This window comes from Periophthalmus magnuspinnatus, chromosome 17 (assembly GCF_009829125.3).
Source record: "Periophthalmus magnuspinnatus isolate fPerMag1 chromosome 17, fPerMag1.2.pri, whole genome shotgun sequence".
Taxonomy (NCBI): domain Eukaryota; kingdom Metazoa; phylum Chordata; class Actinopteri; order Gobiiformes; family Gobiidae; genus Periophthalmus; species Periophthalmus magnuspinnatus.
Window position 1 is genome coordinate 24,394,419 of NC_047142.1, and position 229,426 is coordinate 24,623,844.

At 39.2% G+C, this 229,426-nt stretch overlaps 17 protein-coding genes across 25 annotated transcripts; 9 read left to right on the top strand and 8 right to left on the bottom strand.

The window, feature by feature from the left end:
* The first annotated feature begins 10,416 nt into the window (after positions 1-10,416).
* LOC117385279 (glutamate decarboxylase 1-like) lies at positions 10,417-24,396 on the top strand. Of its 2 annotated transcripts, XM_033982573.2 has the most exons (17): positions 10,417-10,706; positions 11,453-11,574; positions 13,079-13,135; positions 14,267-14,404; positions 14,790-15,032; positions 16,625-16,715; positions 19,816-19,928; positions 20,197-20,312; positions 20,613-20,692; positions 21,308-21,362; positions 21,440-21,556; positions 21,639-21,703; positions 21,792-21,870; positions 21,938-22,087; positions 22,170-22,277; positions 22,379-22,468; positions 22,561-24,396. In XM_033982573.2, the coding sequence occupies exons 2-17, from the start codon at positions 11,499-11,501 to the stop codon at positions 22,732-22,734; spliced, it is 1,752 nt and encodes a 583-aa protein (XP_033838464.1). In that variant the 5' UTR covers positions 10,417-10,706; positions 11,453-11,498; the 3' UTR covers positions 22,735-24,396. The 2 variants fall into 2 exon arrangements, with proteins under 2 accessions (XP_033838464.1, XP_033838465.1); XM_033982574.2 differs by lacking the exon at positions 13,079-13,135 and having other exon boundaries at positions 10,436-10,706.
* Positions 24,397-25,144: 748 nt separating this feature from the next.
* On the top strand, positions 25,145-30,216 carry LOC117384869 (Golgi reassembly-stacking protein 2-like). The gene is made up of 10 exons (XM_033982025.2): positions 25,145-25,343; positions 25,744-25,824; positions 25,958-26,161; positions 26,227-26,313; positions 26,386-26,516; positions 26,593-26,725; positions 27,091-27,214; positions 27,289-27,396; positions 28,649-28,759; positions 29,035-30,216. Exons 1-10 carry the CDS (start codon positions 25,281-25,283, stop codon positions 29,286-29,288), a joined length of 1,296 nt encoding a protein of 431 aa, XP_033837916.1. The 5' UTR covers positions 25,145-25,280; the 3' UTR covers positions 29,289-30,216.
* A 270-nt stretch (positions 30,217-30,486) lies between these two features.
* LOC117384868 (serine/threonine-protein kinase tousled-like 1-B) lies at positions 30,487-40,067 on the bottom strand. 2 transcript variants are annotated; one of them, XM_033982023.2, is made up of 22 exons: positions 39,603-40,067; positions 38,059-38,174; positions 37,697-37,765; positions 36,977-37,015; positions 36,799-36,874; positions 36,614-36,657; positions 36,451-36,540; positions 36,121-36,201; positions 35,954-36,046; positions 35,754-35,864; positions 35,335-35,471; positions 34,983-35,174; positions 34,835-34,901; positions 34,390-34,487; positions 34,177-34,258; positions 34,007-34,098; positions 33,833-33,922; positions 33,278-33,447; positions 33,049-33,184; positions 32,854-32,965; positions 32,415-32,522; positions 30,487-31,557 (listed from the first exon to the last, which is right to left on the bottom strand). In XM_033982023.2, the coding sequence occupies exons 1-22, from the start codon at positions 39,715-39,717 to the stop codon at positions 31,405-31,407; spliced, it is 2,271 nt and encodes a 756-aa protein (XP_033837914.1). In that variant the 5' UTR covers positions 39,718-40,067; the 3' UTR covers positions 30,487-31,404. The 2 variants fall into 2 exon arrangements, with proteins under 2 accessions (XP_033837914.1, XP_033837915.1); XM_033982024.2 differs by lacking the exon at positions 36,977-37,015.
* A 963-nt stretch (positions 40,068-41,030) lies between these two features.
* On the bottom strand, positions 41,031-53,873 carry LOC117385368 (unconventional myosin-VIIa-like). The gene is made up of 48 exons (XM_033982664.2): positions 53,823-53,873; positions 53,624-53,725; positions 53,392-53,544; positions 53,187-53,255; positions 52,998-53,113; positions 52,795-52,922; positions 52,566-52,708; positions 52,045-52,158; positions 51,818-51,971; positions 51,490-51,566; positions 51,293-51,412; positions 50,670-50,812; positions 50,132-50,342; positions 49,917-50,052; positions 49,670-49,845; positions 49,414-49,554; positions 48,803-48,961; positions 48,621-48,713; positions 48,439-48,533; positions 48,273-48,357; positions 48,079-48,180; positions 47,757-47,990; positions 47,468-47,689; positions 47,234-47,389; positions 46,934-47,008; positions 46,736-46,854; positions 46,539-46,665; positions 45,967-46,086; positions 45,708-45,881; positions 45,401-45,628; positions 45,160-45,327; positions 44,866-44,983; positions 44,659-44,785; positions 44,407-44,573; positions 43,914-44,092; positions 43,727-43,836; positions 43,434-43,585; positions 43,174-43,327; positions 42,946-43,101; positions 42,747-42,852; positions 42,553-42,669; positions 42,376-42,463; positions 42,197-42,303; positions 41,924-42,109; positions 41,731-41,847; positions 41,556-41,639; positions 41,351-41,470; positions 41,031-41,263 (listed from the first exon to the last, which is right to left on the bottom strand). Exons 1-48 carry the CDS (start codon positions 53,838-53,840, stop codon positions 41,156-41,158), a joined length of 6,354 nt encoding a protein of 2,117 aa, XP_033838555.1. The 5' UTR covers positions 53,841-53,873; the 3' UTR covers positions 41,031-41,155.
* Positions 53,874-54,809: 936 nt separating this feature from the next.
* On the bottom strand, positions 54,810-61,987 carry dis3l2 (DIS3 like 3'-5' exoribonuclease 2). Its single transcript, XM_055228390.1, has 21 exons — positions 61,952-61,987; positions 60,872-61,598; positions 60,670-60,794; positions 60,545-60,598; positions 60,359-60,460; positions 60,151-60,286; positions 60,007-60,071; positions 59,543-59,772; positions 59,297-59,470; positions 59,140-59,219; positions 58,959-59,071; positions 58,763-58,870; positions 58,458-58,691; positions 58,306-58,385; positions 57,665-57,848; positions 57,503-57,589; positions 57,274-57,421; positions 57,071-57,201; positions 56,653-56,757; positions 56,461-56,565; positions 54,810-56,339 (listed from the first exon to the last, which is right to left on the bottom strand). The coding sequence occupies exons 1-21, from the start codon at positions 61,985-61,987 to the stop codon at positions 56,238-56,240; spliced, it is 3,126 nt and encodes a 1,041-aa protein (XP_055084365.1). The 3' UTR covers positions 54,810-56,237.
* Positions 61,988-68,210: 6,223 nt separating this feature from the next.
* On the top strand, positions 68,211-114,286 carry LOC117385002 (probable G-protein coupled receptor 158). 2 transcript variants are annotated; one of them, XM_033982214.2, is made up of 13 exons: positions 68,211-69,500; positions 71,212-71,317; positions 85,102-85,204; positions 91,741-91,940; positions 93,283-93,351; positions 101,695-101,804; positions 103,109-103,347; positions 108,007-108,145; positions 109,417-109,522; positions 110,183-110,329; positions 110,641-110,887; positions 111,139-111,686; positions 111,901-114,286. In XM_033982214.2, exons 1-13 carry the CDS (start codon positions 68,647-68,649, stop codon positions 112,819-112,821), a joined length of 3,789 nt encoding a protein of 1,262 aa, XP_033838105.1. In that variant the 5' UTR covers positions 68,211-68,646; the 3' UTR covers positions 112,822-114,286. The 2 variants fall into 2 exon arrangements, with proteins under 2 accessions (XP_033838105.1, XP_055084558.1); XM_055228583.1 differs by having other exon boundaries at positions 68,245-69,500; positions 91,747-91,940; positions 111,901-112,867.
* A 510-nt stretch (positions 114,287-114,796) lies between these two features.
* Positions 114,797-120,670, top strand: LOC117385210 (annexin A13-like). Of its 2 annotated transcripts, none has more exons than XM_033982481.2 (11): positions 114,797-114,934; positions 115,595-115,670; positions 115,817-115,911; positions 116,000-116,170; positions 116,271-116,304; positions 116,442-116,521; positions 117,498-117,566; positions 118,470-118,571; positions 118,641-118,716; positions 118,804-118,916; positions 119,412-120,670. In XM_033982481.2, exons 1-11 carry the CDS (start codon positions 114,920-114,922, stop codon positions 119,529-119,531), a joined length of 951 nt encoding a protein of 316 aa, XP_033838372.1. In that variant the 5' UTR covers positions 114,797-114,919; the 3' UTR covers positions 119,532-120,670. The 2 variants fall into 2 exon arrangements, with proteins under 2 accessions (XP_033838372.1, XP_055084295.1); XM_055228320.1 differs by having other exon boundaries at positions 114,804-114,934; positions 116,003-116,170; positions 119,412-120,652.
* Positions 120,671-121,731: 1,061 nt separating this feature from the next.
* Positions 121,732-125,934, bottom strand: si:ch211-252f13.5 (uncharacterized). Its single transcript, XM_055228636.1, has 6 exons — positions 125,197-125,934; positions 124,720-124,931; positions 124,338-124,508; positions 124,111-124,263; positions 123,941-124,007; positions 121,732-123,702 (listed from the first exon to the last, which is right to left on the bottom strand). Exons 1-6 carry the CDS (start codon positions 125,783-125,785, stop codon positions 122,132-122,134), a joined length of 2,763 nt encoding a protein of 920 aa, XP_055084611.1. The 5' UTR covers positions 125,786-125,934; the 3' UTR covers positions 121,732-122,131.
* A 1,860-nt stretch (positions 125,935-127,794) lies between these two features.
* Positions 127,795-137,755, top strand: LOC117384790 (amyloid beta A4 precursor protein-binding family B member 1-interacting protein-like). The gene is made up of 12 exons (XM_055228257.1): positions 127,795-127,820; positions 130,479-130,538; positions 133,122-133,191; positions 133,749-133,987; positions 134,056-134,218; positions 134,677-134,798; positions 134,863-134,931; positions 134,996-135,139; positions 136,446-136,556; positions 137,297-137,395; positions 137,485-137,566; positions 137,634-137,755. Exons 2-12 carry the CDS (start codon positions 130,479-130,481, stop codon positions 137,753-137,755), a joined length of 1,281 nt encoding a protein of 426 aa, XP_055084232.1. The 5' UTR covers positions 127,795-127,820.
* A 1,105-nt stretch (positions 137,756-138,860) lies between these two features.
* Positions 138,861-154,153, bottom strand: LOC117385119 (abl interactor 1-like). 4 transcript variants are annotated; one of them, XM_033982389.2, is made up of 11 exons: positions 154,019-154,153; positions 151,490-151,657; positions 146,866-147,042; positions 145,281-145,295; positions 144,889-144,995; positions 144,650-144,790; positions 144,207-144,307; positions 143,781-143,996; positions 141,588-141,674; positions 140,049-140,234; positions 138,861-139,734 (listed from the first exon to the last, which is right to left on the bottom strand). In XM_033982389.2, exons 1-11 carry the CDS (start codon positions 154,133-154,135, stop codon positions 139,559-139,561), a joined length of 1,491 nt encoding a protein of 496 aa, XP_033838280.1. In that variant the 5' UTR covers positions 154,136-154,153; the 3' UTR covers positions 138,861-139,558. The 4 variants fall into 4 exon arrangements, with proteins under 4 accessions (XP_033838280.1, XP_033838281.1, XP_033838282.1 ...); XM_033982390.2 differs by lacking the exon at positions 145,281-145,295; XM_033982391.2 differs by lacking the exon at positions 141,588-141,674.
* Positions 154,154-154,326: 173 nt separating this feature from the next.
* Positions 154,327-158,713, top strand: LOC117384791 (acyl-CoA-binding domain-containing protein 5A-like). The gene is made up of 12 exons (XM_033981943.2): positions 154,327-155,145; positions 155,456-155,579; positions 155,698-155,770; positions 155,922-156,072; positions 156,144-156,173; positions 156,280-156,480; positions 157,453-157,671; positions 157,743-157,834; positions 157,939-158,083; positions 158,161-158,363; positions 158,431-158,478; positions 158,551-158,713. The coding sequence occupies exons 1-12, from the start codon at positions 155,055-155,057 to the stop codon at positions 158,665-158,667; spliced, it is 1,494 nt and encodes a 497-aa protein (XP_033837834.2). The 5' UTR covers positions 154,327-155,054; the 3' UTR covers positions 158,668-158,713.
* Positions 158,714-159,388: 675 nt separating this feature from the next.
* Positions 159,389-165,799, top strand: LOC117385177 (ATP-dependent zinc metalloprotease YME1L1-like). Of its 2 annotated transcripts, none has more exons than XM_033982447.2 (18): positions 159,389-159,595; positions 159,954-160,088; positions 160,165-160,348; positions 160,424-160,504; positions 160,576-160,685; positions 160,775-160,925; positions 161,045-161,128; positions 161,256-161,429; positions 161,512-161,664; positions 161,741-161,873; positions 161,958-162,020; positions 162,107-162,219; positions 162,306-162,461; positions 162,568-162,719; positions 162,795-162,921; positions 162,993-163,066; positions 163,154-163,240; positions 163,317-165,799. In XM_033982447.2, exons 1-18 carry the CDS (start codon positions 159,563-159,565, stop codon positions 163,458-163,460), a joined length of 2,154 nt encoding a protein of 717 aa, XP_033838338.1. In that variant the 5' UTR covers positions 159,389-159,562; the 3' UTR covers positions 163,461-165,799. The 2 variants fall into 2 exon arrangements, with proteins under 2 accessions (XP_033838338.1, XP_055084779.1); XM_055228804.1 differs by having other exon boundaries at positions 159,411-159,595; positions 161,277-161,429.
* LOC117384792 (patched domain-containing protein 3) lies at positions 165,592-169,126 on the bottom strand. Its single transcript, XM_033981944.2, has 4 exons — positions 168,202-169,126; positions 168,012-168,133; positions 167,799-167,944; positions 165,592-167,114 (listed from the first exon to the last, which is right to left on the bottom strand). The coding sequence occupies exons 1-4, from the start codon at positions 168,913-168,915 to the stop codon at positions 165,592-165,594; spliced, it is 2,505 nt and encodes an 834-aa protein (XP_033837835.1). The 5' UTR covers positions 168,916-169,126.
* Positions 169,127-169,468: 342 nt separating this feature from the next.
* LOC117385289 (ras-related protein Rab-18-B) lies at positions 169,469-172,646 on the top strand. Its single transcript, XM_033982586.2, has 7 exons — positions 169,469-169,653; positions 169,994-170,049; positions 170,153-170,214; positions 170,384-170,456; positions 170,557-170,675; positions 170,768-170,834; positions 171,469-172,646. Exons 1-7 carry the CDS (start codon positions 169,586-169,588, stop codon positions 171,639-171,641), a joined length of 618 nt encoding a protein of 205 aa, XP_033838477.1. The 5' UTR covers positions 169,469-169,585; the 3' UTR covers positions 171,642-172,646.
* Positions 172,647-173,300: 654 nt separating this feature from the next.
* Positions 173,301-179,179, bottom strand: LOC117384794 (homeobox protein Mohawk-like). The gene is made up of 6 exons (XM_055228805.1): positions 178,428-179,179; positions 178,190-178,349; positions 177,646-177,802; positions 177,255-177,572; positions 173,873-173,906; positions 173,301-173,793 (listed from the first exon to the last, which is right to left on the bottom strand). The coding sequence occupies exons 1-6, from the start codon at positions 178,604-178,606 to the stop codon at positions 173,544-173,546; spliced, it is 1,098 nt and encodes a 365-aa protein (XP_055084780.1). The 5' UTR covers positions 178,607-179,179; the 3' UTR covers positions 173,301-173,543.
* Positions 179,180-183,052: 3,873 nt separating this feature from the next.
* Positions 183,053-198,959, bottom strand: LOC117384795 (MAGUK p55 subfamily member 7-like). The gene is made up of 18 exons (XM_033981946.2): positions 198,950-198,959; positions 198,328-198,434; positions 198,024-198,101; positions 196,640-196,720; positions 195,354-195,488; positions 193,241-193,322; positions 192,835-192,920; positions 192,690-192,767; positions 191,812-192,008; positions 191,425-191,483; positions 191,217-191,228; positions 189,693-189,737; positions 186,866-187,039; positions 184,794-184,874; positions 184,628-184,721; positions 184,435-184,543; positions 184,160-184,303; positions 183,053-183,347 (listed from the first exon to the last, which is right to left on the bottom strand). The coding sequence occupies exons 1-18, from the start codon at positions 198,957-198,959 to the stop codon at positions 183,117-183,119; spliced, it is 1,803 nt and encodes a 600-aa protein (XP_033837837.1). The 3' UTR covers positions 183,053-183,116.
* A 331-nt stretch (positions 198,960-199,290) lies between these two features.
* LOC117385036 (WW domain-containing adapter protein with coiled-coil-like) lies at positions 199,291-206,631 on the top strand. Its single transcript, XM_033982268.2, has 13 exons — positions 199,291-199,618; positions 200,017-200,050; positions 200,322-200,511; positions 200,593-200,681; positions 200,855-200,964; positions 201,082-201,173; positions 201,485-201,709; positions 202,254-202,370; positions 204,589-204,743; positions 204,817-204,905; positions 204,974-205,148; positions 205,329-205,456; positions 205,534-206,631. Exons 1-13 carry the CDS (start codon positions 199,578-199,580, stop codon positions 205,601-205,603), a joined length of 1,515 nt encoding a protein of 504 aa, XP_033838159.1. The 5' UTR covers positions 199,291-199,577; the 3' UTR covers positions 205,604-206,631.
* Positions 206,632-229,426: the final 22,795 nt, after the last annotated feature.

The following is a 229,426-nucleotide window of genomic DNA, read 5'->3' on the forward strand; positions in this document are numbered from 1 at the left end:
TGTTTATAAGTCTGCTCTGGTTTGACTTTTATTTCTTTCAGGGTTAAAGTCACTCCAAGAATCCCCAATTCCCACCCCCTTTTAAAAATCTGACATCTTTGTTACAAGCACACTTTCAATTATCTGAAGGAGGAAGAGAAATTGGGAGGTGCCTCCTGAGAGAAGGATGAAAAAGTGGAAGGAGATTTACACTGACAAAGGATGGACATATGAGCAGAGGTGTGTAGAAAATCAAAAAAAGAATAATTTATTCAAAAATAAATACGTAAAAATATAAACATTGGAAGTACACTATATTCTAGAAAAATACTTGATATAAAATAAAGTACTTTAATACCTTGGCAATACAAAATTAATATTATTACTTATATGATCTGCACTTACTGAAAATGAATGAACTGAGTTAATTGTATAAGTTTTACACGTGGGACTGTGAGACAAACTCACAAATGGGTGTGATACAATCAATAGTTTAGTAAATGCGACTTTGCGACTTAGATCCTATAAAGGAAGAGACATTTGTTAGAAGGATAATTGTCCCAGGTCTAAACACAAGTGGTGATGAAGAGGAGATGGAGAAGTTGAATTGGTTGAGAGGTTGTGTTTTGCAGAAAGCATGCATCAGGTGACACCAGGTAGAAGGCAGTTGAATTTGAATATTTTAAAGTTGCACTTTGTAACTATTCTGGTGGAGGATCTGCCACCTGCTTGTCTCCACAGAGATATTATTGCTTTGCCTGCACTATGGAGTTAAACTGATTTATCTTGCACTGCATCTTGGGGAACAAGACCCCACCTCACACACGCCTCTTCCTGTTTCCAACCATTTATACTCTCTTTCTTTTCTCTCTATCTTCTGGTTTATGTGTGCGTCACATTCTCCCCTCTTTTCTACTACTTTTCTTTCCATCTGTCTTTCAGGTATGAGGGACTAGCAGGACTAGCAGAGAAGTTACATAGTGCACTTTTAAGTATAATTTATTTTATGTGAAGGTAATAACTAACTACCTCAGAAGAAGGATGGACAGGTGTTGATATTCAGCCACAGAGAGGTGTGTGAGGCGGTCATTTAAGGCTTGTACAATAAATCTCTGACAGTGCATGTGTGCAGATAACACAGGGATGTCTCTGTCCATTCTGCCTCTGTCAGGATGATGTATGCAGCCCTTTCTTCCTCTGGTGAAATATTAGAGGAGGGAAGAGCGTGCGCGATGGCAGACCAGCATGTGGCTGTGTGTTTGGTAATTCTTCACCTCTTATCTGCTCTCACATGAGGTATTTTAAGTGAACGGCTCTCAGGCCACCGGAAAAAGGAGCAAAATGACCCAGACATATTCACGTAGACAGGAACTGAAGCCCTGTTGAGGCTCTTGAAATTGGTTGATTAGTAGTATGTCGACCAAGGGTTTTCAATTGGGATGCTCAGTTTTCCATTACTTCAAACCTGTATTAGCTATGTTAGGACAGTGCATATACACATGCATGTAAAAGTATGTGAGTAGTCACAACTAGTCGCCTGATTTTAGTTTTACTTGAGCAGTTAAAAAAGTACTTGTCAAACTTTTTATTTCAAGAAGTGGCGGCAATTGCAAAGACTTGAAGTAAATCCAAAGCCATAAATTTGCATAGTTTAATAACCTTCTAAAGCCCATATGGTACAGTGGAGCAAGCCCAGAAAGCTGGCGCTGCTGTTTTATTCACCTGAGAAGTTAAGATATTTTAATACTACAGTCAAACTATATTAATTGTGGACATAGTCACAGCTCTATTTTTTTGCGTTATCCTCTTGAGAACCTGATGTGCTTCAATTGTACTACTGAAGAAACTACTCAGACATGTCTGTATCAAGGAGAAAGAAGAGAAAGTGTGTGACAGCTCCCTGATCTGGCTCAGACTGACAGGCGTGATTGATCACATAATGGGGAGCACATTTTCAGTGCTATACTCTTCATTTAGCTGATAACGCTTTCTTTATGGTACCTTGTGTTATGGTATCATAATCATGCCACTGGCATCAGAGCACCTTGGAGTATGAATCATTACAATCCTCCCCCAGCATACATGTTATAAGCTGCCGCTCTTCAAGCTTTGCTTCAAGTGGACACCTCGGCTGTCAATCAAATGACCTTGTCTGAGGCCAGAGTGATAAAGGAGCTGCACACAGTGGCACATGCAAGTCCACTGCAAATAAAGTTAAAGCAAATGTTGGTACAACTACACTTTTCCATTGGTTTGATGTACTGCTGTACTGCTATCAAGTGTTCATCATGGTATTTTCTGCACTTTATGGTCCTCATGTTTAAATTTCAGGAAGATGACATGATTGATGATTTTGCGATTTCATTTTACAGTGTACATTGTATATGTACATTTTAGTGTTAGCGGCTTACATGTAGATATGTAACTAACTAAATGTGAGAAAAAAGTTTAATTACAAATAAACAGCGGGTTAATTGACCAGAATTTTAGGCATGAATGAGTAAAAGATTTAAGTAGATGGAACTAAGTAGAAGAATAGGAATAGGGGGAAAAAGTTGGCAGACAGAGGAATGCAACCATCCACCCTGAGTAGGCAGCCAGGTAGAGCAGGAACATATGGATAAAACAAATCTCAGTTTTCTCATCTTTACTTTTATGTACATAGCAAAGGGTGTATACTTACCTCACCTTTATTTGCCTACCTTTACATATTCTACACATGAAACCAGACAGCCAGAACCAAGTTCGATGTCTATAGCTTTTGTCAAATTCTCTCTATTGAACTTGTTTTGTGGTCCAACTAGTTCAAGGCTTTTGTTCACAACCTTTATTTCCATAGCCATAGGAAAATACACAGCAGGTGTATCTTTTCTATAACTATGTTTGTCTTTGATCTTGCCTTCTATCATAGCCATTGTCTGTCCCTGTTATAGAGAAACCACAGTCTACCAGCCACAAGGAGCATGTAAAGTAAATGTTTTTTCTTTACCAAAATTAGGTCATTTGTAACATAACTTTATTATTGTCTATCGAGCTATTGGAGAGACTTAATTTCAAATATATTTACTGTCTAAATGGGATTCTTTTTTTGTATTTAATAGACAGCTCAAAATTCAATAGACAGAAAGCAACACAAAGAAAAGTCAGGAGGCGAAAGTGGCAGATGGATACTTAGAACGGAGAAGATATAAAAGCAAAGGGTGATGTGTGAGATAGAGACAAAGATGAAGAGAGCGAGTAAATGAAGAAATACACGGTGGACGGCTGAGGAAGTGATGAATGAGCCTAAGCAGGGACAGCCGGAGCGACTCGACTGGTGGAGAAATGAAGAGAAAACAAGTGAAATGTGCTCAGAAAGACTAAAGATCATCATGTTATTATGGCAGAGACATGCCCAGGGGCCGTCTCTTCTTAAATAGACCTCATATTAAAAGAGAAGTATGTGTAATGTCCTAAACATTAGCAGTAAACCCTTTGGCTCAAGTTACGAGACACAAACAAGAGATGATTTAAATGTGAGTGAGCACAGTAAAGTGATGTGTGGGTGTGTAAATGGCAGCCATTTTGTGCTATTGTTTTCTAACCCTGTAAAATAAAATGAAATAGTGTGGGGTCAGTTTTTAGCAGTAGAACTTTATCTGTTGCGCTTAAGTTTGATCTAACGGGATGGAAACGGCAAGTCCAAACCTCACCAAGTCATTGCCCCTCTCTCACCCTAGACACTCACCACAGGAAACTAGTTTTATTGAACTACAAATCTCCCAATAAAGCATGTCCTTACAGACCGTGGTCCAGTTCCAATTTCCAGTGATCCAATTGTGACCCACCAATCCCCTTGACCGCATTTTAATGACATTGTTACTCAATCAAAAATCAATTTATTTCTCTTTTGTTTGTTAGTTCCAAACTTGCCAGCAACAAACATAATCACTTAACGCTGTATATTACACCAAATACTATTTATGGACTTAACATTATATTCTGATGGTGCTATGGGTGGTTAGCTTATTCTATTTCACAACATGTTAAATTCTGAAGGTCATTACGTCACAGTAGCTGTCCGTACATGCCTCTTGTACTGGAAAAATCTAGTTTCATCCAACAAATGAATCAATTTTCCTAACACCCCCTGGTTCAGTTATGTAGTCTGGTTGTGACGTCAGTTCCTGGCTTTTGGTAACCCCTTTCTTTCAATCTGTCCAGTTTACAAGACACACATGCACTTCACCCCTCCCTCCCACACACTACCATTATGGAGCAATTATCCTCTCCAGCTAGGCTCTGCTCCTGTGATTGTAATTTGCATTTATTATTAGCCTTTCAGTCTGCCAGGGGCTGTGAGGCGTGTGGACAGACCGATATACTCCACATCACATTGAAAGACTAGCACAGATGCTGTTTTTTAGCACAAACATCTACAAACAGGAGGCGCCCACGTATGTCCCTACAATGGCGATGGAAGTCATTATGATGTTGCTATGTTTCTCTAATGGTAATCCCTGTTAATGACTATATGCAGTACATTGTGTTCTGTGGCAGGGATACATGCTACACATTACACACTGTGATGCCTCTTCGTGTCTTTTGTGGCACTGTCAAAATGGCCTCCAGGTTCATCATATGGAAATGTGTGTGTAGCAGGACGTCTCTCAAGGCGTATACGGTACATAGCCAAGATGCTAGCACCTAATAGATGTGCTCCCCAACACAGACAGGGAATCTGAGCGCGGGGGTATTCGAGTGTGAAATGACTCTGTTATCATGTCGTCTGAGTGGAATAAATTTGCCCGTCCACCTCCTGGAGCAGGTGTGGAGGTCTGCAGGGCTTCAATACAACAAATGTGTGTGTGTTTTATGTAGCCTACTATTTCCTACTATTTTGAAAGGTTCCCTGAATCTTGGACATTATATTTTGAAATAGTGCTAAAATAGCCAAAATTTGAGCTACAGCACATTCAGTGCTCATTCATTTTATTATGCTAACCTGTCAGGATTAGATGTGCATACATCCACATTCATACTTTTATTCTCAAGTGTTCTTAATAATGCTGGACTTTGGGCCTAGACCTGTTGTTTATATTCCCAATTTAAACCAGTGTTGTGGTTCATCACTTTGCAACATCCATTTTTGGGCTTCATTTACATATGTACTTAATACACTCTGGCCATACATAACCCACATGGTCAAATACATACAAGCCCCATCACTGCCTGCCTAAATGATGTGGGCTAACCCATGATTTCATAAACCGACCCATTACCAGCCCATTAAAGTAACTCTGCTGGTATGATGGGCTCATGGCTGTGTGGTGTTTGGGCCTGTCAAACTGCTTATCACTCTCCATCTTACTTCAGACAACCGTGAAGACCTGCACCTATTAGTCACACAAAATAACTCAAGTCTATCTTCTTTCAGTTTTAACAGAGAATCTCAAGACTGGAGGCCGCTCTCTGGACGTATGCACAGCTAATGTAGCTGTTACAGCCACTTAAACACAGTGAAAAATGTCTGATACAGAAAGTGGACAGCTAAAAGAGCTGAGAAGTAGCTCTTGAACACCATGACTCAACTGGTTAAACACTCTAAATTAGATTTCAGTCTATGAGAAGCTAAATGTAAGCCCTAGATTGCTAAATGGAATAGCCTTTATAGTTTTATTTCACCTCAGGTTTAAAACAAGAATTAAATAAAAGATCAATGGTTGTAGTTTAAACACTTAATAAATATAGTGTCATGTTGTTCATTTAGTAAAGATGTGTCAGTGTCTCTTCTATCTCATGAAAAAGCAAACTTTGTTGATTTCCATGTATTTAGATAAGTCACTATTAAAGGGGTATATTTTATGTGTAACAGGTTAATAGAAATGAATTATTTTTTAATCACTATATATTGTTGAATTCCACCAGATAAGTTATTGCGTTGTACCTATGATGGTGTGAGTGTTTGTTTTGGTGCTGCCAAGCAACGTGCACTCATACATTTAGACCCTTCATACTCACAGCAGTTTATGTCATTTGGTTTCCTGTTGTGAAACAGGAAACCTTCTGAACCTGGACTGAGTTTCTGTCATCTTTACCTCAAAACCCACAACATAAAGCAGAGCCATATCAAAAGGGTGGACCAGTTACATATACAGTTACATCTTAAAATTAATTTCTTTAGTTTTATTTGAAATGGAATAACTGTTTGGTAAACGCCAGGCTTTGAACCAGTCAATTTCCTGATTTAATGATCTCCAATAGAATTTTAGAGCCATTTCTTTTGCTGTTGAAATATTTGCTATACATGTTTGTTAAGGTTTTTGCTCATCAGGTTTACATAATTTAAAACCAGTTCCACTTGTCTGCTCTGGTTTGACCCACAGTTTAAGTGACTTTTTATGAGGATTGTGAGACCAGGGGCAATGACTTTTGTTACAGTGTTGAACTCTTTAAATGGGATTGGAATACCATAACAAGATAAAAATTGTTTATAAGTGAACGTGATTCCATAAACATCAAACAAAGAACATTACATATTTCATGTTCAAACAATTTAGTGAAAAATAAAGACTTATTCCTGACAAGAAAAATTCATTTTTCCAGATATTCATTGACTCATTTACCGAGTACAACTGAATGCATCATCACACCATTTATTATGTTTATTTATCTTGCCATGGTAATTATGAAGGTCCAGTTTCGGTTGAACTTTACAGCAGAAGGATTAGCATTATCACAAGTAGCTAATGTTAACTAAATAATTATTCAGGTTATACTACATTATTCTCCAAATGTATTCCCTCACAGCAAATGAGGCAATGAACTGTGGTGTTATTTGTGTTATTTCTTTTTATTTGTCAATAGAATGGACAGATCTCCTTCAAATCTAGAGTCACAGGTAAACTTTTACAAATGTACTTGTTTTACGTTATGTTTACTTAATTCTCCCTCCTCAATTGTTAGTTTGGGGTGAATGCATCTGCTAATGTAACAGAACTGCAAATGCTCAATGGTAAGTTCAAAGTTCATTAGTTTAACTGTTTAACGTGCTGTAGTTTAACCTTTGTGTGTGCTGTTATTCACCAGAGACAATGAGGAAAATGTCATTAACTGAAGAACCCAGGTCTGGAAATGTTTCATGTTGTAGCTAGATGTTGCCCTGAGGCAACCACTCTACATTCACTGTGTTTTGTTGTTTCAGGAGTGCTCCTGCCTATTCATTGCCTGAGTGTGCGCAGGTGGGGATTTAAAAGCAGTTGACAATACATGTCCTATTGTTCAGTTATATTCCAGTTATTATTTTTCAAGGAATCCTCAATATGCGTGCCATTGGAGACAACAGAGGGTATGTCCAAAACATCGGTGCCTGTGGAAACAGAGAAAGGTTTGTTCAAAACATTTGTCTCTACAGTGTGAGCTGGTCCAGATATGACATTTTTCTTTTTGTTTGTCTGCTAAAACAGTAATTGAAAGTGTGGTTAAGTTGGACAGCTTAGTAAAGCTGTCAAGAAATCAAGCTAATTAGTTCAAGGTAAAATAATCAAAGAAATTAAAACCTGGATTGTACAATACAGCTTGGGATCAAACGTAAAAACATACTACTGGCAAGATGTGTCACATTTCCATAGAGATGTAAGTAAACAAAAGAGCCATGGAACAGTGAGATGCTGGGTCTCTACTGGCTAATACATATCACAATACTCTAGTTTCAGAATGCTTCTGGCCATAATCTGATTTTAAAATCTCCCTTGGTTTAAGATTAAGATAACTAAAATGAGTTGTGAGAACACAATCCAATCCAAGTTCTGTGATCTAGATAAGTGTCACTTTATACAAGCCGTTTACTAAACCAAGTGCATCTGGAGCTGGTTGAGTTTAGACATTTACCAAGTTTGGATTTGCCCAAAATATCCACAAACATTTGTAATATTTCTTCTCTCCAACACCAGAGCTTGTCTTGATGGAAGAGTCCAGTCAAATAGAACAGAGTGATTCAACTGTTGAAGATGTTGAAAGACACAAAAAACAAACACATCTTAAAGCCCAGGTAATTTTATTTTTATAGTTAACCTTTATTTGGGTCAGTTATTGATTAAGATTCAGTTCCTGTTGTTATCTACAATGGCATTGTTTATGAGATTCATTTTAAGTCCACCTTTGCATTGTTGCATAATCAAACTTGAAATATCTATGTCCTCCTTCCTTGGATATGCTTTTAATGAAGACATATGTGCCTGCATTGAATGTCATTATTGCACACGGGTTATTTATAAGGGTTTAATGCTCTAAACAAAATTTAGTTGTATTCCTGTAACAATGGCAGTAAATATTGAGTTTGAACCTTTCCTTGGCCTTGATCCAAAATGAATGCACCAATTAAATGTTTTACTGTTTAATAACAATTTACTCTTTTATTGTTTTTCAGCTATTGTGTGCTTTACTTGGAAAAGAGTTTACAAGAATCAGACAAGCTTGTCAGATGAGTATGTGTTTATATTATTGCATTAACTTGGTTACACTTGTGAGTGGGAACAGGAGTCCTTTTTACTGTTTGTGCAGTTCTCATCCATGACCCCAGCAACAGTACCATAGAGGCACTTCTTGATACTATGCGTCAGGGTCGACCAAATGGTACTACACCTGGGGCACTTTTAAAGCATTTTTCTTGGTGACACAAATATCTCATCCTGTTTTCAGTGACCAATACATGTGGTGATGATGAGGAGGACAGCGAAAATGAGGATGAGAGTGAGGATGAAGATGAGACTGATGAAGAGGAAGATGCCAGTGATGAAGAGGAAGATGAGGATGAGAGCATTAAAGATTGGAGTGGAGATAGTAACTACAGGAAAAGAGAAAATTCAAATGAGAATGATCAAGATGTTGAGGATGAAGATGGGGCCAGATAAGGACTCTTTTTGTCATTTTGTCACACTCAGAAACAAAGGCACCTTAACTACAATTCATTTAATAGTATTAGAAATTAGTCTGATGTATGAATACAATGCCTAATCTTATCTTATCTGACTGTAGAGAAATCATTTCTAACAACATAATTTTACATATTTAGCAATGTAATTCTCACTAAGGCCTGCTTGAACTTGTCAGATACAGCCAAATGAAGGTAGAATTTGTTTGGACTTGCCCTCTTCTACAACTGGTCTGATGTTAGGCTGTGACTTTAACTGCTTCTGAACTATTAGGAAAGGAGGGGTCTGAACACTTTTAGTAATTATTGGATGTCCTATTTTACTTCCACAAGTTGCAGTTCTATGAATTTGGCTCTTATGAAAAGCAATAAACTGATGTTGAATGTGTAATGTTTGTAATGTTTTTTCACTGTGTATGTCTCATGCTGAGGCAGATTGTTGGTGAAGTCACTCTCTGCGTGCACTTGGCTTTCTTTGATCAGAGAGTCAGTAAACCTCCCACTTCAGTCTTTAATTCATTTAAATGCTTTTGTAAATGGTTTAATTTTTAGCTTGTTCTATTATAAACTTGTCTCAAAACATCCCTGAAACATTCTTAAACTTTATTTACATAGCAACTATTTATTATACTAAATTCCAGTGGTGTGATGGGTAATCTGTGTCATGGCCAATCAGTTGGGTCCATGTGACATCACAACATCCCTATAGTTTAAAAATGTGCTTGAGGACATGTCAAAATTATATTGTAACATTTGGTGTTTAATTGTCAGAGTGAGTGAGATTTGTTGACCTGGTTTATGGTTAATATCTTTGACAGTAAGACTGTGAATCCCACTGAATTACATTGGCCCCTGTCCTCCATCTGAAATGACACCACCAAAATCTAGATTTCTACATAATGTGAACAAAACCTCTTGTCCCTTCTCTATTTGAATTTGGCTCTTTTAATTTACAGTTAAAATGACACATAATCTTTGACAGACAATTATTACCATTAAACATTTTATTGTTTCACAGGACCAGACCTTAATATGTAGTAATGCTGTTTATTGGGTTACTATAAAGCCATTGTATCTCAGAAGACATTATTATGTATTATCTTCATGCATGGCCTGTAAAAAAGGGAAACACCACATGACCAAATCTGTAATTAATTTGCACAGGTTGGATGAGCATAATTGCCCAATTCAACAGAGCAGGACATGCTCATGTGAGAAAGGACGTTGTCTTTCATCCAGTTTAAGACAATCTTCATATCAAGGTTAAAGGGTCATTTTGTGGGAATAATTTTGTTCTGGTCTAATCTGGTCTGGTAAAACGTATACATATTTGTAAATACAAATGTCAAACCAAGTCTCTTTATCCCATCAAGGTCACTTCAAGTTAGTACTAACACTTTTCACATGCTTTTTTTCCTTGACCACCTATCCATCTTTACCTGGAGTCTCGCGCGCAGCCACTCCTGCGTGGGAGACTACGTCATTGGTTTGTTTCTGCTTTTTAGGCTTTTCTTATAAAGTGGATTGTGGCTGTCAGCAGCTGTCAAGGAAGCTCCATTATTCGTCAGAGCGAGGCAAGGCTGTGACTCATGCCTGCGTGAAGAGACCAATGGGCTGCCGGAGCGTGAGATATAAATAACGAATAAAAGATATTCTTGAGGGAGAAAGGGTCACTTGCGCGCCGCTGGATGAGATTTGACTTCGCTCTGTTTGTATTCAGCCTTCTCCGCCACTGGACTGTTTCTTTTCGCGCACTGGGTGGCATTTTTTTACATCTTCGTTTGTCTGGAGTCTGGAATCGACAACCTGTACACTGGTAAGCTGCTTTTTTGCCTCTTTCGGTTCCATCAAATATTTGGTCCCATGCGTAACGCGGCGAGGGCTTGTGTAACTGAGCGTTCTTCTCAGTTTAGATGGCCAATCTATCCAAGTCGAGCGTGATCATTTAAATTGTGTGTTTGGTACTGCTGTTTAACAGCTAATAATTAGCTTGTGATGAGTGACGGGGCGCATCCATTAGGTGCTCAGTCTGCTTTTTGCTGCGCTGTGACATTGAGTGATGATAGCATGTGCGCGTGTTCAAAGCTCAACTTAATTGAAATGTCGATTTTTGCATCAATAAGTAAATGGTGTAGATTATGTGCACATTTAATTAGCAACGAGTCAGAGAGACATTTTAACTGCTTATGGTGCTAGCCATAAGCAGTCTCCTCCGAAATAAGTTGTTTTGGCATAAGATGAGGTACATGGCTTGTCTGAGGCAAATTATTATTATTATTATTATTATTATTATTATTATTATTATTATTAGTAATGATGTTGATAAAAGCTAAAGGAAGTTTACAAATCTGAAGTAGATTGGAGATGAAGAACAATAATGGGTGCGTCCTGTGACTAATTTTAGGATTTTTAAAAATTGTTTTATTATTATTAATAATAATAATTGTATTTATTTATTTTTTGTAAATATAGTGATTGTGACCTAACCTAGTTAACTGGTTTAATTTACTGAAGTCAATATTCAACCATCCTGTCTTCTAAACTGGACACTTTATTCCCTAGTAAAGACTGCACATCAGCACAATTGTAGGCACATAACCCAGGAGTGATGGCTACGTCTGAACCAAGAGCCACCAGTGGGGACCAAGACCCAAACTCTTCCAATTTAAGACCCCCGTCCACAAGTAGGTCCCTCTATGTCCTCGTATGTCTGATGAATAACCCTGTTCCTATCGACTCCAGGTCAGCTCATTGTTAATGCTCAGTTTACTGATTCTGACGGCTGCTAACCGAATGCCTTGCTCAAAGACTTAGGATGCAAGGTGATGTATTTCCTCCAGGAGGAAGGAATAAAACATCGTCTCGCCTCTGTCTGATAGAAGCGCGTCTTACCCGGGCCATTTGCTGTGTGGACTTGGTCGTTAATCATTCTGCTTAAGAACAGAGCCATCACAGCTGCCTGTCTGTCAGGCAGATCACCAGTGCGCACCGAGATGGGGACGCGCCACAAACAAGTCGCTATTAAGTCTGGCGGTGTCGATATTTATGGCCAGTTAAGTCCCTATATTTGAGTGTCTTAAAAATAAATACACACAATTCTTTTCTGGATTATTCAGTGAATTTGATCCTTATATTCCCATCTGTTCTAATTTATTTTGACGTACTGGGTGCTGTAATTCATGTTATCTGGTTTTCCAGACTAAAGGGTCCTCTCTGACATGCAAAGGAAAACGATGTTATAATAATTCTGCTAACCTAAGCATGTAGCCCATGTTTTTTCACCATTTTCTGATACAGACACACAAACAGGCCACTATAATGCATTTTTATACCGACTTGTCTTTTTAGCCAATTGTAAAGGCATCTCAGTCTGATCGTTATTCTCATAAACCAGCCTCAGGCCCAATAACATATAGACAATCATTTTATGAGCATTATGCCTAATAAATGATCAAATCTGTTTTGTCTAACTTGCTCGTATTCCTCTGCTGGATGTAACCATTATCTTTTGTGCCACGCTCCATCTCACGCCTTGCGGCTGCTTGGCTCTGTGCGTCGTGCGTGTGTGCGCTTTGGCCTGTCTGAGCACCTGAAGCTGCTTTTCTCTCACGAGTCCGTCTAATAATTATCGGTTTGTGTTCATAAACTTTGCATCACGTAGATATCAACCTTCTTCATTCGCCTCACGTCATATCTCACGCATGTTCTGGCTGAGTTGGATGCATGCGCTCTTGTGGATATAGGGATAGACTGTAGCTCGCTGGTGCTGCATCTCGTCTGCTTAAGCTACACAATCCCAGCCAAAGACATTGAAGCAGCCCGCTCCAGTCACACACCGTGTTTCACTCAATTAATTCCTGCCCTCCTCCGTGAGCTCATTTCACGGGTCTTAATCCCAACCCGCCTCTTGGTGCGTGTGTGTGAACCTGCCTGGATGCGCCACAAGGGCCACTGTCTGTTTCGATCAACTTTGAAATCGGAAGTTATTGCATCGAGCTACAGACATAACAGAACAGGCCATTTAAAGTAATTAAAATAAACATAAAAAAATCAGTGCTATGGCTACGATGCATCAAGATTCACTCTGCTCTGTGCTTCATTCGCTCCATCACATGTCTCATGCTTTTCCTTTCGCGCCCTGCTTGTCTTTTTGAGCAAGAAAATCAACCGTCCACCATTCTGTTTTAGCCAACGAATACGCGTGGATGCATGGATGCACACGGAAACTTGGGATGAAGATTTGTGGTAAGTTTCTGTACAAAGGCCAAAACTGAACCGGCCCATATAATCTACACGATTTATTTATTTATTTATTTTTTTTGCCATGTCACATTTATGTTATTTTCCATTTTTTCTCGACCAAATAAAGGAGGCCCTGATATAGGCCACCGTAGACGCTATTACAACAGGGCCATCCATGACTGTCACTGTGCGTTTTCATCTCGTATAAAGGTCAGTGGACATTTGCCTGCTGCTCTGATGATAAGAGCCCTCGGTAACACTCTCGGCTGCCCCCACAAACCCCCCGCGTCTTTGAACATCATCTCCTGAAGAAAAACCCACACCAAGTCAGCGTGGCCCTTATGAAGGCTGTGGTATAGGCCTGTGACTGCAACCTACGTCGTGACAGAGGGCGTGGCGCTGTAAAATAGGATGTTTTAATACATCATTTCAGGTCATTTATTAGATTGTGGCTTTTCAAAATGCCAATAGGCTGTTAACCCCAAAGTACTATGGTCATCCACTTTTAACTCTTAATTTTCTGTACTTTTTGCCACCTGCCATAACCTTGGTTGTTTAATTCAGGTTACATTTAGGATAAATTATAAGTTGCCCACAGGAACCACAATCTGTTTAGGAGCTGCCCTCAGGCCCCTTTGAATGACTAAAATATCTTAACGCATAATATTTGGCTTCACCACTGGTTATGCTCCCATTTACCCTGCGCGCAGAGATCCCCATGCGCGTCTGAGAAGAGCTCCGGGGCTCGTCGTTCATTAACCCCTCTTTATGGGGAGTCTATTATTGGCGGCGTGGGTCATCAGATCATCCCGCACCACTGAACACGCACACGGGCCTCCTGACAGTGCGCGCGTGGGCAAACCATGCATGGGGCAGACCCGGCAGGAGGGTGGCTTCTGTGAGCGCTTCCTGGTTGTGATGTCAGTGAGGCGGGCGCACTAAAACTGTTGTTGTGCGTTGTATAAATGACTTCCCATAGTTGTCTCTCTTCAGAAATAGCGCACAGCCGTTATTCATGTGACCCATTTTAAGCAGGCCTGTTCTTTTTTTACGTTTTAGTTTGAGGTTATTGGGTGTGGGAGAGAATGGAAGTGTTTGGTGATAACTCGTGCTCTCCACCGTGCAACACTTTAGGATTTCTGCAGAAGAACAACAGCCTGGAGGAGAAGGGGAGGCTCGCGGGCCACAAGAACCTGCTCGCGTGTGACAACAGCGACAGAGACACGAGCTTCCGCCGCACTGAGACTGACTTTTCCAATCTTTTCGCCAGAGGTCAGAACCCTTACAAATTAGTTATGTTAATAAGATTATTAATGGTAATTCATATACAAACACTAGCAGGTTATATAAAAATAAAATACGAATAAAATAAAGACAAAAATAAAATATAGCATTCTAAAAAAAAATAGCACACTCTTAAAGGTTTTATTCTCTAACACAATAGTAATACATGTTCACGTTTAATAGAGATTATAGCTATTGTGAAACTAAATAAATGTTATATACTTTTTTGCACACAAATATGTTTTTATTAACAGTTTCATAAAGCTACAGTGATTTGTCTCTTACTTGTCTTGTCATGAATAACCTTAACACATTGTTTAAAAATGGACGTTCTGCTGTTTTTAACAAAAATAAATGTTTCCCTGTCCCTTAGACCTTCTTCCTGCCAAAAATGGAGAGGAGCCAACTATTCAGTTTTTATTAGAAGTGGTTGAAATCCTGACCAACTATGTCAAGAAAACCTTTGACCGCTCCACCAAGGTGTTGGACTTCCACCACCCACACCAGCTGCTGGAGGGCATGGAGGGCTTCAACCTGGAGCTGTCTGACCAGCCCGAGTCCCTGGAGCAGATCCTGGTGGACTGTAGGGACACTCTCAAATATGGAGTCCGCACTGGTATGGGCCACACAAACACATCTTTGACATACATCTGTTAGGGATTATGCTAAGATTTCACTTGAATCTTTGCCATAACAAGCCACAATCATTGACATTTTATAGCATTATTTGAAAGTAATTCCCAGTGATATTTAACACAATGTATTTTTTCTGACACAACACAAAAACATCCTATAGTGAAAATCAAAGCCTTAGAGATCTGACTATATAATAACCACCAGTGATGCTATTGTAAATCTCGACAAATATATTCTACCCATATATTCTGTTTGCCAGCCAGTGTAGGGCCATGTCAGTCTTATTTATTGCCCCCCTGGCACCTCTTTACTTGACACCATCCCTTTCTTTTCCTCTTTAACTTATTAAAGCAAGTGTTGCCTGAGGGGCCCCTTACACTGTCCCACTGAAGCTGTTAAACGACAAACTGTCCCTTGGGTTTTATTTATCACTTAGGGTCGACACTGTCTACACTTTTACACACTGTTTTTTATTTATTTCTTCGTGAAGTCTATCTTCTAGGAGCTGTCCATGGTGCTGACATGCTGCTGTATCAGATTAGACCTTCATTGGTACAAATCTGTATTTTAAGCAATACATTATAGTTTACAAGTGTATAATAATTTACATGACACCACTGTGCATTCAGGGCTGCGGGCTTCATTGACGCTGACTATGTGTTAGCACCTTTGAGATTAAATAGCTGTCATATAGCTGCCTTGTTGCTGAAGTAATTATGGGACACTGAGCATTGCTTTGTCAGGCCCCATAGGCTCACGTTTAACCAGGGGAATACGAAATTAGCCACTGTAAAAAGGATAAGGGCAAAATTCAGACAATCTCTTTTGGTTTGATTAATAGTAGTTTTCTTGTTTTTGGCTACATTGTAGAAAGAAGGACAATGCTGTAAAAAAAGGGTGTTTACTGAGTGTGACTTCATATAAAATCTCTATTCACATCCAGGAGTGTTTAAGGGATTCTGTCATTGCTTTTGCACCCTTTTATACCCATTGCCCTACCTTCCTTACAACTGTAGTAACTAATAATCATTTATTAGTTATTACGAATATTATTCATTTGTTACTGCGTATATAGATGTTGTATTTCTCTGTCCTTATTTTTTATTATTGATTGTGCCATTTGGGTTGTGTTTATGAAATAGTAATACATAAGAAAACAGGCCACTGTTTGTTTTTATATACATACATTGTTTTTATATAAAAGTACTTTCTACTTTTTCTTACATATTCCTGGTAAATATTCTACTGAAAACAAAACATTATATAATTTATATATAATCAAACTATGTTGAAACTCTACTGTATCTTGTAAAATACTAAATTTCCTTTTGGTGTTGTGGTTGTTAGAGGAAACAGCCTGAACTCTGTAACTATAAACATTTTGGCAAATGGCCTTACTGGCCTTTATAGATTTGCACACAGTTTATAGTTTTTCATTTTTCTCCAATCAGACTTTCAGAAGCTTTAGCCACAGGGCACTGCAGTGACTGTGCATTCAAGCTCTTATCACAAAGATATCATTTTTTATTTAGCGAAGCACAGCATTAAAAGTGGTGTGTCCTTTTCGCCTAGGTCATCCACGCTTCTTCAACCAGCTGTCTTCAGGGCTGGACATCATTGGTCTGGCTGGAGAGTGGCTCACCTCTACTGCCAACACTAACATGTAAGAGCAACAATATCATACAGGTTTATGTAAATGGGGAACACCTTCACATGTCAGCAAAGGACAACAGTGTTCCTGTTTGTAGGCCACTGGAAACAGCTCCCAGTCAGGCTCATAAATAGACTGGTGTTGCGGTGGTCCCCTCTGAGGCCGGTTATATAAAGTGTTTGTTCCCTATCGACAGACTCTACTGTAAATTGTAGGCGGCCCGCCCCAGGGGCTGTTAGATTGCATATTGATCTCAGGTCAAAGCGACATGGTGGTCTTGTCTGATAGAGGGCATGAACCACCACAACACTCTGTGAATGAGCTGTAACTCTGTAGTTAATCTGCTGAACCAAAAATAAACAACAACAACATCATAAGAGAGAGGTGGCAAATGCTGCATCACAAGAATGGTACAGTGAGGTGGCCGAGTTACAGAACCTAGGAATACTGTCGGTATAAGATGTACTAAAAGCATGGGATCTTCTGTATTCAAGTTTTTTCATATGAGGAGGACTTTTATGCTTCTAACCTAAGCTATGAAGACCATAGACTGTGTAGACCATGTACAGTCTATGAAGAAGACATCAACTTTTTTTATGTCAAATGGCACAAAACTTTGTTGACATCATGGCCACAAAGGACAACTCAAGGTTATCTTCAAGATCCAAATCTATTGTCTGTTCGAGGAGCTTTGCGCTAAATGAAAGATCAATAGTACAAAAATAACCAGTATCTGCGGATAAATGGAGTCACTTAATTCATGTAATTCCCAAAAGATCAGCTCTAAAGACCACATCCATGAAGCAAAACTGTATTTTCTTGAGGGTGAAGCCTCCTCAGGGGACACTGAATTCACACATTAGCACAAGCGCATTTGTAATGACACAGACGCGCACCAGCTTCCTCTGCCCCACATCCAGCAGCTCCAGTTTCCAGACCATTGACTGCAGGCTCATTGTGAGCCAGTCTTAGGAGATAGGCCAGCTGGGCTTCTCACAGACACACAATGTCCTCCGGCTGCTCAGAAAACCCTGTCAGACCAAGAAACTGGCTCTGCTGCTCCCCACGGAGCACTCATTTCAGTCTATTGTCCCCAAGGAAATCCGTGAGTGTGGTCCTGTGAAGGCAGGGGTCAGTGGGTTACTCACACACATACACAATAACACACATGAGCAGTGAGTGCCCTTGATGATGATAATAAGGGCATTTAGGGGCTGTCCCTGGAGACGGGCAGGTGACTGAGGGGTAATTTTCACCCTGAAAAGACCAATGATTGGCTCTGATTGTGATAATGATCACCATTATTGTCATTACAGCATGAAATGACTCACAGAGAGGGAGGATTTTAAAAAGGCATCCTGGTTGTGTCCATTTCCAGACCAAAATTATATAAATAAAAGGCAGATGAAAGGTGGACATCTAGGACATGACACATTATTATTCTTTTTCCAGCATTTCCTGGAATTACTCATTTACTACTCATCATGGTGTGATGTGGCTAATTCCTCAGGTGTGTCCTCAGTTGAAGCACAAAGACTCTTTGTTCTCTTTTGTCCTAAACCTCGCTCTTCATTTTTCATTTTCATATGGTTCATTTCTTTGGTTCATGATGTTCCCTTTTTTTCTTTGCTTCATCCCTCTCTTCCTCTGTCATCCCTGGCACGTTGTGGGCCTGAGACGTGCCCAGTGCTGTGGCTCTTGTTTGGATGAGAGTTGTTGAAGCAGAGCAAGGAGATAATGTGGCTGTGTGTTTAGATGCTGGGGCTTGTAGTGGCAGTGCTTAATGGCAGTGGGGGATTGTTGTATAACTGGCCTCTTTAAAACAGGATCAGTCCTGAGGGTGTGTGGGAGGCAGCACCAGTTAGTGGAGAGAACAAAAGCTCAAGCCGTGCATTAGCAGTTGCCTTTCAGTGACACTTTTAACCTACTTATGTGAAGTTTTTGTTGGATTCACAAAGTCTCCTTGAACCATCGATGCTGCTACTGGATGGGGAAACTCTTTGGCTTTGAGGCCTATAAATGTTCAAATGACCAGATTTGCCCATATCATTGTGAACTGGCAAAATCAAGTCCACATTTTCCCAGTGGAACAAACAAAACATTTGAAGGTGAAATATTTTACATTGATTATTTGCATCAAAAGCAGCTTTTATCTTGTAGAAACAGCCCTGTCTCGTGTGTGTCCTCTGCACACATTAGGTCGATCCCTTTCAGAGCAGCTCCTGCTCTGAGATTGGCAGCAGTGACAGATAGCCATCAGAGCTTTGTGTGCTTTAATTAAACAACTGAGTGGAACCAGGACCCATTTGAATATGAATGTTTGCTTGCTCCTTTCCTATCAGGCCATTTTAATTAGCCTTGTCAGCAAAAGCTCAGTTTTGTGCACTGCTACTAGTTCCCACTGAAAGTATGTCCTTTTAATGATCAAATATCTGTTGTAAAGAGCATCGAGGGCTTTTCTGGGTGGAGTTTGTATGAATTTTCTGGGTGGGTTTTCCGGTTTTGCACAGTAATCCTCTTGAGTCCTGAGGGGTGTCGTAAATTTTAATGTTATGATTATTGTGATGATGTGATAATTATTCACAAGTATTGATACCATGACCAAGCAACAGGGAAATCCTTAATTTTCTTTCATTCCCATCTAATAGTCTAATAATATGTGACCAACTGGAAAAAAAAAAAAAAAAAAAAAAAAAAAAAAATCCGAATGATATAAAAGTTAATTGAACTTAAACAGATTAAAAACACTTCACATTCTGGTTAATGGAATGAGTCCTGAGACCTCTATGTTCTGACTCATTTATCTGGGCATAGATTCATACAGAAACTATAAAGCATACAAAAAACAGACATATAGAGTTAGAATGATAAAATATGTACCACATTGTTCTTTCCTAGGCCTGACAATAATTACTATATCAACTTATCGTTCAATATATGATAGGAACACTCATTTTTTGGGAGCCATACTTATCGTGGGGACTTTTACTTAAGTGTTACATTCTGTTATTTATTTCTGGCAGTTCATATTTTTAACACTGTTTATCATCTGTATTTACTTCAACAATGTACAACACTTCAAAATGAGTTATTGTGCTGATGTGGTTGGCAGGTTCACCTATGAGATTGCGCCAGTCTTTGTGTTGATGGAGCAGCTCACTTTGAAGAAAATGAGAGAGATGATTGGCTGGCCTGATGGAGAGGGAGATGGCCTTTTCTCACCAGGTTTGTCCAATAATGTTACTGTACAGTTGTATTAAAATATTATTATTCATTTTGAATTTAAGTAAACACAAATAATCTGCCAAATTAGAGTTGCGTTGATTGTTGGTGTTCAAATTAGAAGGCCTTTCTAGTTGTAAAGTAAAATTACAATTACTTTAGACAATATACACTGACATGAAAAGTTGTGAGTGGCAAAGAATAACAACAATGAAGATTTGTATGATTTATATATCAAAATGACTTGATGAAATATACTTATTCTCCACAGGGGGTGCCATTTCAAACATGTACAGTGTTATGATTGCCCGTTACAAGTATTTCCCTGAGGTGAAGACCAAGGGCATGTCGGCAGCTCCCCGCCTCGTCCTTTTCACATCTGAACACGTACGTCTCTGCTAACACACACGCAAACACACACAAACACACACACTCAGCCAATTTGAAGTCCTGTCATAAAGTAGATGGTGCGCTTCATTGGCCTGAGATAGAGGCCATTGAAGACCCCAGCTACAATCATTGTCTCTCTTTAAATCACACTGATGGTCCATTGTAATGCACTCCTCTTATTTTATGGTATCTATTTTTGTCTGTAAGGTATAACAAGAAAGATGTCAACATTTCCAATAGACAAAAACATTTACAGTCTAATTGGTTTCATTAAGATGTTTGCTGTTTGTCTTTCAGAGCCACTACTCAATCAAAAAGGCTGGTGCTGCCCTGGGTTTTGGCTCGGAGAATGTGATCCTTCTCAGCACAGACGAGAGGTATTTGAGTTTGAAAATATTTTAAGACCACAACAAATGTCGTCAATCTCTTCAGAGGTAGTAAAAATGCTTGTTCACCATAACCACATATGGTCCAAACAAGCTTTCAGTTTTACACATACTTAGCAGTTTTTCCACAATTTTGACCAAGATTAGTAAGCATTTTCTGTCAGACTGCCAGAGTGTTTGTGGTGTTAATGCATCTAAATTAGGCTCATCAAGGGAATCAGCACTTTTAATGTAACAGTTACACAATAACGCCTTAGTTGGAGTAGGGTGACCACCTCAAATAGTTGTAAAAGTAGTCTATTGACATGGTGGGATGGACCTGGGAAATTTAAGTTGTAAGATAAAGTCACAGTTTTCAATTTTACCTCCCAAAACACAGTGAACGTGATTGGAATAGCAGTAGCCTGCACCAGAAAATTCAGCAAAAGAAGTAATTTTGTAATAAATCTAATCTTTTCATACAATTTTTGTGGTAAATGAAAAAGTGTGACATTATTTAAATAATACAATGAGAGACAGGGACCTAAGTAGCCATAAGACTCATAAAGATTCAGAATGCTATGGATTTGTATGATAAATTATTACATATATTTGTGTTGTTTACAGAGGCAGAGTGATTCCTGCTGATCTGGAGGCTAAGATTCTTGATGCCAAACAAAAAGTGAGTGGTATTTACTTTATAGTACTTGTCTTATTACAGTCACATTACTAACATTTCTTTATGTTTTCATTATACAGGGTTATGTGCCACTGTTTGTCAATGCCACAGCTGGTTCTACAGTGTATGGTGCATTTGACCCCATCAATGAGATTGCTGACATCTGTGAAAAATACAACCTTTGGCTCCATGTTGATGTAAGATCTACTCAAATGCACTAAATGCTATTTATGTTTGCATTTCCATTCTGTGTAAAGTCTGCTGTTTTGGTCTCTGCAGGGAGCTTGGGGCGGTGGATTGCTTATGTCCAGAAAACACCGCCATAAGCTCAGCGGGGTTGAACGGTCAGGAAAAAGGATATTACTCTATAATAAGTTGATTTGCAATAATTTGAGAGAATTTTAATCCTTCATTCCTTGATTAACCTTGCAGGGCTAACTCTGTCACATGGAACCCTCACAAAATGATGGGTGTGCCGCTTCAGTGTTCAGCCATCTTGGTCAGGGAAAAGGTATGCTGACCAAATTTACTCTTTTGTTAAATGATGAAATGTTGATTAAAATATGGATGTTTTAAAGGGAATCCTGGCCGGCTGCAACTCCATGTGTGCAGGATACCTCTTCCAACCAGACAAACAGTACGACGTCACCTATGATACAGGGGACAAGGCCATTCAGTGTGGTCGCCATGTTGACATATTCAAGTTCTGGCTCATGTGGAAAGCTAAGGTAATCACATCAGCCCTTTGAACATGAATTATTATTTAAATTATAATGAACAAATTGAATCTAAATGGTTTTCTTTCTGCAGGGCACAATCGGCTTTGAGCAGCACATAGACAAGTGCTTGGATCTGTCTCAGTACTTGTACAATAAAATCAAGAACAGAGAGGGATATGAGATGGTGTTTGATGGAGTGGTGAGCATCCTATTTTCAAGTTTAAATTATTTTGTATTAAGGTAGTGCCAGTTTAGCAACTACAGCAATTCTAAATGTCTAACTTGCTTTTCCCTTTGCAGCCTCAACACACCAATGTTTGCTTTTGGTACATTCCTCCCAGTCTGAGAGGAATGCCTGATGGACCAGAGCGGCAGGAAAAACTCCACAGAGTAAGATGTGTTTAAAATATCCAATAATTATCCCATATTGTTTCACCTGATGGCCCTGGTTGCAGATTTTAAAGTTAAATGTTTTTTCTTAGGTGGCACCAAAGATCAAAGCGATGATGATGGAGTCAGGGACCACTATGGTGGGCTACCAGCCTCAAGGCAATAAAGTGAACTTCTTCAGAATGGTGGTGTCTAATCCTGCAGCCACTCAGTCTGACATAGACTTCCTGATTGAGGAGATGGAGCGGTTGGGGCAGGACCTGTAGAAGCCATCCGCCCCGAACATAGACGCCAATGAGGTAAAACAGTCAGCGCTGCAGACAAACTAATGAGGGGACACAGTCTGTCTTTGGCTGCAGCACTGTAGTGTTTCCACCACAGAGGAGGTACTTCCTGTTCTCCTAATATTAAAATAGTTTTTGCCCTTGGCACAACACTTAATGAACGTTTGTGCTGTGGAATCTCGTAAACGTGGGTATTAATATAGATTTGTCTGATGTTCAGGTAGTTTGTCTTTATTGTCTCAGTATGCATTAATGTGGGTGTGTATCTGTCAAACACTAAAAGGGAGAAGCACAGATCACAGAATATTTCAGAATATCATGAAACTTGTCTGTTGGTGCTCCATATGTACAAACACACACTAGTCTAAACCTGTGTGGTCTATGTGGGGAGGTGGCTGACAACAGGTTCACTGTATCATGTCTTTAGCCTAAAGAGGTGTTTAAAATAAGCTTATATCACCTTATGTGCACAAGCCTTTTCCTTGTAGATGTCTAAGATAAAGATTTAAAATATGTAACTTAAGTCTCAGACTTGTAAAACGCTGGCTCGTTGTCTCTTTCATGCAATCATAATGGAACAATAATAACTGTTTGTTTATAATATGAATATTTAAATTTATATTTATTGCATTTCCACTGTTTGCAGATTCAGGTATTTTATTGTAAATGTTCCTTTATGTGTATTACATGATAATACATTTGTAAATGTAAACATAGTAATTGAATAAAGATTATTTGTAACAATTTTGTCAGCCAAAGAAAGAATTGGGAGCAGAGCAATTCATAGTTCACTTATAACTTATAATGTATTACTTATAGGTGTTTGTAAAATGTTATTCAATCTGGAATGCAATGCAATTTATAGTGACTATTTGAGTGTTTTGGATGAATGTTTTTAGACGTCTGTCTGGCCTTTTGATGAGATTAATGAAGTCTATATAGATTCCGGCCCTGTGCCGGTCTTTTATTTCAGAAAGAAGCACAAGGTTGTGAGAATGTACTCTAGTTCAGAGACCTAAGAGAGAGTTGTTTTATTTGTCAAATCCTGATGCATTTATTGTTATTAAATTAACTGTGTGTACTGCATATGACCAGTGTTCCCAGAGCTAAGGGAGCTCTTTTCAATATCTCAGTAACTGGAGTTCCTGAGTTTGTCTTTGCACAATGTTCACCTTTCTCCTGTGTATTTGTGTGTGGAGTGATTATTTTGAAATTATGTAAAGTATATTTATGGTATCTAGAAACCATATGTGAATGGCACAATTGTATAAATCATATTTAAAATAATATATGTTCTTCATGTGGCCGTGACTCCTGCGAAAGACCAGGTGTAATAAAGAGACAGACACAAATAAAGACTGTCTTCCAGGAGTTTTACAGTAGGCACTTTAACAGAATTAAACCATCTTCAGAAAGATGTTAAAATAAATAAAGTCTATCAAAGAAAACATTCTCTGACTACATTTTACTATATGCAACCCCCACACTCAAATGTATTTAATAGATGTATTTGGTCTTACAGGATTGGTTTTCCTTCACACAAAGATATAGGCAACTGCAACAGTGTTTCAAGTGTGCCCCTTTTAATTACATCTTCTTTTTTTTTTATTGTCTTAAAAATGTATTCAATAAAATTACTGAAACAGATGTCTGTGCAGCCCCTGTCACTGAGTATAAACTGTAAGATACTGTAACTGTAACTACAATATATTATTTTATTCTTGACAGCAAATAAGTTATATAAGGACTACAAATCCGTTTTAAAACCTCCCAGAGAATCAATACATTGTTGTCTTATGTGCACATGAATATATAACGTTTTACACAAATTACCCTACTTTATGTCATATTTTAGCAGCAAAACTTTCCCCGAATTCTCTATTGAAATGAATAGGATTTCCACTTAACCGGAAGTGCCGCCACAAAGAAACTGCGGTTTTATGGCGTTTAAAATGGACGGGGCGGATCATGGGCCTAATCTTTTTCAAATGATTGCATTCTCAAATGTTTAACAGTATTTACTTAATTGAATCAATCACTTCTATCTTATGAGAATAAATGCATGCATTTGTACTGAAACAACAAAATCAGACATTTGTTGCTAAACCCCACAGCTACTACAGCCGTTATTTTTAATGATCCCTGACAGCCACCCAGTTTTGCATTTCTGAATAAATCACCTACATAGATTCAACGTACAGCTAGCGCCAGCTGGTGGTCATTTAAAGTATCATATACGCACGCAGTAAACATGGACTATTGTTTCAGAAAAAAACACTTGTAATCAATGCAGTCTATCAAAAACGGGTGTTTTGTTATTATTAATTGGTGATTTCATAAAGAAACTCTGCGGAAAAAGCGAAAACAAATGTTCTTCCTGCCACGTAACGGCGCATGCGCATTACAGTCCTATTCGTTTGGCGACGTGTACCGGTGTAGTTCCTGTGGCCATAGGCGTTTGTGTTTCTCTCTTTTTACAAGGGAAACACCAAAAACAAGACACTATATAGGCCCGACAGGACTGTACTATGGGGGGCTCTCAGAGTGTGGAGATACCGGGTGGAGGCTCCGAGGGCTACCACGTCCTACGGGTGAGTTTCACGCTGTAACGTTGCTATCTTGCTGTTCGCTTTAGCATAACCTCTGCTCCGTGGATTCTGTGAAAACGCCGGATCAGTTACAGCATCCGAGACTGGTGTCTAGACATGAAAACCTCACTGAAACGGTAGAAATGTTTCCCTATGGGACTGGTAAAATCGCCTACTCTATCTGCGCTTTTATTTATGTATACTCGCTCAGTGATAAATGCTAAGCTAACTAGCCATTCAGTAAAGACACCCTGAATGACAGCAGCCTAGCTACAATTTGGCACATCATTGATCGCCAATAATGCTGCCATCAGTGCGCCACATAAAGTGGCAATTTATCACTGCAGTATGGGATTGCAATGTCATCTCAGAGAATGCAAATAACAGATTTGGCCTTTCCCAGGTTCAGGAGAACTCCCCTGGACACCGAGCTGGCCTGGAACCTTTCTTTGACTTTATTGTCTCCATCAGTGACACCAGATTGGTGAGTATTTTCAACAGATCATAACTGTTAGAGTTACTTTGCATTCAGACCCATCATAGTGACCCTTAGTGTGATGATGTGCTCTTGTGCTAATACAAAATTTCAGAAATTCATTTTCTGTTTATTTCTACAGAATAAAGACAATGACACATTAAAGGAGTTACTGAAGGCTAGTGTGGAGAAACCTGTGAAAATGCTGGTGTATTCGTCCAAGACACTGGAGCTGCGTGAGTCCACAGTCACCCCCAGTAACCTGTGGGGGGGCCAGGGCCTGCTCGGTGTGTCCATCCGCTTCTGCAGCTTTGAGGGAGCCAATGAGAATGTCTGGCATGTGCTGGTTAGTGCACAATGACATCTGCATATAATACTTCTGTGTCTGACATGTCCCTTTGGTCTGTACAGGAAGTGGAGCCAAACTCTCCAGCAGCCATTGCTGGCCTGCGACCGCACACTGACTACATCATTGGTGCAGACACCGTGATGAATGAGGTAGAACATGTGATATCTCGTTTCCTAAGCAATTTTACCTAATAATAATTTCCCATGGTATGTGTATTACAGTCGGAGGACCTTTTCTCTCTGATAGAGAGTCATGAGGGAAAACCCTTAAAGTTGTATGTTTACAACACTGACACTGACAACTGTCGAGAGGTGGTCATTGCACCCAACAGTGCATGGGGAGGAGATGGCAGGTACAATGTGTACTTGAAAACTGCTTTGCAAGTATTTACACACACAAATTAACATTGTTTCATCTGCATGTTTTAGTCTGGGATGTGGCATTGGTTACGGATACCTCCACAGAATTCCCACCAAACCGTTTGAGGAGGGAAAGAAGATCAGCTTCCCTGGAAGCCCGCCCAGTGAGCCTGTCAGTCCACTAAAGGATGGATTCACTGAGGTTAGAAGTGTTGTGCAATTGAAACATATTAATATAATGTTTGTTTTCAATGGGCAGACTCCAGTTGTGTTTAATTTTTTCTAAAGTGTATTTATTTATTTTAATTCAAGCACAGTGGACTGGATAATTGTCTGATGTGCTAATGTTTTCAGGACAACACTGCCCATTTGAATAAAAAATAAAAAAAAATTTAAAAGTGAATGAAAGAGTTTTGTATGGTAATTTTTGATGAATATTTTGAATTCTCCATTTCTAACTAACTGGTGCATAAGTGTTTATTCTTCTGCCAATGGTGACATTACCACTAACACAGTAAACATTTGTTTTTTGGTGTTTAGAATGACCTGTTTTTTCTTCTGGTTTAGGTGCAGCTCTCGGCAGTTACTCCTCCTGCCACTGCGGTGTCTGTTCCCTCATCCCTGGAAGACTCTCTCTCAGGCCTCTCCATTGGCTCCACAGCACCCACTTTACCCAGCCAACTTCAGACAGGTAGATCTATGTCTTGGACAATAGCAACTGAAGAGTAAAGCTGAAAAAGGAAAAAAAACATTGTTTCTTCTCAGGTTTACCCACTGTGCCGCTGCTCCCCTCATCCACTACGCCCTCTCTGACTCCCCTCGCACCTCTCAATCCCACCTCCACCAGTTTTAGCTCCACCTCCACAATACCAGGTGAGTGATTCCCAGACTTTCAAACATGACTGTCATGTACACAAACCAAGCTCTGTACTTCCTGTAAGGCAAGATACCTTGTGTTGAAAAAACACTGTCTCAGTTACAATGTCCTCAATAAGGATTTGTTGACACACCTACAAGGCCCTTGACCTGGGCCATATATGTGTTTCTATGCAACTGCAATTGTTTTTAGAAAGCAACTCTGTCCTAGAGAAATTCCAGTCTGGGTTCAGATCACAGCATAGCACAGAGTCGGAGCTGTTTAAGTGCACAATGATCTTGCCCTGTCCTTTGATTCCAAGCACCCTGTGGCCCTAATTATGTTGGATTATCGGCAGTTTTTGATACAGTCAACCATTCAATTCTGTTGCCTCGCCTTAACAATTTTGGCGGTATTTGTGGGACTGTTCTGTTGAGTGCCCCGGGGCTCCATTTTGGGGCCCATGTTATTTTCACTGTACATGTTGCAACTGGGGTCAAGTATTGCAAGGCACGCTAGCCTTTCACTGTTATGCAAATAAGATTCAGATTTACTTACCTGTGTTTCCTTCTGATTTAAAGTGGTTTTCTTCAATCTCTCAACGATTGTATTGCAGATATGTGGTTAAGGCAGAATGTCCTTCACTTAAATGAGAATAAAACAATACATTTTATTTGGTGATACAGCACTTTTGAATTTTGGTTTGTTATCCAAGTTAAATCGACTGAAAGAATCTTGGTGTCAACAATTTTAAATTTGACAAACAAATAGACATTGTGGTGAAATCAAGTTTTATCTTTTATCAAAAGTAAAGCCTTTTTTTTTTTTTTTAATCGCACCAACCTTGAAAATACTATTTACATTAGGGTGATTGGGCTTTCTCTGTCTCTAGCCCCAGGGTCTGGAACAAACTGCCCCCCAATATGCATATGTGTATCTTAGCTTGTTTAAATCCAGGCTCAAAACTTTTCAACACTCAGTAATGCAGTGGCACTTTGCACAATTTGTTTTTATTTGACTCTTTAATGTTTTGCATATTTTTGTAGTGTTGATTTTATTGGAAAGCACTGGTCACTTTGAGTGTTGTAAAAAAAAAAAAAGATAAAAAAGATTGATTGCTTAAACCCTACCTTTTTTTTATATAGTATTTTCAAATGTTAATTTGTACTTGTTTTAAACAAATGTTTGTACTGTAGAGGACACCCTGATGAATGTGTTATAAGGGGTGAAATTGTCATAGTTTCTGATGCAGTGTTTGTGTTAAATTAGGTCTCATGCCTCTTCCCACTGGCTTGCCACCTCTGCCAAATCTAAACCTCCCGGACCTTGGAGCTGTGTCGTTAGCGGGCGGCAGCGGACTCCCTCCAGCGGTGGGAACAGGTAAAAAGACAGTTGCACAATTACAACACAAGTATCCAGAAATAGAATGGCAAACGTAATATTTTTTATGGCATGGTATTTTTTTTTTCTAAATGAGGTTGTATTATTCTTGTGACCAGCAGCCACATTCCACAAGGGTTGTCAAGGCACCAGTGTTGCCTGATTTCAATATAGTGAAGTCTATTGTACATCTCATATTGTATCACATTGTATGCTTTTTATTGACTGTACAATTTAGAAAAAAAACAAAAACAAATTTCTCCTTCTTTGTCCAGCTGTCCCGCCTCTGTCGTCCCTCCCGCCTCTCAATCTGCCCGCCCTGGCCAACCTGCCCCCTCTGCCCGCCATGCTGCCTTCCCAGCTGCCCTTTCTGCCCCAGAGTGTGGCTCCCCTCCTGCCAACTACCATTCCTGCCTCTGTCACAGTCAGCTCTACCTCTGAGCTGCCCCCAGCAGCCCTCACCACTGTTGCTCCCACAGAAACGCTCATCCCCACGGAAACACCAGTATCCATGGAAACGCCGTCCTAACTACGAAATGGATGAAGAACCTGCCCTTCCTCATCATCGGACTAAACACACATCTGGTTACACTCTTGCCCCGTCTTCCTCGGTTTTCTATTTATTTGGCTCAGGATGCTCAGATAGAGGTAGTGCACATCAGTCTGTGAGCAGAAGGCGTGTGGGGCAGTGAAGGATTTAAAGGAGTTTTTGTTGAAGATCTAGAGCTCAGCAGCTTTCCCTCACTGCTGGGACACTGGGATGCTGTGTGTTAGTTTGGAAAAAGCTTCAGAAAACAAGAGTACCTTGGCAACGAGTTCTGCATCTCATCTAAGCAATCCTTTGTTTCACTTTTTCATATGTGTAAATATTACAGGGCTGGCTGTTTAACTGTGCATTATGTGACATAAATCATGTTCTCAACATGGTTCATATTTTATTAAAGCAGTGGTAAATATATTGCATGGCATCACACAGCCTCGCTAACTACTTGTATCAAAATACTTTAGCCCATAGTTAATTTTGACTGACCCTTTATATTTTGGTAGGTTTTTCTTTCTGCGACAGGGAGTTTTGGCAGTTACAGCGGCTCTGGTGCAGTGTGAAGGTGCTACTTTGGTGAAGGGTTCATGAATGCTTTGCACATCTGCCCATCTTGGCTCTGCTCATGGTATTTGGCATTAGTGAACTGTTGTTGCAGTGACACCTCACAGCCACAAGATGCTGCTGCAAAATACCTTTTAAGAGACCCAACAGGATGCGCAATGTAAGCAATAAAGCCAAATTAATTTTACACCTGTCAAAACATACAATTCTGAAATAAATCATAATTGAACATAACAATTCCCACTTTGATTTGTGTAAATGTTTCTCGTTATGTTTCAGAAGTATAAAGAACATGTTTGGAAGTACATTTGTTTATTCTGCTGTAAATAAAGGCAGAGGTCTATCACTGAAATATTGTTGCTGCTACTCATCTCTCAGGAAATATGGGTCACATTGCAGGAGTCTTTATTGCACATTAATGACACACACACACCTGCGCACATGTTCGGTTTCCACGTCTAATGGGGACATTATATTGACTTGCATTCAGTTCCTAGAGACTGATCCTAACCTCAAAATAATCTTAGCATAAATCTATTTTAAGTGTCCACTTTTGCTTGGATGCATCAAATATATCTGAACCAAATGTGACCAAAGCAGAGGGAGTACTAGTGACTTGATGTTTTGTCACACAATAGTTGGTTTATTAACAGAACCATACATCATTTTGAGTTTGTTGATTTCTAGCTCTAGACACATGAGTGGTGCAGATTCAGGCCTCTGCACCAAAAGCTGTGACTGGTTTCATTATTGTGTCATGGCACAATAAAATAAATGTGTAATTTGAACTTTACATTAGCATAAATGAACACTCCAGGCTGATGGGGGCGACACAGTGCCTCCTGAACAGTTACATTTATAGCAGCGATCAAACAGCTTTCAGATTTAACGCAAACATGAAGCGAGACTCATTTACACATTTGCCTGAATGTAATGTGAAATGAGCACAAAAGGTTTTCTCTGAGCAGAAGCTAAAAGGACATCAGAAACAAACATACTGCTATCATTGGATTTAGTGATAGGCTTAAATTAAGACATAAATCTGCTTTAAGTCCAGAGAAGCAGAAAATTGCTTTTTAACAAACTGAAAAACTTGCATTAGCTCAGGATTTCACCTCCACTGTTACTTCATGACAAAACTCCAAACGCAGGTGCTCTGGATGTGAAGTGCAATTTGATCCCAGAATCATTTGTCCAAACGAGGAACCAATGGTGTGCCTAGTATCCATGGAATTGGATTTGTTGAAGGTCATACCTGCTCAAATCCAGACTTTATGCAAATATCAATGGCTCAACAACAATGACTGTTGATTCAATACTCCATGAGATTAACAGGGACTTGACGAGCACATCTGGGATCGTAGAGCAGTTTGTTTAGTGGCAAAGTCTTCTTGTTGCATTTATTATCCATAATACATCACTTTCTTTTCCCTTTTTTCAGTGGGAATGCTCTTTACAACACAACGCCTTTTCCTCTCCTCTTTGTCATCCCTTCATCTCCCTGTGTGTTGTGTTCGGATGCTGAGTTCAGTCTCCAGGTTTAGTATGAGGGGACAGAGGAAGAGGAGGAAGGCTGCAGAGTGCCTGACGAGTTGGAGCGTCTCATGTGCGGCAGAAGGTAGGTGTCAGAGCACAGCTGGTGAACGTCAAAGCGGTCCTCTTTACGGTAGGCCAGACACCGCCGGATAAACGCCTGAAAAACAACACCACTTACATATTATGTTTTGACATGTCACAATGTACAAAGGCTACTATGAAGACATTGTTGCTGTTACTATTATATAATTACAGACAACATGAATGAAAATACGATCAATGTAATGGATTACACTATATAATGACACCATTGTGAACAACATAATTTACATAACAGTTTATCTTTGGCAACATGTGTCATAAATCAAAAGTTTTGAGAGAAATTCACTATTCATGGGGATGCCAAAACAATATAAAATGTAAGCCATAGAAAAACCTAATTTACTTGAAACTTGAAATTTCTTTAGGTGACAATACAAGCTTTATACACTTTATTCAAGTGTGTGTTTTATAAAATGCTTCCAATTGCATAGTATTATCATCTTTAAACATTATTTAAATGACAAATCTGATGTCCAAATTGTAACAGAATGAATGTGTCAATATATGTGAATATGTGAATCTAGTCTCGTCTAGTTCTGAGGAAACCACACCCTTTAATATTCCTAGATGTACAAAGTTCCAAACCAGGATTGAGAAAGTTGGCGTGTTACAACAAACACAATTTCTATAAATGTGTGTCATCCAGACATGCCCAGTGCACACAGCTGCAAGTGTCATAATGATGCAATCTAACTAGTCTAACTAGTTACTAACACTACACTTATGTTACTGTGGCTGCTTTTTTTTAAAGCATTCCATCATTATTTGGGCTTGGGACAGTCACAAAGAATCGATACACAGTAGCTGTAAAATCATATCAAGTATTAAACAGATATAGTGGTCACCATATTATCAAGCGGTGAAGATTGTGATGTGGATTTTTTACAACAGTACATGTGTATTTGTGTGTACCTTGGCTTCAGTGCTGGCCTGGGGTTTAGCAGGGAACTGGACCTCTGTAGCTTTGAGGATGGTGTTCTCCTGTAGGATGTCCTGTTGGGACTGGTTATGACCAAACGGCTGGTGGACACAAAAAATCCAGAAAACTCATTAGATTTTTTTTTTTTTTTTAATCCTAATTTTTCCCAACTGTTTATCTGTAAACATGTTCATAGGGTTCAGTATAGTATATTGTGTTTTGTGTTGCTTGAGGGTGGTGTAGTATTAGTGGGCATGTAGGAACAAAGCAGGGTGCCTTCATTAAATAATTATTAGTTGAAACATGCACATACCAGGGCAGGATTACCTCAAATTAGATGGGACTTAAAACACTAACTGATTCTAATTAAAGAGTCACTTTCTATAGATTACACATATATACATTACATATAAATGAATTGTTATTTTGCACCTTGCGTCCATAAAGACACTGGAAGAAGATTACGCCGACAGACCACACGTCCACTTTATTTGAAATCTTGGGAGGCTCCTTTCCCACCACAAAGCACTCTGGAGGCAGGTACCTGAAACACAATAAAAACAAGTTGCAAAGCTTCAGGGTAAGCTAAATAAAAGTATACGTTTAGATTACATGTTTTGTTCATACCAATAGGTGCCTGCCCCCTGTGACGTGAGGTCCATCCCGTCCACACCGTAGTTATCGTCATCCATGATTTTGGACAGGCCAAAGTCTGTGATCTTGATTTCCCCACATGCAGTGCCATCTACTAATAAAATGTTACCTGGGATTCAGAAAAAAGAACATATTATTAACAGTATTAGGTCAACTACTATAAGCAAACTCCAAAAGTTTTAAAATCACAAATGTGACAAACCAGGTTTCAGATCATAGTGGATGATGGGAGGTTTGATCTCATTAAGGTAACGCAGAGCACTGACAATCTGCATCACAATGGAGCGCGCCTCTTTCTCAGACATCAGTTTATTCTGTTTAAGATAAAAGTCCAAATCGTTCCCTTCACAGAACTCCAGCACTGTACAAAACCTGAGTGAAAAATTTGGGAAAATGTTTAAAAAAGGTAGGGAGGGCATATGTATCAGTCAGAAGCAAATTTGTTACAGACAAAAAAAAATCTTGAATTTTAATTGTGATTGACCATAATTATTTCTCTGTTTCTCAATTAATTGCACAGTAACTTCACATGGGTATGTTGATTCAGAATGACATTTCAAATACCATCTTTTACTAGTCACACGCTGAAAAAGTCAATAATTCAATGACAAAACATTTCCAGGCACAACAAAACCTATTCATTGTTTCCCATTCCGCTTACTGCAAGTTATTTGTAGTTTTTAAGATCTTTTAATTTTCCAGATCAACCACAGTATAGTGTAATTCAAACCAGCCAGAGAGGTTGAAGTTCACTCACGTGTCTGTATCCAGGGAGAAGTAGTCATAGAGTTTGACTATTCTGGGATGATCTAGTTGTTTGTGTATCCGGTACTCCCTGCAAGCATGTCTGGGGGACAGAAATGCCAATGTAGATTGCATAAATTGAACAACATATGTTTAGGTTGTTAGCATCGACTATGATCAGTCTTACTTGTGGTAGTTTTCCTTCTTCTCTTCCCTCCAGTTTTTGTTGAGTTGGTGGATTTTAACAGCTGCGTAGCGCTGTTCAAACAGGTCAAACGCCTAAGTGTGCCAAAATACACACAAACTCAATTAGCGCCAAGAAAACATTACAGAAATAAAATGAAAATGGGAATATACCTTATAGACCTCACTGAAGCCTCCCCGCCCCAGTAAATGGAGCAGAAGATACCTCTCGTTCAAAGTAGGATGGTCTTTGAAACTATACAAAAGGTATGTTACAGTGTGTAAGAATAACAGTCATATCTCTATATTACCTTGAGCAGGAATACATCCTGTTTATTATTGGTCTCTATGAGATGCTGTGCTTTGAGGCATCTATAATAAACTTACGCCGAGCTGTCCTCGTTGTTTATCCTCTTCAGCTCTCTGATATGGAGATTTCTCACTCGCTCCAAACGCTCCAACTCGGCCTGGATCTCAGCCTCCTCCTACAAAAACAATAGACAAATATTAAAAGCAATTCATCCAGTTCTGTACACGTTCATATGATTTTTGGTGAACAAAATATGATATATGATATATACAGCATATCTTTTTTTGTATTTATGTATTATGAAATGTTTTTTACTACATGGGCAATCTTGCATCTCTAAAAACATTTACTAAAGCCCTTGGCTACAATATTCCACAACGTGGCATAAAATGTATCTATCTTCACTGAGAACGTTCCGAAGTAAGGTTTTAACGTTCTATTTCCATGGAATCATGCAGTTGACTTTCCACCTCCAGAAAATGACATACAACACTTTAATAGTCCATTTATAGTTTCACTGACCTTTTTGAGATGACCAAGGCGAAGCTTGAATATTTCTTCCTGCTCATGATACTCAGCGAGTGTAAGCCTGACAAGAAAAAGTATATTGCCAGCGGATTACATTGAAAATTTTGATTACATTGGAAATTACAAAGGAAGGCCTACTAACAGCTGGGGCAGTGATGGTTTGAGAAACGGGTCAGAGTCATTGCCGTTGACAACCTTGGCTTTCCTCGGCTTGGGCTCCGAGGTGGAGGCAACCGACATGGAGGGGGAGGCGGGGTTTGGGGGTTTCCTTTTGGCCAACAGTTTTCTCTGGCGCTCGATGTCCTCTCGCTGTTGGTTGATGCTTTCCTGCTGCCTGCAAACAGCCAAGCAGAAAAGGCATATAGTGTTGACAGTATATATATATCTATAATGCACTGCTTTGACATGAAAAGCTCAAGGCAGTGAAATTAAGCGTGATGAGCCTTTATTAAAGGAGAGTAAAGAGTTCTGGAGGTGCTGGAGAGTTCAATTACTTGATCAGGTTCTGGAATGCGTATCCATCCGTCCACTGCTCCGTGTAGGACGCTCCATGCCGCACTGTGGTGAAGTGTCCCAGGCGGAGGCGGTCCTGCATACTCTTTTCACGACACGACTGCTTCTCTTGAGTGCTCTGGTGACATACAACAAGAGCCATTACACACAGTCATAACAGTGGGAACTATTCACTTTGTGCACAAAAATATATATGTGCGTATATATGTGTGTAAAATTTTATTGATGCAAGTGCCATTAAGTGATGCATGTCCCATCTCTTTGTGTGCACAAAAAATGATCTTTGCCAATCAAAAAAGTTACTCATAAGAGTTTTGGATGACATGTGGTAAAAGAAAATGTCCTGTATATGTGAAAAAGTTATTTTTTCTAGGGTAGAATGGATGAGTAATGCCCGTACCTTCTCTATAAGCAGTTTCTTGCTCATGGTGATGCACTTATTCAGACGCTCTTTGTATTTCTCCAGGAGCTTCTGTTGCTCATCGATCTGCCTCCGTAGGTCACAGTTAGCCTGCGGTGCAACAGAGAAGTAAGATCTGTTAAAATGGCTTAGAAAACAGTCCATGTGTACATGCAGTAAAAGCATCATCATGGCCTCACCCTGAGTAAGTCATCAATCCGGCCTTCCTTCTTCTCCAGGTCCAGACTCTTGTTGCTCTCCAGTGCAGCGAGTTTCAGTCCCGTTAACTCGGTCTGGGTGAATAACATGATTAGCACAAAGTTAGTGCAGTAAAATGCACAGATTTTTCAAACAGAAGCCTGAATACCTGGACAAATTTGCTTGTTGAAGCCTTAAGACTGTGTTCTCCGAAAGACAGGCTGGTGGGAGAGGAACTGTTCTGTCGAATCTATGAAGCAATAAATGAAAATGAACATCCATATATAATACTCTGAAAAGGTGCACTATGTAACTTTTTTGTCTACCTATGATGTTCCACAGCATGGATATGTTACATTAATTTCAATAACAGATTTATTTATTACTCAATAAAAACTAAATGCATTTAATGCCATATGGTAGATTGCAAACAGGTAGGGTCCCCTCCTTCAGCAAAGTTACATGCATCTTTAACTTTAGAGGTATAATTAATGCTTACAATTGAGCCAGGGGCAGAGTGAGAGTTTTGAGGAGAGCGACGGGTTGACGGGAGACCTCGGACAGGGCTGGAGCCATTTCCACCTTGAAACTAAACAGAGAAATAATGAACCGAACTGACACAAACTACTGATATTACTTTTGTGACAAAGTGCGAAACTTACATCAAAGTAATCACTGATTTTTGGTCCACGCGTTGAGGTCTTCCCTACAACGGTTAAGAAAAACAAATCAATGTTTGTATAAGACATTCAAAAACAGAAATGAACAACTAGTAGTCATATCCAACAATGAAATTAGACATTAGAAGCATTAAGTTATGAATAAATTTTACATCTTTCAAATGTACCTTGACTGCTTTCTGAGTAGGTGTCAGCTTTCCTCTTTCTGCCCCTGGACGATTCAGAGTGCTTTTTCTCTGGAGTCTGTTGAAACAAAAACAGAAAAAAAAACATGAATCCCGGTGGCTTACCCAACAAAGCCGTTTCTACAGCTGCAGCTCAGAAGATGCAGAGGAAAGTACATACTGAGTAGGCAGGGGAGCTTCCACGTTTTAAATCAGAGTTCTAGGACAAAGAAGAGATGACAGAGGTAGTGCAGGAGAGAGGGCGAGCAATGAGAAGAACAAACACTAATGCATGCATGTCTCATTTATACCCTACAAATAAGTATTAAGATATTATGGGAATATCTGAAAATATTGTTTTCTGGGATAAAACTAAAAAATAAATTATCAGTGGAGCAAAATTCAGAAATGCTTTACTTTTTCAAAATTGTTTAGCAACACTTTATTAAGGCCAATTAAAGTGTATTTATTATAAAGCATGAACAAAGACTTAATTCATAATGAGAAAATAGTTTATTAAGCATGATGCTTGCTTATTAACTACCTAGTTAATACACTAACTCCTAACCATAATCCCTTAATAATGTAGGTTCTAAACCAGAATCATTCTCAATAAACTATTATGAATGTAGTTACTATAAAATCATACTTTTTGTCCTAACTGAGGTAGAGATACAGCACCCAGGCAGTTAATCCATTAGCAATAAAATGTTACATTTATTTTATGCTTAAATTCTCTGGGCAACTGCTTATGTAGAGCTATGTGGTAAATTGATGTTTTTAATGTGCTTTGCTAAAAAGATTTACAAATATACCAACCTGGACACATGTGTTTATTTATCCGAGAACAATACCTTGCTGTCCATTTGCAAACCTGAGTTTCATCACAAATGTTGCTTACCTCCGACTCTTTGTCACTGGATGAACCAAGGCTGCCATAGCTGTGGTTAGACGATTCATTTGCCAAACACTGAACAAAACAAGATGAAGCATATAAGTCCTGTTTCACATATTTACTCATAGATCTATAACATGCATGAAACTACAGGATACACCTCAGTGTTTTTCATAACAAAGCCTTTCAGTTGTTAGGTGTGTCAACTGGCTCCTCTCCAAAATCACAAATATTCACTGATGCTGTGTACCCCGTTGCACAGTATTAGAAATTATTCTTTGCAGTTGAAGTGTCACAAAAGCCTTACTACATGAAGTGAGTATTCTGTGTGGTGTAAAACGAGATAGTACTTTTGTGTCCTGTGTTACCTTGGCACCTCCACTCCCAGTGCTGCCTCCTGTGTTGCCACTGACACCTCCGGTGAACCTGGCCTCCAGCAGCTCCTGTCTCCGGGGGTCCAGGCTCTGAAGCTCCTCCATTTGACCTGGGAAAAAAAACCTAAAAGAGTGAAAACCAAATACGTAAAACCACTTGTGACAGAGAGATGCATTTTAATTTGGCAACAAAAAGAGAACAAAAATGAGAGTGGAGATTAAATACTATCTGGGGGTGGATTTGAGAAAATTGGATGATTAGTCGATATAAATAGAACTCAGGCTTGAGCTGACTCGACTGTGGGTTGTTATTTAGCAATTGTATTTATAGGAAAAATGTCTGGAAATCTTTATAATAATTCTTAAGAGGAAAAGTTGGTCAAGCCAACATGGCTTGCACAAAAGAAGTTAGGACATTAAGAAGAAAAAGTAATCTTGAAGCACACAAACAATCAGAAAGGCAGCCAAGATAAGGTTGGATGCACTGGAAAATATTTTCTTTCACATGTTTGAGACAAAGTCTTTCAGAGTTGTGCAACATTATTCTGAGGAGTGGGCCTAATGCTTGAACACTTTCTGAGTACTTTTTTACTTTCTGGAGTAGGTAGCTCTTTTCAGATGGACATAGAATGCTGACAAATACAATGGTCAAAATATAACTGATGCCTACTGATAAAGCAGCAGGGTGGGCCTTGTGTGACAACTTGTTTCTCTGGGGCCTGTGTGTGCCTCTCCAGAGACACAGGTCTGCTCTCTGCTGAATGCTTTTGAAGATTAAGTTTGATTCCTTATTGCATGTTCCCTGTCTTTTTACAATACTCCTGGCACAGGGACAAGCTCCAAAAGTGTTTGGCCACACACAACTCTTCACATCCAGGCCCCAAACCTGTAAAGGTTACATCAGGACAGGAGGAGGCTGGGGGGGAGGGTTTGTGCAAACCTCTTCTTCCACCTTTACAAAATGTAACTACTTGTAAGAGCTTATTAGCTCAGTAATAAAAAACACTTATTAGTCATTAGTATAAATTCAATATAAAAATGCCAACATCAACAGTTAAAGAGTTGACATTTAAATGATGTATTACTCATTTGAGGGACTTCATTACACAATATTTACCATTTACTAACTAAAGTACCATCCACAGTAGCTATGCACACAGTGACCATTAGAAGCCATGCTGTGAATTTCAAATAACTCTTAAACTTAAACCTCTGAGGGAGAATTTAACTATAATCCAGTATAAATATTATCATTGTGCCATCTAAATTAACAAGTGAAAATGTCGTTTAAAGCAGCTTTTAGACCAAAAAACATCAAGCTAGATCTGCTTTGTGCAAACGTGAGCTGCAGCTTCTTCAGAGTGGCCATCAACTGAACTGACAGCTGACGTTTGGCTACAACACCGCATCTCTGAACTTAACATCCATTTCTCTCCAAGAAACGGAACTGCAGTGGAGAGAAAATAACACATTTCTACGGTAAAAAGCGCAGTTTAAGGTGATCAGAGGTCGACCCTCGACTTATTGTGCTCTTGTACCTTCCTTGCTCTTTGCGGTCGCCGTTATTTGTTGTTGAGAAACGGTTGGGGACGAGGACCAAGATGGCGTCGCCTCCAAACTTCCTCCACTTCCACTGTTACTTTGGACACTCATGAAGCCGCTTCACCGCCGAGAGGAGCCAGCGCACACACGGCACACACGACTGTCCGCGGAAATCCCACACTCGCGTCCATGCTGTGACACCTGCTGAAGGCAAACTAGCCTGAAACGACAGTCCAGGCGTTTGTAGCGCTACTACACGCCTCGCATTTTCAGAGCCGTGTGGGTCCCGCGGAAGAGCGGCTGCTTCTCGCTGAAACAGATCCAATGTAACCTTTGCATGATGACCGCAGCGCGCTGTCAGCAGCATCCACTGCTCTGATTCTTGTATCGCGAGGCTGAGCTCTCCACAGCGCGATTAGGGACGGCCCACAGACATATGGCCTGACATCTCAGATCATTACTCTGCTCAGGGGTTCACGGCTTTGTAAAGACCACGGTAAAGACCCAGAACAGCAGCAGTCAACTAACAGAAAAATGGACGAGTCAGTCTAGTCCTTCAACAAAATAAATACTAGGTTTACATAGCCTATTCATTATACATAAGTTTTGTGTGTAATAACTAGGCTATTAGCCTATATGTAATCCACTGTCAATGTTTTTGCAATTGCAATAAAAAGGACAGCGACTCAAAAGAGGTTATTCAGTAGACACCAGGATAGTAAATAAAAACCCTTGAGAAGTTGAAATATGCAAGCAATATGTAGTTCACATAATCACATAATTAATGAGACATATTTATTACTATGCATTTGTTAGGTTAATTGCTATAGGATACATCCCTTAAAGCTTTGCAAGTGGGAGGGGTGGGGGGAAGGTGCAGGTGGGGGATAGTGATGTGGTCTGGACATAAGGTCTTTGTTCCAAATTTGGTGCAGTGCATCAGTATGCCTTCCTGTATGCAGTGTACACAACACATGCTGTCTTATAAATATAACTTGTAAAATATGTTGAAATATTTGATTATTCTTTCTTGTCTAGTGACTCCAAGAATGCATTGATGTTTCTTACTTAAACTGCCAATATGTCCACCATAAAGACAGACTTATCTTAAACCAGCAGCAGTCTGTTTTTTGCAGTCTTATTGCATAGTGAAGATACCACAAACATATTGCACCTCATATGCACCTGGTGATGCCATCCTTTTTTGTCACATGGTTTCCATAGTAACAGAGAGAGGGTCTTGACAGACAACAGACAGTTGTGTAAACTGTAAGTAGGCATACTAAATATGTGATGTGCAGTTTGAGATGTTGAAGTTCCACTTCAGCATCATAAAAAAAGTATTCAGTTCAATTTAACTAGGTTTGGTTCTTTAGCATCTGTATCTGTATTAAGTGCAGTTTGAATAAATAAAAGACAATATCTTAAGTCTAAATTGATTTATTACTAGCATTATTAATACATGTTAAACTGAATTTTAAGTTACTTCTGTACAAACAACAAATCACAAGAAACACAACTGATATACCTTGTTACAATGATTCGCTGTTTACAAATAGTTTCTTTTTATGTAGTTTGTCGATTTATGTGGTTGAATGTTTCTTTGCTCACTGTACATATTAACATAGGACTGTACCAAATCTGCCATTGTTTCACTCTGAAAAATAAAGAAAATAAAGATAAATCTTTTCTGTCAATACTTTTGGGTTAAACAATACACAAAACAGGTTAAATAAAACCTTACCTTTGGGGATTCACAGACAAAAGTGACTGCAGTCACGAGAGTTCGTATTGTCATCTGAAAATGTGCACCTTTACTGTTAAACCCTGTGATCCGGTTAAATGGATGCATAACCAGTAACTCCTATAAAGTATGACAGCATTAGAAAGAATGAAGTGTCATAATACACAGTCTATGGAGGTTGAAAAGTCAGAGTCACTATACTTACTTTTGTTGTTGGGTCCATCAGACCCACACCCTGCTTGCTGATAGCAATCCTGAGATTGGTTGGGTAGCTAGATTCACATGTTTGCTGCAAAGCCAAACAGATGTGGTTTAAAAAACATTGGTAAAAGACATAGGCTTTTTCAGTCATTTGCCCTCATGACCAAAGAGTCACAGACCTTGACATCAAAAAAAGATGAACCAAATGTAGGCCAGGTTGATATTGTTTGCAAGAAGGCAATCTTGGCCTCCTCAACTGTGCTGCCGCTCTGCTTGTTGTAGGAGGAGATGACATGCTGCAAAAATAGTCAAATGTATTCATAATCTGCACATAATGTACATTGAACTTTTTGTTGAAGTACCTAATCCTACCTTCTTCCATTCCTCTGGGGACATCATTTTGATCTGGTCAGCGGGCACCAGGTCCTTCAGCATTTTGGGAATCATGACAAACTGTGATCGGTCTGAGTCGACCTGCACCCTGAAGAGCAGCCCAGCAAGATTGATCATGTCCTCTTTGGTGCATTTATGGTACCCCTGTAGGTATTTAGGCAGCTCCTGATGCGGAAAGACAATACAACACAAATTAAGGAAAAACAACTACACATGTGAAAAAGTGTGATTTCAGGCAGTGCTGGAGGATACCTGTGGAAAGTGAAAGGTGAGATCTGCAACCAAGTCCTTTCCTGGGGTCACATTGAACCAGAGCTTTCTCTTTAAGATGACCAGGTAGGGCAGATTAGTCTGGTTTCCTAACATTAGTAAATTGCATTAGTTTTCAAGGAAATGAAAGTGTGACATATCAAACCTAACCAGTATCTTACCCTCTCTTGTCTTTTTCACTTTCTTAGGAGGGTCTGAAGCTTCTCTTAAGCTGTCAAATAAATACTTCTGGTCTTCTAAGCTTTGTAACTATCAATAAAACAAAATCAAACATAATTATAAAAGAAACTGCTAAAATATTTAATTAATTAATTCCTCTGAGAACAAAATTATCAAACCGGCTTGTTTAGCGTTTTCAAGTAAAGACCATATCCATCTGCTGAAAGTAGTCTGAGGTGATGAGCAATACTTCGGCAAAAAGCCTTGATTGTGGTTGTTGATGAGACTTCAAATATCTGTAATATTGTTGACAGAAATGTATTAAGCAGTCAATTATTAAAGTGGACAGGTAAATGAGACTGTTTAGACTTACATCCTCAGTTTCATTTGGAAAATAGACTTTATGGAAGATCTGGATGCTGTCTTGCTGAATGGCATCTACCTCAACACAATGAGGTGGAAGTTTCCTAGGTGGCTTACTGAAGGAAAGAACAGTAAAATTATAGTGTTATTAGTGATACAATTAAACCAAACCTCTTAACCACTTAGCAAGTAAACCGATGTTCATTTACCTGATCATGCCTTGCAGCCGGTGCTGACACACGGGAGATAGGGGGTCTGTGGGCCGAGACTCCAGAAACCGTTTGGTGTAAACCATTAAACTAGAGCTGGGTGCAAAAAGGCCTGTACAGAGCCACATCAGCTGCCACCCACGGGACATACTCAGCCTGGAAATAGACACAGGTTTAAGGTCTATGTGTCACAAAAGGATTGGTTAAATAAACTCATAGAAGGCACACCTGTTATTGTTGGAGGTCATCTGCTTCATGATCTGACAGTAGATCTCGTCCTGCAGAGCCTCGTGCTGAGTGGCTGGACCGAAGATTTGGTCTGTCAGTTCTATGGGGCTACGCTTTTGCTTAATGGGGTAGTCGCCCATATATTTGAGAATAGGTAAAAGACACTGTCAAGGCAGCACTAACATGATTTTATTATCTACAGGCAGTAAGCGGATGCAATGAAAATGTCAAACCAACATAAATTAGCATGATAAGGATATCAGTGAAGGCGTTGCAGGCTAAGTAGCTGAGATCCGAGTTACGAACCAGGCTCCTGAGGAGAGGCTGTTTGAGCGGCTCTCTGGAGCTGACCCACAGTTTCTCTTTGATTCCTCTCTGCAACCCCTGTCGCCCCACATCTTTACCTGGCAGCCTGTAGGTGAAAAAGAACTTTTGATTTATTTTTTGTGTTATAATTATAAATAAAACAACATTGCTAGAATCACAGCCCTGCATTTTAATATACCGGTAATCATAAGATAAATTATTAAGAATTAATCTTGCACTGTGTTACCTGAAATGTTCAAGTGCAAATTCTTTCAAAGACACAGGGGCCACAGTTGGTTGAGGAATGTTAGATGTTGCAGTTGTTCCAGGTTGATTTTGGCCTGGATTGAACAGGTTCTGAAAAAACTGCTTTAGTCCTTTTTGAATGAAATGCATCCTAAGTGGTATTAATGTTACAAAAAAAACATACATACCATTGCTTCAGGGCCAGGCATAGTGAGAGTGGGCAGAAACTGAAGTATGCTTTTATAAACTGCTCCAGTATTGCTGGTTCTTTGGTTGGTGGCTATAAACATGTTGTCCTGTGGAGGGTGTTCATTCTTCCTGATCTGCAACAAATCTCCTCGTCTACAGATGAGATGAGTGGGGTCTTCTGTTTGAGAATAGGTAACAGACACAATAATAAAACACAATAAATCTATTAGCAGTACTCTTATGTCCATACTGAACACTGAATAATTTGTAATTTTGAATTCTTGCACCGATTTGTATCGTATTGTTTTTACATTGTATGTGTTAATTGTTGTTTCAATTGTTGTGTTAATTGTTGCTTTAGGACTACAGATGGAAAGTAGCATTATGCTAAATCTGGTGCAGCCATCTTTTTAATGTAACTGCACATTGTCCTTTAAATAAATAAATAAATAAAAAATACTGTGACATTGGGACAGGGATTGATGATAGTACCTGGTTTACTGTTGTCAATGAGAACAATTGCAAAGTCAGAGCGTTCTCTGAGTCCCTCCAGATTTCTCTGTATGAGTGCAGTCATTTCTTCGGCCTCTGCAGCTTTCAACACATACTCTCCATGAAAAGTGGCCAGTGTGACCAACTCAGCATTGAGGTATTCTTCCCTGCATACATCCAAAACATAGGGTGTGATTGTGATTATTAAAATAAATCTATTAAATAAAGAATAAAATTGGGTATGACTCATACTTCTTCATCGACGCACTTTTCACTTCAATATAAGGCAGCTCCAGGAGGCGGTTGTCTGTTCCGTCAAGAAAGAAGATGCTACTCCAGCTGACAGCAACAATAAACCGACTTTTGGGCAGAGCAGGTCCTACAGAGGTGATCAGAGCGGCCTTTTGTCACATTTGACACACCGTAAATGCTCATCTTGATTTGTGTAAGTAAACTGACCTGATCTCATTGTAACTTCATAAAACCTGGAGAAGAACACAGGCCATTTTTGTCTGGCAATGTCAACTAGTTCTCCTTTTATAGTATCAGGGCTTTGCCTCCCATAGTAATTTAGAGCCTGGAAAACACATTTAGCATTACTTCTTTTTTTCCCAGAAGACGTTCTAACACTTTAACACTATAGCACTGCATATTACCGGTACATATTTTGCAATATGCATATGTATAGGTTCACCAAAGTCAGTATAAATAAACATCTATTTAAATACTGTATTGTTTACTCTTTCACTGTACCTGAGAATGTCCAGTGTTGATGAGTTGTATCCATTTATTCATAGATTTATTTTCAATTAGAATTGTGGTTATACAGTCACCAACCACCTTCCTGGCATTGTCTGCATTATACTCTGACCCAAACTGAATGTAGTAGTGTTGAACTGCCAAATGCACATGGTCATCCTCCTGGGAATCACATCAGGGTTATTACAATAATAATTACAATGTCTAAATAATGCATTGTTGTGAGGTCCCTTACCTTGTCACTGGCATACTTTCCAGACTTCACTCCCTTGATGACCTGTTGATAGATGAGCGTGGTGCTCACTGGGTCAAGGGAGCAGTCATGCCATGGCGTGAATAGCTCTTTCTGAAAGAACAGTTTCCAGGGAGTGTTCCTCTCCTCTCTGCCCTGCCTCCTCATCTCCTGCTCACACTGCGACACTGCATCCAAAACATGCCTCCCACCACTGCCCAAGGACCATGTCTGACAATACAAATGATATAGAGAGATGAATCCAATTTAAACTGTGACACTGCTGCATAGAGAGAAAGAGATGGCTCACCTTCTCCTCAAAGTTCATGTACAGAGAGAATCCATAGGTGTCAGTCAGGTCGATCTGGTTGGCCACAGTCTGACAGACTTCAGCTGAAGTGGACGCAGAGTCCAGACTCACTTTCACAGTCTGGTCGTTCATCAGCAGCACTGAGGTGTCAATGGGTTTTTTGCTCCTGGCAGCCTGATGAAAAATAAAAAGCTCTCATTAATCTTATTTTTGAGATGAAAAACTGAATTAAGTTATCTGTTAGCAAATTATTTGCTACCTCCAGTTCAATCCAACAGGCCAGCTCTTTTCTTTCTCCGTTAGTCTTGATACGCTTCAGACGCTGAGAGCAGTACTCTCTGTATCCGTCTGGACCTCTGCGGATGAAGGTCTCCAGGTACTAAGAAACATGAGACATGAATAATAAGTAACTTCATGCTCCTAGTTAGGACAGAATTACGTTCCCATAATCACTGAAACAAGCATGAAGGTCCAATACAGCAAAGTTATTCTGGATGATAGCCTGAAGGTTTTGATTATTTGCAGAAAAGTTGAAACTAACAGTATTTAGTTTAGTAAAAAAGTACTTAGTATAGTAAAAGTATTTTAATTTTTTTTGTGTTATTTTTCTTTGATATTGAAGATGACCATATTTTCAGAAGTCATCTTTATCTGTTTTCCATAATATTTGTTTTACTGCACTGTATCAGTGAGCCTCATGGGTGTGAGTCACAGCACTCATGGTCATCAAGTTGTATTTCCAGTTGAGATTACTTTACAATCTATAACAGTAAGTGAATAAGGCATCTTGCACAGGGCTAAATATGAAGTTTCAGTTTAAAGGTTTCAGACCTGCATGAAGAGCTCTGTAGGAGGGAAGATCCCAAGACAGATGGACAAAAGGAGCCAGCCTTGTTGACGACTGTGGCTCTTGTTATTATTGACCAGCTGTTTACAGATCTGACAATAAATCTCATCTCTGTAAGACAAATGATCACAAACAGTTATTTTTTTTACACTTTGTGTATACTCCCAGTACATGGTGTTACCTGATTCCTGGTCTGGATAATGCATATCCAATAATAATGTGCACTTTTTCCAAAGAAGTCATTGGTCGATCTAAAGTAGGGCCCTCTCCTATCAGAAGATCTTCATTTACGTCTTCTGGCTGTTGTACAAATGCATTTGGTAAAATATTTCCCAGAGAAAAAAAAAACACACTAAATGAATTTACTAGTTTACTTTACCTCTTCTGGGATCATGGATGCTTTTCTCCCTGTTCCACCTCCTCCAAACTTCTTCTTGTTTTTTCTCAATAATAGCTATAAACAAAGTATTGTCACACAAACTAATGCAAGACAAAGAAATCATAAATAAAATATATTTTTTATATTATAAATTTATATAAATATTTATAAAAAAAATAATAATTTCACAAAATCAACATATACAGATTGAACTTTGATGGTTAAGTACTCACTGAAATATGTCCAGTACAAAAATTTTGCATTTTTTAGGTATAGAGTGACAAGATATTTTATCTTTACCGCGTCTATCCCCACCAGGTTGCTCAGCCTTCTGCCCTGTCGGCTTGGAACTGGACTTGAAATTGTGCTGGATGCCAGTGATACCGAGTCATGTGATCTGGACTCAGGATGGTCCCCCATGAACCGTAGAATGATCCACCAAACTGTGAGACAGGCCTGAAATGTAAATATTATGGTTGATTTTCTTTTCCAGTGTCATTTTTGCCTTAGTCCTTATGGTTTGTGTTTTGATACCAGAGCATCCCCTTCATCGTCATGGGCCAGCAGTGGTTGTTTTAGTCTGTGTGTGATGTGGGACGGAGAGGCATTGCCCTGGAAGTGAACATCGCAGAACTTGTTGAAAGAAAAGGGCTCACTACCGTCTTCAAAATAATCAGCTTCTTCTTCTTCTGCCATGGATGAGATCCTACTGCGGTCTGAAACTTCCCCAGTAATCACTATCTTGGGTATGTCCTGCTATTTCCAAACAAATAAATAAATATACAGGATGATAATGTAACTTAACTTTGGTGAAATCACTAACCGGAGGCGCAGAATCCACATCTGATTCTCCGTCGGTCGTTAGTTCACCCAACACTGCATCCTCCATTAATTTGAGTCCCTTTTCTACCTCACTTGACATATTCTTACTGATCTCGTCTCGCTGGTCCATTATTTCAGCCTGCGTTGGTGCAAAGTACCCCATGTCCCTCATCTCGTCCTTTTGCCTATCCCTTTTTATTTGGTTCCACTTCTTTCTCGCCATGTATCCCCGAGCCTGCACACATAATGAAGTGCATAATAAAGAAAGGTTAAATGTTTGCATTTGTTTGTAATTAATTGATAGATCAAATGTATAGTCATGCCTGAGACTGTATTGTGATGGCTGCTGCTCGCTGTTGTATGTATTGTCTTTGCAGCTGTCGTCTTTTTATTGTGGCTATGAGCCGCTCAAAACCAAACCGGATCTAATTAAGAGAAAAAATAATACTGATCTTTACAAAGTTTACAAAAAATAAGAGTCATATCAAAATAATGAAATAATGAAATGACAGTTAACCTTTTTTCGTGCTTTATCCTTCAAGTGAGCTCTCCAGTGTTTCTGTAAAACTAAAACTGCAGCTCTTTTCTTCAGAAATAACTTCCTACAAAACAAAGACCTTTTTCAGTCTCAACATATTAACCAAATGGTCATGTGTAGGGTGATTTAGTTTTGGACAGTGCACCTGTCTTTGATTCCCAGCATCACTCTCTGGATGACTAGAGCAACCCTGCTTAGTTCTTCTTCCCTCAGCCGTTCCAAGGTCATGTCATGGACGTCCTGTGAAAATACAGTTTTAATCATACAGTTGTATGTAAAACATACATTCTGTAAAAATTCTCAAATGTTTGCATATGCATTTATTACCTTTAGAAAGACCTTGGTTCTTCCCATTTTCCATTCATCCTCCCCTTTGATTACAGCTTTGCAGATTGCTTCACAACAGGCCGCAGCAGTTTGCTGGACACATTAATTATGATGAACAGACGTTTATTGCATAAATAATTTAAAGTCATTAACACTGACAACAAAGATGTCATCGTACTAACAGTGTTTGGATTGCACATGGTTGTCTTCAGAAGCACTCTGTATCGTTTCAGGAATTCCACAAAGGAGTGTCTGATGGGATATCCCAGTTTCCTGATGTGGACTGTGTCCATCATTCCAGAGTATCGTAGCTGCCGTACGCATAGCTCTCTGTCAAAAAACTGAATATGAAGAGAAAAAAAAAAGAGTTTAATTTATAACCGATAAACTTAATTCATTATGTCAAAGGTAGTTAAGGAAGACAAAGACCAAATGAAAATCAGTGTCTTCAATTGTTCAATTATTTTTTGTTTATTTCCAATTCCTTTTGTTTTAAACATTTCACTACATAGTTAATAAGTCCTTTAAAATATGTACTTTTTTCAGCAAATGTGATGTCAGCAAACAGTAGCTGATTAAGTGGGGATATGCAGATATGATCAATTAATACGTAACAAAAGTGTACTTTACACTTTTCCAGTGGCGCCTATAAACCAGGAAACTTGTCTGCAGTTTGTTTTATGGACAGATGAATGAAGCCAAGAAGGAAATTAGCTGTGCTCCATTTGTATATCTAAAGGTACTACAGACTGATTCTTAATCAAAGTACCATTAATCATTGGCCATAGTTTACCTCAGACTGCTTATCATTATTTGGTTTGAAGCAGCGAATGAAGTATGGCTGACAGGCAGACAGAGCCTTCATGAGAGAGTCCAGAGACTGCCGAAACTGACCACTCAGAGTCTGCACCTGTTTACGGTTCTCAGTCACGCCCTATACGGAAATAAAAAAAAAAAAAAAAGATAATATTACCAAATCATATACATGGACACTGACATACTTTTGTGTTTATAGTAAAAATGCATAGTACTGTAATGTTGAGACTTACTCGGAGTGGGGTTGGAGGTTTCATCATGATCCTCTGGTTATTGGTCACTTTGACTCCATTGAGTCCATTCACAGAAAGTTCACTCTCAAAAATCTGACGGAGCAACTTATTTTTGGAAGATTCTACCATTTTGATCACATCAAAGCTGATCGCGTCTCTGTTCTTCTCCAAAAATCCTACAGAAAAAAAATAACAACTGTTTCAAATCAGACTATTAAAACCACACACAAGCCAAGAGACTGTTTACCTTGAGAGTTGTAGTAGACCACACCAGCAAAGTGAAAAACCCCAAAATCTGTTTCATGCTCAGTCATAGTGGGGATGTAGAGTTTGCTTCGTTTATGCTGGCTGTTCAACTTCATTAGCAGGGTGCCATCTGTGCCCTGCATGCCACCAAAACAAGTATGAATATAGTAAGACAGAAATATATCATGGATCTTTTATCAGTCAACAAGCCACAACCTTTGGAAAACGGGTTTCCTCATCAATCAAAGCCAGCAGGTTACATGGTTTTACAGCGAGTAGATCTAAAATGTTTTGGTTGTCGTTGAAGCTGATGTTGTTCCATACAATATCTTCCTTTAGATACTCCTTCTGCTCCAGTTTAAAAATATGGCCCACAAAGAACTGTTGTAGCTTCTCATTGGCAAAATTAATGCAAAGCTGTTCAAAACTGCAAAATAAAACACACAAATAATTTATTTCTAGGTACTTTTTTGTTGCAATTAATGTGAAAATTAATGGGTGAATATTTATAAAGATTTTAGTGCCTCACATCACAGGGACCTCCCTTCCTTATTGGGATATAAATGAGGTCCCTGTGATGTAAATCCTTTACTAGAAGATCAACACCATGGTTTAAAGTTCAGATGTGGGTTAAAATAGGTTAAGATTAGGCAAGTACCGACTATGGTTAAGGTTGGGATCAGTCTCCAGGAAATGAATGCAAGTCAATTTAAGTCCCCCTATTAGCATACAAACATAACATTGATGCACTTACCTGTTTTTGCTGAAGTTCTCAAAGCCAAAGATGTCCAGCAGTCCCACCGAAAGGAAGGAGGATTTGCGGTTTGTCTGTAGCTTCTCGTAAATTACAGTGTTTATCTTACTCACTATCCATGTAAAGAGTTTATTGTAGATAGCCTTGAATTAGAAAAAAAAAAATAAAATATATATATATATATATATGTGTATTTAGTTAGAGCTGGTGTCCAAGCTCTCTGTCCCAAACCAATTTTTACGTATTTTATCAACTAAAATATTTCGTCATGTTTTTCGTTGTTGTCATATTTTGTCAAACCAGACCAAACTCAGCATCCAAGCATCACGTCTCTACATGTCCCCTGAAGCAATGAATACAATTAATCCTTGTGAAAATAAATATATATTTTGTTGTTGACTAAAACTATTACAGGTTTGGTTAACTAACATTAAGAACACCATTTTGACAAAGCAATTTTAATCAGAACACTAAAACTAAATTAAAATGTCTTGAGAAAATGAACCCTGTCCCTAACAAAATAACATAGAAGTCAAGCTTGTAAACCTCCACATGTGAATATTTAGTCATTCCTTGATTGTAAACTAATAAGGAAACTGGCAGAGGTTTCAGTTCAGAGTTACCTTTACGACAGCGTCCCTACAGTCAGATGCCTGTTCAGAGCTCAGGGGCTTAGTCACTCTCTCCCTTTTCATCAAGAAGGAGCGCTGGGTCAAACTGTTGGCCAGAGAGGACTTCTGCACCTGCAAAAAGATTATTATTGACATTTAACAAATCTTATAAACACATTTTTAAGAGCTTTGAGAGCATTTTCACAAACCTGTAACAGTGACGCAGCTACGTTAAAGTGCTTTGATTTGTTGACATCACAGGTGTCCAGGTTATTTTGAGTGTTTGCTAACAAGATGAGATGAAACATAAAAATGAATATAAGGTTATATTAATATGGTTACAAAGGGTGAACCTTGTCTAGATCACTACTTAAATTTTTTGTTACTATGGAATACTCCTGGATGAGATATGAATTTAATATCAGGTAAAGTGAAAATTGTCAAGTATCTTTATGTATCTGTTTTAGTGGACTGCACAGCTTTACCTTGCAATAAACTTTACACAGTTCTATATTCCGGTATTTGAAAACCACTTACCATCAAAGTTCACGTTTCCAAGGTGTAAAATGGCCGCTAGTAGCTTCACAACGTCTTGACACTGGCTCTCAGAGAAGGTCAGAATCTTCATCGCTGCACTGATGCGCTGGTAGTCTTTGGCATCGTCTCTGCTGTCACAATGAATACAGCCGCCCTACACACATACACCGCAATTATATATTATCCCATACAGTATCTGGCATAAATTATGGCAAGGAAATGTTTACCTTAACAAGAAATGTGTATTGTTTGGCATGTCCAAGGCTTAACACTTTTTTCTCCTCCTCTGAGAGTCCAGCCAACAAGCAGTAAAAAATGTGGTAGTTGCGTTCTTCCAAAGCCTTTATGAAAAGAGAGATGAGCCAAACATTATATATGCCTTACATAAGTGTCACTGTATACAAATGACTTTTTAATGTATCAGGTTTTCCCTTCGTTTACAACAGAGGTGTGTGTGTTTTTTTTTTACTCAGAGACAAGATAGTGCATTCATACAGGTCAACAGTTAAGTCATATATAACCTATAGAAAGATAAGAAGCTACAGTCTGGGGATAAGGGTTACTCTAGTTAGGTAAATGTATTAAAACAATAATTAAATATTGTCTATAAATGTATTTATCATAACCTTTATCAGCCACTATTGGTTCTGGAAGAAAACTGGTATATAGCATATCTTTACTTTTCCAAAGTTTGATGAGGCTTATTGCAGTAATTTAAGAATGATGAGTGTTGTGGGACATTGCTGACCTGATGGCAAACACGAGATTTCTCCAGAAGATACTGCTCGATGCGTGCGCCTTCGATCGCTCCGCTTGTATTGAAGAAGATCTCCAGATACTTCCCAAAGCGGCTAGAGTTGTCATTGCGAACTGTTTTTGCATTTCCAAAAGCTATATGGGCAAAAAACAAAGTTGTCCAGTGTTCAGATTGTATTCAGGTATTAAGTGCAATGTGTTTTATTTTCAATATAACATGCCTTCAAGAATTGGGTTTGATTCCAGTATTTGTTGCTCTATCTCCTGTTCAGAGAGCTGCCCACTTATAGCAGCCAAATAATGGAGAATCAGCTTGGTGCTTTCAGTTTTTCCTGCTCCAGATTCTCCACTGAAAACAATAGTTTTATAATGAGCAAAAATTACAATTAAATTGACTGTGTGTTTATACCTGATTTAAACAGACCTGATTACACAGCACTGGTTCCTCGAATGGCGTTTCATGTTGAAGTAGCAGGCCTCAGCAATGGCGAAGATGTGCGGAGGGAGTTCTCCAAGCTTTCGCCCATGATACAACTTTATCTAGAATGAAGAATTAATATTTTAGTAGATCAACTCAATGCAATTTAAATCTGGGCAGATTTTAAATGTTTACTTGTTCAGATGAATATAATGGGAAACTCTGGTAAGGATTTACTGCCACCAACACGGACCCAATGTACGTCTAAACAAAACAGAAAGTTGGTTTGTAAAAGAAATATTTTTACATGAGCTATTGATGTTTTATCTTCTGCCTTATGTGAAATATTTTAAACATAGTATAGTATATACATTTTTATAACTATATAGTACAGTCTTACATAGATGATGCCTTGCTTGTGTCTTAGCTGGAGATTTCGCAGAAGTCCGGCCTCCGTCAAGTCTCCGAGTTTGATCATGTTGTCCACTCCTTCCACTGATGTTGGGTGCATGATCCTGACACTGGCCTCCAGTTCCGGAGAAAGCCATTGCTCCTAAAATAAGAAGTATATTATTAAAAAAAAAACACACAAGCTCACCATATGTGTTTACTGAAGATAAATGGATATCTACCTGTCCATCATCATCCACCAAAAAGCGTTGACCTGATGGGGTTACTTTGACCCGTGCTCCAATGGGGACCCCAATTTCTCTGTCCAACCATACCCACTCTCCCTAAACAGACAGTTAATGAACATGTACATCAAAACATGGGGGCTTAATATATACAGTACATAGACATGATTATATAAACAAAATACAAAATTTGCACCTTTCTCAACGTTGCCATTTTACCCTTTCTGCTCCCTAAACAAACAAAAACATAATAATAGCAAGATAGACTTTCACCAAAAGCAACAGTAAATGTTTATGAAAAGATCTCTAATAAATAAAACATACATCTTAAAATGAATAAACAGTACTTGCCTGCCTGCCTGTCAGTGATCCGTCATTCTCCGCAGCTCGCAGTAGAGTCAGCAAAGATTGTTCCAACACCTTCTTGGAGTATTGACGCACGATTTTATGGCACTTTGACTTTGAACGGACTGTGGGTGAAGGAAGAGGAAGAACCTGATCCCCTACTGAGGGTGGTGCCAGTAGGAAAACCAGGCAAGGAGTTGATTTCTCTGAAAAATAAAGTGTCATATGAAAGAAAAATTATCTCGTAAAATATTTCTTCAAGGAAATTGGAAGACATTTTGTCATTTTGTGCCACTGTGGGGAAAATGTAGTCCCAACGCACATGTATATGAAACAACCTTGATAAGGATTCTCTAGGGCCTAACAGTGGTGTTGTAATAAATTTATGTGCAACCTTTGGACCATGACTGTTAATGACCAGAGTAGATACAGCATCGCATCTCACGGACAGAATGCTGCAATAAAGATGTTAAATAAGATTATGCTTTTGTTTCTGAATCAATATCACAGCAGATTTTTAAGTCAAGCTGCTTTCTGTACAATTTTTAAATCAACTGCTGGTGATTCACTGGCATCAACATGACAAGCGGTGATAAAGTAAAGAAATCTGTGCCATTTCTTTATGCTACTGCGTTTTAACTAAGACACATTCAATCTGAGGTGTGGCTCAGCTGGCAGCAAGTGGGTTATGACGATGGAGCATCCTCTATAATATAATTCTGTTATCTGTTTACATAGTTTTAATTATGGCACTCCTTAGTGATATTGATAGGATGACTGTTTATGTTACATAAGAAATGAAGTCCTGTGGATATGTTAGGAAACAGATCACAAAAAAGTGAGTTAATTTCGATTTATTTTAAACTGAAGACTCAAACAGCACTGTACATTTCTCTGATGGCAGAAGTGATACATAGAAAAAAACATACAGATGTTGTCTTTCAGTTTGCTAAATAGGTTGAACACAAGTCAATTTAATTATTCTTTAAAAAGGTACACTATGTACCTTTTTTGGTGGAGTCTGCCACTTGCAGCATAGAGATGCTATTGCTTTGCTTGAAATATTCCACAATATAGCATTATACTTATCTATCTTGAAGTTATTCAATTACAGGTGGTTTTGTTGCTCAAAATAAATGCATTGCATTGCTACTGTGAGCAGGCAGCCTCTCCTCAGATTTAACTTGCACCTTGGCCTGGTGGTGTCACCTACTTGTCTACATGGAGATAGATACCATACTGTGAAACAAGGCACAGCAATAATATACAGGTGGTGGATCCTCCACCAGAAAAGTAACATAAAGCACCTTTAAAACACACATAGGCCAAGTCATTAAAACAGCTAGTAGTGTTGAGAAGAAAAACTAAAGCTAAGAAACTCTTGTTAAGCTTCAACAATACAGATTTAAACTAAAAATACCAGAAAATGTGAGGCACGCACATGTAAAATTCATGTTTAAAAAATACCACCCACTTTGTTCAGCAGTAGTTTGCTTTCAAGTCCTTTCCAACAGTGTATGAAAATCAATAAGAGTCAGAGTTGATAAATTACTATATGTTTTCCAGACTTGAGTACACTCATCACAGACGTAGGCTTTATATTCTGTAATCCTATTTCCAAAACCAGAGCATGGCAGCTCAAAACAAACCACTTAAAAAGATTAAAAAACAGCATAAGTAGCACATATAATACACTTTGTTTCAATTAAAAGTATTGTTAATTATTGTTAATACGCTACCAGTGCAATGCAATAACAGACAATTATAATACTGCCATCACAAAAAGCCTGTAAACGTTTAAGTCTCACATTTGCTTTACAAACCTAAAAAGGTCTGTCACTCCTGAATCCAGTAAGAGTTTGAACCAAAATATGTTAAAAAGGATCACACATATTACTATGTAAAAGAACCTATATTACACCACTGATCCATTAGATCAATAAACAAAGCTATGCTATTGCTGCAACTTTACAGACAAGAGTAAAAATGTGGAAAATTTCCATACAATTTCAAATTCTTTATATGATATCATTTATGTTTTAGTCTAAACAAGACAGCACATAGTGGCTGATAATTTTTGAATGCTAAGGGGAACAAATTTAGAAAAACAGGTAAAAATGTAATTATGGAGCAACACAAGTGTTATATAGAGAAATTGAAATCCCATTTTGACTCAAGTATGTGAGTAAACTATAACATATCACCATGTCTTGTAATGAAGGTGCCAAAGAAAATGTGCAAATAAAATCTTTCCTTCAAGTGTAGTTTAGGATTCATCAGTGTTGGGCCTCAGGAGTTCTGCGCTGTACTTCAGTGCTGCACGGTCTGATACCAACTGCACATCAACCCGAGTGAAGATGGAAATTACCTAAAACGCATTTAAATAATAAATAATCAGTATTCATTGTAATCTACTGTGTTTGTGTGTGTAATATACACCCTATTGTAAACTTATTCAACAGTCAGTCATCAGAAGAACTGCAGCCCACCTGCTGGACTGGAGCTTCATTGGGGTTTTCTGGCTTCCAAACAAGAGTCAGCTCAGTTGTTTTTCCGACCTTACGTTTATGAAATGTCTCAACACCGTTGATGTGCTAATAATGGGAAAAAAATCATTTGTTTGTCATAAAGGCGCCAGAAAGAATAAAAACGTGTGAACAGTGGAATATGGGAAATCTGACCTTGGGGTAAATGCGTTTCTGAACTCCATAACGGAGAACCAGCACATCGAAGGCCTGGTCCAACACTCCCATCACCATGGCCTCGGACTCCAACGGTCCACACTCCTGAACACAGGACATACACACTGGACTAATTTGGGCTGGCAAGGGTACACACCTCTACTACAATATTAAGTATATCCAACATTTTCATCAAGGCTCACATATTAAAATACTGACAAGGCAGAGGGCCAATCAAGGGCCATAGACTGGCGATCTAATTGAAATGGGTGCATTTAAAACAGGTTAGGCTAAGCCACTAATTAGGCTTGAGAATGAGAAGCAATATGCAATAAAAAATATATAGGATGCCTGATGATCAGGTAAATTGCAAGGTAATTAAATACTACCATAGTGTATTTGTAAAGTATTTGCTCACCTTCACAAACACCCCAAAGAACAACTCGGTGCTGAGCTCATGGACTCTTTTGGCTGCAGTCTTTTTGTCATTACAGTGCATTGCCTGTTTTTGCACTTCTTTAGTGAGCAGCCCCAACTTAGGCCCACAGTCTATTCAAACAGAAACAATTTACTATAATTGCTTACCATATTGTTACATGCAGAGTAACAAGTTCATTGTACCAAGTGATGCGGCCAGAAGCCTGTGGACAATGACATCGGCGTATCTTCTGATGGGAGAGGTGAAGTGTGTGTACAGAGGAACATTCAGGGCATAATGTTTATACTGCTGCTCATCTGTCTTCTGCCCGGAGCAGAAATACTGGGCCATCTAAAGACAAAAGGTACAGCATTCAAAATGGGTTTTTAGAAAATAATAAACCTGCTTTTATGAATGTGTGGCAGCACTTGCCTGCATAGGTCTTGAACACATGTGAGTGAGGACTTCCTTTCTGGCAGCAGAGTACTGATCATTCCCAAGAGTGGTAATAAGTGTTTTCTATCAGGTGAACAATATACATGTGAAAAAGACCAATAAAGACTATCGATTTATGATGATTATCCATAAACCTACATGCAAAGCTCCCGCTGAAGAAAAGTCCAAGTTTATTCCCAGAGTGTCACACACTTCCTGCAGCTGCTGTACAAGTTTGGCTTTGGGGGGAGGGTGGCATCTGAGCAGAGCCAGCTCAGGAAAATGTCTGTAGATGTGGTGTGCTGTGGCTATGTTGGCCAGTAACATGAACTCTTCCACCAACCTAAAGAAAACCAAAAAATAAAGTTTGAGACAGTACATTAAAGTTTTTGTGTGTATGCAGAGTCCAATGCCACAACATACTCATTTTGTTTTCCCATTTGCTACTCTTCCAATATTTCTTGCTTACATCATCTAAAAAGAATATGCTACAAAACGCTGATAAATTCTTTGGTCTTTATCAGTTTGAAATCAAGTTAAAGACAGTGACACATCCTTATCTCCATTATATTCAATGTATGTTTGATTTTGTATTTGTATTTGACTGCTATTGTAGCATTCACACATGTCCTAACTCTTATCACGCAACAAGGTTTGAATTTAAACCAGGCAAACACTTTTTACAACTTTACAACTTATTCACTAAAACACTTAAATTAAACAAGAGAATAACAATACCCTATTATTCTAAACTGTAAGCTGCAAGCCTGATTCCAATGCAAGAAAACCTTTAAACTTACTTGTTACTGTCTCTGTACTGGTAAATGTAGCAGCCTTGAGGCATCATAGTCTCTTTATCCAAGGTAAAAGACAGCTTCAACTGAATAGAAAGTGGTGTAAGAATCACAGATGTAATTGTTACACTTTATAGTTATATTAAAGCATAACTGACCTGGTCCAGACGGAGAGCCCCTCCTGTGAAACGTTGTGTGCGGAGGTTCTTGGCGATCGAATGCAAGCGAAGCACAGCCTGGTGGATTTCATCAATGGGGTGTTCTGGATCAAATGGAGGCAGTTCCTCAGCAGTGAACAGCTTTTCTGGTGCCTCAATCATGCTCTGTGCGTGGTCGTAAGTTAGCTTAATACAGGAGCGGATCACCGAGCGGCCAAACCACTCGCTCAATATCTGAGAGTGGAGGGAAAATAGTTGAATAGGAAGGAAAAAACAATAAAACTGACTGTAAACATAGTCTATACCTTTCCTTCAGGAGTAAGTTTCCAAATAACGGAGAAGGTGAGTCGGTCTGTGAGAGGGTTAAGACTGCACAGCTCCTCACAAAGCAGTCTAGGCAACATGGGAATCACCTGAAAAAAAACAAAAAAAACCAAATCAAAACAAAACAACAAAAATGACATAACACTTAAATAATAATAAGAAAGCAACTTAACAAACCTTTTGAACAAGGTATACACTGGTAGCCCTCTGACTGGCCATCAAATCCAAAGCATTGCCCTCCTCCACAAAATAAGTGACATCAGCAATATGGACTCCAACCTCATAATTACCTATGTGATATTAATATAAATTTATAAAGGCTGCATTGATACTTATATTTGAACAACAAAATCATTACCATCTGGGAGAAGTTTACATGACAGAGCATCATCCAGATCTCGGGCTGTTGCAGGGTCTATGGTGAAGATGCACTCCTTCCTTCAAACATTACCAAATAATGCATGTTACTGACCTGTTCAGGTTATATGGTACTACAGTATAAATTTGGAAAATACCGAAGATCTCTCCTTCTCTGCATCTCCTCTGGTGGAATGGTCCAAGGCAGGTTCTTGGGAAGGCAGTTTAAAACCTCAGTTGTAAAATCAGAGAAATCCACTTCATATTCAATCAGAATACCCTCAGTCTCAGGCTCAATTTCTCCAGCCTGACCCAGCGATTTGGCAAGCAGTCTGTAAAGAGAACAAAATGAAAGCAATTGATTAATATAATAAGTATATCTTCAAAAAAAATTTAACACATACCCTTGTGCAAAGTTGCTGTCAGCAGGCCAGTCCACTATCCTGCAAATAAACAGTGTGTTGGCATAGTCATCTGGCCGAAAGCTGAAGTCGTGTGGACAGTCGGACAGAAGGACATTGATGCGGGGCACACGGTGATCCGTAGGAGAGAACATGGCAAAATTTTTATCAGGCAGAAATTTCAGGAAGCCCGTCACAGCCCTCGAATGCTTCTTCTCAACAATGTATACCACCTGATCAAGAAAACACTTTCAGCATACCTGGAGTTGTGTTTTTTTTTCCACTCACACATGTTGAATGTTAAACATATGTGAATGAAACAATCCAAAACTCCAGGTATATTTTTGATAAGAAAACAACATTAAAACATAGATCAGAAAATAGTTTAATATGGGCAAGACAGATATACTTTTTTCATCTTCATTTGTATATTATAATGAAAAAGCATTAGTGTTCTTCTGACTCACTTTTGCAGTTTTCTGTAGCTCGTCATCACTGAATTGTGAAGTAAAGGGTTTATCCTGGGATTTAACTATGGATACCAATGGTTAACAATATTAAAAATTCAAAATTATTTTGTCTACATACATGAAACCAGGATGGTCACTTACCATTGGCACAATTTACAGAGGAATCTTGGTCACTGCCCTCTGGCCTATTGAGCTGCTTGTTCACCGCTTTAATAGTTTGTTTGCGGGGCGTTTCTGACTCACTGGCACCATCACAGTCAGAATCAGACCGTACTACCTACAGTATCAAAAACATTCAGAGTAATTTAAAGCAACATAAAAAATATAGCAGTTTTATCACACATTTTACCTTCCACTGATCCCGAGGCAGGATTTGCACTACCACAACATCTCTATTCAGAGCTCTGTTACGAGCTACAATCCCGTCAAGAAATATATCCCGGCCATCGTCCTGCAGGTCATGGAAATATCACTATTGAGAATCTGTATCTGAGATTTGCCACATCTCAACAATTAATGCGGGAAAATAACTTACAGGACAAGAGATAAAAGCTTCATGGTATTTCTTAGGGTTTATTCTTAGCTGACCCTATAAAAAAAATGGGCATTAGGTACAAGAACACTATTGCTTTAGAAGTCAAACAAACACAAAAAATGTACCTCAATGAGTTCTCCTCTTTTCAGGCCATGGGAGACTTCCTCTACCGGCATGTACGGCTCAAACACTTGCTTTTTGGACCCTTTGCCTCCTTTGTTCTTCTTCTTCTCTGCTGGAGAACTGGTTCCTTGATTTTAGGTTTACAATGTCAGTCAATTTTAAACCATGAAAGGGGAAAAAAACTCCACAACAAATATAACTTGCCTTTATTTGGTTGGAGTTTTTGGTTTTTTGAAAGCTGGGACATCTGGGCCTCGACTTCAGGCCTGGACCTATTTCTCTGATCCTCTTTCTGCTTTGCTGGGCTCTTTTTCTTGGACTTCTTGGTTGACTCTGATTCTTGTTGACATGTACTTATTTTGTCTGGAGATTGAGCACCATCTTCGTTGGAAACTATACTTTTCTTATGCTGCTTCTGCTGTTTCTTCGATTCATTTAATGCAATCAATTCCTCGCCAGATTCAATGTCCCCATCATGACTCGTAGTTGTATCCCGTCTCTGGCCTTTCCTTAGCCTCTCAGACACACCTGGTATCAGCTCAAACTCTGGAGGCCCATTACCAATGCCAAGTTTCTCCATGTACATGGACAGGGAGCTCTCTTCAGTTTTGTTTTTCAGAGAAGAGGGAGAAAAGTCACTTGAATCAGAAAACTCATTTGGCAGTTGATCCCTTCGTCTCTGTGGTATGTTCAGTCCATCGCTCTGAATTTGCGAGGTGTTGGGGGTGTTACATTCACTTTGACCCAACGTGTTCCTTGCAAATTGCTCCAGATAAGAATTGAACTTGCTGCTGCGATGCTGGCTGAGGAGTCTGGCATAGGCATCTTTCTGAGGAGGCATGTGGGGCTTGTTCTGGGTGTCTTTGGTCTTGCGATTTTGGCTGCCCTTTTTAGATTGCATGGATGAATCCATTGTGTTCTTTAAAAGATTCTAAGACATTACAAAAATGAATTAAGAATTGACAGACCTGAATGTAAAAGAATTCATGACATATTTGCATGCACTAGATATCTGTGGCGTGTAGAGCGAATCTTCGTTTCGTTTTGGACTTAACTCGTCCCAAAATTTTACCATTATCCTAGTACAGGTCCAGCTTGATATAAACGGAGTCATGTTGAGTGTAACATTAGCTAACTGACATTTAACATAAAGTCACATGCTTGACAGACATCAATGCTATTTTCCGACACTTAAACCTTATACTTACGTATATTTTCCCTTTTCCAGTCTCTGATATAATCTTTGATTATATTTTAAAGAGTCCAAATTTATAGTTAACTTACATACCAACGAGTCGTGAACATGCAAGGCTTAGTCATTAGCATCTCCTTAGCAACAAGCGCTAAAATCTGGTTTCACATCATGTCTTGAGACAAATTCTTATAATTTAACACGACAGGTTTTTTACACAGTCACTTTGACTGAACTTACCTTGTGTCTTTACAGTTTCTGTTTCTCTAGAAGTGTCGTTGTTTTTCAGCACCAGCACACCGTGACTTCCACTTCCTCTGTCGTCATCATAGGGTCAAGGGTCAAAATGACAGCGTTTTGTTGTGTTTTGGTTAGCTGTTAGCTCGGAGCTAAGGCTAAGACAGTTTGTAAAAATGTCTAAACGCCAACCTTTGGTGAATGAGAGGGCTGAGGGTGTTGGTGAATGAGAGACTGACTGTGGCTGTGGCTGACGAGATATTTGTGCGGTTTGAATGAACGATCGCGGAGTATGAAAAGGAACTCTGTTGCTCCAAAGAAAACCAGAGGTATCAGGTGCTCCAGGAGAAGGGCAGGGCTTTGATCCCGAGGGTCCTACTCAGAGCGCGTGTCCACACTCCCTCAGGTCCTGGCTTTGTTCTAAACTATGCTGGTTTGAAGTAGGAAATCAGTTCACAAAAACTCCACTGGTTAAAGAGGGCTCAGAAGAACTGAATGTCAAACAAGAGGAAGAACTCCTGCCTCTGCCCTTCTCACAGGACATTGTGTGAAGACATAAGTGTCCTCACTGCTTCAACAAAGACTAACCAAGCACACCAGCGCAGAGCTGCATCCCAATTCAGAGACCACAGAGAGACCCCCAGAGTCCTCTTCTTCTGACACTGACAATGAAGAAGACTGGAGACTTCCATTCAGCTGTTTAGCTGTACAGATGGAGGCAAAGGAAGACTACTACAACCAAGTCCAGATCAGAGGCCCAAACAAAGCTACTGAAAACTCAGGTTGATCCCCCAAGTCTGCACCAGAGACTAGTGCCATTGTAAACAATAGAGGGATGTCCAGAACTGATAAAGACGTTGAAATGACAAAAACTGTGAAAAGAGTTTCTTGGGTAAAGAGCAACTACAAACACACATGAGTGTTCACATAACAAGCTGTTGAATCAGCAAGAAAATCTTTGCTCATAAGGGTACTCTCAAAGTCCACACAAGAATACACACAGAAGAAAGACCATACAACTGCCCTATTTGTAAGAAAACATTTTACCATAATACTAATCGACATGCACATATGAGAAGTCACATCAGAGACAAATGGTACAGCTGTGCCAGAAAACCTTTGTCCAAAAGTGCACATAAGATCACACACCGGAGGAACCCCCCCCAAAACTTACAGCTGTTATGTTTGTAAGAAAACATTTTCATAAAACAGTAATCTACCTTTACATATAAAAAAAATCATGATTGACACAAATTGTGTTGTGTTGAGGAGAGTTTATATACTGATTGGAGCTGAGAATTTTACTCAAGCCTCTGCACTATTACGTACCTAATGCAAAGTAGTGATCTGGCCCCAGATAAGCGGAAGAAGATGGATGGATGGATATTATTTCATCATATTTATTACTTATTTAAACTGAATAGATGGGAAGGAATATACACATTTTTTGTGCAAATATCTAATTTATATACTCAACCACCACTAGAGGGCAGCCATCACTCAGGTAATGCATTAAAGTTTAAGATTCATGATTTAAAGTGAAGAGGATGGCTTGGACGAAATGGACTATGGGGTATGTAGGTCTACATTATTCTGGACGGTTTTCACTCTGTAAGTGTAATTGGTCTACACTACTGCATCATGTCCAGAACAGGCCATCAAAAGTAACCTGCAGTGTGCATATTGCACTTCATAAATTTGAGTTTGTGAACAATGGTAGGCTCATTTTAGGCTCATTTTAAGTTTTTGTAGCTTTAGACCTTATAAATGTTGTGCATTTTCTTAAATCAAAGTTCACTTCCAATTTATGTAAAGGGCAACAATAAATGGCCTGCAAATACAGCCCTAGTCTTTGAAAACACTATAAAGTTTTATCTCATCTCAGAATTTTAAGTTATGTTGGGTTTTTGTTTTTTTTATGTTTTTCGATACGTTGATGTTTAGAAATTAGATTTTATTCAGTCCTGGCTTAACCACTCCAGATTTGTTGTTTATCTGTGTATGTAGGCTATTAGGCCTACTGGGCAAGATGTTTACAAGGTAGACATAAATATAGTCCTCTTTTAATTATCTTTTGTGAGAGAAGGGCAGGTGCAATAGTAGTAGGCTGTACCGGGGTTGTGGTTGTAAGGACCCAAGTTGTAAAGCATGCCGATGAAGCAGCAAACGCCTATCAAATATTCATTAGACCCAGGGAGGCTGTGGGCTGCTATGGAAGATGAAACAGAGGGGGCAGGAGCAGTCACATTGTGTGTCTGCACTATTTGCCTCATTTTACCGGGCACTCTCTGTACTTCAGCTTGCTTCAACATCAAGCTTCACTATAGGCTATTATGTAACTATTTGGAGTTACTTTGGGATTTTTGGATTCAGTGACATGATAACTTCAGATTAAATTTCAAATTTTAACCAATTAATGCCCTTAGACTTGTTTTGATAGCTGCTACAGGACCTTCGATGTTCTACACACATGTCCTTTGTGTGAAAGACCTTGTATCTTCTTCAAGTTTCTCTCTCTTGCTTCTAGAGGTCTTTGGAAGTTCTTCAGACTTGTCCTTATAGCAGCTACAGGATCTTAGGTGTTCCTCAGACTTGCTCCTATAGCAGCTAGAGGGCATTGGATTTTCTTCAGACATGTCCATTATGCAGCTAGAGAAACTTGGAAGTTCTTCAGATTTCTCTCTAAGTTCTAGAGGACTTTGGATATCAGACTTGTTCCAATAGCAGATAGAGGACCTTGGATGTTCTTCATACTTGCCCCAATAGCAGGTATAGGACCTTGGATGGACCCTAGATGTTCTTCAGATTTCTCTCTTTAGGTTATAGAGGTCTTTGGATATTTCTCAGGGAGTACAGATGGAAACTGGCTTTCCCTAAATCTGGTGTAAAGCATTTCTTTTTTTGTGAAATTAATGTATTTGCACATGGTCCCTGTTAAAATAAACCAATAAACTAAACAAAACTTGTCCCAATAGCAGCTATATGATCTTGGATGTTCTTCATACATGACCCTATAGCAGCTAGGTGACCTTTGCTTTTCAGTGACTGGGCGTAATGGAGAAGTGGTGGGGCTTGTGATGGACATAATCAATGTTGTCATTCTGACTCTGCTAGTTCAGTACGGTGTGTTGAACAACCTGCTGGACATCTCTCATGGTCTATATCAGGTGAATTAATAAAAACAAGGAACCCAAGTTTTCATTTTTAAGAACAATTACTTTGTTCTAGGATCTAGGAACATCTTCATCCAACATATCATGAAGTCCCCTGAGTGTGGATAAAAAACAATTGAAAGTTTTCAGTTGAGATATCCAGCACACATTTATTATACACTCACCTGAAGGATTATTAGGAACACCGTACTAATATGGTGTTTGACCCCCTTTCGCCTTCAGAACTGCCTTAATTCTACGTGGCATTGATTCAACAAGGTGCTGAAAGCATTATTTTGAAATGTTGGCCCATATTGATTGGATAGCATCTTGCAGTTGATGGAGATTTGTGGGATGCACATCCAGGGCACGAAGCTCCCGTTCCACCCCATCCCAAAGATGCTCTATCGGGTTGAGATCTGGTGACTGTGGGGGCCATTGTAGTACAGTGAACTCATTGTCATGTTCAAGAAACCAATTTGAAATGATTCGAGCTTTATGACATGGTGCATTATCCTGCTGGAAGTAGCCATTAGAGGATGGGTACATGGTGGTCATGAAGGGATGGACATGGTCAGAAACAATGTTCAGGTAGCCCGTGGCATTTAAACGATGCCCAATTGGCACTAAGGGACCTAAAGTGTGCCAAGAAAACATCCCCCACACCATTACACCACCACCACCAGCCTGCACAGTGGTAACAAGGCATGATGGATCCATGTTCTCATTCTGTTTACGCCAAATTCTGACTCTACCATTCGAATGTCTGAACAGAAATCGAAAATCATCAGACCAGGCAACATTTTTCCAGTCTTCATCTGTCCAACTTTGGTGAGCTCGTGCCAATTGTAGCCTCTTTTTCCTAGTTATAGTGGAGATGAGTGGCACCCAGTGGGGTCTTCTGCTGTTGTAGCCCATCCGCCTCAAGGCTGCGCGTGTTGTGGCTTCACAAATGCTTTGCTGCATTCCTCGGTTGTAACGAGTGGTTATTTCAGTCAACGTTGCTCTTCTATCAGCTTGAATCACTCGGCCCATTCTCCTCTGACCTCTAGTATCAACAAGGCATTTTTGCCCACAGGACTGCCGCATACTGGATGTTTTTCCCTTTTCACACCATTCTTTGTAAACCCTAGAAATGTTTGTGCGTGAAAATCCCAGTAACTGAGCAGATTGTGAAATATTCAGATCAGCCCGTCTGGCACCAACAACCATGCCACGCTCAAAATTGCTTAAATCACCTTTCTTTCCCATTCTGACATTCAGTTTGGAGTTCAGGAGATTGTCTTGACCAGGATCACACCCCGAAATGCATTGAAGCAACTGCCATGTGATTGGTTGATTAGATAATTGCATTAAGGAGAAATTGAATAGGTGTTCCTAATAATCCTTTAGGTGAGTGTATGTAAAATATATATATATATATATATATATATATATATATATATATATATATATATATATATATATATATATATATATATATATATATATATATATATGCATTCTCCTATACTGGCCTATACTATGGTACAGCGTTCTGTTCCACCAGTTACAATTGTGGCCACCTGCAAGTTTTCCACCCTGCACTCAGACCAAAATAAAGTGGAGTACTTACAAAATGCATTTATGTCAACTAGAAACCTTAAAGAGGATGTGTGTCAAAATCACTGTCTTGGGTTAAATTTAAAACATTGTTTTATCCTTTTATTTGGGAGAGTTCTGGGCCTCTTCAACATGTAACATTTACTTAAACATATTTTACATAACATGTGATACTGCACACATTTCATCCTAAACCTTTATTCTTTCGGGAAATACTCAAAATATACACAGTAACAAATTTAGAGCTTCAAAAGGTTGGTGATCACAAATGTGAGCATTGGGTTGAAATGGGTTAATAACAAGGACTAAAGGTCTATTTTAGTCAGTTATCGACCTGTATTTACTATTATACAATATTCCACACAGACACATTGCACACAAGTACACATTTCGTGAGGCCTCAGGGGTGGTTACACATTCAATAAAATGTTTAAATCTATTGAGGCAATATGTTAGATCTCAAGACAGTCTTTTCTTTCCCATTGTTAATCAATTCAAACAGAGAGGTTAGAGAGTGCAACACAGATGTATTCGCCAGAGGAAAAGAACTTGGTGTAACGACCTCATGGTGGGATCTCCACAGCCATCAGCCCCACTACCATGGCAACGTCTGAGGGTTTCTGAACTATAAACACTCCTTCACTAAGTTTGTTTTTGTCTGAAATGATTTACTTATTGAAGGCTATTAAAGTATTTAAGAAGCGGTAGTTTAACCTGGGATGACAGTGGCTCTTGTTTAGTCCTATTAAGGTTGGTTTGTGTCTTGCTCCAGCCAGTTTACTTTGTTATGTCCAACAAGAAGTCCAGTACTCTTACCCAAATAATCTACTTGAATATTTAAGCATGTGTGGTTGGTGAAACTGGTGTTTTATGTAACTTTACTGGTGGGTCGCCAACTGCTTGTCTCCATGGATATGTTATTGCTTTGAATCTTCCACAGTATGGTATTAAACTTTTCTATCTCTATGTAGACAAGCAGGGGACACCACCAGACCAGGTTACAAGTCAGATCCGGAGACGCACGACCACGCTAACAGTAGAAATATATGTTTTCAATATCTTTTTTGCAACTAAAACGTCTGTATTTGAATAAATGCTAGATATATATTAGTTTAATGTCACAATGTGGAATAGTTTTGGCCGACCATAACATCTCCGTGGAGGTGCCGAACCCTCCCTCAGAAAAACGACATAGTGCACCTTTAATGGTTCAGGATAAGATCAGAACTAGACGAGAACTGTTTCCATCCTTTTTGTATCATAGGCGCGTCCTTATTATGACCAGTCTATTTTTAGTGTCACTCTAATTGCCATGCTGCTCTTCATCATCTACATCTTCCTCACAATCAGGAGCCTCGCTGCACTTGAGTCCCGAACAGCTCCCGTGTGTTTCCCACGCGCCGCCCCCTCCGGCAGACTGTGAGGAGCAGCCACACACGAGCAGGCGACACTCAAGTGACCCATTCCGCCTTCATTGGGAGGGACAGTGGCTTCGGGAACATTTTGGCGTGCTGCTAGTCATCACAGAGCTCCCACATGGATCCGAGGAAGAGGATAGCAGCACAAACACGACGTGTTGGTGGATTACGGACATTAACACAGTGAGATGAATCAAGGAGCGAAGGATGTGGGAAGATCGTGGGAACTGAAGAGGGAACGCGTTTGTTTTCACCTGTGAGGTGGATATGATTCATGACACGGTGTACTTTTCACTGCGCGTAGTGGTTTTTACGGTCATGTCTGTCACACTTTGCCAACTGTTCGAGGATCCTTAACCGCGCTCGTGAACCGGAACCATGGCTCTGGTGTATACCCTGCTGCTACAGACAGCAGTTGTTTGGGCTTCAAATTACGGATACGTGGAGTGGTCAGACAGTGACAGAGACGACAAGAATCCCCCGATCTTCAGTACCCAAAACATTTACCGGGAATCGCTCCACAATCCCACGTTCGACGCGCATGTTCCAGCCACAGAACGCGCGGTTGTGGCGCACAAGATCGAGGAGGACTTGCCCCGAGTGGTGACCGCCTTCCTACACACAGGGGACTCTTCGGCGCTCAGGCAGGTAAACTGTTCAAGAAGGTACGAGCTCAGCAGCCTGAGAGGCGGCCTGCACGTGGCTTCGCACTATTCCCTCCACAGCATCTTGGATACAGTTGCGCACGCCACTAACTTCCTAAACATGATCCTCCAAACGAACAGGTCTCGAGAGCACAGTGTGCGCCGGGACATCCACTGGTATCACGCTCTGGTGCAGAGCATCTTGGAAGGGGATCCCAAAATTCACAGGGCAGTAGTTACTTTTCACTCTGACGCGCGCACACCTGGCCCTCACGTTTTTCTTCAGGCGACAAGAACCGAGAAGGATGTTGTGCTACAAGACCTTTCTGCGTCCGTTCACAGACGCCTCAGGAGCAGGGGTCCCGAGTCAGACTGGTTTAATGACATCAGAGACGGGAGACCCCTCACTCACAGGAAAGTGCAGGACGTGTCGGGCTCTAAAGGTGCAAGTTACCTCCTGGATAAGAACCAGATCAAATGGTCTGCCCCTTACTTGGAGTGTGAGCACGGGGTCTTTGTGCCCTATTGGCTTCTCACTCTATCTGCGGGCTTCTATGGACTCAAGAATAACTCTGCACCCGAGTTCAGGTGAGATACAGTTTAACTTCCAAACTATTCTTAGTGTTCTGATGATGATGATGATGATGTGAGACCAAATTGCCAACATTTTACAATTAATACCAAGATTCACTGTCAATGTAAAGACATACCTTGGCACTCATTATAAATATGCTCAGGTGTGCCTTTGATGAAACAAGCAGATGGTGAGTGCACTTCAGACACAGGTAAGCTCCACATCATATGCAGACCTGTCAAACTGCAGCTGTGCCTCTGCTGCTGCCCAAATTACAACGGTGGTGTTTCTGATGCAAGATTTAAATGAGATGGAGTTTGGAGGCAGGTGGCAAAATTCAAAACATATATAAGAGAAAAACATAAGGCTTTGGGACCTCCCTGTATCACAGTTTACATTTGAGCTTTTAAGTACAATCCATGCATAAAACGGAAATTAAAAGTAGGATATACAGTGTTAAAAGTTCTATTATACTTTAATGTCCTTACACTCCCATTCCTTTATACGACTGCTCTTACCTCAAAAATACATTTAGTTTATTTGTAAACCAAATTGTAACAAGGGAAGTCTACAGTTAAAGCCACGTTCATCTTTGGACATATTTAGCATTCCTTCGATAAATGTCTGTTATCTTCCATTGAGACACCTGTCTTTGGGCACCTCAACCCATCAGGACGACGTGATAGGAATGTTTATTGAAGAGACAGTTCTTGTATAACTTGCTCCTGATAATATTAAGTGTGGTTAAATTAATTCAACAAAATGTATTCATAATGACTCAATCAACTTTAAGAGCTTTGCCTGGTGCACTTAGCAGAAAACTTGAAGTGATTGGGACATTTTACAAGAGATCCGGCCATGACATACAACTCTGTGGTCCTTTAAAGTATACCTGTGAAGCATTTTCAGAGTTGTACAGTTTACTTCATATTCTTTGGTAATTGCTTTTTTTTCTCTTCAACCCACGATGGTGCTTCTATAAATAGTCTTGGCTCAGAATGGCAAAGCATAAGCTGGTGTAGATGATCAAGTCAGTTCCACCAGCTCCTTATCTGTGAAACCCAAAGAAGCCTCTACTCTATCTGGACCTTAGAAATGTAAGAAAACATTTCAAATGCAAAGTAGTCAAATTAATTACTTAAGGGTTCACTGTGTAACTTTTCTGGTGATGGTGGTTCCACTCCTGAAAACTTACATAGTGCACCTTTAAGAATGAAGCACAGAAACCACAGGTTTGAGCTATGCAGAAATCATATAGAATCTTCAGATATCAGACAATGTCCTGGATCTATGGCGTTCATTTCCCTTTTTATTGAACCGTGCAGTGACTCATTCCTGCATTTTCTGGTCTCCTTTCTCGCCTGTAGCCTTGACTGTCTCCAGCTCTCACACATAATATTCTTTTGTCTGACCTCATCTTCTGATTCACATGCTCTTCATTATTATCTTCTACTAAATGTGTAGACTTTGCTTTACAGTTTGCAGTGCATTCTTGTTTTATCTGCTAGGTCTGTTATTTTTACTATTCTTTATCAGAGTAGTACTCAAACTGTGGTACATGTGGTGCTCCTCCAACAGGTCATACACAACACTCCTGTGCAGCTAAAATATTTACTGAATATTTGCTCAGATTAATTGTCCTTCTTTGAATTTATGCTCATGTGTTTCTCACACTTTCAGAGATGCTTTTGTCATCTCCATGGTTCCTTTTCCTCTTTGTTTCAGGGGCGTTGTGCGAGTGGACGTTAACTTACAGGATGTGGACATTGACCAGTGCTCGAACAGTGGCTGGTTTGCTGGCACTCACCGCTGTAACCTCACCAGCATGGAGGTGAGTAACTGCTCTGTAAAACATTTATCATGGTCCACATTAATTACCTCTTACATCAATCAGATTTAATCACACCACCTAAGCGCCAAACCCAGCACTGAAGGATCATAGACAGACAGAAATTTCAGCTTTTATATAATTATTGCACTTGGAACTTCAAATATTGCAGCACATTTCAGTTTTCAGAAATGACAAAATCCACACACTATTGGAAGCTATGTGAAGGTATGAGACTGTGTGTTCTCTCCCTGTGTTGCTTTGTGTACTCACATTGCACAAATTATTAAATGAAATATAAATAAATATATTAAATACATATATAATCAATAAATAAATAATGCATACCAGGACCCCCCCCCCCCCCCCCCTTTTTTTTTTTTTTTTACTTTTTTGTTTGTAAGCAAAAAATAGCCATGCTTACTTTGATTTGTGCTTTCCTGATTGGCTAATATACCGACCAATCACAGCAATCTATCTGAACTCTGAAACTCTACAACTTAGTATTGATGTCAGTACCAAAATGAATTTTTTTTTCACATTTTTTTGAACATCGTACATTCCTGTTTAATAAACTCATACATAAAACTATCCCTTCACCATTCCCATATTATAATCCTATACAATATCACAGGAGCTCTTTTCATTGCTGCTTTCAGTTATCATTGAATGCCCTTGAGGTTGAAATTCCTTGACAACCTTCAGCAGTGTTCACATTCATGAAGCATCTTTGAAGCCTGTTTGATTATACCACTTCTGCACTGTTGTGTACAAAGCATTGAAACGTGACTGAGGTGACGTTGTAGACTTTCCATTTTCTCACTTTAGAAGTGAGAAGAAGTCGTGCATCGATCTCTAGTGTTTCTCTGTGTGGGCCCCTCTCACTCCTGCAGATGCCCGCCTGTTAGTTTTACGTGATGTACTGCAAGCATGAGTTGTGAGTCAGACAGGGGGAGATTTTGTGCTCAGACTTGCGTGGCTTGTCTCTGGCCACACGATGTATAATAAATGCAGAGTAATGGATTTCAGCAGTATTGAATTATTGAGTGTGCTCTTTGTCTGGTTCTTCGTTCTTTTGGGGAAAATACATGGAGCCGACATAACAGGTTATTTTAGTGTAGATCTATGTTTTGTGCATTTTTTTCATGTCGGTGTCCATAGAAATATGTCATAATTGTGCATTTATCACTTCAGATGTGTGCTCTTTCTAAAGGTATTTTATGTTCAGAAATGAGGCGGAGACCAAATGTTTTTCAAGTTTCTTTATGGATGTGTTTTTTTTTAGATTGTAGATTGTACTTTTTTTTTTTTTTTTATAAGAGTTTTTATTTCTTACGATAATGTTTAGATCAACATTTATTCAAAGTTTATACAATTGCAATTCAGTTAATACAGTTATTTGAGGTATGTATATAGATGTGGTTCAGCATTTTATGGAATATACCTGCCTTTATAATGTTTTGATCCAAGAATTATTATATTACAAAAATACAAAATAAATAAAAATTTAAGTTAAAATTGTTCCATTTCAAAATCCAATTCCAAAGTGATAATATTCAACTTTCTAGCAATATAATGCTTTAAACATGTGTGAAAGAAACAAAACGACTCCAGGCCTGTGATGAGTAAACAACACTACAACATAGATCAGAAAACAGCATAACATGGGCCCTTTATGTGTGTAGTGATTATGTTCAGAAAATTCATATTGCAAACCATTTCTATTCATTTTAATTAGACAAAACTAAATCTGAAATAGACTAAAATGATGTAATAAAAACCAAACATGTTTATAAAGCTGTATTTTAGAGTTATGTTTTGGTGGTCATGAGAAAAAAAGAATAACTGAAAATAATAAAAATGGTTTACATTACATACATGGAGTGCGACTCTTGTTAATGTGAATTGTGTTATTTTACTATACAAATATTGTCGTAATTTCTCCCCCACTTCCCAAAATATTCACAGTTTAATGTAATGTGCAGTGTTTCTTGTCCACAAAGCAACAAACTGTGTTGGCGGCAGCATCATAAAGAACAGATTCATTACAGTCAAACTCACAGAAGAACAAATATGACGTTGTAGGTGGTAAGTCACTGCTTCAAATGTCATCCGTCTTATTCAATGGTACTGACTAATGAGCTTATTATAGTGTACAACATTGTTCATCTACAGTAATTGAATTTAAAGCCAAGTGAATCACAGACTTTGGCTCAGAAAAGTATCAAGTAACATTTCCTGAGCTGGCGTGCTTTAATTTTGCTGACTGGGTGTAAGACAGTTTTCTGATGGTGTTAGAAATATCTGTCATTTATCGCCGTTATGTAACTGTGATACCCATCTGTGATTATATGAGAGAAGCTGACACTGTCTTTGAGCGGAAGGGTGCCTTTCCTGGGCATTTGTCTTCTGTCACTGTTTTTATTGATCCATTCACTTCAATGGAGTGAAAATAGTAGATTTGTGAAGTATTATTGTGTGTGACTATACGAAACATTGGAGTAGCAAACTACTGTGACAAGGTTGCAGCTTTTGTATGAGTTTTCAGTGTAATAGGGTTGTGGATAATAGGACTTCAACGATTAATCTGAATAATCGTGACTAGTCGGCTATTAAAATAAACATAATTGTATTTTTATTGGACTATACAGACTCTAAAACACATGACAAATGTCTTTTCTCACAAGATAGCAAGACTATAAAAGCAAAATATAAAAAAAGAAAAAAAAAAACAAGTATTTTTGATTCATCGCTCAGCTAAAAACCTATAGCTACTTACATTTTACCTGCTCATTAATTCTACAGAAATCTGCAGTGTTCTTCAGTCCCCTGTGATTTTTTCCTTTATATTTTCGAACGTGGAGGGACCATTCGTGTCCCCAATTGGCTAATCCACATGTCAATCATGCCCATATGAAATCTCTGAGATTCACTGGTGACCCGACTCACATTTTTGTAAATTACTGGAGAAGTGTGTGTTCTGGATCCCAAGCAACAAAACTGTATCTCAGCTCTCCATCCTCACACATGCACTCTTTCAGCATCCTCCCTCCTATTCAGAGTTTTAAAGCCCCCTGTCTCACTGTCACATGGTGTTTTTTCTGGACCCCAGATAATCATTTTTGCACTATTGCAGTTGAAGGGTTAGGGTAAATATCAAACACTTTTCCTTTTACAGTTCTTTCATTTTTGGTCTGCAATTTACTCCCTAAGTAATATATTTATTTGGTATACAAGCATGGATTAAACAACAAGTCTCACTGGATTAGCTGTTTTTGAAGACTATTTTTATGTATTTTTTTCCAATATTATTACCATAACTTTAGGAAACCTTGATTTTTTTTTGTTTTGTTTTTCTATCCCTTTTAATGAGCGGTGTTTGATAGAGAGGAGCAGTGGAGGATGGTAGGATGTGTCATTATTCATAAAATACAATATTTTTGCAATTGGGATGTGCAGTTGTGGTTAATATTTATTTCAGCACTCTTTGGTTTGGAAAAATTGTAACATGAATTCATTAGTGGATAGATAAGTAGAGTTATGCTTTTTAATGTAAGTAAACATGACATTTTCAGTATGTATGTTTTCTTGGGGCTGATTCCTGTGTCAGAATTGTATAGCTTCAAAGGCTAAGCTGCACTAATGAGCATAAATTGTCTGGATGGTTAAACCCCCCTTCACTTCCCTTCTCACTCACACACTCTTCCTCTGTCACTTCTCTCGTGCGGTCCACTGTATCATTGGCAATCAATCCTTTTTCATCTCCAGCGAGGCTCTTGTAAGTCCACTCTGGCCTGACTCAGAGCTGCGTCCGTGTTCCCTGATGAGACAATTTATTGGTGTGTGGTCATGTGGTGAGGAGGAGGAGGAGGCCACAGGGACACTCATAACTCCTTCTGTCTGTACTGGGCCACTCCGCTTCAGGCTACATATTACACAGGGATCAGTTATCTGTGATTGTGTCTCTCAAACTGTTCCAAACGTTCCACTGGTTTGAGTATTTGTTTTGTATTGAGGCAAATCTATGAATGCTTTTGTCTTTGGTTAAGTATTATTCATCAGAATTATGCAGACTGATGAGTGTAGTAAATAGTTGGATTTAATTTGGCACCACAGGTTTCTCAGAGAAGCATTCAGGGAAAACATCTTTCTATACAGGCTGCCAAAGAGGTGGCTGTTAGTTCTGCTGCTGAAAGGTGTGGATACATTGTTAACTAGTCTAAGCATATATGTACATTTATATTTTTTAAAGCCTGTTAGATCATTATTGGTTGTAGTAGTAAGCTCTATTTATGACATGCTGGTGATGTATCAGATCAGTACAGTGTATAGAAATATTTTGGAGGAGACAGAAAAACTTCTCTCAATCCTGACTCTGTTCTGTTCTGCCAGAGGCTTTTTGAGGGTCGACTGGGGATTTTGGAGCTGAAGTTTTTTTAAAGTCTTAGCACAGTGGTGCTGTGCTGCACGCGTGTGTGTTTAAGGTCCCTTTAGCCTTTTCATCATCAAAGAGACCGTGAGCAGTGTGCATTCAAAACTGTATTAAAACAAGGCCAAGTAAGAGCCCGCTTCCTTATGTTCTAAAGTGAATTTAATTTCAAAAGCATTCAAAGGTGTTTTTCATCTTTTCATAGTGAAAGTGCATAATGTACAATAGGCAAATTATTTGTAGAAGTATTTATGTAGTATAAAACGCTGTAGACATTACAAATGTGTGTGAATTTTACCTGTAATAAACAATTATTAACTTACACAATACACAATTGTACTTGACTTTATGTGGGATGTTTCATAATATATAGCCTGTGTTTCTAACATAATCTAAAAACAATCCCTATGATGCAATGAGGTCATTGGGCTGCAATGGTGAATTTAAAAATGTTTCTGAAGCCTACGCTGTGAGGTGGAGGAGGACAGTTGGACACGTTTTACTCAAATATTGATTTTTTTTTTTTGTTGTAAATATGCTGTCCACCTGTACCAGGCTTCTGAACATTAAGATTGACAAGCGTTACATTCATTTATGCTAGCGTTCATTTTAGACAGCTTAATCTCCTAATGCATTACTGCATGTTCTTGTAAATGAAGTCCTCCCACAGGCTGGGAATGTGTCCATTTCAGTGTGAGGAATAACAAACTATAGGCTTTTATTTATTATCATTTACACATATTGTCTTGATCTTCTAACATACAGATTTATTGCAGAGAAACTGTTCTTTGTCTTTCTTATTGATGTTGAATAAATGTTTGAAGAGAGGAATACTTGAGGCCTGACTGAATAAACATTTGATTTCTTTGTGTCGACCTGATTGAATTGGCAATTCATTGTGAATATTTAGGCCTTAGATGGATGTCTTTTAAATGTTGATATCAGAACATACCATTCTCTGTATCTGTATTCTGCGTAACTCCTCTGGTGTAACATTTCAAGTATACATGAAAGAAGGGAAGCTGGTCCCAACTTCCAAGTTAAGAGAAAGAAAACTTAAGTAAAACCTTAGCATAAGAGTTTGAAACAAGAGACAATGAGGAAATAAAGAAATAACACTGAAAGAGCATCAAAAGCTCTGCTAGATGTGACCGTTACGACGAAGGAGAGATGTCCACGATGGTGGAGCAGTTCTCATCTCTTTTGTTCTTGTCCCAGGTGTATTTGTGCTGTCTGATATTGGAGAAAGAGGATGCAAAAGTACTATCTCTTGAGTTTTCATTTTTTGTTTGTAAAAATATAAATTCAGTGATAAAAAACGCAGCACAAGTAATAAACAGTTTTAGCTTTAGCTTAGATGCATATTTCATTACTTTCACATCTTTCCTCTTGATCTTATACTTTCTGAAGCTGAGTGCATGTTTTTTGTTGCGTTGTAGGAGAGATGGAGGAGCAGACAGAAGCAAAAGTGACAGAAGAATGGGTCAGTCCACAAAAACAAAAACATTCACTCAGTACTATATATGCTACACAGTGGCTACTGGATCTGATTTGAGACACTACCAGCACCCACATGTATGCATTACCAATCCCCAAAGGGTAGAAATCTTTGATTTTCTTCCACAAAAAAAAAAAGTCAGCAAAAATGATTGATCAGGCCAACGTGCTACAACTGCAGATATTGTGTTCATTATGCAAACATTAGTGTGAAAGAGTGTGTTGGAATGGTCAGTAATGTTTTGTTGTGGATCTGGGTCACCATCTTAATTTCGAATACTGCACAGGGCTTATGCCAGTTTGAGTAAGTATTTAAGTATTATAACATTTATTATATCAAGTTACAGCACTCGCCTTTACTCCTTGGAGATAAAGTCATTCAGTGGATTTAGGTGAACTATTTTCAATCCAATCAGTAGTGACTGATTTGACTCATTCTTTTAGTCTGTTTTTTGTGGCTCAGATGCTTCAGAGTTTTGTGCTTTGCTTGTTGATTCTGCAGAAATCTTTGTTGTTTCCCAGTCCTCTGTTATTTATTTATTTATTTATTACTCGTAAGCCACCATTTTGGTTTTCACACGAACAAACCATGCATTTCTCTGATTGGTTAATCCTCCTGTCAATCATGCCCATCAAAAACTGTGTATGCAGGATACAGCAGTTCTAAACGTCTCTAAAGCATTATAAAAGCATGTGGTCTTGCCTGGCAGGCAAGTAATTAGCAGCACCATCCAGATAAAATAAAAACACATAAGCTAGTCCAGACTCGTCTCTAGCCTCTCTGGTGTGACAATCAATAAACATCTTTAATGTGTGTCTTAAAGCCATGGAGAAATGCCAGCTCGGCTGGAGTCCAAGGTCCTCTGCTCTCAGACATCCAGGGTCTCAGTGAAATACACATGGGCCGCTCCTGGGACGATTGTGATGCTTTTAGGGTGTAATGCGTCCAGTGTATTTATAGATCTAGAGGGACACAGAGTGCTCTCCTCCTCTTCTGCACGCTTCTCTCATGCCTGCTCCCATCTTGGTGTTGTGTTCTCTGTTTTATCAAATTGCACAGTGAGAACCAGGTACTGGAGTCCAAACGCACATAGCCAGAATGTCAATGTCACGCACCATTAGCTCCGGCTGAATTACAAGAGGAGCCTTTTTATAGAGATGCTGAATATGTAGCATGCTTTACTCAATCATGTTCTTCCATATTGTATAGCCCAAATGTATCTATACAGTGAATAATGTAGAGGGTCCACCACCTGCCTAGAATGTTCCACAATATGGCAGTAAATATCTGTCTCTATGGAAACCCGAAAGTGACACCATCAATTCAATTCAATTCAATTCATTTATTTTTGTAACACCCAAAATCATAACAACAGTTTTCTCGAAGGGCGTTCGGGTACTCCAGTTTCCCCCATCAACCAAAACACGGAGGAAACCCATCCAGACACGGGGAGAAACATGCAAAACTCCACACAGAAAGGCCTGGGCGACCCGGGAATCGAACCGAACCTTCTTGCTGTGAGGCATGAGTGTTGCCACTCAGCCACCGTGCTGCCTACACACAAAAACAAACAGGAAAATCAAACAACAGGAAAAATCAGACAAAACAAGAAAAATCAGCCAGGCGAGGAGGAGGCAGGGGGGTGGAGGAGGGCCATCAGGCAAGATACAGGCCAGGTCTGTAGAGAGGTGACCCCTCTCACAGTATTATCCATGCTTTTGAAATATTAAATAGTAAAAACACCTGTAATTGAATAAATGCAAGACAGATAAGGTAAATTGCATACTGAAGCAAAAAGAAATGTCATCTTTATGGAGACGCCCACCAGAGAAGTTATTAAGTGCACCTTTAAATATATATAGATTAATTAAACATACATTAAAACAATATGTGATGAAAGATCTGTGTTACCCCTACAGGCTACATCATGGCCAATGGTTGTATCACTAATATCTATCTCAAATGACTCTGAAACATATAACCTATAGCCCACCAATTCTTACCATCACTGTCTAGGCTTAATTTATCGACCATGGGCTTCTTAAACAAACCTTTTTTTAGTAGTACAGGATTAAATTACATTAAGATTAAAATAATGTATGTAACAACAGAAAGGAGAATGCATGCAGTTAACTAGCTCTTGGGAGTGACTGGACAGTTAAATCTACCTTTTCACTTTTCATCCATAATGTTTTTAGTGCAAGATTCTAATAGACCAACAACTTGACCAACAGTTGATTTAGTTGACCACTGCTCTACCACTGAAAATATGGAGTCTGCTTGTCCTTTCTGTGAGTTCTTTATGACTTCCTTCCACACAATAGCCTTGATTAATCTAATTTGACCAGTGTAAGTGGATGTGAGTGAATGATTGTCTGTAAATGTCTGTGGTCCATAATTTGTCTTTTTAAAGATCTGTGGCCTCCAACATATTATTTGGTCAGGTCCTTGTGCTTGTGTGTTTTGAGCAAAAATAGGGCCTTGGTGGAGGTTTGTTTTCATTTAAAACCTCTCGCCCTTTAAAACCCCCATTCAAAAGATTTCTTTTGTCTTCATATGCTTTATTTCATATCTGTAACATGTAGGTCATGTGAGCATTTGCAGTCTGCACCATAATTAAGTTGAAATGCTGCAGAGGTGGTAATGTAATTGGATTTTTGACAGAACAATTCGAGATGCTCAGTTACAGTACAGTAGGATATTTCTGTTTAGTCTTAAGGTGCTTATCACATTTTGTCACATTAAGCAGCATGGCCTCCTATTTTTTCTCCCTCGTTTTTTTTTTTTTTTTTTAATGTATTTTGGATTTTCACTTAAACCTACCTGTTTGTCTGTCAGCTGCCTACCTGCACCCCTGCTCCTTACCTGCTCCTTACCTGCCACCCCACTACTTACCTGTACCCTTGCTACTTACCAGCACCACTGCTACTTACCTGCTCTTCTGTTTTTTTATTTTATTTTATGATGATTATTTGTGATTATTTATGTTTTTGATTTGTGTGATTTTAATGTCTTTCTTATTCTATAAAGCACTTTGACTTTGTGTACAAATTGTGCCTGCCTGCCTCCTTACCCGCTCTCCCCCACTACTTACCTGTACCCCTGCTACTTACCTGCTCCCTACCTGCACCCTCACTACTTACCTGCTCCCCCACAACTTACCTGTACCCCTGCTACTTACCTGCTCCCCCACTACTTACCTGCACCCCCACCTCAGCCCATTTACAATACAATACAATACAACTGAACTCTTTGCAATATTTTCCTTGTTGTCTGCTTTTTGGGTCCAAATTATACATTGTGACAATTCACGATAATGACCTATTAACGAAGGGTTTACATTTGACCGAAGTCTTTATATTTATACAGTACGCAGTTGTTGTTTTAGAATATCAAATTCACTGATGTACAGTTGTTTGTTTATTGACAATTGTATGCTGGATAGAAGCTGTAGGATTTCTAACATAACATTATATAGTTGCACTCTTACGCATCATATTGAAGGCTTTTACTTCTAGTGCTTTAGTCTCACAGTTACCTCACCTAACCATAACAGATAAAGTATTGCACTACATAAGGATACCTCCAGCTCTGGCCTTGTTGAAATCTATGACTTACATTGTCAGAGGTGATAAAAACTCAAACTTACTACAGCAGTGTGTCAGAGTGTTAATGTCTCCAGGCCTTACACTCATGTTAGTCATTTCTGTAACAATTTGTGAATATTTTGTCCACTCTTAGCCACCCATCCAAAAACTCCCTGGTACTTTCTGTGATTGACAGCACAACCTTGAACCCTGTCAGTTCAGTGTATCAAAAGTGGAATTAAAATACAGCTCTGAATCCAAAGCGCTTAGAAATATAAGACCCTTTTCACTTTGGGCCAACAATCTGATGAGAGTGATCCATCAAATGCAGACCTGGTCGCACCAAATTTCAGAGCCAGTTTTCTTTGTGCTGGGTGCAGATTGAGGTAACACACTGCACAATATGACCCACATTCAATTTATTCTAAATAATCGTACTGTTTACATCTTAATAATCTTCCATTTTAGTTTAGTTTTGTTTTAGAGCTGGTTTATTCCAGGTGTTGTTTTTTCCTGCATGGTTAGATCGATGTAAGTACTTTTATATTTAACTAGGAAGCACATTCAGGTGTTGCAAATAAATCTTTCCTTACTTTCTCTCCAAGAACAAGATAAAAACAAGTGAATGCATACTCAATCATTTCCCATAGATTTAGGATGCATTAAGTAAAAACAGTGCTCCAGTTTTATTACAAATAAAATGATGAGACCTCTAAGCTGTCCGCCTCATACTGGTTTAAAATAGCACTCATACTTCAGACCCACCTCGCTGTCCCCCGATACAAGTTACCTTAATGACTGTTTGCTGCCACCAGTGCTAGCACAGTAACAGTGTGTGTATGTATGTGTGTGTGTGTTTGTGTGCATGTGTAAATGTGCGTATGCTGCTATACTGTGCCGTTATAATTCTTGTTTGTGAAGTTTAGAGGATTGAGCTATAATGGGGCTCATGGGCCCTCAAGAGTCAATAAGAGGAGGGATTTCACAAACTTTTAAGTGGACACATTTTACCAAACTCTTTGTGACTCAATTTTTTTATTTATTATTATTATTATAATTTGCAGTAGGATTGTGTTGTTTGTATAGATTAGATTAGAAGCAATGCAGTCACCTCACCTGTAAGCTTTGTATCTTTCTCTGTCAATAAGTTATTCCTGAAGGCATGAAAATGTACTCTCTCCATCCTCCATTAATTCAATTCAATTTATTTTTGTACAGCCCAAAATCACAACAGCAGAAAGTAATAAAATCAAACAGTGAAACAGACATTGATCAACAACAGACATGCAGATTAACCAACATTCACGGGAAACAAACAAAAGGATAACCGAGATCTGAGAGCATCACCCGACCTTAGAACCACTGCAGCAGCAAAACCATCAGCCACTTCAACCACACCATCTTCTCCTCTTCTTCACCACCATTAGACATCCATCCTCTCTCCCTTCTGCACTCTGACATGGGGTCTAACACAAACTGTTTACTTATCATAATTACATCTCATTTATTTGTCTTGACCCTCTGTTTGTATTTCAGAAGATTTATTTTAGATGGACAAGGCTTTACTGATTTGGTTGATATTTTGTGAATTGTGGAGATCCTAATCCATGTTGACTTTGCGAGACACTGCGGTAATAAGCTTTGTTGGGTTGGAGATAAAACCTATACTTATAAATATTCTTTATCTCATGTTATTATTTTTGGCTATGTGCAGAGAGATGTGGCCAAATAGGAAGAGAAATAATATCCTTTGACTGTTCAAGGTTATACAGTATTGAAGATTTCCCACATTAAAATGCCAAGGGCTCGCAAAGAGGTTGTTCATGAATCTCATTCCTATCTCCTAGTCTCTCATTCACATGTACAAGATTTGATCGTAGTTTGAAAGATGTCACTGTAATAAAATGTAAAACTCTGATTTCAATAATGTTGATATAGAGAATGTCGCTTTCAACAAAATAATGTTTTATTATATCGCCATGTGGTCTAGTTCTGCCCGAGACCATTCAAAAAACTATTCAGGTGTAATTCTTTCTATTGTAATATTTTTGTAGCTTCTAGTTGGCTCATTGAACAAAATACTGGTGTGCTGAACACAATTTGGATGTCACTCTCCACTTTGCCTGCTTTAGTCCGATAAGTGTTGAGCTGTGGAGATGTGATTCACTGTGTGTTCCATCTGTCCTCACTCTGCTGCCAGAATAACACACTTACAGCTACTGTTTCTTTTGACTTGTTTTTCTGTTTGTCCATCCACATGACTGACTGTTGACGTGAGGATTTACATTAACACCAAAGATTTTAGTGCCGTCTGCTGTCTTCTTGTCTGGACTCCTTGTCCCTTAAATGGGCTCTTTATGGTAGCTACATCACCTGGTTAACTAGCATTGACAGATTATTATTTTAGCATTGTTATCAGCAAAATAGAAAATACAAGTTACACTGTTAACAATAAAAATAGACTGTCTACTAATAACAGGCACCCATTAATATTACAAGTTGATCTACTAAGCCCATTTAGTTCATTTTTGAGGTATTATCCACCTTATATTTGGTTGTTTATGCTGTAAAACCCTAAATTTCTGTTCTCTTCTGTTTTGTTTCTTGAGTCTTTTTGAGAATTCTTGTTGTATCTACGTAGATTTACTTGCTTTTACCTCACAGCAAGCATGTGCGGTAAAAGCACAATATACCAAGGAAAACGCTGTTTACTGTTATTGTCGAGAATCCAAATGCTTCTAAAATTGACAAAGTGATATTCTTGCTCACAAATAGAAACTCATTTTCAGCAAATATCCAAGGCCCGCTTCCTGTGAACTCCTCCAGAGCCGCAGCAGCAGTCCCAGTGGAGCGAGTGTTTCCACTGTATAAGCATGCAATGTATTCACTATTTATGAGAATTCATGTCAAATTCATTGCTGCTTTATTCCCCCTGTATCTCTCTGTGTGCTTGTGTGTGTGTTTGTATGGCCACAGATGTAAGCAGCTCCCCGTGATCAATGCCGGGATGCCTAGATTAACCAAACAAGTCTTAATGCCTAATTTGGACATTAATTAGCCTATGAGTTGGCCGACAAAGCCCTGTGATTTCCCATGATGCTCTGCGCAGTTGTAAAGTGGCCTCTAGATGTTGTGTGGTGGAGCCTATAACAAGGTGGAGATAGGATCATTAGTGTTTCGAAGCAAACAATAAAAGCAGCTTGTTTGTTTAAGTAGCATTTTACCTGCTTTCTTGGATACACAAGTTACAATGCATTATTTATGAATGCATAGATTGGGTAAGGTCCTTGGAGATATTCTTTACGTTGGCTTTTTTCATCACACAGTATACAGCATGGAATATAAAGCATTTGCAGTTGATCGGCCTTGTAAAACCAACAAATCAGACTCATCAGGATAATCAAATAATATTTTTCTTCCTCTTTTACAAAAGGTTATACCTAAACCAGGGGTCAGCAACCTTAAACACCCACAGAGCCATTTGGACCTGGTTTCCATGGAAAAGAAAACACTGGGAGCCGCAAATGCCTTTTGACATCTAAAATGAAGATAACACTGTATATATAGTGTTTTACTTTTACGCTTTGTATAAACAACTATAGTATTTGCAATATATCTGCATAAATATTTCTTTTACCTGATTAATGGGACTTCTGTTCCTGAACCTCTTCTCAGCGTCCGCAAATCGGGGCTACACTTTCATCTTTATGCAGGACTGTAAGCTGTCGTCTGTGAGGCGTCGGTGTATGTTTTTAACATAACTCCGCGAGTGTGAAGCTTATTTTGAGTGACGAATTTTATTTTATTTTAATATTTCAAGATCACAATGATCTTTCAATTTAGAACTACAATAAAAAAAGAACTAACACAAATAAATTACACTTCATTTAAATACTTATAATTTATTTTCCCAAGCCACGCGGAGCCGCAGTTTAAAGAATGAAAGAACCGCGGGTTGCCGATCCCTGATGTAAACATATTGCATGTTTGCACTTTTGTACCTCTACTTGAAAATCCAACTCATATCAATCTTTGCAAACAAGGAAAGAGAACTTCACACAGCCCAGAACTGAAAGTCATATAAATACTGTAAGATTTTAATGTTCCATATTTAGCTTTTCCAGTAATCCAAAATGTTCCCTCTGTCATCTGTGTTGAATTCTTTTCCTCCTCTTATCACCTTCTCTATTCTCACAGAATATTCCCACAGTAAATGGTAAAGTCTATGACAGGACTTATATCCTTGTTTCTAACATTTCTATTCTCTCCCCAGTGCACCCCCATCGAGGGCCACGGCTTTGTATTGGACAAGTACAAGTGCCAGTGTCGCAGTGGGTTCTACCATCCCAGTCGAGTGGCTCTCAATGGACACAAAAGTAGGTTACAAATCCCTTCATGAGGTACAAAAATACAGAACGGATTGTGCTGTCAGACAACATAGTTTGAATATTTTAAAAGCCTGCTTTGGAGATTTACTAAGAAAAGCTACTTGATTTTTGAATGGAAGTAAAAAAAGTATTTCAAGTATTTTCAGTCTCATCATACAGAATTTTGATTCAAATATTTATCTAGAGTAAGTTAGTAGTTGTTTGGGGTTTTTTTTTGGCAGATTTTTATTCCAATGGACTCATATTGGGAACCTTGTTCCTATTACTTCTCTGGATTTATATGATTTTAACCTGCAAAATATATTTATTTCCTCCACATTACTACACAAGTTGCAAATTTTACTTTTTGGATCCCAGATTATGGCTCAAATGCAGCTGCCGCAGTTTTATTGTGTACTACATTTTGCTTGTGTGTGCGTTGGATTCAGACAGGTGCATTTTGTCACCTTGACTGAGGGTCCTGCAGTGTCTTCAGGCAAAAAACTCTTGTCTCATGAAGAAGACATCGGGAAACCGCAACAACCCTGACTGCTCCAATATGGCTGCCCGGGGGAATGAGACAATCAGCTTTATTGTAGTGCAGCGCGTTGAGGCCAGAAGTGAAAGTAGTCAATCTGTGGTCGGCATCAGTGAATACAATTCAGGAAAACAATTTAGTGACGTTTCCATAACAACGGGCCAAGAGGGCAGAAATATCAAAGAGTGCAGGCTGGGAGCAGGAAGCTGGAACAACAACAAATGAACTCCAGGAATACGCCGCAAATATCCATAAAATGTGCCATTGACTTTTCTACTACATTAATCTGACATCGTGGCCATATAGACTGTATAGGAGCATTTAAGAGGAGCAGTATTCATAAACCTGGAAAAGCCATAGTTTGAGTAACAACCTGTGACTGAAAGAGTATTCACCGCCTCAGTGAAACCACACACACTTCCAAATAAGGCTGTATGATTTTGGGGGGAAAAAGTGATTATAATTTGATTTGTGATATATATTGGAAAACAACAAATCAAACATAAATAATCATAATAAAATGAACCTTAAAAGAGAAGAGTGCAGAATAAAAAAACCTTTCAGTCATATGCACAGCTAAAAAGAAAGGTTTTGAGCCTGGATTTAAACATTGTCAAATTGGCCTGTCTCACATCTTCAGGAAGACTGTTCCAGGTTTTAGTTGCATAAAACGGAAACGCTGATTCCTCATGTTTTGTCATGACCCTGGACATCAGCAGGAGGCCGGCCCCTGAAGTCCTACACAAGCAGAGCTGCTTTAAAGTCTATTCTCTGAGCACAGGACGTATGTGCTTATACTTCCTGGTTCTAGTCAGGACCTGAGCAGCAGCGTTCTGGATGTACTGCAGCTGTGTTAAAGCGCGTCCTGCTTATTGTAAACAACTTCAGGAGCATTATTGTTTGAGAGAAGACTGAAATATGGACTGATAAACTACAACACATTTTTCAATAAACAGGAAATTTTGTTGCGTGAAGAGGACATTTTAAACAAGTCCTCAAAGGTTTACTAAGCGAGTGTAACTGCATGAATGTGGATGTAAGGACTGTATGTGATTTCACTGTTGTGGTTTTAAATGTACTGGGTTCCATTGTGTTGTATCATGTTGAGTGCAAAGCCAAAGGGCTGCTCTGTCAGAGGTTTGTTCACACTGATTTCACACCACTGACACTTCTATCGCTCTGGAGACAAGTGCGAACAGCATCTGCTATTTTTGTCTCAGGCTTCAATTCACTGTTCGTATTATTTAAAATAAAGCAATGTAACGTGTTTACCGATAGTTTCTAAACTTTTATTAATCTACCCTTATAATACAGTGTTCTGCAGATGTTGCAAACGCTGAAATAATTAAAAAAATATTACCACCAACTTAATTGAATAACACAGCTGCACTCTCTACTTGCGTTTATCATTACACACCGAATATTTGCATTGAACTTAATGGTATTCATTATTTAAATTGATTGGGTCTGTAAAACCTCACGTTGTAAAGTCAGTCATACGGTGGGAGGGAGTTAGGTACAAGCTTCAGTTTATTGCAGCTAATCAATTCTTATGTAAAATTATATTGACTTGACCACACAAGTTCATTTATATGATCAATAATAACCTCAGGAAGTAATTAAAGGTATCAAAATACAATCAAAAGTTTTACTGCATTGAGGGATGTGTTTTTGCTGAATTATGGTCTAATATACGTCTCCATTAAACATAGTGATTTATAAAGAGGCATAAACCCATAAGATTTTGCCTCTCTGTGGGTAGAACTGCAATTACTCAATATTAAAATGTAATACAACTTATGTTGTATTGAGCGCCTGGTGGCCGGGCCTTTCCCCACGGGGCCCGGTCGGGCCCAGCCCGAAGAAACGACGTGGGGCCGTCCTCCCGTGGACCCACCACCTGCGGGAGGAGCCATGAGGGGCGGGTGCGGAGAGATCCGGGTAGCAGTCGAAGGCGGGGACCTCGACGACCGGATCTCCGGACATGGAGACTAGCTCTGGGGACATGGAATGTCACCTCGCTGGGGGGGAAGGAGCCTGAGCTTGTGCGGGAGGTTGAGCGTTACCGGCTAGATATAGTCGGCCTCACCTCCACGCACAGCTTGGGCTCTGGAACCCAACTTCTTGAGAGGGGTTGGACTCTCCATTTCTCTGGCGTTGCCCGCGGGGAGCGGCGGCGAGCTGGTGTGGGCTTGCTCATTGCCCCACAGCTCAGCCGCTGCGTGTTGGGGTTCACTCCGGTGAACGAGAGGGTCGCGTCCCTGCGCCTTCGGGTCGGGGACAGGTCTCTCACTGTTGTGTCGGCCTACGGGCCAAACAGCAGTGCAGAGTACCCGGCCTTCTTGGAGTCCCTGGGAGGGGTACTAGACAGTGCACCAACCGGGGACTCCGTTGTTCTCCTGGGGGACTTCAACGCCCATGTGGGTAACGACAGTGACACTTGGAGGGGCGTGATTGGGAGGAACGGCCTCCCCGATCTGAACCCGAGCGGTGTTTTGTTATTGGACTTCTGTGCTAGTCACAGCTTGTCCATAACAAACACCATGTTCGAGCACAAGGGTGTCCATCGGTGCACATGGCACCAGGACACTCTAGGTCAGAGGTCGATGATCGACTTTGTTGTCGTGTCATCTGACCTCCGACCGCGTGTCTTGGACACTCGGGTGAAGAGAGGGGCTGAGCTGTCAACTGATCACCACCTGGTGGTGAGTTGGATCCGCTGGCGGAGGAGGAAGCCGGACAGACCTGGCAGGCCCAAGCGTATTGTGAGGGTCTGCTGGGAACGTCTGGCGGAGCCCTCTGTCAGGGGGGTCTTCAACTCCCACCTCCGGGAGAGCTTCTCCCTGATCCCGGGGGAGGTTGGAGACATGGACTCCGAGTGGGCCATGTTCTCCACCTCTATTGTTGATGCGGCTGCTCGTAGCTGTGGTCGTAAGGTCTGTGGTGCTTGTCGCGGCGGCAATCCCCGAACCCGGTGGTGGACACCGGAAGTAAGGGATGCTGTCAAGCTGAAGAAGGAGTCCTATCGAGCCTTGTTGGCTCGTGGGACTCCTGAGGCAGCTGATGAGTACCGGCGGGCCAAGCGTGCCGCGGCTCGGGCAGTCACAGAGGCAAAAACTCGGGGTTGGGAGGAGTTCGGGGAGGCCATGGAGGAGGACTATCGGACGGCCTCAAAGAGATTCTGGCAAACCGTCCGACGCCTCAGGAGGGGAAAGCAGTGCTTCACCAACACTGTTTACAGTGCGGGTGGAGAGCTGCTGACCTCGACTGGGGATGTTGTCGGGCGGTGGAAGGAATACTTTGAGGATCTCCTCAATCCCACTGTCACGTCTTCCGAGGAGGAAGCAGAAACTGGGGACCCAGGGGCGGACTCGTCCATCACCCTGGCTGAAGTCACTGAGGTGGTTGGCAAGCTCCTCGGTGGCAAGGCTCCGGGGGTGGATGAGATCCGTCCTGAGTACCTCAAGTCTCTGGATGTTGTGGGACTGTCTTGGCTGACACGTCTCTGCAACATCGCGTGGCGGTCGGGGACAGTACCTGTGGAATGGCAGACCGGGGTGGTGGTCCCTCTGTATAAGAAGGGGGACCGGAGGGTGTGTTCCAATTACAGGGGAATCACACTCCTCAGCCTTCCCGGTAAGGTCTATTCCAGGGTGCTGGAGAGGAGAATCCGACCGATAGTCGAACCTCGGATTCAGGAGGAGCAGTGTGGTTTTCGCCCTGGTCGTGGAACACTGGACCAGCTCTATACTCTCCATCGGGTCCTCGAGGGTTCATGGGAGTATGCCCAACCAGTCCACATGTGTTTTGTGGATCTGGAGAAGGCATTCGACCGTGTCCCTCGTGGTGTCCTTTGGGGGGTGCTCTGGGAGTATGGGGTCCGGGGCTCTTTGCTAAGGGCTGTCCGGTCCCTGTATGACCGGAGCAGGAGCTGTGTTCGCATTGCCGGCAGTAAGTCAGACCTGTTCCCAGTGCATGTTGGACTCCGCCAGGGCTGCCCTTTGTCACCGGTTCTGTTCATTATATTTATGGACAGAATTTCTAGGCGCAGCCAGGGGCCGGAGGGGGCCTGGTTTGGGAACCACAGGATTTCATCTCTGCTGTTTGCAGATGATGTTGTCCTGATGGCTTCTTCGAGCCAGGACCTGCAGCAGGCACTGGGGCGGTTTGCAGCCGAGTGTGAAGCGGCTGGGATGAGAATCAGCTCCTCCAAATCCGAGGCCATGGTTCTCGACCGGAAAAAGGTGGTTTGCTCTCTCCGGGTGGGTGGTGAGTCTCTGCCCCAAGTGGAGGAGTTCAAGTATCTCGGGGTCTTGTTCACGAGTGAGGGAAGGATGGAGCGTGAGATTGACAGGCGGATCGGTGCAGCGTCAGCAGTGATGCGGTCGCTGTATCGGTCCGTTGTGGTAAAGAAGGAGCTGAGCCGGAAGGCGAAGCTCTCTATTTACCGGTCAATCTACGTTCCTACCCTCACCTATGGTCATGAGCTTTGGGTAATGACCGAAAGGACAAGATCGCGGATACAAGCGGCCGAAATGGGTTTCCTCCGCAGAGTGGCCGGGCGCACCCTTAGGGATAGGGTGAGGAGCTCGGTCACACGGGAGGAGCTCGGAGTAGAGCCGCTGCTCCTACACGTTGAGAGGAACCAGCTGAGGTGGCTCGGGCATCTGCTCAGGATGCCTCCTGGACGCCTCCCTAGGGAGGTGTTCTGGGCATGTCCCACCGGGAGGAGGCCCCGGGGAAGACCCAGGACACGCTGGAGGGACTATGTCTCTCGGCTGGCCTGGGAACGCCTTGGGGTCCCACCGGAGGAGCTGGAGGACGTGTCCGGGGTGAGGGAAGTCTGGGAGTCCCTGCTTAGACTGCTGCCCCCGCGACCCGGCCCCGGATAAGCGGAAGAAAATGGATGGATGGATGGACAACTTATGTAGAATTGAAAAGCTCTCCTAAAGCATAGTTAAGTAGTTGACACATTCTCTCTGTAGATTTTAATCATTAGATCAAGAAGATTAATGAGACAACAAGCTGAAATAACAATTCAGACCAGACTTCTTTGCTATAACAGTTTTTCTTTTAGTATTTGTCAGTGTAAAAATGCCCCTGTGGTGACGTGGCTGGTGCTGTGTGTGCATATTGTATGAGCCCTGGGATTTAGCCGGGGTTACAGCTTATCAAGCATGAATCCACAACAAGCTGTTCACAATATTTCTCTAAAAATAAAGAATAACAGGATTATAAATCCACTATAGTGGTGTTTAGAAAGCAGCCCCCGTCATATTAGCCTTCACTGAGAGTTGTGTGATTATAAAAATACTTATGCATAGGCTTTAGTTCATTATTTTTACCCTGCATAACAATACACAATACTTCCTTAGCACTATACGTTATGTTGGAGTAATAGTACTAACTGCACTAACAATTGTTTAAAGACATAATTCAATATGAATAATCCAATTCTTCACTGATACTAAACTTCATAGGACTTCAGTAATTGAGTGAATTGACTGATTCACACATGAGTTCTCATGCGCTCACATCAGGCTCTATCACATTTCCTTTTGTTCATTGTTGTTTCATAATAACTGGTGGTTTCTTTGTCATTATCTCTTCAGCTCAGTGTGATTGAGATGATGATGTTGTCTTGCTGATCAACTGAGCCTTTAAAGGAGACATGAGTGCACCAATACATTTGAATTAATTACAAGCAAATCTGCACAAACCACTGACTCAGAGCAGCCATTTGAGCATCAACCCCTAAAGTAGACATGTTATGTAACGTAACTTACATAACATGCATTGATCTGAACTGTGGTAAACAACAGATTTTCATTTATGTGTTTCTGATGTTGGAAAAAAAAAAAATTGGCTATGTGACATTTTTAAACATTTATGCATGTATGACCTGGAGTCTGAATCGTGAACAGAGCAGTGAGTTTTAAAGTCTATTGTACATAATATGTCCCCTTGAACTAACTTAATGTATGTAATGTCTACTGTGTTTCTGTAGGTAAAGACAGAGATGACCCCTCAGAAGGCTCCACCAGGTGCCTGCCATGTCGGGACGGGTGCCCCTTCTGTCAGGACGACACACCATGTGTGGTGCAGGAGGATGGGGCGCTCAGGCTCTCTGTGGCCACTCTGCAGGGGCTCTGCATGCTGCTGGATCTGGCCTGCATGGTGGCCCTGTATCACCTCCGCAGGAATAAGGTGAATGTTTTAACCTGAGCCTAATGTAGGCTGGTCAAATGCAGTTAAACCTAATTATAACTGTCTTCTATCTTAGACAGCAAAAGAGTTTTATGGTTATTTTGAATGTAGCTCCTCATGCATTTAGTATAGTGCTAATTGTGTGCATTATTTACAATTATGTCATTATTTGATGTGTGTAACAGTTTTTTGGCGGTCTTTTATGTGACAATTCTCTTCCCCCATATTCAAAAAAATCAGAGTTCATTTTTGTGGGCATCACAAAATTTTGTCAAAATAGGATTGGACAGCATCTCTGGAATAATATTTGACAAGAATCAAAATTAGCTGGTTAGTTTATTTTCTTCTGTCAGTTTGCATAATCATGAATCATGTTACAGTGATTCATGAATAACACAAAAATAACACATAACACTTCAGTTATTCTACAGACGGAAGAGGTTTGAGGTTTAAGAGACAGAGAGAGAGAGAGAGACACAGAGAGAGAGAAAGAGACAGAGATAGACAGAGAGACAAAGAGAAACAAAGAGAGAGAGAGACAGACAGAGAGAGAGAGAGAGACAGAGAGACAGACAGAGAGAGACAGAGAGAGAGAGAGACAGACGGAGAGACAGAGAAACAAAGAGAGAGACAGAGAGAGAGAGAGACAGAGAGAGAGAGAGACAGAGAGAGAGAGACAGAGAGAGAGAGACAGAGAGAGAGAGACAGAGAGAGAGACAGAGAAAGAGAGACAGAGAAAGAGAGACAGAGAAAGAGAGACAGAGAAAGAGAGACAGAGAGCGAGACACAGAGAGCGAGACACAGAGAGCAAGCCGGAGAGACAGGGACAGACAGAGAGGGAGACAGACAGGGGGAGAGAGAGAGAGAGAGAGAGAGAGAGAAACAGACCGAGAGACAGAGAGAGCTAATCTTTGTGTGAGCTCTTGAGAATCACTGTCCGATAATTACCCACAATCCTTGGGCAAAACTGGCTTGAATTTTCCTGTTTTCTATTTATAGTCTTTCACATTGCCTTGGTCTCTCCCACATTTTTCAGTTCACAAGGAATGTCCCAGAAGACTTATGAATTTACATAAAAGACCCAACATTTTCTTGTGGAATATAACACGGTAATTAAATGAACCCCAGAAACACGGTGCCATCACTCACTTCAGGCAATAACAGAGAAATACCAGTTTAACGATGCTGTGTTTGCTCCCAACCAAGTGGTAGATTGTAATTCAGTAAGTTGCCTGCAAACACGTTCAAACAAATTCACATTTATCATGGGAGTAAAAGAAAATAGATTGAAGACTTTTTTTTTTTTTTTACTATGGATTGACTGAAGTTCCCTTTCACACAGAGCATCCGCACGTCTGGACTGATTCTGCTGGAGGCCATCTTATGTGGGGCTCTGCTGCTCTACTTTCCAGTAAGTATTTTATGGTGTATTTTATGGTGTATTCTAAGCATGTCTCACAAAGCCATCCCAAAAATTGAGGGGAGAGGGGCACTTTGTTTTCATTCATTGCCTTATTCAGTATTTACTATGAGGGTTTATTGTATGTATTTGCTGTGTCTCTGTGTCATCTCATGTAAGGTATATTACGCAAAATTGCCCCCTGTGAGCTTTTAGCCATGTTGAAAAGTTGTTACCTAATCAAAAACACTGGAGTTGTGCGCTGTTTCATCCACACATGTTTGAGTAATCCTTTATTATTAGTCTGTCTACATCTCCAAAGCTCAAAATGCTCTGTTCCACCTTGCGATGTCATGAAGCAGTAGTTTTCATGTTAACAGCTCCCTTTTACCTTTTGTTTAGTAGAAATTGGCAATCCTGGGGCTAGAATTGTCCACATGAATCTAGTGAAGGTGTATGTGCACAGTAGAGCGCTTCCTGTACTACCACATGACATCACAAGGTGGAACAAGGAGTATTTTCTGTTTGAGAGAAGAACTCAGCCTAAATAAGCAGGTTTTGTGCGTTAAACATATGTGAATGAAACAAAACACAACTCCAGGTATGTTTTTGATGAGGAAACAACATAAAATAATGTAATATGGGCCCTTTTAAAGTGTGTTGTATCTTTCTGTACACGTGACAAGATTGCAGTAGAAATATGAGCCACACAACTGCCAGCGGTAGATCACTTTACCCCCAGCTCTTATCCAGCATCATCAAAAAGCATTAGGTTTATAAGTGGAGGAGAAGTGTACCGACTGACTGCTGTTAGACCCATGGGTAGATTTTATTCAACAAGCCAAACAGTAGTAATAATAGTTTTTGGGAGTATTGTCTATAAGCAGATTAGTAGCGTAATGTTCTTTTTATAAAACTTAAATTAATTTTTAATACTCCGCAAACTATTAAGACATTAGGCAGGACAATAGCAACAATTTGTATATCACAAGTCGTAAAATGTAATTCAAAACGCTTTACGGAATAAGAAAGATCAAAACATAAATAATCATCATAAAATTAAGAGAAGGGTGCAGAATATACTTTTTTTTCTGTAAGATTTAAAAATAACTCTAAAGGCTGGATCAACTCTAGTCCCTACCCCCTCACTCACTTTAATCCAAGCTGTAGCACACTCATTAAGAGAGAATCGACAGTCTTTAATTTGAATTGATATTGTGGTCGTTTTTGTGGTTGAGTTTGTCGAACCATTAATTTTCGCACTAAAGATTTCAATTTGATTCATTCGTTTTACTTTGCTTATGGTAAAAATAACTAAATAATAAATCTATACTGAAAACATTTGAATTTGAGCCCAAAATATCCCACACAAATGAAAGTTGTATCAGTGTCACGGATCAGAAAATGGTGTAATATGGGCCCTTTAACACTAAGCTGTAATGTTGTTTCCCCTTCCAAAACATATCTGGAGTTGTATTTTGTGTCATTCAAATATGTTTAACACACAGATGCTGAATATTTAGCCTGACTTCTTCTCTTGACTGGAAAACGCTCCACTGTGTCTTAAACTCCATACACCTTCACTAGAATCATTTCATAATCAAACTCTACTGAACCAAAGATAAAAAGAGCTGATAATTGAAACCTACCACTTCATGACATCACGAGGTGAAACAAAGCATTTTGAAGATGAGCTTTGAAGATGTAGATAGACTAATAATAAAAGATTACTCATACTTGTGTAAATATAACAAAACACAACTCCAAGTATGTTTTTGTTTGAGGTAACAACATTCTAACATGGCTAAAATCTAAACAAGAGTCAATTTTGGTGTAATATGGGACCTTTAATAGTGAAAAATGACTATTCATATTATGGAGTTAATCGCACCATTTGACTTAGACCATGACTAGCTTGTGTAGTTGGCGTCATTATACACACATTAGTTTATATACATGCTCCTATGGCAGTATGCATTGTGCTCTTGTAAATTTGCACACGGCCCACACTGCACCTGGTGGGCTGCATCAGAAGTCCATCTTTAGCCCACAAACAGATGGTTGAAACCTGCGTGCCATGTCGGGAGATATCTGATGTAGCGGGGGAATTTACTCTCCTCAAATACCCGCGCAGACTGCCAAAGACAAAGGCCTGGGTGGATTCCTGCCATTTGTTAAAAAATATGAGACCAGAAAAATGGAGGATGAGCTTCAAAGGATGATCTGACTCTGCGGAGGAGAGGGTTTTGTTGTTATCATCATAGATATATTTACATTGGAATCAGGCATCTGTCCAATCAAAGTAGCCAGTTTTTAAGTTGAAAATATTGTATTATTGTCCCACTTCTGACACCAATAGAGCGTTCTGATGTAAGGATATGTGCCACTGATTGTTTATTTTCTGTACACAAGGGCTACCGTAGGCTGTAACAAGAGCAAAAACAAGAGCAAAAAATGCCAAAACAAGAGCAAAAAACTGACCAGTAACTGACAAACAGAACCTTCACATCAACTTGTGGGCATAGCAACCTAGTGTCACATCAAAGTCTTGGGTTCAACTCCTGGTTTCTTTGTGGAGTTTGCATGTTTCTCCCTGTGTCTGGGTGGTTTTCCTCTGGTTTTCTCCTACAACCTAAAATATTCACAGTATGTAAAATCCTCCTCTTGATCAAGCCCTGTTCAAGATCTGGAAATAGGTCCCCAGGCGCTGCACTGAGCATAAACTGTATAAAGAAGTGTACTAAGTAAGTGTGACGTCACCCATAGCATTCGGCTCCAGTCAAATGAAGGTCATCGAGGAAAGCAGTTATAGGGGCAAATTTGGAGTCAAGTTCCACATTTGGTATTCCAACTACTAGTGTCATAGCAACCAAAGAGCCAATCCAGTATGAAGCTGCTGAAGGTAACACCCATCCCCGCTCGCACTGCTGGTTTAACAGGGAATGAACACTTAGCAACACTGTCAATCAAACCTTTTGCTAACCTCAGGGAAAGAAAGCGCCTGATATTAATGTTCTTATCCTAATTCATGGACAAAATATGGAAATAAAAATGCCAGGATCATGTAGAGCGGGTTAATATGAACATTTAATACCAAAATGTCGAGCCTGACAGCAGCAGTTAAAAAGAGACGGGTGACAATTTTTCGGTGTTAAGTGATTTGGAGCCAGAAGCGCTGCCATAATCACTTCCTATTTGGAACATGGCGGCTTGTGTGTTAGCTATGTCCATTCATGTATACAGTCTATGGTACTGAGGCTGTCCACTGCTTCTGACAGGTTGCCCTCCAGCTGCAATGAAGGATGGGTCAAATGCAAAGGACAAATTTCCGTACACACAGTCCAGTTAAAACTTGCCAAACATTTTAATCTCTCTTGGATTGATAATGTTATGGCTTCAGCTTTTCAGACGTTTCATTTTACATCTATTTATCATGAACATTTTGGTGGAGCAGTGATGAAATTTGGTGACGGAGTAATGTTATAGAACCAGGAAGATGTATGACTGTCGGAGTCGCTGCCTTCACCTCATGTGACTACACCTTGGTTTGCACACATTTCTTGCTCTAAATGGATTTTTATTTTGCAGCCAACCACCCACTGCTCCATCCAGCCCAAGGACCAAAAATAGCTCCCCCAAAATGTGCTGCCACTCTTTTTGACTTACACACACTTGAACACACTTAAGGGCTTTTTCCTCCCTTAGCGTCTCCGCTCTTCATCTTTTCTCTTTTAGTGGTTCGTAGAGTAGACCAAATCTGAGCTCATATGAAAGCATTGCTGAAAATAGAAATGAGTCAAACTGAAGTAACCGTAATGACCAATCATAACTGTTTGTTCAAACCAGTATAATCTTTATTCAGTGCTACTTCTTTATGATTTCTGCATTTTGGATTGGTTTTGTTGAATGTAGAGGGTTCTGTTTAACCAATCCAAACCAAGTTATGCAAAATGTAATATTCATTTTGTGTGTTTTTAAAATATAATTGAACAGCCAAATCTCACCACATAGTTAATTCAGTTATTACGTTGTGTTTTTTGTGTACTTCTGAAAATCTTGAGCTCCATATTAAGTTCAAACATCTGAGAAAAGATGCCTGTTTGAACTCCCAACAATATCGCCCTGTATGACAATTATTTTTGTTCCAGAATATGGATCCCATCTTGTGTCTGCATTTCAAATTTTCTCTCTTGTCCCTGTCGTCTCACCTCAATCTGCATACTCTCCCTTTTCTCTCCTCCCTGCCATCACACAACTGCTCAGCCCCTCTCCTCCCCGCTCAGCTGCTCAATGCATTTTTAAACACTCCATCAAGTTCTAGCACAAGTTGTTTTAAAAATACATCTACTGATTAATTGATGGCTGAGGCAAAGGAGGCAGAGCCAGAGAGCCAGAGAAACCAATGTGGCTCTCTTTATACTGTTTTATTATTGTTGCTATCCCTGGTGGGTCATAGACTGCTGTTTAGATGTGCCAGTCTGGAAGTAGGATTAAGTTTGGGTGTTGTAAGTGGCATTTTGTGAGTATGTGGGTGTAAGTGCCATCCTGGCCTAGAAAGGGTTTTGCTCAAGTGATTTATTGTTTAGTGAAATGATTAGGGGGATGTTGGGAAGAGGAAATACTAAATACTGCGGATATGCAGACACATAGGTAACATTAGCTCAGATCTGTAATCGAGAATCTGTACAGTTGAAATATCAATTTTACTATGTCTTAAAGTGGTGCTATTAATCAATGCTGCGCGCTTGTTGTCAGCTGCAAGGCCATAGCATTAATATGGCAAGTTTGTGGAGCCAATCCCCCCCCCAAAAAAAAAAATATATATATAACATTCGTTTATTATAACTTAAGATATTTATTACAAAAACAAACTTCCATAGAGTTATATAGACCCCAGTGGTGAAAGAAGCACTCAGTTTTATTACTGAAGTAGCACAGATACTGGAGCAAAAAAACAAGTAAAAGTATCACATGAAAAAATCTACCCAAGTAAAAAAAAAAAAAAATGCACTTAAATAGTTAAAAAAAAACGAAACAAAAAAAGTATTGTCAAGATTTTGAGATCGAAATGAAGCTTCACATGCATTGATTTTGAGAAAGATTTGTGCTGAATTGTTTTCAGAAACAACTCAAGCGATTTCCTGCTGTTTTTATTTGTATATGTTTTGGTCAAACTACAAATTTGTTAAAAATAAACTCCCCAGCCTTTTTAGCAGGTCTCAAACACTTGTAAAAAAAAAACAAAAAACAAAACACTTACTTTTCAGTCCAGTTAAAAAATGTAGAAAACACAGATACCTGTTCTCAAATGTAGTAAAGTAAAAAGTATCCATTTTAAATCCACTTAAGTACAGATACCTAAAATGTATACTTAAGTACAGTACTTTACTACTTTTACTTCAGTACATCCCACCATGGCCCTCAAATTCTGAATACAATCTATTTTGGGAGCAGGCTACAATAGTATGATTGGGATCCGGGAACATGGGCCACAGAGGCAAAGACCAGTAGACCAGAGCCAGGGAAAGGAGCAGGGTGCAGGGCGAGGTCCAGGAGACAAGGTGAAACACTACCATACCAGGTCGGGGAAGCCAGGCGGGAGCGGAGCCGGGAGTGCGGGAGCTGAAGCAGTGCAGGAGACAGGATCTGAGGGCGAGTATAAAATCCAAAATGAGCAGGATGCAAAAAGGCAAGGATACATGAAAAAAAGCAGGCAAGATATTCACATGGACACGCGGGCAATCTGGCACTGAGTGTCTTCTCCCAGCTCCTCTTATCCACGGCAGGTGGTGATGATTACCCTGATGGGACACAGGTGCGCGCAGGAGGAGCCGAGAGTTCCGCCCAGCTCCAGGTACAGACAGGTGAGGGAGGGGGGAGAGCACACAGGGAGGCAGAACAGGAGCAGAGATACACGCATCATGACATTAACTTTGCACATAGTTGAAACATGCATGTGCCAACAACATGGCAGCTACAACTGCCTCAACATTAGTTTGTAGTTTAAATAAACAAAAAAATGTAACAGCGTTCACCTCCAGCCTCCCTTTACCCATAATGCACTTGTGTTTATCTCGGAGAAGTTGTTATGCCACAGAGGTGAGCCAGCTGCTGATGAGTTGCTGTTTTAGTGGGACGGTAAAAAAAGATAGCAGATGAAAAGTGGTGTTGTTATTTAAGCTTAATTACCCCAGATAGCTGCATGTCTCTCGGAGGAGCACCCAAATGACAGACGCTGCACCTTAGGGACCCTGTCTCACTGTGTAATGAGTGTGGCTGCTGAACTAGATCCACCTGTTCTAAAGACACATAAATGATAGCACTCAGAATAACTGCAAGGATAAGTCAGTTTGATTTCCTCAAGCAGTCCATCGCAGGTCTTAATTAGACACACAGCAATGGGCACAGCAAATTAAGTTGAGATTGTCACTTTATTTTTCTAAAAGTGGATATAGGAAAGTGACATAGACTAGCAGGATCACTCATTATGAAAGCAAGTGCTAATCTGCCCAGCTTTGCCACAAGGAAGGTGTAATTAAAAACACAAACATAACTTTTGAGATCAAAGTCCCTGCCCTTACTACTAGAAGTGTTTTAAAATGATCAGTTTGCCGTGTCTGTCTGAGAAGGCAACAAGTCACTTTTTTTTTGTTTTTTTGTTTTAGGGTCAATTGCTTCAGATTACATACTTGTATATTTTATTCTACTTGTCTGCAGTGGAGAATGAAGTACTCGATTTTGTTACTTAAGTAGAAGTACAGATACAGAGGTAAAATGTAACTCAAGTAAAAGTACCTCGTGAAAAAATCAACTTAAGTAAAAGTATTTAAGTACCTGTTTGAAAATAAAGAGTAAAAGTATTTCACAGAAGCGTTGTTAATTTAAGTGTTAAATGATACATATTTTAGTCAACAGTAACAAGACAAATCAATTTCTTATTTTTTCCTAATGAATTTTGTGTATTTATTTTTATTTGCTTAAACCCAAAGCTTCAGTCAGGATGTTACCATGATCATGGTAAAAATAACCCCTCAGATCATATGAAAGTACTTTTTACTTTTTAGTCCTGTTAAAAATGTTGTAGAGTAGAAAGTACAAATAACTGCTCTCAAATGTATTGATGTAAAAGTAAAAGTAAACGCATCCACTGTAAAATTTACTTAAGCACAGATACCTAAAAATTCTAGAGTACAATACTTTACTAGTTTTACTTTGTTACCTTCCACCACTGTTTGTATGTATCGACTACCTCCACAGATGATAATATGACATACTATAGTAGGGCTGCAGTCCGTTAGTCCTTTAATGGGAAAGTTCTTAAACTGAGCAAGACAGTGTTTAAAGAGTGCGAGAGAGAGTTTTTAAAGGGTGCAAATGAGTGGGTGAGAGTGATGCAGATTGGGTGATTATTTATGTTTTGATATGTGTGATTTTAATATCTTTCTTATTCTGTAAAGCACTTTGAATTACCTTGTGTACGAATTGTGCTCTACAAATAAACCTGCCTTGCCTTGCCTTTAGCCGATTAATTGGTTGATGATTTAGTTGATTAATTGGCTGATTGTGTCTTAGTCAGTCAAAATGTGTATTACTTGACTAATGATTATATTTAGATTATAAGGATTTATATGGTTCAACTGCAAAGGTTAGTGCTTGATTGAGTAAGCTGAAGATTTGGTATTTTTTGGTATTTATACGTAAAAAGTCAGATTAAACTCACAATTCACAAGTTTAATCTATCTTTATATAAATACATTGTTTCCTAGTACTTATTTCTGCATAAATATTAGTTTTTGCATGAACGCCTGTGCTGTTACCTGGATATGTTTTAGTTTATAGTTTTAAGAGCTTTTGTCTCGCCCCCTTTTTGGTCAACTAATCAATCGGCAGGATATGTCTTTACTTGACCAAGGCTTTCCTTAGTGGACTAGAGGCCTACACTATAATGCTGGTTTGCTCTTTATAAATACACTGCTTTGATAAGGTTCTTATAGGATTGAATATTTACACTAATGAGTCACATGTCGCCATTAGACATCCTCTTTTATTGCTCCCGCCTTGTCCTTGACTTTGAGTTGTTAGAAGACATATACTGAGAATACAGGGGGTCTCGTGGCTTCTTACAGGGGCATTTCCATTCTTTCACATAGATAGACTCACATTATATCACAGCTCAACATGGGATTATACAGTGAGGACTTATGGGAGCTAACCTTTGCCTTTTATCTTGTGGAGGCTTGTGTTACATATGACGAACACACTGCTGTAAGGTGTCTGTGGGGGGGGGGGGGGGGGGGCTGCATGCTGTTGGATATGTGTGTGTGTGTGCATTTAAATGTGTGTGTCTTTCTCCAGGTGATGATCCTGTTCTTCAACCCCAGTGTGTTTCGATGTATCCTCCTGCGCTGGGTCCGTCTCCTGGGGTTTGCCATTATGTACGGCACCATTGTTCTCAAGCTGTACAGGTACCAAAGTGCTTCCGTTGTTTATTACCACTGTTTGTATGTGCTTTTGTGTAATAATCACAAAATAGTCAATAGTAGGGGTGGGACAAAATATTGTGCCACAAGAAAAATTGCTACAACATTATGGCAAATTTTAAAAAAATGTCAAAATTGTATCTTGTTTTGTTCTCATGGACCCAGTTTACCTCATTCACAAACAGAACATAGAAACTTGAACATGTTATTCATTTCTTGTTGTTCTGAGGCAAGTTTTGTTGCCTGTTTAAATAACGATATACTTTGAGACGATAAAGTAATAAAAAATAGTAAGGTTTAGAGCATGTAGAATATTTTCTATATTTCAGTTATTAATCTCAAGCCGCCCACAATAGCACGATTCCACATTTGAATTTCACATCAGTATGTATTCATTCTCGAGTATGTATTCAGTCTCCAACAGAAGCCTCCTCCAGCTCAGTGCAAGTGTTTCTGAGATGACAGCAGGGGTCAGAGGGCATACGAGTGTTCCTTTGGCAAAATTACCAATCTGACTTCTCTATATCCCAGTGCTTATGAGCTGTGCCCCGGGGACCAGCTCCTGTGGACCAGTCTGTCTCATTATGTTTGGGAAAAGATAGATCTGTCACTGCCTGTCTTTGAGAGGTTATATGGATAGAAATGTGTTATTCCATGTGTTATAGTCAGAAAGTGCCACACACCGAAAAGAAACTAAAGTAAGTTATCATTCAAGAAAATTTTCAAGAAATTCAGTTTAATGGTTGCTCTACTCAAGGCTACGTGTTAGGGTCTGCCACCTGCTTGTCACTTTGTAGATGTTTTAGCGTTTCCTGGAATGTTCCTGAGTATGACATTAACCTTAACTTGTTACATTTATGTTTTATTGTTAAAAATTCCTGAAAAACATGAATTATATGGTGTATGGGCTTGCCTCTCCTCAGATCTCACCTGTAACTTTATCTGCTTGTTTACATGGAAATAAGTTTAATGGAACATTCCTGGCAAAGTAATAACACCTCCACTGAGACAAGCAGGTGGAGGACCCTCCACCAGAAAACATACACCGTTTGATTACACTTGGGCTCCATGGATGTTGAATGAATGGAATGAAAGTTTGAAATGTTGGCAGTATGATAACTAATATAAGTTATTAATAAACACAACTACAACTAAAAAAAGAAAACTTTCCCAAAATATTATTAGGGAACTATTGATTCATATAAACACTGATCAAAGAAGGTAATGTTGTAAGCCTAGTTATCAACATTTCCCCTTTTGTGTGAGTTCACTGTGTATGTGTGTTTAAGGGTGCTGAAGGTGTTCCTGTCCCGCACTGCCCAGAGGACTCCCTACATGACGAGTTGGCGGGTGCTGCGTCTTCTCCTTGTCATCCTTTTAGTAGTGCTGTGGTTCCTCGTGGCCTGGACCTCGGCTGTTTGTCAGAAACCAGATCTGAACCAGGTCCTGATCAGTGCTGGCCTCACCGCGGATGGGCTGCAGTTCAGTATGTGTCTGCTGGACCGCTGGGACTACATGATGGCTGTGGGTATGTCACCAAAATAATGTCTCTGCTATAACAATACAATACATCACAATCCAAAATATAAGAATGAACAATATTTAAGTTATCTTAGACTCAACTAATCCATGTTTAGATTATAGTAATACTAAAACTTTAATGTCAAATAGCCTTTCCATATTATTCTGTCACTTTGGTTTGACTGAGATCTGAGTAAAAAATGTGACTGGTTAGAATAGTAGACAAACGTGCACCTACTGTATATTATAACTGTTGGTACCCCAATGTTGATTCCTAATTAAATGAATAAAACGTATCTTATCCAAGGGTAATCTTGCTAAATCCCCGTACTTGTGCAGACTTGTGAGCTTGTGGACTTGTGAAACATCATGCTCAAAGTCCACTTCTTAGCAAATCCACTGAGCAAGTCCAATCACCACGACCCTCCCATAGATAAAACCTGCATGGAAATCAGTGCAGTCATTCATATCAAATGGTTTTATTTGTAACAATTTCCCTAAACACTGCATTTTTCATAAAGCCTCGTAAACCTTCATAGGCTTTGTTTTTTTGTGTGTGTGATTTTTTTTTTTTTTTTTTTTTTTGCAGATGTGGTGAATAAAACTTTGTTTCATTGCTGCCATTTCCTCACAATTAATGAGCTTATAAAATCCAATTATATGAAATATGAGGACAAATGCAGCAGGCTCTTCAGTAGACCAGAAAATTTAAAAAGAAACTTTTGATTTTCAATTTGAAAAGTGTATACATTAAAATACTCTTAAATGGATATTTGATTTTTTTATTTTTTTTTTGCATAATTTATTTCTTTATTTTTATAATTATATTTTACTTTTCAAATTATTTAACAGCATACACATTTATACCAATTACTGTTTGTATAAATGTGCATAATCGCTCAAAGAAGCTAATTGGGCAATATTTTTGTATTTTTTAAAAATAATAAAAAATACTATTAGCTTTTATTATTACAAGCACCCACATGAGTTTTATTTCCTATGATTTCATCAAGTCCACCTGTCCCTAAACGCTGAGAGCTGAGTATGTGCTTGTGAACTCTATTCTCTGTGTCTGTACCCTGGAGTACACGAGTATACCTGCATACTGGGAATTGAGAAACAGCCCCTGTTTGAGTGTGGCTTTATCAAAGGTCATTTGACATATTTGGTTGTTCTTAACTTGGAAATCTGTTCAGTAATTATCTCTGAATGATTGTTGAATTATAAGTTATACATTATAAGTGAGTTTCTATTTTATATCCACAAATATTATGAAGGTTATAGGTAGGGCTAGGGCAACAATGAGAGAACTTTCATAACTCGATTTAAAGTGACAGTAAAAATGTGAAACCGGCGTATAGCCGATTGCGATGTAATATAGTGTATAAATCTTTTGAGCAGTCTGTCTGGTCCAGAGTGTGAGTTTATCAGAAATATTGGCTACAGTGTGCTGGCTTCAGTATAAATGTCCTCAGGCTTCACTGAACGCTGGGGTCAAAAGGTAGACAGACTGCTCCACCACACTGCTGAAATATCAAAACAATGTGACACAATTCAGCTTGGCTTCTGCTAAGAAAAGCCTATCCTCTTTTTGTTTCATGCAGTGATAGAGAAATGTGTGTTTTGCCAACAATCTGAACAGGCAAAGCATAAACAGGAAAGCTCTCTCTGTTACCTGTTTATTTTTGGCAGTGAACTTGAAGCTAATGTCTGCCTTCCATTCAAAATGCAGAATATTAATGTCATTCTATGAGATGGGCCAAGTGATTGTTTTTTGTAGAGCTACCAACACCTGACTAGGGCAACAGTGTCTAGTGTCAGTTATTGAACAATGAAACACAAAAATGTTCCAATATTGTTGTTCAAATAATGAATATATTGGCCTCCCTCACCCTATACATATTTTGTGTTATATCATCATCAAGTTATTAGGCTGTGGTACATGGATGCTACCAGTATTGAATGATCATAATGTATGCCCTTTCAGATTCTTTTTTACTTTGTCCCTTTCCCACAGAGCAGCAGAGTCACTTAAAGAGTCACTTCTGTGGGGTGGGGGGCTGGTGGTTTGTAGTTCACATAAAACAAATGGCCATGGATTGTACACAAGGCAATACATGACACTGTATTTGCTGTTCTCCATTATTTTATATCAGATGAAAAAGGTCAGACCACACAGACTGTTAATGTTATTGATTAGACTCCACATATGTTATCAGTCTGTACACACACAGTGGCAGAGGTATACTACACACTCATTGGTCTACATTCCCTTCTGAGTTCATTTTCTTAAACATATTTTTATTCAGTGAAGGAATTTAGTTGTGCTAGTTAGAAGTTGCATTACAGTTATTATTTTAGGGATTCTAAGGTGAAAAATTAACAAGGGTTTTACGGTTTAGGACAGATTTTAGTAGACAACTATTTTAATCTTGATATGCCAGTGTTTTTTGTGGGTGTCTTTTACTATTTTTAATTCATCAATTTAAAAAAAACTAAAAACTTTATTCCCAAGGGAGAAATTAGACAATTCTACGAGTTACAGTATGAGTCTTCCCAAAATACTAACATTTCAAACTTGATTTCAGTACTAAGGAGTTGTAATAAGGATAATAAAAAACAATTCTAGTTTTAATATTGATTCAAGTCTGAGTAATACTTATCACACCCCTAGTCTGATATATATAGATGCGCCTGTGATGTGCCTGTATACAGTTGTTGAGCTTCTTTAAAGACACTGGCCAGGTGCAGCAGGCAGTGATGAGCACCACACTGAACCAGCTCTGACAGCAGGAGAGCGTAATCCTGTTTGGAGACGAAGAAGAGGAGGCTTCCCTCAGAGATACTCGGCACTGTCCCTGAAAATATGATGGACAAGCCAAACTCCAAAAGCTGGAGAGGGAAGCTGTGAAGTCTAAAGCTTTTAGGCAACATGGGCAACGATGCAGAGAGAGGAGAGAAGGGAGGAACGCTCTGGATGCTCCAAAGAAAGAAATCTTAAAATGAATGTGTGCAGAAATATAATATCTGTCTCTTTCAACTCGAGCTATAAAATGAGGGAGTCCAGCTGCTCACACTGACAATCTAAAAGAACAGGGTGATTTGAAGGACACAAATCCCCCGATGGGATGAGATTTTGCGTACTGTCTCAATACCTGTGTCAAACATGTGGAAATTAATGTAATAGCTTTCAATGCTTATATCTGTTTTTCACTCTGACAAGTTGGAAATTGGATTTGAGCCACATTTGCCAAGGAGTAGCAGTAGATGTAGTTATGTTAATATTGTTCTTTCCCCATAAAAAAAAAAAAAAAAAACGTACATAGATTTGTGTTCTGTTTCCCTCATGCATGTCTCAATAATCTTGCATATTTAGACCTCCATCTTGGGAGCCTGAATGCATAATGGAGGGTGATGTCACCAGCAATAACATGTGTTACACCTTCATCAAATCTATTTTGATCATTTCAGCACCCTTTGGTACAAATGCCAATATCAATATATTGTCAAATATCTATTTGCATGTCCCGTAAATTAGTACATTATGTAACTTTTCTGATGGAGGGTCAGCCACCTTCTTGTGTCCATGGAGGTTATTGTTTTGCCTGGAATGTTCCACAGTGCGATCATATTTAAATATGTTGCATTTATTCAGATACAGGTGCTTTATTGCTAAAAATATCTTTAAAAACACACGTTCTTACTGTGTGAACACTCACCTCTCCAGAGATCTGGGCTTGGCAACATCACCCTCTTGTCTTTGTGGAGATAAATGCGTTTAATGCCATACTGCGGTACATTCTTCATAGAGACAACAACACAGACAAGGACCCACATCCAGAAACATTACATAGTCCACCTAAGCTGCTTCACTCCTCGGTGTCTCAGGTGGATTCCCTGTGCCGTCTGCTGGAAAATGTCTTGTCTTTTAGTTTCAGATCTAAGTCGTCCATAAATAGTTTTAAATGCCTGGAAAGTGCATGATAGGAATTTTAAAAAGCAACCTAAGCCTTTTTCTCATTACTGTGTAAAAGGAGCTATTCAATTGCATGCACTTATTGCACTATTTGTTTGCATTAGCTACAAACACTTGTTCTTCTGCACTTACAAAACACTCTCTAAGCAACCTTTCCTAGACGCTAAGTGCCATGTAATTACCTCTGATTTAGGGACAAGATATCTCCATGAATATTAATACACCGTTCATATGAATAGCCTGGCTTGTATGTTTGTTATTGTTCCAGGAAAACAGTAGAAACAATTGTATCTGAAGTGGTCACAGGCTTAGAGAAAGATGCAGTATATTATATTAAATGAATAAATGCTGTTTGCTCTTGGTACAGAAGCTTTTATAGGCCTATTATTGTGGGGCATGAAGCAGTAAGCCTAGAAAAGCCAGACATAATTTCATTTCTCCAATAAAGTCTGTCCAAAGAAGTTCTATTAATGAGTTTTAAAATGGCTATTGATTCCCTCTTGCAGTCATGTATTTTATTCTATTACAATAGCAATTTATGAGATAATGACTTCTACTGCAAGCTGTAAAGTTTCAGACCTCTTCAAATCAAGGATACACTATGAAGATCGGATAAATATGGGAGCTCCGGTGACACAGAAGAGAGTAAATCAATAATATTATGTCTTGTCTGTCTTTTTATTCCTGTAGCTGAGTTCCTGTTCCTGCTTTGGGGCGTGTACCTGTGCTACGCGGTTCGGACCGTGCCCTCAGCGTTCCACGAGCCTCGTTACATCGCTGTGGCGATCTACAATGAGCTTGTGGTGTCAGCCATCTTTCAAATCCTCAGGTCAGTATCCGGGAAGAGTGGGATAGTGAGGAGCACAAGTGTGTTACATCAATATAAGGAAATCTGCTAAATACTGTTAAATGTAAATATATTAAACTGGCCAAAGCGGCTAAGACCTAAGAAGCTAAGCGATGTTGGGCCTGGTTAGTATGTGGATGAGAAACTGCTGGGAAAATGAGGTGCCACAGTAGGAAGCCAGTGGCAAAAAAACTGTTGTTGTATCCTTAGGCAAGACGCCTATATTGCCTATTATGACTATGGTGCATGCGTGAGTGCTGGTGGTTGGAGGGGCTGTAGTAGTAGTAGTAGTAGTAGTAGTAGTAGTAGTAGTAGTAGTAGTAGTAGTAGTAGTAGTAGTAGTAGTAGTAGTAGTAGTAGTAGTAGTAGTAGTAGTAGTAGTAGTAGTAGTAGTAGTAGTAGTAGTAGTAGTAGTAGTAGTAGTAGTAGTAGTAGTAGTAGTAGTAGTAGTAGTAGTAGTAGTAGTAGTAGTAGTAGTAGTAGTAGTAGTAGTAGTAGTAGTAGTAGTAGAAGAAGCATCTGATACTTTTCAACCAAAAAAGTGTAGTGCACCTTGTGTTTTGTCCATTTAAATGTCATAGTAAATTTAATTCTATCTAATTAAATCAAATTAATCTTTAAGTGATATATGTCCAAAGTAATCTAATGTAAGATCCATAAAGGCCAAAATCCAATGAGTGCTAAAGCCATAAAAAGTGGCTTGTGACAGAGCTAACTAGATAAAAGAGTAGGTAAAAGTTGTGTAATTTGTGCATTGGCCTGTGGTGCTCTGTGGGACAAAGAAAAGGTCACACTGAGTTAATCTGAGTGGAGCAGCCCACTGGTGCATTTTCATTTTCAGCTCAAGCAGCTCCTGTCGTCTGGGACTGAAACATTAGGGGTTTGTGAGTCTGCTGCTGTTTCCCAGATAAGACATGTGCACGGAGCAGGCAGAGTGCAAATTCAGCAACTTCATACGGAGCTCATGGAGAACATCTGAAGATTTTAAAGTACAAAAGGGAACAGTGCATGGTGCAAATGGTAATGTTTGGATAAACAAACATATTTTACTGCAGTCTGTATTACAAATGAAGAAAAGAAAGAGAAGGTTACGACTTATTCCCTGACATATTTCCCCCCCTCTGTGACAGACTGTAGTGTATGTAACAAAACTCTCAGAACAAAGAAACAGTATAAGGTCCACAGCTCTTTGTCTAGTCTTGTAATCAAAACTGTGTTTTTATTCTGAAATGATTGATTTTGTTTACTTACAGGTTTTCTCTGGTCCCGGGACTCCATCCTGACTGGATGTTCATGTTGTTCTTCGCTCACACTCATCTGACTGTTACTGTCACTTTGTGTCTACTGCTCGTCCCAAAGGTGATAAATCTGTAAAACACATGTCTTATCAGAAATGAGGAGATGCATTCTTACTAATAATTCTAATAATCCTTAGTTGAAGTAGCCTTAACTACATATGTTTTGTAGGTCCCTAGTATTATTTTGACAAACTTGATACTACAAACCAATGTTCGATGTCTCTAGTAAACCAAAGTTAAAATTAGAACAGCTTTTGTGCTCATTTTTAATGAAAATTGGAATTCATACAGAAGGTTGATGAGAAGGTTGTTTTAATTTCACTGTAAAAATCTGATCAGATTGTCACTTAACTGTGAACCTGCTCTGTGTGGGCTGTATCACTATTCCAGCTTAGTCAATTCTTTGTTTTGATTTTCATTATACTTGTAGAGTGAGTCAGCTGAGTACACGAGGATAATTAAGAGAGCATGCTAATCTCCCAGCATCTGGCCCACAATATGAGACAAATATTTACTTGAGCCTCTATATCCAATATTATATTTAGATGGAGTTTTATGTTTGGTCATTATGTCAAAATCAACACACTCAGCTTGTTTACTATCATATCAATTACCACTATTAGCCTGCCAAAGAGTGAGCTCACCACATTTATATTGGCACATACTTGGTTCTATGCATGGTTGGTGGTTGTAAATATAACTTGTTTTTCTTTGTCTGTAGTTTTTGGCCAAAGGGACTCAGGCCAGGGACGACATTGCCACAGAGGCATATGAGGAGGAGCTGGACATGGGACGGTCCGGGTCTTATTTAAACAACAGCATCACCTCAGCCTGGAGTGAGCACAGTCTGGACCCTGAGGACATACGGGTAAACAGATATCTGTTTATGAATATATAGATATTTGGGAATTGGCTGGTCACTATATAGTATCCTATGAATGAATATGCATGTAGAATTTTGAATGCATCTCTATGGCCATTTATAAATGTTTGCTCTGCCAGAGGATGCAAAATAAAAATTATTTAAGTTCACTAAAATATCATTTAGTATAATAGTTTGATAGTTCTATATAATTGTAAGAAATACTAAACGTGGAATGAGAACCTTGCAAGTTCACAAGAGATTACAAACCAATTGGTTTTAGTCACATCTGAAGTATTCTTTGTACTATGTTTCAGGATGAACTGAAGAAGCTGTATGCTCAGCTCGAGATCCATAAGCGAAAGAAGATGCTCGCTAACAACCCTCACCTTCAGAAGAAACGCAACTCCAAAAAGGGCCTGGGTCGCACCCTGATGAAGCGCATCACAGAGATCCCAGAGACTATGCACCTGCACCGGCAGGGAAGTCGCGAGGAGGGCAGCGAACATGGTAGCAACAGGAGCACTCTCCGGAGGGGGGCTTTTGACCACCCAGGACACCATGGTGAGACTAATATTACCTTTATTTAGACAGAACTACTTTGTTTACTTGAGGTTTTCCATCCAGAGGCAAAGAAATAGAGCTCCATTTCTGTTCTAAAACATAACTTACTGTCCTTTCAGTTTCAGTTTTACCATTGAAGCAACCCACTTGTATGCTTTCAGACTGCTAAATAGTTTATTTTTGTTTATTTGTTTTTAGATTTATACAGAAAAAAGAATATTTTCAGTATATTTGTATTTATGAATGTTCAGGTAAATCACGAGATGATTCCCTAAGGAACAAAGTCATGGCACTAAAGAAGTCCCTGAGCTACGACCATGTCTGTGACCAGGAGGGGGCTGCCCCCAGCCCCAGCGGCTCAGCTGGTGGAGAGAAAATGACCCCTGTGGGAGGCGGAGAGGGATCATTTTTGGGCTCACTGATTGGTCGAAAACATGCCAAGAAACCAATGGACTCACCTGTGACCATCCAGACCCTCCAGCCTGCGGAATCCACAGAATCTGTCCCCCTCTTCTGGAAATCTGCCAGTGCCCACAACCTGACGCATGAAAAGAAACCAGTCCACCTGCGCACCACCATCATGCAGAAGTCTCTGAGTGTCATTTCCAGCGCCAAAGAGAAGATGCCCGGTCTGGCCAACAAGAATGTGGAGGATGCCAATAAAAGGGGTCCGAAAGGGCACGAAGGGGGCACCCTGGCAGAAGTGGACGAGACCCCAGAACAATATCCAAAGATGATCGTGAGCCAATCTGTGGAGTACTCCAAAGCACCACTCAAAATGGGCATCATGAAACAGCAGGTATGCCTTCATGACTGTGCTAAAGTTTTAAAAGTACCGAGATCCTAAATAAGAATTACTGTTTGTTTTCATACCTTCATTAGAGAACACAGACTTCTGCAATGTCCATAAAATATATTTTTTGTTAGTTTTGTAACTGTCCGCACACAAACAACATCTTGATATTGTTGTGTGGTTATGTTGTTGCTTGAATAACTGTATTTGTGATTGACAGGTGAGTGGTAGCCAGCCCTCCATCTGCTCTGAGACTGGGAGGAGCCTCTACGATGTCTCTGAGGTGTGTCCATGGGAGATAGAGGAGAGTCAGACCCCCACATCTGAAGTCAAAGCCCAAAAACATGTCTCCATTGCCCCGGGAGAAACCACAGCCTGTCGCCGTGGCAGCACTTCTGGGAGCACCAAAGGGGGGCGCTCTCAGCAGAGACACAAAACTGGACAATCACCGGCCAACAGACGAAGAAGCAGGGACAAAGGAGCAGAAAAGGAGGAGATGAGGGAGTCGCGAAAATCCAGACCGTCAAAGTCTCCTCTGCCGTTGAAACCAGATGTCTGTCCATGGGACTTTGAGGAGCAGCCAATTATGGGACCAGAGACCATTTCTCCAGATCGAATGCGACGAAAGAAAAGTGTCACGCCCACCGATGGCAAACCCAAAACTCTCCATTCGGACCACTCCAAGTCCACCGGGAGTCTACTGCAACCTCCGTCACTCATGGTAGAGATATGCCCGTGGGATTACTCTAGTCCCCCATCGCCGAAACAGGAGCGAGGGTGCAACAGTCCCGGCACACACAAGAAGAAGAGGAAAGGCTCGTGTTCGTCCAATCACAAAGCAGAGAAAGAAAAGGGTCGGGAGAAGAGCAGGGAGAGACGCAGCTCCTCCAGTAAACCATCTTCAGAGAGGAGGAGGGTGAGCCAGTCCTCGGATTGTCCCGTGGGGGTGGGGTCAGAGAGACGAAGGAGCTCGTCCAGGGACCCAGAGGTGGTGTACCGGGACAATGAGGCATCTCGCGGCAGCCTCACACAGACTAAACCCTCCGGAGAGAGGAAGAGAGCTGCTGTCATCAGTGCACCTAACATGGCCGACGTCTGCCCTTGGGACTTCCCCGATCCGGACTCTGGAGGGAGGGTGTGAGGAAAACATGTGATTGTCATTTTTCATTCCCAAAAGAAAAAAAAAAGACTTGGACGAATTAACCTGAGAGTTAAGATTAGTTTTTTTTCAGCAAGTCTCTTTTTGTGCTGATCGAAAACATTATTCTACTTTCTTTCTTGCAACTCAAGCAAAACATGACAGGGAATACAACCTTCAGGTCACTCTTATAGTAGTTTTCCACACTTTGCTTGTTTTTTCACTAAGTAACAGTTTTAGTTAAAGTAGACCCAACAATCACTTATTATCATGGAACAGTTCTCCTCACAGCTTACTCGATATGCATTTCCCTTGGTGTACTCTGATTAGGGATAAATTTAGATTAGGTGATAAGCCAGCAGAGACCAACTCTATTAGACATGATGATGAAAGGCAGTGGGGAATAACATTGTGCAGAAAAAAAGAAGAATGAGCTGTGAGGTTTCTAGACACAGCAGGCAAGCCAAACCTTTAGACAGATTTTCATAATTCAAGTTAGCTTAGTTAAGTCAAGTCAAGTTAGTTAACGACAATGTGTTTGAGCAGAGGTACCTGGGGATTGCCACTGTTAAGTCTTCTGATAACAAGCTCATACTACAGCCATAATTGGTTTATTTAGTCAACATTTGCTTTTCCTTTAGACAGTCTCCTCTGGGGTTTTCAATACAAATCATCTTCATGGTAATGCGATTCACCTATTGATTTGGCATAGGTAATACATCAGATGCCCTTCCAATTATGACAGCCGTGCTTTTAAGGCTTTGGGCTGACACAAGAAAATGGAAGCCCACCACCGTTTTTTATTCTGTATTTTTATTTATTCTTTTTTTTTTTTACATTGTACTGTGAAAGATGGACACACGTTACAAAATAGCACACTTTAGCCCCCAGATTCAGCCTGCCTTGTTAGTTATGCTCGGTGCACTTTTGGTCTTCAAATAGACAGCCATCCACACATGCATGACCAAGTACTCAATCACATATTTCATTGCTAAAACCATTAATTTATTTACCATTTACACTTCAATAACGACAGTATTTCCATCCTTTGACCACCCACTATTAATAATGAATACAGTGCAATGTTAACCACCTATGTCTGTGTGAAGCTGCATCCTGATGTGCATGATCATACTGGGCTTTATGAACAAAAAACATAACAAAAAGTTAAGGTCCTACAGAAGGGAAAATACCACTTTTAAAAATGTGTCTCAAAGAATGTGAAGTAATGAAAAAAGGCACAATACACATTTATAATCTTTCAGTTTTGTACCAGGTTTTGTTGGGCCTTTCGAATGGAAAACTGTGCACAAATAAATGTATTTTATGCTTGTTCATTGTGTTACTACTAAAAGTTGCAAATGATTGTAGCGTCCACATGAGAAAGTTTCTATTGTACAATCATGTTGTGTTGCATGTACATAAGAGTCAATGCTACAGTTCTGAATTAAATGTTTCTACAAAAGTACAGCCTACTGTTTTCTATTAACCTCAAGGGTGCTTTCACAATAAGGCCGAAATTCACTTCATTTATAGATTTTGTAGATGTTTTTCATTATGATGACTGGCTTTTGACTGCCTTCTTCAAATAAGTACGTTGTTTTACCAGAAAGAAAATAAAGCTGTACAACACTGCCATCATGTGGATAAATAACGCATTTGAGCAAGTTCAGCAAATAATTTCTTGACATGGTTTCTGTCAAATATAACACACTATATTAATTTATGAAAATACTACTTAGCCAAGAAAACATGTACATTTCCTTAATTCCCATGTACAGTAGACTATACTGATAGAAGAACTACAGTGACGCAGGACCAAATATATGAGGCACTTCCGGGAATCTAGTTTAAAATTCAAGTTCAAAAGTAAGTTAATGAATAAACAAACACAGTTGATGTACTTGCTAGAATAAATTACATCCGCCCACTGCATGCCCCTCGCTAAATGAATAAAGCGCGTTGACGTCACATCTGCAGGACACGAGACGCAGCGGGACACGCGCACGCATCACCTCTGCTGCAAACTGCGCTTTTTCTCATCAACCTAAAACCGACATTAAAACTGTTGCGACATCTACAATAAAACGTTCAAATCCTAATGGGAAACGTGCAGGTAAGATTAAAATTACTTCTTTAACGATGCGACTTCAAATGTCCTGTTTGCAGTTACAGTATGGGTGGTGTCCTTCCTAATAAATGTAGTCTACTTTGAAGTGGGCTAATCAACAACAACCAAAGCAGACTAAAGAAAACTGTCACACAATTACTGTATATGATGCATTTGTAGCTTCTATGTTGAATTAGTCCATACTATTATTCTTTAGATATGTAGTTATGTACATCAAGTTGCATTCCCTATGATTATTTATTTAGTTATGTACATCAAGTTGAATTCTCTATGATTACTACATGGATTTTTAGATTACTTTTATTCAATTAGGTAAAATGCATAGTTTGTGTTACCTATTCAGTGGGCAGCAGAAAAATGAAGAAAAAAGAGGCAGTAGCAGGGCAAAAATGTTATTTCTGAAAGCAGCTGATCAATAAGGCTGCATTGTGTTTGAGGTGGTGGTGGTGGTGGGGTGGGCTGGAGCAGGACTGGCCCATGAGTCAGCAGCACTACACAGGCTGCGCCCTTTTCATACCGGACGTTGCTCTACCATGTCCATCCATGCATAATTTGCTTAGTTGAAGTCTAACCATGATTTACTGTGGTCAATATAATGTTTGATATGTTTCAATCAGTTATTACTTAAAAATTGTTCTTGCACAGCCCACGATTGTTCCTTATGAGGACTTTGATGTCACTACTGATATCAAGGAGATCAGAAAAGCCTGCAAAGGTTTGGGTAAGTTTAGGACCAACAGAACAATTTGAATTTTGATGGGATAAGGCTTGATGTAAATGTGAATTAACAATAATAATATAAATGCATTTTCTGTCGGGCTACTTCCTTTTTCTGTTGGGTTACTTCCTTTGCCCAATTTTCAATAGGCACTGATGAGGAAACCATAATTCAGATCCTGGCCAATCGCTCCTCAGCTCAGCGTGTGGAGCTCAAGCAGGCTTACTTTGAGAAATATGATGATGTAAGTATGTGTTGTTACTCCTTTTATTTTTGCACACACACTAAATATCACTACAGTATTTATTTATTTATTTATTTATTTATTTCAGGAGTTGGAGGAGGTTTTGAAGAAGGAGCTTACAGGGAGTTTTGAGAATGCTGTGGTGGCCATGTTGGACCCTCCTCATATGTACTTTGCCAAAGAGCTGAGGAAAGCCATGAAAGGTGCAGGGACTGATGAGGATGTGCTGGTGGAGATCCTCTGTACTGCTTCTAATGAGGTCTGCCAATTCCAATATAATTTAGTTATAATGAGAATAAATTGCTTTGTTGTTTGCAGTTCAAGTAAGTGGTATAATATTTGCCCATTTTGTTTTTTAGGATATCATAAGCTTCAAGGAGACATATGCTCAAAGTGAGTTTTGTTCTGCCATGTTTATATCCCAAGGGATGGGCTGTGAACTGTCTTAAATAAAAACTAAACCATGACACTGTCGATAGTTGGATGAATAGTGTGTTTTGTTATATTTTGCATTAAATATATGGTTTCAGTTCATGAGCGAGAGCTGGAGGCAGACATAGAGGATGACACTAGTGGGGATGTGAGGAATCTGCTCATGTCCCTACTGCAGGTAAATACTCTGATTTATTTGATGTAGTGGGAGTATGGTGTGGGTTCTGGGTATGTTCTCCGGATGGGCAATGTATCGATGATATCAGGGCATGATTGACCTCGTATTGGTCAGATTTTACGATATATTGAGCCAATGAATGTGTATACTCTACAGAACCTTGAAGCTAAGGTGATTATAACTTTTTTATGTTATAATCAACATAAAAAAAGTAAAACTAATTTTGTTAGAGTTTGTAGGTCAGAGGAAAGGCATTTTACAATACAATTTTGACATACATAGACACATACATTTACATAGATATAGGCAAATATCAGTTATCAGCCACAACAGCAAGTAAAATTTGTATATATTGGCAATGGTTGAAAAAAATCCACATCGAGTCGATAGTTGGAGTATCTTAATTGGCATAGTAAGTGCCCCCAACACTCATTAACAGTGCTTGTGTCTATCATTTTAAATATCTATATCTATATCTGTCATATCATATCAACTTGTGTCTATCATTATAAATCAGTACAGAACTTTTATGTTGTGTATATTCACTCATGATTACAGACTGGGAGCAAATACAAAGCCCAGTTTTGACAAATTTCAGCAGTGACTGTATTGTTTGTGTTTCACCCACTGGGACATTGTTGACACATAACTTCATTGTTTTGTCATGTCCTTATGCCAACCATGTTCCAGAGCGCTCCCACTCTCAACCATTTCCTCGCTCCCTCTCTTTCTCTGTCCCTCTTTCTTCCTTTCCTTTGAAATAAAAGACTTGCATTGTAACTCATTCCTGCCACTCAATTCGTCACAAAGTCATAATATTTGGTTTTAATATATGCCACATGAGACTTATCCCACAAGGTTATTATCTAAATCTTTTTTGACCAAAGACCATAAACTGCATTACTCTTTGTGCATGTTATCTCATCAGCGCCCAAAGCCAATCCCTTCCCTAAATCCATCCTGTTTTTCTCGGCAGGCCAGTCGGGACGAGGGGTATGAAGTGGACGAAGACTTAGCTGAACAGGATGCCACAGCTTTGTTTGAGGTGTGTACTGCAAAGATGCTGGTGCTTCCGTTAAATCTGACATATTCTTTCTTTTAAATACAACTTTAAAGTTAAAATATCCTCTTCCTAAATGATTGCACGTGTTGCGGGATGAGTGGTAAATCCATTGTATTAGTTAAGCTTTTGAGAAGTCTGGTTTAGTTTTTGTGGCACTTCCATGGCCTGACTTAGGTTTCAACATGGGATTTTGAGATCTGTGTGGGAACTCTCAACCAAAGTGTTAACTGTTTCAGCATGTTCCCTGTGCCCTAGTTGACCATAATTCATTTATGACCATATACATTTACATTACAGTGCATGTACATTGTAAATGGTCCCATTTTTATATAGCGCTTTTCCGTCTTCAAAGTGCTTTACATCAGGGAACCACTCACCCATTCACACACACAATCATACACCAGTGTATGCAGACACTGGGGGCAAGGTGGGTTAATAAGGAATTCCACCACCAACCTGTGGGTCAGGGGATGTAACCACTCAACCAATGATATTAATGTCAAGAGCGGGATTCGAACCACCAACCTTTGGATCAGTGGACAAACGCTCCACTGAGCTACTGTCGCCCATATAATATGACGTATCCTATAATATATAATTTTTGGTATCAGTGACTATGAAAAAAACATCAGAAACTATTTCAATAATTGTCTATATTTATATACAACAACATTTTCACCACAAAAGTTACATAGGGAACTTTTAACTAATATCAGATGGCATTGGTAAGAACAGCATTGATCATACCTCATCAGTCTTACTTAATAATAAAATCATTAACAAACTAAGGAACATGATATTCATATAGAGTCACTCTATGTCCACAAGTACACACTACCCACAAAAGCCGTATGCAAATAGATTGTGTGCATTTGTTTTTTCCAGGCAGGCGAGGGCAGGTTTGGCACTGACGAATCCACCTTCAGCTACATACTCACCCACAGGAACTACATGCAACTGCAAGCCACGTTTAAAGCCTACGAGAATGTGAGTACTTTTAATAGATTTCCTGGACGTGATTTATAGTATCTATGTTACAGTTTCTTCCTTTAACAGCTATCAGGCACAGACATATTGGATACTATTGATGCTGAGGCCACTGGGACGCTCAAAGACTGCTACATTACACTAGGTACTATGAGGAAATATGATCTTACACAAGGCTAATGAAACATGGATGCCCTGCTTTCATAACATGCTTGTCTGTGTGTTTTCAAAGTGAGGTGTGCAAAAAACCCACAGCTGTACTTTGCCCGACGCCTTAATGCGGCTATGAAGGGAATGGGAACAGATGAAGATACTCTGATCCGGATCATTGTAGGGCGCTCTGAGGCAAGTAGCTGCTGTCTATGAAATGTAGTGGAATATTGTGTACTCAAAGATGTGAGATTCAGGTCCAAAGGCAATTTCAAGTAGACCTTCAAAATTGTTAGGGCCTTCTTGGATTCTACCGCAGGGGGTCAATATTCACTTTGGCTTATATTTTATTAGGGTTTTTGTAGTATTGCACACTAAGAAACCATGAATAGGTTGCCTTCATGTTATAAAATCTGATGATGTCATAATTTCAGATGGAGTGATGTGTGTGAAGTGAAGTATTGGACCCTATCATTATTTGTTAGGGATCAGCTCTACAATTTTCCCATATTAGTCTTATAGATATGCCATTTTATTGTTCCATATGGATAGGCCCAGTAATTACAAAGATGTTGTAGGAATTCTAGGATGTTGTGATGCCACATGAACAGAACCTAATATTACAGTGACCTCAATGACAATAATTTGATGTACTAAAGTTGTAAGAGTAGGTGGTGTTTTGTGTCACAGATCGATCTGGAGACAGTGAAGGACATGTACCTGGAGAAGTATGACGTGACTCTGAAAGATGCCCTGGATTCAGAGTGTGGTGGAGACTTTAAACGCCTCCTCATTGAGATTCTGCACTAAAACACACCACTGACCCCTGCTGGGCTTAACAGCGCCACATCTGTTCACTCCCCCAATGTCATTATTATACCACTGTTAACACACATTCTCAGTATTTATGCTAAATAACATATTACTGCTGCTTTTATATGTATGGCTTACACAGAAAGCTTGCTTATCATACACAGCTTTTTGTTAATGTTAGCTTTTGACCACCTAATGCCTTTAAAAGTAAGTTAGCAATGCAGAGCTGTTGCAACATGGAACACACAAGTGCCCAAAATTCACTCTCACTGTAACAATTCAAGTACACTCAGTGAAGTCTGTGGTAGCTAAATGTTTTTAGAGATTTTTAACGAAGACTGCCCCTTGTCTTGTTTTTAATCTTAGCTAATGCTGTTGTTTCTACTTCGATAAACACTGTAACTGCTTTTACTATCAATGAAGGACAAGTACTGTTAAAAACAAATAACCTCAAGTCCAATCACTGTCTATGCTCACATACTTTATTATGTTTTTGTGTCAAAGTAATATATTGTACAACATACAGCACTGTGATGTCCTGCTATCTCATAGAACACATAATTTAATTAATTGTAACAACTGTTAATGGCTAATGTCCAATAGAGGGCAGCACATTAAAAGTACTATACAAGAGAAAGCATTACGAATAGCCTCAGTCTTTTAAAAAACACAAGAGGGAAATGTGGGTTTTTAAACTTGTTTTGCTCTGTGAATGTGGTTCTCTATCCTGTGATCACATTCACTTTTTTCTTCATTCAAAACTGTGCCTAAAAACTGAAAAAGGACTTAGTGACGCCTCTGGAGGAGTTCAAAGTGAGTAGAAAACACGACCAAACTACTTCCAGATGACTTTTCACTATCTTGCTCGTTCTTTCTGACTTTTTCCTCCTTTTTTCTCCTTTTGTGCTGTTTCACGTTGTTTCAATATAAAGGGCAAGGCTTGGGCTACACCTGTTTCTACACATTCTTGCACTCCTATAACAGTCTGTGCACCATATGAGGCCACATACACTGTCTGTCTCTATGGACTTTACTGTTTAATACAAAACAAATGTGGGAGGTATAGACCATGCAGGTCTTTGGCATAACATTTTTGTGGTTTATCTTCAATACAATAAATGTGAGTACATTTTACTAAATTAAAAAAACACAAAATACATTATGACAATTTTTACATGTATAATTAATTGATTTGTGTACAATTGTAACACACTGTTCTTCAAGTGTGCTTTTGCTGCTATGTATTGTGTGTGAGCCAAGACTCCTCTTACTAATCTTAAGGACTTTGACCTCCATAACTCAGTCAGCATCTGCCTTCAGTCATTTTAATTTGTCTCCAGACTTATGTTTGTTCACTGTTCTTGTTTTACTGTTTAAGTTTGACACAGGTCACTTTGTTCCACATGCGTTATTTCATGCAGGACAACCTTAGACAAAAGCAAATTTGAGAATATCTTTAGTAACTGGTTCTGCTTCTGCCTCCGGTTAGTTTATGTCCCATTTATTAACAGTGTTAATCCTAAAAAAAAAAAAGGATTTTATGATATCATCTCCTGTGCAGCATTACGTAGAGGTCATGGCTTCAAAGGGAGATGAAGTCAAATGAACTGGTCTTTTCAGAAAAAACATATGCACATAAGCTTTTTCGTCTGTGGCAGAGGAGTGAAGAATGTCAAGAACAAGAATGTTTTGTGAAAGAAAGATTAGGAGGTCTGACTGAATAATGTCTATTGTTAAAGGTGCGTTATGCAACTTTTCAGTACGGCACTAAAACATCAATCTATATAGTGACACATCTAGGTCAAGTAACAAGTCAGATCTGTAGAGAGGCAAGATAACTCAGAGTAACAATGCATGACTATCAAGGTTATTTTTAAGCAATAAAAACACAATTGGCAAGTTTAATGCCATATTGTGAAACATTCCAGGGAAAGCAATAGTTCCATGGAGATAAGCAGGCAGCAGACCTCCCATCAGAAAAAATGCTTCTTAAAGGAAGACAAGCTTATGATGATTTATGGCACTAATGCTGCCATTACAACAAAAACAAAGATAGAAGCAAGCGATCCTTTCACTTGAACAAATTTAATCAACATAAATAATCTTTTGGTCAGGTAGGGTGATTCTGAGCTTAGATTTTTCATAACAGGCTTTTATGTCTAACCGATTTTATGAAAAAAAAAATTCATTTGATTAAGTATAAACAACCAATATACATTTTATGACATACTTCAAAGGAACCATAATTTTGAACACTAAACATAAAAAATGGTCAATAAACAAGGCATGCAGCGAGAATGGTGGTTAACATGAAACATATGGCCCTAAACAGGACTGAATCAAACCATTTCCAGTAACTGAAGGCACCACACGAATATGGGAATTATTTACACACACACAAAACAGACTGAGTAAGACGGACAACCACATAATGAGTCAATGCCATGTTCAAGCACAAGTTAAGATTGTGAAGAAAATAGTCCTTTGTAACAGACCAAACAAGTAAGGAGTATAAAGAGACGTCAATCCACCCAAAAAAGTTGATCAATATTAAAAAACAAAAATGCTCTGAGCTTAAAAGTCAAAGGTTTGGTTTGCTACTCTGCTACCCAGAGGACAGACACGGCACTGCCTGTGTGATGGCTGATCTGGTTGACCCGCCCGCGCACACAGTCCAGAGTGAAGTACACAGATGTTCCGTTATGAACTCGGAAAGATGACCTTAGGCTCACACTGGCCCACTGGCTGCCCTCTGGCATCTGGCCCCCAACCTGCTGGGCCAGGGGCACAGGACGCACCCCTTCTGCCTCTTTGCTGCCCTGGCCCCCCTCTGGATCGCTTCGCCTCAGGAGAGTCACCTTGATCAGGTTGCATGAGTGAATGAGTTTGAGGTCCAGTGCTATACTGGCAGTGCCGCTCTCTTTGAAGACTATGTCTCTTTTCTGTTCGGTTGTTCCCTTAGAGACCATCCCGATCTGGGGCACTCGGGGGCTGGTCTGGTGGAAGAATAAAGGCTTATTTCGCACAGCTCCAGAGGGAAGCCCCGTGTGGGTCACTGCTGCAAACAGAGAGGAGGAGATGGCTGCAGGGATCCACACCAGGCTCAACTTACTGATGCTGGTCTCATCACCAAAGAAGCGCACATTGCACTGCGCAGGAGACAGGATCTCAAATGCAAGAGTGTCCCCAGGGCCGACCTTAGCAGCCCCCGACACAGATAAGGAGGTGTCCCTGTAGTGGACTCCGGGCTTGAAGCTTCGGCACAGCTCCACACCTGTTCCATTCTGACTGAGGTATGCTAACACCTGGAAGCCCTCACTCACGCAGGCTTGTCCCATAGAGTACAGTGCCTGCTGGAACACAAAGCGCACTGTGCCACTCTCTGCAAACCGCACCCCTCTGCCATCATGAGTCAGGCCCACCACATAAGGGTCTGATGTAGTGCTCACTCTGAACACGGGTCGATAGTTTGTATGGTAATGAGTGGAGACCACTGCCTGTGCTGACATGGCCACTGCCCCAGTGTCATGGGACAGCCACAGCAGGCTGAAGGATGCAGCCGATGGGTTGTACAGCTGCAGGCCATCACTGCTCTGGTTACAGTGGTGACTGGCGCTCCGGAGAAAGAGGGAAATCATGTGACCAGGAGCAACCTCAGCCACCCCACTGATGCTGACACTTTGAAGGGAGCGGCCCTCTCTTTGCTCCACTCTGATGCCGCTCAGGTCACTGCTTTCAGCTCCATCACTGCTGTTCATCCTCAGACACACCTGGATGAAGCTCCGACAGCCATGGCTCACAGGAAGGTTCTGGTCCAGCCACACCAGGCCGTGCTGCCTAAAGATCAGATGCCCCGCCTCTGCAGACAGGAGTCCCGCCTCACTGCGCCCCTGGATCTGCAGCTGTAGACTGGGGACGTGAGTGAGGATGTGGCCCTTCTCAGAAGATAGGCTGATGTCCCCAGCCCAGGCTAGAGACAGAGCTGAGGCTCCAGAAAGAAGACCAGAGCAAACAGTGTCCGTGGTGAAGCTGCAGGGAGCAGCAATGGGCTCTCCGTCACACTCGCTACATGCCTGACACTCGTCCATGTCCGCGTTAAAGAAGTAACCATGAGTACACATCCCCGAGTCAGCATCTCTCTCCAACATGCCCTGGCACCTGAACCCACCTGTGTGGAACACCCAAATGTTTACAATAAAATATTACATTTTTGGAAAGTATTTGTAAAGTAAAGGTTGAATCACGTCTTTGTTGCCATTTATAATAGATGTCATAATATAATATTAATACAGTGTCATTTTCCTGGTGCAGTGATTTGCATATTGGTTTGAAAAAGATTTAAGCCAGATTCTATTTCTATGCATATTTTTTTTCCAGAATTGGGTACAACTATACCAAAGTCATACCTGGAGTGTTGAGGCATTTATGAGTGTCACCACAAATATCTGTAATTTCAAGACACTCATCTCTGTCCTGCAAGAACAGATACAAGCTGAATTAACATATTATCTAATATATTAAAACCCATACGTATCTATGGCCATTGTAAAGGATTTGGTTAAAATGCAGAGCAGACCTGACAGATCCTGTCCGCATGAACTGAGCACTGGGCGACAAGGAAGAAGCCGGGGGGACACACAGTGCACCTCTCACAGTGAGGCCGTCCATTACTGAAGGAGCAGTACTCGTCTGGGCCACAGCTGCCACAGGCCAACAGGGGCTGGCTCACCTGCTCAGGGATTGATTATGTACCACACAATTCTGACATATGCAGTAGTGTAGGTTTTCTGTGGATAGTCTTACCTCCATGACATTAGCATCCATATCCACTTTGTGCAGGGACAGAGCCTGTTGAGCCTGGTGAGCCCTGAACTGTACCCCCATCGTCTCCATGGGATTGTTCAGATCTCCTTGGAAGTTCTGCAGCGATGTATGCTTGATGCTGTCGATCAGTAAGTTGTACTGGGCTTTAACCTGAAATGTAGGCTAAATATTAGTACTTTTATATCTACTTTTATAACATATCAATACTTTAACACTTAAAAAGCAAGTTTTCTAAGATCTCAGTATTCAAGAGCAAAATCTCCCAAAAGTCATTGATACATTAATTAAAACTGGAAGCAAGCAAGTGCTGGTGTTTACATGTTTTTCTATGGTTGTAACTGTTAATGGATCTGAAGCTTACTTGCTCCATTTGCTCAAACATTCTCCTCTGTTGCTCCAGAATTTCTCTTTGCTGGTTGAGAAGCGCCCCCTGCTGCTCAGTGAGGTGCCTCTGCAGCTCTCGCACCTCGTCCTGTTGGCCCCTGAGGGCCTCAACCAGCTTCTCTTGGCCCTTACTCAGCTGCAGCTGCAGCACAAGCGCGTCCTCAGAGGGGACCTCATTGCCACCTGACGCTGAAACAAACCATGTTACCGTGTTTACTCTTTACACATTATCACACATTATTATTATTATTATTATTATTATTATCATTATTATTATTATCATTATTATTATTATTATTATTATTATTATTATTATTATTATTATGCGCCTCTTTGGACGCGGCAACATCTACAGTTCTAGACTAAGCCCAATAGGGATCACCAACGCATGTCCTTTTTTGTTTATGTTTTGACTGGTTTTATAGAAAGCAGATTCCACAGCACTTGAACTTACTTGGCTTCATGTCACAGTTGAGTTGTATCCACGCGCCTCGCTCCGCTCCAAAGTCTGGAAACTCCTCCAGAAACTGTGCAGCTCTGTCAGTCACGCGCACAGGAGATAGTTCTTCGTGCGCACTGCAGCCTTCCCCGACGCACACCTTGGGCTTTTGGCGCATGAGGTGAGGAAGCTTACATCCAATTCCTTTGCACTCTCGTGCGCTGTCCTCCCCTGTGGACCGCTGCGACACGCTGGTGGGACAGACGCCCCCCGTGCAGCCGGGATGGAACACCTCTGCCGTGATGGTCCTGGGGTTGGTCCTCCTCGTACCATCGTAGCCCGCTGGAGACTGATGCAGGGCGTACGGCTGATTGTAGTCCTGTTGGTACCCCCCGGGCACGGGGTATACTGGCCCATGTCTGCTTTGGGCTGAATTTTGGATCTGACGTCTCGTCTCCACGCGCCCTTGACAGTGCGTCCCCACGCAAGATCTGCTCCAGTCCTGAGCCGGGAAACAGTGCGGGCCTCGGCAGAGATCAGAAGCACTTTGTGTCCTGCTTAGAGCACCCACAATCAGACAAAACGTCACTAAAGTCCGTCCCATTTTGACAGGTTACAATAAATCCAACAGCAGAGACTATTCACCTCTCCGTTTATCCTCTCCTCGCACAAGAGACGCTCTCCCGGACACAGTCTGCAGCTCCACAGACATCAGCTCGTGTCCATCCTTCGCGGGGCTGAGTTGAGCGCGCTCTGCCCCCTGCGCCTCACTGTGCCTCATCTCGTAACATGTGGCTCCCTGCTCCTAATTGGCAGCAGGTTTCGCTCCTAGTCTTAAATTAACCCGTAGCTTTCCCGGACATACCTCTGTGCGCACTCACTCGATCTTCACTGGAGCTGGGTGTGTGCACAGCTCTGGACCGTTTATTTTGACTGCAACACCCATGTAATTCATTAAAAGTCTTTTTAGTGCTTTCCCGCAGATTTCCTCTGATGACAGACCCACTTTTGTAGCTTTTTAATTGGCCCTTTCAGAATCAGACCTTCTGTTTAATGTGGTATCACGAATTTGAAGTCACAGATAGATAAGGAAAGACAGGAGCAGAGAACTACCTCCAGTAAAATATTATTACACGCGCTTTCCCTGCAGGATCCCACCTGGCTCTGATGAATGCACTCACATTACGCACATCGTATGTCTTCCCCTATATTTAAGAATAACCTCTACATTGGGCAAAAGAACTGACCCCAAAACAACTGACCCGAATGCTTAGGGCCCAGTGTCGGGTCCAGACCAAACTGGGGCGCATGAATTTCAAAGGGGTACAAAGTCTATTCTGTTCAATCAAGAGTCATTATTTATCCCGCCTCAAATGAGAGGGCAAACCTTTATACGTGAACTTGCAATGCACCCTTTTGCACCCCTATGCCCGGGTCTGTTAGGGGCACTCAAGGTCAAATAATTGTTATCCTTAGCTTCAGTAAGTATTCCACAATTTTATAGCAGTTAGTTGAGTGAAGGGGGAGACCAATACACAGCAGTTTACCAAAAATACTTAAAGACCATTGCTCTTTTCAATTTAGCCAAAATAACATCCACCCCTATAAAACAGAAACAAAGATAGGTCTACCGTCTCTGAAATGCAGCAGCCTTAATTTATAATGAAACCCAATGAAGTTTTAGAAATGGATTGTGTTATAATATGTTCTTTATATGTTTTATCCTTGCAGATGCACATGCACAAAAACACATACATGAATAAAAATACATTTGGATAAACCTGGGCTTGCAAACATCTAAACTGAAAAATCTATATTGCATTGTCCAAAGACTGAAAGTCATTCTGTGTTTTTGCTAGATTTTTTTTTTTTTTTAATTCTGGTTATAGATAGCTGCCTGCAGTGACCCTGTATGTCCAGGGCCTCACTAACACAGGTGCTTTCATTTACTACATTACACGGGGCTCTAACCACTCACAGGGAGAGGACCAACAAACTAATCATCACCATTAGTCATGTAAGGGAAAGTTAATGGATTTCCTTGTGAGCATATGAAGAATGGGGAATATAGAATATTACTGTATGCAAAGCAGTCAATAGGTTTTATCAAAGGGCAACAACAAGTCAGTGTGAAACATGACAACATGCAGTTTATAGCATGAGCTCTGTCTCACCTCTCAGTGGTCAAAGCCACAAAATGTAAATGTAAAAGCATTTTTTTGGTTGTGCTTATTGCACTTAAAAACATGTGTCCTTACTTTGAGTGAACTTGCATCTCAACAAACCGTCCTGGAGGTTTGCTTGTTCCCATGGAAATGTCACAAATATACAAACTGCACCATTAAACAAATGGTTTAATAATAAGGTATGAATAATAATAATGTATATAAAAAATAAAATGTACCAAAATAATGTACCAAAAAATGCCTTAATCACAGTATTCACATTTGCTTTAAAGGTTTTAGTTCATTGGAGTTTGACCTGTGTCTCAGTGTATTGTAAATTTAGACCTTTCTTTAAGCATCCACTTCCTGCTTTCACAGGAAACTACCCTGGTATGAAGAGAAGTCTGTGCGTCAAGACCAGGCTCTTATGATGATCAAAGCATGAACAGCACAGTGTGAGAGGAGGACAAAAAGGTAAGGCATTTTGAAATAATAACATGAATCAAACCAAAAGCTTCATTCACCCAAGATGCCTCTCAGGCATCCAGGTATGATCCAGACCAAAACAAAAATTCATTTCTGTGAACTGCACAAAACATTTAGAGTGAAGATGTTTTTGCTGCTCATCCAAGCAGTGAGGCATCTTCACTGTTCATTCACCCAAGTATGAAAAGATGAAAAATCCTAATTGGAGTTACAGTAAGATACAGTACTGTTTGGAGTAAAGATTGAATTGAAATGACTTTTTACTTACTTATTGTGTCGCTCAGTACTAAATCAACCTTTTAATCTGTAAATCCCTACGGCCTGGAGGATATTTGTTTTTGTTGTTTGATTTCAATATACTCAGTTGCATCAGTATTGCTGGTGCAGAAACATCTCATTTTGGAGTAGTGGAAATGAAGACAACCGCGAGAGTACAAAGTGAAACATGTTGACAAAAGCTTTCAGATCCAGCATTTTAAGTCTCCATTAATGTTTTTTGTGTGTTGGGTTTTGGTTTGTTCGGTTGATGTTTGGGACCACATTGCAAGGCAGCGGAACAGACTTGAATGAGGCTGGTATTCATAAGCAAATGTGGTTTTGTCAAGAAAGCCAAAGCGATTTCCACAAATGCTCCGTGTCATCCGGTGCAAACCAGTGAGCGCTCCCTTATCCAAATGAATAGATCACGGTTTATTAAGTATTATCTTACGCTAATGTGATGCATGGTTGTAAAGCAGCCATAGAGGGGAAGTTCCTTGTATCCAAATTTTCACTTTCATATGGAAATGATACAGACCCAGAGCTGTTGACCATTCTCCTTTCAACTCATTACGTTTTACTGGACGTCTGTTTACACTCAACATAAACACAGCATAAGAGAGAAGCACTGGCAGGACTGTAGAACTGCATTATACTGGTGCTGCACTGATGCACTCAATATGTCTGCACAGGAATTTGGGGACAAAATCTGTCAGTCATGCTTCATTACAGTGTTAGACAATATAAAGGAAAGAAACATTAAGATATAACTATAATGTTTGGTAAATGGTCATGTTATATATATAGCACTTTTTCACCTTCGTGCTTTACATCAAGGAACCACTAACCCATTCATACACCAGTGTACACAGACACTGGGGGCAAGGTGGGTTAAGTGTCTTGCCCAAGGACACAACAGCAGCAGTCATCTGTCAGATCTGGAATCACACTGCTAATCTGTGGGTCAGTGGAGGTGGCCCCACAACCAACGGTGTTTATGTCAAGAGTGGGATTTGAACAGCCGTATTTCGGATCACTAGCTATTATTTATTGAATGATAAGTTGATATAGGAAGGTATCGTGATAGAGCTGTATTAAACTCTTCTAAATATATATAGCTCTACTTTTACCTGACTCAAACAACCACATGAATGTGTATTGTCTATCCTAAATTATAACTGAAACCATTGAAAATGTTTGTTTTATTTTTATGTATTTATTTATTTGATTGGGACAAAGCAGTTAATGAACAGACATAATTTAACATGAATGTAAACACACCAGATTATAGACAAAGGCTAATTTCCATCCATTGTGGATGGTAATTAAAAATTGAACACTCCACTCATTTCAAATTACACTCATTGCACAGTTCCCATTATTGCACCATCCAAATTGTTTCAGTGATGTTTTGCATTAGTAATTTATATGGCCACTTTCTGTCTGGTCCAAGATGGAAGTTCATGCCACTTGTGAAGTTCATGACTTCATACACAGTTTGAGTTGGTTTCCAGTTGGCTTTTCAAACCTCTGTGCAAATGTGACTGCCATCAATCTCCATCTTAAATCATATTCATCTGATGTTGTTTTTGCGTTCCCACTTTTACTAATGCTTAAATATTGTTATTGATAAGCTGACAAGCACTTATAATGGTGTATCAGAGAGTTGGCAGAGAACCTGGACCCATTCTCCAGGCCTTTTAAGCTGCTCCATATGCCAGATGTATTTTTGACCTGAGCTCTGGCGAGATCCTGAGACCCATATGGACAAATCAAGATGCAGAAACCTACAAAACGAGGGCGAAGAAAACTTGGGATTGCAGTTAAAATGTCATGAAGAATTCTCAATGCCATTTTGGTCATGCTTGGTACAAATCAAATAGGGGATACTTTTGACAAAAGGTTGGCCCTCTGCATTTGACCCATCCTTTAATGCCAACGGGGAAACTTGGCCTATTATGCATGTGGTTGACGGAAACACAAGTACAATGGAGGAAACCTGTCCAGACACAGGGAAAACAAGCAAACCCCACACAGAAATGCCCCACCAAACCTGGGAATAAAATTTAGTACCTCCTAGCCCTTGGGTGAGAATCAGTGCCATTTGTGCCATGCTACTCAAATTAATTTCCCCAGGTTTTAATGGTAAAAATATTCAAAAGAGTTCATAAATGCTCCTGTGAACCTTTAGAAAACTTTCCTGAAACTAACATGGGAAGTGAAAACTCTCACATGATAGTAATCTTTGTGAGACCATTTTAGATATTCCTATTCTACAAGGCCGTGGTTGTGGTATAAAGGATGTACAGTGAGTTAATATGAATCATTTTGACATTACCATCTTTATGTTAAATGACAAATCTCTGACCTAATCTGTGAGTGTTTCAGATGGATGAAATAGATGTCATGTTTAATCACCTGCTCGAGGAGATGGGCGATCTGACTCAGGTGAGGCCATAATATTGTGATGGTAGCACGTGTATTTTTGGGAGTTATAGCAGATGAAAATATTTCCTGGAAACCTCATATAAGTTACTTGCGGACAAAAGTTTCAAAATGTCATGAGATCTTTTCATGAGATGAAAAGATCAAGTCTGGACCAGAATCCCCTACTTTGACTGTATCATTAATTTGTTATGTTTTATTTAAATTATTTTATTGAAGTGTTGCGCTGCTGTTGGGCCAGTGTCTTGTCCGAATGAGAGTGTGAATGTCCATCCCCTTTCCAAAGCATGCATGTCTGTACTGTTATGTTGTTGTATTAATTATATGTGCAGGTTTGAAATACATATTCTCACTAACCATTTGTGCTCATGTGTGTAGATTCAGGTAATTGCTGCATAATAAGTAACAAAGGCCAACAGCCTGAAAGTGAAGTGAATCCTCAAACAGTTCACAGATCAATATGGTAGGGGGAAAGAGTTGTTTTGTGGTTAGGTGCTTTCGTATCTACAAGTTTAATGGTAGGTGGGAACTAGCATTAAAAAAGTGTGAACTTAAATGTCAAAGTCCATTAATCTGTTCACTCAAACAAAAGCAACTGACAAAAGCATACATTTAAAAAAAAAAATATACCTCCCCTTGCCACAAAACTGTCAATATATGAATCAAATGCTTAGATTTAGATGAGTCTTTAGGGTTCTATGGCTATAAAATGATCAGTATCAAGACCAATGAAAATGCAATGGTCTCCTACATTTAAAGTTCACCATGTAAGTTATCTATGGCATTAGACTATCTTGCATGAACTCAATTACAGGTACTGGCAGTTTTACAGGTATTTTATTGTGTGCCTTCTTGCACTGCTTTTGGTGGTGGTGTCACTTGCATGTTTGTTTTGTGCCATAGTATGTAACATTCCAGGCAAAACAACAACATCTCCATAGAGACAAGCAGACGGCGGACCCTCCATCAAAAAAGTGATATATACCTTTAACTTTTGTCACATGTCTCACATGTCTATAGCACTCTCACAACAGTCCAGCAAGGGATCACAGTTTTAAACAGGTCACCACAGTCTGACCAGCCAAATCTCTTTGTTTATGTCTACAGTACTGACGTACAGTACTCTAATGAGTGTGTTGTAAAATGACATTATGTCTTTGAATTTGGTTGGTTCGCTTTAAGCACACATAAGCTGCACATCATCTCAGCACTCAGTAATGAAAACATTACAAGCCCAAATGATCCAAGGCCAGCCTCAGGCACAGTTTATCTCAAATCTCTGCAGTTATGAAAGTAAGAGTATGGGACAAATAGCCTATGCAACAATAGCTCATGTATTTGCATGTACATAGTTCATGTATGTCACCTTGGCTCAAATTCACAGGGTACATTAGGAGAAAAACAGATTTAGCTGCTGATTCTTGAGTACTCAAAATATTTAATGGTGAAGTCACTTATCCTGCTGATTGGGTCCATTCATCGTGTTTCCTACTCAAAGTTTAGACACATTGAAGTGGGAGTCACATATTTCAAGCAGATTGTTGGCGCTGCATGGTCCACATTCACAAAGTGGCATTAAATCAAATATTGAGAATACTAAATGCATTCATTTCTTTCCCCCATAATGAATAGAGAAAGTAACAGGAAACAGGATTCATTTAATACACATTCTCAAGCAGTGGTTCTCAAACTGTACGTGTGAGTGGTGTTCAAGGCAGCTGATAAAGTTTGCTGAATTTAGAGACAATTTAATCTACATTTAAAGATAAATTATCATGATTACATGATTTATCGTCATGTAATAAGAGCAAGTAAAACACTCAAGATGTTCGGTATTACAGTGCCATCTTGGAAAGAGTTTGTTAATAAGCACTGGACAGTCTTATAAATAAAACAGGCTTGATTGAACAATTGCATTCACTCACATATATGGCCATGATTTCACAAAGTATTATAGACATTTTAAGAGGATCTTTGTAAGAATTCTAATTTATAATCTATGAAAAAGTTTTTTATCTATATTTTAGTTCCTCTGTATAAAAACAGGACTGACAATAACACCAAAAATAACTAAATAAATAACAGTGGCATCACATTTAATTTCATTTGGATGGACTAGATTTCATAAAGCCGGTCACATACTAAACGAATCCTAATAAACGATATGAATGACCATGATATTGAATTAAAGGTACACTATATAATCTTTGTAGTGAGGATGAGGAGTCCGCCACCTTTTTATCCTGATGCTTTTGCTTTGCTAGGAATGTTCAACAGTATGGCATTTGTCCAATTACAGGTGTTTTTATTGGCTTGAAAAACATGCATTCTGCAACTTTAATGTGGCTTAACAGCGTCACCTGCTTGTCTAAGTGGAGCTCAATAAGTTTAATGTTGTGGAACAATACTAAGTATCTCTACTAAGAGACATAGTGCACCTAAAATTGTTTGATCATGGCATTAACAATCATTTTACATTATGACAGCATTTATTTAGACTCCGACAACATGTAAAATAAATTCTCTCTGAAACTGTATACCCTCTGCATTATGACCCATGTGTTATTATACAATGTTTGTCTGCAGAGCCTGGTCAAGGTTGTGGACAAAGGTGCCGATCCAGAGGCTAACTCCTCTGCAGCTTCAGATCTCAGTGGTGAGACTTCAAATTTTTCTCCAGGGTGTTTCACTCCTAAACCATAAGCACATTCCTGAGTTTAGGGGTTTGGGGAGTGAATGATAGTTTTGGTTCCAAGAAGTCATTTCAACCTGGACACTAATCAAAATCTGTTTGTTTTGATATAGATAGTGTAAGTATAAGTTTTTAATCCAGCCATATAGAATTAGAAACTGGTGTGCACTTTCTGCCTTCCCTCAGATTGGATAAAATTACAAAGTTGTGAGGAATATTGTCAAGAAGAAAAAGAGATTGAGGCTAAAAAGATATATTTAGTAAAAAGAAAAACTATAACATGGTGATCAGAGAAGATAACAGAAGTATTCAGAGCACTCCATCTAGTAATTTGGGGCATTGTAGGATTGGTCTAGCACCATTATAATGGTTTACGTAGCAAGGTTATAGCTCAATACTTTATCTGAATATTAGCAAGGCAGTTGGTAACATTATTAAAAACATACACATTTCTAAAGCAAGTTCCACCACTGGTCCATACTCACTGTAAACACATTTCTAATCTTGTCCCATGTTTGCAGAGCCTCTAAATAACTTGGATAACTCTGAGTCAGACAAACTTGTGGCTCAACCAGAAGAGACTGCCCCAATAGACAACCACACTGCTACATGTGACCCACCTCTTCCTTCATCCTCATCTGTTACATTTGCATCACCTGCTAATCTTGTCACGCACACACTTGAACCAGTGGAAGTTCAAAACAACCTGTCAGCACCAAAACTCACAACACTGCAAACGGCAAACAATGAAAAACCACAAGTAAGCTCATAACATAACCACAGATGTATAAATGTTTGTATGTATTTAAACTGTTTCCTGTGTTATAGGTGATGATTATAAAGGTGTGGATGTCAGATGGCAGCACCAAGACCCTAATGGTGGAGGGGGCACAGACAGTGAGAGACGTTCTGTATAAACTATTTGACAAAACTTACTGTGACTGCGGCACTGAATGGAGCCTGTGTGAAATCAACCAGGAACTGCACACCGGTCAGATTAAAATACACACAAGAAAACCATAACGTGAATACAATGAATACAGCTAATCAGCAAGATACTAGCCTCTCTTTATGTTTTGGTTATTCCTGTTTCTGGGTGACATTTTGACTATTGAAAAGATAGACTAGTTTTGACTTTAGTTTTGAATTAAGTTAATTGCTTCTCATTTTGTACCACTCTGAAAGCCCTGGATAGGTGGAAAATTTAGAGATTAGAGGCCCTATAATGAGAGATCATTTAAAATCTTGTAAAGTAATCCAAACCACAATGTGAGCATCAGATGTGTCCATTGATCCACAAAGAACTATCTCACAAGACACATAAACACATAATTGTTTTTTACTCACCTCTTTATAATAGGACCTAACCCCAAGGCCATCCCGCAGCTGTTTTATCAACCTTGAGGATATATGACTTTTTGAACGTTTTCTAAAATCTTGTGTTTTCAGAAAGGATTTTGGAGGACCATGAGTGTGTTGTGGAGTCTCTCTCAACTTGGACAAGTGGGACTGGCAACAAACTGTATTTCCTGAAAAGACACCAGAAACATGTCATGTTCACACAGCCCCAGGTTAGTGTCACAAAATTCACATTGCTTTTTACTCTAAATGTAATTATTTTTATGCTTCCTCTAGTTCTTTTACATGTGGAAGAAGTCGTGTATGAAAACCATATCTGAGCAAGAGCAACAACTTTTGCTCAAGGTCAGTCAGCATCACAAATGTCTGGCTAATTTGGTAGCGTTTAATTGTTGTAATTTTTGTCTAGGAGAACTTTGAGGGTTCAACAGCAGTAGTTCCTGATCTTGAAGGCTGGTTGTACCTAAAGGATGATGGGAAGAAAGTGTGGAAGCCACGTTACTTTGTGCTCAGGGCGTCAGGGCTCTACTATGTACCCAAAGGAAAGACCAAGGTATAGTCACTGTGTGTTTAATATAGGCTGACCGTGAAAAATACTAAGCCAAACATTGTGGAAATATCTTTTCTATTGTTTAATATTATCTCATTGTTATGTGTTTTGTTCTGTGTATCTTTTAATCTGTCAGTAACAGTAACAGGCCACATTATTGTACATAAACAAAAAAGCATTTGCTGACTTATCCATGGGTTCCGAATGATGAACAATTAGGACCATTGCCATTTCAATTGACAATATAAGACAATATATTAAAAAGGGTCACTCACTTCAATTATTAAAAAAAAATGGCATGTTACAAAATAGTCAGAATAAGCCTTTTGTCCTACATAGTTGGGGTTTAAGTAGAGCTTTCCAATGCCAACAGTGAAGTCATAGAAAGAGAGACAGTGAGATACAGGACATAAGGGGAGTATGCAAAGCAGATGTGTGAATGGTAAACAGGAGGGGCAGTGGGAACTATCTGTGGCACATGCTACTGTTTTAGGCAAATACAAACAGCACGAGATGCTTACAGTTTGGAGATGCTTTAGATGGAAAAGTGCTTTGGTGTGACCGCATTGTTTCTTCCTAATGTGGAAAAACTGAAGGATGCTGGAAAGAAAACCGGAGAGATACATTTAAGGGGTTACAGTCCATTAAGCAGCCTATAACTGTCTACTTCAAATGCACAGTTGTCCTTGCAGTTAAAAATCAAGGCCTTTTATATTTAGTCATGAAATAGAATAAAAACACATGAATATTGCATATGTCACTTTTACTGGAGATTGAACCATCAACTCATATCATATTGTCCTTGGGCAAGACATTTGACACCCATAACACACTGAGAAAAATAGGCTATGTAACTGGTTGTGATTTAACTTCTCTGGTGGGTGGTCCATCACCTGCTGGTCTCCATGGAAATGTCCTTGCTTTGCCTGAAATGTGACACAGTATGGCATTAATTTGACCTATTGTGCATTTATTCACTCACAATAATTTTTATTCCTCATAAATACATGCATTCTAACAGTAAGCAGGGCCGTCTCTCCGTAGATCCGATCTATAACTGGACCTGGTGGTGCTCATCTCCATCAAGATAGATGAGTTTAATACTACACTGGGGAACATTCTAGATGAGGCAATAACATCCCCATGTATACAAGCGACTGAGGTTCCTCCACTAGAAAAGTTACATAGTACACCTTTAATATTAGTACACCAGATCAAAAATATTTATTTTACTTGCCCCCATCTGAATAATAATAATAATAATAATAATAATAATAATAATAAACTGTCATTATTTTCCCTTTCCCAGTCTTCCAGTGACTTGGCCTGCTTCATCCGTTTTGAACAAGTGAACGTCTACTCCACTGACGGCTACAGGCTGAGATACAGAGCCCCCACAGACTACTGCTTTGTACTGAAGGTGAGTTCATACATACAGGGCTTTGAAGACAGGTTGAAAGAGGAGATCCGATGAAAATGTCCAGATGTGCGCTGGAAAAGTTGGGTTTGATGGTACTAGAAGTGCTGGTAGCAGTTTATCACCATCCCGACAGCACAGACTGGAACAAGATGCACAGCAGGGGTCAAGGCTCAGAGGTCACTGACTCAACTGACTCATATTCCTGCCATGGAAAGTTCAGGTCAATATCAAGTTAGAGCATATTAATAGCACAAGCTCTAAAGGTATTCTCTCAAAGTAATGAAAACTCATGAACTTGTTTTAAGAAGCCAATGTAAAGATTGTGGCTGCTTCTTGTCTGGACTGGATCACTGATCATTGTAAACAAGTTAAGTCTACAGTCAACATTACCTAGTATAAAACTCCCTCTGCTGGACACACTGCAAACTGTAACATAAATACTTGCTTATAAGAAAAACAGTATCTTAATGTTCAATTGTAGACATCAGTAACAATCGAATTGAAATTGAAACAAAACATTATTAAACAAATTCAAAAAGTGAACCAAGAAACGTTACGACAAAGAGAATAGAAGACAAGCTTTTATGTTTATCGTTTATCAGCAGTGATGCACCAAAGTTCTGGCTACAATTACATAGGAAGCATATGTTTTTCTCCATGTGTTGCATAGAAACAGCGTATACTTTGGAAGTTACTAGACAACATTGTATCACAGATCTGATTTTTGTTTTGTCATCCAGCATCCTTGCATCCAGAAAGAGTCTCAGTATGTGAAGTTTCTTTGTTGTGAACATGAAGACTCGATGCTGCTTTGGGTCAATTCCATAAGGATAGCCAAGGTCTGAAAACAACCATAAACCCATAGCAATAACATAGTAGCAACAAGTCCACATAGTAAGGTTGCTCTATTGTATATTTATGTGTCTAGTATGGGACGGTCCTCTACGAGAACTACAAGGTTGCACTAAAAAGAGCACAGCATCCACCAAACCAATGCATCACCAGCTCAGGTACTGTCATTTTATAAAACACTTTTCCATTAAAATATAAATACTTTAATGATAATTATTATTGCAGACAAACTCGATAGACAAATTGTCAAGTTTGCTCCTACCCTGGACCCATGCACAGAAATAGAAGATGAGGCTCCACCTGATTTCATTCCACCTTCTCCCCCTGGATACACGGCAATACTTTGAGAAATAAAAAAATACAAAACAAAACATTAAAATATTTGTTGGGTTGATCCACTGTTTATTACAAAAGGACTGTACATAAATTTCAGTGAACACATCCTATGTACAAACTGAGAGGAAACAGACACTGATTTCTGTTCCACATTTAAGTTAATTTTTTCCTCTTTCTGCAACACATAAATGTAGGAAGGCGCCTTGACTTGTGATGCCCTGAAAGTGGTAAACATTACACGGTTCAGTGGTTGTCACATGATTTCATTCACTATGAAAAAAGTATAAATTAATGCTTTACAGACACAACTGCTTCTTCAGCAGTTTCCAGAGACATGTAAAAATTGATAGAAATACATTAAGTAGAAAACGTTATTATAAATACGATGGAGAAAATACAATCAAGAACAGGATGTAGTGGCAAATCATTCATTGTAATCATTGATACTTTCATGCACAAAGGCTATAATACTGATGACTGCATGTCGACAATGTATTTTTAACCACTTTTTGAGTCTTTGTTTTGAGATGCCTGGACTGTTAATATTTCCTTCAAAACCATTTACATTGATCAAGCAGAACATTATAACCACCTGCCAAATACGCAGCCCGCTCGTCCCTTGGGCCATTTTAGGTAAATACTAATTACTGCAGCTCTTGAACGCCTCACACAATGGAATGATTAAGATACAATTGTTATTCACCTGCCAGAGGTTGTATTGTTTTGCCTGATTAGGAACAGATTGTAAACAGATGAATACACCTACATTCACTATAATGCTGGAAATTATAATGGGATTATTACCCCTAAAAATAACAAAGGACTCATTGAGGGGGCGGTTGTTGATGGGAGCTTGTGAGCACCAATGTAAGCACCACGTTCACAAAACTAATAATAAAAAACTTGACCATTGGCATTTATGCGTTTTCATCAGCAAATACTCAAATATTTTGAATTTTAATTTAAACATAGTCACAGTTTTTACTTATCAGTGCAATGGAAATAGATATAGAAGCAACAAAATAAACTGCCAGTCCTTCATTGTAACTCGATGTGAATCCCTCTTTCTGCTACAGTAGCTGGACAACAGCATTGCGAATTCAGGTGACAACAAAATGCAAAATTATGTTCATTCATGACTTAAAATGGCACAAAGTGATGAGGGCAAATGAGTATTCAAGTACATATCGAATGTAACACAAGCCTTCAGATGCTGGCACCACCACTTCCCACTGATGGAGACTCACGGTGAAGCACAGACGGACAACGCACTGGCAGCTTCGCAAGTTACAGAATATTTACAAGAAGGAAAGTAACGTCACCAGGAACAAGAACAATTTCTCTTTTTTTAAGTTTCAATGCATTCTTTACACACTCCTCACATTTCTGCAAACCGAACATCAACAGTGGCACACAATCATTTCAGTTCCCAATACTTATATATTTTGTGTAGTAGGTCTCTTTATCATTCACAGTGCAAGTGATGGATAGGAAGCTTCTGAATTTGGAATTTGGAGACATTTGAGATTTTGCGTAAATTTGATCATTGTTATGTTGTTTAAACTTTTCCTCCTTCTGATCAAAACAGTGTAAACTAACATACGCCACTATCCAAGGCTTTTCAACCCTTCTTCTTGTGCGACAAGTTTTTGGACTGGTCCCTTATTATCTTTCAAAAATAACCAAGTAAACTGCTAAGATTTCACCATGGCACTTCATTCAGACTGAGCTGTACATATCGCTACACTGCATTCACCTCTGTACATATCTTCCACATTTGAGTTCAAAATGGCAGTATGTTGGGGTTGTGTGTTTTAGTCAGCATAGTGCATGATAGACTCAACATAGTTTCCGGGGAAGAGTCCAGTGACGCCGTTACAGACTCCTTCAAACCAGCCGTCGTCGTTCTTCTTGATTATGTAGATGATGGCTCCCTCCATGAAAGAAAGCTCATCCTCTTTGTCCTTGGTGTAGTCATAGATAGCCACAACTGTGAAGTAGAAAACATTTAGTACAAAACACATGTAGGGTGGTCTTAAGTTTAACTAATATTTGTTTATGTGAGTTTGCAGGTGAGAATTTTTTTATTAACCACATTACCAACAAAACTATATGAACTACATCTTCTAGCATGCCTCTTCAACTGGGGTAGTAGTAAGTATATGTGTTACTGCTTTGTAAAACAAAAACAAAACAAAAACAAAACAAAAAACTACTAACATATTCTCTGTTGTATTATACTTTTCAAAACATATTATGACTGGTCTAAATAAAGGTAAACTTAGAGAGCGAGGGATTCCAAACCTTTCTCTAGATAGCTCTTGGGTGCCCAGTGTGGGTCTCCGTCCGCGTATGGGTCGCTGTAGTGAACCACAGCGGCCTCGTCTTCCTCATAGTCCACCGGGGGAGGGGGTGGAGGGGGGGAGGGCTCCTCAAACACTGACAGGTCCTCAGGAGGGGGAGGAGGAGGTGGGGCAGGGCTGTCTGTGACTAAAAACACACACACACACACACACACACATTAGAATCAAGTGCTTAAATGTCTACATGTGACTTTCTGTTGTCTATTCACAAGTCACCAGTAGAAACTAAAATTATTGTATTGGATTGCATATTGACCCAAAGGATTGGATGCCCCATTCTGACTGCCCTCTCAATACATTTTGTTCCTTTTCAAACGTCTTTCTGATGTTTTCTGTTCAATTTGATCATGATCTTAATGTATTTAATTGCATAAAACGGTCTAGCTACCATATTATAATATATGGGCTTGGTCCACTAGAGGGCACTGTGTCATTATTTTTGTGGGAATAGAATACATTAGAATAAATGACACCATAGTCTTTAAAACTTATAAATGGTAAATTAATAAACAAAACTCTAGCAGACATGTTGAACTCACTTCCTAATGATATTTTATTCTAATACAACAGAACAATTGTACAATTGTGTTAAGGCTACAGGAGATGTGACAAATGGCTCTTTTAAATTAAAGTTATACTGGACTCAAACAGGGTTAGCGAGAGATTGTTGCTAAAATCCTGCATTTGACGGCATGACTCATAGGTTTTTGTATCCTGTAGCGTTTCTAGACAGGCCAAGTGCACAATCAGCTCACATTTCTTTCTCTTCGTCAGAGCGAGAGTTCGAATTGAGCTTTCTGTGATCCATCACCATGGCAACAGACAGACATTCAAAAGGCGTGCCCATCGCCAGAAAGTGTGCACAGAGTGTAGTGAGTCACAGAGGAGCAGAGGGGCAAATCATGGCATTTTACAGTGAGGAGGCAAGGCTGATTGGACTATAATTTTGAGCAAGCTTAAAAATCATGCACAAAGTCCATAGTTTTGTAAGAAAAAACAAACAAAACAAAGCAAAATGAAAAACACCAGAGGTCCCACAAGTTCAAAGTGATTAAAAATATGCACCGTGCCCTAGCAAGTAACAATACACAAAATCATTTGAATTGGCAAAAGTACTCAAATTTATCCTATAAACACAAAGCTGAAGCCCATGAAAATGAATATTGTTTGTAATTAAATAATTCTAAAATGTATTACTGTTTGGCATAATAAATGGTTTCAGGTAATTTGGCTGAGTTAAGAATAATCATAGAAACTATCAAATGACCAAATTCATCAATATACTCATAGTATATTGATGACTTGTGGTACTCATTGGTAGTATTCACTTTCAACATATCATGAACATATCCTTGCAGAATATTAATATATAAAAAAGACAAAAGTGATTTGTAAAAAAATTGCATGATTTTCATCTGTCATAATTTTGACAGCAAGTACACGTTACAGTATTATAGTGAAAGTCATGCGTTTGACTTACTGCTCTCCTGCATTCTGGCCACAAAGCCAGTGAGGGGGATCTGTGGGGTCAGCTGCACCATGGGCGGAGGTGGAGGAGCCACAGACACTGAAGAAGCGGCAGCAGCAGCAAGGAGAAGCAGAGCGTGAGACAAAACGAACGGAGAAAATGCAAGGTCCTGTACAAATGAGCTGGCAACATATGGCAACATGAAGCTTAGGTAACTTATAACTGCAGAGTTTGTTTATTGGTAGTTTTCATATTGTAGAATGAGATATACTCCCCAGATGAAGAGCAAGAGCCATTTCTTCCCATTAATTACATGTAATTTTCATATCCAGAAGGAAAGTCCACAGTTAAACAATAAAACTTGATAATGATATTAGTGACTGGGCCTTTGAATAACATATGTTACAAAAAATCTGCTCATCAGTTAAAATGTGCCCCATCTCTATGAAAAATTACAGGGCTATAGAATGAATGAATGTTGTAATCTGAAACCCAGCAATAGTGCATTAGTCCATTTTAAAATTAAATGTATAGGGGGCAAAACTAGCAAAAACAGAAAGGGTATGGTTTGACTTGCCACCCTCATGTCTTACATGAGGGTGACACGTCAAACCATACATGCTACACCCAGAGAGGTGACATAATTGTTCCACCTCAAATGTAAGCCCACTATGACTCAGAAATTACATGTCCCTGGAAACTTGACTCTCATTATTACTGATGCCTATCAACACAGAAACAACAGTGTAGGGACTGTGCAATATGTGAGTCTTTGTTTTGGAAATTTGTACTGTTTAAACAGTACAAATTTCCAAAACAAAATGATGTACTTAAGACCCAGTATAAAACTAAAAATACTCATTTTTTCTTTGTTTCTAACTTATACCCAACTATGGTAAGTTTGTGTATAATAACACCACATATTCATATATCCCGAGTTCTCTCTTGCCAAAAAGTCTTGCCTTCATTTCCGTTAAAGATACCAGTTGTAATTAGATTGGCAACCTAATCTAGATTATCTAATTTACTGCTTATCTGACAGCTACTGGTAAAAAAAAAAAAATCAAATAAACCTACAGTTGACTTTTTTGTGTTCCGGCTTTTTGTCTTCCTGCCTATGAACCTAATAGAGAGTGTTGTTCTCATTGCATATTACTTTGCTAGTGTGTATTTATTTTTATATTGCACACAATGTTCAATTAATGTCATCATCACATCAGTTTCCTTTTTTATTCATTATAAAAACTAGTACAATTCAGAGCTAATGTAAAATATTATCCATCACAGAGCTCATGATGTCCCAGTTTAAATCCCTGGCTGATTCTAATGTTGTGTGCGTGGCTTTATTGTCTTTCCCTTGCAGACAATAAACCTCCTCTGTCTGAAAACGTCTGTCCTGAGAGAGGGGCCATTAGAGCAAAGGAGCTCAGAGCAGTGCAGTGTGTCAAAATAAATTCTAGTCTCAAACAGCACATGCATATATCCAGGGTCTCCCCTTGTCAAAAACATATTATCCCCCCACTGCCCATGAAAGCCCTTTGTCTTCCTGCCTGTAAACAAAAATTTTCTCAGACAAATAATGTAATAATGTCAAAAAGGATAGCTACAAATCAGCATTACATTTGATGCACCAAACACAGCACAAAATGGTACAAGGTTTATCTACAGAGAGGACTACATTTAAATTTTTTGTAAAATACACCTGTTAAAGGCCCTGTCTCCATGTATTTTAGCAGAATTTGTCTTGCTCCAGTACAGATATATTACATAAGCAGCTCTTGAGATCAAAATATGTCCACTGCGTGCTGTCCGCATCCAAATATGAAGGGTTTTATTGTCCAGTAATAAGGCATTAGCATGCTAGTTCTTGTTACTGTTGCCGTTTACTGTGAAAGCAAAACTCTACTCTGGTCTTGATTTGTGAAAAGCACTTATTCCTCACTTACCTAATTATTCACCAAGATAACTTAATCAAACCAAACCATTTAAAATTAATTAGTTCTGTTTTTCATGTTTTAGGACAGTAAAAATCAGCTACAGCATCCTACCCTTAACAAGTAGAATCAGCAGAGACTTGGCAAATTTTGAAGAAAGCAGTGGATGAAAACATTAGTAATAAAAATGTAAGTAGTGTGGTCATTTCAAAACTATAGCTAAGGACATTCATATTACAGTATATTCACAGGTGAGTACCAGAGCATTTACCTGAGTTTTGTGGGTAGCCTGGTCCTCCGTTGATGTGTGGCTGTTGGGAGGACACAGAGGGCGCACGGCGGTATGTGCCCGTAGCCGAAACCATTGAGGCGGACGATGTGGTTGACGAGTTGTGGCGGGAAATCTGCCGTGAGATGGTGCCAAACTGGGACATGGGGATCGGACCCAAACCTGGGCCCTGTGGCACTGAGGCAGCAGATGTGGCAACTGTAATGTTAAATGAAAAATATCAGTGTGAGAAGTAGGTTGGTGTAAAGTGACATGTTGCAAATGGGGTAGTTCATGTATTGAACCTCATTTCAGAAACTATGGGCTCTAGATCGGTAAAGTGTTGCAGAGATGGTAGTATTTTTGCTCTAACATGCTTTGGATATAACTTATAAAGATCAGGCTCCACTTTGTTGTATGTCTGCTCACCTTGGCCCATACTGGGAGGGGATGGGGTAGGAACAGCCAAAGGCATCCCCACTCCACTACTGCCACTGTTTTCTCTGCCCCCACTTCCACCACTGCTCCCACTTGAAGACAAAAGAGGAAGAGAAGAGTGGAAGAGGGTGATGGCCACAGGAAGAGCCACACGTTGTAATTAGACGACTGTGTTTGACAACCCATGATTACATCCGCTCTGTCATCGCTCATGCATCTCTACAGCAACACACAGATGTGTGTGAAAACTGTAGCATCTACAACCCTCATACAAACTTTCAAAGGCTTTTGATGTATACATGATATTCTGGAAAATGTACTCCAACAGTTATTTGAAATTGCCATTCAACATAATTAAATTTGTTTATTTTAGATGGGAAAGCTGAAGAGTGTATATCATTTCATTACATAAATGTAATAGTGATAGGTTGTACCTGTGAGTCCTGGGTCTCTGGTTGAGGGAGGCAGTGCGTGCAGGGCTGTGCTGGTTGCCAAGGCGGGCAGGGCTTGTCATGTAGTCGTTAGGCACCACTGGAGGCTTCACTGGCTCCAGTGTCTTATATGGAGTATTACGTCTGTTTACAGTTAGTTGTAGTTAGTTTTAGGAGAGATATCTTTTGCCAACATGTTCAAAGCTAATGTTTTGTAATATTTTTCAAGTATATGGCCTTACCCTAGAGTGCCACGGCCCGCCATAGGAGGGCTTGGAGGTTTCTGTGTTGGAGGATTGGTCCGGGACAGTGTGCCTCCTCCTCGCCCTGCTGCATTGTTTCCATGTTGCTGTAGAAGGAAAGATAAATGAACTCACTGCTTTGTTTGCACTAAATTGCCTGACAATGATGCTTCTTTACTACATTAGGCTTTAGGAGTAACTACCTGATAAAGAGTGGATTTGTTTCAGTTAAACATTTTCATGGATTTCCATTATTTAAAAATACAAAAGACTATATTTTACCGACATCATGTATATAGTAATATAACATTATAATCAAATGTCTTCTCTTAAATTGTCTTTCAAAGTGCATGCATTCTAAAAATAAAAACAAAAAGACAATTGTGTCTTACCTTGGCTTTAAGCCACTGAGAAAAAGCAGCAAAAAACAGGACAGAGAAACAGGTTCAGGTTAAGGTGATGGCAGGTGACAGTGACAGTTAGTGACATTTTAGTTATTACAGAAATATCACAGAGTGTAACTTGAAAATGTGTGGACTGTGCATATAAACTGTCGGTGTGAATCTAATTTAAGAAAATGATGCATTAGTAGAAGAATTAATAGAGAATCAAGAATGTGCCATTTTAAACATAGCCAGTGAGTGCTATTTATACAGTTTCCCAGAGAAAACATCTAAAGCAGCTCTATTTGAAACAGAGAGAGTGCGTTGTGCTTATTGTGTTGCGTCAGAGTCTAGACCTGATGTTTGATGCTACAATCACGATCACATCCACTTAAACTCACACATAGAATAGCTGCGAGCGGTTGTAACTTTGAACAAACAGGCCGTAAAGAGCCATCATAAATAACTGCTGTCCTGTGACTGTGTTAACCACTGCCCTACAGCCCATCAGTTTGTTCTGTCTGTATATGAAGTACTCAGACCAGCTCTCCCTTGAACAGTAAACGTATGGCTGGATAATAAAAACAGGCAGTTTGGCCCTACAATTTAGTATTTTGTATATATTTTGTTCATAATTAATAAATAACAAAAACACTGTTCTGAATTATTGCTTGTGAGTCCTGCTCTCACATACAGCAACATCTGTAGTTTCTAAAATGCATCATTTTTGATACTGAAATGCAAATTTTGGGATTTGGGTCAAATGTGAGCAAAATATCAGATTTTTGGCTGATACATTCACAATGTAGCCTTAGTGGTGCAGCCAAGTGCAGGGTCCTTCTATTATGTGTTTGTGAGCAGCCATCATTCATCTCTGCATCTGTAGCTGCATTTGCATAGAGGGCCGTGCCAAATCTGTGTGAGATGCTCCTCTGAGGAGGAAACACCAGCTTTTGAATTTGAATCAGTGCATGTCTGAAATCGACAGACAGCCTCTGTCTTAACAAAAAGAGAGGAGAGAGGAGACTGGTGCAGAAACACAGAATACTGTAATACAATGAAAGCCTCACACACATTGAAGAGCACACTGGTTTAGTGAATCAAAGGCTGTGGGAAAGCGGATGGATCATGCAGAGAGGAGAAAACACTAAAATTAAGCAGAACGAGGAGAATACTGCTGTTCAGCTGAGGCAGTCGTGCAGCCACTTACTAACTGCTATCTGGTTTTACATGGGAAAGTTTTGCCATAAGCCATAAAGAATCCTCCGTGTACAAGTCAATGTAACATTTCCATGCATGTGATGAGCGGTGATTACTTAAAAGGCCACTGTATCGACCGGCTGAAGTGTGAGTGTGCATCAGTGTAAGTGATATATGAGAGCTGGCAGTTACATGGGAGAGGTGTGAACTCCACTAAAATCACTTTTCCTGTCTTGAAAAATCGATTAAGCGTGCAAATCAGGATCACATATCAAAATAATGACTTGAAGTGGTTTGATTGTGGGGAGGATATCACATTCCTTTTACAGTGTCTTCAAAAGGATTCTGCTCTTTAATTAAGTTTTCAAAATGGAAAATGCAATGGTGTTCTTACTTTGACCCCATGTCCCACGTCGTCCAGCAGAGTGTAGTCGATGGGCTTTCGGATGTAGCGTACAGGCCGCTCCATGTTGCCAGGGGCAATGATTTTGTGGGTGCGGGACGTGTTCTTGTTTGTGGTCAGGATCCCAATCTCTCGGCGAGCCACCTTCTCTTTGTGTATGTCCACAGTCTGCAGTATCAATAAAAATAATGGAAAGGTGAGAGAGAGAAAATGGCATATCATATTTTTAGATGCAAGATAATTCCAGCCTTCAATAAATAAATGAATAAAGGCTACTTCTTATTGTAATAATAGGGTAGACTTTTATAAACTAGCCTTCTCCAAGAAAGTGCCTTTTTCAACTGATCACATTTAAAGCCACTTTTTAGTTCAAGCCACTCGATCGTTAATCTTAAGAAAATTTGAAGTATGTAGACATTCCTTTTGTAGTCATTTGGGGAAATGACAAAACAACTAATTGGATTACTTGAAAATTTGTCTCTAATTGTTACTTGAAATAATAATAATAATAATAATAATAATGAAGTATTAATATTTATTGATTTATTAATCATAATTAAGTATTATGTATATTGATTAATAATATGTTCTGTGCTGAGAGAAGACTTTTTAACAGATAGAAGTAGATAGAGAAGTAAGGTATTATGCCATAGCTGTATCAGTAAAACTATAAAGCAAAAAATTTAAATTCATATTATTTTAAAGGAATTATTTGGTTAAAAACCAACAGAAAGACCTTGAGTAATACAATATGTTTTCAATCAAGACTATAGTATTTAAAATGCATGTTGGGTTAAAAAAAAAAAGTCACTATAAATTTCACCACTGCACACTCTTCAGTGTCCATCTTACTACTTATGACCCTCTGCCCTCACACATATTTGATGTATATGTCTTTAACCCAGAATCAGGGTCAAACTCATGTAATGGTGACCTCTTCCTCCTTCTTAATTAAAATCACTGTGGCTCTGAGCACCTACACAGCAGGCCTGAACTCCCACTACCGTGTATGAATGATGAATGAAACAGAACAAGTCAATGGGAAGAAAGGCCAAAGCACAGTAAGGATGGATGGAGAATCTATGATGCTTCTACATTTAAAATTATTTATAACTGGTTTGGGGCCCTAATATGGCTCATATGTAGGTTACAGTAACCTACATATCCTAGAGCCAGGATTTTGAGATTAATTGTGTAATAAAAAAGTTAAGCAAAATATTGCAAGAAACAGAAAATGTGGCAATTATGTATTTGTAGCAGGTCTATTATATAATGTTATGTATGCATCAGTATCAATACACTACAAACAATAAATTACATAAAATAACTTAACTCAAAACTAACTCAAACACTATTCAGATTAAGTTCAGTTATGTCCATTATTTGTGGACATGTTTCAATATATTTCAGAATATATTTTTTCTCTTTCAAGCCAAATTCTCTGTCCATGTGTGAAAGAAAATCATTCGGAGATACTCTTTTTTTTGTGTGTGTGTTTTGCTGTCTGTTTTTGTTTATTTTTCCTTGTCTCTTGTATCATGTGTTGATTGACATCGATTGTGGCTGCCTAGGCTATGCAAGAGAAAAGATGTCTATTTGCCCAAGACAAATAAAATAATAAATAAATAAAATTCAAAAAGGTAATAAAAATTACCACAAAATTATATTTTATTTGCTTTCAGTAAAACCTACAGTCAATACAATATTTAGAAAACAGTTAAATATAAGGTCACCAGTCACACATGAGTCCTGAGAGCTCCACTGCTGTATCTGCCTCCCTCTGAGTGTAAAGATACGAATGACTCTGAGAAACTGAAGTGTGATGGGCGTTATACACTTAATGGTGTTCTGCATTAATGGCAGCTCCTTGTCATGTTTAACTGTGTATTTCTGCATTTGGCTGAATGTGAGATATTTATAGTCTTCTTTAGGAGAGGAAGCTAAAGGGTGACACCCCATTTCAACTGGAAGTAAGAAAAAATCCCCGCCTTTTTCCTGTTACTGACTAAGCGAGCAACGACTGAGAGCACATTTTACAGCAAGGGCATATTAGAATAAATGGAAATCTCTTGGCCAAACTGAAAGCACTTCTTCCTTATTATCATTTGTGTATAATGTAATGTGTTATACATGTACTGCTGTTTCATGCCCCGGACATCAAAAAGAACAAATGTCAATGGGATTCTCTCTTGGTGGAAGCACTGAACAAATACATTTTCAAAAGTACAAAAATATATATATAAAATAAGTACTACATACAAATTCTTATGTTCCAGATATCATGATTCATCTGTACTTTAAGAGCAAATTGGACATTGAGGATACTGATATTATGCACTAGGCATTCTAGTTGATCAGATTAAAACTAACTACATCAAATCCTATAGTTGCTTAATTTATAATAGCTGGAGTTTGAACCTCTTGAACCCTTAATACAAATAAGCAGCTAAAGATAAGAAAATCTGTTTTATGGCACTCATTGTTTGTGAATATCTTTGCTCCAGAAGTCAATGTGTGAGCCATCTGCATGGGACAAATTGAGTCATTTGTTGGAATACAGCACTTAGACCACTGGCAGATGTTACAAAGTAATGGTAAAATAATCTAACATTTTGTATTACCTGTTACCTAATCACTGACAGCAGACCTGCCCGTGGCCTTGCTGTGCACACGTCTGATCTCATTTAGTTTGTAATCCTTAATAAACATGTGGACATGCACCATGGTGAAGCTCTGTCGCCCCATTCTCACAGATGGCACAGCTGTAGAGAGCACAGTCGGATGTACACTCAACCTAATAACTCTGTGCTATTGCCATGACGACTCGCAGAAGTGCAACCAAATGCAACACAGTCAAAACTATTAGTCAAAAAAATCTACATCGAACTCAGTTAAGTAAAAATATAATCAAAATAAAAGGCTGTCACATTAGGCAGTATTGTTAAACAAATAGATCATCAATAATGAGATCTAGAGGGAAATGTAACAAATAATGGCTGAAAGGTTTTCAAAGGCCTTAATCTTCTGCAGCACAACAGAATTACAATTATCGCTGTTGTAGTTGGGCATATAATTAAAGCAAACAAACACAGACAGATGGGGAACAGTTTGGCACAGTTCTTCTTTGAAGAAATACATTGGTTTTAGGTAATACAGGTTTTTGCAGCCACCCTCTTTAAAATTACATAACAAAAACTCTTATGTCCTCATTTGAAGTTTAACTTCATGGATTGATGGATTCTTGGAAAGGTGCCAGGTTTAAAATGTATTGCAATAGAGGGGGACAGAATACAAAAGTACAGTTACTCAAATACAAATGTTTCCTTTTATGTAAATGTGTATGACAGGAGACCCTCCAGACCATTATTTGACAATAATGACAATAATTATAAAAACTAAAGGTGTACTAGGTAACTTTTCTTATGGAGGATACTCTATCTGCTTGTCTCCATGGAAATGTCATTGCTTTATCTGTTTCACATTTTGATTAAACTACTCCATCTTCATGGAAACAGACAGGTCAGATCTGTGAAAGGGTGATCCTGCTCCCAGTGAAATACATGTTTTTTCAAGGTATTTGGCAATAAAAACACTCATAATGAAATTTAACTTTAAACATATAATGCAATAATGTGGAAAATTCCTGGGAACGGAATAACATCATATTAAAAAAGCAACCACAAAACCATAATAGTGCACCTTGAGTACGGCAGAATCCTCTGTCCATTGGGATACCATCTGTTTTACACCGATTCTCTTGTTTCTGAATTGACAAAACTGATAAAAAGAGCCATCTATACACAGTCAATATCTAAAAGGAATTAACTATCTCCATTAAGCCAACATTAACGCTGGTTATTCCAGCCGCCTTTGGTGTAAAGCCTGAACTCTAAAGAGCCAAAGAGTGGAGGGTACAGACGTCAGAGCTGGAGTTGATCCTGACGGGTTTAATGAAGCGCACAGCGAGAGGACTGGGACTTTCAGAGGCTGACAGACAGGGTGGCCTGGGTGAGAACAGAACAACACGGGACAGAGGGGAGAGAGAGGTCTGCTGATGAAGCATGAGGTGTCATCAGAGCACTGCCCACAGGGCTGGCAAGTCCAGGGAGCCAAATGTCACATGTCAGTTTTAATACTGGGAACACTGGTGAGCTGGGAACACACTGTAAGACAACCTTTTTGAGTAAGGGAACATTTTTTTGTTAAAATGATGAAAAATATCAATAAAAGTTTTGGAAAAAAATGTTGCTGTCAATATCATGGGTGTGGGGGACTTTGTTCGCTTCACCACCACTTTATTTGATAGTTATCTTAGGACATACAATATATATGATTTCTAAAACTATAGGTAATACACAAAGATTATTTTTTCTTTTTTTTTAAATTATTTTTTCTATTTTCAGGTCCTGGCTTTATGCTAAGGAACTAGCAGCATGATACCTGAAAAGTGAGAGTGTTTGAGTGCAATGATAGGACAAAGCTGCAAGTAATGTAGATTAACATTGAGGGTGGTGAGATGCCTTACATACCATGCAGCTCTAACCAATGAGCCTTAAAGCATACATTCAATTTAACAGCATAAGAGGTTTCCCATAACAGAATAGTAGTTTTATACCTGAGAGATGTGGTTGATTGAAGACTCCATGCGGCGTAGTTGCGAGGCCTGGATGTCCAGTAGCTGCAGCACATTGTTGGCTAAGGCATTGATCTGATAGGCTACGCTGGCCAGAGACTGAGTGGTGTAGGCTTTGGTCTCCTCCAGGGCCTTTTTCTTATCTTGAGCCTACCAGAAAAGCAGAGACAGGGTCAGTCAAATCAGCACAGGATGTGGAGGAGGAAACACAGACGTTGGCAGAGGAAGTAAGGTAGAAAAACTAAAGAGGAAACAAGCAATTTCACTGCTCATTTACAAGAAATTATGTAAACATGGCATTTTCCAGCCAACTGAGTCCACCATTTTAAGTAAAAGACACCAGCCTTGGAGGACAGTGGACCAGAGAACAACAATAGCTGTGTTGGATGGACATGGCAGTGGGACAGGTGCGTGTGGGAGAGGCGACCAGTGAACAGGAATGCCAAGACACTTTGTATGATCCCAACTCTCCACCGGCTGGCAAACCATCTGTTTCTGGGAGCCTTGAAATAGTGACTGCTCCGGATAGGCTTATTTATAGTTTAACATCAAAACCTGTATAAAAAGTCTAACATTACTGTGATGGAGTGTACTTAGTTTTCATCAAATATACTAAAATAAGTGAGTGGGCATTATTCATTACTAGTAAAACAATAATGGTTGTTGTACAACATCAATGGAATTAAATGACTACTGTGCAATAAACTGTTGGTATCCTCAAACCAAGCCCATTGTTTAACTCATCAGAATTATTCATGAAATGTTGCAGCACCAGAAACAAATAAATGGCTTGTACACTGGAAATCTTACTGCCTTATGTTGATGCATTTGAAAATAATAATAATATTATAGTTAAATGCCTCTGACAGTAATTAGGCAACAGTATGAATATTTAGGGATGGATAGTTTTTGTAATAATCATGATAAATATGATCTACAAGCAAGCTTTGCTAATATTGTTGCATAGTATTGTTTTTTTTACACTTTGTGGTCCTATACAGACCAACTACAATACATGTACGAGAAGATTTGTTCTTTAACAACTTTAATGAAATGGTCACTTACAACAGTTTATAAATGTTTTACTGCACATTGCAATTTCTTACTATATTGTAGTAAGGCCTTAAAGGTCCTACATTATGTAAATTTGATTCTTGTGGGCTTTAAGCCATACTAGACTGTTGTTACATAAGCAAAAAGATACCTAGAGTTGTGTTTTGTTTCATTCACACATCTGAGTATCCCTTTATGATTAGTCTGTCGACATCTCCAAAGCTCAAGATGCCCCACTTCACCTTGTGATTTCATGGAGCGTTAGTTTTCAAGTGAACAGTTAACTTTTTACCTTTTGTTCAGCCCTTCCATGGCTGAAATTATCCAAATGATTCTAATAAACATACGAGTTTAAAACCCCAGTACAGCACTTTCTGTACCACCACATGACATAACAAGGTGGAACAGAGTGTTTTTTGTTTGAGAAAAGAACTCAGGCTAAATATGCAGGGTTTGTGCATTAAACATGTGTGAATGAGACAAAACCATCCTCCAGGTATGTTTTTGATGAGGAAACAACCTGATGGGTATGATCTGTGTGATATCACACTGAACTCCATGAGTCATTATTTGAGGAGCTATGATCCTGCAATTTATCATGTGACTCCCAAAGGCACATGGTGAGTCCAGTTTTTAGTTGATAAGCTGTCAGAAGAGTCAATGGTCAGTTGTTATTTTTTAAAATTTACAGTTACTACAGAAATTAATTTAGAACACATGGTGGTATAAAAATAAAAGATTTCTATGTGCAAACACAAAGTAATTAGACAGCATGCAAGTTAATTGCGCGAAACTTCATCTATATTGCATATTATGTAGTGAACTGGACTTGTACGTGTGTTGCAGTGTTTTTATAAGGGGCATAATTTACAGGCACCGCATGATTCACGAACAAGGCAATTCATTTGAGACAAATCGCCTCATCAACTATTGGCCATTAATACAGCAGCTTTCTTTAAACCCTGTTAGAATATAGGATGAAAACATGTTTCCATTATGAGCCGTGTGTAAGTCATAGGCTGCTGTGCTCGGTGGAGCTGCAAGCTCTGAATTTCAATTCTCTCATCAGGCTGTGTTTTAATGGTAAAAAGGAGCGTTTTGCTCTACCAGAGCCTCCTCACAAAACGGATTCAATCATTGACAAACCACTTGGCCGTAGCACGACACACCCTCTCTAAACACTCCCAGAGGCTCTGGAGCAGGGCGAGTGTAGCTTGTGACGGCTACCGCGGCTCTGCTTCACCGGCCCGGCCCAGAAACTCGACAGATCCGCTCACAGTCGAGCCAGCCGCGGTACCGTTCGGCGGAGGGGTGGTTTATCTGGGAGGAAATAGCGGTTTGCAGGTCTGTTTTGGTCCAACCAGCGTTTCCTGCCCTATGGTTTCACTCCGCAGACACGACGGAAGATAGCGGCGAAATGGTCTGAATCAAAGCGCCTTTCGATCACGTTTTTCTTACCTGAACATAATTGTTTTCGCAGTATTCCGCGACACGGGAAAGGTTCTGGTAGCTCTCCACAAGCGCTCGTTTCCCGGCGGGGATTTCCTCCTCTAGTAGCATTTGTAGCTCTGCCATCTTACATCCCTTTGCATTTCTCTCCTCTCTGTCCTTCTCAGCGGAGCGAGGCGGTGATGCTGCTGGGCGGCTGTGAAAGGGGCTCCCCCGCCTGGCTCTGTGGGGCGGTAGGCCTCCGATTCACAACAGCCCGTGACAAATCTACGCCAACAAGGCTCCACGCTCATTGGCTCCTCACAGCAGCGAACCAATCACGTCCAGACTTCATTATGTTACAGTAAAATGTGATATCGGACAATACATATGCATCAAAGTACAGTCACAAGCCATGGACATTTATTTTTAAAGACAAATTATAATATAACTAAAACATATCATTCATTGTGATTAACTCATTGAGGTACCAACCGAAGACTATAATTTAATATTTTTTTTAGATTTAGATAAGATAGATTACACATACTTTTATTTAATGTACAAATTGAAATCCTAGATAAAGCTTATTTGGGTTTACTCTAAAATGACTGAGCAGTACAAGACTACATTTCCCATACGCCACCTCGGTTTAAATCCCTGCTCCAGCGCGGTTGTGGGATTTGAAGGAGAGCTGCTGTACGGAGCTGTGGGCGTTTGCTGGGCCTTTGCCGCGATGTGAGCCGACAAAAAACTACATCTCCCAAAACCAGAACAGTCCACCGCTCGAGTCTGGGCTCATCCCTTTGCTCATCCTTTATCACAGACCAGATTGGCTTTAGGTATACTGCAGAGAGACATAATTAGCTTACATTATTTCTATAAGGACAGATGTAACATAAACTCATGGAAGTGTTCTATAGCAACTATTTTTTTTCACGGGAAAGGCGACAATGTACCAGCAAACCTCTGTGATCAGAAAAACTCCCCTTCAGTGAATGAAATTATTTTTCATTCAGCATTGATGCCTAATTTAAATTCTTATTTATTGTCATCCTTTCTGATCATGAGCATGACACCAGAAGAGGAGGATGGATACAGTCTGGAGGAAAAATTTGACGCTGCAGTAAAAGTGATCTGGACTTTGCCAGAGGATGGTAAGTCACTCCAGGTTTAGACCTGCTCAGATTTGTTAGTGAGTAAACAGACTGTGATTGACCTACATCCAGCTTTGAAGAGACTCTTGGTTGAACCTGCAATGATACAGCTGCTCTAATGATGAAGCCGGAGCTAGTGTACTGTCTGTGAATTGGATGTGGTGTATGGTAGGCTACTTCCTAAACATGAATGGTCTATAATATTGGTGATTTAGTTCTGATTTGATTTACAGGAAACTTGGTTCTGTAAAAAATGTTTGGATGCTAATCCTTCATATATCACATAGTTGTACCTCCTCTTGGTTTTCAGGCCCTTTTCAACCATCAGATGACATGATGTTGATGTTCTACAGTTACTACAAACAGGCAACATTAGGGCCTTGTAACATCCCTCGACCAACTGGCTTCTGGGACACAAGGGGGAAAGCTAAATGGTATTTTTTGGTTTAGTTTTATATTGAATTTGTTTTTGTTTTTATAATTAATTTATGCCTTAATAACATCATGATGTGCTTATGAGAACTGCCTGTGCTGAACCACTTGTGTTTCCAGGGACGCATGGAGTGCTTTGGGAAATATGACAAGGGAAGAAGCAATGATGAAGTATGTTGAAGACATCCAACTGGTAGGCCATTCACAAAAAATGAAAGCTCAATGCATGCAGAATAATAATATAGCTTAACAATGTGTTTATGGATGCAATAGTCTATTATGACAAACAGTCATACAGTGCTGCTTATTTAACAAAGCTTTCATTTTGTGTTGTTTACTTCTAGATCTTGGAAACCATTCCAATTTCCAGTGAAGTGACTGAATTGGTACAAAAGCTTGGCAACTTCTTTACAGAGGTAGAAAGCAATAATGAAGATGCTGAAGAAAATGAAGTAGACAAAAGACCTTTTACAAGACCATTTGCAAAACATACAGGTACAATAACATCAAACTATAGGCAAAACAACGTTCCCAATAGTTTATTATTACTGTCCTTTTGTTACTAGATGAGCAAGCCATGAAACCCACCATTCAAGGCAAGTATTCAATTGTTTTTGTCTAGAAAAGCTAATAATAAAAGTATATAGACAGGCCCACAGGATTAACTACTACTGTATGAATACTATTTACATCACTCTTCAGGCTTTGGAGATTTTTGGGATGATATACAAAATCTCCCAGAAACTGAAAAAGATGACATTGTTGTTGACCAAAGTGTGGATAGTGAGGATTCTAAGAGCTTAAGACTCAATTGTGAATGCAAAAACTGTGAAGACGAGGAAAATGACGGCAAGTGCATTTCTCATGGTGAATACATGGAGGAAGAAGAGATGGAGAAAAAAGGTACAAGCTAGCTAGTGGTGTTATCATTCATTTATTATTGAGTTTATTTATTTATTAGTTTATTTGAATAGGGACAATGCACATTAATCGACATTTCTGTAAATGCGCCAGTATTAGCTATACAGCTAGTTTCCAACTGCAGTCCCTATGGCAAGATGTAAAATGCCACCACACATAAAATACAAGATTATAAAAGGTTAGTTTGGTAATTAGTAAAATGTTTTAAAAGTTAGTACAGGTAAGTAGGCAATTAGTAAAACACTGTGATACAGACAGACAAAATCTACAGACAACACAGAACAGATGAGGCTGGCAGGCAGCACATGGCAGCACAATTTCACATTTGATGATCACAGGCTTGATTCAGAAGTAACCATTTTTTCACCATGATTTTAAAAGTCCTGAGTGACTCCACGCTTCTGATGTGAGGCGGGACAGTGTTCCAAAACTGGACCACTCGAACTGAGAAAGCAGATTGGCTAAATGAGCTTTTTCTCAGAGGCACAACTAGATTGTTTGAGGCAGCAGCTCTGGTGTTTCTACCACTCTGTGTAAAAAATTTAGAGAGTGGAGGAGGAGCAAGGCCATGAAGAATTTTGAAGACCAAGTTAGCATCCTGAAATTTTACTAGATTGTCCCAATTTAAAAGTTTATGTTTGCTCAAGACTTTACAATGGTGATGGCGAAAAGGTTTCATATCCAGGACTTTGAGTTTACAATGTGTACAGTTGTAAGGATTGTAAGGAATACCGGAATTACTTTATTTACTGTATATTGAATGTTAACAACAACACATAAATTCACACACATGTTCATACAGAAATACACCCACTTCTGAAAGTCCACCATGTGTTTACAAATACCATATAATCTTGAAATTAGTACATACTGTGTTTTCCTTTAAAATGTGTTGTGCTTTGGCAAGTATCATATCTCAGGTCCACCCCTGATCTATATATTTATATGTTTAAGGCTGCAATCCAGACCAAATTCTTTTAATGGTTGAGAACAAGAGGTGGAGATCGAGCATTCAGGGGTCTAACTGCAGCAGCATGGAGCCAAGTGTGTCCTCTTTCACCAATGGGACACACAGTTCTCTCAACAGTGAGGTAGAAGAAGAAGAGCTAGCATGTTCATTAGAGCCAGCTATCCAATACAATCCCTATATACACTTCAGTGAACAGCTGATTGGTAAAATATAATGAATTATAATTACATGTAAACCTTTGCAGTAGTTTGCTAATAATCCATACTTTATACAGATTGCAATGTGCCTGCTGGGATCAATGTTAGATCTACAGATTCAGACAATGAAGAATTCTGTGATTCGATGGAACATCTTGCAATTGATCAGGTACAAGCTAATTATGCTACTATAAAACTTTGAGTTATTAAGATGCCTGTATTTAGTGTTGCGTATTTTTTATATTAAAAGGTCTGTCCACCCCATACTTGCAGGTACATGAATCGAGACTCTTCTCTAAAAGGCAAAATGACCCAAGGTTAAATGGTTTTCCAGCTCTGTACAGTGAAAATCAACATGGTCTGATAGATAGGACAAGTATGTCTGACTTCAAAAGCGCCATGTCAAAAACAGGTACAGGTAAGAAGAAGCATTTTAAAATTGGATAGATTCTTTAGTAATTGGATCATTCTTTTGAAAAAAATTACATTTTACAGAGATTTTTGGACCAACATGCGGCTCCCGGTCAGGTCAAAATGTCAATGTGGCATGTTGTTGTGTGTCACAGAGCACACAGTCTCTGTGTAATTCAAGGGAAAACATGAATGAACAAATAGCCTCAGCTCTGCTAAGACTCCAGCATGACATGGATAATGTGCTGCACAAGCTGCAGACTCTAGAGGTCCTCCAAACATCACAGGTAAAATACACTTTGAGATCTGTTTTGTTTTCAGCAATGGTTTTATTTTGTTTATTTAACACTTTAGCCACAATCACCTTCACTAGACCAACACCCCCTGGCTGCTGCCCTCCAGGTATTTAATCGATATAGAAGTATTTTGGTCGTGCATAATGTAAATACCTTTTCTTTTCTACAAATTTTACAGTTCATCAAACCATCTTGGTGGCCTTCACAGTCCTCTCCTTTCACTGTGTTTTTCACTGTAATCTGGCCTGTGTTTGCGCATTGGCTTGTCCTTTTGTACTTACAGAGAAGGAGGTGAGGTCAACACCGATTTGATTGTTTCAAGATGGCTCTCCCCTAATAATAACTTGTGTATATTTCTCTTCAGGAGAATTACGTGACGTGACCTTCTGCTTGCACCATGAGGAATACATGTTAAAACAAACAACTTAGATTAGGTTATGAATCCAAGATGAAGTTCCAAAGAAAAGAAACAGAAATCTGGCACGTCGAAGTCAGACATGCAGTATTGTAGCATCTGTCAGTTGAAAAAAAAAAAAAAAACTCCAGTTTTTTGGGACTGGCTACGCAGTAGCAGTTAAGAACTCAGGACAGAAAATAATAATGAAGAATAATAATAAAGAAGGAACCTATATAAATGGTAAAAATGTGTAGGCATGGCCTATTTATAGCTTAGTTTAAAGATGTAGCTTAGTTTAAAATATTCTAGTTAATAAATCTATGGTTTGTCAACTGTATTAAAACTTACATACTATTGTGGGTGTCTTCACTACTGTATTTACATATGTACAAATAACATTTAATGGTACATTTGTCAGATGGAATAAACAATTTTGAGACCCCACTCTACTGACCAGGGTGGACTATTGTATTTTTATTTAGTGAGCTACAAATTATTGGTGTTTTAAATTATTGATTTCAAATTCAGATATGATATGGGTAAAATTTGTGAATGAAGTCTACAAAAGGAATAATGGAGCGTAAAGCGGAACTAAATGCGTTATTTGCAACATGCGGACACATTTCACTGCGAGGCCTGTAGTTACGTCAATGTTATTTCCGGTTTGTTTCAGCTGTTGCAGTAATTTCAATGCAAGTTCACATAGCGTGTTATATCAGCAATATAAGGATGATATAAACCAAATCAAGATCTTTAAACGACAAGTAAGACCGTATTATTGCAGCGACCCGTTATGTTTTCCTTGTCAATGTCCGTTCAACCACAGGTAGGAATCTAAACGAAGGCCCCCCTTTCAACGCTTTTAGTTTTGGTTTCATCTATTCCAAGTTCAACCGTTGTACGTTTTACATCTTAACAGTAGAAATTATATCTGCTCCTACCTTAGTTGATATTGATTTATGAAGTTGATGGAGACATGGCTCAGACGAGTTTGTTTAATGTTTGGCGTTTACTGCGTCACTCACATTTGTGTTGACTGATGACATTTAGTTAATGCGAAGCTGTTTGGCCCTTTTGTATACTTTTGCATGCCCCTTATCTTAGAAATGTCTATTTTTACATTTCTATCGTGTTTCCTTTCTTTTAACAGTGCATTTCATTATATCCACTTCTGTATTTTTCAGGTGACTGTACCCCTCAGCCACTTGATAAATGTTCTCCAGTCACTGAAGGGCTCAGTGGGCACCCGCACATTTGCTACAAGTAGAACAACAAAAAACAAAGAGTATGCTACAGATGCAGACCAGCCCCATAAAGAGGTATTTGCCTAATAAAATCACATAATGTCCCTGTTTTGTATTTCAGCCATCTATTGATACTTATTTGGATTTATAGCCACTATGGAACCTGCGTGACTTGGGCTTGTCAGATCTTGGGAAGCAGCAATTGGATGAACTGGTGAATGGTGTTTTTCTGCACATCAAACCCCAAGAAATGTCTCTGTCCTTAGGTCACATGGGTCAAAGTGCATGGAGGACCTCTCATCTCTCAACCCACTCTTTTTACCACAATAAGCATGGTAAGCTTGGGGGGGTTCAAAATATCTATTCTGTTTTTAACTTTACTTCAGTATGTGTGTCTTCTCTCTTACCAGGCTTTCCACATGTTCCTGTATCAATGCCATTTTTTGCCAAGCATTCCTCTCTTTTTCAGTCAGAACTACAGAACTGGCCAGGTAAAAAAAAAAAAAATTGATTTAATATATCAGATGCAGTATGGCTGAGTAATGTGTGTTTCTTATTCAAGTATGGGTCCAGAGCAGAGGCTTTAAGACCTTAAGGAACAAAACCAGACGTCTGCAGTCAGGTTTCGATCGACCAATTGAGCCAGAGGGATTTACCCCTTCTTTTATGAAGGTCAGTGCTTCCTTTCGCAAAATATTGAAGCAAATCAACTAATGAAAAAATAGTCAAAAATAATATTTTATGATTATGTTGTCATGCAGAGCTTCTTAACCCGGGAAAAAGTGGCAGATGTGGAGAGTCTGGACAGTCTACTAAAGAACAAGAACATCCCGGATGGGCAGCAGGAATCATTCAAAAGGGGGTTTGCCGAAGGTTTCCTCAAAGCACAAGCTCTGACACAGCGCACCCAAGGTTGGCTGCAGTAGTTTTTCCGATTATACTGTATGCACTTAATTATACATAGCTAGTTGAATAATGTTTTCATTAGCCCATCAGTCACTCATGTTGTTTTTTTGTATGCCAATGTATAGATTCTTTAAGGAGGACTCGTCTCATCTTGTTGGTGCTGCTTCTTGTTGGGATTTATGGCATCTCAAAGACACCTTTTTTATCGGGTAAAGGCTCCTTTCCTTTTATATCTTTGTGTGTGTTTTATGAAATGCAAATTAAGAGGCCTGTAATATTACAAGCGATGACATCATGCAGTGTGATTTCGAACTGTAATCTAACCATTCTTGACAGTACGGTTCCGAACCACATCAGGACTGGACTCTGCTGTGGACCCGGTGCAGATGAAAAATGTGACCTTTGAACATGTGAAAGGAGTCGAGGAAGCTAAAAATGAACTTCAGGAAGTGGTGGAGTTCCTGAAAAACCCACAGAAGTTCACAGCTCTGGGAGGAAAGCTGCCTAAAGGTGGGCTTCACTGACAATTCACTCAATAGTGGCATAAAAACAATTATATTTTAAGCTTACATGTGCCCTTGCTTGCCTTCAGGCGTGCTGCTTGTGGGACCCCCAGGGACAGGAAAGACTCTCTTGGCCAGAGCAGTAGCTGGAGAGGCAGAGGTGCCCTTCTATTATGCCTCTGGATCAGAGTTTGATGAAATGTTTGTTGGTGTGGGAGCCAGTCGCATCAGGAATCTTTTCAGTGCGTATTTTAAATTGTTTAATAATATGATCATTAGAGTTAATAAAACACTTTAAAACACACATTTATTGTTTAGGGGAGGCCAAAGCCAATGCACCTTGTGTGATATTTATTGACGAGCTGGACAGTGTTGGAGGGAAAAGGATTGAATCTCCTATGCACCCATATTCCAGACAGACAATCAACCAACTACTTGCTGAAATGGATGGGTAATACCCTAATTTAGATAAATTTAGGAAACATACAATGTGATCAGCTGTTGCTAATGTCACATATTGTTTGTGTGACTGAAGGTTCAAAACAAATGAAGGTGTGATTATAATTGGGGCTACAAACTTTCCTGAGGCTTTGGATAAGTAAGCGTTATTTCATTATTCTTTTACTTTTACTTTACTTTGAATTGTTAAATTACCATTCTAACAACATTTGTCATCTATTTTAGTGCACTGATCAGACCAGGACGCTTTGATATGCAAGTGACTGTCCCCAAACCAGATGTCAAAGGTCGCACAGAAATACTCAACTGGTATCTCAAAAAGATTAAAGTGGATCCAGGTAATGGAACAAACCCAAACATATATTTTGCTATTATTTACCTAAGTGCTACAGGACACAGGCCATATTGTTTGTTGTTTTCACAGCCATTGAGGCCAGTATTATTGCCCGAGGCACAGTGGGCTTCTCAGGCGCTGACCTGGAAAATTTGGTGAACCAGGCAGCCCTGAAGGCAGCAGTTGATGAGAAAGATATGGTTACAATGAAAGAGCTAGAGTTTGCTAAAGACAAAATTCTCATGGGTAAGCTACAAAGTGGGACAAAAGACAATGTAATCATTGTCTTGTCTTTGCTATGTTTTACTGTACAAGTTACAATAACACTGATGTGTATACTTGCACATTTTAGGCCCTGAAAGGAGGAGCGCAGAAATTGACAAGAAAAACAAAGAAATAACTGCATATCATGAGTCAGGCCATGCAATTGTAGCATATTACACCAAAGATGCTATGCCAATCAATAAGGCTACCATCATGCCAAGAGGACCCAGCCTGGGACATGTAAGAAATCCCAATTTCAGAATTTACTATGACCCTTTACATCAAAATGTATTGTGAGTTAATATGTTTTTTTAGGTGTCCATGCTCCCTGAGAATGACCGCTGGAGTGAGACCCGCTCCCAGCTGTTGGCCCAGATGGATGTGAGCATGGGCGGACGTGTAGCGGAGGAGATGCAGTTTGGACCAGAAAACATCACAACAGGTTAGAAAGACTATGAAGAGCAATGCAACAGGTGTGTTAGTTGGTCTTGTAAAAATGTGTCTTCATTTCAGGAGCATCTAGTGACTTTGATGCTGCCACCAGGATTGCAAGGATGATGGTGACCAGATATGGAATGTGTGACAAGGTTAGCAAATAGAAATATAAGCTTTGACATACAAGTGCATACGTTGGTTTGACATGAATTCACACAGACTTTATGCCTCTATTTCAGTTAGGCGTGATGACCTATAGGGACATGACAGAGCAGAGCCCAGAGACACAAGCTGCTGTGGAGCAAGAAGTCAGGCAGCTTCTGAAGGTCTGTGTTTTGTATTTACAAATGAGAGAAAGACATGCATGGTGATAAAATTTTATAATGTTTTTGCTATCTTTAGGAATCTTATGAACGTGCAAAAGCTCTTTTAAAGTTCCGCGTTAAAGAGCACAAAAGCCTGGCGGATGCCCTGCTCATGTACGAGACACTGGACGCCAAAGAAATTAAGATGGTTCTGGAGGGCAAGGCTCTTGATGGCAGATAAGACCAGACAGCACTGATTGGACAACAGAAGACAATATCAGACAAAACCATCTCACGTCAGTCATCAAAATATTTAATGCTTTCATTGAAAATGAAAGAATATTTTTCTGTCTTTCTCAGGTCACTTGGAAAGTGTTAGAAAATAGTGAATGTACATTTACTCAAATATTAAGTTCGGGTCTGTGATATTCAGTTGTGACATGTAGGTGCTTATTGACATCAGGACAGGTCTCCGTTTGGATGTCAAAAACATCTTACATTATCACTTCAAATTTCAAATCTTGCTGTATTGAACTTCTACTAAATCGTATTAAGTTTCCACAAAAGGGATAAATTGCTGTCTGCAACAGATTTGGGAAATGCTTATGGATATGCACTTATGCACTCTAATGTCAATAGTGTATTTTAAAGTTGTGTGTACACAACCTCGGATTCAGGAGGAGCAGTGTGGTTTTCGTCCTGGTCGTGGAACACTGGACCAGCTCTATACTCTCCATCGGGTCCTCGAGGGCTCATGGGAGTATGCCCAACCAGTCCACATGTGTTTTGTGGATCTGGAGAAGGCATTCGACCGTGTCCCTCGTGGTGTCCTTTGGGGGGTGCTCTGGGAGTATGGGGTCCGGGGCTCTTTGCTAAGGGCTGTCCGGTCCCTGTATGACCGGAGCAGGAGCTGTGTTCGCATTGCCGGCAGTAAGTCAGACCTGTTCCCGGTGCATGTTGGACTCCGCCAGGGCTGCCCTTTGTCACCGGTTCTGTTCATTATATTTATGGACAGAATTTCTAGGCGCAGCCAGGGGCCGGAGGGGGCCTGGTTTGGGAACCACAGGATTTCATCTCTGCTGTTTGCAGATGATGTTGTCCTGATGGCTTCTTCGAGCCAGGACCTGCAGCAGGCACTGGGGCGGTTTGCAGCCGAGTGTGAAGCGGCTGGGATGAGAATCAGCTCCTCCAAATCTGAGGCCATGGTTCTCGACCGGAAAAAGGTGGTTTGCTCTCTCCGGGTGGGTGGTGAGTCTCTGCCCCAAGTGGAGGAGTTCAAGTATCTCGGGGTCTTGTTCACGAGTGAGGGAAGGATGGAGCGGGAGATTGACGGGCAGATCGGTGCAGCGTCTGTAGTGATGCGGTCGCTGTATCGGTCCGTTGTGGTAAAGAAGGAGCTGAGCCGGAAGGCGAAGCTCTCGATTTACCAGTCAATCTACGTTCCTACCCTCACCTATGGTCATGAGCTCTGGGTAATGACCGAAAGGACAAGATCGCGGATACAAGCGGCTGAAATGGGCTTCCTCCGCAGAGTGGCCGGGCGCACCCTTAGGGATAGGGTGAGGAGCTCGGTCACACGGGAGGAGCTTGGAGTAGAGCCGCTGCTCCTACACGTTGAGAGGAACCAGCTGAGGTGGCTCGGGCATCTGCTCAGGATGCCTCCTGGACGCCTCCCTAGGGAGGTGTTCTGGGCATGTCCCACCGGGAGGAGGCCCCGGGGAAGACCCAGGACACGCTGGAGGGACTATGTCTCTCGGCTGGCCTGGGAACGCCTTGGGGTCCCACCGGAGGAGCTGGAGGACGTGTCCGGGGTGAGGGAAGTCTGGGAGTCCCTGCTTAGACTGCTGCCCCCGCGACCCGGCCCCGGATAAAGCGGAAGAAGATGGATGGATGGATGGATGGATGGATATTTCAAACTGCTGCTCAGACTCAAAATTCTTCAGAATTCAGTTATGTGAATTTAATTCTCACATCTAGAACCCTATATTTTTATTGTTTGTGACAATATCAAGAATTTTATTGATTGTCACCTGACAATATGTGATAGATTTTAGGAGAAATGATTGTTGGTGAACTGGAGCTGTGTACTTCCTTCATGATGTGGCTATGGCTTTGTCATTTTATGCTATTTTAACTGGGTCAAGTATGAATAAATTTGACTGAAATGTAAAAGGTAAGTGCATTGATGGTTCATATATAAGGCAGGCTCTCTTCAAGGATTCAGGAAGTAGGTTATGAGTTATTAGAGAAATAAAATACAAATGAGTTATCTGTTTATTTACTAGTAGAGAGATAACAGTAGTAAGAATTGTATTATTATACATTTTCTATTTTACTAAGAAAAAAATACACATATCAACTTTGTATTTTGCCTATCTAAAATTTAAGCCAAATGTCCCCACAAGAGACAGAAACACAGGTAAGAACACCAAACCATGCACTAGACCAAATGAAATGACAAGAAACACAATTTTAAAGAATGTCCTAAATATATAACTCCCAGACATGGACAGCACGACCACTCCTAAGATGGTGGACAGTGCTCCCTGTAATATTGGAAAACCTAATTGGGCCAAGGAGTCAATGGCTCTCTTATTGGCGTCTGACTTGGGGCTGGAGACAAAGGCATAAGTAATGTGTGCTGAAAAGTCCACAGAAAATCCAATGCACATGACTAGGTTAATGAGAGATATTGAGTCTAGATTTACACCCCACAGCGACATAAAACCAGCCACACCAACTACTACAGAGCAAATGGCAAAAGCTACAGAAATGCAGCAAATCAGGTTGGGGATCATGATGAGGGCAATACCCAGCATCACTACTACTGCTATCATTATGGTTTGAATTGCAGTGTCTGTTACCACTGTGAACTGGTCATAATAGATGAACACAGGGTGGTAGACTAGTAGGTCAATAGGACATGCATCTGTTGTCATCCTTAGTCCAACCATTGCATCTTTTACTGCTGTTCTATCTAGAGTTTGTATGAAGAATCTAGATGCTTGAATTTCATAGTTTTCTGTCAAGTTTATGTCTTGTTTAAACATAGGGTATAGGTCCAAGAATTGACTTAAGCTGTTTTTAAAGGACTCATGGGTGGTTAGGTTCAGACTAGTTTCATTTGTGTATTGTTGAAACACAAGGAACCATGCCTGAGTACTATTGACATAAGGTAGGTTTTCAAATGCCAAAATACAAGTGTGGAGTTTTTCATATTCCTCTTCATCCCAGTATGGAAAAGGCTGTTTCACTGCTACCATGACATTAAAGCTATATTCTGAAAAGTACTGTTTTTGGCTTTGGTAGAAATCTATAATGTAAGAGTCATCTAATGCGAGATTCCTTATGTCTAGTCCTTCTTTAATGGTTAGACATCCAAACAGACTTACAGCTAAATAGGCAGCATAGATGACCAAAACAAATGCTTTTATCAACTTGTGGGTCAAAAATGGTCCATAAAATCTCTCAAAAAAATAACTCATTGGCTCTCCTGCTTCCTTTTCAGTCATGCGATTATAACGACCTCCAATGCAGCAAACACTAAATACTTTTGAATGGCTTGAAGGCAGATCTTCGGGTACTTTCATACAGGTAAACCAGTGCCTATTGCCTGCTTCCCTCTGGCCATTCAAAGCCATGCAAGCCCCTAAAAATGTGATGCTGTACAGGTAGCAGAATACGACAGAGACCCCAGCGTACAGGCAGAAGGACTTGACTGAGCCAAACGGAGAGGTGTAGCCGAGAAAGAGAGCCAAAGCGTCTGTGATGGAGGTGATGGTGATGGAGACAGCTGCTTCACTGTAGGTTTGGGATAACCGTGAAGGGACACTGTCTAAAACACGCGTCCTCTGCCAGCACGAGATCATGATGAACATATCGTCAAGGCCAATACCTGCAAGAAGAACAGGGACATGTAAGAGAAGGAATTTAGGATTTAGAAGAGGAGGAGGCAAATCTGTGTAGTTTCTATTTAAATAATCAACAACCTCGTACAGAATTGTGAGAATGAATTTTCACTTTTATTATTTTACTTCAGTGACAAATTCACCTCTGTGGCAAAAATCACAATGTTACCTTAAACAGGCTAGGAGTTAGTAGTAATAGTTGTGCCACTAGTAGTAATAATGTAATAGTTGTAATGTAACTGAGGTTATCATACACAATAGTAGTACTGTTACTATTTTTAACTTTTACTTAAAAGGTGCACTATAAGTTTTCTGGTGGATAGCTTGCCTTCTGATTGTCTATTGAGGTGATATCGCTTTGCCTTGAGTGTTTCACAGCGTCGCATTAAGCTTATCAATCTTCTATTTATGCAACTATAGGTGTATTTGCTAAAAAATACCCTGAGAAACATTTTTTCTTTATGTGGGCAGTCTCGGCTCTCCACAGATCTGGCCATATTGTGAAACATCCCAGGAAAAGCAATAACATCTATTTGGAAACAAGCAGGTGGTGGACCCTGTACCAGAAAAGTCACGTTTAAGAAGGGCCTAGATACTAAAGTTGTGTACATGTAGGTAATGCAAAATATGAAACAAAACCAAATGTCCAGCCATAAAATGTCCAACCATACCTAACAACATGAAAGGACAGGATGCAGCCGTCATCACAAAAGGTTGTTCTAGCAACAGCAGCTCCCCAAACCCACTCAGGATGGCCAGACCAGTGGAGAGTACCCCACAGAGGGCCACCCATACCTTTGTTCTGACATTGTCTGATCTGCAATAAGATTAAATGAGACACTGGTAGGATTACAGTGGGATTACAAACTACTGTTAATACGTACCTCCAACAAGATCCAACTGAAAAGATGATTGCAGTGGTGTAAGTTATAGAGAAGAGAAAGATGACTGAACCTGGGGATTTCTCAAATTCCTTTTGCATTGACATGGAAGTGGAATAAGATACCTAAAATGGAATGAGACTTTATTACATTATATGCAAAACAAAAAAGGTTTGGATGAAAAAAAGCTTACCTGAAGAGAGGTTGACTGATTCGAGAGCAAAGTTAAGAAGCTTTCCAACCAAATATCAGCTGTTGCTTTGTCAGTTTCTAAGTAGTAAAACAGGTGTATTGCTTCAGCACTTTGAACTATCGAGCTATTGATGTTTAATTCTACATTTCCCAGATTTGTAAACAAAGGTAGACTTCCATAATCAGAGTCATACCATGGAAAAGTCAAATTAATTGAGTTAATGTTATAGGCATCATAGTTGATAAGATCTAGGATAGTGTTTGAACTGCAACGTCCATTCACAAGAGCACAAACATCAGAATAGTCAAATGTGCCATTGGCCAATTGCACCTTCATTCTTTTAATTTGAAAGTCCAACTCAATTATTTCCTGTAGTGATTCAACTGACAAAATATTAGTATCAGTTGCAGCAATAAGGGTAGCATAGGTCCCATCTGTGGTCATTCTTATACTTGAAAACTCAGTGCCGTTTCTTGGAAAAGTTTCTTGGATGTATTTTCTCTCCATCTTGGCAGGTCCATCTAAAGGTGTAAACTGCTCTTCGATACTGTTGGATGTCTGGGCTATGAGAAAGTAAAACCCACTTCCAAGACCAGTGGAGAAAAGGAGTGGAGTGAACAAGAACCACCAAGGATGACTGCCAACGAAGTAACCCAAAGATTTAAAAGCTGCTCTGAGGTGTTTCTCAATGCAATCTGTGTGAAAGCTGCCCATTGCAGAATCAAGATTAAAGCTGGTCACTCAAGAGTCATGTACTGGCTACTGACATCCTGTTACCTGTGTTTATAAGGGTTCCCTCCTGAGCTCAAATTTGCATAATTACAGACTCTGACTTAACAGATAGGAGCTGGTTCTGTCAAAATAGTTTTAAGAATAGTTATGGGCCACTAGTTCCACCTGAATCCAACAGTGTCCTCCTCTTTACGCTTCGCCCCCAAGTGCTTTCTATGGTTGAAGTAACACACACAAAGGTGACTAGTGCTACTATGTATTGTTCTGTATGCCGACTTTAATTTTCTAGTATAAGTACACCATATAAATTCACATATAGTAAAACATATAGTCTAAAATTAACTTAAACTATGCTGAATTCAGTTATATTTTATGTCCAAATGGTTACTATTATTATTTTAAATTAACGTTACTCTTAGCGAAGATTTTGGCTAATCTATCGGTTAAGTACAGTCATTGTACTTTGCCCACCTCTGTATTTTGGGGAAAGTTTAATAAAACACACAAAACATGACGTACTTATTTGTGACGTCACACATTGTGCGGAAGTTGCGCGAGCTGTGTGAGGCCGCTAGCTGCTACTGCTCTAAAAACAACTAAAACATTTCCATAGACATCCGCAAGTAAACATCAGACAAATTATCACAGGGATATGGATGAAGACGTGCTGACGACTCTCAAACTATTGATAATCGGTGAAAGTGGAGTCGGTAAATCCAGGTTTGTGGATTTTGTAGTAGCAGACCCCGTAGCTAGCCTGTTGTACTGTTAACATTCTGTTTTGTTATGTAAGTTAATTACAGCTTAGGTGCTGAGACTTGCAGGTCCATTTTGTTCTTCTCTTTAACGAACCCATATTTTATCAGTGCTATTGCAGGCAAGGCAAGGCTAGCGTAACTAAACGTATAGCACCATAGGGCTGTACGTGTGAAAACTTCATATGCTATTGCTTTTGAGAAGTCTTATTGGTTTGTCAATTTGATCATATTTCAACTGTACTTTAGTCCTCACACATCGCTTCTATTCACACGGTATCTAAATATGTTTGTGTATTTTATAGTCTTCTTCTGAGGTTCACAGATGACACTTTTGACCCCGAACAGTCTGCCACAATAGGTTTGTAGTGTCCACTGTACACAACAACACACCACTACCACAGCATCACCACCACAGTAAAGCCCAAACGCACCTGAGCAGATCCTTCTCCTTTCACTCACAGGTGTGGACTTTAAAGTAAAGACTATTGCTATAGATGGAAACAGAGCAAAACTCGCTATATGGGTAAGAATACACAATAGATCAATACGTACTTGTATTTTTGTTAAAAAATATAATGTAGAACACTGTTTGTCCAGACGGGGGCGACATTCTTCATTAAAATAGCACCACTGTTAAGTGTTCCTGATGTCATAAGTGATGTCATGAGTGAAATGTGTCTTGTTTTGACCAGGACACAGCGGGACAGGAGAGATTTCGAACCCTGACACCCAGTTACTACCGTGGAGCACAGGGTGTCATTTTAGGTATACATTGTTATTTATTTAAAATGGTCAATTTACTTATTATCTACAATGTCTACAGATTTCTTTCTTTATTTATTGAATATTATTATAATTTTTACAGTGTATGATGTCACCAAGCGGGACACTTTTACAAAACTTGACAATTGGTTGAATGAGCTAGAGACCTACACGACACGGAATGACATTGTGAAAATGCTTGTTGGGAACAAAATTGACAGAGTGAGTTTGCATAATTAATGTTTGAATTCTGTATGTTGTGCACTGTAGATTTAAAAATAGAATGCTAAGTGTTAATTTGACAACTTTTGCAGGAAGATCATGAAGTTGACAGAAATGAAGGTTTGAAATTTGCAAGAAAACACTCCATGCTGTTTATTGGTTAGTATGACTTTTGATGTGAAATATCCAGAAGGAAGTTGTGGTCCTGTAAACTAAACATGGTAGACTTGAACATCAGAATACTAATTTCATAGTTGGTGATGATGAAGACATTGCGTCACAAACCACTACATGTAGTTAAGTTCTGTAGAGTAGTGCATACCAATTGAGCAGGCTAAGCCTCTGCTGAAAGATGCAGCCTCCCCAGAAGAAGTACATTATGATTAAAATCTGGGATTTCATTTATTGAGTCCACGTCTACATATGTTTCTGATTTCTTCTCCACTTGCTCCTCTCTTGAAATTAGGTTAGTATTTTGTAAAGTTTCCATCTTAAATGGCAAATTTTAGGCATTTAAAAAAGGGCTGGGTAGAAGATGTCATGAAGTTTATCCACTGCAAGGATGTCTTTATCCGCCTGTCTTAAAGTAATTAAGTTATCTTGTATTGCACTTGTATGTCATATTTGTCCACGCAAAGTTATTTTAAAACATCCTTCATCACTGTAGAGAAAGGTTCTGTTTTAAATTTGTAACCCTGTGTGCCTCATTGTTTTCACTTTTGTAACATTTTGGACAAGTCTCTATATTTTTACTTATCTCATAAATCTTGGTGTCCCTCCTCTCTTTGTTCAGAGGCCAGTGCAAAAACCAAAGACGGAGTCCAGTGTGCCTTTGAGGAGCTGGTGGAGAAGATCCTGCAGACTCCAGGCCTGTGGGAGAGTGACCATCAGGGTCAGAAGGTGACTCTGGGGGCGCAGGAACAGAATCGGGGTGGGGCATGTGGAGGCTACTGCTCCATACCATGAACAGGACCTCAGTGTATCCATCTGACCCAATGGCTACAGACCACAGACAGACACTACTGTTAAGATTTAACTTCTGTTGGCAGAGTGGACTTTGCTGTTTGCACACATCTCTTAAGCCACCATCAGTTCACTACTTTCTTTAAAAAAAACATGAATGAAAGCATCGTGAAAAGTAGAACCCTTTTTGAAAGAAAGGAGATATAGTATTTGACCTAACGAACCCTGAATGTGCATCTGGATTGAATTAATCATTTTGGTAAGCGAGATCCAGCTGTACATGATCAAATCAGGTTAATGGAGTAGTGCCTATAACTTGAACCAGTTTGTTGGTTACAGCACATGCGTAGCTTGTCAAATTGTATTGTCGATGATCAGTCATAATCAGAACAGATGTCTCTTAAATCCAGTGCTTCCAGGCGCAAGTTCTGGTTTTGCTTTATTTTAAAATCCGCCACTCTATGTAACTAAGTATAACCAGTACACTTTGTTCACTTAATGTATAAAGCTTCTTTATTAGGGCTGATGGTAAAACAGACCATGTGGATTTCATGTGAAGGATCACTGTGAATATCCCCAAAGAAGTTAACTGATTCAAATATTTTCTTTTATTTAATCTTTAAAATTATTATTACTTATACAGGAGTTTTTTTAGGTTGAGCATTTGATAAGTTACAATGGTGGCGGTGTTTACAGTTCAGTATGTAGATTTTGAAGATAATACATTTCCTGTTAGTTCCTCTACCAGTGTACTCAAACATAATGGTCTGAGGACATTCCTTAGCATTTCTATATCTTTAATATGCAATTGTTTTATGTGTTGCTCTCGTTCTCTTTCTGATGCCCTTATCACTAACCTTGGCCATTTTATCCTTGTTTTTTGATGTGCATCTGTCTGCGTCATTTTAAGCAATAGTTAAAAATGAAATCTGCCTTAATGTAAACTGACTTCAATTCCTATTTTGTGTTTTGTTGCAATCTGAAATAAAGGACAACCTCAATCTGTCACTAACTGTTGTTTAATTGCTATTTGAGACGTGCTGTTAACTTTCCGTGTTGTCCCGCAGTACATCTAATCAAAAACAGGTTTACAATGGAAACCTTGGGTGAGTTGCTTTCCATAAAAAGTAACTAATGTTGACTTTGCTGCACACGCGAAACTGAAATATAGTTTGAAGAAAATGTCAGAAAGCCGACTCAAAGGCGAGTGGAAAGATCTAGTTAATCATGTTTTGCAGAATAGCGCCTGAAGCGAGGCTGTGATTACAAGCTTATGTTTGGTGTCAGGGTGTCCCCACATGGAACAAGACGCTCCCCACAAATCTCCAATGAGTGGAACAGCAGTCAACGCACTCCTAACGCTTATAATGCGCTCAGTTTTACCCACTTTTGACAGGTCGACAGCCAGACAGTTTCAGACATCTTGAGGACAATTGAATCACATGTGGACAAATTGTAGCTGTGCAAATACCACACTCATGCCCAGACTACGATCATTGAATAAGACATTTGAAAAGATTTGACAATAATTTAGGGACAATCACTACATGAAATATACCACTAACTACATTACAGTAAAACACCACTCGTGTCGTTCCAAGCAATGATTTAAGAAATGGTACAGGCCAAAAGATTTCACATTGGGTTTATTCAAATAGCTGCTGTCAGATTCAAAACATTGGACGACAATCCAGTCTCATGAAAGTTAATATAACTTAGAAGAACAGAAGGCAATGGTAAGTCAATGACATCAAAATGAAAAGTTACACAATATACATTAGTGTTTGGTGCTTTTTCAGATGTCAGAGTTAATCATACGTGAAACATAACATAGAGTTTTACAGACATAACAGGGCACTGGCTACTTTAGCATCTGGTATCCCCATATGGAATAATGTGCTAATGCTACACACAGTTTGCCAGAGCCACCCTGACAGTCTGGACTTCGGCGATGTGAGAGGACTTCTGGATGATGCGGCTGGTGAGGGCCGGGCGAGACGGGTGGGGTTTGGCACACGGTCTGTCCAAAGGAGGGCTCCTGCAGACAGTAAGGGGCTCTCCAGACACTCCACTGCTCTGTCCCTGGGCCAGGCTGGTGAGTGCCACTGCAGCGTGCAGCTCTCTCCAGCCAGGGTCGCCTCCATGCTGCAGCTCACTGAGGAGAGAACATTCACTATTATAGAATGACTGTGTTTGTACAGATCTGTCTGATATTAATGTGAATTCTAACTGACCTGCCAGACTTAGTTGAGGTGTAGTCGACTGGGTCTGTAATAAAATGAAAAGGCAAAAGGTAAGGTTTGCACTAACATTATCTATAAATCTATAAATAAAATAAAGATGAGACACTGCAGTACAAATGAGTGTAGTCCAACTGCATTTTTTAGCTACTATTGGTATAATTTTGTGTTTATAGCAAAAGAACAGACATTAACTGGCCTGTATGTTGTGGCATTACTCAAAACACTCTACCTTCTCATGTTCTTTTTTTTTTTATTTCTCTTTGTCCACAACATCTGTTAAACAATCATCAGCTGCAGAGTCATTCTTCCCAAAATAAGGCAGTAATGCCATACTGCTCGGCAGTGGTCTGCTAAAGTATGTATTATGTGCACAACACGTTTCCATTTCAGTTTGGGAATATTGCTGTTTCGAAGATATCAGAGATTTTGGCCGAAGCTCAGAGCAATAGACAGGGAAATTAGAGGCCCGCTGTGCAACACAGTCCTTTGGTGCTAACAGCCCGAAACATCCCCGTCTCTGGTTCCCTGAGCCATGCTCCAGCCAAAAGCAACTACTCACTGATAGTAAATCATTCGGATATTTTATACTCTTTGCTACTGAGTATTCACTTCAGCTTCACATTGTTTGCCAAAAACTGTTCTCAGCTCTGTATTTTATTCTATTGAAACATGTGTGCTACGTCAAGGGCCTAAGATTTACAGATGGGATGAACTGATGGACTCCAGTCCCTTATATGTGCCACAGGCCAGAATAAATGAAGGGATAGTTGTTTTAGGAAGGGCATCCTATATAAACCTACTCATGCAAATGACTCACTGAAGTGTCCCTTGAGTCGCCTATGGGGAGTCTTTATGTATTTATTAAGGACTGGAGCTTTCCATTTCTGCTCTTTCACTGATTCATAGAGCCAACATTACGAGTGGATTTATACCTTGGGTGTTCTTCCGCTACGCATCATGTTTTTCCCACAATACTCGGCTCCAGTCAAACAGGTGTACCATTGTAATGTTCTCTGGAAAACAACTGTGCTAAGAAAATATCAATACTTTATATCCTCGTGCGCAGTCTCCACTCAGCACCACTCATTTGTTCTAAATGGGATGAAAATGCAGTACTGGTCCAGGTATGTTTGTAGTGGTTATGTTAAGTTTAAATGTGTGCAATAAAACACAAATGGAGTCACTTTTATAGCTCTCTAAACTTTCTCATGGAAACAAAGCACCTGATTTAAGAACCAAAACTAACAGTAAAAGCCACGCTAACAGTCAGCAAATAACATAGCATTTTATTAGGACATAAACGGACATATTTGGTGAATGTGGGACAGTGTGTTGTGGGTTATGAGCCCATCACTGCAGTTTAGAGGTGCTTTTAGGCCTCTCTGGGGAGGTGTACAGAGGTGTTAATGAGCTGAGTGCACATCATGGACCTGGCACTGACACTTTCCACTTTACCTCCACAAATATGACCCACAGAGACATGTTAGGTGTTTGGACAAACATTTAACAAGGCTACACTGTTTGACTAAAAATCACCAAATGTATATGATTACTATTTTCAATTTGTGAAATATTTTTACACATTAAAATTAATTCATTTAAAATAATAAAAAAAATACAATTTGTGTATTGAGAGTAACCTTTACCAGGGCAGAGAGCAAGGCATTTTTGTTCTAAAAATAGGAATATAACCCAAACATTCATTCCTGCTCTGGAGCAATGTGAATCTATGGACCTACGGTACTTGGATTTAACAAGTCCCTGGTTTGACAAAATACCATACCAAATATTAAGGACTTTCTCTGTCTATAAGTTATCTCAAAAGTAATATTAGGAAGTGTATGGGATTTAATAGCCTAAAGGGATTTAATATCTAATGTTTGGCAGCTCAAGTGAGAAAGGCAGCGTTTAGAAGGCCCTTATCTGTATTATAGTGCAGCAAAAGATTATGTTTTCTACCATACATCTTTTCACACTGTGTAAATATAGATTGAGTTTGAATTTGTACATTTTTGAAGAGGAATTTATGCAAATGTTGAGAAAAAAATATAATGATAAATCATTTGTATTGATTGTAGATAATTCTTGCAAATGAAACCACTGCAGTTCATCTAGAAAAGGAAACAATAGTAACTGAAAAATATCCTATTAACATTTAATCAATATTTGAATGTGAAAGCATCACATCTATTAAAAGTCTTTAACTGACCATCCCTTTAAATATGTTTGGCACGGGTGTGCTCTTGTCACCCTGGGATGTATAAAGTCTCAGACATGCTGTAATTGTCCTTGAGACTGGACTGGACATTTCCACGTCCATGGCAAAGCGGCTGCAGCGGAACAAACGGCACATTCAAATATATGGAAATGATATTTGTGGTGTGCAGTAACTGGGGCCTTTCAATTTATAAAGCCAGGGATTTTGTCGTCTGCCTGAGTCTTTATTAGATATGTTTGCAAAAGATTTGGCTCTTGGATAGACCTGGATTTGGAGCTTGTCAAAGTACGCGGGTCTCTCAAGGTCTGATAGGGCACGCAAATGTCGACACTTTTCGCAGTAACTTTCAAACTGAGTTGGGTTTAGCTGCTTGCTTACAGGGGAATGCCAGGGATTTATTGATGTCTAGGTTCTCTGAGGACTTGCATGGAAGTTTTGGTTCACTCAGTTCTAGTTTTACCGTACGCAATGGTGTAGTAAATATTAAAGTAAGGAAAAGAGCATAGTTAAACTGTCATCTTAACACATATTCAGCATAAATCCAGAATTAATGTGTAAGTAAGTGACTAGTGCTGGCGCAAATTCTCTCATTGCATCAACCTATGACATACGACAGCTATATAAACTGAAGACAGACTAATTGACTGAAGTTACTTTTACTGTAACAATTAGTTCATCTGTTCATTTGCTTGTTCCTAATATTTAAGCCTGTAACTATGCCTTAGATGAGGTATACCCAGGACATCACTGACGCTGACTATCAAATACTTTTACATTTGGTCAAGAGAAGTGATATAAACAAACAAGTCTAACCAACACTTGCATTTGTTTGTGGGACAAGTCTGAAGTGCAAAAGAGAACCCCTTATTACAGGGTTTCAGATTACACCGCAACATTCCATAGGATGTAATATTTAATAGAGATGGGGCAGCTAAAATGAATATTGTTAAAATGGAGAAATGTGTTGTAATATAGCGAGTTCTAGGGTCTAGACACTGATAGACATTATCAGGTCCAAAATATGTGAATTTGCCTTTGGGATATTTCACAGGAAAGTACAATGTAATCAATAGGACATCACCACAAAATCTGAAAGCCACCAATTCCTGCTGTGCATTTTATGTTCACTCGTAAGCTTGTTGAATGATCTCTCACCCATGTGGTAGACATAATTGGCCTCTGTGCTATACGATGATGCTGGCGACACCACATCCCGCTCACAGTCGTTGGAGCTGAATGACTCAGAGTGGCTCCTCCTCTTCCTGCCTGCTCCAGCCGCTCGCTCTGCCACCATCATGTGTCGCAGCGTGTCATTCAGGTAGCGGTTCAGTAAACTGCTCTTGTATTTGGAGGGGCCCGACACCCCATCATCCCCGCTGGACAGGACTCTGCTCTGGGACTGCAGGGGGCTCTGATGGGAGGATGTCCTGCCAAACTCTGAAGGCCGAATCTGGGCTTGTAGTGGGCATTCGTCTGTGGAAATGAGATGGGTGAGACACAGGAAGCCAGCAGTAGAAAAAGATCCAGGTGTGTTTAAAGCGCTCACCTGTGTCTGTGTCTGTGTCATCACTGCACACACTCAGTCTCTCAGCATTGCCCTGGATGTACTGGTTGTACAGTTTGATCCTCAGGGCCCAGCTCAGGTCGGGCTGCCTCACTGTGTTCTTCAGCCTCCGTCGGGCATTGGCGAACCAGTTTGAAACCTGTGAACATTTGAAGTTGTGAATAAAAATAAGCACCTGAAAATCCAATCTCTTTGAAAGAAACAAGATCACATTTGAGACAATCATTTTGCCACTCTAAGGGAACATAATCATTACAGTTGACAAGCTCACAGTGAACAGTAGTAGTTCCCCAACAGTGATTTTATCCCTTTTACAAAACAAAAGGCTACTCTTACATGGATGGATCAGGCATTTTAAAATTGCTTACATTTATTAATTAATAGTTACTATACATTTTTATATTTTATTTTATTTTGTCAAACCCACAAATCTGTCTGGTCAAGTCATCAAAAGCAAGCAAGTTTTCAAACAAAACAAAAGTTTTAAAATATGTAGCTATTGCAGTGTTTGGAAATCCACTCTCACCTGCACTAGTGTCATGTGTGATCCCAAAGCCAGCAGAACCTTCTCAGTTTTGGTGGGATAAGGGTTGTCCCGATGTTTATAGAGCCAGTGCTTGAGTGGCCGCGCCATGTCTTGTAACACCTGCCGCTTATGGCGAACTTTGACCCCACCAAGACGAGACCTAGAGAGACAGAATGACACAATTCATTCTAAATTACAAACTTAATCTGAAAATGTACATATTCAAACATATACCTACCCATATTTTCTATATTTTGGTGATCCATTTTGAGTGGTCTCTTGGCATCTCTCACTTAAACTACTTGGAGATGCATCGTCTCTGTTCAGTCTACTCGCTTCTCCTCTTCTGTCTCCAAATTCTAGCACAGTGGATTTTATGTCAAGTTTGTCCATCCTTTCCAACGTCAACAGGTGCATGCTAAAACGTTCTCAAATCAGAAAAAAATATGTTTCCATACTTGTCAAAAAAGACAAAAAAGAGAAAAACATTGTATCTTGGGCAAAAAGATGATACTCCCAGCTTCAGTTAGTTGTGTTTGAAAAGGTCCAAAGATGTTGTGAGTCTAGAGTGAGGAGAGCCCACCTAAACTTCTGCACTGCTGCCGATTGGCCCTCCCACCATCCAATCACATGCTAGCTTTTGGAGCAGCAGTAGCACCCCGCAATATGAAAACTATAACACATGTATATCAGCAAATGCGGTCAGAGGATTTACAAGTAACATTTGGCCTGATGTGACTGCTGCCAACGCTAAGCAATTCACCACACTCACATTTTTTCAACATGAGGTCGGCAGATTTTGTGGATGTTGAGGTTTGAACCAAAAATCGTGTCAGCAAATAATAATACATGTTTTAGTGGGGACTTTGGAAATGGATGGTGTAATTACAGAGTGCCTAATAATCGGGAAAACCGCAGAATGGTGCCCAGTGCTAGACAGAAGAGAATCCTCCAGGGCTCGGGCTGATCTCCATACAAATTGGTGGATAACAGAAACGGTATGAAGATGGAATAAATTCACAGATGTTTGGAAGTCTTTTAAATCTGGAAAATATTATAACATTTTTACACTGACACAAAAATCAAAATATTAAGACAGACAGAAATGGGACCAAATTTCAGTTAACTATGATCATAATCTTTGTCATTGTGAAATAAATCCAAATTGCAATGTAAGAACATTTGTCAGAAAAATTAGGATAGGAGCAAATATACAGGTCAGATTAAAGCTAGAACTGTCATTTCTTCTCTGCATTCTGTAGCCTATGCATGAAGTATTATTTTTGAATGAACACACTTGGGAAATAACAGACCTGGGATTAAAATGTGAATAAACCTGGAACTAAATTTGAACTGAGTCCATATTTGAACAGAACCAAACCGTGTCTACATCAGGACTAAACTGGGCTCAAACAAGGATCAAACCAAGCGTGAACCCACCCTGAAATTGAACAGAAGTTTTTCTTTTTCCAGTCACATAAACAGAAAGTTGATACAGTTTGCCTGGCTTGTCAAACATATATCAGCACTATTTTCTATACATGTCCATTATGTTGAAACTCTCGCCTGTCTCATATGGTGTCACATGGTCTGATTAAATAAACATCTGTTTTGGCTTTTTCCTGAAAACACAAGAAATATCAAAACACTAAAATGATCTGATATACAAATCAATATGGCTAAAATAAACATAACTCCAACCACTGCAGTAAAAGGAGAAAAACACAATAAGCCATCAAGAAAACATTAATGCATGGAAAGTCTCATCACTGGTCTGTGTGTTGTCTCTTCATCATTGCGAGATAGGGCCATATTTGAATATTTGTCCCCTTTGTCTATTCATATTTCCTTATGAAAATTTGTAGATATTGTACAGTAATAACTTTTCCATATCCAGTCCCTTCATCACTTTCAGGGACACCCCCTGTCTGATAAAATGTCCCTTTAGCTCTCATTTAGAGTACGATTGCAGGTCGTGTTAACTGTTAAACATATTAAAGCGCTCATAAGTCTCACCCCTGTACATAAGTCACAGATATCAGTGGGGAGGTTGAGTTTGGGAGCTGAAAAACACATGCGTCCCCTTCAGGTGCCATAAATTCCTGGCGCACATTCCTGAAGCAGAGGCTGGAGAATGCTACATGCTAACACACACCATTTAACCCTGTCCCAGTGCTCACCGTTTGCACTGTTGACACTACAGGGATACGCCCACTCCAATAGCCAGGGGACATGCTAAAGACATATGTAGATTTCTCTTTGTTCGGCGCTGTGGTACTTGTATGTATGCTTTATGCTCTTGATTATGTCCCATAATGATAGCATGTCTGTTCAAACTAAATTCACATCTTATTTACTACCTTATCTTTGTTTGTTGGCTCTTTGTTCCAAACTTGTATCAGATGAGGAGGCTACAATAATTAATGTAAAAACCACCAAGACCCATCAATAAAAACATAATATCCTGTCTTTTTGTTTAAAATGTATTATGTAAAGTAGTTTGAGGTGACATTAATGACAAACTTATGTCTAATACCTCCATTATGTTATAAAATGCCCCTTGAGGATTTTGGTTTCATTGCTACATGGTCTGATATACAATAAGTCCGACCATGTAGCAATAAAATAAAAAATATAAATTAATATGTAAACAACTGACCAGGATGCCGGTGATTTGCAATATCAAAAAGGGGAACACCCAAAATAAATTAGGTATTTTAAATTAGGTAGTCAAAACACTAAAATATTTTGATAATATGAAAATATGATTTAAAGTATTAAAGTAATACAGAGAAAAAAGTAGGTATAGTGGGATAACTGTATTTTCTGGGCATGGAACATACTACCTGGAAGTCCCCACTTAGGACATAAAACCGCAAATGTTAGTGTTGAGTTAAAACCAAAGCTAACTTTCCTCCTAATTTTTGTTAATGCCTCTTGAAAGAAGGAAGTATTCATGACACTAAATAGTACTTACAGAGAAAATGTGTCAATATGAGATACAGTGATGTGTTTCAGTTATTTTCACTAAAGTAAAAGTAAAAGTAAGCAGTAAAAGTAGACATTTTTTGTACTAGTTTACTGCATCACAAAAATCCCTCTAACCTCTGAACATTTTTGCCATTTTTATTTTGATTTAAGCTAAATACGCTAAGCTCATTTCCAAAAACTGACTTTAAAATGGCCCCAATATACTGTATACTTAAGTCTATGGAAATCTCTTAAAATAGGTGGGCATATTTATTTTAATGTACTATACAAACAGGTACATGATTGAGCCAAATTATCCGTTACCAATAGACGTCATTTTTCAGAGTGATGTTTGAAGTGGGAGCGGCAGAGTTCTTGTTTTTACTGGATGGCGGAGGTGTCTTTAAAAGCATCATTATGATCTCAGAGAGCCTGCAGATTCTCAGAGGCAACATGAAGTTAAAGAGCAGCCCCTGGACCAGGCTGGGATCTGGGTCTGGCACCAGAGTCAACACTGAGACTGTTGGATTGACACCTGACAAAATAGTTTCTCACTAAAGCATCCAACTAGTTTATTGTCTTTGCTGTGAGAAGAAATAGAAGAAGTTGTCCAAATCTGTATAACTGTATTTAAGTGTATTAGTTGGCATGTTGTCTCCGTGTCTCCAGAGTACCCAGTGGATTTCCACTAGGTACTGTTTCTCCCTCATCAACATATAAAAACTTACAATAATCTAATTCACCTTTTCCTGACCAAATCTATAGACGATTTTTCTTTTTGTGGACAATTAAGAACCATTCCCAAAAACAAATAACAAAGTAGATATATCTGGTTACCACATCTGCTTACAAGTGTATTTCCCAGTCAAATATATCCCACATAACACACTCACTATTTAGTGAGCTTTTACTGTAACTTTTATGTGTGGTCATAACTCGGCCTGTGTACCTCTGTGAAGACCTAGGTCCCATGAAAGCCATTATTATCCTTGTACAAGCACAACGCACTGCTCCAGCTTCCTCTAAACTTCACATGATTGACACATTAACACTCCTTCACACCCAATTGAGCTCGGCAACTCAAGAAGACGGAAACCCCAAGAATGTAAAAGAATGTAGCCACTGAAAAATATGGCTCTTATAGTGGCGAAATAGTAGACCAAAGTAATATAGGGGATATATAGGTCTAGTTTATGACCTACAATGTCAGTGGTCTACAATGACTTTTCAAATATGCTGCCATTTTCAATATGCTTCACTCAGGGCTTTTAACAGACTGTTATCGTACTCGTGTCCCCATTTTGTGAGACATTAGCGACTGCTGCTAATATCACTGCTCTGGTGTGCATTACACTTAATTGAAGTGCAGCAGCTGTCAGAATAATTACATGGCGATGTTTGTGACTTGGCAGAGAAGGATTACATTTGACCACAAGAGCTGGAGAGTTTCCGCTTTTTTTGAGCTTTCAGTCAGTGAGACTTTTTTTTTTTCCTCAGCCACAAAGAAACTGGAACTGAGACAGCACAAAAGGGAGAGATGGTTTCTTTTCGTCTAATTAGCAAAACACTAAGGGACAGTGCCTTGAAGGTAGAAATGAGTAACAATGGCCTGCTTGTCTTGTACGCAAAATCATGTAAGGGAAAAACTGTAACATAACTTTAACATTTACACTATGTACAGATTAATAACGCATGATACTTAATTCTTAATGAACAAAATGCTTACTACTAATGATTCATGCTTTATTATGGCTAATAAAGGTGCAGTTATTTTAAGTGTTACCAAACGTTTAGTCTAACCAAACTAAATAAAAAGAAAAAAGAAAAATGACCTTGTCACAAACGGCCTCATAAAAGGTACCAGGTTGTTCTAAAAGCTAAAACTATGTCCTTGAACTGTCTGATTGTGTGAAAGAACAATGAAATTTAAACTTGAAGTGGAAAGAACGCTTTGAGTTCAGATCCAGCCTGTTAAGTGACTGCAGCTCCTCCGTGCAGTTGCTGGCGATGGACAAACCCACTCCATCGGGATCCACTGCACTTCGGCCTCAGTCATCCGCAGCACAGCAGACTTCAGCTCTCTGAACGCCACCGCGATGTCCCCGTTCACCAACACCTTATCAAACATGTATCCATACTCCCGCTCCATGGATTCACACGTGTCAATCATCTCCTCAAAATCTTCCTCCTGTTTCCAGATAATATTGTTATGACGTTTGTGCAGGCATTAACATTCATAGTCCAATTAGATTCATTACGCCTTCTATTACAGTGTAAGATACATGTGTAAACTGTAAAATGACTGACTAAAGGACAACCGGTCATTACATGGTGAGAGAGGAACGTATAAGAGGGCTTTTCACACAGCCCTGTAAAGTGATGTATGCGCAGCGGTGTTTGGGACTGGAGTGACCTGTGTGCAGGTGTGCGACCTCATGGGTTTTATAAGGGCAGAGCGCAGACATGGAGGGGGCACAGATGGAGACAGTGATGCAGCACATTTCTCTCTGACATATACCAGGGGTATTTCTGATCATGTTTTACACTCATCCCAGGATAATAGTAGAGTCACATTCTGTTGTCTATTGGAGCTGATACTAGAATGTAGGATGCATAACAAAATGGCTGCAATTAATTACAGAGACAGAAATGCCTGTTTGCTCTTTCTAATATTAGGATACTAATTCACACTTTATGCCTTTTGCTCAATCTAGTCTAGGTCTTAATGAGTGTTTTTTCTAATGTAATATGTATTCATTTTTTAACAACAAAAATCCTTCAGGCTGATTAGTTAACCTTATGTATTCTGTTAAGTTAAAACCACCCACCAGGCCATATGACCCTGTTTTCTCTTAAATGTCTCCTAAACCCCTGAATGTAGAGCAGGGTGTGATCACTTTGACCTGACCCCTCTCATGTGTACATGTGCATGGACAGACACCTGTGTTCCCTGTGATATAACACTGTATGTAAATGTGCAGACTGTGTGATGTGTCTTACTGTAAAGGTACGGACTGGGTTTTTATCCTCCTCCTCACAGATGAACTTGGCTCTGCGGCGGGTCAGACGAAGCTCCTCAATCCTCGGGGGCTTCACAAACACCACAAACGGTCGGTACTCTGCTGTGTACACACACTTTATGTTCTGTAATGAGATCAAGCATGTAACTGTACTGTACTGTAGTCCTAAACGACATAAGTCCTACTCTACAAAGCCTTTAAACATTACGGCTTTGCTTTTAGTGACCCATATTTATTAATATTGTACACACATACACTTGGGTGCATGTCCAAAAGACACACTTTGCCATCTGCCAGGACTCTGTTGACTGAGTCTAGACTTGAGCCGTAGTAATGGCCCTTGTAGCGTCCATATTCAATAAACCTACACACATAGAAAAAAGATGTCATATGTCTGTCCAAAGGTGAAACTATACAAAGAAACTATAGAAGAGTGTGTACTCTTCACCTATGATGGAGAATGCCTTCCTCAAACTTGTGAAGTGGCACAAAGTGATAGTCCACTGCATCTGTCTCTTGCTGCCTTCTCTCTCGTGTCGTATCTGTAACATAAACAATAGCTCTTAGCCCTAACACTGTGAATAAAAGAACAGGAGACGTTCATTGAGTCTCACAGGGCACGGTGACAGCATAGCGGTCCGGGTCGGAGATCAGCAGCCTCTTCTTCAGCTCACTGACGCCAACGCCGCTCGGCCCTGGGGAAAAACATCCAACATCAAATGAGAGCAGTGATCTGGTGACACATCTGCCTTATTCATTACAAAACCTACAAGGAGTCAGACAGAACCGGCTTTGATTTCATTCAGTTTTTTCATCTAAAAGTGATTCTCCAAAAGGCCTTTTTTTTATTTTGCCTTGGTATCAAATGTTTAATGCTCGAATGCCCTCTGGAAAAGACATAGAAGTATCTGTATCGCTATAGAGTAGGAAGCACAGGATGGTGGGCACATACATAAAACTGTCGCATCTGGGTTTTACTTCCAGCGTAGGATTGTCCAGATTGCATCGGACGCAAATGGAGCAATGAAAGAGGGATTCCTTACATAGCTGCCATTTCCATCACAGCGTTGCACGAGATTGATACGTTACAAAATATTGAGTTTATGTACGCACAACTGATGCCTTTTACAGATGGATGGATGGAATAAATAAGAAAAACATGCGTGCGTGTTTTCTTTCTGTAACATTCACCAACTTTCTGGAAGAGGAATGGCTATTGTTTCATTGAAAGCAAACTTTATTGTACAATAGTTTTGGACGGGTTGAAGAGAATGGCAAATGAACAGTAATAGTGAAGATATTGAAAAAATCCTTCAAAATCTGGGAGTAAATGCTCTTTCCATTAAACTCTATAACACAAACAGCAATACAGATAACATAGGGTCCATGGTAATCTGTCTGCTGCTGTTTTAGCCATCCAGGTTGTGGTTTTCCTGTCTACAAACCGCAATGCCAATAAAGCCTATTCTTAATGATGAGCACTGGTCAGAGAAGAGTGGACAGTAAAAATCGAGTTGAATAACATGAGGCGTGATTAAAGAAATCCAAATTCAAGCTGTTGTAACTGCTCCAGGACAGTTATAAAAAAAAAAAAAAACAGAAGGGAGACACTCAAAACACTATTGTCCATCTCTGTTTTGAGCCTTTGCATTTATCAAAATACAAAACATACTGAAAATGAATATTAATACTGAAACAAAGTACAAAATAGCCGCAATAAAACTACTCAGCTGTATTAAAAAGTTTGAATTATAATAAAATCTAAGTCTTTCATAATAAAAAATAATACTACTCCTTGTGTAACTGTACTTTATCATCAGCATCACTGATAAAAGTACAAATACAACTAAATATAAAATGATACAAATATGCTCATGATGGATTTATAAATGTATAGATTTGTAAATATAATTAAATTAAGTATCCAAATTATCAATGAATACTTTGCATCTTTGACATGTGTTTTATTGTATTCATTTGTCACATGCCCAGGGCCTATGCTTCTGTTGTGAGATGACATTAAAAAGGTTTTTGGCGTGGTCTGGACGACAATTCCCCACAGTACAATCCCGTTCTGCGTATACAGAGCAGGCTTGCAGAGCTGGCAGAGACAGGGCCTGTGTTCCGAGGTGATTCAGAAGAGCACCATTCATTCTGACTGTATTTCTGACTGTGTTTGGAAAAGATTATACCTGAACTTACAACAAAAGAACATATATCTTCATCAGTGCATTACATTTTCTTCTGATTAGCAGTGATGCTGGTACTTTTGGCATAAACCAGATCTCCATTTCTAGTACCATTGTCCATGTACCACAATGCAAGAATGACAGAAAAAGTACTTGCTGAAATATCATTTTGAATGTAATAGCTAGTTGGATATTTTTGGGGGGATGACATTGAAATATAAAAATGTATGTTCTGTTACAGTGGCAAGGCTCTGTTGAGGTTTCTAAAAAAAATCATATGGTATTCTATGACGTTTCAAAGGAAAAGAAACGGAATTGACTCCTACAGACTGGACTGACAAAAAGATATATAATATTAGGAATATTACCACATTATCTTTATATGTTTTTTTTTTTACCTAGCTCTATAGACATAACCCATCAGCAACTTTAGGTCTTTAGGTCACAGTTCAATCAAGATGCATCAATTCACCTATACATTGATCTTTCATACGTACCAACCAGGACCACCAGCCTGTGCTTGTCTGTGGGGGTTCTGTGATAGGGGATAACCTCCACGTAGGTAGGGGGCCTGATGGAGCCATGTACCCCAGCACTCCACCTCCGTGAGCGGACTGCTTCTCGAGCTACACTACCTTTCCTCCCGAGTCGGAAACTTCTTCTCAAACCAGCTGGGACAGAAAGAGATGTTAAAATGTTAGAACATTAAGGAATTTACTAGTCAGACCCCCCTGTCTACGACTGGTGATTATTTAAGTTATATTTTTAAGTTTTTTTTTTTTTTTAAAGTTGCACTTTGAATTTTGACACCTCTCATTAAGCAGTACTACACGCACTATGTACCGGTAACTTTTCATACACAAATAACTAGAAAAACACAGGTCTGACACTTACATGTAACTTGCTTATGTCAATGGATGGATAGATACGTTTAAAGCGGAACATTCTAGATAAAAAGCAAGAAGATCTCCAGTCCATTTAATTTCACAGGACTAGCCTTCCCTACTCATATGAATCCTTGGTCCCTTAGATCACTTTTGATGTACACTACTACTATTGGGAAATGACTCAAGAGCAGCAGTTTTGGAGAACATCTGACCAAATTGCTTGCCGATTTTTCCTGATCGTTGAAGCAGACCAAGGTCCATGAGTCAAAAGTAAATATATTCAAACCAACAGCCCTGGTGGCCATCATAGCCACCACCCAGCGGGATGTCAACAGCTCCACTGCCAAAGCAGATTTATGCTCTGCGTTACATTAAAGACAGGAGTATCTGAGAATAGCGCAGTCACGCATGGTTTGTCTTCCGTCTGAGAGCCACTGTCTGCCATGTGCCTGTGGTTTGGCAAAGCTCGTTAGGCTAACTCTCGCTCTTTCATGATGTTAACTGCTGCTAAGTGATGGTGCCAGGCCTTTTTGACGTCAGCCATCATTTCAGCATGTAAGCAAATCAGTCCATTTCCTCTCCGTAGACACAAGGAAACTGGCACGCTTCTGTTCAAACTGATGACTTCACTCACAAATGTGCAGTAATGTGTAAAAGGCAGTTATGCATGTGCAAAAACAAACATATACATAAATGAATGAGAAAATCGCATTTGCTACAATCAGGTTAGGTCTTAAGGGAAACATGCTGTAATTGTCAGCCTTATGCACTCAGTCGTAAAAGTTGGGAATATTTTTGGCACACGTTTTTTCCACTTTTCTTGAGAGTCCTTAGTGAAAGCGGAGATAAGATTCGGGCAGAAAGGACTGATGCAGTGGAACACATGTTGTGAGCCCAGTCTGTGGTGTCCCCATTAAGATGAGTGGGACGATATGAACTCAATGTTGTGCTGCCAAAGCTTGACATAATACAGAGAAATGAGAACACTTTCTGCTGAAAAGGTCTACCTTTACACACCAGCAGAAGAAATGCACAAACTATGTTCTTGAGTAAAAAGTATTAAATATTTTTAGGTATTTAAAATACTAAGTTAGGTTGTTTGAGTGTAGAGATTTGTAAAGGATGTACTTTGAATTGTCACAGTACTTACTGATATAACCTCAAATATGTTGCAAATGTATGTATGATTCTTACTGGTTGGCTTGCTGTCGTTACTGCAGTTTTTAAACGTGTACTGGAGAATGTTTACTTGAGTAGGGATTTATGTGCATATGACCTAAATCAAATTAAGTAATGCAGTACATGTTTAAACAGTCAATTCTTTAGAGCGACACATAAAAGAGTTTTACATCTGCCCTGTCATTCAAAAGGCTAAGTCAGAAAATATCATCATCAACATGAACCTCAAGATGTGATTTTCTTGACATTAAATGATTTAGGAGAAGCCAATGCAAAAACCATACTGAAGTCTAAAAACACATTAAAATGAGAGTAATCTTGGTGGTATACTTCATGAACTGACATTTTCTTTGAACACATAAACCTGACCTATAGTTGTCTGGCAAAAAATATATGGCCCTGTTATGAGTCTTTCAGTTATAATTCTCACTGGCTCACTGGAATGTTACATGCACAGTTAAAATGACCACTCTGGTTACTCACAACTGATTTTGAAGTTTGCATGCCATTTAAATAATCTTAAAGTTCCAAAAATCAGATAATAAACAGATTTTGGTGTGCATGTAAACTAAGCCAATCTTTGTTCCAAATTTCCAACACATTTCACAGTTCACTTGTAACAAAACATTGCATCCACAAACAAGATAATCTGGGTTGCTTCACCTGTCAGTGCACATAACCTATTGCTTAATATTTTCCGGTGTATTCTGGTGGACTTAACTTAACTTAACCTGAACTTATTTTCGTTGAGTATTGATTATATCCATTTACATGTGAAGAGGTAGCTTCTTATGCATGCTGCCCTTCCCTTTTGCAGTTGAACTGTAAGTTTACATGTCACAGTTTGAAGAAACCCAGAGTTCAAACATTGTCCTCAGGTATCTGGCTAAAGATAAGATGAAAATGTACTGTATTAAACACATATGACTCTGCTGAAATGCAACATATCTAATCAATAAGTTGCTTTGTCCAGACATAAGGGCCTTTTTATGATCAGCTGCTTTAAGGCATAAGAACATTGTTGTTTCCAATTCACCAGATAAAGACAAATGGGATAAAATGAAGCCCAAAGCCATGGTCCTGTTTAAGTTCTTTGCCTAAAATGTCCAAACCACAAAGCTCCATCATCTCATGAGCAGATTTTAACTATACCAAAGGCGGTTTTCTTTGTTCTACAAGTAAATTGATGTCTCTTCATTTGAAAAGTCATGATAAAGTTAAACATTTGTATTGTATCATATTTTTCCAGTGGTCTTACCAATATGAAAGCCTGTGATGGCTCGGTAGTCTACATCCTCCAAGACTGGAAAAGAATAAAGGAAAGATTTTTTTCAACAAAGTGGCTGTGATAAAAATAGTATCACATTTTAAAGTACCAAAACTTTACCATTAGTCAGCAGCATTATTACAGTATGCCTAGTGTGGAGAGTAGGCATCATCAAACTATAGCTATAGCAAACAAAACTATAGCCTCTCCTATTGCTATTTGTGCTACAAATGTATGTTTCAATCACTTTAAAAATATTCATATATAGATATTGTGGTGGAAATTTAAGTACATTCATGTTGTGTCTTTAAATGCATTTGATCTGTGTCTGTCAGACCCAGACCAGACATTAACATGTGTGAAGGCTCTGTCTCCATCCCACAGGAAACTCGCTGTTGTTCTACCTGTCTAAGTGTAAAAGTTCATTATCTCATGGGTGTAAAACAAAAGTCACTCTGCTTTGAAATGTATGTAGCTTTGTCATTCTGGTATAAAATAGTAAGAGCTCTGATGCTCAGGGGGTTGTTTAGACTTGGACTTAGAACTTGGAGGGAGACTGGGGGAGACACCGAAAGGCTGCCAGTCTGTGGCCAGGGCAGGCCTGGGCCCTGTCCTGTCTGTATCTGCTGTAACAAACAATAAACCTTTTTTTCTGTATTTCAAAACTCACGAGCTTCACGAATGGATTACTTTTCATCCAGAACTGTAATTTTTCCACAACAATATCAAACTTATAATTATCATTTTATGCCATTTCAATTAGCTCTTGTTGTTTATTTATTTATTTAGTTTATTTGACAGGGACAATGTACATTAATTAACATTTCTGTAAATGCACCAGAATTAGCCAGATAGGCTATTTTTCATCTGTAGTCCCTGGACCGATGGTAACTGATCATCCTAAAACATAGTAAAGATTTGAAAAATATAAAATTATAAACAGTGCAAGTTAAAATTACAAAAGTACAAACAGTGGAGTTAAGACAGTACACAATTCAAGCAATAAGAACATTATACATTATGAAACAAAACAAGCACCCACAAATACGAAACACAGGACACACAAGACAGACCGAAGAAGCTCACACATACAGTAAATAGAAAAAACTCTTAATGACCACAGGTTTGCTGGGAGGTTAGCCAGTTCTTTACGTGTTTTTTGTATGAGCTGTATGGGGTTAGCTCTCTAATGCTGCTGGGGACTGAATTCCATTGTTCCATTTAATTTTACTCAGAAGGAATCTATGTTGTAAAAGTATCTGATTACTTTCAACTACTGGTTCTGACCCACCTGCACCAATATTTCGTTTGGAGACACAAAATAATTCCAGATCGTTCAACCATAATATGTTAATGACCACCCTTTTAAAGTGGGCCCTGGAAACCACTTCAGTTTTTATATGGTTTAGACTGTCACTGACATCACTGCATCTATTATTTTGGTATAACCAGAAACCAAACCAAAATACATGGTATTCGCCTCAAGATAATGTTTCAAAAATCAAAAGTCCGTACCTTGCGCTTCATCTGTGGGGCATGTGGGGCAAAGAAAGTAGTTAGACACAGCACTGATCTTGACCATGACCTCTTGCCTGACCTTTCACCTCTGGGTTCCAAAGGGGTGTTGGGGGGATGCAGCTCCAACCACAGCTCAAACATGCACAATGGAAAGTGTTAAAGGGGAGGTCTGGGAGGGCATTTATAGACACATGTTGTAGGTCACCTGGTGCTTTGGATGTGCGAGGCTTGAACAGGGCTCTGGGTCGCTGCAGGGCCACCCGCCTGAAGGAAACGGGAGAGGAAAAGAACTTCAAGTGAGAGAATGAACAGGTTAAAAAAGCTATTAACACTAGGTAGTTTAATAGCTAATTTGTCATTTCAACCAACTTAAAATATGTAAATAATTTGAAATGTTTTTTGTTAATACATGTTCAATGTTTTACTAAATATTACTAGAAATTTACATACTGCTCGGTAATAAAAAGACACTTAACTCCACTGTCCACTCCAGTCACACTTAAGTGGCTGGTAGTGATAAGAACCAAATCACAAGTCACATAATAAATATCTTCTGAACAACAACAAGCTAAAAGCCCCTGAACAAATGTACCTCTCATGTAGCTGCTGTGATGGGATGAGTCCAGCACGGGACTGTCCATCTCCATGGTGACGGGCCTGCCACCAAGTCTCGTCCTCCAAACTGACAATCTGTAATACGTCCCCTCTTCTGAAACCCACAGCGGCCTCCTTGCAGGGAACAGTGGGGTCTTCTTCAGGGTTATAGTCAAATAATGCCCGCACAAACAGCTGGGGAGGAAATTTATTTTAGGATTTCAACTTTCAAATCATGACAAAGAAAAATACACCTGTCAGTTTTAACGCTGGTGAACTTTCTCAACTTCCGAGCAGTGACGATTCAACATTTGTCATTTTTGAGAAATTACAAAAATGTCTGAGGATAATTTGTATTAATTTCTCACAAATGGTGGGCTCACTAACAGTTTCCAGCTTCGACACTGACTTCATTTTTATACAGACTTTACTCAAGCAACTTATTTAACACAGACTCAAATTTTCCACTTTGTCTAAATGTCATTATACCATCAAGTGCAGTTATGGCTCAGAAGAAGTGACTTGCATGAAATGATAAAAAAGACAACCAGATGATACAGTGTGTCCAAGTCTGATAACATTTGATTGCCTTCCTTTTCTGTCTGACTTTAAATTTGACAATTCTGTGGCAAAAATACAAGATTTGTGACTTCATTTTGTTTTACTAAAACCAGGTGCGATCAGTGGAACATATGTATATATATATATATATATATATATATATATATATATATATATATATATATATATGCGGGCCTTGTGCTGCTTTAAAGATTAGATAGAACAGCAATAACAGTGGAATAGAATGTGAGAATATTTGAAGTAGTAGTACATGGAGATTTGATATGATTCTTTATATACTGGTTACATCAGTACCTTCTTTTTCTGAGATGACACCTCTTCTCTGTAGAAAGCAGGGATGATCTTAAACGTCACCTCACCTTTTGATCGAGCCTGTGAAAGGTCATTAAGGTCAAACAGAGTTAAGAACAGCCAATCAGGAGCCAGCACAGACACTCACCAAGAGAGAAAGGATTTCCTTTGGTTTCCTGCACTCCATGGAAACACCGTTCACCTCCTTCAGTTCATCGCCTTCATGGATCAGGCCTTCAGCACACATTTAGAGACATGATCTAGTATACCCTCTCTTTAGTATAGAGCATGGGTTCATTGAGATTACAATATTAAGAGAAATAGACAGTATAGTTAGAAGCCAGTATGAACACACACACAGAAACTGGGGATGGGATTAAATTACCAAAAGCGTTAAGCAGAGGTGAAACAGAGGTACATTTCTTAATGTTTTAGTTGGTAAGAAGATTAAACAATAAGAAGAAAAAATGCGCATTGAAAACATGGCAGACATATACTACTACATACTACTACCAGCAGTATAAAACAATACTTTAATTCAATACGCAACTTACCACTTTTATCTGCGGCACCCCCCTTCATTATCCTTGCGATGACAATGGCTCCAGTGGATTCATCCCTTTTGATAGTTGCACCCTTAGATACACATAAAGCTGATATAAACACAGAAAATAACTTTGTCTAGACAAACCATCATTGCTTTCTTAACACACAATAGAGCTGGCAAAGGTCACGCAAATCAGTATTATTTTGACCAGATGTCACAAAGGACCAAATTGTGTTGAAATGAGCGTGTATTGTAGCGTTCTTACAATCAGACAGTGGTCTGTAACTGTGGAAAAATGGAGTATACTGGCTTCATCAAAGACAGAGACAGTGTCAGAAAAAGGTCAATAATTGCCAGGGTTGTGTTAGAATCGATAATAAAGCATGTTCCCCATTACCGAAGCTGTAATACCAAAATAGTATAACAATGACCCTAATCAGTCTAATTATAACCATATTGTATCCTGTGATCTGAGAAAGAAATATGAATCTATGTATGTATGATTTATACAGTCTACTATTGTAATAGTTTTATGTTTGTCATTTAACATTGAGGCCACAGTTGACCAGATAATTAATGACGACATTTTCATTGGTATTTATTACAGGTTAAATTGCTTGTTTCATGTTGTAAGACTTTTAAGCACACGACCAAAAGACTACTGGACGCACTTACTGGAAATGATTTGGCACAAAAGCCTATTACTGTCCATCATGAAATGTATTTAATGAAAGAACTAGATCCAGATGTAAAAATGTTTTTAATATTTAAAATAACAGTTTTAGAGGATTTTGCGTCCTTGGCGGAGGGTTGATGCATTTGTAGTTTCATTACTTTTCAGTAGATTTGATCCAGGAAATTTTTATGTGATGAGCTGACAATGTGAAATAAAGCATGGAATCATGACAATATCAGGAAATAGTACTCGCAGGTTAACCTACTGATTTACATAAAGAACTGAATTATTTCTTTTGGTCTGAAATTAATGAGAACAGGACATTTGGACACCTACAATAATAGTGAAAGTCTGCTGTGAGTGATAGCTGAATGACCATAATGATCCTCAAACTATATAATTATGGAAAAGGTGCTGAGAAAGCTGAACTCTGCACTCTTTGACCTCTTTGGCTGGACCAAAGGAAAAGCACGGTAAAAGCATTTCGTTAATTTAGTTTAGTTTACTGAGCATGATCCTATCAAGTGCACATGTGAAAGCAACACAAATTTACATTAATACGGTCAAATGGACCGTCCTTGAACCACCACCTTAGTGTGGTGGGGGGGGGTTGAGTGCCCGAATGATCCTGAAAGCTATGTTGTTGGGAGCTTCATGCTCCTAGTAGGGTCACCCATGGCAAACAGGTCCTAGGGACATGGGGCTGTCCTCCCGTGGACCCACAACCTGCAGGAGGATCTGCAGGACCGGTGCAGAGAGAGATCTGGGTGGCAGTTGAAGGCAGTGGGAAGGAACTAGGGCTTGTGCAGGAGGTTGAGTGCTACTAACTAAATACAGTCGGCCTCACCTCCACACACAGCTCGGGGTCTGGAACCCAACTCCTCGAGAGGGGTTGAACTCTTCACTTCTCTGGCAGGGAGAGGCAGTGAGCTGGTGTAGACTTGCTTATTGCCCCACAGCTCAGCCGCCACAAGTTCAAGTTTACCCCAGTGAATGAGAGCAAACAGCAGTGCAGACTACGTTGTTCTACTGGGGGATTTCAATGCCCACATGGGCAGCAACAGTGACACCTGAAGAGGGGTGATTGGGAAGAACGGCCTCCCTGATATGAACCTGAATGATGTTCTCCCTGAGAAGGTGTTCTGGGCATGTCCCACCGGGAGGAGGCCCCCGGGGAAGAACCAGGACACTCTGGAGGGACTGTCTGTCAGTTGGCCTGGAGGAGCTGGAGGAAGTGTTTGGGGTGATCTGGAACTCCCTGTTTAGACTGCTGCCCTGCGACCCAGCTCCGGATAAGTGAAAAAAATTGATGGATAATCAAATGGGGTTGGAAGTATTGCTTTATTAAATACCCATTTTTAATAAATCTAATTTGTTTCCAAACAAGAGAAAAAAATGTGAATCTACTCACTAAGCACACTATAAAATATAAAATCACACTTACTAAGGGTTCTTCGGTTTTTACCAAGCTGACAATCTTGACTGAATCTTCCTCATCTGCCACAAAGTCATCAGGTACAGGAAGCAACGTGGGCTCATAGTCTCTGTGAGCCACAGCATCATGAACAGACAGGAGACTCTGAAAATGAATGTTATGTTAAATATTAAAGAGACATACTCATTAATTTTTGTATGGTAAAAATATAATCTGAACATTAAATACTCAACTATGGCTAAATTCAAATTATAACAGTTTTTGTTATTTTTACCTACCTTGACCAAGGGTGAAGACCACATATTAATGTGATCTTCACTAGTGACAATTTGTATGTTTGAAAGAAAACAAAAAAATCTCCTGCTATTTCTACTTAGTGTTAGTCAGTTCTGAGCAAAATGTGTCATGTAAGGACTTTATAATCGTGGTCTCTCTGGCCCTGAATTACAAAAAGCTCAGTCAAGTAATAGATGTGATTTGTTTTGCCAGATATTCCACAGCTAGACACACTTGACTGGCCATTTGGATTCTCAGTATTTGTTGGCAGTGAGAAAAATCCCACTTTTCTGAATATCTATTATAGAGACCTTTGATACTTGATCGTATTAAGTCCATTTTACCTCAGTCTGTCTGTTTGTTGGAATGTTAGTCGTGTGTTCACCAGGACCTGCTCAGAGTAGTAAGTGTCTGGCCAAATTAGGAACATAATTTTACAGAAATAAACACAGACTATTCCACACTGCCTCTAGTAAGTATGTGTGAGGTTCTGCCTTTGAGCCAAGAGCAAACAGGTCATTAAGACTCTTTAAACAAGTCTGTTACCAGTCTGCTGCTCCCGTCCTCATTAAGAGAACTTACCACTTCTACACTGGGAGTCAACTGTACAATGTGTATGGTTTAATAATAAAAGGAACAGTGTATGTGAAAAGCACTGCAAGCAGAGCTAAAGATGTTTTATTGACATTAAAAAGAGAAACATACATAGATGGACAAAATGGCCCCATTGTCACCGGAAAAATAGAAATATATTAGATTTTTTTAAACTTTTGCTTGTGGACTTAAATTGGATCTTAGTAAAAATACTGATGACCACAGAATGGATGGAATAAAAGAGGTTATGTGGTTGTGGTGATGTGAGACAAAACAATACAGAGGATAGACTAAGAAGTAGGTAGCAGCCAGAAGCTCTGAGCAACTTTTGATAGAGCAATCGACCGAAAAAAGTCAACATTAACATCAGTTGTTGAGCAGAAAAGAACATATATAAAAATAAACATTATAAAGATTTTACAAACCTTGAGATGGGGTTTAGACAAAATTGCCACCAGCTCTTTGACGTCATCTCTGCAGACCTGATGCAACACTTCCTTCATCAACTGAAACAGAAAAGTTCATATTTTATACCTTAACTTTATGGATATTATTGTGATGTTTCTTTTGCTGTTTTAATTTAGGCCTTTGAGCCAGTGTTGATAAAAACTCTGTAATGTTCAAGACTATGTGACAAGTGTGGCGACTGCTAAATGGGTGCAGCCTTGACCATTGTCAGACAGAGCAGCAGTTGTCGTCTTGTCAAGCGTATTATTGTAATGACTTGTACTGCTTCAAGATGTCGAGCCACACTCCAGAGACACAATGCATGAAGGTCATTAGTTTCCACTGTGAGCAAACAGAAGCCTGGCTGAGAGGAAGCAGACCGAGGCTTGGCCCGTGCAGTAGGTCCTGATGATTTAAGCCAGACGGAGAGTGCCTGTCCCACCAAATCTACTGGAGAGGCGGTGAAGGAGGGGAGTGCTGAGGAGCGCATGGGGACAGTATGGAAACATATCAGGAAATACAATACCACTGTACAAAGAACATAAAGGAGTAGAGAGATTTCTGGGGTCAAAAAAGCATTGACTGATTTGCACATTGATTTAACAAAGGTTTTCACGGAATTAATCTAGATCTGGGACTGGTACAGAAACTATTCCTTACACACGGATGAGCCATCTGTACATCATGGCAACGGACAACTGATGAAAACTAGCCTTTTGGCTAATTCTGGCATGTTAAACAGTTACTGTTAGTCAACATACATTGTCCGCTATAAATAAATAAATAAATAAATAATAAGTTAATTAGCAAAGGTAGTCACTCACAAGGAAATCATTTAGCATCTAAACAATAGCTTAATGAATTTTTGAAACAGTCAAACCTTAAGACTGTTTGTTTTTCAGTGGCCTGAATTAATTACTCCACAGAACAAGATATTCATTAAAATCTACATTTATATATACACTTCTGATTTTTAGTGCCAGGAAGAATTAAGGACTTCATGCATTATGGCGAATAGTATCTTATTCTGTCACTTCATTTCATTTTAAAATGAAGTGCACTGTTTCAACCTGAAACTCAAGAGCAAACTGAGAATAGCTTTAGCAGTCTGCTGCTCCACTATGTCCTTTATGAACTTACCTCTGGCAAATTTTCATAAAACTGTGTTCTGCTTTAAAACAGTTCCCATCTAAATTTGAAAAATAAAATAAAAACACATAGAAATAGCAACATTCTTTGCCTGCTTGTGTGTGGCAGAAAGAGTCATCTACATCTCTGAGGAAACAGAGCAGTACAGATGTGATGTTGCTCTTTGTGCTGTTGAGCTGTTAGTCTGTGAAAGAGGTTTGGAGTGAAACTCACTTTAGAGGCCAGGTCCGCTGCTTGCTCCTGGACTGGGATTGGTCTTTTCTTTTCAAAAAGCTTCAATCGCTCATGGATCTGTCAGGTGAGAATATAGCATCAAATGTTGGTACTAGGTATGTTTCCTACCTAAGCGTTTCATTATAATAAAAAATATGCAAGTTCAGAGAGAGAAATATTGATGAATATTTAAAATGAGTTTAAAAAGTGTTATGACTAGAAATGCTTAGCAATTAGTACTAATAGAAAAGGCCCAGAGAGATGACAAAGCATTAGAAGTATGATTGTATCACATGAATGTAACCTTGAAGAGCAGGTGAATCTTTTTCTCCCTCAGCATGCTGTGGAGGAACCTGTAGTCCTCCTCTTGGTCAGGGTGAGCCTCCAGTTCTGCCATGAGCATGGTTAAACCTTAAAATCAGAGCATTGTGCAAGTTTATCAAATAAACACCCAAATTAAGGTGGTGGTATCTCTTTTACTGCCTGGCCATTCTGTTGTCTAAAACAGATTGTGAGCATTGCAATTTTATATGTGCTAGAAAAGATTTTTAAAAGCCTTTCATATATTATTATCATTATTATATACAAATGCAGACCTTAGAAAACATTTTGTTTTGATGTGTTTCCTTGATATTTACTAATTGTTTCAAAAGTATAAGAATATTTGGAGATCTTTATATAACACTTTATAATTAATGAATTATTGTCAGTCACATTTCTAAGGTATAGGCCTAATCTATAGCCTAAAGCAGAAAAAAAGACTGCACTTACCACAGAATGGTGAATGAACAGCATTTGAGCTTTCTCTTGTGTAGAGTGGATGAAAGTGAAACTGTAAGAGATAAAAACGGTCTATAAATGAGTCGATATGTGTCAGCTCTAACCTCAATCAAGCCAGTGAGTGATCAATAGCAATTTCAGGGTACAGAAATACATCCTCCCGTCAAAATCAAACAATGAAACAACAGAGACCAATACTTATCAGTGCTGAATAATGTTATTGTTTTGAGTCAAACCCCTGCTTCTTTAATAAAAGGTCATTATTGTTTTAAGGCCTACTCTGCTAATTAAGAAAACTTAACGAGATTTAATGAAACACATAATTACCTTAGTCAGGACACCAATCTAATGTGCCGTAGTTTAGTCATGCGAGTACAATAGGTTTTTTATTAAGGATCCATGAGTGTAGTCCAAAAATCATTTTGTGGCCCAAAAGAAGAAAGAATCTTACTTTGAAGTGTAAACCGGAAGTGTCGTTTCGTCTCTGAACAGGAGCCAGCCCCACTTCCTCCTGTCTATCTCCGCTTCTGCGAGTCTGCTGCGTTTTCTTGACCTACATCGGCCAAGTCCACCGACTAGTACATCTATATGTCAGATGATGCTGTGAGGGTGGTTTTTGTAAATACCACCCGCTATGCATTGCTTCTGGTTAATTCTAGGCGTGTAGGTGTCTGTTTGTGAAGGCAGAAAAAGTGAATAAGAGGAAGCTAGACGACTGCAGAGCAGATAGGAGGCCACGGTTTCCAAACACATACTCACATCACCGCGGCCTTCATGGTGATGTATGCAAGGAAAGCGATAAGAGTCGGCGATGGGTAAATCTCTTTGGCAATTAAGTTTATAGAAAGTGCTGTCTAGCAAGATTTGCACTTTACGATCTGTTGGTTATGCTGTATGCTAGCTATTAGCTCCGAACACTAGCGGCTAACAGTTGGCTTCAATTTAGCCATTTTTCCTAATGCGTCTTTTAAACCTTATCTCGGTGTCAAAACAACAGCTCAAACTGAAGCGACGAAAAACAGAAATCTCTTAACTGCTACTTTTTGCGCATAGAAGTTGGTTGATTTACGATCTAATATAACCTGTAAAGTAAACAATCAACTCGTTGACAGAAAAGCTATCGTAGCCACCGGAAGCTAGTTGCTATAAATGCGTTTTATTTCTCAGGCTCACATTATAAAGTGTTAATCTTAATGTCGTCATATATTTTCAGGTGCAATGACAGAAGGGATTCGCAATCCTACCAGGTAAGAGCCAAAATATTATTAAATGTCGTGAAATAACGTCTTAATTGAAAAAATGACGTAATAATTCTGATTTACCATCATCAAGTGTTTAGATTTTGAAATAGTTTTCACAACATGTTCAGCCCTAGCTTCATAAGCTGTAGTTAACTTTTACCAATACATATTTGGTATTTGTTATTGTTGTTGTTTTGTCTGACAATGGTAGGGATCATTGACCAGAAATGCATTGCTATAAAATTCCTAAATTTATATTTTTGTTTAATGTTTCTAGACCCACAAATCTCAGCCAAAGAGCCAGTCCAGCAGCCTTCACCGCTATGACAAGACACGCGATGGCTCATCAGACCCCACACCTCCGTACAAGGTGCTGCGCAGGTCAGATGAGAGTCCTGTTAGCAGACATGGGGACAACACAGCTCATAACAAGGCTAAACTCTCCCACACAGTTAGAGGAAAAAATGGTGGGAAAACAGTTTTTCTGTCTCCTCAGGTTCTTAGTTGTTCCACAGAATTTCTAACTATTGTGCATATTTTTGTGGTAGGGACCAGTGGCTCTCCTCAGGAGAATTCTCACAACAGTTTCCATCACAGTTCTGAGTCACATGCCACTCAGAACAAGCCCACAGAAAGAGTAAGACAATTATTCTCAGTGTTCTCTATTGGTCTTCAGGCAATACTTATTATTTATGTCTATCTAAATCATTTGCATAATTATTTTCATGAACACAATAGTATTAATATTTCCATATTAAATTTAGAATGTTGGTATTTAAATCATATAATTATTTTCTGCCGCACCATTAGGACCCAGCAGATGACTGGACAGAACACATCAGTTCTTCTGGAAAGAAATACTATTACAACTGTAGGACTGAGGTCTCTCAGTGGGAGAAGCCTAAAGACCTTCTGGAGAGGCAAGGATGATCGAAATATTGTTTAAGAAGAATGTTAAACAATGTCTCACTCTTCACATTTTTTTTTTAATTCACTTGTAATTTGTAACAGTTATGTAACTAAATTGTGTACTGTAGGGAGCAACGACAAAAAGACAAGACTGTGGCCAACAGTTTCCCCAGAGACATGGACTACAGACAAGAAGCTTTGCAGGACAAAGCTACTTCAAGTAAGTATTACAAAAGTAAAGGGATTGATTATGAAAGATTATCCAATTGATGTTTAATCTGAGTTGGGCTTCGCTGAATGTACTGTGGACTCATCATCCTGTTCTCCTGATCTGGAGATGTCAGTTAAAACTTGATGTTTTTCCTGTTTGTTTTGTAGTACTATAAACATTTAAGCAGCTTTTAATATGTTTATGTTGATAAGCTCTGCTTTCTTTACTTTATGTTGTGCAGAATGCTAAATATTTATTGTAGAATGTATTCATGTATAATGTTATTCAAAACACTTTCATATGAAATGCTTCTTCTGCAGAGCCTTCAGGAGACCAGTCCACATCATCCAACTCTGGACATTCCTCCTCTGGTCAGAGTGTGAACCCTGCTGCTGCCGCTGCTGCTCTGTCCTCGTCCTCTTCCTCGTCCCTGTCCGCGGTGCAGTTGGCTCAGTCCCAGGCTCTGCTTCAGGACCCAGCTCTCCTCCATCAGCTCCTCCTGCAAATGAACAATGGGGGGATGGACAGGGCGAAGCTCAATGAGAGTAAGCGAAATACCTAACTCACATTTTAGCCTGTTAAAATTATACCATTTATTTAAATGAAATTACAATTATGCAATTTTGAAGCTACACTGTTTATAGTGTTAAGAGGCACTAGTCAAATATAATGCTGGCCAATAAAAAAAAAAAAATTATATATTGTACAAATGCATGTTGTTATTTAGTCTTAAACTGTTAGTTTACAGGACCTCAGTTAATATGCTTTGGTTCATGTGTGTAACTAAACTGGAATGAATTTGTACTTTACTGTAGTATTAGTGTAACTGTAACTCAGTTTGGCCACTGGTGTAAAGTTTGGTGCTTTATCTATTGTTAAACTTAATGAAAGTAGTGGTAGTGGTTCTGATAGTGGTGTTGGTAGTGGTACTGGTAGTATGCGGCTTTTTCAATGAAAGAATTCGCTACAATAGTCTTTTCATCCACTGCTCTGACTTATGTCTATGTGCTTGTGCACTCACTGTTGTGTGCCTTTGCCCGATCATCTATGTTGTATGTGAATCCATTCCCCTCTCGCTCTCCCCTTCAGTCTTGGCAGCTGCCGTCACCCAAGCTTCCTTGCGGTCTGTGCTTCATAAGCTCCTCGCTGCTGGACCTGCTTTCAACATCACTGCTCTGCTCTCAGCCGCTCAGCACTCCAACCCAGGTACGGCCTCCTCACTGACTCTCGCCCTGCTGTGACTACTACTGTACCAACAAGTACCAAAAGAGTACAAAAGGACACTCGTGTTCTTTATTTGGAAATGCACATGCCTGAAGGCCCACATGGAGATGCTGACCTTCAGTGTAATGATCTTCTGCCTCTGGTTTAGCGTTTTACTTAGTGTTTTTTAAGGCAGGGGGTAAAGGGGGTAAAATACATCGGTACACCTAATTCTAGTCACCGTTGATCAAACTGCTGTTTTCACAAAAACATGTCTGGTCTGTGTTGACTTTGTTATGCAGTGGACTTGCCAATGTTAAAAAGTGTTTCTCCATACCTGACTTATTTAGACATAAATACAGTTGGCATATGAGACAGTGCCCACAAACATCAGGTATGAACATTTCTGTGGGGGACAAACTTAATTTCAATGCAGCAGAGCTACTGTGATGCCTACAGTTCAACAGCTACAAGAGCAAATGCTGTCTTCTTTGTTTGTACCAAATACAGATTTAATAACATGGAGGAGAATAAAGTAGTCTTAATGATCCAAATTTGTAAATAAATAGCATTAGTGTATTACAATATTCATCTGCTACATAATATTCTCCCCTAACACCCCCAATATGACGTCTTGCTGACTTATATGTATTGTTGTGGCAGTTAGTGTCGTATGCAAATGTTAAACGCAATAGGGGCTAATGAGGACCTGACTGCATTGTTGACCAGATGTAGGTAAACACAACAAACAAGAAATCTTATTCAAAAATAATATGTATTAAGTTCAATATTAATAACTCAGGGCAGGTATACGATAATATAATATATACTATGGATTATATATATATATATATATATATATATAAGTAGATATAATTAATACAAAGAAACCAAACAAAATGAAATGCAACAGAACCAAAAAAAAAATGCAAATGTCCCGTTCCAGGTTCGAGTATTTATTCCAAGGTTGTGTTATCCCAATCGTTTGTAATGTCTTTGTAATCCAAGAGCGTGTTATAATCCAAGAAGCGGGGGAAAAAAAAGGTTCGATTGTTCCTACCAGTTTATGAAGGAAAAGGGGTAGCTCGCATCCAGGTTATTGTGAGGTTGTCGTTGAATTCAGTGCAGGAAAAAACCTGACCTAAAAACAAGGTCAGTAAACCAAAAATAAAATTAGCATACAACTAAAATAAATTGGCTTAAGGTAATTCACATTACTATAAATTCAATAAATAAATAACAATGAATAAATACATGCCATACATCTTAGCAGTATATATATAACCAAATAATCTTTGTTACATCAAAATGAACTTATCAATAACAATTAAATAATTCCAATAAACTAGCTTTGATTTCAAAAGCGAGGCAAAGTAAGGTAAAGTGTACTTTCAAAGTTCATTCAATAAATCAAATGTTATGGGCATCTAAGCCTAATTCATTCAAAAAAAGAACATGGAGCTTCTAATGCTGCGCATCACATAAGAACATTCCATTCAAAACATCATGACTATATTAGTGCAGAGCTCAAAAAGTTACAAAAGCATCAAAATGGGTCAAATTGGATCAAAATAAAATACTAACTTAACACTAGCCTTTTTGGCAAAAAGTTCGGCTCTCGCATAAACGTAAATAAAGTAGAAATCAAAGTAAAAAGACCATTCTTGGTCACGCTGACCGTATTAGTTTCAATGCTAGCGTTGGCATTAGCTTTGACGCATGATAAATGGGGATCCGCAGATCAAATAAAGGGATTGACTCACCGTTGAGCGGATAGTTGATTTAGTGATAGAGTAACGTATCTGTTGGGTCAAATGTATTTTTATGTATTGTTCAATGATTGCCGAGAGAAACAGCCACAAGCAGCCACAGCAGGAGCAGCATGAGATTTTGGCGTCTGACGTCACCGCTAAGAAGGAAATTGTCCCGCCACAACCAATGCATGCACACATTGATAGTTGAGCTTTAGTTTTTTGTTGTACAATTGAACAGATTGAGGTGTTGTGTCTGACAACACTGATGTGGTCAGCACTGTTGTAATTTAGATATCAGGCCTATTTACAAAATATACAAATCTCTTAATGTTGATAAAGGTGTTTTGTCATTTCTATTGTAGTTTTTAACATCTGTCAGGACAAATCTTGATAAACCCTTACGGAAAGTGGCCTGTACGTTAAAGTTGCTGGATACATTTAATGTGATGTTATGTCCTCTTGTCCAGTGTCAGCTCAGCACTCCGGTCAGTCCCCAGTTTCTCTAACGTCTGAGGCCTCTTCACCGCAGACCTACGTCTCACCTCGTAATGGCACTCCACAGAGCAACCAGAAATCTGCGATGGGCCCACCTGCTGGCACGCTTACAGCTACACAATGCAGAGTAAGACACCAACTGGAGGTGTTTTCAACATGTTTTTATTTTTACTGTGACCTACAAAATCTTTTATTTTCAGGGCACTTTGTCTTCAGGAAAACCAGGTTCAGTTATGTCACAGTTAGGAGACAAACGTCCTGAGGATCCCAGAACTTTCCAACAAAGGAGGTGTGTTTTTGTTTGAAGTTTGTAAAATCGTGATGGGTGATACTAACTTTTGTTCTGTCCTTTCCTAGCCAAGACGTTCAGGGCTCAGGATCAAACGTTTCCACTACTGCATCATCACACATTCCCTCTGGTCAGTCCCAGGCTGACGCCCCCTCCACCTACACCCCCACACTGGCAACTCATTTTGATGAGAACCTTATCAAACATATCCAAGGATGGCCTTCAGAGAACACAGAGAAACAGGTACAGTACGTGTTTGTTATTGCTCATTTTATTTTGGTAATGTAATAATTTTTGTGTCAAAATAGTTGTACGTTATTCTTGGTAGATTAAAATGTTTAATGTAAAAAAAATTCAGTGCATTTTATCACATGAACACTGTTGGTGTGGTCTGTAATGCAGAGTTTATATTTGTCTTGTCAGGCGTCACGGTTGCGGGAGGACATGTACAACATGGGCAGCCTGTACATGTCTGAGCTGTGCACAGAGATGAAAAACCTGCGCTCACTAGTTCGTGTGTGCGAAATCCAGGCCACACTCAGAGAACAGAGGTTGGCCACCTTGATTTTAAAACAAAGTTCAGTTCAAGTATCTATTATTTACTTATCATTTGTATATTTTCTTACAGAGTTTTGTTTCTGCGGCAACAAAGCAAAGAGCTTGAGAAGCTTAAGAACCAGAACTCCTTTATGGTCTGAGGTTGTGGGCCACAATGGGGGCATCAGAGTAATCTCAAAGTACGGACTACAACCTGTTCAGCCAAATGCAGAACAGTAAAGCCCATTAAACCTGTAGATTTTTGTTTATTTTAAGTTGTTTTTTTTCTACTGCCTGTCACATGAATTAAAACATGAGGATTTTTACCAGTGGATACAGAGAACCTGAAGGGTTTTTTCAGAATACTTTCGGACCATGGACTGCGTGTGTATTGTACTGGGTTTACCTGTTTTCTGGCGTGTTTTGATGTGTAGTTGTCATAAAAAGATTTCTGGACCATCTCATGAGCAGTTTGGATACCTGTGCAAATTTTTTGCATTGAAATTGAGTGGCTGAATGGTAGTATTGTTACTAATATTATTTTTTACTCACTTCACTTATCATTGGTTATTCTAAAGTGTTTCACACGAGATTATTCCAGGCCTTTGGCTAGACTTGTTTGAATATTTTAGTTAATCTCATAGATCAGATTTTTGCATTGGTGCTTGAATTGTACAATGCGTTTTGATTAGTCATATTTAATCCACTTTACAAATCTGAAAGATCTTTGGACCTACATTGGTTACAAATAAGGTTGTATTGGTTTTAAAGCAACGTACCGAAATCCACACATTTTGTTTTGTTTTCTCCAAGGAAAATTGGAGATTGATTTCATTCCTTTTGTGCAGCTTTGAAAGAGATTGTTTGAGATTCTTAAAGTGACTGCATTTGCAGTCATTTGAATTATTGTTGCACACCTTGATTACGTCCACGTAGTCAGAATGCAAATGATTGATGAAAAGACTAGCTGAAATAAAATATTGACTTATTGTTTGATTTACATAATTAATTCAGCTGTACAGGCTGAAGCCATTTATTGAACTGTACGACTAGGGATAGGCTTTTATATAAATTTGACTCATACACTTCTCTGCTCTTCTTTTTGCTGTCTGCACACTTTGGGGAGGGAAGGGGGAACAATTGGGGGCTTTGTATTCCATTAAATATGAGAATAAATATTATACCACACTGCCTGTTTGACCTGAATTTAATTATTAATAGAAAAAGAAGTGTGTGCAGAATTCTATGGTGATAGATGATGTAGGAATTGGAGAACTAAGAAATAAAGTCTTTACGTTGAACTATATTCATGGCTGACCACCAGGTGGTGATGGTGGGTCACTGAACAGTAGTCACACTCACAAACCCTTGTTATTGACCTGCGTGTTATTCTTTTTAGAACAAAGCAAGTAACATCAGCAAATTTGTATGCATACAACATTTTACAATAATGAGCTATTTTGAACAGTGTATATAAGGCCTATTTAAAGTAAAGAAGTAGCATAATCAGAATCCTTGATCATGTCTGGTTTCATTAAATTAAGTTATAATATTGTTTGATCATGGGTTTTGGTTTAAGTTATTCCCAAGTTAGAGCCGTCTCTGCCTATTATTACACCCTCTTCATTGTTCAGGCAGAAACTAAGGAGCCGGTTCATTAGTTTTTATGATGTGATCTATGACGTTCCTATCAATTTGAGGATAGGTTTGAAAGCACATAATTAAACTGTAAGTTATCCCAGTTACTGCTCATTAAGACCCTGCTAAAACTGCATTAAAGTTGCTTATAATTTATTGTCTTGTCCTAAACTTGTTACTTAGATCGCTCATATTGTTATTTCATGATTTATACAATTATTCATCACAAAAATGTATTTGAGCATGGTGGAAATGGGCTTGGGAGTGGGAACTTTCGAGTGTTCTTTTATGCATTTCTGACGATCATTAATTTGCAATCTGCTTTGTAACCACCAGATGGAGACAAAATTAAATTTCTAAAATAACCGCTCCCTTAAAATCTATCATAATTTTCACCTATCAACTTTTCTGCTGCTTCAAGGTCACGCATCTCAAGTGTCATAAAATATGGCTTCAGTGCCCATATCAGTCACTAACGTTGCCCATATAGGTCTACCAGTTAACCATGTTAGTTTAGACTTTGCTCAGGGGGCACATATATTGCTCCATCAATCCTCCACCTCTGATAGACTTCATCTGCCCTGTACCATATTTCACAATACTTTTGCTACACTATATTGATAATACCCATCATTTCAGGACTTCGATCTCTCACGGGCCATATCAAGGGGTTACAGGTCACCCCATCTCTTGTGGGTTGCAGGTGTTCTCTCTGGGGAGACTCCAGCTCATCCGTCAGGCTGGGTTGGTATAGGCCCGCATCTGCTGTCCTTGGAGGCGAGTGGGTAACCGCGCTGATTACCTGTCATGAGATATTTATGGCTGTCACTGTCACATGTGTATTTATAGGCTGTCTCCTTTGAACCAAAAGACCCTTCTGTGTTTCAGGCCATTATCACCAGTAGTCTCATTGTTTTGACCGTCCTCACTCTTTAATTATCCAAAATTCTCTAGACAGTTCACCTGTGTACTCTTCTCTGTCTAGTATGCAGCCCTTGGGTGTTTTCTTTACCTCAAATGTACACTTTTTGGGTTTTTTGTCCTGCCTGTTTTATTGCCCCCCACCCCGAGAGTGACCACTGCAGTCGTCCTTGTCCACTGCTTGATAAATGGGAACACTGGTTAGTCTATTTTAACACACAGAATCTGTCTTTGCAATGTGAGCCAAACTTTTTTTTTTTCTCAATAAACCTTCACATGTTGATAATTTCCTACACTCATGGATGGACAGTTGCAGGTGGTTAATGTCTGACATGGTATAATTGGTTTAGTACATTTTAATTTGGTGTCCCTTAAGCAGATGGTCAGCACCTGTGATATGTAAGACAGGATCATATTTTAAAATCCAAATGTTATAACAATCTGCCAATGCATGGAGGGTAACTTTATTATTTACATTTTATGTTAAAGCCACAGTATGTAACATTTTACCTAAAAAAAATTAAAAGATTTTTTTTTACTTATTTATTTTCTTTTTTTTTTATTTTGGTTGCTTTAATTGGACTGAAAAACAGATGTCTTTACTCTGAGCAGGCATGCATATTAGCAAACCTGACTCATATTTGACCTGGAGTATGGTTTTAACTAGTTCCATGGAATCATTATCATTCAGGAGACACCCCACCTGCAGAAAATTACATACGATACCTTTAAGTGATTACATATGTTAAACGTGCACTTTGTAACTTTTCAGATGGCAAGAGGGGCTCTCATTGTCACTGCTTAGCCTGGATTTGTCCACAGTATGCAGTATTTATATTTTTTATTAAATATACTATAAATATTCCAATGGTGGACTGTATATATGTATGTATCTTAATCTTAATATCTTGGTACAAATCATTCATTTGTAGAAACTGATATGATCTCTGTAATACGGTGAAAAATGTAATTTCATCAAGTATTCAAATCACAGTGTTGTTGTGTGGCAGCAGAGCACCTCCAAATAATGACAAATGTGCTCAGAGCAACAATTGCCTTTTGCAGCACCTCCATACATCTTCTATTTGTTCTCATTTGTTTCCCGCACTCATTTATGACTTCCAGCCTGGCCTGCTCATTTCAAAGCCTGTCTGGCTGCACCGTGATAGCTTGTATTCACAAACAGAATATATTATTTCCAAAGTTGACGACTTTTGTGGCCTGAACTGCAGTTTTTAAACAGCTATTAGTTGCATAACCAAATGAGTTTTGGAAATTGGATATATGGGACATTTGGGGATAAGGGCTCTTTCTGGTCATGTGTAAATGAGATGCTGTCACATGTTCAGGGTGTGAGCAGAACCCTGTGCTGCTTCTGATCCAAATACAGTAAGGTACATATGGATGAGACAACATAGTTTAGATACAGGTTTTTGGCAGGTTTCATATAAATTATCTCTCAAACAGCTTTTACAATTAAGAGCATATTGATACTTTGCAGCTAATGTCATCAATATTCCAATGGGGTTTGATGCTAACGGGCAGCACTGCTCTGTCTGAAGCTCTGTTACTCAAGTTAGACTTTAGTCTGTGTGCGTTATTTTAACATAAGCTGATCATAAAGAACTGACTTAGTTGATTTGTACCATTAAGTCCCTCTCAAATTACTTTATAGTCACACACTAACTGTTTTTCAGGTGTTTTTCAGTTAGTCACGTTCACCTTGTTTATGGAAAATCGCTTGTATTGATCACAGGCTCCTGTAAATATGTTGTTTAAATCAATTTTGGATATTTTCTTAAAACCTTTTGCCAGTGTCCGCTAAAGTGTGCATTGTGTAAGTGCTGAACATTTCCCCATAGACATGCATGCATGTTGACTTGTTGAAGAAGCACAAAAGAAGAAGCACTTTATACTCAAATAGGGTGCCCCAATACAAGAAATACAAAATGGGACTAACAGACACAGACACCTGTTCACAATGCACCATGGGAATCACAGACACTTATTTACATGCACTCTGGGAATGTACACCAGTTCAGGTTTTTTGGAACACAGTTACACACAAACTCACAGACATACTGAGCTGCAGAATTCCTCCCTCCCCATCTCTATGTTTACTTGGCATTATTACAACTTTCACCACACCACCTAAATATAAAAACAGTTTGTTGACAATTCTACAAAACTGGAAATCAAAACAGTCAATAAACATCAAACACTGGTCTAACTCGCTCATCCATCACATTTCAACCTCTCAAATGACAGCATACTTTGAGGATGACATACCGTATTTCATGGGAACCTGGACATCATTCATAAACCACTTTAATATTGTTTTCAATCAGTCATCAATATCAACAACATAAACTCCACCATTAGACTATTATAACACCATTAACATAATTAATTAATGAGAACGCCACGCACATTCCTATACACACCCCATTCCTACAAAGACACATACACACACGCCACACACACACACACACCCCCACACCCCCCCCCCCACACACACACCCCACACACCCACACACCCACACACACACCCACACTCACGCACACACACCCCCCCACACACCTGCGCGCACCCCCCCCACACACACACACACACACCCACACACAACATTATCTAAACTATATTACAATAATTGCAATCATAGCATTATTATTGTTGTGTTATTGTTTTCATTGTATGTACATGTTTCTATTATTGCTGTCACTATTATTATTGTCATTATTATTATTCCCTTATTCATTAACTAATTTATTTATTGAATTAATTTGTGGTTCTGATGGAGATAAATAAATGGATGAATATAAACACACATATTAAATATTAAAATAAATAACATGAATTATTAAATATACATTATATATATATATATATATATATATATATATATATATATAACACAACACAATAATAATAATTATTATTAATACTACTCATACTCATACTCATCGATAATAATAATAATTGTTAACAACAAATGCATAAAAAGATTAGAGCTAGCAAGGAATGGGCCCGTTCCTAGGGGGTATTTCCCCTTGAGTGCGGGCTCACCAAGACCTTGCCTCTTTTAATGCATTGTACAGGACACGCATGCACACACATTATACATTTCAATCTAAATAACAAATACCACCATGAGGACCACAAAACTAATATTGAGTAATATTGACCAGCATCACTGATCACTGAGTATGACAGCAACAATAAAACCTGTTATTGTTATTTTTACTATTATTATTATTAGTATTATTTTTTCTCTCTCCTCAGTCAGTATTATTTTTTCTCCACACACACTCACACACATATTTACAAAGAAAACCAAGACAGATACACACACCAAATGCCAAACCTTTCTCTGTAAATAGTAAGCTGTAAATATTGTATGTTTTTCTCTGGCACTGGGTGTTCTTCAATAAAAAAAAAAAAAAAAAAAAAAAAAAAAAAAAAAAAATAGGGTGCTGTGGATTTAATTTTCAAGTAGAAATATAATTACAAATCAATAGTAGCTAATATTTCCTAGCCACCTCAAAATAAGATATTTTGCCATTCCAGTACATTGAAATTAGTTAAATAATCTATTGTGTAATATAGATACAAGTTACACAACTGACTACAATTCCTTTTGGCTACTTATCAACATCATTAATATGCTTTTTCAATAATGGAAAGAATGTTGAACTGTTACTGATTGTGATTATGCCAGATTAATAACAATGAAGCTGATAGCAAACAAAACACATAAAAACACAATATTACAATCTATATTTTATCCATTATAGATATAAGAGTCCATTCTAGAAGAAGTCAGTGGTGTTGCACAGGTGCAGGCAGACTCACCTGGGACAGTGCATATGTGACTCTAGTTCATCCATAAAGAGGCTGTTCTCTGTGGGCTGCTGCCTGGGTCCCTCTAATGAAGGTGCGCTGAACTCCACACTCCATATTGTGATTTATTACAGCGCTTACACATGTGGCATTTCCATAACCTTTCAGGGCTCTGTTCTAGGGAGACCATACATATTTTGTTTTTAATAATTGTCCAACAAGCCACATTTCCTTATTTATAGTGACAGATCTTTCTTCTTTATTAGGCTTAAACAGTAATGCCTCCTGAAACACATCCAAAGACATGTGATAAACAACTTTTCATAAAGAACTTCATTCAGTACACATTTACACTTAGGACATGGGACTTAAGGCATGAGAGTGATTATTCAATCTTGGAGGATAATTAAAGTCAATGTCCCACTACTGGATCAACTTACATTTACATTAGTTAGTCTTAGAACAATATAGATTTTATAGAAAACAGTAGTGTGTACACCTGGTTCACAGATGCGTCTCAGAGCACAGCTTAATAAACCTGCCTTCTTTAGAGTAAACTACTATTTTTAGATTCCTTTAACAATTGGCCAGTAGTGTTAGTAAATACAGTGCCTCAGCTGGAGCAGACATTATTGAGGGGTGAGCCTAGCCCCCCCTATAATAAAACGAGGCCAATAGCAAAATGATTTAATACTGTGCAAGTCCCAAGCTGTGGAAACAGATGCTCTGCTCTCGTTATGTAATAAGCGTGACCATATGTAAAGATAAATTACCTAATTGTACCGCTTTTCCTTCTGGATTTAGTAGGCTAGGCTATGCACAGGGAAGAGTTACCCAATAACTTACTTTATTTGACAAAAGGCTAAACTATTTACGCGTCCAAATAAACTAGGAGTAACCATCCTGTTCCTGAGCCTATCTTTGGCGCTTCCACGTGTTTAGGTGCTGCGCGATGATAAAAGTAGCCAGATCTAATCTAATTTCACATTTACACACACTACACCGCTTAAAACCGAGAATTGTTGATCTCTGCGACCTTTAAACCTTGTACTAACTATGCACAACCACACTACACTTACCTTGGTGAGTTAATAGACGCCATTTTGTTTTGCAGTGGCTCAAATTACGCATAAATAAACTCTTAAAAAAGGAAATCTCTACTGATCTTCTGGCTTTTATACGTCTTTTAGGATAATCGTCAATAAATTCGTTTTTGACTGGCTCACATCTAACAAGGGCACATCATTAGACACCTGTCAGGTTTATTGTGAATGTGCTAAATTGTAAAACTGATGAAAGCCTTTTTATATTTTATCAGGGTCGTAAACATGGATCTGGATGTTGCTGTTTCATTGTTCCTCCTAATGCCAGACTATTGCTTCGATCAGCTTCATTTAGATGCGACCTTCTGTGAAAAAGGTAAGAGACCATGCTTCTTTTGAAATGCAGTACCTTTTGTGGTGGGACTTGCAGGTCTGTCTGATTATGTAGAACTTGAAATAACTAATAGTCAAGTGATTTGTACTATGTTTTTATTACTTACCCTTGCTATTTGTATGTCAGACATCTCATAAGGCAGAGCAGGGGTGTAATTAGAAAACCGTGGTACCACTCAACTGTTGCTGAGCCAGCCCAGGACAGTTGGCTGTGCTGATGATACACTGCCTTGGACTAGATTCCCTGGCACTGCTGGCACATGCTCCCTCAGATTTATTTAGACTGTGATGTCAGCTACGAAACAAACAATTATCTTTGTTCTTATTCTGCTTTGGTTTCAATTTCGATCACTGCAAAACACAGCTGGGATGTTTGGTAGCCACTCTAACAAAGGTGTGTTGAAAGTAATGTAATCAGACCAGATACTCCATGGACACTTGTTTCATTCTTTGTTTGAATGATGGTTGCAAACATCTTTCATCAAAGCCATAAGAAATATTGAGCTGCTGTTACCAAATTGAAAATTAAATTAATTAAATATAAACCCTGGACTATAACTTATTTGCAATTCACAGCTACTCTTTTCATCCACAGGGGGTCAGTAAAAGAAGCAGTTTTAGTTTTTGCAAAACCTTTTTCTTAGAAGTACTTTGCTGTTGAAGGCTGAACAAGACCCTTGAACCTGGAGGTTCTTGGTTCATGTCCATGTATATTTGCTATTTGTGAGATTGGGCTGGTTGTGGGGTCTTCTTGTGTAACCTGGATAATCTAATTAAGTGATTTGTTTTACTTAAAAGGTTGTAAATTTTGAGTGAAGTTGTAGTTAAGGTGAAAATGCAGTACTGAACTCAGTTTTAATAAAGTGATACTGAAGTAAATCTTGTCCTAAGGTTGGCTAAATTGAGTATTGATTTACCTCCAAAATACTCTTGTGAGGGAAAAAGGACTGAACATAAGACAGTGCTGTCTTAAGATGAGTTTGGCCTGCACATTCTCTCGGTTTCATTTGGTACCGCCGCATTACCACAGATTGTAACACAACGCCAAGGTGTGGAGTCATCTGTCCTGAAACCACTGAACAAGAATTTGTATTGTAATATTCCCCATAATCCATTTGCGTGATGGGACCGTAACATCACTGCCATTTGTAAAGACCATGAGTGTGAGTAATGTGGTCAATTGTGTCCAGGGCCCCTACACTCATGGAGTCTGCTGCATTTATCCCTATTGACCACACCACAGGGCATATATCAGAGGTTCAAGGTAAGTGCTGAAGAGGTGATTTTACAAATCCATTGATTACACACATGGTTTAGCAGGTTCAAAAACATCCATCCTTGATAATAACCAAAGTGATGTTATTTTATGTTTCCAATATGCTCCATGCTTTTTTGTAAACTTAGAGGGAATACGATAGTTTATCTCCTGAAGTCTGGTGTTGAATAAATAAAAAGGTCATCGCAGTGAGGCAGGAGTTGCTCTTTCTACCTCTAATGCGTCCCCACAGGTTACCCACTGGAATAACAGAGCCTGGCAGACACAGCCCAAAGAAAAGTGTCCAGGTTAAGCTTTATTTAATTGAGCTGGGGGCTTATTCCTTGTTGTGAAATGGAATAGATATGCAGTGCTACCATCCAATCATTTGGTAATAAGTTGTTGTGAGTAAAGTAAAATTCTGAAGAATAGCTCATAACCTCATAGTGGTAGAAAGACTCTAGCTTCCCCTGACCAGAATAATCACCCTAAGGATTATTATTGAGCTGCAAGAAATGTGATGATGCTAATGGTCCGTTGCTTGGCTACTTTTATATACTACAAAGATAAATAGTCTGGAAGTAGGACTGGTTTATAGTTGACTAGTTAAGAATAATTTTCTTTCAAACTGTTGTCACTCATAGTCAATCATATCTTGTCCCTTAAAGATATTTTCAGACATTTTTATATTAAGATAATAAGACAATGCCATCTTTAGACCTTTCATAGATACTAGTATTTCTCATTCTCTCTTCTTTTCATTTAATAACAACTTTTCTTCCACATAACAATTGTTTAATTAGTGGTTGATATTTTTAATAATCAGTTAGTCATGTTTACTTCAATTATCATCCCAATTGTACAGCTTCATTTTGTTATCAAGTGCAATAACTCACTTAAACAAACCATTTAGTCTCTGCTGTAGTGAAGCTCCCTGATTAAACTAGTCCCATTTACACTGGTGATCAGGGCTTATGCAGATCCCTCCCCTCCTGTTAGAGTTCATAGGAGACACGCAGATTTTCTAACTGTAGTGTCACATTTGTGCAGACATTTTCAGAATCTAAAACAGATTTCTTCAGCACAAACCCAGTACTTAAAGTCACATATAAATTTATGGTTGAACTTGAATTCTTGGTGGCAGGTTTCCAGCTCTTATTTTTCTTTTTCAAGTAGTCAGCTAAATGGTGATGCCATTTTGATATGTGCTTTAGAGATAAACAACAACTGGAAGTATGGAAATGAATTCTGTGGCAGTGCCCTAGGCTGAGCTAATGAGACTTAATATCTTTTTTATTGTTAAACTCATAACTTTAGATGTTTCCAGAATGCTATTTGTGTTTCTTCCTGAAAGTCTCCTGTTTTGTTTGGATAGTGGTCAAAATTAACTATGTAGCTAATGTTTATTACATAACATCAGCTTCAGCTGAGACTGGCATTACACAGATTTTTTGTTGCCACTATCATATTGCCATCATTTTCCTGTGGCAAGTGGGCTTTCAAAATTTGAATAATTGAATAAATTAAAAGTACTCCTGTCTGTTGTAATAAGGACTGATAATATTAAAGACTTTGCCTTTCATCTCACATCACATATTTCCCATTTGATATGTTTAAAACCCATTTAAAATAGAGTAGAATTTTTCTTTAGATTGTTTAATTCCTACAATTTCAGTGGTTTGAGACATGTTAAAACTCATATTTATGGAACATGTTAAGCAAGAATATAATTTTATAGCAATGTTTATAATTGGAGTAGAATATGACTTGATAATGACACTTTCGGTTAGTGCATATAATGTGGAATTTCAAGTCAAGATTGAGAGAAAATAAGAGATTAACTTTTAAATTGTCATTTTAAAGCAGTAGCCTTATTTTTTTTTCTTAGTTTTACATTACATTGAGAATTGGCTCTCAAACATTTTAACTGGTTAAATAAATAAACAAATAAAAATACTTGGTTGTTTGCGGCTGACTGGCGACACATCAGTTCCACAGTGCTGATCGATCACACCATTTCTGTCTGTTTAGAAATGAACACAGGCACCTGTCCACCAGGTGGGTGACCCTCTTTTGATTGTCCTGCACAGCCATTTACAACACTGTCCCTCATTCCACTTTTTCAGAGAATGTCACACTTTTTCATTGATACCATAAAAATCGTGTAAATGAAATCAAGACTATGGGTAGTGAGACTTTCAGGGTTTTAAAGTGTTGGCACCTATTGCTATTCTAATCTCTCTATGCATTGCTATAGCAAAAACGAATAATTATATACCGTAATTGTTATTATCTATGATGTAAAATTTCCACCCCTCCATGTTCCACTTTTCTACAATTCAAGGTGGTCGCCCTAGTCTACTCTACATAATTAATTTTCACCACAGAACATAATAAGTATAAGAAAAGACTGTACAAGCTTCCACGGATCAATGCACCCACATCCAAGACCTGCTTCCACCCCATTTAATGATTACTGTAATTACACAACAGAACCCCTGACCCCTCTGTATTCAAATGGCCACACTTGTATTTGATATATTGCCTCAAATCACAAATGCTATTAAACGCCATATATCTTCATTCTACCATGGCTGGCTGTTTCCCTCGCGACAGCAGAACAGCTTGGAAGTGCGTTTCTGATTGCTCGGCTAATACAGCGAATGAGCTTACAGGCCAAAATCTCTTTGTGGTAAAACGACAAATAGGGAAGGCACTGATTAATAGACTGCGATTTGCTCTCACCTGCCTTTTAGCTAATTATGTTGGATATGTAATTATACGCAGACACAAAGTAGGGTTTTCGAGTGCCTCTCTGATAAGGCTTAGCAACAGCTTTGAGTAGTGGATTTGTGAACTTATTTAAAACTTGCTCCATTGCTTTTGTTCCCCTGCGCCATTGTTTGCAGGTCAGGTATAGCCACGGGCGCTGCAGCTTTGACTGGTATAGTGCTGTGGAAGTGTGAATGGGTCCTAACTAATGACTTGAAGCTTGCGCCCAGGCAGTGATGAATGGAGTGGAGTAGCCGGCCGGTGGTTTTAGGATTATCATGGTGCGGTTGGGGATTGCAGGGCTAAACTGAGTTGAGCTTTACTCCAGTGTGTACTCAGCTGTAGTCCTTTAAATCTGGCGTATGACTGATACACAGCTGAGGCTATCTGCGCAGCCAACACAGAACCAGCACTGTTTAAAAGGATTTGAGGTTTGATTTGTTTACGGGTAACTTTATAAAATGTTGAACCTGCAAACCTAGAGATAAGGATGCATTTGGGAAATTTCTTAGTTGTACAAGAACAGTTTTATAGCTTTTCATTTTAGGGCTTTTACTTATATCAGTAATTCACATCATGGTAGCGATTAGTGGATTTTTTTTTCATTTGTACCAAAATGGCTAAAGTAAACACCCGTAGGCGTGTATGCACCCCTGCATAGTCATAACATCTAACATAACATTTCTATGTGGTTAGTTCTATCTGTGACCGGAATCATCCAAGTGTTATCTGTCCTTTTCTAACATTATCAGTTTCCGTGGTCAACTCGTTCCACAGAAATGGTATGCTATGCACTTCTCATCATATTTCATCCAAGCTGGCCTTCCTAGCTCATATTTAAACCTCCTTATGTTGAAGCATAGTCAGGTTTAATAGATAACACTTCCACGCTGTGTTGGATATTCACATGTCCAGGTCCCAGACTGACGGTAAATAAACTTTTCCTGCCTCAGACATCCAGACATGGTTCTGTTTACAACTGTAGGACTCGTTAGGACAGGATTTTCCCCTAACAAATAATTAAGAGAGCAATGGTGTCTTGAATGCAGGAGAATGAAGATTACTCAAACATGCACACATCACTCTAAAATCAACTCCACTTGGGTCAGTGATGAGGGAAATAATTATACCATGGCTATTTTTTATAATATGTCTCCTTTAATCAATCACTCATACAAGTATTTCTGTTAAAGCAGATGTTTAAACTAATGTTGGTGTCTTTAGTATTAGGGAAATGATGTCTATCAGTGTGCTGCCCAGTCAACATCGTAAATCTTAATCAGTAATGTGTAGAGACCCGTGAATAGGTCAAGAAAAGGCCGGTCAGTAGCTTTGCCAAGTTGATTTGTGGCCAGAGAAGATTCCTTTATTCCTCTGCCAAAAAGTCACAATCTGCAAATCCTCTTTTTTATCTATTTCCTCTAGTTTGGACTCATTATACCAACCGTCTTCTATAATTTGTAACCTTGACTCTTCTGATTACAAACCTCATATTGCCCTTCTAATAGCATTTCACACTTGCTCCAGAGTCAAGAGGAACAAGAAAACGCATGGCTCTAAACAAAGTAAATGTCGTGGGTGAACTTGGGAACTTTGTTGAAGATGACACATTTCTACTCATTAAAAGTTCCAATGTCTCTAAAACTTATGGCCCCCCTCCATATGCACTTCTCCCAGACCTGAGGAGCTTATTCTGCATTGGGAGCACACTCTATAGTTTCTGTTGTTATGTAGCTGTGCTCTGGTTTGTTTTGTCCCCAACGTGACCTCCCCGAGTGCCTAATGATTTACTACAGTGCAATGTGGGAATGGTGCTGACCAATCAAACAAGTGCTGCAGTCCCTTCAACTAACTTCTAACTTCAACTTGCTCTGAGTATTTGGCACACTTTTCCTTGACCAAATATAGACAACATTTATAGTATGTTGAGAAAAAAAAATCTAAATTAAATATTGTTGAAATTTTTTATACATTTTTTGGGGGTGGAAAATCAGAAAAGAGTAATTTTGAGATTTTGAAATACTAGTTTAACATTTACAGACTGGGGTGGTTAATAAGAATAAAAGAAAAAAAAACAAAAGTGTAAATTGCCATAGAACATCCAACTTACTAAAAATCTTGGAAAGTAACTTAATAAGGGATTTCATATGAACTCAGAGATGATTTAAAGTTCAAATGATTGTTTTCAGATGAGACTGTTTATATAAAATACCTCCAGGTGCTTACAGCTCCCACTTGAGTCTCTGTATGATGCTTTTTAATCAGCGACTTGAGTTCATTGCCAAGGCTAAGTGGAGCATGCACTGATCTTGTCTTCGATGGCGGCTTTATCACTTCCTCATAATGAAGTATCGACGCTAAGGAAGGCATTCATGAGTGCAAGTTTGACATGCTCAGGGCAAAGTCACCCCCTATCCTAACCTCTTTATATTATACTCAATCCCCATGTTGCCAGATACAACACTATCCTGCGTCATTACCTTCCTGATTGATTTGTGTCCATGCCCTTTCATTGATTCCTCAAAAGATGCATAATTATCTGTTGTAGATCAGGTGTTGGATAGAGACGGTTGGCATTTTACAGTAGAGAAGATGATTCATTGTGATGTAAAAAAAAAAAATCTTGATTCTAATAATATACTGGCGTGGCATTTGTCAGGACAGAGGGCTACTGTATAGGACAAAGCTGTATAAACACCGGCTTATCTGTGTCAAAGGTGCGCACAAGAAATTATGTATCTTTTGAATGCACTGATATGAAGCCGTGATGTTTTATTTTGAAATATTGTGGAAAAGACAAACGATTCTATTAACTGGATGAAGATTTTCTCCAAAAGATGCCGGACTTCAAAGCAAGCCGGGCTCCTTTTCCTGTGGCTCACTGTCCAGCTGTCCGATGTGATGATGCGCATGAGCGTGCTGAATTAAGCGGCGTCACGCAGTGTAAGGAGCACCCAGGGGTGCCTCTGACATGTGCTGTAAGTAGCCAAGGCCTTTGATGGATGACTCTTATTTTCTTGTCAGCCTCGGACTACTTTTATGTTTATCTTGATATCTTCTTGATGGGCTTTCATTTATCCCGTACAGACTGGACACAGGGGGATGGGGGTTAGAGAGGAAGACGGAGAGGCAATCAAGCGGACAAAGGGAGAGCGATGTAGGACAGAGGCTGTGGTCAGCAGGAACCCAGGAGGAGAGGGAGCCTACTGATAAGCATGGACCTAAAGTTTTGTAAAGAAGTTTATTCAAGATTGTAGCAAAATGATCAACTTGAGCTATAGAATGAAAAATACATGTGAACAATAATGTTGAAACTTGTGATCTCCTGTGATCTAACGTAAACTCTTATCCATTCTAACTTTGGATATTGAATTTTTTAAAATATATTTCACATGATCAATCACTTTTCAAGACTGCCTTCACTGCACTAATTCAGAAAAATCTGTAAATTCTAGAGCTGCCAGATGAATCAGAGATTGAATCAACATCACAATTGGCTATTGTAAGAATTTAGATCATTCATACCCCATTAGCATTTCTCAGTTTAGCATTGCCTCACAGGAGCCATATTTACAGCTGTTCATATTACAGTCTTTCCTCAAGTCTTACTGCTCCTAGGTGCAGAATCCTACAATGGAAACATAAATGGCCAATTGAATCACAATCTCAATGGTGCTCGATGTTCTGTCCTTGGACATGGATCTTTGAATGGTTACACACATACATATATGCATTTTGGCACCAGTTTTTTTTGTTTCCTGTTTATATCGGTCTCATCGTTGGGGCTTGTGCTGCTTAGTAACTTGGTGAGCAGCACTCCTCAGGAACCCAGGGGAAATTTAACCTCTCCCATTGATTTTAAGGCTGTCCATCAACTTCTGGAATGTGTTTCTTGAGTCTTTTCCTCCTTACATTGAGTGTCCATCAAAGTTGAAGACAAATGAGTATTATTGACTCTATAGCACATAATCTCAATAGGATAAAATCATTGAATGTGAACAGGGTTATTGGGCAAAAATAACGGGACCCTTTTGACTGTATGAGAAAAATGTGATCAAACGCTGACACGTATTAGACTGAATCAGAATCAGAAGACTTTTATTGCCATCGTCTGTGAACACAGTTCACAAACTAGGAACTTACTGCGGTGATAAAGTGTAACATAAAAATGCACTGAATAAATACAAATACAAATAAGGGCATGCACAAAGTAAAAAAAAATGCTTAAAAATAAAATACTTAGAGGTAAAAAATATATACAACAGCAGCATCAGAACAACAGTGCAAACATGGCTTATTAAAGTGACTGGTATTATAAAGTGTCCAGTTTTGTGCAGATATTATAAAGTGTTCATGAGACAAACGGCAGAGGGGAAGAATCTGTTCTTATGATGAGAGCAATAGAGAAACAAAATGCACACTTCATTGGGTTTCTGCTGAGTTTAGACTTTGTGAATCGCTGTCAAACAATATATTATAATGCATTATTCAGGCTGTTAAAACTACTTTTAGGCATCTTAGCTTTGGCTTTTTATAATTACTTTTCTGACCATCTCTGATTACCATCTCTGACATTATTATCAACTTCATATATTAGTGGTATATAGGCCACTGTATAAATCACCCAGACCGCCTTCTAACTCAACTTCCCTCGCCATTACATGACCCACTATCACACTCAACCAAAGCCAAACGCACTCAAACTGAATCTTATTTTATTGCTGATGTCAAACAAGAAAAGTCCCTCTGACAATCTGCAGCAATGTAACAAGGGCAGCAGGTTCAATAGTGAAGGTGGACATATGTCATTGTGTAATAACTTAGGATGCGAGGTCCAGCCCCTCTAAGACAAGCATGTTATCAGATTCTGACAAATGGCTCTCCAGCTCTATGCTTCATCCGAGCGCTCGCTGTCATTTCCACTGAGTACAATGACTCGGCTCCAGATATATGGAGTAATGCATTTTCCCAGAAGTACTTTGTTTCAAATACACATTAAGGGTCCTCTTCAGTCAGGTTTGTACTAGGGATCTTGTGGCTCAAAACTGTGCATATCGAAAAAGCCACAATATTTTTATATCCCATTAGGACCCTCTCATGTTCTTGTTGTTATCACTGTTGATTGCTGAAGAGTGTGATTACAATATTCACTTTATGTACATCCACTTTGCCAAAAATAATGATTATATAATATTATATTTTTAAAAAGATTGTTTATTTATTTTTGTTTTTATCAAAATCTTGTCTTGTGGACCCCACCTGATCTCTAGTCTCATCTCAAGTGGTCTGTATCTGGTCACATTCCTAACTGGTACTATTTGTATTTGAAATGGATGTTAAGGAGAAAATTGTATGATTCCAGAGTTATGATTCAAAGTTATTAAATTGGGAAAATGTCACAAATGAACCTTGGAACTTGGCATAGCATAAAGCTAAACTTGTCTTGTTCAAGTTATTGTAGTGCAGTTGACACACCTTTTAGATGTGGACCCACAGTTTGACCTTCGTGTCTCTGCCAATCACTGCAGCCTTTGGTGACTTTGTTGAGAGTAAAGGAGTCCATTAATCTCTCGTAGAAGCATAGGACACTCACTGGGGGTTTGAGATGCAGCCTACATGAATAGCACACTCCCCATCTCCAAGGACACGTACAGTTAGTGCTGTTTGGAGCTGAGCGCTAGGAGCTTTTGTCCACAGCACTTCTCACAGACTGCCCAATTACCACGCTTTTAGACTCCTCTAGTCTTTGAAAACATCCATAACTGCATTCAAAGATACCATTCACTCAGTTATTTACGTTTCAGTGTATGGCAGCCTGTCTTTTAGCACATGCAGCAATACAGCAAAAATTGTACTTGTAATGTGTCCTGTACGTATCGTAATATATAATATAACACGTTCTGGGTCAGTTTGTTTTGTCATTTTGGTTTTATAAAGCTGACAACATCTTAAACATTCACGTTATCCTGAGATTAACTAATCTGAGATATTAACATCTTTTGTTACTTGCCACCTGAATATAATACTTTATAGTTGTAAGTAATGTATGTTTGTTTATTGATTTTGTAAACAAATATGTCCGTTTGGTGTAGAACTATCTGCGATGAAGCAGTTATGAGTGTGAGCTGTTCTGATCCCACAGGAAAGGGCAATTATTAAGCCTGATGCCGTGGATTTGATGCTCCTGTTGGTGGTTGTGGGCAGAGCTGTGACAGACTTTGCACATGAGGTCCTGTACAGTGGCCAGGGCAGTGGGCATCCTCCTCTCTGCTCTAACTTTCCGCTGATGGTGATAAAAGGCCTGATTAAAAGTTTGAGATCATTTTATGTACCTTCCCACTTTCAAGCTGTGATGAGTAATTAGAGTGCATTTCATTTGTTTGTTTACTAATGTTTTACATGTTTTTTTGTTTTTTTTATATAGTTCCATGAATGACAATTTAATCAAATTGGCATTAATTTTTCGCACTGTGGACCTGCAGGTGTGAGGGTGTTCCAATACAATAGTAGAGGTTTCTCAGCCTGGAGGCACAGTATAATTAAGCTCCCATGTGGTCTCCTGTGTGAGAACTGATTGGACGGCTCCATGAATGTGACAGGTGCATGCACAATGCATAAAGCTGCCCAACCACAGGGGTCATTTGGCCCACGACTTACTCCTGCTCCAAGAGTCGAGGGTTCATCAGTAATACAGCCCCATAATACAGTTTATTTTAATAAACTGTCTTTGATAAAAGTAAATACATTTAAATCAATTGTGTACTGTAAAACACTTTTAAAACTATTTTTATATGCATTTTCTGTATCAATTCTAGTATAAGCAGATCCATAGGAATCAGTGACCAACACTTGAATTAGGCTAGTTTTTAGATTAAAAGGATACACCTGGTTGACTCCTTAGTAATTGTATTGCTTTGCAGGTAATGTTACACAATATGGCATTGATTTTGTTAGATCTCAGAAGCTTAGCAGAGCTGGGCCTGGTTAGTCCTTGGATCACTGCTGGGAATACCAGGGGCAACAGTGGGACTGTATGGTTGTTTTGTCCTGGGGCAAGACACGTCACCCACACTGCATGTGACTGAATGTGGTTCCTAACCACATTATTATTATCTCTATGGACTCCAGCAGGTGACGTCATTCGGCCAACTTACAGGTCAGATCTGTGGAGAGCAGTTAACATGAGCATCTCAGGTGAAAAGAGCAACTGAGAATGTTCTTGAAACCACATGAATACCATATTTCCAGACTATACGTCACTCTGGAGTATAAGTTTCACCAGCGAAAAAATGCATAATAATGAAGAAAAAAACACTTAATTTTTGGGGGAAATTTATTTTACAAAATCCAAGAACAAAAACAGACATTTTATCTCTAAATGCAAGTTATAATAACAATAAAATAGAGCTGAACAAGCTGAATAGCAGTACAGCACGCTAACGTAACACATTTATATTTATTCAGCCACATGAAGCATGGACAGCGAACTGAAGTGTTTGGTTTGTTAACGTAAGTTATTAACAGTTACTAAAGTACTAACAGTAACTAAAGAACAACAAACAAGCTAACAAGTTTACTCTTGATCTCACTCCAAATCACTAAATCCATTGAATTCTTCATCCTCGATGTTGCTTCTGAACAACTCCACCTCCTCTGGAAGTAGGTGAAGCGCCGCTTCCACTTCTTCGTGGCTGTCATACTGGTACAAGTCTAGAGTGCCCTCGCGCAGTTGTTAGTGTGACAATAACACAGATGTGAAATTATATATTTTAATAATTTCACATATAAGTCACATCTGAGTATAAGTTGCACCCTGACCAAACTATGAAAAAAAATGCGACTTATAGTCTGGAAAATAAGGTAGTTTTTTTTTTTTTTTTTGCAGTGACTCTAGGAATGAAAAACAGGGGCAGGATTATCTTAGAGAAGTTTTAATAATTTAGGCCATATCATACAAAGACTGCAAGAAATCTGCCACAGACATGTGGTGGAGTAGAGTGCTGGGTTACACACTCTGTGAAGACTCTTGGCAGTATTGTATTGTCCTCATGTATTTGAAATCTTCTTGGAAAACCACTGTAAGTGTAATAGGTTTTCTGATGACAGGCAATTAATGACTTCCAAGATGAGGAAAATCCTTCTGGATATTGCATCACACTGTATTGATTCCTACAGAATGGTAGTTTTGCAACAAGAAACGTTCACATTTTAGCAGAAAACACAATTTGTACTCTTTAGATTCAGCTGTATGCCTTTTAACTTAACTCCTGAAGGTTTTCAAAATGGATATTAGAAAAGATGTTTATGTATTTTATGCATATAGGTAGAGTATAGGTCCAAGCATTGAAGAGCTGTCACCATGTTGATGAATGGCGCAAACAGGTGTCGATATAGCAGGAAAAGCCAAGTCGTTCCTCATTTCTCCTGAACTGCAACCTTCAAGACAAGGTGAGGACCTGCAGGAGAACGTCCGTCCATTAGTCCATACATCACTATTGAGACAAAAATCAATTCATTGCAAACTTGAAGCATGGAGATGCATATATTGAGAACTGTAAAACATAAGTTAATGATCTAAGTAGTATTGATCCCAAAAGGTGAAGGGTTAAAAATGGGCTGTCAAAGTCAGACACAATCAATTATACTGCTATTGCCAGCCGCCTAGTTCTTACAGCCATAGTGCCACCACTTTTATATCTTTTGTTGGTTACTTTCCCTATATTAATGTCATCAATGGTCAGATTCTGTTACTAAGTGGAATGAATCATGATGTAAGAATACAACAAATGGTGTGGGACTGAATCTCAGGGTGTCTCACGATTGGATACGCATGACTCACAAGGCCTTCATACCAGAATATGACAATACGACAATAGTACACACTGAGGATGCATCACTGTTTTCATAATGGTGTACTTGAGTGACCCATGTAGCTCTGCCCATAAAGCCAGTCTGAGTCCGTCTCATGTGATTCCAGTCTCCAGATCAGGCCACACTGACAGTCGCTGACCTACTGAGGAGGCCCACAGGGCTGCTGAGAGGTCATATGTTCCCTTAATTAACTCCCAGTGGAAAGCAAAACCTCAGTTTATTTAGGGGAAAATCCATTTTAGTCAAATAGCACACAGGTGGGTGATGTATTGGTTTAGGGATTTAGTCTGTATATAGTATAGCTCAGAATGACAAACAAAGCACTATCCAAGTTCAAAGCCATTACTCTTACTTTGATGATGTTTTTTTTTTACAACATTTTTATTTTTGTGGATAAGAAGTGAAACAGGTTACATGTTCACCTTATAACTCAAATATTTTTTACTGTAGTACATGTATATTAAATCTGTTATTTAGAAGTACCCCCTCTTGGTTTGTTGTTATAAAAGTTATAACATCCCCTCCATCCACTCCATTGTGTTTGTGGATTTGTGGATAATGAGGTACAGTAGATCTATATTTGGACAACACTACTGCTCTCTGCCTCTTGAGGATCTAGACTCAGCTGTACACAGTACAGAGTGTACAGACCTCTGCTCTGGCCAACGGAGCCGCAACTGGAATTTACTGTGATGCAGGGGACCCTTATCTAACAAGACCCATAAAATCACAAGCTTTTAGAACCATTCTGCCATAAAGATAAATAATGTGGCTGTGTTTGAATGTGCTGTTTAATGTATTGTTTCTATTCAGTTTGATCCCTCTCAATGTTATTGGCTCAAGCACAAAGAAATGCTTTAAAATAATTGAAATCTCAGTTTTATGTTATATATCAGAAAACACTTTTAGTATGTGTTTTATTTTGTGCTGCTTGCTACTCAATATGATTCAACTGACAAATACCATCACAACAAAGGAGTGAATGCAATGCAAGGTAAAGGAACAGTAATACGGTAGACCTAATGTTTAAGTAAGCATTAAATAAGGAGCTGTGCGTTATGCAGTTTTAACACACGGCATCAAGACATAGAACATCAAGACATGCATTTTTGGCCATATGGCAAAAAAAATAAAAAATTATATGCCTAGTTTAGGTAACACTTTGATTTGGTGAGAACAAGTCCACACAGATAGATCCCCACAAACATGCTCCTGTCCTGAGAGCCATTTCCTTGCTGGAAGTGTTTGTAGTTGTTCTGAATGTGAAGCTATAGGTGATGCATTCAGACCTGCTATTCTCTATTTTCAGTTAATTGCATTACTTGGTATGAATAATGACAGTGTTGCCTACAGAAATTCATCCATCTTTTTATGGTTGTTATATGGACCAGTACTCATGTACTCATTATATGCTGACCCTTCCTCATATTTCTGTATACGCTCCATTCTTCAAGCAGAGATGATGCGCAATCATGACAGTTCTGATGCAGTAAGTGTGGCGCGCGTTTGCATATTCACTGACCTAATGAATGTAATAAATGTGAAACAGGTTTTTCATGTTTTTCATGCGTATATTGAGATCCAGTGGTGCCCCGTGTTTTGCATAGGCCTTATTTATCTCTTCATCTCCAGTACAGGCTCTGCTTTGATAAATGGCAAAGGGTGCAGCGGCAGAGCTGAGGCTACCTCTGTCACTAAAGCTTCATTAGACACTCGGCGAAGCCATTCATAACTGTTATCACAAACCCACACATACCTCTCAACCTGCAGCTGTTTGAACCCATGTACGACACATATGTGCTGCTATATAAGCTCAAAAAGGTGAGAGGAGACCTGCTCATGAGTGCGACCACCGAAGTTATACAGTGAAATATATGAGCTGCATTTCTAGCTTTGCTGATTGTGTCTTTAAAACTAGTTTGAATAAGAATCAGAATGGAATAGCTTCCATTAAATTGGTTAAGGAGGTCTCCTAGGTTAAGGGAGTGTTTCCATAGGTTTCAGAGTGATGAAAATTGTGCACCATTGCCATAGAAATGAACAAAAGTGCTTAAAGTCAAGCAGAGGTATTTCTTCTTTCTAAAAACTAGTCCAAAATGTTTTACTCTTTTACAATCTCTTCCCTGTCACAGCCTTCAGTGCACCCTCATTAAATATATTTTTTGCCTTAAGTATTGTTATTAATTCTTCGTTTGAGCTCCTATAATAATCAATATCAGTTTGACTTGGCCATCGCTGTAAATGAATCTTCACTGGTTGCTCAGGGAAGACTGATCCATTAAGTTTGATACATTGAAAAAGCCATTACTCTGATTAGGAAATAACATAAGCCCTCCTGAGGTGTTCCTGTTTCCTGGCATTCTTCTAATCCTCTATTCTAATATTTTCACTTTGTGTACTGCTGCTTTTTGCTGTACTTCTCTGCTGTTGTGCCTCCAGTATCTCCTGGGCAGATATTTATGTGTTGGCACAGGCAAAGCTAAAACTTCTGAAAGTTGCAGTTGAATTTAAAACTGCCTTCTATAACTTTTTCTGTTGCTATTTTGTACCTTTGACAACAGATACTTCTTTTTTTCGCATTTTTCCTCAAAGCTTGTAAGGGCTTGTATTTTTTATTTTTATTTTTTGGTTAATGGCCTGGGTGTTTGTCTTTATTTTGACATCTGTTCCTGCTTATTCACTGTGATTGGAGTCTTAAAGGTGAGGATAGCAGTTTTATACCTTTGTGTTCGAGGGAGGTGGGGTCATCATGTCCTTCTGTGATGAGATGTGCCTCTATATGACAGCTCCATATTTCTTCTCCACAGGATCCTCTCAGAAAGGCTACAGGGGAGTATGATAACACACACATATTATTTACACAACACTATGTTTTTCCCAGAATTACAGCCAAGCAATGATCCAGAGCTCAGAGTGGAAAAAAGATGCTGTAGGAGTATAATGCCATTCCCAAGAACTGTGACACCATATTGGACAAGAATCCCAGTTTGGTGCTTTCAAGGTTATAATATTCATATTTTCACTGTGGTACTTTTTTGGCTGACTTAACTAACATAACAGCAGGAATGGGGAGACAGCAGGGAAAGCCTTCTAGGTAAAGTCTTTTTACTAAATTCCAGAGTATAATTCCTTCCAAAAAGAATAGTATCCCATTCAATATGCTTAGAATAAATGCTTCAGTTGCGTTGGGTTTGGAAGTTTGGCTTGTGCTTGATTTAATGTATAACTTTTAAACAAGTGGAAAGACTTC

Excerpts from the sequence above, each read along its gene's own strand:
- LOC117385279 (XM_033982573.2), top strand. The coding sequence starts at position 11,499 with ATGGCTACGTCTGAACCAAGAGCCACCAGTGGGGACCAAGACCCAAAC. Across the intron at positions 21,557-21,638 it reads ACCTTTGGCTCCATGTTGAT|GGAGCTTGGGGCGGTGGATT; the intron begins GTAAGATCTACT and ends TGGTCTCTGCAG. Across the intron at positions 21,704-21,791 it reads AAGCTCAGCGGGGTTGAACG|GGCTAACTCTGTCACATGGA; the intron begins GTCAGGAAAAAG and ends TTAACCTTGCAG.
- LOC117384869 (XM_033982025.2), top strand. The coding sequence starts at position 25,281 with ATGGGGGGCTCTCAGAGTGTGGAGATACCGGGTGGAGGCTCCGAGGGC. Across the intron at positions 26,314-26,385 it reads CAGACACCGTGATGAATGAG|TCGGAGGACCTTTTCTCTCT; the intron begins GTAGAACATGTG and ends TGTGTATTACAG. Across the intron at positions 27,397-28,648 it reads CTCCACCTCCACAATACCAG|GTCTCATGCCTCTTCCCACT; the intron begins GTGAGTGATTCC and ends GTGTTAAATTAG.
- LOC117384868 (XM_033982023.2), bottom strand. The coding sequence starts at position 39,717 with ATGAGTGTCCAAAGTAACAGTGGAAGTGGAGGAAGTTTGGAGGCGACG. Across the intron at positions 36,658-36,798 it reads CTACTCAGAAAGCAGTCAAG|GGAAGACCTCAACGCGTGGA; the intron begins GTACATTTGAAA and ends TAACCGTTGTAG. Across the intron at positions 32,523-32,853 it reads AGTGTCTTTATGGACGCAAG|CCGTTTGGTCATAACCAGTC; the intron begins GTGCAAAATAAC and ends TGTGTCCACCAG.
- LOC117385368 (XM_033982664.2), bottom strand. Across the intron at positions 44,984-45,159 it reads TCAACACTGGACATTCTCAG|GCTCTAAATTACTATGGGAG; the intron begins GTACAGTGAAAG and ends TGTGTTTTCCAG. Across the intron at positions 43,102-43,173 it reads ATGACCTCCAACAATAACAG|GCTGAGTATGTCCCGTGGGT; the intron begins GTGTGCCTTCTA and ends GTCTATTTCCAG.
- dis3l2 (XM_055228390.1), bottom strand. The coding sequence starts at position 61,987 with ATGACTAAGCCTTGCATGTTCACGACTCGTTGGTAT. Across the intron at positions 59,220-59,296 it reads CAGAGAAGGAGAGATCTTCG|GAAGGAGTGCATCTTCACCA; the intron begins GTATTTTCCAAA and ends TAATGTTTGAAG. Across the intron at positions 57,202-57,273 it reads GCTTCTGGCCGCATCACTTG|ACTGTGGGCCTAAGTTGGGG; the intron begins GTACAATGAACT and ends CTGTTTGAATAG.
- LOC117385002 (XM_033982214.2), top strand. The coding sequence starts at position 68,647 with ATGGCTCTGGTGTATACCCTGCTGCTACAGACAGCAGTTGTTTGGGCT. Across the intron at positions 91,941-93,282 it reads ATCACCTCCGCAGGAATAAG|AGCATCCGCACGTCTGGACT; the intron begins GTGAATGTTTTA and ends CCTTTCACACAG. Across the intron at positions 108,146-109,416 it reads GCCATCTTTCAAATCCTCAG|GTTTTCTCTGGTCCCGGGAC; the intron begins GTCAGTATCCGG and ends GTTTACTTACAG.
- LOC117385210 (XM_033982481.2), top strand. Across the intron at positions 116,305-116,441 it reads CAAGGAGACATATGCTCAAA|TTCATGAGCGAGAGCTGGAG; the intron begins GTGAGTTTTGTT and ends ATATGGTTTCAG. Across the intron at positions 116,522-117,497 it reads TGCTCATGTCCCTACTGCAG|GCCAGTCGGGACGAGGGGTA; the intron begins GTAAATACTCTG and ends TTTTCTCGGCAG.
- si:ch211-252f13.5 (XM_055228636.1), bottom strand. The coding sequence starts at position 125,785 with ATGGGACGGACTTTAGTGACGTTTTGTCTGATTGTGGGTGCTCTAAGC. Across the intron at positions 124,509-124,719 it reads TGTTTGAGCAAATGGAGCAA|GTTAAAGCCCAGTACAACTT; the intron begins GTAAGCTTCAGA and ends CCTACATTTCAG. Across the intron at positions 124,008-124,110 it reads ATGCGGACAGGATCTGTCAG|GACAGAGATGAGTGTCTTGA; the intron begins GTCTGCTCTGCA and ends CTGTTCTTGCAG.
- LOC117384790 (XM_055228257.1), top strand. The coding sequence starts at position 130,479 with ATGGATGAAATAGATGTCATGTTTAATCACCTGCTCGAGGAGATGGGC. Across the intron at positions 134,219-134,676 it reads CAACCAGGAACTGCACACCG|AAAGGATTTTGGAGGACCAT; the intron begins GTCAGATTAAAA and ends TTGTGTTTTCAG. Across the intron at positions 134,932-134,995 it reads AGCAACAACTTTTGCTCAAG|GAGAACTTTGAGGGTTCAAC; the intron begins GTCAGTCAGCAT and ends ATTTTTGTCTAG.
- LOC117385119 (XM_033982389.2), bottom strand. The coding sequence starts at position 154,135 with ATGGCAGAGCTACAAATGCTACTAGAGGAGGAAATCCCCGCCGGGAAA. Across the intron at positions 151,658-154,018 it reads GCGAAAACAATTATGTTCAG|GCTCAAGATAAGAAAAAGGC; the intron begins GTAAGAAAAACG and ends CTTTTCTGGTAG. Across the intron at positions 144,308-144,649 it reads CAGAGACCCAGGACTCACAG|TGGGAGCAGTGGTGGAAGTG; the intron begins GTACAACCTATC and ends TTTGTCTTCAAG.
- LOC117384791 (XM_033981943.2), top strand. The coding sequence starts at position 155,055 with ATGAGCATGACACCAGAAGAGGAGGATGGATACAGTCTGGAGGAAAAA. Across the intron at positions 155,146-155,455 it reads CTGGACTTTGCCAGAGGATG|GCCCTTTTCAACCATCAGAT; the intron begins GTAAGTCACTCC and ends CTTGGTTTTCAG. Across the intron at positions 158,364-158,430 it reads AGGTCCTCCAAACATCACAG|CCACAATCACCTTCACTAGA; the intron begins GTAAAATACACT and ends TTAACACTTTAG.
- LOC117385177 (XM_033982447.2), top strand. The coding sequence starts at position 159,563 with ATGTTTTCCTTGTCAATGTCCGTTCAACCACAG. Across the intron at positions 161,129-161,255 it reads AAAGACACCTTTTTTATCGG|TACGGTTCCGAACCACATCA; the intron begins GTAAAGGCTCCT and ends CATTCTTGACAG. Across the intron at positions 162,462-162,567 it reads TAAAGACAAAATTCTCATGG|GCCCTGAAAGGAGGAGCGCA; the intron begins GTAAGCTACAAA and ends TGCACATTTTAG.
- LOC117384792 (XM_033981944.2), bottom strand. The coding sequence starts at position 168,915 with ATGGGCAGCTTTCACACAGATTGCATTGAGAAACACCTCAGAGCAGCT. Across the intron at positions 167,945-168,011 it reads TCAGTTGGATCTTGTTGGAG|ATCAGACAATGTCAGAACAA; the intron begins GTACGTATTAAC and ends ATCTTATTGCAG. Across the intron at positions 167,115-167,798 it reads CTGTCCTTTCATGTTGTTAG|GTATTGGCCTTGACGATATG; the intron begins GTATGGTTGGAC and ends TTCTTCTTGCAG.
- LOC117385289 (XM_033982586.2), top strand. The coding sequence starts at position 169,586 with ATGGATGAAGACGTGCTGACGACTCTCAAACTATTGATAATCGGTGAA. Across the intron at positions 170,215-170,383 it reads GAGCAAAACTCGCTATATGG|GACACAGCGGGACAGGAGAG; the intron begins GTAAGAATACAC and ends TGTTTTGACCAG. Across the intron at positions 170,457-170,556 it reads AGCACAGGGTGTCATTTTAG|TGTATGATGTCACCAAGCGG; the intron begins GTATACATTGTT and ends TAATTTTTACAG.
- LOC117384794 (XM_055228805.1), bottom strand. The coding sequence starts at position 178,606 with ATGCACCTGTTGACGTTGGAAAGGATGGACAAACTTGACATAAAATCC. Across the intron at positions 177,803-178,189 it reads CACACATGACACTAGTGCAG|GTTTCAAACTGGTTCGCCAA; the intron begins GTGAGAGTGGAT and ends AAATGTTCACAG. Across the intron at positions 173,907-177,254 it reads CAATTATGTCTACCACATGG|ACCCAGTCGACTACACCTCA; the intron begins GTGAGAGATCAT and ends ATTTTATTACAG.
- LOC117384795 (XM_033981946.2), bottom strand. Across the intron at positions 191,484-191,811 it reads TCACAGCAGCTACATGAGAG|GCGGGTGGCCCTGCAGCGAC; the intron begins GTACATTTGTTC and ends CGTTTCCTTCAG. Across the intron at positions 184,722-184,793 it reads CTATGCTGTCACCGTGCCCT|ATACGACACGAGAGAGAAGG; the intron begins GTGAGACTCAAT and ends TTTATGTTACAG.
- LOC117385036 (XM_033982268.2), top strand. The coding sequence starts at position 199,578 with ATGGTGATGTATGCAAGGAAAGCGATAAGAGTCGGCGATGG. Across the intron at positions 200,512-200,592 it reads CACAGTTAGAGGAAAAAATG|GGACCAGTGGCTCTCCTCAG; the intron begins GTGGGAAAACAG and ends TTTTTGTGGTAG. Across the intron at positions 204,744-204,816 it reads TTACAGCTACACAATGCAGA|GGCACTTTGTCTTCAGGAAA; the intron begins GTAAGACACCAA and ends TTTTATTTTCAG.